This window comes from Leptodactylus fuscus, chromosome 2, assembly GCF_031893055.1.
Source record: "Leptodactylus fuscus isolate aLepFus1 chromosome 2, aLepFus1.hap2, whole genome shotgun sequence".
NCBI classification, from domain to species: Eukaryota; Metazoa; Chordata; class Amphibia; order Anura; family Leptodactylidae; genus Leptodactylus; species Leptodactylus fuscus.
In genome coordinates, this window is record NC_134266.1 from 217,112,319 (window position 1) to 217,399,032 (window position 286,714).

Below are 286,714 nucleotides of genomic sequence, written 5' to 3' on the forward strand. Positions count from 1 at the left end.
GCAAGCTTCAGTCAGGTTCCGTTCTGGAGCAGACATACCATAGAATAAGCATTTGGAAACCAAGTAGCCCATAAAGTAAAGTGTTGTACATGGGCCACCTGTTGTCAGCTGAAAGCTAAGGTTTACACTTGCGCCTTGTGTCATTCATATCTGATGTGGGACCTGAACGACAAAGAGCGAATCCGCCAAAAGAGCGGTCCGCCGTTTTTATACTGCAGTACTCTTCGCTCTTACGGAGACTCTGACGCAGATCTGAACAAAGCCTAACTTGTATGATCCCTATGGTCAGTAGTCAGTAGCCAAATCTGACATGTGGAAAGATAAAGAGGATTCCTGCTGTGCAGTGTACATTCTTGTCTCCATAAGATTTCCTTACAGACAGGGCAAGTATAGGCACAGTAAGCATGCGCTCATAACTACACCTAAAGAAAATAATGTAGCTTACACGAAAATATATATAAAAACACATCTAAACATTGTACATGCATATGTATATTACCGTATATATTAATTCAGTATATTACTGAGTGAGTGATAGGAGAATACATAGAAATAGAAAGGGGAATGCGTATATGGCCAGAGAATTTCTATCATTATTGTATATAAAACAAGCATATACTGTATAATAAAAAATATATAGAAAAAAAATTAGGGCAACACGGTGGCTCAGTGGTTAGCACTGCAGCCTTGCAGCGCTGGAGTCCTGGGTTCAAATCCCACTAGGAACAACATCTGCATGGAGTTTATATGTTCTCCCCGTGTTTATGGGGATTTCCTCACATTCTACAAAAAGACATACTGATAGGAAAAAAAAAAAATGTACATTATGATCCCTTTATGGGGCTCACACTCTACATTAAAAAAAAATATAGAGAGAAAAACATAAAACATCACAAACAGGAGATCCACGAAGGACATTCGCATTTCCTGCAACTCTCATAGGAAACAGTTGGCCTGGACCTGGGGTCGTACCGTATTGGAGTCAAATGTGGCAGTCATTCTGTGCCTACAGGCTCCTGAGATGTCATAGTGATGTGGGATGTAAATCTCCTCATTGCTATGGCTGGGGATGGTAATTCTCACTTTGCAAATATAGGTGAATAAAGAATATGCAAATCTCCTCTGTGCCAAAACTAAACAAAATGGTGTTTGTTATTCAAAGACAATATAATACGTGAATATCTTTTTCTTTGTACCACACTGATGAATATTCCAGGTAGTTTTGGTAATGTTTTATTATTTATGATGGTAGAAACTTAAGAGGTAATAACAATTGCACTGCAAAATTGCAAAATAATGTATTATATAGTTAGTATCTTTGTGAAGACCTGAAATAACTAATATTGTGTCCGTACAGGTAGATATCTGATGCATGATATATATATATGGACAAGGTTACTGCTACAACAAGAATAATACAATAAATATAAATGTGTAGTGGTCAACAAAAACTACTATGGATTTTTGAAGAATTCAGTCCTGCTTACCTCAGTATATCTAAAGGGATTTGTAGGCTAACAGTATTGATGATCTATCTTAAGGTTAGGCCAGCAATATCTGATCGGTGGTGGTCTGACACTCGGCAATCACTCTAATCGTCTGAGCAGCTGATACACAGACAATGGAGCAGGAAGCAGACAGATCTGATCTCTCTGTAGTGACTGGGCTCACTGAGTCACTGCAGCTTAGTTCCTATTCAAGTACAAGGGAGCTGATCTGCAGTACCTGTTCTGACCACTACACAAAGAACAGTGCTGTCTGCTTCCTGACCCAATCTCTGTATATATGCTGCACAGAACAGCCAATTCATGGGGATCTCATATGTTAAACCCTCACCAATCTGATAGTGATCTGATTATTAGTATAGGTCATCACTATTATTACCCTGAAAATCCACTTTAAAGCATGTACATCATAATACTGCTCCATTCATGAAGAAATCATTCCTGCATAGCACAGCATATCTTACCATATGAATATCACTTCAAGTCCTGATGTTATCTAGTATACATGACACAATGAATGCATGAACACTAATGGTATAAGTAGAATTCCTTATAATACTGGTAGAAAAAGAATAGATGCTGATGAAGAGTTTTCAAGCCGGCGACCATATAAAACATTTCGTAGAAAGCCAGGAGGAGACTCCACTTCATGCTTGCTCTGCAGGTTTCCTTTCTCACTTACTTAGGCTGGTCTTAAACGACCGTAATGTAAGTCTGCAAATGGTCCGCCATTGAGGGTTTTCAATGGTAGACCATTTGCGGACACATTATATTCAATGTGGCCTCTTACACCACTGGATATTTTATCCGTGGTGTGGCCGGGCCGCAACCGTGGTCCGCAATTTATAGGACATGTCTGTAATGGCCATGAATTGAGGCACCGCACGGACTCGGTGAGTGCGGCAGGACACGGACATCTGCGGAGTCTATGTTGCCGATCAGCAACTTGCGGACCGTACATTCAATACGGTCGTGTAAGACCAGCCTTACTCTGTTATAGAAGACTCCATGTCCATATCTGTGTTTGTGTGATGTTCTAAAATGAAAAAAAAAAGAAATGGGAACAGAGCACCACCATATATCGCAATCTCATATTCCAAATAAGATCACCTTAGGTAGAGATTTACACATGAAAAGTTGTGTCTTATGTTTTATGTACACAAAAAGCCGCTTGCACAGCCCCTAGATAACCACAGAGATACAGAGGTCTGTATAGGAGCTGTATACAGAAAACTAGAGGAAAGGGGCTATCTGGTTTCTAACATTGATGGCCTATCCATAGGATAGATCTTCAATATTAGATCTACAGGGGTCCAACAACTGGAACCCCTGCAGATCTATTTTTTACATACTGCGAGCTGCGCTGGTCACTCGCCATTACAGGGTGTACGGTGAATGAGCAGTGTGGCTCGTGGTATGTAAATATAATTGAGTCGTCCTGTCTCAGTAGCAGTGATCTGTGGGGGTCCCAGGTGTTGGAGATCTAATAATAATAATCTCCATTTCATAAGAATAGGCCATCAATGTTAGAAACTGGATAACCCCTTTAAATCAAAACTATTTGCACAGTTGCCTTTTTTAAGTACTTGAGCAATATGAGGGGACAGGAGGAGGAGGAAAGTAGCGTAAGCTATTGTAGTTGGCTTGTGGAAACTATGACCGAGGTGCACCTCCACTGCACATATGATAATGGTACTACCTTTCTGTTAGTGAATTAGTAAGAGAGGTTTGCAGCTCAAATGGCTAAAAGAAAAAGACTAGACGGAGTTACCGTATATGATCTAAGGGCTCGTTCACACGGTGGGGCGGATTTTGGCACCACAGTTGGGCGGAGTCGGCACCACGGTTGGGCGGAGTCGGCACCACAACCATCGCGGTCGCGACTTTCCCCTCCAGAGTCGGCTCAAATGAATGGGCCGACTCTGGAGGTTGCTGCCGCCAGGCGGAATCCGCCTGAAGAAAGGGTAGCTCGCTTCTTTTTTCCGCTAGCAGCAACATGCCGCTAGCGGCAAAAAAGAACGCTAGTGGTCTTCATAGACCACTGTTGTATGGAGGCGGATTTTGAGGCAAAATTAACTGTCAAAATCTGCCTCCTTGCCCCCCGTGTGAACTAGTCCTAACAGCAAATAGTCTTGTTGTACCACTAGATACATGTTCTTTACTTCTGTAGTGTGTAGCAATTCCAAAAACATTGCTTGGTTTATTGTTATGTTCTGACTTAAAGAGATTCGGTCATTACCTGTGCCAAGTCCAGATCTTTATATCACTCGATAGGCACTGCTCCACTGATTTCAGCACAGTTGGAATTTTTTCCAGGTTTGCCAGGTTCTTATTACATTTGAAATTCAAGAATATAGTTAAAGAGGACCTTTCACCATCTCCACCAACTTCAACTCTTTGCATCCTTCAATAAGTGACAATTCACTGATTTTGGTACAGGTGGAATTTTTTCTCTAGCCCACTCCGCTCCTGAGCAATCAGTGTTGTTACTTTTAGCACCCAATAAGGTAATTATTAGAGATCAGTGAGTACTATTCGAAACTCCCTTTTCGAATAGCACGCACCCATAGGAATGAATGGACGCAGCTGGCACGCAGGGGGTTAAGCGGCCAGCCACCGGCAAAGTCTGCGTGCCGGCCGCTTCCATTCATTCCTATGGGTGCGTGCTATTCGAAACGGCCGTTTCGAATAGTACTTGCTCATCTCTAGTTTATGCTTTCTACAGTTAAGTGGATGATCCCAGGATGTCTACTCCAGACTCAGGACAGCCCATCTGACAATCTGACTATTTAGCAACACTGATTGCTCAGGAACAGTGGGGGGTAGAGAAAAAAATTTCAACTGCGCTAGAATCAGTGGAGCGGCAACTATTAAAAGAGTTGGTGAATGTGATGAAAGGTCCTCTTTAAACTGACATGTTATTGGAGTTGACAGGTACTATGTAAAATGCTCAGTTACCTGTTGTTAGAGAACCACAGTTTGCTGAGACTTTACTCCTATCTTCATTGCTTGAGAAAAATTCTTGTTCAGTCTTATCCAAGTCCTGGAGTATTTCTTTGATGCAGCTGTTCAGATCATATTCAGCTTTTTGTTCAGATACCTGGGACATGCCAGACTGGTCTACAAATTGACTTTCGTGCAATGTTGTTGGTGGAGCTACCATAACACCCAAATCTTCACTGTGTCCATTCATCCCTTCACTGCCTGTATCTTCTGTGAAGGGTAATGTGTCTTCATCCTTGTCAGCTTCACACAATATTACTGTCACTTCCGAGTCTGAGGTGTCTGAGCTGCATGAAGTCACACATTCATCTGAAAGCTGCTCTACCGAGTCAGAAGAAGGTTTCTCTAGATCTTCATCTGTATCAGAATCTGGGGCAGTGTGGCGTCTGATACGGGAGACAGCCTCCCTGAGATCTTTGGCATAGTAATTTGGTCTTCTTGAATACACTTTCCTTAGGCCCATAGATAAAGATGTTTGATCCGTCGGAGATTGTAAGCACACATCACTCCTTGTCTGCCTCGGCTGTATCTCAGGCTCCTCACATAAATGAGGATTTGTGGAACGTGGTGCATGTTTTGTAGGTTTGCAGCTCTTCTCTTTCCATTGATTTTCTGTAGGGAGATCTTCCTCTTTGTTCATTGACGTTACAGGATTTTCTTCGCTTGTCGTCTTTTCAGTGACCATGGATATTGTTTTTGGCTTAAAAAGACATTTTTCCTCCACTGATTCAACTAACCTACCCTCATCTTGTTGTAACCTTTCCAAATCATGTATATCCAATGTTTCAGCTGATGTCTTACAGTTCTGCTCACTTACAAGACTTTCCACATCTTCTTGTGTCTGCTTGTTCATGGCTGTATCAAGTTCTTCACTGTCAGACACTACACCTGGGCACAGACTCCCTCCAACGCAGTGTACCGTAGACGGATGGCTTTCCTGGGAGTTTGGTGTTGTTAGAATTTGATCATTTTGAACCATTATGTTAGATGGTTTCGAGCACTCTTCATTGTTACTTGTGTTCTGCATGTCAGGAATAAGCACATTTGGTTCTGGTCCCAATTCTCTCATCTCTTCCGTCCCATTATTAGACATTGGGCTATTAGATCTGTGTACACTATCATTACTACTCAGTGAAGTAGCAGGAGGAGGATCCTCTAAAATACACGGCATTTCTTTATAATTCCGGATCTTAGATTCTTTTCTATTATTTACATTCTTAATTGATACCTCGGGTTCTTGCTTATTAAATATGTCCCCTCCATCAGCATTAATGTCTTCTGTTAAGGGTCTGTTGCATTTGTGCTGATCTCGAGCCTCACTAAGATAGTCTAATTCTCCAATGGAAAGCCCTAAAATGCGGACTGCTCTTTCTTTGAGGGTTGAGGCCTGTCCTCCTGTAGACATCTGATTGCCATGCTGTGTCTTAGAATGGTTCTTCTGAGGAAATGGTTGTAATGGTAAACTTGAACTAGGCTTTGGCTCTGAAGTTGAGTGTAGGACACTCTCTTTCTTGTCATGGTTCTTAGAGGGACCACGAACAGCCAAGGATTCCCCTTTAGATTTCTCATTAGATACAAATTTTACTTGTTCCATTAGTGGTGGAAAAATATACTCTGCTCTAACAACTACGCAGGTTGCATCAATAACAAAAAGGCCCTCACCCTCATTAGATAACGTCGGCTGACTTTTTTCGGCTATGACGTCTTTAGCTTGACTTCTTCCTAGATCACTGTGACGTATGTGAGGATGTTCAGATGTATTGAATTTCTTACTAAATTTCAGATTATCGGGGTTTCTCCAACGGTTATGATCACGGCTCCTCCCTGGTAAAGTGTTAACATTTCCAGGCTCTCTCCATCTAGGAAATTCTGGATCCTGATAAGGTATTCTTTGCTTTCTAGGATCACCATGTTTTGTTTCTTCCTGCATATATGGCTTCATATATTGTTTTTTCAGGGGAAGAGTGTGACTGTATCGCCCATAATCAGTCTTATTTATTGGAGACTTTGGAGGACCTCTTGCCTTTGATTCTTTGCTGGATACAACCCTTAATGGCCGTTTCCATTCATGTCCTTGCTCGCCATCGTGTTTACTACTGTTTATGTGATCTCCTCTGATCCTTTTATCAGCATTTTGAAAATTTCCACTCGCATAGCTGAAACCCAACTCTCGTGGCAGTCTGACTCCGTGCAGAGGAATTGGTGGTCGACCATCAAAGTGAGGGATTGATCGTTGGCTGTTATTTGTAATGGTCATACTTTTTCTTTTTGTTAATTCACTTTCTTCATATATTGCTTTGCTACCTGTGTACAATGTATATGGCATCTTTGTGTCCCTTTGAAGAGGGAATGAAACGGTTCCATATATCAGGTTATCAGTTTGTAAGTCAAGATCAGACTTGGTTTTTGGAAAATTAGGTATATTGGTAGAAAGAGGTGAATTTCTGCCTTCTACACTTTCATATATGTGATCAAGAAATTCATCAGAGTTCGGTCCTGTCCATGAGCTATGAGCTCGAGGAAGTTTTCTGCCTTGTATTATGTTCTGCCAAGCTGGGTCAATCTTTTGCTTTTCCTTCGCTTCCACTTTATTCTCCTGTATGTTTGTACTTGGGGTTGAATTTGTCTTGGCAGCTCTGGTGCTTTCCACACTATACCTTGGCACTTTTTCTCTTCTTTCTTGACAGTCCTCAATGTCATGTAGAGAAAGAACATGAGTACTTGGATTTTGTCTGAATTCCTTAGTGTGATTTCCTTTTTCTTTGTTAATAGGGAAGATACGATGTGGGTAATCATAAGAAGGAGGAGGAACATAAGGTGGGGGAACTTTTCTTTTTCTTAAGTGTGGTTGATTTTCTTTGAGGACTTCCTGTTTGTGATTTATTGAGGAGATTTGCTCCACGTACATTTTATTTACTTTGTCCTGACAGCTCTCTGAAATAGTTGGATTAGTTCCTCCTGATTTAGTGGATTTGACAAGCTTAGACCACCAACTTCTCTTTTCCTGACTTGTATCTCCGGAATTTATCATAGCTGGTTTAGTTTTCTCAGTCTCGGGATATGCCATCTTGGCTGTTTGTGATAGAAGTTGATTTTGTAGAGCTTTGGGCAGATTGTGTAAAGGTTCCCACTCATCATATTTTAGCTCTTTCATCTTTTTTTCCAATATATAATCTGCTTCCCATTTACCATAAATAGAGTCCATCTGTATTAGCTTCCCTTTTTGTCTCCGCTTACTAGAATAGGAATGGTTTATCATTTCTCCATATGGATCTCCAGGCAACTTTTGTCTTTTCCTCTCATATTCAGCAGCAGGCGTTCTGGCTATACTGTTGTCCCATTTATATTGGAACTGCTGTCTTATTTGTGCATCACTTCTCCTATCAGTATTTTGATCCATTCTTCCTAGTGTGGAACTTCGATGACCTGGCTGCAGACTGGAACTCCAGTTGGTTGAATCTTGCAAAACTGTCCCCTGCGGCAATCTTGTGGTAGACCATTGTCTGTAGGGAGACTGGGCTGTCATTGGTGCTTTGTTAAGATACCTTAAAAAAAATCATTAAATATGTTATATTTCAGCTTACAATAACTTTCAAACTACAAATAATAATAATAATAATAATAATAATAATAATAATAATAATAATAATAATAATAATAATAAAATAATATTTTTTTATCTATTAACTATTTTTGTCACTCCCTAGCTATTACCTTCTATTTCAATGATTTCATATGTTGTACTTGTGTACTTTGGGCCTTTTGTTGCCTGTAATATCTTTTAATGTGCCATCCTTGTTGTCAGGCAAGACCTGATTATAATAATCATAAATGTATTTATACTTTGTGTTTCCATTAACTATATGGCAGTATGAAGTAATTCCTTAATATGCCGCCCTTATACTAGTATTATGAGATATATAGATGATCAAACAAACATGCATTATTATAAAGGTACTGTAAACATGACTGAGACCTGTCAACAAACTGGCAAGCACTATCTTTTATACAGACTTAAAAATGATCATTGTTCGCACCATATTTCCTATTGTAAATAGGGGATGTGCTGCAGACCCTGTTCCATCTTTAGGCATATCAAATTATTATAATAAAGGGAAAGTGTCACCAGCAAATGACCTATTGTTTAAATCACGTTTTTATGTTAAACATGTTTTGTAACAATACATGAAGATGTTATTTTTAATCTTCCATATTATTATCTATAGATAATAAGAATCTTGGAATTACCTCAAAGCCTAAAATAGTTAGTGACTTCCTGACTCCTGGAGATGGATCATGGACCATAGACACAACAGTCTGGAGCAAACCTTATTCATTTTAATAGAAGAGGCAGAAGATGTTCTGAGACCTGTGTATTGTAATTGGTGGATATTGTGTCTTATCTACATTTGTATGATAGCTGTGATCATCTACAAGACCCTTTTAACACATTGGTGTACCCAGTGCAAAAGGTTTCATAAGTGGGCACCGCATTACTACAAGTTAGACATACCTAACCCACAATAATAGTATAATGCTCACACACTGTAATGCCCCTACAGTGGCATCACATAGTAACCTGTCCCACCCAGTAGCCATTCAGACATATTATAATGTACCCCTTTAGTTGCCCTCACATTATAAAGTCCCTCTCCTGGTGCCCCCATAGTTTCATAGTGGCCCCTACACACATTATACCTATTATTATACTCTGGAGCCTTCTCAGACCCCACAGTATAATGAGCGGAATCCCAAGGGAGGTGATTACACATAAACTGCATTACTCACCTCTTCTGGGTTCCAGTGCCGGTCTTCATGTCTTGTCTGGTCTCAGAGATGTCATGAACGCCTGTGATCAGGCCTCAGCATTAATTTCGGTCAAGCTGGTGTTATAACATATAATTACGACATTTGTGATATCTCCAGACCAGAAGAAGCCTGAAGATCAGCACCAGAACCCAAAGGAGGTGAGTAGCACTGTTTGCCCAAGAAATACTCTCAGAGACTGTCCTGCTGTCCCAAGGGCCCTCACGCTACCTTAGGGCCCTGTGGGGAAATGGCCCTGATCACATGTATGCTGAGAAGTGAGGTGGCTGCTGCAAAAAAATCTCTTACAGAAAACAGGAAGTCTCAGCATATCATTTAGCTTAGTGGTCCAAGTCAGAATTGCAGAGTTTTATATATATATATATATATATATATATATATATATATATATATATATATATATATACAGTCCTATGAAAAAGTTTGGGCACCCCTATTAATCTTAATCATTTTTAGTTCTAAATATTTTGGTGTTTGCAACAGCCATTTCAGTTTGATATATCTAATAACTGATGGACACAGTAATATTTCAGGATTGAAATGAGGTTTATTGTACTAACAGAAAATGCGCAATATGCATTAAACCAAAATTTGACCGGTGCAAAAGTATGGGCACCTCAACAGAAAAGTGACATTAATATTTAGTAGATCCTCCTTTTGCAAAGATAACAGCCTCTAGTCGCTTCCTGTAGCTTTTAATCAGTTCTGGGATCATGGATGAAGGTATTTTGGACCATTCCTCTTTACAAAACAATTCAAGTTCAGTTAAGTTTGATGGTCGCCGAGCATAGACAGCCCGCTTCAAATCATCCCACAGATGTTCAATGATATTCAGGTCTGGGGACTGGGATGGCCATTCCAGAACATTGTAATTGTTCCTCTGCATGAATGCCTGAGTCGATTTGGAGCGGTGTTTTGGATCATTGTCTTGCTGAAATATCCATCCCCGGCGTAACTTCAACTTCATCACTGATTCTTGAACATTATTCTCAAGAATCTGCTGATACTGAGTGGAATCCATGCGACCCTCAACTTTAACAAGATTCCCGATGCCGGCATTGGCCACACAGCCCCAAAGCATGATGGAACCTCCACCAAATTTTACAGTGGGTAGCATGTGTTTTTCTTGGAATGCTGTTTTTTTTGGACGCCATGCATAATGCCTTTTTGTATGACCAAACAACTCAATCTTTGTTTCATCAGTCCACAGGACCTTCTTCCAAAATGAAGCTGGCTTGTCCAAATCTGCTTTTGCATACCTCAGGCGACTGTTTGTGGCATGCTTGCAGAAACGGCTTCTTTCTCATCACTCTCCCATACAGCTTCTACTTGTGCAAAGTGCGCTGTATAGTTGACCGATGCACAGTGACACCATCTGCAGCAAGATGATGCTGCAGCTCTTTGGAGGTGGTCTGTGGATTGTCCTTGACTGTTCTCACCATTCTTCTTCTCTGCCTTTCTGATATTTTTCTTGGCCTGCCACTTCTGGGCTTAACAAGAACTGTCCCTGTAGTCTTCTATTTCCATACTATGTTCCTCACAGAGGAAACTGACAGGTTAAATCTCTGAGACAACTTTTTGTATCCTTCCCCTGAACAACTATGTTGAACAATCTTTGTTTTCAGATCATTTGAGAGCGGGCTGTCCATTCTCGGCGACCATCAAACTTAACTGAACTTGAATTGTTTTGTAAAGAGGAATGGTCCAAAATACCTTCATCCAGGATCCCGGAACTGATTAAAAGCTACAGGAAGTGACTAGAGGCTGTTATCTTTGCAAAAGGAGGATCTACTAAATATTAATGTCACTTTTCTGTTGAGGTGCCCATACTTTTGCACCGGTCAAATTTTGGTTTAATGCATATTGCGCATTTTCTGTTAGTACAATAAACCTCATTTCAATCCTGAAATATTACTGTGTCCATCAGTTATTAGATATATCAAACTGAAATGGCTGTTGCAAACACCAAAATATTTAGAACTAAAAATGATTAAGAATAATAGGGGTGCCCAAACTTTTTCATAGGACTGTATATATATATATATAATGGAAAATGTTTTAAAAACTCACTAAACGTTATTTTAAAATATTTTTAACATAAAACTTGATTTAAAAAATAGGTAATTTTCTGGTGACACAATTGTTTGTGTAAAGGCCCTATAAACATATATCAGTTGATTGCATTTGTTGTCGGGTGTATAAAAAGACCCTTAGACTAATATGTGTCCAGACTGTTCCATCTTTACTAGGGAAATAATCATTGACACTGTAGAAACTGATCTACTGACATCCCACAATAAGCTACAAGTGTAGAGGTGCTGTAAGATACTGGACGTTAGGTATAGGTGAGCCATCACTGAGACTGGGCTGGCATCATCCATCATCCTTCTGTCCTTGCTCAACCTATCACACAGAAATCATCCTTAGAGATCTGCCAGCCACAAAAGACGAACCACAATACTAATCTTATAGACAGTTTTATTTAAACTTATGTGAATTGGTTGTCACTCACAATTTTCATTTTACAAATAACTATAGAAGAATTCAGTGTAAATTATATTATATTTCTATAAAAACTATAAGACTACTACAACATGACAAATACATATATGAGCTTGTATGTGCCTTGCCTAGTTGTAAAATAACATCGGCTACTACTGAGAATGATCTTCTCTGCAGTATATACTAATACTTCAGGACTTAGTACAATGCAATGACATTTTCATACTTAGTGGAATCAGAAACTATTATCACCTGGATAGAAGGTCTCCGACATCCCGAGGGACACTGCTCCACCTGAGCTCTGCCGGGCTGGCCTATATATCATTCCTCCACCCGGGTGGAATATGTTTAGTTTTGATCTTAACTTCAAAGGGCGCAAGCAAATTAAATCTTACAACTTCTATTTAATAAGATAGAGCACAGGAGCAATAAAACTCTACCTGTCTAAATATAAAACTACGTTAATGCCCATGAACTTGTACATTATATATGATGCACTCTACACATGGGCACTCCGTATATACCATATAGAATGTCAGTAGTCTGAGTCTGTGTATTGTTCTTCATTACATGTTATATTTTACATAGTAAAGATGACTGGGCAGGGTTTTGCTCTTGTATCATGTCTGCACAATGTAATTGTAAAATCTGTACATGCTGTATAGACAGAAGTTCAGCCTCTGAAGCAAAATATATATCTGACCTGTTTCGCAACCGCTCATTTGTATGCTATATGTACATACTGAACTCTGCAGATGTGCCCTAGGCCCTCTATACCAGTCTGGTTACAACATGTTGTACATTATTCCTATAGAGGTGTATAATCTGTGAGCTTCTGTCACAAAATGGCTTTCCATTTTACGTAAATAACGTATATAAAGATTTGGGTCAATTTGTGCATCAGTCTTAGGGTGCATGCACACTACGTAACGCCGGGCGTGTATGAGAGCCGTACACGCCGGCATTACAGCAGACTGCCGAACACTTCCCATTCACTTCAATGGGAGCGCTCGTAACAGCGGCGTTTACGAGCGCTCCCATTGAAGTGAATGGGAAGTGTTCGGCAGCCCTGCTGTAACGCCGGCGTGTACGGCTCTCATACACGCCCGGCGTTACGTAGTGTGCATGCACCCTTAATATCTCTGCAGCATCTCACACCAACATGGACAGTAGGGCTGGCGTTAAGAGAGGCAAACTGGGCAAATGCCCAAGGCCCCCGTCTCATAAGAGGCCTCGAGATCCGCAGCACCAGACGTTTGGTCTGGTGACTCAGATCAGGTCAGCCTCATTAACAATTGCATAGCACGCCGATATCATGGACATCTATACCAGCACAGGGAGCTACAAAGTTCCTGCTCTGACATAGATGACTATGGAGAAGATGGGGGGGGGGGCACATACTTATAATAGTTCCCCCAGTACATTAACTATTAATAGTTCCTTTTTATAAATCCCTCCATACATAATAGATCCCCTAGTCTTATTAATAGACTTTCCTTATAAATAGCTCCCCTAAATATAAATATTATAAAATAAAGGGAACACCGAAATAACACATCCTAGATCTGAATGAATAAAATATTCTCATTGAATACTTTGTTCTGTACAAAGCTGATTGTGATGACAACAAAATCACACAAAAATCATCAATGGAAATCAAATTTATTAACTAATGGAGGCCTGGATTTAGGGTCACCCCCAAAATTAAAGTGGAAATATACACTACAGGCTGATCCAACTTTGATGTAATGTCCTTAATACATGTCAAAATGAGGCTCAGTAATGTGTGAGGCCTCCACGTGCCTGTATGACCTCCCTACAACGCCTGGGCATTCTCCTGATGAGGTTTCGGATGGTCTCCTGAGGGATCTCCTACCAGACATGGACTAAAGAATCTGCCCGGTGTGGAAGGATTGGACCTCAATCTTTGGCCCTATGCACATCTGCATTCAGGTTTCTGTTTGGGGAGTCTGCTTGGGGGCCCCCCAAATGGAAACCTCTATGTATAAAAAAGCGGTTACCTAAGGAAATCCACGGACCCCGTAGACTATAATGGGGTCCATGTGGTTTCCGCTCGGTTTCTGCACAAAACATGTGGAGAGAAAAGTGCTGCTTGCATTGACTAAAGTTAATATAGTGAGCAATGGAAAATATAAAATACAATATGAATGGTGGATTTGCTGGTCCTTCACATTCACATACAATCAGTATCTCTCATCCTGCAATAGACAAGCCCTAATACAGCAATATGGATGGGAAATGATAAAAGGCCTTAATAATAAAACAGGGTTGGCACTTAAAGAGTTAAATCCTCAGCTGTTTATGTCACTATGGTAACTGCAGCCACTTACAGCCAATAGGATTGCGGGATCTGAGTTTGAAAAATCAGTTGGCCGGTGTCAGTTCCTCGGTGATGGAGATGGAGGTGAGCGCTCGGCTCTGCACAGCGAGGTGGTAAGAGAGCGGGGTCTAATCCTAATACTGAAGACCCTCTCATATATTACACATATTATACATAGGTGGGGGATGGGGTGACGTGTCAGTATTAGCCTCTGTTCACATGAGCCTCATTGCACATTGTTATGCTCATTTATATAACACATACAAGACATTTCTGTAATATTTCTCCCTCTGGCCGGTGGAATCCGTTTTCATCAGTTTTCTCTGATCAGTCAGGTTTGTGTTGTTATGTGTCAGACAGAACAGCGCAGTCAGCTCTGCTATTCCACATAGTTAGGAGAACTCGACCTATAGGCTCAGCAGATAGCAAAAACATGGCTGCTATATACCTGTAGTATACCTATATATACCTGTAGTCAGTATATAGACAGTATGGTTATTTTTATTTTATAGGAAATTATTATAACCTGAAATGTAAACTGCAGTATATACTTGTACACTAGTGACCTATAGGTGATATACACCTGATGCAATGGAGACATCCACCAGAGGTTTATAGCAGCAATATTATCAGATGTAATGTGAACAGAGTCTAAGGCTATGCTCACACTACCATTGTCAATGTGTTTTGTTGCCATCCATCATAAGATGACAGCAAAGGACATTAACTGTAACAGACACATGCGGAGCCCCCCCTGTCTGTGTCCAGATCCACTGACTCCAATGTAAACAACGTAATGGTCGCTGTCTTCTGTCATATTTCATTACTTTTACCATGGAGCATGCACAACTTTTCTGCCATCAGAAAACTGAAAATCATGACAGAAGAAAGCTCCCATTATGTTTATACATTGGGGTGAATGCAGACAGACAGGAGGGGCCATTTACATCTGTCATTTTATGTCTGTTGCTCTCATCCTGTGATGGGATTAGTGACTAATAACATTGCTTATACTTGTAGCTCTGCATCCCCCCTTCCACCCTGTCAGGTTCTCCATCTTAACATAAATGTTGTTGGTGTCTAACTTACACGGTCTTATTACTATTTTATTTTTTTTACAAAGGACAAAACAGAATGAAAACAGTATCAAGGTACCCGGTATGTAATGTCTATATATATCTAATATGTGTATATCTTTATTTTATGAGACTATATTAGTCATGTCTGTAAGGGGGCGGTCACACTACCGATGGTGACTGCTCAGCAGTGTCCGTGGCTATTGTCCGTACAAGATTTCAGTAACGGACACTAGCCGGTCTGTTTACAATTTCCATTAATTTCAATGGGATTTTATCTTGTGTCCTTTAGTGTCCGTTTACAACCATGTCCGTTTTTTCAATCAGACAAAAAAAATTCTACATGCAGGACTTGTCTGTCTGTTTGAAAAAACAGACAGCAAGCGTCCATTATTTTTTTTTAACATTGAGGTCTGTGGGCAACGGACATATAATGGACAGTAACTGATAAGTAACTGATAGCCATCAATTTATGATAGGTGTCCGTTTTTTGTTTTTTTTTTTTAAACGGACACCTTCTGAGCGGACACCAATGGTAGTGTGAGCCCTATCTAATAGTGACTATTCAGAATTCTGAATGTTTATGGTGTCTATATGTCCATAGATGAATATATTAATAGATGAATATATATATACAGTTAGGGCCAGAAATATTTGGACAGTGACACAATTTTCGCGAGTTGGGCTCTGCATGCCACCACATTGGTTTTGAAATGAAACCTCTACAACAGAATTCAAGTGCAGATTGTAACGTTTAATTTGAAGGGTTGAACAAAAATATCTGATAGAAAATGTAGGAATTCTACACATTTCTTTACAAACACTCCACATTTTAGGAGCTCAAAAGTAATTGGACAAATAAACATAACCCAAACAAAATATTTTTATTTTCAATATTTTGTTGCGAATCCTTTGGAGGCAATCACTGCCTTAAGTTTGGAACCCATGGACATCACCAAACGCTGGGTTTCCTCCTTCTTAATGCTTTGCCAGGCCTTTACAGCCGCAGCCTTCAGGTCTTGCTTGTTTGTGGGTCTTTCCGCCTTAAGTCTGGATTTGAGCAAGTGAAATGCATGCTCAATTGGGTTAAGATCTGGTGATGGACTTGGCCATTGCAGAATGTTCCACTTTTTTGCACTCATGAACTCCTGGGTAGCTTTGGCTGTATGCTTGGGGTCATTGTCCATCTGTACTATGAAGCGCCGTCCGATCAACTTGGCAGCATTTGGCTGAATCTGGGCTGAAGGTATATCCCGGTACACTTCAGAATTCATCCGGCTACTCTTGTCTGCTGTTATGTCATCAATAAACACAAGTGACCCAGTGCCATTGAAAGCCATGCATGCTCATGCCATCACGTTGCCTCCACCATGTTTTACAGAGGATGTGGTGTGCCTTGGATCATGTGCCGTTCCCTTTCTTCTCCAAACTTTTTTCTTCCCATCATTCTGGTACAGGTTGATCTTTGTCTCATCTGTCTATAGAATACTTTTCCAGACCTGAGCTGGCTTCTTGAGGTGTTTTTCAGCAAATTTAACTGGCCTGTCTATTTTTGGAATTGATGAATGGTTTGCATCTAGATGTGAACCCTTTGTATTTACTTTCATGGAGTCTTTTCTTTACTGTTGACTTTGAGACAGATACACCTACTTCACTGAGAGTGTTCTGGACTTCAGTTGATGTTGTGAACGGGTTCTTCTTGACCAAAGAAAGTATGCGGCGATCATCCACCACTGTTGTCATCCGTGGACGCCCAGGCCTTTTTGAGTTCCCAAGCTCACCAGTCAATTCCTTTTTTCTTAGAATGTACCCGACTGTTGATTTTGCTACTCCAAGCATGTCTGCTATCTCTCTGATGGATTTTTTCTTTTTTTTCAGCCTCAGGATGTTCTGCTTCACCTTAATTGAGAGTTCCTTTGACCGCATGTTGTCTGGTCACAGCAACAGCTTCCAAATGCAAAACCACACACCTGGAATCAACCCCAGACCTTTTAACTACTTCATTGATTACAGGTTTACGAGGGAGACACCTTCAGAGTTAATTGCAGCCCTTAGAGTCCATTGTCCAATTACTTTTGATCCCTTGAAAAAGAGGAGGCTATGCATTACAGAGCTATGATTCCTAAAACCTTTCTCCAATTTGGATGTGGAAACTCTCATATTGCAGCTGGGAGTGTGCACTTTCAGCCCATATTATATATATAATTGTATTTCTGAACATGTTTTAGTAAACACCTAAAATAACAAAACTTGTGTCACTGTCCAAATATTTCTGGCCCTAACTGTATATATATATATATATATATATATATATATATATATATATATACATATATACAGGGTGTCACAAAAAAAATGTATACACACTTCAGCAATTATTTATTCTTCCTTTACAGACTGAACCCATTAAACCGAGTGATGGCATACAGACTTGACTTTGAAGAAAGGAAATTTATTCTAAAATGCTACTGGAAGTATGAAAATGGGTTCAGTCTGTAAAGAAAGAATAAATAATTGAGTTATCAGCTGCTAAAATGTGTATACATTTTTTTGGGACACCCTGTGTATATATATATATATATATATATATATATATATATACACACAGGGTGTCCCAAAAAAATGTATACACATTTTAGCAGCTGATAACTCAATTATTTATTCTTTCTTTACAGACTGAACCCATTTTCATACTTCCAGTAGCATTTTAGAATAAATTTCCTTTCTTCAAAGTCAAGTCTGTATGCCATGTATATATAAAACGTATAGCTCCCAGCGGCAAGGCAGGTGGGAGGGGCAGTAAAAATTTGATGCCCTGGAAGTGTCCCTGACGCCGGGAGCAATAGGGTGGAGGTATTCAATTGAGCATATTCGCTCATCTCTAATGTAATTCCTCTGTTGTGCCACTAATGATCTGTTTTTCACTGTATTCAGCAGAGGTGGTGTGATCGGGGCTGGGTGGAGGAGGTAGTAGGCACTGCCTGGCAATTCATTTGAATTGATGGACAGCTCCTGCTAAGATTTCTGGCATGTTGCTAGCATGAGCCAAGATTGCTGTATATCAGATGTAACAGATTTACTGATCACAGTTGGATTGCTCTACTGCCTGCGTTGTTGTATTGTGGTGACAGGCAATTAACTTGGATTGTCAGTTAATTGGATTGACTTGGATTTTCACCTGAAAGGCTGCAAAGCACCTGCCTCCCCCATCTCCACCAGCCCCCTATGCTGCTGCCTACAATGAAAAAATCATTGGTGGCGCAGTGAAGGAAGACGCTGCCATTCATTTCTTCTGCTGAGTTCTGGAGTGTGGAATATGCCAGACTTACTCTTACAGACTGTTCTATTTGTGTAGAACCATATTTATGTATTAGGGCTCGTTCACATCTGTGCCCAGGGTCTCCGTACTGCAGGTTTCCGTTTCCTGCATAAAACAGAGCAGGAGACGGAAACCTGCAGGACTGTTTCTCACCCATTCATTTGAAAGGGTGAGAAAGATGTCCGGCCATGAGCGGCGGTGAGCGTTTTATGCTTTCCGCCGCGAAACCGGGTTTTATAATCCGGACACAGAGTCGGACATGCAGTACATATATATGTAGTTAGATATGTCTGTTTATAGTTTAACTTATATAGCTTGTTTTGTTTAAAAACTGTTTATATTGAGTATGTGCAGTGAATAGCAAGTATTCAAATGCAATGTTGTGTGACAAACACATTACTCTTTTTTTTTTTTGTATAACAAGGTACAAGTTACACTAAAACAGGGAGACTGCCATCAGGAGTCCAGCAGGGGGGATAAAAAAAAGTAGGGGGAATGGTGGGAGAAGGGGAGGAGTAGAGAGTGTAAGTTAGGGAATGTAGACAGGGAGTGACGAGGAGAGTAATAGGAGGAGAAGGGGTGGGAGCAAGGAGAAGGAACGGTAGCAGGGGTAGTAAGGAGAAACAACAATGGAGCCTGAAGGTAGATACCTATGATTGGTACTAGTGTGGGGGGAATGTAAAGTCCATGGGTCATTATGGAGGTAGAGGTGTAGTGCAGCTGGGCTGCCAAATGTGAAGTTTGCGTGCTTAAGGCTATTGGAAAATACAGTAGGATATTGAAATATATGGAGTTTGGGTGTCCAACTATGTGAGTGTCTGTTTTGTAGATAACCACAGGGTCCACGTTTTCAGAAAGGTCAATCTGGTCATGGGATTCCAAGCTCCTCCATCCAGAATATATCACTAATCTTATAGACCCACTGTGAGAAGGAGGGAAGGGAGTGAGTCTTCCAATGAGAAGGAATCAGGAGCTTGGCTGTAGTAGGTGGGCAGTGAAATCATTTTCCTGAGTTTATAGTGTTCATGGGGAAGCCATAACAGAATACGTTCAGGCGAAGAAGGGATTTGCTTGGAGCAAATTAGATTAGTGGTGTAGCATTTTGTCTCAGAAGGGTCGGATCATCGGGCATCACCACCAGATGTGTAAGAGACTACCTGCCGCCTCTTGACAGCACCAGCAGGTATCTGGGATAGAAAGGTCAATGCCATGTAACCATAACAGAGTCTTATACTACTATATGAGCAGTTTGAAAGAGTTTTCCTGTGTTTGGACACAGCGAGAGAAACTGGTAATTGGCCAGAATCCTTCTATGATCGCTAGTGGAAAAGGATAATTCTAGTTCCTCTTCCCATATCATCAGGAACTCAGGTTTGGGGTTAGCAGGTATTTATAGAGTTTGAAGCAAACTCCCTTTAGTTGTGGGTAGGCCCCTGCCAAGACAACAACTTCTTGGTCAAATGTTGTGAAAGGTAGCATTCGCATGTGGTTGTGAAATCTGATTGCTGCATGAAATTTCTCAGGATCGGGCTTGGTTTTTTGTAGTAACTGGGAAGTCATAGGTGGGGAGTTCCTAATGAAAAACTTGGACAGAGAGTGTTGCCACAAACTATTCCAGAAAGTAGGTTGTACAAATTTCTTAGGGTTAATCATATAGTGGAGTAGGTCTAAGGGCAGGGTAGGTCGTGATGCAGAAACCAAGGAGTATGTTTTCTGGAGAGTGTGCCTGGTTGTGATTATACCATGGAGAAGGGGATTAGTAGTAGGGGTAAGAGTTAGGATACCCCAGACTGATAGTTTGTCTGATATGGACATGTGGGAGGTTTCGAGTTGTATAATTCAGTATAGTACAGTGCTCCAATTCATGGGTGTGGTAATAGGTGAGTAGGTCTAGGAGACCAACTCCTCCATTAGTAGGTGGTTGTAGAAGCTGGGAGTATTTGATCCTGGAGCATTTCCGTTGTCACAGGAAAGTAGTGAACATACACCTCACCTTGTCAAAGAAAGATCTAGGAAGCCACACTGGGAGTGTACGTAGTAGGTATAAAAGTTTGGGGAGAATGTATGTTATAAGGTTAGTCATGTATAGCCTCCGCCTCAAATTCCAGATCAAAATACTCCATCTGAGCTCAGCCTAAGGGTTGTCCACTTATGTAATAGATATCTCCTTATACAATATGTGTAAGGTGCGAATGTCATTTGTAAATATGTATATATATATTTATACTTAGTGGTTTACCTCTCTAACTCATAGAGTGGGGTTTCGAGCAGAGGTTCCCAATCTGAGCTATGTATATGCCCTTAAAACAATATATGGACTGGAATTGTACAGATCAGAAATTTTTTTTTAAGATATTTCCCTTTAGTATTAGTATTACAGTGAAACTTCTGCTCTGAGCCTTGTGTTGCTGCTCTTATAGATAGTGTATATTAACTAGACATCAGTGCTATTTTATTCATAGTGATGTTATATAGTATGTCATCATATTTTAGCTGACATTTTTGATCCCATCGCCCACTTATTGGCCTTATTACGATGGGTCCCGCCACTAACACTTCACATATAGGAGAGGAGATTACTTTCTTATATACTTATTGTTACAGCACAAACTCTATGAACTTAACCTCTGGGGTCTTGTCTGTAGCAGGGGTATAACACAAAGTCTTAGTGTAGGGACCCATCTGAATGAGGTCGCCGTGACGTGGCAGATGGGCTCGCACAAGTTATCGAACTGTGCGCTAAGAACCTCACATTTATAACAGTGATAGACAGTGCTATATGAACGTGCAGACAAAGAATTATTATCTAAAGCCCTGCATCACAAGTATAAACTCACTTGTTAGAATTGGGTCTAGTCTCCTCTAAAATCTATTCTGGGTACATCAGTCCTCATTTAATGTACTCGGTCTTTTAATTTTCCTCCTATGGTTTACCTCTTAGCTTGATAAAAGGAATATACCAGCAGGGCCGCCATCAGGAATTTTAGGGCCCCATACAGCCTAAGTGTCTGGGCCCCCCCCCCTCCCCCGCCATTTTAAAACTACCTTATTTTGCGACATACCAATTCTGTATTACATTTCCCTTTATTTAGCAGCATTACAAGGCTTAATCAGATTCTATTTGCAGGTAAATTCTGCTACGTGTGACAGCGCCTATAGAGAGCCAACACCATCTATAAGAGCCCTCCTAATAAATCCTCAGGGCTTATTCACATTGCGTTTTTGGCCTCCCTTGCCGGGATACGTTGGTAACCAGTCAGAATCAGCTGTCAACTTATCCCTGCACGAAGAACTGGCCATTAAAAAAAAGGGGGGCCTGCAGTTCTCCGTGCAGGGATAAGTGGGTAGCTGATTGTGACTGGTTACCAACGTATCCCGGCAAGGGAGGCCAAAAACGCAATGTGAACACTCCTTTAAAGTGAAAGTCCCACCCCCAAACAGGTTGCTATGCTAGTAGCATAGCCGCCTACATCATTATTATTCTCCAGCTAAAAACTTATATATTATTGCCCCAGTTCCCTCTCCGCAGTGCCGCACACCCAATGCCCCAACAATCCCCCCCCCCGTCCACCTTCTAACATCTTTCTATTGCCCCCTGTACCCATACCTCTCAACTTTTGAAGAACCAAAAAAGGGACAAAATGTGCTTTGCGCGCCGCGGGAAATTTTGCCCCACCCACTGTTATGTTGACTCTGCCCACTCAATAATTTTCCATTTGCCCGCACACAGTATAATCCTCCTACATTCACCCATAAATTATATGTCCCCCCTCCGTCTCTCCCCCAGCTTCATATACACCCTTCATCTGCCCCGAGATTCATGTCCCCTCCATCTCTGCCCCCAGATTCATGTCCTCACATCTCTGCCCCCAGATTCATGTCCCCCCATCTCTGACCCCAGATTAATGTCCCCTCCATCTCTGCCCCCAGATTCATGTCCCCCCATCTCTGCCCCCAGATTCATGTCCCTCCATCTCTGCCCCCAGATTCATGTCCCCTCCATCTCTGCCCCCAGATTCATGTCCCTCCATCTCTGCCCCAGATCCATGTCCCCTCCATTTCTGCCCACAGATTCATGTCCTCACATCTCTGCCCCCAGATTCATGTCCCCCCATCTCTGCCCCCAGATTCATGTCCCCTCATCTCTGCCCCCAGATTCATGTCCTCACATCTCTGCCCCCAGATTCATGTCCTCACATCTCTGCCCCCAGATTCATGTCCCTCCATCTCTGCCCACAGATTCATGTCCCCTCCATCTCTGCCCCCAGATTCATGTCCCCCCATCTCTGCCCCCAGATTCATGTCCCCCCATCTCTGCCCCCAGATTCATGTCCCCTCCATCTCTGCCCTCAGATTCATGTCCCCTCCATCTCTGACCCCAGATTCATGTCCCCTCCATCTCTGCCCCCAGATTCATGTCCCTCCATCTCTGCTCCCAGTGTCATGCCGTCCTCTCCTTCATCTGCCCCCAGTTTCACGTTCCACATTACACTTACCTTCTCCTTCGTTCCCCCGCTGCTCTCTGCGCGCCTCTCTCTCTTACTGGCGCACAGTTGTAGACGCGATGTGAACTCAATCACATCGCGTCTACACTGCCGGGTAGCCGGCGGCAGCGGCGAAGTGAGGAGCTGACACAGGTCAGCTCCTCGCTTCAGCGGCTGAAGCGAGCTGACCTGTGTCAGCTCCTCGCTTCGCCGCTGCCGCCTCTCTCGCTGCCGCTGACACATATGTGGCTGAAGCGAGCTGACCTGTGTCAGCTCCTCGCTTCGCCGCTGCCGCCTCTCTCGCTGACACATATGCGGCTGAGCCGGGTTCCGGCTCAGCCGCATATTTGTCACCGAGAGAGGCGGCAGCGGCGAAGCGAGGAGCTGACACAGGTCAGCTCCTCGCTTCTACCGCATATGTGTCAGCGAGAGAGGCGTGCAGTGGCGAAGCGAGGAGCGACCTGTGTCAGCTCCTCACTTCAGCCGCGTATGTGTTCAACTCAGATCTGCGTCCTCTGGACGCAGATCTGAGTTGAAACAGGACATACAATGACTGCTGCCGGGGCCAGGGGGCCCGGGCCCCCCCATTTTTAAATTCGGCCGGGCCCCTGACGCCAGTAGCAGTAGTACTGGCCTATCGGCGGCCCTGTATACCAGTAAGAAACATTTGTCCACTCGGTAGATATCAAGTATTAGATTGGTCGGGGTCCACCCAATCTTCTCACCCATGGTTCAGATGTTGGATAAAACCATTTAATTACCTTCTTGTGATGAGTCAGCCCTTTTATTGTATAGTGTAGTATGTTGATCTGCTGAATAAGCTTTTTAAAGCTGCATTTTTGTCTGTGCACCATGCTACAATCTTCTTGGTTAAGCTTGTAAATTGTAAATACTGATCATGTGTATATTATTGTATAATGTAACTCTAACTGGATTTTTTTGAATTTATATGCGCTGTTACACTTTATCTGCTGAATAAACTTTTTAAAACTTTGTGTTTTTGTCTGTGCTTAATCTGTATACAGCCATTAGCTTATAAATTGATAAAGGTTTTAGCATCTACCATAATAATGTAATGCATATGCATCTCATAAGACATGTCCCGGCATGTCTCTACCTGATTGTATAGCTAGGCAGGGCGCATGTATCCTGATATAAGAGACGTATCATGTTCATTCTAATTGCCACACCACACCTAACTATACACCCCGATGTAATATAGCCAGCACCACCTGATGTAGCTAAAAAGGTGAAGGTTAGTGGTTTTTTTTTGCAATAAGCGCCGTATAATAGAATGGTATGCTGGTTTTGATTTGGGGTGGGAAATTAAACTTGATTACATGACATGATCAAACTGACATCGCATTCCAGAGACACTCACATTCTTGAGGACATCAAATTCTGGAACCTTTGGAATGTGCACACAGGGGGGAATATGGGGGGAGGGGACTTGTCCAGACATGGCTGTGATATCTGCTAGGGCTGGAGGGGGGCGTAGGAGGGTTGGAGGAGGGCAGGAGACCTATCGCAACACAAAGGAAAGGGGGCGGAAAGGGACGTGTTGGGGCGTATTGATGAGAAGTGTTTTGGCAGCTAAGGGGCGGAGTTTCAACAAGGGGGCATGGTACCTGTCACTTTGACGAAAAGTATGACGCTACACTACTCATGCATTTCAATTTTTTTTCCCACTATGGCAAATGGGATAAACATTTTTATATTTTAATAGTTATATTAAAATATAGGAGTGCCATTCTATTACTGAATGTGAAGCAGAAAGTGAAAGTAACCACCGGTATGCCGTATCACATAGGACCATGACACCTGATTGGTTAAGTGCCCACAGATCAGACACATCCCTGCTTCACTATCCCGCCCGATGCATGTTCCGAGAGCTTTGGATGTAATGTGAGTGATGTCATCACATCACGCTTGAAACTCCCTGAAGCCTCCGGGAGCAGACTTCAGACAGAGCAGTGAGGAGAGGTGAATATAAGTGTCTTTTATGTTTAGTTGGTACCAGGATAGGGTCATTATATTGTGGAGGCAGCAAGAGGGGGATTGTAAACTGTGGAGTCAGCTGGAGGGGGCGCATCAAGCTGGTGTCAGCTAGAGGCGGACATTAAACTGGGGGCTGATGGACATTAAAGGGGTTGTACCATCAAAAGCATCCTATCTATACTGCTAGTTAATGTGGATTTAAGTCTTCTCCTAAATACATTGCTTCATCAAAACTGCTTTGTTTGGCCGCTATCTTAATTTATTCACTTCATTGTTTACACTGCGTTTCTATGACCACGGGCCCTGTGCTGAGCTTATCTGCTCAGTTGACAAGTGATGTAGCTCCTGCTCTCAGAGGGAGAGGGAGGGGGGGCTGAGTGCACGGAGCAGCTCTAAGCTGTGTATGTCTCTGCCATAGACAAATAACGGAGCTCCTCAGATAGGGGAGGGGGGAGGTGAGAGCTCCAGTATTTTATGAGCTGTTTTATCTCCTGCTCTTCCACTTATCAGTTGGTTTAATTGAATTTGGCTGATAAGGGCTAAGATAGGGAGTCTGGTACCTATGTATGTATTACAAACTGACTCAAATCCAGCTCTACTACATCAGCTTCATGCTGTGGTAATTCATGTACAACCAACCCCTCATTACTGACTGCAAACAGGTTGGTGAACAAGCGAGATGGGAATACCCCTTTAAACTGGGGCAGATGGAAGGGGACATTAAACTTTGGGCGTAACTGGAGGGGGACATTAAACTGGGGGCAACTGGAGGGGGATATGAAACTGTGGGGGGGTGGCACATGGATGGGAACAATAAACTGGTGGCATATGGAGGGTGGACATTTAACTGTGGGTGTACCAGGAGAGGGACTTTATAAAGTGGAAGCATATCATGTTAGGGTGACTGCTGGGGCATTATAATGTGTTGGGGCACAAAAAGAAATTGGGATTGGGTGGAGTCAAATTAGAAGTAGGTGGGGATAAATTTTCCATGGTGCTGAGTGTACCACACATTTTGTCCTTCTTTCATCCCTTTTAAAGAGGACCTTTCACCACTTTTGGGCACATGCAGTGTTATATACTGCCAGAAAGCCGACAGTGCGCTGAGTTCAGCGCACTGTCGGCTTTCCCGATCTGTGCCCGGTGTAAAGAGCTTACGGTGCCGGTACCGTAGTGCTCTATGGTCAGAAGGGCGTTTCTGACCATTAGCCAGAGACGTCCTTCTGCCTCGTGGCGCCTATCGCGCTGTGCTGTGAGAGCGGGGAGGAACGCCCCCTCCCTCTGCTCACAGCGCTCGTCCATAGACGAGCATTATCAGGAGAGGGAGGGGGGAGTTCCTCCCCGCTCCACAGCACAGCGCGATTGGCGCCGCGAGGCAGAAGGACGTCTCTGGCTAATGGTCAGGAACGCCCTTCTGACCATAGAGCACTACGGTACCGGCACCGTAAGCTCTTTACAGCGGGCACAGATTGGGACAGCCGACAGTGCGCTGAATTCAGCGCACTGTCAGCTTTCCAGCAGTATATAACACTGCATGTGCCCAAAAGTGGTGAAAGGTCCTCTTTAAAGTTGGGAGGTATGGCTTAGCTCCAGGGGCGTAACTACCAGGGTAGCAGCAGTAGCGGCTGCCACAAGGCCCAGGACAGTAGAGGGCCGGGCGGCAGCCTGTACTGCTGCAGATTTTCTTTTAATAGGTCGTTACCTGCTGGAGTAACCCCAGCAGGTAACGGGGCCTATTTACTGCAGCGCCGGATGGCACGGGGTGCTGCCTGAAGATGGATGTTGCAGTACCCAACATTTTGCAGAGGAGCTGCCTCCCCTATAGTCCATCTTTTAACAGTAATGAAGCCAGTAATGAAGCCAGCAATTGCAGGAAACCAGCGGCGGCAGGAGCTTGGCGATGCTACTTGAAAAATCACAGGTCCACAGGTGTCTTGCTGACTCAACATGAGGTGGTTTCCTGCAGCGGCAGGAGCGTGGCAATGCTGCGGGCCCCAACACCCACCCCGGTCCCCGGCATCCGCCATTCTATTACAGCGGATGACGGGTCTGTAAGTATAAAGGCGGCCGGTCTGCTGCAGAGTGGTCGCCATAGCAACCGGGTCTCCGCTGTAACTCTTACAGCAGAGATGCCAGAGCTAATGCCTGCGATCTCTGAACATAAAGTTGTTTGACTCGAGTATAAGCCGAGGGGGGCTTTTTCAGGTAAAAACTGTGTTGAAAAACTCAGCTTATACTCGAGTATATATGGTATATGTCCAAATTATACAGCAAAAAAAAAATCCCATAAGAGTTCAGTGTAACCAGGGAGCATGCAGCACTATATGTAGACAGAAGGGAGAGAATTAGGTGAAAGGAAAATAACAAAAGTAATAATTGTCATATAATTGTAAAGTCACAGACTCATTTCCATCCACACCTAACCTATCATCTGTGATGGCAGAATACTAGTCATATAATATACTGTATAATATATATAATCATATAGAAACACAGAGCCCAGAAGACAACCGAAATAACATCTAAAAGGAAAGGGGGCAGGGTAATGTGTTGCTGAGTATATATAACTTGTATACATCTATTTACCTGCCCGGTATAGTGCCATATTTCCCTCTGTCATCTGCGGATCTTCTGATAATCTCAGCGGCTGTTCTGTAGTTATCAGGATTTCGGCCTGGTAAGGTGCTGTATTTCAGGAGACTTTCTTGTTGTCTTCTGGGATTTGAAGTGTAAACCCAGGAGCCGTCCAAGTCCATCCATCTGTGACTGTCCATTCTAGAAAGTTATAACAATATTCTTTATGAACAATTATTCACTCTCGGAGTTACCAACACTTTCGTATTAATGCGGATAAACTATTTGTTTAGTTGGGGTTTTATGTCTATTGTCTCATAGACTAAATCCAGATGTTAACCATTGTGTGATTTTTTTTTCTATTGAAGCATTATGGAAAGCGTTTAATTCTATGCAAATGTCTTTGTATAATGAAGCCGAGAAAGATATAAAAAAAAACACCAGATGAAGCTTGAAATGAATGTCATACATTGACATGACCTAAAGAAATACTATCTTCGGCCGTATAAATGTCCTGAAAATGGACGTCGTTCCCCGTTTCCTCTACCTCTTTCAAGCTCTCCCGATCTCGGTTCCTGGGCGTTTTTTTTCTGCGCTTAGGTCCCTTTTCGGTCGTTTCGTCTGGGGCCCTTCCCGTAGTCGGATTCGCTTTAGGACCCTCACTCGGCGTAAAACTGCTGGGGGCGCTGGCTTGCCGGATCCTCTTCTTTACTACCGCGCAGCGGTCCTCCTCCGCTTGATTGATTGGCGCTATAGGTCCCGCGATAAACAATGGGTGTCTCTAGAGGCAAAGCTGACGTCTTCCCACCTTCCTTCTCTCCCCTGGTTACCCTCGCACTTCCGCCCTGCCTCGATCCGCTCTTCTCAGTTGGCCTCCCACTTCCTTTCAGTGTGGGATTCTTTGTGCAAATCTGCTGCTCTGGCTAGGGTACCCGGCCCCCTGACCCCACTGTTTCGAAACCCTATGTTTCCACCGGGCGTGGCCGCCCGCCGCTTTTTGGTTTGGTCTGCGACTGCTGACACTAAACCGGGCGATATCCCCGATTCTTCTCCCTCTCTACCCCCTTTTGCCCACTTCCAATCTTCCTGTCCGGACGTTGCGCTCTCCTGGTTGGAGTATCATCAATTATCCGCCTTTTGGCACAAGTATTCTGTACAATCCTTCCTTTCCCCTCCCCTCACGGACTTAGAGACTTTGCTGAGGGGCGCTGAGTCCCCCCCGCACGCCCTCTCCCTTTTGTACGATATTTTACTGAAGGCTGCCACCCCGGGCCCCCCCCCCCCCCCTTCGTTGGATCTTGGGAGTCCGATCTGGGGTTTGGTCTATCTGCTGCTGATTGGGACCGTTGTTTCCTCCTTTCACACAATCTGCCTTTACCTTGTAGTGCCCAGGAAAAGAACTTCAAATTGTTGACCCGATGGTATCGCTGCCCTACCCTCCTCCATAGGATTTATCCGTCGGTCTCTGACCGCTGTTGGCGCTGTGGTTTTGCGGAGAGTTCTCTCCTTCATGTATGGTGGGAATGTGAGGAGATCAAGCCGTTTTGGTCGGCTGTGTTCTCGCTTTATGAAAAGGTTACCGGCCGCTCCCTGACTCCTTCCCCGCAACTGGCCCTTCTCTCCCTTATCCCCGGCAAGCTCTCCAAGGTTAAGGGTGATCTTCTGCGTCACTTTCTCACGGCTGCCAGGATGGTCATTCCCCGCCATTGGCGCAGCCCTGTCCCTCCCTCCCTCCTGGAATGGCTGCAGGAGTTTCTCCTTATCCGCAGAATGGAGTTTCTTGTGGTGGAGGATATGCCCGATACTTCCAAATTTAATGCCCTCTGGCAGCCGTGGGTGGTGTTCCAGGAGTCCTCAGATTTCACCTCCCTTTTTGCCTGATTTCCCTTCCTCCTTTGTTGTTTACCCTGCTCCGGGTTGTGCTCTCTGGTTGATTTTCCTCCCTCTCCCTCTGATTCTGTTACACCCTCTGTTCGTCCCACCCCCCTTCTGTGTCCTGTACATTCGCCCTGTCCTGTCCTCCCCCCTTCTTGCCTCCTGGTTTGATGCCTTTTTTTATTTTTCTGCCCTTGATTTCTCTGTTGGGGTTTTTCCCCAGTTCTGTTCCTTGTCCCTCGGCCCTGCGTGGTCGCATTGTTTGTTCCTGGAACGTGCTTTCCCCTCCCTGTTGTTTTGTTACATTGGATGTTTGTTTTCTTTAATTGCAAAAACCTTAATAAAATCTGATTACACCTAAAGAAATACTATCTAAACAGCAGTTTTTACTGCTATTTCCATTGGACCCCTGATGAATATTTTAAGAAACACGTAGGGTTTATGGACAGGTTATTTGGAGCGGAGATGTGTCACTGGTGCAGTTCTAGCCGTATCTGATCCTGTTGGTGTGACACAAGGCCAGTAGCCTCATAGGCCATCTTTGGTCTTTGCTGGACTACATTTCCTATTGGTACTATTGAAACACCTCTATCCAATATCAATAGGGAGGGATATATCAATAGGGACAGGATCTGAGCATGGTCACCTTTGTTTATAGTGATCTAAAAGTCTCTCTATATTAGGGTTATCCCCAAATGTAACAGTCCACATTGCACCGATTACCTTTTGGATTATCGGGTGTAGGCGGTGTTGAGGACCCTTGGCCCTCCATCTGCTATAAAGCTACAACCCCCCCCTTCCCCCAACATGCTCCATTCACTTCCATGGGAGTTCCAAATATACATGCTGGGAGTTGTAGTTTTACAACAGCTGGAGTGACGGAGGTTACCTGCCCCTGGTCTACACTATGTTTAGCGTTTTAATTATTTGATATTAAAAGATAATTTTCATTATTTATTTCTCTTGATGAATTACGTACTTTGTGACATGAATACCTTTTGTAGTATGCTTTATTCATGGATTTTGGCTCCTTTCTATGAAATCCAGTTTTTGTTACTTCTTTATTCCTTGTTTCTTTACTGCCAGCTGAAATCTGTGAAGGGTACAACAGAACAAGGGTCTGTGGTCACGCCAAGCTGGTGTATGTCAGGCACTACAAAGAACAGAGCAGTGCCAGTGACACAGGATAGATGAGATTCCCTTCTTTAATATGACATCAAGATGGCAGATCTACCTTTATTATTTCCAGAAACATACACAGTTGTAGCTGCATATAACTATACCAATCCTGACTATCTTTGGAGATAACACTCTTTCACATGACACCAGAACCACCAATCTATGTCAAAGTTATAACTGTTTATAGCAACATCGCTCCCCCTTTATACAAGAGCTGCCATCTTGTACAAAGTGACTAGTAGTGTCCAGACTTCACCTGGCAACAGAGAAACAAGGGAAACACAGAAGGGGCAGAAAGAAGATCGCAGCATGGGAGTCACAGAAACAAAGCAATATCTGGGGATAACCTGTATAACAATATTTGTTAATGTCACAAATACTGCCAAAAATCAAGACTTGTTCAAAAGCTTATTCACACTTTAAAATGTAAGCAATGTTATTCAGTAACCCAATTCATGTTATTAAAAAAAACCTTACCCCACAAAAGACAAGCTCTCATATGGCTATATCAATGGAAAAAAAAATATATGGAATACAAGAACGAAGATAATCGGAGAATCCTAAAGAACAAACTACACTTATATTAACTTGAATGATTTCTATGTAGGTTTAATACCTTCTTATATCTTAGTATAACAGAGACTAATATAATATACTATATATAACAGACAATAACATACAGATGACTTTTCTTGCAGGTGTCATTAGTGTACATGGCCATAGCTATATACATCTCTCTCCAGACATAAGATACAAGCCCATTACACAAAGTAAGAAAACATTGCTATGTCCTGTATGTATACGTTACTGTAATCTCCTAACACCTAGACACTAGAAGTACAGTATGTTACATATTGGGTCATTATGGGTAGTAAAATGTACTTACTGCCAGGCCCAGAGAACAGATAACAGCGCCACTCCTGAATCCTGACTAATAAATACACAGACTATCCCGTGCTCAGGACCCACCTCAGTGTAGACGTCTGTACACACTAGCGGCAGTGTCAGCAGGCTTGCTGTGGTTATATTACTATTGCCATAGACTCCTCCAAGCTAAGGAATCCCAATTACTGTCCTTAATATGTAGAAAGCAAACAAATAATAAAGTCTTCATTACTGAGGTCCGCACAATCCAGAACTCCTCCAGAATCTCTTAATAAGATGATAGATAATCCAGAGAATTACTTAAACATGGAGAGGCGTCTGCATTATGTCAAGTGATTGCTATTGGGGTTCAATACTGATCATAGAATAGCCTATACCATTCACAGGCTCTACAAGGATTATTATTCACTTTGCTATTAGTTATATTATTTTACACATATGGGACAGATTTGATAATGTTGGGACTATTTAATTCCAGATTCCAATGAAGTGAATGGGAGTCAGAAAAATACCACCTGGCTGGTGTAGAATTTTCTAATTTCTCGTCAGAATTTGATCAAGTAGAAATAAAATCATACAAACTCCACTGTGTGAAGATATCCTAAGACTATAATTTTTCCTTTAATTAATGGAGTTCATGCTCACCTTAAATTTAGTTAGTTTACCAAAGATGGTTTAGAGAATCCCACTACTAATACAGAGTCTACGCAGTCAGATCATTCTGAATATATACTCAAAAAAAGAAAAAGACATGACCGCACATCCCAATCTTATACATTGATCTAGTGCTTCTCAGCAAACTGTACAATACTGAACATGAGGTTCTTAGTATACATATTGATCAAGGTGCATAAGACCGCTAGCCACTTCATGGCGACCTCTATATAGGGGGTCCCTACTCTACTGGGTGTGGCGCTGCACAGCGACCACCACAACCATGAGACATTCATGTATGAATATTCCTATATGGAGGGTTACAAATATTTTAGGCTTGTCCTCCACTCATACTACCACTTGGCATTTAAACAGACTGAAGCATTCAAAACTCGACCACCAGGTTGTGAGGTGCAAAGTTTTGGGCAGATATTAAACCTGGAGACTTCCTCTCTAACCAGAAATGTAAATGTGGACGGTGGAGATGCCGCCATGTAATGTCAGAAATCAATCATGTATCAATACACAATAACATTTTTATGTATAAATGACCAGTTTTCCCAATGATTTCCAATGCTTTATCACATATTATTTTGGCATGATGAAACTATTTACATAGTAGCCATAATCTGATCTGTAAGCAGATTATGGGAATATAGGGGAACCCAAACGTAAGCACTGCAGTTCATAACATGTTTACCAGGGTCTACATTAAAGATGAACAGATACATGAAAGTATAATATATATAATATATGTATTCATTCCGTACAATGCATTTTATAGGACAATATAGTCTGGATTTTTATGTACCAGTATGGACACATGCTGAAATTAGTAATACGATCCATTCCCCGTCTGCTTAACACAGTTGACAAGAACTGGCAGCACTTTCTGAGACCCCTAGTAAGGATGTCCTAGAAAACTTTAACATATACGAACTACAAATCGCTCAACTTTTTCTTAACCCTTCAAGTACTGTGCTTTGTATGCACTGCCTAGAATGTATACACTCACCTGCACCAGCTTCAAAGCCTCGCTGCACCAGTCTCCATCCAACTCTGCTGCTACAGTACTCAGCAAAGGACGGCTTTGTTACACAATGCACTGAACTGAGCAAACAGGGATTTAGCAGCACAAGAGGTCCTCGTACTCAGCAGAATTCAGAGAAAACAACTCCCCAGCACATAAAGGAGAGGGACAGTGGGCTCAGTGCCGCCATTTATTGCACCTTACAGTTTATATAATAATATATACATGAATATATATTACATAAACCTCTCAAAAAGACCACCCCCTTACTCAGGCTACATTTTCGGGACAGATTTTCAGTTTTCTATATTAACCATCTTCTTTAGAAGACCAGTTTTTAATGTGATTTTGGCTCAAAGAGGTTTTACTGTGTGTCTATCCATCTTTCCAGTTGTAGGAACTCAGGAGGGAGATTGTTCCAAACATCTTGGAGAACTATCCATGGATCTTCTATGGATGTAGACTTGCTCAAATTCTTCTGTATCTTCATTTAATCCCAGACTCAATGGCATTGTGGGGACAATATCATCACTTCCAGACTCCTCCAAAGGGCTGTCACACCAAATATTGATATATTATTTAGATTCCTCTTTTGTTCCAGACAGATTTATTGACAAGTATAAACTATTAACACTTCTATATTTGAAAGTAATCTGAAACGTCAGCATTTCTTCCACATATCTGCATATATATGACTTTAACAAGCATTGAGTAATCATTGCACTTTTAGTAAAAAGCCTTTTGTGGGAAGCTGCAAGAGATGGGATTAAAGCTGACGCTAGATATTTAATGGGATCTACCAGTGATCTAATGTCTTTGGGCAAACAGAGATTAGAAATGTATTCTCCAGCTTAGACCGGGTTCAGACAGGGTTTTTTGGTCCAGAATTGGATGCGGAGGCTGATCCAGATTCCGGACCAAAGAACGGCTAGCTGTGTCTGGCATCCAGTCGTGGCATTCCGCTCTGGATTAGGCCCAAATGAATGGGTCTATTCGGGAGGGAGGTGTCGCGAGACGGATGTCTGTGGCTGAATCAGCCACGGAATCCGCTTGAAGGAATCCACCTGAAGGTCGCTTCTTTTTTTCCGCAAGTGGGAGCAAACCGCTCGCAGAAAAAGGAAATGACCGGATTCCATTTATTTCAATGGGAGGCGATTTTTTGAACAGCATTTTGATACGGATTCCGTGTCAAAATCCTGACCAAAAAACACAGCCTGAACCCGGCCTTAGGAGAAGCCTGTACATCAGTAATGGGGATGTTGGATAGAGGTGGTCACATGGAGGAAATTAAAGCTTCATTTGTCAGGCAGAAAATTTCTGCCTCAAGAATTTGAGGCAGATTTTGGAAGCTGTTTTTGATGCAGATTCTGAAAATCTGCCTCTCACACTTTTCAATGGGAATTTCAGGCAGAATCCCCCTAAAGAACAAGTAGGATTCTTCTTTTTATTCCTGGCTGAAAAAAATTAGCTAGAAGAGAAAGTCTATCTCCCAGTGAAATGTATAGGAGGCAGATTTCAGACGGCATTTGGAGCTGATTTTGAGGCAGAATGATAATGATGTAATGATGTGAACAGCAGAAACCAACATCACTTGTAACAAACCCCTTTTCCATGTAAAAACAGTGTCTCCCCATACACAGTTATGCCCAGGACTTACTGAAGCTCCAACAATGGAACCGCACCTACCACAACACTAGCAAGTCACAAAAATGCAAGGAAATAGTCACCAATAGATGCCTGGAGCAGGATGGTAATATGATGGAAGAAACATGATGGGCACGGTATGGTGAACAGCTTTCCTTGAATATTGCTCTAAATCCAACCCCAACACAAAAGTACAGGAACACAAGACCCTAGAGATGGAATTAGATTACCACATCGGAAAAAAACCATTGCGCTAGAAACACAGAATAATATAGAGAATTAATTATACACACATACAGTAGCAATACTCTGCAAGGAAACTGAAAGAAACTTAAATGAAAGCTCATTGATCTCGCAGTCTACAAATGAGAATCCCGAACCACAGACATTCATTCTCTATAGATTTGTGTTATCTGACCATTGGCATGGTCTGATATGGTCAGCAGTGGTGAGAGAAGAATCAGTATATAGATGGTACATGCTAGTAATACTTTAAGAAATTCTTAATGTTTGGTGGCTGCAATGAACATGTAATGATCAAACATGATTCTGGTGCTGTCTTCAAGAAGTTTTATTACCCATTCAGCCTGCCTAGGAAACAAACTGTCCTCAGACCTCAAATTAGGAATAATCCAGAATATCTCAAGGCGCCTTCTTACTACTGTTATAAAGCAACCTACCTGCAAGTAAGACCCGCACTGTAGTCCAATGATTTCATCTGTAACCCTTTATAAGCCCATGTTCTGCTGGGGAAAGAGGTAACAGATTACTAAATCCATTCACGTCTGCTCAGCACAATAGGAAACCAGAAAATGTTTTGTTTATGAGTGACAATTTTTTTCATAGTCAAATACCCGGAAAGCATTTCCGTTTTAGCATTTGACAAGTACACATCCATTTATGCAAACTGAGTGTAATCTCTTTACAACTCGCACAATGTGAAGTATCTCAGTTTGGCTACTACTGAGGTCGGTCCCCAAATAAAGCTCAACAAAAAAATTGATCAGACATGATACCAGCCCTCCCCCCATATATTTATCCAGTCTTCTGTCTGACATATTCATATGTATTTCAACGTATAGAAATGGTTTTGTCCTAGAAATAACACCACCTATCCACCTTCTTACAGGCATTGAATGAGGCAGCCCTGTGCTTACTCCACCACTACTTTATTCAACCAGGATGGGGTGGCATGGAAATCCTGATCTCGTAGGTGTTATTATTCTGGTTCTTGTGACAGTTTATTGGGATACTTGGATGTTTTCAGACTTGTCAAGTGATTCTTCAAGTTCCTCAAGATGCTAAGTTAGCTATGTCATTAAGGCCCCTTGCACATGACCGTGTGCGGGCCTCTGGCCGTGACTGGACTGTGCGACCAGTACTCAGATGTCATCCATGTGCCACCCATGCACTAGAGCCGTGCTTCTACCGCTTCATCCATTCAAAGAATGGGGGCCACTGAAGCACAGCCACAAAACTGGAAAGAAATAGGCCCTGTCCTGAGTTTTGCAGTCAGGGCTGTTAGGTCTCTGTGGAATACAAATTTATTTGCATGAGCCAGTGTGCTATCCCTGAAAAACCCAGCTAGTACACCAACATTGCATACAGTTGTGTGCATGGGCCCTAAGACTGAGGCCCCATGTTGTAGAAGAGCTGCTTTTTTGTAGCGGATTTTAGTGCGTTTTTTTTGTATTTTTTTTTTAGCTAAACTCAAGAGTGCTTACATAAGGAATGGGAATTCAAAGGGAACATTTATGTTTCTGCTCAATCCATAGTAAAATCTGAAACAAAAAATGCAGCTTTTTCACAGCATGGGGCCTTAGACTAAAGCTGTTTCCTGGACCCTAATGCATGTTTCATGTTCATGACCTACCCACTGGATAGGTTGTCAATATGAGATCTGTGGGGGTCCAACACCGGCCCTTGCACAGAACCGCTGTATCGGTAGCCTCCAAGCTTCTGCAGTGGTCAGGGACTTTGTGCAGGCTGCTTCTATCCAAGTACTTGGAGTGGACATATAGTTCCCCAGCACCACCGCTATACAGTGCATGGGGCTGCTGCAGGCGGCTTTCCCTACCATGAACTGCAGCAGCTTTTGAAACCGCTGATTTGTCTGAGGTCCAGGTATTGCAGCCCAAAGATCACATACTGATAACCCGTCCAGAGGATAGATCAGTACAAACAACAAAAGTATGTCTGCCTGTGTCCCGTATTGTGCAAGCTGTATTGCAAGGTTCTTGGTTTGAACTTCTGTTGGAAGGATTTTCCAGTATAGGCCAGGACTGACAAGGAATCTGGGAAGTTGTGGTATGGAGGCAGGACAGTTTCTTAAGGAAAGTACCACTTAATAAATAAATGAATCTCCAACACAATACCTTCCAATCTACGTGAAGGGACATTTACCCAAAATGTCAATTTCTCTACCATTTATGTCTTCTTCCAATTGTTCAATAGTAGTAACATTTACCACCGTTATATATCATTGTGTGGATAGAGCCTATCAAAAATACTAAATAAAAGATAACATCCCATTTAGGAAAAATGAATTTTATTAACTGAATACAATTGTCAGGACATGTGTGTCCACTATGAAAATATAAAGGACATGAAACATTTATTAAATCTAGCCGCACTTCAGGAATATGGAATATATATTGAATGCAAACAACAAAATCTACAACGTCCAAGGAGGACAGTAAGAAAAAAATAGGATAATCCAAAACAAAGTGGCATGTGACTCTTCAATCAGCTAAGTGCAAAGTAGACACAACCTTCTGTGAAGACTTGTGATATGAGCCCAAGCCCTGGTATTGCACATAAAGCCATCTTATCATGGGACCGTATTCTCTATGAACCACACTGGATCAAATGCCTATCTCCAATCTGCTTTCCATGGATAATGTGAAAAAAGGCTATATAACAGTAGAAAGAGTGGTGCCATGTGTATAAAATAATGTTCAAAGTGACTGGTTACGTCTTCAATACTGTGCACTTCCCCATGATGGGTCTCTCACAAGTCTCATAATATTGGTCTCTTTGTAGTAATGCCCCAAAGTATTGCTTAAGATTAATTCTGCAGGTATAGGAATCTAGGTCTCCTCAGATCGCAACCAGATGACTTGTGAGATGTTCCTTTTATTGCTAACCGGAGTCTCGATCTGAAGAGGTGCAGGGACACATCACTATACTGCAGCACTGAGGTGATGGAACAGGTTCAGCTCAGTCAGGGGGTCTTCACACCTATAGAATCAGACAAGGTAAATCTCATGTAACAAAATGAAACGTGCTTGGTAAAGACCCTTGTGTGGGTTGAATTGTTGCTATTGTAGAAATAAAACATTTGTGGAGGTTACAACACCTGCTCAGATGCTGTCACTTCCTTTGCTAGTTGACAAAATGAAACAATATGGATGACACCTAGTTTGTCTCTAGCATCTCACCTCCTGCTGTCAAAACCAGACACTGTAGAATATCTGAGAGAGAAACTATTCCTTTGGCTACATCATTCTCATCCACAACCACCAGTCTGTGCACCTACAAAGAAGAGTGATAACTGATTATTGAAAAAATGATTAAGTATGGCTTTGACAAAAAATCAGTTAGGTGGATTCACAACTGGCTTAATGATCGGGCACAACGAGTAATACTAAATGGCTACACATCGAACTGGAAGAAAGTCAAAAGCGGGGTGCCGCAGGGCTCTGTTCTGGGCCCAGTACTTTTTAATATCTTTATAAATGATCTGGACGATGGAATTATTGGGGAACTCATAAAATTTGCAGATGATACGAAGATAGGAGGAATAGCCAACACTAGAGAGGAGAGAGAGTGTATTCAAAAGGACTTAGACACACTGGAACAATGGGCTGAGGCGAACAAAATGGTATTTAACAGGGACAAATGCAAAGTTCTACATCTGGGTAACAGAAATGTAAAAAACATATATAGTATGGGAGGAATAGAACTAAGTGATAGCATAGGGGAAAAGGACTTGGGCATAATAGTCGATCACAAATTCAACATGAGCCAACAGTGCGGTGCTGCTGCAAAAAAGGCTAATAAAATTCTGGGATGTATTAAGACAAGCATTGAATCTAGATCAAGAGAGGTCATTATTCTGCTGTACTCTTCCCTGGTCAGACCACACCTGGAATACTGTGTACAGTTCTGGGCGCCTCAATTCAAGAAAGACATCAATATATTGGAGCAAGTCCAGAGAAGAGCAACCAAAATGGTGGAAGGTCTGCAAACCATGTCCTATGAGGAGCGGCTAAAAGAACTGGGATTGTTTAGTTTGCAGAAGAGAAGGCTGAGGGGAGATTTAATAGCAGTCTACAAATATCTGAAAGGTAGTCACAGTGCAGAGGGATCTACCCTATTCTCATTAGCACAAGGAAGTACAAGAAGCAATGGGATGAAACTAAAGGGAAAGAGATACAGATTAGACATTAGGATAAACTTTCTGACAGTGAGGGTAGTGAGAGAGTGGAATAGGCTGCCACGGGAGGTGGTGGGCGCTCCATCAATGGAAATCTTCAAGCGGAATCTGGATAAACATATGCTGGGATGATTTAGGAAGACCTGCACTCGCAGGGGGTTGGACCCGATGGCCCTTGAGGTCCCTTCCAACTCTACCATAAGATTGTAAGATAAGATTGATGTTAAAATTCTGGCCTGTTCGGAAGTTTTCCACGCTTTTACAAGGTCGACAAATATAGTTGTATATGGATTAAAAATAACTAGAAAGCTTTACTTATTATAAGCCCCCCAGCTGGTCTCTGCATACAAAGCTGCAGCAATGATGTGTGCTCTGAACGCAGCAGCTTGTCACTACTCGTAGTGGTCCAGGTTGGTATAAAACTGCGGACAATCAATGGCGTCACGGCCACATCACTTCACTACAACTGTTTAAAAATAGCCCGGCGGTGGATCACAATCTGTAGGGGCATTCGCCATAGGAGAGTTGAAAGATCACAATCTTTTATTAGAAGTGTAATTTTACCTTCATTCAGCTGCAAGTAGATATAATGCAGTGCCATCAGTCTACTGATATATGGGGGGGAACCATTAGGAATGCTGTACTTTGGCAGTTCCACAGAAATTGATGGAATGGCAGCAACCACTGCTTCATTTAAATGGGGGGTGTGAGGCACCAATAGTCTCCTGATCAGTCAGGGTCGAAACAGGCTGACCCACACCAATCTGCAATTTATCCCTTGTCCTTTGGATAGGGGTTACGTTGATCTTGTGGGTAAACTACTTTAAAGGGGTTTTCACATCCTATAAACGCATAGAATATCACCAATCTGATATGCTATCATTTCAGGATCACACCTGGAACCTTTCTTGGAAATGAAGAGGGCATTATATTAAATATTCCCTTGCATAGCCTCTTGTTCACCTGTGTCTCCTTAATTTTTAGGACTGTGGGAGTTCCAGAGGTCAGACCCTCACCAACCATTGATAATGTCAGAGTCGTGTTTGACTAATGGACCAATAATCCCGGGTAACTGTCGTTGTGCTAATTGATATGAGCTAAGGGCTAGCGACGCAGTATTGATACCAGACGCGAAGGTTGGTATTAACTCCTCTCTTAGGGTTGGTTCACACTAGCGCTTGTACTCCGTCCAGAAGGAGTCCGCACGGCTTCCCCTCCCCCCCGGACGGAATACAATCACCATTGTAAGCAATTTGCTAGCAAAGGACACGGACCCCATAGACTATAATGGGCTCTGTGTGCTGTTTGATTGAGATGTGCCATACCAATCAGGAATGAATAGGAAAACTTACATTGCTGTTATATCACTTCCTTTCTCTGATACTATTTAATCGTCCAGTTTTTAATAAAAAGGTGCGTTAGCACACATTCCTCTGCTGAGGGTTGGTTCACACTAGTGTTTGTATTCTGTCCGTAAGGAGTCCGTATGGACACCCCCCAGACGGAATACAATCGCCATTGTAAGCAATGTGCTGCGGTTTGATATGTTTTTAATGTATTCGTATATATATTTATGAATGATTCATGCGGGCAGTGCACAGCAAGCACACATATCCCATTATATTCTATGGGGTCCGTGCGCTTTGCCAGCACCTCGCTTACAATTGCGATTGTATTCCGTCCGGGGGGTGTCCATGGGGACTCATTACGGACGGAATACAAGTACTAGTGTGAACCAACCCTCAGTAGAGGAATGTGTGCTGACGCAGTTTTTTATTAAAAACTGGAGGATTAAATAGTAGCAAAGAAAGGAAGTGATATAACAGCAATGTAAGTTTTCATATTCTTTCCTGATTGGTATGGCACATCTCAATAAAACAGAAAAAGTGTAAGCAGTGCCATATATAGCCAACTACTCCCGGTCCTGCATGTTGACCTTGGGGCGCTGTCTTGTGGCAGCAAGCCAAGCATTTGGTTTTCTTGCACCCATCTTGTATACAGGCGCCATCTTATCATATAACATTATAGCAGTTTCAAGCATAAGCAACTATATCTAGCATTCAGCTTTTAAGAATAACAATGTTCTTCATACATTACATGATTATAACCTTCACACCATAATCATAGAAACATTATACAATCTCAATTCCAATGAAGTTGGGACATTGTGTAAAACTTAAATAAAAACAGATTATGATGAACTGCAAATCCTTTTCAACCTATATTCAATTGAATACACTGCAAGGACAAGATATTTCATGTTCAAACAGATAAACTTTATTGTTTTTTTTGTTGTTTTTTTTTTTTGCAAATATTCACTCATTTTGAAATTGATGCCCGGAAACACGTTCCAAAAAAGCTTGGACAGGGACAAGAGAAGACTGGGAAAGTTGAGGAATGCTCAAACACCCCCCCCCCCCCCCCAGCTGCTTGGAGCTTCCAGAAGTGAACTGGTTAGCTGGAGACAGGTGAGTGTCATAACTGGGTATAAAGGGAGCATCTCCAAAAGCCTCAGTCGTTCACAAGCTAGGATGGGCGTCTCTGGGGACAAGCGCATCTGAGATGGACTGACGCAAAGTGGAAAGTGTCCTGTAGTCTGTCCAGTTCAAGACCAACACGAAAGGCACCGCACTTATTCCCGCGTTTTGATAACATGTAGCTTTATTGCGGCCAGTAAAAACACACAACGCTGTCACAGCTTTACGGGGTTTTCCCCTTTTTCAAGTGGGATACAAAAAGACCAAAGTTCCCTACGTAATTAAAGCATAATAAAAAAACACATTCAACAATCTGATATTGACAAACAAAGCTTGGATCCATATGTTTGCAGATCTTACAATGTAAATAGTGCCATAGACCTGTTATTCCATCACTAATCAGAAAATAGATGGAATAACAGGTCTATGGCACTATTTACATTATAAGATCTGCAAACATATGGAACCAAGCTTTGTTTGTCAATATCAGATTGTTGAATTGTGTTTTTTTTTTATTCTGCTTTTATTATGTAGGGAACTTTGGTTTGTTTGTATCCCACTTGAAAAAGGGGAAAACCCCGTAAAGCTGTGACAGCGTTGTGTTTTTTTACTGGCCACAATAAAGCTATGTGTTATTATCAAAACTTGGGAGTAAGTGCGGTGCCTTTCGTGTTGGTCTTGAATTGTCATGTCGTCCCCTGTGGATGTCAAGGGCTCCAGCTGCTGAATATCTCTCCATTCCTTCTTCACCCTCTATCCAACACTCCAGAGCCATTCCAGAGAGGATCATGGTCGTGCGCTAGTACCCCCTACCAGTTCATACCGTAGTCTGTCCAGTTCACATTTCAAATTGTTTTTGGAAATTATGGACGTCGTGTCCTCTGTTTCAAAGAGGAAAAGGAGTGTCCAGATTTTTATCAGTGCAAAGCTCAGTATCTCTGATGGTATAGGGGGTGTCAGTGCCTGTATCTGGGGTAACTTGCACATCTGTGAGGGCAGTGAGGGCACCATTAATGCTGAAAGGTACATACAGGTTTTGGAGCATCATATGTTGCCATCCAAGTGACGTCTTTGTCAGGGACATCCTTGTTTAATTCAGCAGGACAATGCCAAGCCACATTCTGTACGTGTTACAACAGCGTGGCCTCATAGGTATAGAGTGCGGTGCCTGCAGTCTAGACCTGTCTCCCATTGAAAATTTGTGGCGCATTATAAAGCGTATAAATACATCAACGAAGACCCCGGACTGCTGAGCAACTGAAGCTGAACATCAAGCAAGAATGGGAAAGAATTCCAGCTACTAAGCTTCAACAATTCGTGTCCTCAGTTCCCAAACGCTTATTGAGTATTGTTAGAAGGAAAGGTGATATAACACAGTGGTAAACAGGCCCCCGCCCCAGTTTTTTTTGTAATGTGTTGCAGACATGAAATCTAAAACGAGTGAATATTTGCAAACAAAAACCAAATAAAGTTTATCTGTTTGAACATGAAATATCTTATCCTTGTAATGTATTCAATTGAATACAGGTTGAAAAAGATTTCCAGATCATCGTATTCTGTTTTTACACAACGTCCCAACTTCATTGGAATTGGATAAGGAAATATCCTTTTAACTACATCCACCTACAACTTAACACTGAAGCGTTATTTACACCAGTCCTAGTTGAAATATGAAGACAAACACAGACAAGGTACCGTATATGCGGGAGGTTCTTTGCTCATATTTACCCTTTACTAAATCTACTTTATATCCACAATTGCTTTTTATCTATATGTGGCCCTAAATAAAAGGCTGCATACGTCTTCCGCTTTGATTCCTACTGGAAAAAATATGGTAGCAATAAAATCTCTTTAACTCCTGATTGAAAATCCTGCAGTGTGAACAGCTGTACTGACAAACATCAGCTTTCTATGCTGCATATACCAATTTCAGGTTAAAGATGGATCTGCGACACTCCTCTTCATTAATAAAACTTTTACTTTATTCCATTATCCAAGACAATACAAAAACTCCATGTAAAAGGTAGAAAAAACAAAAAAATACAAAAAGACGCAATAAAAACCGCTGTCAGTGAAGCATAGCTGACGCGTTTCAAGTTTTCTGTACCCGGTACAAAATGATATCAATATGGACATCTGTGGTTTCTTTAAGTGTGGTGCCCCCAAGTGTCGAACATGCAAATTAACTAACAACACTAAAACACTAACAAGTTTTGCGTCCAATTTTGATGTAAAATATTATAATCATATTGATTGTAATAGTACATTTGTAGTATATTGCATCAAATGTATGGAATGCAATTTAGACTACATTGGATGCACGTCACGCACTTTGAGAACTAGAATATTAGAACATGTGAAAGATAGTGAAAAAAGTTCTTTGGAAGGCATTTCGGCAGCCTCTAAACACTTTCTTACAACACATAGAGGTTCAATGAAAACATTTAAATTTTGGGGCATTGATAGCATTACGGATTCCATAAGAGGTGGCGATCGTAAAAAACTATTACATAAACGAGAAGCCCTATGGATCTATAGATTTGACAGCCGTTACCCAAAAGGGTTAAATATAAGAACCGCCTTGACTTATATCTATTAATACATAGATCATATTAGTGTGTAACCTTGTGGTATTTCAGATGAATTAAATTGGTTATATGAATAGTGTTTTACATCTATCAGGAATATTTTCTTTAAGGCTATTTCTCTTTAAGGCCATTGATTGGCTTGGAATTTACATTGATATAATTACCAAATCGAATTTCTTCTTATGATTAGCCACGGCCTTGCATCATATGAATATGAATGGCAAAGATGGAGTAAGACTTGATTGGTTGCTTTTGACCATGTGATTTTGAGCCAATCAGGGCGAGATTAGAACGGCAATCCCAATCCATTGATAAAACCAAGATACATAGCTTCCGGAGACATGAACCAGGAAGTAATATCCGATCTTAGACACGACTACAGCCCTAATCATATAAGGTGAGATTTGAACTTTTAGCCAAGTGTTTGGGTTGGATCTTTAGTAACTATATTTTTGTATTAATAGTTATTCTTCGTTTCACCTATGGTTGTGTTATGATGGTGAAGCTTTCTGGTCACATGCATAATTAGAGGCGGGTTGCTCCCCCCCTTTTTTTGTTAATGTCAAGTGTCATTAGTGTTATAGCTTACACATGTTGAATAAGGGTATATATGTAGCATTTCACCAGTGCATCAGCAGACCTTAAACAGCTATGAATAAGAGACCCATACGGTCTTGAAACGCGTCAGCTATGCTTCACTGACAGCGGTTTTTATTGCGTCTTTTTGTATTTTTTTGTTTTTTCTACCTTTTACATGGAGTTTTTGTATTGTCTTGGATAATGGAATAAAGTAAAAGTTTTATTAATGAAGAGGAGTGTCGCAGATCCATCTTTAACCTGAAATTGGTAAATACATTATCCTGGTCTTGGAGTCCCAAAGGCAGCGGATCGTGCACCTCCCTAAGAAATTTGTGCAGGTGAGCTTTTTCATGACCAAAGTTTTTTGCATTTTGGACATTTCTATGCTGCACCCTCCAAGTCCAATATGAAACACATGTGTGAATGATGTCCATAGGAAGAGCTAACTATATAGAAAAGGGATGTTTCTGGACTGGGATTTTCCTTTTTAAACAGCCGTAGAATATTGTACAGGCATCTGACAATCCACTAACTCATTAATATATTATTCAGGATTATTGCATTGACTATTGGATAGAAATATACATGGATAGAAAATGTCTGTTGCTGCCCACACTGGTCTCTCTGGCCTATTAAAAGGGGTTGTCTTCAACATGTCACCTATTCACATAAGTGATGGGGAGGGTAGGACCAATGGGCACCCTTCCCCCCAAATGCAAGAGTGATAAGACCCCGTCCTAACTGTATGTATAGTTGGCTATAGGCCCTAACACCTAGCAGCTGTTTGTAGAAATAGTTCCCCTATATTATAAAGGCTTGCACATTACCTCTGCTTCAACAAGGCGGTTGATAATAGTTTCAAGAGTTTCGTGCGGGTAACACTTAAGAACACCCTCAAAGTAATGAGAGCGATGTCCAAGAGCCTTAGTCACTGTGATATCCAGATTGTTGTAGGTTTTCTCAGCGGCTAAATTCTAGGAAGTGATAAAAGTAAATGTCATTGTACGTGAGTATACAAGGAAGTGTCAGAGGTTAGCGCTAAAAGGTACTCACAATGACATCAAACTTGGAATAGATATCCACCACCCGCCCTGCAGAGACAAAAAAAAAAAATATATTAACATTTGCATATTTACATTAAGAATACAATAAAACACGAAACATGGGGCAAAGTCCAACAATACAAAGTGGCTGCAGGAGCACAGTCTGTCATACAGGAATGCTTCTCACTATATCTGTATTCTGTATTGTTTTGCAAAATGGAAAACAAAGAAATTGAATGACATTTTCTAGATACTTAAGTTTAATAGGTTGCTAATACTTCATTTCCACACTCGATTCTAGTTAATGTGTAGGAGGTTGCCCTTTATATGGTATCCTAGCACACTACGTAGCTGTCATCTAACAGCTCTCTTTCCCAACACTCTTATAAGAATGCATGTTCAGATTGGACAAGCAGAGGTTTTCAAAGCGAAAATTATGATAAGGTTAGATCAACAACATCAGATCAGTGAAGGTCTGTCGCCCAACACCCTCGCCGATCAGCATTTCCCCGCAGGTGATACAAAGAGAATGAAGCAGAAAGCAGGCAGGTCTGTTCTCTGTGTAGTGCCTGAACTGTCACTGCAGCTTAGCTCCCAGGAGAGGTCCTGCAATACCATGGTCTGACCACTACACAGCGCTGTTTGCTTCCTTTCTGTATATGAATTTCTGAGAGCAGGTGACTGGTGGGGTGCTGGGTATCAGACCTTCACTGATCTTACTGACTTTAAATAGGGTTTTTGGGGATCACAATACTAATGGCCTACCACTGGCAGAACCTCAACAAGCTGTATGAAGAAGCTGCAACATCAGGCCAAAAGTATTGGCCTCTTCAATGGAGATATCGGTGTCATTGTCCATAGGCGGTAAGGAACGCCCTCTTCTGAAAGTACAGGGCTATGGACGAGAGTGGAAAGAGATCAGTAACGGCACCGATATCTCCAGCCCCAGGGCACATAACAGGAAAGCCAGCAGTGCACTGAATTCAGCACACTGTCAGCTTTCTAGCAGTATATAAAAGCGCATGTGCAGGAGAACATGAAAGCTCCTCTTTAATAGGTAAAAAAAAAATGTTTTTAACCACTTCCGGACCGCCCATAGACTATATACATCCGGAAGGTGGTTGCCTTGTTCTTCCAGGACGTACTGGTACATCCAAGCAATACTCAGCAGCTGTATGAGATCGTGCAGCTGCTGAAACTGGGAGCCAGCTGTAACTTCAGCCGGAGCTCCCAGAGAGAAGGTTTATTACCTTCCCTGTCTTCTCAATTGTTGTGTATACAGTGCTCAATGAGCACTGTATACACAGCTATGGGCGCGGCCACCCTCTGACCCCTCAGTCACGTGATCCGCCGGGTTCAGCGTCTTGCAAGAGCTGCTGGGTCCTACAGGATCCAGATCAGCTCTGTAAGCTGTGTATACAGTGTGCAGGAGGCTGTATTCCTCCTGCAACTGGGGGTAAATGTACCAGCCCCAGTTTCAGGGGAAATCAGTCTCTAATACAAAAGAAAAAGTGATCAGATGTCCCCAAAGGTCTCTTATAACCTTATGGGGACACAATCTGAAAAAAATCAATTAAAAAAATTTATAGCAAAAACAAATTTCTCCGGCAACTCTCCGATGATAAAATATAACTTTTAATCAGAAAACATCATAAAATGACAAAAAATTTGATGTCAATCACAAAATAAAGAAAAAAAAAAAAAGTAAACCCCCTAAAAAACGCAGACGCGTTGCGGAACCATCGTTCCTTCCTCAGTGCATGCTCTGAATAGAATGACCTGGGTTAATATAGGTTTCTCACCCATCTCAATTTCCGGTGTTAGGGAACCACCATAGTCATCTTTGCAAATTATTCGTCACCTGGACCTGAAGCTCCACTAGTTATAACATGTGCATATATACCTAAATATATCTATTTTACTCCTGAACCCTAATTTATTATAAGGATACAAAAGAAGAACATTCAACCTTCTCTACATGTCATCCAAAAGAATTTTTTTTTTTTTAAATTTATAGATATAGATTTTTTTTAAAAAAATTTTTTATAGCAAAGTTTAAAAAAAATGTAAATAAAATAATTTAAAAAATCATAAAAAAATAATACGCCAATAAAATGCCACTATTAAAGGTGATAGCCCCACCTCCGACGACACCATATAAAATAAAAATTACCGTAACTATTTTCTAAAGTTTTTCAGTACCACTTTGTGTTATTAAAAAACAAAAACAAAAGAAAAGTGAAAACCAGACACGATTTCCCTCCTATTATGTTTATATTTTCCCAGATATAAAAAAAATTAAAACACATTCAAAAATAAAAAGATAATAATAAAGCCCTGTGTGTCCCTGAAAAAAGATGCAGAAGTTAGTTTACTGAGACATACGAGAAAAACGTTACAGCCCTCAAAACCACACATGCAAAAAAAAAAACTAAAATGTGTCTGGACCCTGACCAGAAATTGGCCCGGTACTGAAGTGGTTAAATGACATTGACCATAAATGTTCTTCATATTTACCAGAATCATCGACAACGGGCAATGCAGAGACACGACGCTGCACAAAAATACCCAAAGCAACGTATACTGGAGTGTTTGGATGAACCATAGCAATGTTATCATAGGTGCCAATCTTCAGCTCTCTTAATGTTTGCTTCACAAAACTTGGCTTTTCCATTTCAGACATCTGTCAATAAAACCAGAAGGTGAGGAAAAAGATAACAAAGAGCTAAAGAAGCGAAAACTGAGCAGGAACTGAAATGGACTCACAAATAGCTTGAGGAATTTAAGGATGCGTTTGTGTGTTAATATGTACAGGGTATTTCCAGAGTCTGGAGAAATGACCGGAAGACGATGAATACGATTCTTTATCAGGGAGGAGACTGCATCAAACAAGCTGATGAGGGGGAAAAAAAACACTTGTAAGTGTGCGCTTCAATATTACAACTATTATAAGTGTAATAGAGGAGCTGGCACTACCCCCTCCTCACCTGGCACTGGGCGATATGCTGACCAGAGGCTTGAATGAGTCTTGCAAATAAACTTCTGGAAAGAAACAGACAACTGAATAGTTAGAAAACTCAAATAAAATTCTTTCATCTGAAAATCTAACCTTGAATCTTATCAAAATCGCCTTTTAACAGGCCAGTTATGGCCTCTTGCCAAATATTAACTATAGCGCCTACAAACACTCACCTCTCCATGTCTCTATCTTATGCTCCTCCAGCTCGTAAATCTGCACCTGATAACACAAAGGACAAAGTAACAATTTAACTACCCATCAATACTAGGTTCAATAAGGAGTCACTCTGCAGGACAACCGCCTTACTACTCCAAAAATACAGGCGTCATATTGAAAGACAGCTGGCTGGATAGGTGACTAATGCTAGGCAAACTGCAGAAAACTACATTAGTGAAAAGCTCCTCTTTAATAGGTAAAAAAAATGTTTTTAACCACTTCCGGACCGTCCATAGACTATATACATCCAGAAGGTGGTTGCCTTGTTCTTCCAGGACGTACTAGTACATCCAAGCAATACTCAGCAGCTGCATGAGATCGTGCAGCTGCTGAAACTGGGAGCCAGCTGTAACTTCAGCCGGAGCTCCCAGAGAGAAGGTTTATTACCTTCCCTGTCTTCTCAATCGTTGTGTATACAGCGCTCAATGAGCGCTGTATACACAGCTATGGGCGCCGCCATGATGCGGCCACCCTCTGACCCGCCAGTCACGCGATCCGTCGGGTTCAGCGTCTTGCAAGAGCTGCTGGGTCCTACAGGATCCAGATCAGCTCTGTAAGCTGTGTATACAGCGTGCAGGAGGCTGTATTCCTCCTGCAACTGGGGGTAAATGTACCAGCCCCAGTTGCAGGGGAAATCAGTCTCTAATACAGTGTACACAAGAAAATACATGTAATGTAAAAACGTACAATGGTAACAGCAGTAGGAAATGGTGGGAAGAGTTTAGGTGATGAAAGTTTAGTGAGCCAGGAGAAAGAACAGAGAAGTGCCATGAATCACTGGATGCCGACATGGAGGACAAAAGAAAATGATGGTTGGCTCTACCAACTTAAAGAGGACCTTTCACGTCCTCGGGCACACGCGGTGTAATACATCGCTAGAAAGCCAATAGTCCACTGAATTCAGGAAACTATCGGCTTTCCTATTCTGAGCCCCCGCTGAAGAGCTATGGGTGCCGTTACCGTAGCTCTGCAGTGTCAGAAGGCCATTTCTGACAGGCTGGGCGGTAAGGAATGCCCCCTCCCACAGCACAGTGCAATAGGCGCTACCGTGAGGAGGGGGCGTTCCACACAGACTGTCAGAAACGCCCTTCTGACACTGAAGAGCTATGGTAACGGCGTACTCTCAGCGCACTGTCAGCTTTCTAGTGGTCTATCCCACCGCATGTACCCGAGGTTGTGTAAGGTCCTCTTTAATATTTAAGCAAACGCTGCTATTCAATGTAAAATAATTATTTTTTGTGCTGTTCCTCCTGCTAGAGAAAAAGATGGATGTGACCATTCCTTTCATCCTAGAGGTGTGTCCCAACAAAGTCATAGGGACATGTAAGTGGATGCTAAGCACACAGCCCAGTTATCAAACTTTTTTGGAGGGGAATTTCTAAAAGGAATTGCAGAGTCCTTAAAAAAAAAAAAAAAAAAAAAAAAAGATGCTCCAAAACCCATTGGCGCCAGAGAACTGATAGGTCCCGTTTAATACGGCCACCCCCAAAGAGACACATACACTCCTTTCACAGCATTAGACAGACTATAGAGAAGCTGACCAAGGATTCCTAGAAACTTACCATGGAAGATTTGTAGTATCTATGAAGAATATTAATAAAGTCTGTGATGGTAAGCATACCTTTATTGAAAAAACAAAAAAATACAGTCAATGCTTGCAACATGTCAGAAATGGGAATGATCATTTACTGTCTTGTGACCTACCCACAAAACTCTGCTTTTTGCTATCCCACAGGGGAGCTGCTCTTACACCATTACTGACCAGCGCAAAGAAAGCCTTCTTCACCTGCAAGATGTAAAGAGACTTACATTGTCACAAGTACCCACACAACTATACGATGCCAGACTCGTCCTGTCATGATTCTCATCCTCATGGAGTAAAGATCCAGACAATGTGGGAATGCATATTCTTTTATTGGATATATTATATCATTTGAGAATGTTTCACTTTGCAAAATTAAATGTAGTATGGGGAAATATCTTCTCGTACACAGAGAAAAAAATGTTAATAAAACAACAAAGTATATTAACAAGTACCCAAAGGGGGGAAGCCACTGACTGATCTGCTTACCTGCAGAGAGGTGTCAAACACGACAAGCTTAGAGCTGATAGGTATAAGGTCATAACACTTGTGGTTCTTCATAAACCTCGTGTACACTTCGCCGTCGGACTCTGAGGATTAATGCAAAGAGATGTTTAACCTGGGTGGTAATTCTTCCTCAAATACCATTGGTTGTACAAGGTACGTTCTTACCTTCTGAAGGAGAAACACATTTTCCATCCTCACTGTTTTGTATCACAACAGATCCCTGAAATATAAAAAGAAAAATTCATCAGAAAAAATATTATTATTATATGAGAGGACTTTCACTTGACATGTCCTGGGTCAATGCTAGGGTGCATTCACAGTGAACATTTGGCATCTTTGCCCTGGGAAATCTGGTGGTGTACATGATAGGGCCAGCTCTGTCCTGGGGAGCCCCTTGGACCCAGTACAGGTGGTGGGTGACAGAAGGACACTGTCTGTGGTGATCTCCATGCGGGAGAACAAATCCCACCTCATGTATGAGACCTTGATGGGACTTGGCAGCACTGTAAGTGACCGTCTGCTTCACCCCAAGTGTGAGAAGGAGCGCTATCGCAGGTCCTTCCTTCCAACCGCGACCAGGCTGTATAATCTACATCAGACCAAGCAAAGATCACTCCGCACTCCACACTTCCGTTTTTCCTTAGCTGCTATGGACTCCTAGTATATCTTCTCTTCTCAGCTTATGTGTGTCCTGTAATATATTACTGTGTATTATCCTGTATCTGTATTACTCTGCTGCTGTAACATACTGAAATTTCCCTACTGTGGTACTATTAAAGGATTATCTCATCTTAAAGCTATCCATATGTCTTACCATTTACATGACAAGAACTGCACCATTACCAGAAAGGAGCTGTGTTCTGGGTGATCAGGAGTGCTATTACGTAGGAAAAACAGAATTTTTTATTTTATTTTTTTTTTTTGGGGGGGGGAATTCAGATTTGCTGCAGATTTCTTATTTCCCATGTAAAAAGAGATACATCTAAGGGAGCGTTCACACTACCGTCAGTGTCCAACAGCTAGTGTCTTCTGCTAATGTCCGTTCAAAATCTTGTGCGGACATTAGCAGCGGACACTAGCTGTGTCCGTGACATTTTGCATTGATTTAAATGGACATCGGGTGCGTTCTTTTACTGTCCGTGGGTGTCCTTAACTGTCCGTTCCCAAAGATGTCCGACTTTTCAAGCGGACAGAAAAACCAGGCATGTAGGTTTTTGCTGTCCGCTTGAAAAGTCTAACATCTTTGGGAACGGACACTTAAGGACAGGCACGGAGTGTAAAAGAACGCACCCGACGTCCATTTAAATCAATGCAAAATGTCACAGACACAGCTAGTGTCCGATGCTAATGTCCGTGCAAGATTTTGCATGGACATTAGCATCGGACATTAGCTGTCGGACACAGACGGTAGTGTGAACGCTCCCTTAGATAGTCATGGCATGGATGAGGACAGTGACTCCCATATAAAAAAAAATTATATGGAGGGTCTTACAGAAACAGCCCCAAGCAGTGCTGCTCTTCCGTATACCCATATCCCCTTTAGGTCATGTGCACATGTGGCTAACCTGTAGTGGATGGGACTTAAAAAAAATAATGCTCTCTGAACAACCCCTTTTACTTTCTTCTTCCAGGGTTTTGTTTTTGACTTGATTGGAATCAGCAACCGGCCCCTGAGTTGCTCTGCCTCCTCGCCAGTCTTCACAGGTAGTTACTTGAGCTACGAGGGCACAGCTAACTACCTTTCAAATGGGAGAGGGGGGAGGTAGTACAGCGACCAGGTGCTGGATCCAATCACATGACCCATAGATGAAATCATGGAAACCCCAGGTCCAGCATGAACAAAAAAAACAAAAACAAAAACCCAGAGGAATTTAATAAAATATAATACCCTGGACAAACAATATTAAAATAAAATAAAAAATCAAATATTAAAAGTCGCAATAACCTAATAAATCCTCCATCGCATCTAGCTTTGCCGCTCTGGTGCTTGCTGCCAGTCTTGGTCTACTCATGTGACCACTGCAGTCAAATAACTGGCCCCAGTGTATGAAAGAAATGGGGGCACCATACCCAAAAGGGGCCACAGGGACCTGATCGCTCACGAGCTCCACAGCTGTATTGGTGTGTTGTGTCGGCATACTGATACTGTTTAATTCTATGACAGGTCCTTGCTCTACCACAGACTACTGCTGGCAGCACACAGGCCGTCTCGGCGTAGGTGGCGTGAAAATACATTGCGCCACTACTACAGGGAGAATCTACGGCTGCTCCACTCATCGTGGGAGCGCGGTACGGCGAGTACAAGATTTATTATTTTATGGTAAGGGATTATGTGCTAAGGAGGCAATTATTATTTATAGGGGGGCTAATATTTATAGTGTGTGAACTATTAACTATAAGGGGGCTAGTATTTATAATGGAGGAGCTATTAACTATAAGGGGTACTATTATAAGAGCGGAATTATTATATATAAGGGGGCTGTTATTTATAATGGAGGAAAGAAGTAGCAACAAAAATAACTTTATGGTTGGGGGTCACCACCACATGAAGAGCTGTATTAAAGGATCACGGCATTAGTAAGGTTCAGAAGCACCGCTTTAGATAAAGGTAAACATGTAACAAACTATGTATCTAATTGTACAATGTTAATCCGTAAGCAAACCCCACATCTATTTCTCACACCCCAAATCCTGCGTAAATGACAAAGTCATGGTCAGTAAGAAACAATGAAGAATCCTCCAAATCCTTAAAAGCCAATGACGGACACTCGGTCCACACGTGTCCATCTTCTTGCAAAACAGGTTAAAAAAAGATAAATAAATAATGGTTTGGTACAAAAAGGGTTCAAACTGCTACACAGCAGACACCCCAATCTGTCTTTTTTAGATGGATTAGTCAATGGACGTCTGTTCATAAAAACTGATAGGCTGTGTCCAATTGTGTACATTTTTGACCAATCCATTTTTTTTTTTGTTCCCCTTTTTCAGTGCACAGAGGGGAAAAATGGACTGCAAAACGGCACAAACTGATTACCCTCCATTTGTAATCCGCTTTCCATAGACCTCAATGGTAATAAAAATCAAAAAAACAGATTGGTTGCCATCCATCTGTCTGGTATCATTATTTGAACGGAAATAAAGTCCTACAAGTCTGACTTTTTTCTCCGCCCAAAAGAGCGGTCACTAGATGGAAATGCTCCAATCGCACACTTGTGGATGGCTTTTACAACCCATTGAAAATGCATTGGTTTTAAAACGAACCATTCGAAATCAGCTTTTGAGGATTTTTGAGACTGTTTCAAAAACAGATTTCACGTGCAGAAGCAAACACAGACGTGAACCCAGCCTGAAATACTATACAAGTAAATATGTATCCTACTATGTATCTAAAGCTGGGTTCACACTAGAGTCAGTGTCTGACAGCTAGTGTCCGATGCAAATGTCCACGCAAGATTTTAGCATTGGACGCTACCAGTGTCCGTTACAATTTGCATTATTTTAAATGGAATATCATGTAGTGTCCTTTACTGTCCATGGGTAACCTTAAAGAGGATCTTTTATCAGATTGGGCACAGGCATTTCTATATACTGCTTGAAAGCAGACAGTGCGCTGAATTCAGCACACTGTCGGCTTTCCTGATCTGTGCCCCGGGTAAAGCGCTATCAGTCCAGGTACCCTAGCGCTTTACAATCAGAAGGACGTTTCTGACACTTAGCCAGGGACACCCTTCTGCCCAGCAGCGCCTATCTCCGCTCACACTGTACAGCGCGATAGGCACTGCTGGGCAGAAGGGCGTCCCTGGCTAAGTGTCAGAAACGTCCTTCTGACTGTAAAGCGCTACTGTACCGGGGCCGATAGCCCTTTACCCGGGACACAGATTGGGAAAGCCAAAACTGCGCTGAATTCAGCGCACTGTCAGCTTTCCAGCAGTATATAGAACTGCCTGTGTCCAAATCCATGAAAGGTCCTCTTTAAGTGTCCGTTTACAAAGATGTCTGATTTTTCAAGCAGACAGCAAAATCCTGGGATTCAAATGGGACACTACATGAAGTCCCATTTAAAATAATGCAAATTGTAACGGACACAGCTAATGTCCGATGCTAAAATCTTGCAGACATTAGCATCGGACACAGACGCTAGTGTGAATGCCCCCTAATTGTACAATATTATATCATTAACGATAAACCATTTTATTGAAACTAGTGTAATTTTTTCCGACTCCATTTCCACAGCCCTGCACATCTGACCATAAAACACCTTTCCACAGCAGAGTATACTCGGGCACTATGAACATAGAAACTTGCTTCTGGTATGGGAGAGGAGATTCTCTCTTTCTTATGTCTACAAGTGCAGAGCGATCAGGATTATGTCCAGAGATATCAGTCAGGATAGGGAGCGGCTGCATAGAAGAATGTCCCAATCCTTAGATGATCTCTCGATATACAGATAGAACCTTAATATCCAGAGACAGGTGAGAATCTGGACTTTCACGTAATACGCAGAGTACTTGTATGAGATGTAACCAAGTGACGTGACCCTTCCACACCCTCATTTCCTCTACACGTCACCCCGTACACATTGTGAGACAGGGAACAGCTGCAAGATTTCACTAAAATATATTCTAAAGTTTACCAATGACACAAATGCAGCCAGATAAGTTCAGTCCCACTTTAAGTGGCCCCTGGGGTCAGAGGGCAGGGCTGTACAGTATAGTATATACCGGCTGTCACCAATGATATAACAGCCGGGTCAGAGCCCTGCACCAATACACTACAGCCTAATGTCATGGCCGTCCTATGGCTACATCTAATATATGAAGGCCGAAGCTGACAGCTACCTGCGGCCGCCCATTGACAGCTGAATAACCGCAGCCGGCCGGCCGCCTCCCCTCAACAAAGCCGCACAGTGTAAGCGCGCTAGTAGCAGAAAGCTCCAGTGCAGACGGGGCAGCAGAGCCGCACACACTCGCCCTGTCCTCGGCCTAGACCATAGACCGGCACCGGGGTCAGTCCCACTCACTCTCACCGAATCCATTGCGGCCTCTTCATCAGATCCAGCACACCGCTACCGACTTCCGCCCGGCTCTAGGTAAACTTCCGCCCGGGCTACACGTCACATCCTGAGATGCCAAAGGGCGCGCACGGCGGCCATCTTTGATGGGGCACCCTTAACCACTTCAACACTGCAGTGCAGAACAATCCCCAAAAAATAACTGAAAACCACCTGAAAGTATTTAAAATGCATTTTTTATTTGTCCTTTAAAAACAAACCAAAAGAAGCAATTAAGCTTTTTCTTACTTGCCTCTTTCACATAAATTATATACATTTCAAAATTATATTCAATACAAAACATGCCACGTACAAGTTTTTATTTTATTTTCTTTTTTAAAAAAAGGAATAATTTTATGTTTTCTACGAAGGACAAATCTTCTGTACAGAATCCTCACCGCACAAATTACAGCTCCCTATGGAATCTCGTCACAAAAAAAGAAAAAAAAAAGGTAATGGTGGAAGAAAAAATGGATGACATAAAAAACAAAAAAAACATACTTGCAAATGGAGATAAAATAAAAACCAAACACGGCAAAAAATTAAAAGTGTTTATACAAGCAAGGAAGGAAAAAAAAAATCAAGTATTTCAAGCATGGGTTTGGATTATAGTTTATATATATATATTTATATAAAAAAAATAAAAACTGTATAGGGTTTACCTAAAAGCTACATTACAATATGTCATATCTAGAAGAATCTAATAGCACTAGAGTCTGGCAGGGATGGGCTGCCAGCTTCCAATGAAGATGTCGATGCTCTTACCAAATTCATTGTTTAAAAAAAGAGAAGGGGGAGGGTCAAGGGGGAGTGGGTGAGAAAAAAAAAACCTAAGAAATGAAAATGAGCGGGTACATTTAATTTCAAATTTTCAGGCTTTTCATAGTGTCCAGTGGTTTCTCAATAATACGGTGTCCGACTATGCACAACATTTAATTTTTTATGTATTTTTCCTCTATTGTTATTTACATTTATCTTTATTTTGTACAATTTTGCAGCTTTTAAACAGTTGTGGAAGCAGCTTTGTGTTAAAAAGCAACAGCACTTAATTTCTATCATATTCACACTAGCTTTGATTTTAAATGCCCTTGGATGCTGATCGCCATTGATTCCTTTTTTTTAATTATTATTATTTTTTCCTCTGTGCGCTCTGAACATAATCGCCGTAACTGCTGGGGTAGGGGTTATCTCCACATTAGGTTGGCAGGGTACAAATGGATAAAAAGATGACTCTCTGCTCAGGTGCAGGAAGAAAATCTAAATCTGGAAGCCAGAGGATTGTGACCTACTCCGCTTAGGACTTCACTGTACATTACTCTTCTACAGAATCTGATTATTGATCACAAAGCATAGGCCAAGATCTAGGACACCATGCCAGTCATAGAAAATGACCCTGTACTTCCCTCACAAGGCTGTAATACATAAATATAATTACATGTACAAATAAATAACACCCCTTCACCTATTCCCACCCCAAGTACTGTGCTAAAAAAATAATAAATCAGGATATGAATTACATACTGGAGAGAACAGCAGCTTCAGAATAATGCAGGTGAAGAAAATGTAAAAAGCATGTTCGGGTAAGATACAGCAGTGCATTTCTAAAACCAGAATTGACAAAGCCCATTGCATCAAAATATACTAACATCCTATTTTTTTTTAGTTTTTTTTTTTTCCAGAGGGTCTTTACAGAAATACTGTGTTTACTGAGTATCATGAATAGGCGCACAGATTCTTGAAAGAATATAAACCAAGGTAAACATACAGTCACGCACATACATACATCTGCCGTTAACAGCAGTTTACTCTACCCCATCACAAGTTAGGTGTTTCTACTACACTTCATATTCCATGTACTGTATAGAGAAGGGTGAGGTTTCAGGCACAGAATAGGGGAGAAAATGGATTGCTTAGGACAGGCCACAAGCAGGCAGTTAGCAGAAAACACGATCCTTAGTGCACTCCTACCTGCTCAAAGCCAAATTTCATGGCAGAGAAGCAGGTCACAAAGCTTCAGTTGGGGGGAATAAAAAAATAATAAAAAAAAAGACCAAAATAGAAATTAAAAAAAAAAATAATACAACTCAATGATGACAAGTCTGGGATGGGTGGTTTACGTTTCCATTACAGTCCCATCGTAAGAGCTGTGTCCATGTTTATGAGGTGCTATCTATTTTAGATTGCCGTGGGAGTGTCACATATACACATAAGTATCCAACAGGCAGATGAGGTAGGTGCTGGCCAGGTGCCTCTGGGATTGGGTAGCTGTGACAGGTAACAGTCAAGGGACTGTCTCTTGCGCTCAACGAAAGCATCTCCTGTGCTCTTTTTTCTGCAGTCTTATGTGCTCTCTTTCGCGCTCGGAGGGTCCTGTAGATTTAGGATTGTCAAACTGCTTTGTTAACTAATGACTATTTTTTTCTCTTTTTTATGCATTTTCATTTACTTTGAGAAGATAGCGCAAAATATTTATTTCGGTAAAAACAAAGAAAAAGAAACTTCCTTCCTAGTTAGAACATTTGTTACTTGGAGGAAGAAAGCGGTGCTACACAAAACATATGCCCAGCTCGAGAGTTTAGGGAATGTTCTCTGCAGAAGAGCTTTCTCTTGCAGTTTCTTCCATCCACTACAGTAGAAGCCTTCAGGCATAGTGACATCATCACACACCTTCCACTTCATGACGCAATAAGCTTGGGGAACTGCTGCTAGGAAGGCTTCAAAAGATAACATGATGAAGTGATGGTGGAGACACACGTTGGTATTCTATGCTCGGCTCCTAGGCTTTCCATAGAAAGGGCACATTATTGAGGATAACCGGAGGCAGTTCACCATGTTCAATTCATCCATTTGCGGCAGTTCCACGCCCCACAGTGACATGGAATCTTGTGCTGATCATCTTCAAAGTCAAACTGGTAGTCATAGGTGAGCTAGAAGCAAGGAAGACAGGTGTTAGAAGAACTTTCCAATTTCTCTGTGTGCCATGCTTATAATATTTCAGTTCTACAATAGTCTAATATACTTTGGATCTAATATAACTTTGAATTTCAACACTTCACCATTTTCTTGTGATCATTTATACATAAAGACTCCATACAGCTCAGATGGTTAGGATTGTATGTGGTCTAGGCAATCCTAAATTTAAGATTCAGGTTACAATATAGGTAGAATAAATCAGCCTGGAGTCCAGACTATTTGCTCCATAGGGGGCAGTCTAGACTGGATTTGCAGGAAACTGGACAAACCCTTTTAAGAAGCACAACTTGAAAACGCTTTATCTTCCTATAGCCTTCGCCTACTTTGTGGGCCTCTACGATTGTCATTTTCCAGAGTGTTAGGCAGTTGCTTAGAAGAACCCATGGTTGCTGTTTTTTTGGCACAAGGTAAGGGAGGCTAGGTATTTATAAAACTGTAACATTTGCATGACTAGGCCTTTCCTAGCAATGAACAATAGTCCGAATTTGCTAATTAAAGGGGCTCTATCAGCAAAATTATGCTGTATGAGCCCCACATATGCGTGTATAGGCTATTCAAGCACCACTGAAGTTATTTTAACCCCCCCCCCCCCCCCTTTTAAAATAAAACCCTAAAAACATAAATGTAAATCAGACCTATTGTGCATGGTGGGCGGTGATACATGATCCGACATCATCTTCTGGCAAGCCTTCCCCTTCTTTTGGCGACGCCCTCCGGTCCTGGCTCTTCCCCGGCTTCATCATCATCTCCCGGCGGTTCAAATCCGGCACGTGCGCAGTGCCATTGAGAAAAATGGCGCCGGAGCGTGCGCAGTAGCCCCGGAGGGAGCGCTACTGCGCAAGCGTCGGGTTTGAACTAATCGGATTTGAAATGCTGGAAGAAGATGATGAAGCCGGGTAAAAGCCAAGACCTTTCACCGATTTGGGCACAGGCAGTTCTATATACTGCTGGAAAGCTGACAGTGCGCTGAATTCAGCGCACTGTCAGCTTTCCCATTCTGTGCCTCGGGTAAAGAGCTATTGGTCCCGGTACTGTAGCTATTTACAGTCAGAAGGGCGTTCCTGACAGTCTGTCAGGTACGTCCTTCTTCAAAGCAGCGCCTATAGCACTGTACAGTGTGAGTGGGGAGGAACAAGTTCCTCCCCGCTCACACTGTACAGCATGATACGCGCTGCTGTGAAGAAAGACATACCTGACTGACTGTCAGAAACTCCCTTCTGACTTTAAAGAGCTACGGTACCGGGACCAATAGCTCTTTACCCGGGGCACAGAATGGGAAAGCCAAAAGTGCACTGAATTCAGCGCACTGTCAGCTTTCCAGCAGTATATAGAACTGCCTGTGCCCAAATCGGTGAAAGGTCCTCTTTAATGTTATGCCTTTTAAAAGATCATTTCATCTTCAATTTGCTTAACCCTTCATAATTAAACAGTCATTTTGACCAGGAGTGTCCAAACTTTTGCATGCCACTGTAGTCACTTACGTCACAATATGCAAATGAGCAGTCTGGAGCACTGAGGGCAGCTCTGTTGCTTCAAACAGCTATGCTTCACCCTGCTCTAGTATGCCAGTGCAAACACAAAGACAGCACAGCTCTCTGGCCCTGTCACTCAAAGACGGGAGGGAGGAAGGAAGGCAGGCAGGCATGTTACAGTAGTTTGAAGCAGCGGAGTTGCCCTCAGTGCACCAGATTACTCATTAGCATATTGAGAAATAAATATCTTAGCAAAGGAGGCACAAAATTTTCATGACAAAAAAAAATAAAAATATTGCATTCATGTGAATCTGACCTATCAAACCTTGTTGATGGTTTAACCTCACTATGATCCCTCATTGCTCATCCCTCAAGTCCACAGGCTGCACGGTTCTGTACCGAGCTTTTCCACAGGAAATACTCGGAGATGCTCATCCAGCCAAACACTGGCTTTAGCAACATGGTTTTGACATTATAAGAAAGAGGAGATTCTCAGCTTGATGCCAAACATGAAGAACTAGCTCTAACAGAATAAGATATCACTAGAGATGAGCGAACAGTGTTCTATCGAACTCATGTTCGATCGGATATTAGGCTGTTCGGCATGTTCGAATCGAACACCGCGTGGTAAAGTGCGCCATTACTCGATTCCCCTCCCACCTTCCCTGGCGCCTTTTTTGCTCCAATAACAGCGCAGGGTAGGTGGGACAGGAACTACGACACCGGTGACGTTGAGAAAAGTAGGCAAAACCCATTGGCTGCCGAAAACATGTGACCTCTAATTTAAAAGAACAGCGCCGCCCAGCTTCGCGTCATTCTGAGCTTGCAATTCACCGAGGACGGAGGTTTCCGTCCAGTTAGCTAGGGGTTAGATTCTGGGTAGGCAGGGACAGGCTAGATAGGAAGGAGAAGACAACCAACAGCTCTTGTAAGAGCTAAATTCCAGGGAGAAGCTTGTCAGTGTAACGTGGCACTGACGGGCTCAATCGCCGCAACCCAGCTTTCCCAGGATCCTGAATGGAATACACTGTCAGTGTATTCCCGTATACCCGATATATACCCCGATACCCGTTCCAACGGTGTGCCCCCCCACCTTCACCCCAGAAATACCCTGCAAGTCCCCTAGCAATAGAATTGGGGCTATATACACCCACAATTTTTACTACTGGTATACAGTGCCATTGTCTGACTGGGAATTCAAAGAATATATTGGGAATACAAATACCCTCATTTCTTGCTACTGCCATATAGTGCCAGTGTCTGACTGGGAATTCAAAGAATATATTGGGGTTACGTGCACCCACAATTTTTACTACTGGTATACAGTGCCATTGTCTGACTGGGAATTCAAAGAATATATTGGGAATACAAATACCCTCATTTCTTGCTACTGCCATATAGTGCCAGTGTCTGACTGGGAATTCAAAGAATATATTGGGGTTACGTGCACCCACAATTTTTACTACTGGTATACAGTGCCATTGTCTGACTGGGAATTCAAAGAATATATTAGGAATACAAATACCCTCATTTCTTGCTACTGCCATATAGTGCCAGTGTCTGACTGGGAATTCAAAGAATATATTGGGGTTACGTGCACCCACAATTTTTACTACTGGTATACAGTGCCATTGTCTGACTGGGAATTCAAAGAATATATTGGGAATACAAATACCCTCATTTCTTACTACTGCCATATAGTGCCAGTGTCTGACTGGGAATTCAAAGAATATATTGGGGTTACGTGCACCCACAATTTTTACTACTGGTATACAGTGCCATTGTCTGACTGGGAATTCAAAGAGTATATTGGGAATACAAATACCCTCATTTCTTGCTACTGCCATATAGTGCCAGTGTCTGACTGGGAATTCAAAGAATATATTGGGGTTACGTGCACCCACAATTTTTACTACTGGTATACAGTGCCATTGTCTGACTGGGAATTCAAAGAATATATTGGGGTTATAAATACCCTCATTTCTTGCTACTGCCATATAGTGCCAGTTTCTGACTGGTAATTCAAAGAATATATTGGGGTTACGTGCACCCACAATTTTTACTACTGGTATACAGTGCCAATTTCTAACTAGGAATTCAAAATGCGCAAGGCTCCCGGAAAGGGACGTGGACGAGGCCGTGGGCGAGGTCGGGGGAATGGTTCTGGGGAGCAAGGTAGCAGTGAAGCCACAGGGCGTCCCGTGCCTACTCCTGTGGGGCAGCAAGCATTGCGCCACTCCACAGTGCCAGGGTTGCTTGCCACATTAACTAAACTGCAGGGTACAAACCTTAGTAGGCCCGAGAACCAGGAACAGGTCTTGCAATGGCTGTCAGAGAACGCTTACAGCACATTGTCCAGCAGCCAGTCAGACTCTGCCTCCTCTCCTCCTATTACCCAACAGTCTTATCTTCCTTCCTCCCAAAATTCCGAAGCTTTACAGAACAATAACCCAAACTGTCCCTGCTCCCCAGAGCTGTTCTCCGCTCCTTTCATTGTCCCTCAACCTGCCTCTCCACGTCACGATTCCACGAACCTAACAGAGGAGCATCTGTGTCCAGATGCTCAAACACTAGAGTCTCCTCCATCTCCGTTCGATTTGGTGGTGGATGACCAGCAACCCACCCTCATCGACGATGATGTGACGCAGTTGCCGTCAGGGCATCCAGTTGACCGGCGCATTGTGCGGGAGGAGGAGATGAGACAGGAGTTGGAAGAGGAAGTGGTGGATGATGAGGACACTGACCCGACCTGGACAGGGGGGATGTCAAGCGGGGAAAGTAGTGTGGATGTTGAGGCAGGTGCAGCACCAAAAAGGGTAGCTAGAGGCAGAGGCAGAGGTCAGCAGCTTAGGCGAAGCCAGGCCACACCCGGAATCTCCCAAGATGTTCCAGTTCGTACCCAGCCCCGAAAAACTCCCACCTCGAGGGCACGTTTCTCGAAGGTGTGGAGTTTTTTCAAGGAATGCGCCGAGGACAGATATAGTGTTGTCTGCACAATTTGCCTCTCGAAATTGATTAGGGGCTCTGAGAAGAGCAACCTGTCCACCACTTCAATGCGCCGTCATTTGGAATCCAAGCACTGGAATCAGTGGCAGGCAGCAACGGCAGGACAAAGGCCGCCTGCCGTTCACGCCACTGCCACTGCCTCTGCCACTGCCTCTGCCTCTGCCACTGCCAACTGTGCTGGCGATGCACTCCAGAGGACGAGCCAGGACACCACTTCATCTGCCTCCGCCACTTTGTTGACTTCTACCTCATCCTCCCCTGGTCCTGTCTTATCTCCTTCTCCTGCACCATCAAAGGCACCATCAGGCGTTTCTTTACAACAACCCACCATCTCTCAGACATTGGAGCGGCGGCAGAAATACACTGCTAACCACCCACACGCGCAAGCCTTGAACGCCAACATCGCTAAACTGCTGGCCCAGGAGATGTTGGCGTTCCGGCTTGTTGAAACTCCCGCCTTCCTGGACCTGATGGCAACTGCGGCACCTCGCTATGCCGTCCCTAGCCGTCACTACTTCTCCCGGTGTGCCGTCCCCGCCTTGCACCAGCACGTGTCACTCAACATCAGGCGGGCCCATAGTTCCGCGCTTTGCACAAAGGTCCACTTGACCACCGACGCGTGGACAAGTGCATGCGGACAGGGACGCTACATTTCACTGACGGCACACTGGGTGAATGTAGTTGAGGCTGGGACTGCTTCCCAAACTGGCCCGGTGTACCTCGTCTCCCCGCCTAACATTCCTGGCAGGGACACGAGAAGAACACCCCCCTCCTCCTCCTCCTCTACCGCCTCCTCCTCCGCCTCCTCCTCCGCTGTTAGATTGACCCCAGCTACGAGTTGGAAACGTTGCAGCACTGGCGTTGGTAGACGTCAGCAGGCTGTGCTGAAGCTGATCAGCTTGGGGGACAGACAGCACACTGCCTCCGAGGTGAGGGATGCCCTCCTCGATGAGACGGCAATATGGTTTGAGCCGCTGCACCTGGGCCCAGGCATGGTCGTTTGTGATAACGGCCGGAACCTGGTAGCAGCTCTGGAGCTTGCCGGACTCCAACATGTTCCATGCCTGGCCCACGTCTTCAACCTAGTGGTGCAACGTTTCCTAAAGAGCTACCCCAATGTTCCAGAGCTACTGGTGAAAGTGCGGCGCATGTGCGCCCACTTTCGCAAGTCGACAGTAGCCGCTGCTAACTTAAAATCTCTCCAGCAACGCCTGCATGTGCCACAACACCGGCTTTTGTGCGACGTCCCCACACGCTGGAACTCAACGTTTCAGATGTTGAATAGAGTGGTTGAGCAGCAGAGACCTTTGATGGAATACCAGCTACAAAACCCTAGGGTGCCACAAAGTCAGCTGCCTCAGTTTCACATCCATGAGTGGCCATGGATGAGAAACCTTTGTGACATCCTACGGATCTTTGAGGAGTCCACAAGGAGGGTGAGCTCTGAGGATGCGATGGTGAGCCTTACAATCCCGCTCTTGTGTGTTCTGAGAGAATCCCTGATTGACATCAGGGATAACGCAGATCACACAGAGGAGTTAGGGATAGCATCCGATCCGTCACAGCTGGAGAGTAGGTCCACACATCTGTCCGCTTCACTGCGTTTAATGGAGGAGGAGGAGGAGGAGGAGGAGGAAGAAGAGTTGTCCGATGATGTGATGGTGATACAGGAGGCTTCCGGGCAACTTCGAATCGTCCCATTGTTGCAGCGCGGATGGGTAGACATGGAGGATGAGGAGGAAATGGAGATTGAACTTTCCGGTGGGGCCAGAGGAGTCATGCCAACTAACACTGTGGCAGACATGGCTGAGTTCATGTTGGGGTGCTTTACAACCGACAAGCGTATTGTCAAAATCATGGAGGACAACCAGTACTGGATCTTTGCTATCCTTGACCCCCGGTATAAAAACAACATCTCGTCTTTTATTCCGGTAGAGGGGAGGGCCAATCGCATCAATGCTTGCCACAGGCAATTGGTGCAGAATATGATGGAGATGTTTCCAGCATGTGACGTTGGCGGCAGGGAGGGCAGTTCCTCCAGTAGGCAACCAAGTTCTCACCGGTCCACACAAACGAGGGGCACACTGTCTAAGGTCTGGGACACCTTGATGGCACCCCCTCGCCAAAGTGCCGCCACGGAGGGTCCTAGTGTCACCAGGCGTGAGAAGTATAGGCGCATGTTGCGGGAATACCTTTCCGACCACAGCCCTGTCCTCTCCGACCCCTCTGCGCCCTACACGTATTGGGTGTCGAAGTTGGACCTGTGGCTTGAACTTGTCCTATATGCCTTGGAGGTGCTGTCCTGTCCTGCCGCCAGCGTCCTATCTGAGAGGGTGTTCAGTGCAGCCGGTGGCATCATCACTGACAAGCGCACCCGTCTGTCAGCTGAGAGTGCCGACCGGCTCACTTTGATAAAAATGAACCACCACTGGGTAGAGCCGTCATTTTTGTGCCCACCTGTGTAAAGCACCCCAACATGAAACTCCATGTCTGTACTCAACCTCTCCAATTCCTCCGCATCCTCATACTCATCCACCATAAGCGTTGCACAATTCTGCTAATACTAGGCTCCCTCCACCCTGATTTCCCCCAACTCTGCTGGTTAGAGGCTCCCTCCACCCTGATTTCCACCAACTCTGCTGGTTAGAGGCTCCCTCCACCATGAATTGGTCCAAACTGGGGTTTTTAGAGGCTCCCTCCACCATGAATTGGTCCAAACTGGGGTTTTTAGAGGCTCCCTCCACCATGAATTGGTCCAAACTGGGGGTTTTTAGAGGCTCCCTCCACCATGAATTTGCCCAAACTGGGCTGTTTAGAGGCTCCCTCCACCATGAATTGGTCCAAACTGGGCTGGTTAGAGGCTCCCTCCACCATGAATTTGCCCAAACTGGGCTGTTTAGAGGCTCCCTCCACCATGAATTGGTCCAAACTGGGTTTTTTAGAGGCTCCCTCCACCATGAATTGGTCCAAACTGGGCTGTTTAGAGGCTCCCTCCACCATGAATTTGCCCAAACTGGGCTGTTTAGCGGCTCCCTCCACCATTAATTGGTCCAAACTGGGCTGGTTAGAGGCTCCCTCCACCATGAATTTGCCCAAACTGGGCTGTTTAGAGGCTCCCTCCACCATGAGTTTGCCCAAACTGGGCTGGTTAGAGGCTCCCTCCACCATGAATTGGTCCAAACTGGGGTTTTTAGAGGCTCCCTCCACCATGAATTGGTCCAAACTTGGCTGTTTAGAGGCTCCCTCCACCATGAATTGGTCCAAACTGGGGTGGTTAGAGGCTCCCTCCACCATTAATTGGTCCAAACTGGGCTGGTTAGAGGCTCCCTCCACCATTAATTGGTCCAAACTGGGCTGGTTAGAGGCTCCCTCCACCATTAATTGGTCCAAACTGGGCTGGTTAGAGGCTCCCTCCACCATGAATTTGCCCAAACTGGGCTGTTTAGAGGCTCCCTCCACCATGAATTGGTCCAAACTGGGTTTTTTAGAGGCTCCCTCCACCATGAATTGGTCCAAACTGGGGTTTTTAGAGGCTCCCTCCACCATGAATTGGTCCAAACTTGGCTGTTTAGAGGCTCCCTCCACCATTAATTGGTCCAAACTGGGCTGGTTAGAGGCTCCCTCCACCATGAATTGGTCCAAACTGGGTTTTTTAGAGGCTCCCTCCACCATGAATTGGTCCAAACTGGGGTTTTTAGAGGCTCCCTCCACCATGAATTGGTCCAAACTGGGCTGTTTAGCGGCTCCCTCCACCATTAATTGGTCCAAACTGGGCTGGTTAGAGGCTCCCTCCACCATGAATTTGCCCAAACTGGGCTGTTTAGAGGCTCCCTCCACCATGAATTTGCCCAAACTGGGCTGGTTAGAGGCTCCCTCCACCATGAATTGGTCCAAACTGGGTTTTTTTAGAGGCTCCCTCCACCATGAATTTGCCCAAACTGGGCTGGTTAGAGGCTCCCTCCACCATGAATTGGTCCAAACTGGGTTTTTTTAGAGGCTCCCTCCACCATGAATTGGTCCAAACTGGGCTGGTTAGAGGCTCCCTCCACCATGAATTTCCCAAAACTTGGCTGTTTAGAGGCTCCCTCCACCATTAATTGGTCCAAACTGAGCTGGTTAGAGGCTCCCTCCACCATGAATTTGCCCAAACTGGGCTGTTTAGAGGCTCCCTCCACCATGAATTGGTCCAAACTGGGTTTTTTAGAGGCTCCCTCCACCATGAATTGGTCCAAACTGGGTTTTTTAGAGGCTCCCTCCACCATGAATTTGCCCAAACTGGGCTGTTTAGAGGCTCCCTCCACCATGAATTTGCCCAAACTGGGCTGGTTAGAGGCTCCCTCCACCATGAATTGGTCCAAACTGGGGTTTTTAGAGGCTCCCTCCACCATGAATTGGTCCAAACTTGGCTGTTTAGAGGCTCCCTCCACCATGAATTGGTCCAAACTGGGGTGGTTAGAGGCTCCCTCCACCATTAATTGGTCCAAACTGGGCTGGTTAGAGGCTCCCTCCACCATGAATTTGCCCAAACTGGGCTGGTTAGAGGCTCCCTCCACCATGAATTGGTCCAAACTGGGTTTTTTAGAGGCTCCCTCCACCATGAATTTGCCCACACTGGGCTGGTTAGAGGCTCCCTCCACCATGAATTGGTCCAAACTGGGGTTTTTAGAGGCTCCCTCCACCATGAATTTGCCCAAACTCTGCTGGTTAGAGGCTCCCTCCACCATGAATTTGCCCAAACTCTGCTGGTTAGAGGCTCAATCCACCCTGATTTTCAAAACAAATGTTGGTGCCAACCTCAACTTACTACAAGGGCCAAATTCACTGCTGGTGACAAGCTCTCCTCACTGCAAGTGCCAAATACACATGTTTCAAGGTGTTTTCCTACTGTCAGAGATGTGGTATTGAGTGTGTAAAGTGTGTAGTTGTTAGGCTGTGATGTTGGGGTAATAGAGGGTGTTTGGTGTGTTAGATGCCCCCAGACATGCTTCCCCTGCTGTCCCAGTGTCATTCCAGAGGTGTTGGCATCATTTCCTGGGGTGTCATAGTGGACTTGGTGACCCTCCAGACACGGATTTGGGTTTCCCCCTTAACGAGTATCTGTTCCCCATAGACTATAATGGGGTTCGAAACCCATTCGAACACACGAACATTGAGCGGCTGTTCGAATCGAATTTCGAACCTCGAACATTTTAGTGTTCGCTCATCTCTAGATATCACTAGTTTAAAACACAGTTGGGAATGTGATTTTATATGAAGCGTATACTGCTGCATATTAAGATGAAATTCCCAACTGTGTTTTTAAATGAGGGATCTCTCATTCTGTTAGAGCTAGTTCTTAATGTTTGGCATCAAGCTGAGAATCTCCTCTTTCTTATGATACCAGAACTGTTTTTCTAGGTGGTATAAAACCAGAGATACAGCTGTGGTCATTAAAAAGGCATTATTCCATAGAACGGGATAAATACCAGATTTGTGGGGGTCCTCCCCCCCCCCCCCCCACTGAACATTCACCTTGACCACAGGCAGGCTAAACGGGGGATCGACTGGTGGTGCTTGGCGTTCCCAATTACTTCAATGAGAGCACCAGACACAGCCGAAGTACAGCACTCATCCACCTTCAGAGCCTGGTGCAGATGGGGAAAGGAGCGCCCATTCTCACCTCACGACATAACTCCTCTAACTGGGTAAACTGTACAAGCACCTACCTCTTCTCCTTTTGGTATCCTACGGCTAGAGATGATGATGATTTTATCTTCTTTGTCAAACGTGACTACCTCAGCAACACAGTTAGGGGCACAGGAATGGTTGATGTACCTGCAATATCAGACAAAGCATAAAATGAACAAGTGTTGAATATGGAAAAGCACAATGTTTTGTTACGTTGAAACAAGTGAAAAGGTTTAATGAAATTGGTCACATTTCAGCCTCTCGTCTAAAACCTTTACACCTACCTAGCAGGGCCACCAGTCAAAGTGGCATCAATCACATGCTCATTATTAATTCGGAACATGTAGATTCCCCGATTCTGTGAAAACAAAAGAAGTATTAAAATTGAAACCAAAAAAAACAAAAAAGAAAATGTAAAAAGTTTATAAATTTCAATGGTATATATTACAAGAAATGCCAATAAGGCGGCCCAGCTCAAATATTTCACAATCTTACACACCTGCTCTTCATAGATTTTCTCGCGACGGTTTGCAACTTCGTTTCTTATGATAGTGCCAATGTATTCTATCACCATGGTGTGCTTCTCCAAATCTTTGGCAGCATATAGCCCTAGTCCTTGTATTCGAGAACGAGCCAGATACACATTGTTCTTCCATTCTGTCTTCAGCCTGCGGTACTGGGATGACTTTGAGTGCACAAACTGCTTACTGTAAGGTGTATTTGTCTCCCCTGTAAAGGTGCTCTGATAGGCTTTGGACATACTAGTGCTATTAAGAGTGTGCGGCCTGCAAGATAAAGAGGAGACTTATTTTCTACTACAAAAAAAAAAAAAAAGTAAAGACTCTTAAAACTAAACATTCATGAGTAGAAAATGTTTTACTAAGATAAAAAAAGTTACTGAACACCATCCACAGTTTTAGATGGCAAACTGAAGTATTCAGAGGAATGCTGAGGTCAGCACTTTGTAACCTTACCGTTTATAGTGGGTCATGATCTTGGGCTCAGACCTGGCACAGCCAGTTGGATTGATCATGAGTGGCAGCTCCATTAAAGGATGTCGACCATACCGGAAGAGATAGTTCTGACAATTCTCTACTCCAGGTAACTAAAAATAAAGACAGGTGTAAATCTGGGATACTTTGTGGTTTGGAAAATTTGATCTTGTCACACACTGTGTAATTTTGGAAAGTCCAGAACTAAAAACCCCTAGTATAACTTACAGACTCAGCGATGCGCAGCACCGCATGCAGCGTCAGTCCAAACATCTCTTCCCCTTTCAAATACTCTGGGAAAAGGCGAAGCATTCCAGTTTCTCTCCTCATGCGTGCAACAGGCTCGGCAATGCGATTCCAGAGAGCTGAGGTGGATAAAAAAAACAAAACAAAAAAACAAAACAGCATTATTACAGTAAAAATGGAGCTGTGAATATTGCCCTACGTTTTAATCATGTGTGAAGTGGTTAAAAACTATAACTTAGAGTTTCCAGAAGCAAGCCAAGCAATTTCTGTGAGACAGCCCTTGTGGAACCTGTAATTACAACCTCTTAGGCAACGTATTGCAGCACCCAAGAACTGGTATTTATAAAGGTGGTTCACTTACTAAGGTCTGGCAGTTGTTAGGAACCTAGCCATGATTTCCTCACTGTGACCAGCTTATCTCCTCCTGCATGAAATGTTCCTGCCACAAGAAGGAAGTTATGGCTGGGTTTCTGCCAAATCCAAGTCCATAAGTCACTGTCTCATTCCCTATAAGAATGTCTTTGGAGTGTGGAAGGAAACTGGAGTACCTGGAGGAAACCCATGCAAACACGGGGAGAACATACAAACTCCTTGCAGATGTTGTCCTTAGCCGGATTTGAACTCAGGACTCCAGTGCTGGAAGGCTGCAGTGCTAACCACTGGGCTACTGTATCTGGTACAGTGACTGACGTTTGTAAAGCACTGTGGAATATGATGGCACTATATACGTAACTAATAATAATATTATTAATAGAAAGTTACTGCATTCAAGGTCATATTCACTGGCAAGTGATCAAAACCAAAGACTGCCACGTCTAAAATGATTCGCGAAAAACTTTAAATCTTGGAAATATTTTGATTTATTTAGGTTTGCCTAATGTTTAACTTTTTTCTATAGACTGAAGTATGGTTATGTTCATGGAAAAACTATGGTTTCATTTACACAGCAATAGTCTGAGGGTACCCTGCACAAAGAGGAATAGGATTCATGGAGATGAATTCAAGGTGGCTTCAGTGTCAGTGTGAGTGAAGCAAAAGCATTTTCTTTGCTATTCAGGGAAGTATGGTTAAGGAATGTTAGATTTCAACATGCCAGATCCTTTGTGTGTGGCAACAGCTTATCTCTCATGAAAAAGCACACCTCTGTCCCTATTGAAAGCACATGCACGCTCAGCATTTTCTTTTATTTTCAGCAGCATTTGTGTCAGCAATTTTTGCGATATACTTTAAGGCCGTGTTCACATGTAGTATTTTGGCTCGTGATTTGGTACATAGACGCTGCGGGAGCTTTTGCAGGCCGTATACTCTCCCATTGTTTTCAATGAGAGCCGGTACCGTATACACGGCGCTATTTTGCGGCGGCCGCAAAATAGCGCCGCGTATACGGTACTGGCTCCCATTGAAAACAATGGGAGCGTATACGGCCCGCAAAAGCTCCCGCGGCGTCTACATACCAAATCACAATCCAAAATACTCCATGTGAACACGGCCTAACAGTTTTTGGTTCCTTGCCATAGAATCTCATACTGAAAGCCACCTTCTGTTACCAATGTATTCTTTTCCCTGTTACTGGCAGCAGAAAACTTTGCTACTTCTGGTGGGGACTATGGGTATAATACATTGAAGTGATACCAGCCCCCCTTCCCAAGCCTCAGCTTCTAACACATATGTCCCATGAATTCTATTTCCAGAGATATACCCAGTTGAAAACAGTCTGGATTGAGAAAAAATGCAGTTGCATATTAATATACCAATCCCGAATGTGTTTTCAACTGGGAGCATCTCTGAAAACAATGAATGTAGAGCTGCATGCAACCCTGGTGTCATACGAGAGATGAGAACAGATTTACAGTTCTCCATTTTATAATGCCTGAGATAGAATGGTTTAAAAGTGACCCCCTCCCCCGCCTCTCCATATTAACACACCTGAACTCCCCCATACTCAGAATTAACATTTCTGCTGCCAACAATAGGAAAAAGATTATTTCAGTGCACAATTTTACAGAAAGAAGGCAAAATCTGTTAATAAAAAGTGTATTACAAAAATTAATCTGACAAATGCTGTATCAAAATCAAAAGTTTAGGCCCTTTTTAAGGTTTCTGTTGTGATAAAGATGTCAGGACTTTATTTGACAATTATCAAGTGTAATATGGGAAGGGGGGAGGTGGATAAGACTTACCTTGGGGAGAGGAGTCTCTTAGCACCACATCCTCGTAACCATACTCAATAACTTGCACAGTAAATTCTGGCCGCCCATTGTTATCACACACTCTACAGCGATAAGAACACCGACGATGACTATGTCTCATGCTCCAATAAATTCGAGTGGCCTCATATCCCACAGGATATAACGCAGTGACACTGTGAAAGTCTTGCATTTGATGAGGCAGAAGCTGGCCAATAGCATGAAAAACAAGTCCCCCAACTCTGAACATGTGGATACGGTCCCCGCGCTGAATGATACTAGCAATCTGGCTTACTTCATCACGTTCAATATATACTCGCCGGAAGACTGTAAAGCAGCTCAGTTCTTGCTCACAAGGCCCCTTTAACTTGTGCATTGGACAAAGCATAGTCTTGTCCTTGAAAAACATGCACTTGGCACGGATGGCACAGGCAAAGTGATAGACATTTGGGCAGCGTATGCGGTTGCAGCTATTTGTGGCACCCGTTTTCTGGCACAGGCTGCACTTTGTAAGCAACCCACGATGCAGTGCCACTTCCACATTTATCAGTGCACCCCCTTGGGTCTCATATACCTCTGTAGACCACAAAGCACAATTAAGGTGAACCCATAGATCAAGATCCAGATTGAGAAGTCGTGCAGGACCATCAGTAGCTCCATCACCTTCTTCGTGACAGAAGCAGCACTTTCGAAGATCTGGAGGCAAGGTGTCAGGCTTCAGAGTAGTGCCCAGTCTTTCTATGACCTCACACACTTCCTTCTCGCAATTACGAGAGCTGAGTTTTTGGAAAGTGATAAGAATGTGCAGTCTCTTCCAACGAACACCTTTCCACTTCTTTATTTTTGGCCGTGATTCTTCCACATTTTCCTCAGAGGGGCGAGCCCTTTGCTTAATTTTGGCTGCTTCTATAGATTCATCATTAGTAGGTGACTGAGGTGGAGGCAAAGGACAAAGTATAGGAGTGGGAACTGGTTCTGGTTCCGGAGCAGGAGGTTCAACAGGACTAGCAGGCGAAGGTGAAAATGGAGAAGGTGGAGGAGACGTTTCTTCAGGTAACACAGGAAGTTGGCGAACATCCAGATTGGACACATTATTCACATAACAATGACTTACGGTCTTCTCATCGATTGTCTCCTCCTAGAAAAATATCAAGATACATTAGTTAAACAGAGTACAAAAGAAAAAAATTGATCCCATTCAGTATAACACCATTCATAATGTGAGTTACAACACTAGGGATGCGCAAATTTGCCTTAAACATAAAATACATTTTAGTCTGGACTTTGTTTTTTTTTTGCTTGAACAAATATATATATTTATTTCTATTATTTTCATCATAAGATAGAAATTTGATGCATGTTTCCTTCTCTTACCAACCAACTGTTGGTAAGAGAAGGAAACTGAAGAGACCGTGGATCATACCTTGCCTGCATGCAACACATAAGACACTAAGGTGGGCCTAACACGGATAACACGATTCTGAATATATAAGAATTATGCTTCTTTGAAACGGTGAAATGATGGATTTAGTTCAATTGCCAAGCTCTATACAACACACATGATTCTCAGAAGTGCCACTGGGAGAACAAGCTTTTATTTATGTAGTCTAGAAACCTTATGTGGCCAGATGCCTTTCTAGAACAGGTTTTCCAGCTCCATAAATTAATTTATTAACAGTTTACTCAGTAACGCTTAACTTACAAATCCCTGGTTGTGTTATGATACAGAAGTGATAGGGAAATTACTACTTCTGTTATGTTATACCATTATCAGCTGGCTGCATGTAAGGAACGTGAAAAACATTGCAACTGGACCTGCACTCTTGGAAACCATTTGTCTGGAAAATAACAAACAGTGGCAAGAACTATTTTTAGATTAGACACTTTGCAAAAATACTAACCTGTGTTAGAAGAGTAAGAATGTCCAGCTCATTCTTCAGTTTGTACCCAGGAAGTACCGCGTCCAGCTGCTTGAGCCAGTCAGTGCTGGTCTCCAGTTTTCCTGGTTGAGACTTGTCCTTGTCACTGGTGTCACCTATAGAAACAGCATTTCCTATATGAATGTTGAAGGTAAATGGATGTTTTGTTGATCTCTAGACGCTTGCTTGTAAGGAATCAAACCATTAAACTGATTAAAAGAACTACTAACCCCATTGTTATAAGCGCTTAGAATTCAATTAAAGGGGCTTTCTTGAATTACATTATTATTCTTATAACAGGTTGTCGAATATCAGACTGGTGGGAGTTTGACAACCAGCAATCCCACACCAATGAAATTTTTTAAGGGTTTGCGGGTGTGGTGGTGGTGGTGAAATCTGTTGCAGTGTTCATACAAATTCTGCAGCCTTATCATTGCTCACTAAGCACAGCACAACATTGTATATAGTGGCTGTGCTTGGTATTGCAGATCAATTCCATTCATTCATATGGAACTCAGCTTTAACATGACCTTGTGGCCAACGGATGTGAGGTCATTGGCCTGAGAAGAGGAAGTGGCGATTGCCCAACCTCCACGGCCTCTGTAAAAAGCTGATCGGTGGGGATGTCAGGAGTCAAACCCCTGTCGATATGATAACGTATCCTAAGGATTGGACATATTGTCACTGAAAACCCCACATAAATTTTATTATATGATGAACAATTTTATTAACAGCAGTTCTTTAATCCTTAACAGGAAGTCAAAGTGATATAAAAAGGTCATGTCAAGAGTCAATGATCAGAGGGATTCTGACCTCTGGCACACCAAACCAGAGAATAAAAGGGAACATAGCATTGGTTTCAGGCTCTGTCCTCTTCACTCCATTCAAGTTAATACCCAGACTGCAGTTCCCTACACAGCTGGTTGGCCAAGAGTGCCGCTATACAGGAAATAAAAACTTAGATGGGGTCACAGCAATAAATTAGCAATGAGCCAGAGGTCACACCTACATAGATCACAATCTGCTGGAAAAACAATAAGTCATAACTTTCCCATTAACAGTCTGAATAAAGCATGCCATTACAGACAGAAGTAGTATCCCCAAACAGGTTTTATTTAATAGACGCAATATAAAATAAAAGAAGTTTAGCAAAATGCAGAGCAGGGGCTAGGAAATGTGTATACACAAGAGTCTGCTCACCTTCTGTAGAGGGGTCCATGGGTTTCTTTATGTCGACGCTATTTTTTAGACCACTCTCTGGAAAAAGCACTTCATACGAATTTGGTAACTTGATGCTCAGTAAACCAGCTACTGCGGCAACTACACCATTCAGATTCTACAGATGAAAGGGGGACGCAATGGTTACATAACTCACAACATATTTATGACTTTACATTAATTCAGGAGTCCTGAGCTTACCTTTGCTGCTGCAGCAGATACTGTTAACATGACAGACACTTCACTGCCCTTAGCTTTATCCCATGATACTGTTCCTCCAGATACACTTAAGGTTGTTTTATCAGCAGTCTCCGAGGATTCTGTTGGTTTTACATCTGGGAATACTGGAGTAAGAAGTTATTAATTAGAATTAATTAGAATTAATAAAGGAACAAAAAAAAAACCCTCCAGCACTGATATTTCACCAATGCCAAATATACAGTGCCTACAAGTAGTATTCAACCCCCTGCCGATTTAGCAGGTTTGATAAGATGCAAATAAGTTAGAGCCTTCAAACAAGAGAAGGATTTATTAACAGATGCATAAATCTTACAAACCAAAAAGTTATGTTGCTCAGTTACATTTTAATAAATTTTAAACATAAAAGTGTGGGTCAATTACTATTCAACCCCTAGGTTTAATATTTTGTGGAATAACCCTTGTTTGCAATTACAGCTAATAATCGTCTTTTATAAGACCTGATCAGGCCGGCACAGGTCTCTGGAGTTATCTTGGCCCACTCCTCCATGCAGATCTTCTCCAAGTTATCTAGGTTCTTTGGGTGTCTCATGTGGACTTTAATCTTGAGCTCCTTCCACAAGTTTTCAATTGGGTTAAGGTCAGGAGACTGACTAGGCCACTGCAACACCTTGATTTTTTTCCCTCTTGAACCAGGCCTTGGTTTTCTTGGCTGTGTGCTTTGGGTCGCTGTCTTGTTGGAAGATGAAATGACGACCCTTCTTAAGATCCTTGATGGAGGAGCGGAGGTTCTTGCCCAAAATCTCCAGGTAGGCCGTGCTATCCATCTTCCCATGGATGCGGACCAGATGGCCAGGCCCCTTGGCTGAGAAGCAGCCCCACAGCATGATGCTCCCACCACCATGCTTGACTGTAGGGATGATATTCTTGGGGTCGTATGCAGTGCCATCCAATCTCCAAACGTCACGTGTGGGGTTGACACCAAAGATCTCGATCTTGGTCTCATCAGACCAGAGAACCTTGAACCAGTCTGTCTCAGAGTCCTCCAAGTGATCATGAGCAAACTGTAGACGAGCCTTGACATGACGCTTTGAAAGTAAAGGTACCTTACGGGCTCGTCTGGAACAGAGACCATTGCGGTGGAGTACGTTACTTATGGTATTGACTGAAACCAATGTCCCCACTGCCATGAGATCTTCCCGGAGCTCCTTCCTTGTTGTCCTTGGGTTAGCCTTGACTCTTCGGACAAGCCTGGCCTCGGCACGGGAGGAAACTTTCAAAGGCTGTCCAGGCCGTGGAAGGCTAACAGTAGTTCCATAAGCCTGCCACTTCCGGATGATGCTCCCAACAGTGGAGACAGGTAGGCCCAACTCCTTGGAAAGGGTTTTGTACCCCTTGCCAGCCTTGTGACCCTCCACGATCTTGTCTCTGATGGCCTTGGAATGCTCCTTTGTCTTTCTCATGTTGACCATGTATGAGTGCTGTTCACAAGTTTGGGGAGGGTCTTAAATAGTCAGAAAAGGCTGGAAAAAGATAATTAATCCAAACATGTGAAGCTCATTGTTCTTTGTGCCTGAACTACTTCTTAATACTTTAGGGGAACCAAAAAGAATTCTGGTGGTTTGAGGGGTTGAATAATAAATGACCCTCTGAAAAACCTTTTCACAATTTAAAAAAAAAATTAAACAAAGAAATAACATTCTTTTTTTTGCTGCAGTGCATTTCACACTTCCAGGCTGATCTACAGTCCAAATGTCACAATGCCAAGTTACTTCAGAATGTGTAAACCTGCTAAATCTGCAGGGGGTTGAATACTACTTGTAGGCACTGTATGTTACTATTTACTGACACACTAGACAATGCGCATATGTTATAGACATTCAAGGGCACTTTTATGAACTGAATTTAAAGGGACCACCTGACATACAATCCCTGTCCTGTTAGGGCATATGGATGTTAATGGTGAGAAGACCAAAAATATACAGTCAAGGAGGCAGTTCATTATAAAGGCTAGGGTTACATGGCGATATGCTGCATGACCATAGTGTGTGACTTGAGTGGATTAGCATTGCAGTCAGAATGGCGATTTCATGTTGCAAAACAATCGAACACTGCTTGACTTAGTGAAGGTGAAGGCACATTTTGAATCGTGATGCTACACTACACTATTCACTAACATTAGTGAATGAATCACAAGGCAACCCAGTAATCTTTGGTCGCACAAAGAGAATTGTGATCAAAATTGCAGTGTGGACCTTGTCTAAATGTTACAGGAGCCTGTCTAATCATGGACCAGACTGTGATGACATGACCAAATGAGTTTTCAGGCAGAAAGAAATAACTGTATAATGTAATACTTGTTGAATTATATGTAATATGGGAAATGGCTACATAATGAAAGCAAAATTGTAGGAGTTCTAAATTTCACCACCCCGTGCCTGCTGTAAAAATTAAACCCTAGCTCTGTCAGGAAGGGGTTATAGCTAGTGTTGAGCGAATTGTATTAGTCAAATACCTCGCTGGCATAGGAATGCGTGTAATCGGCCGAACACCAAGGGGTTAAACGCGTTGAAGATTCGATGAGTTTATAACATAAGTTATAGTGTTTTTTGGGGTATTGACAACCTATTTCAATATAAACCCATAGGGATGTTCTAGTGGTCTTGAAGCGAATATTTATTACACCGGCTGGAAAAGCCAAGCCTGTGATCAACAGCCAATAGCCAAGGGTCTTTATTGTAAGATAGGGTCAACCAGATCGGACAATTCATTTGAGATATCAATTCATGGGTCTGAAAAATTACATGAAATGCCAACTAACCTGGTATAGGACAACGAGGTATGAGCGGTATGACTGGAGACAGAGCTCTCTCCTCCTCTTCCTCTTTCACATCACACAATGAAGGAAAGCGCTGTGTATCTTCACCAAGAATACTTTCAGGGGAAGAGGCCGGGACAATGCTGTCAGGAGAATCACTTTCTTCATCACTCTCCATTCTAGAAGAAGAAACAGACATTTTTTTTATTGCACATATAAGAAAGTTGCCTCATTCAAACCTTGTACTAAGACATCTCCAATGTTTTCTTACCTGACATCCTCACTTTGGTTGTGTGGTGGAGTAGGAAGAGCAGCCAAAAGGTCCAGACTCCGCTCATCTGTACCTGCAGAATAAAGTGCATTATAAAACACTGCCTGGATACAATATAAACTGTGTTTATATAGGTGGTGACATATGGTGTGGATGCATTGTAGCTGAGTGCACCTTTTTTAACTTCTGCCTCTGCGCTGCTCTCGGATTCCTTTTTCGTTTCATTTAGATCTTCAGTCGCTGTTACACCATTCACCATTTTTTGCTGCACAGAAGGTGGTGGAGTTGGAGGCAAGGATGAAGGAGGTGTAGGGGGATTACTGAGGTTGTTCTTAAAGAAACAAAAACAAGCCAATGTTATCCATTTCAGAAGCAGTCTTCTACAACGTGATATCATCTAGGCATTACATAAATTAATCCAAGTACCTTGCTGAGTAGCTGAGTGTAGTAGTCTGGGATACTCTCCAGAGCACCACTGCCAAATGATCCTTTAAGTGGGCTTTTCCCATTAACTGGTGTACTGCTGCCAAAAGGAGCGAATAGGCTGAAGTTTGCAGTAATTGAAGGCTCCATCAGAGGCAACAGAGAAAGCTCCTGTAAAAAGGATCATAAAAATAATTTCATTTCAGCAAAAAACAAAACACGTTTTTAAAACATTGACTTAACCGTTGAAAATATATATATGATGGAACCCACTAAAGTTCACAGATTCTCTTTTTACATCACACTGAAGAGAATGTGTCATATTTCATTTTAAATTTAAAGATTTATGCAAAAGAGGATTTATTTTAGAGTTTTTATTTTTTACAATGTAGCCATTTTTTTATTTTTAAAACATTTCCTGGGGTAGTGGGGAGGCCGTCATATTGGAAACACAAACTTAACAGAGCAATGTTTCCAAAAGCCTAACAATACATCATCGCTGTCACCTGAGCATTTTGTTTTCGTGAATCTGTTCAGCCTTTCCAAAGATATAAGCTCTTTTAGTGTTGAAGCTAATTAGATTATACACGCCATTGGGCGGTACCACTGCATGATATACAGCACAAATCCACGGAGAAAGCACAGCCTTACCACGGACCTGGCTAATAGACGCTAATCTGCATTAACACTAAAAAAGGATTATATCTGTGGAATGGCTGAATGTATTTGGATAAACTGCCAAAATGCCAGTATATCTAATAGTGTATGACATTGGACTTTTCAGATCTGGAGACTGGTCCTCTTTAAGACTGCTAAACTATTAAAAGGGACCCATCACTTGGTCTTAAATATGCGATTGGTGAGTATCTAGTATGTAAAATAACCTCTAAGGTTTCTCATATAATACCTGCTTCAGCTGTTTCACAATTGCTTCTGGAGACTTTAGACTGTCCTCTCTACGAATCTTTTTGCGGGAGTTTGGAACTCTCTCATTGGTCTTCTGTGTCCTTTTTGGTTTGGGTACAGTTTTCTTTGCAGAAACATCCTGAAGAAAAGAAATTACAGTCAAGAGAATTATTACACTGACCCAGTTTCGATATACAAGGCCCAACATATCAAGACTGACCCATTAGCTATTGAAAAACATTGGGATTATATGTAATAATAGAGCCGAAATATGTAACAATTGTAGAAAGTAATTGCAGTTGAAGGGGACATTTTCAGCACCTCCATCAACTTTAAGTCCTTATTCACACAACTAAACCATCATGAAGAGAGGCCGTGCCAGTAAATTAAAGGTGCTTATTCACATGACCGTGTGATAGCAGTTTTAAGCTGCTTGAATGTCTATGGGTCCATTCACATGGCTATATCCAAGTGTGTGAAATACAGCTTTTTGATGGGCATAAAAAAAAAAAAAAAAAAAGGCCTGTGAGGAAAAAAAACCCAAAACAGACACCCCACGTGAATAGACCCATACACAATTATGGTTTAAAAATCTGCCATTTTTCATGGTCGTGAGAACTAGACCTACCTCACTGCATCCTTCAATAGGCACCACTTCACTGACTCTGGAGCAGCGGGGATTTATTTAACCCCACAATTCCTGAGCGATCATTTTTGTTAACATAACTGTGTTGAAACTGTCAGTTGGGTGGTCCTGGGCTGGAGAAGACACATAGGGACCACCTACCCGACAGCAGGAAACACTATTGTACAGAAACTAAGAATTGCTTGCGAATGGTGAAAAAATCCCAACTACACTAGAATCTATGGAGCAATACCTATTGGAAGAGAGAGCGGAGGTGGTGAAAGATCTTCTTTAAAACCTTTGCGCACATAGAGCTTTTCTACAGGCTGAAGTTGGGGAGTCTGAAGAACTGCAACAGCTCTGGCTAGGTTCACACTGTTGGAGACTCTGGTGCAGAAACCGCTGATAATCGGTGTAGAGAAAGGAGGTTTTCTCCACTGGCTTCAGTATAAAAACGCTAAACACCAGCAAGATCCCATTATAGTCTATGTAGTCTGCGGGTATCCGCTGTTTAAAGGGATTCTACCATTAAAATACTTTTTTTTCTAATTACCACATCGGAATAGCCTTAAGAAAGGCTATTCGTCTCTTACCTTTAGACGTGGTCTCCGCCGCGCCGTTCTGTAGAAATTCCGGTTTTAACCGGTATGCAAATGAGCTCTCCGCAGCAATGAGGGCAGGCCCCAGCGCTGAAAGACCGATGAGCGCATCCCCATTGCTGCCAGAGAGCTCCTTCCTGCGCCGCCTCCTTCTTCTGCAGCAACTCCGCCTCTTCTGGCTTCTCTTGCTCTTGTAGTTTGATACAGGAGCATAGAGAGGCCACCCCAAAATGGCCGCTGGCCGGCTGCTGTATTGAACTGCAAGAGCGGCTACCCAAAAATGGCCGGCGGCCATTTTTGGGTAGCCGCTCTTGCAGTTCAATACAGCAGCCGGCCGGCGGCCATTTTGGGTTAGCCGCTCTTGCAGTTCAATACAGGAGCTGGCCGGCGACCATTTTGGGGTAGCCGCTCTTGCAGTTCAATACAGGAGCTGGCCGGAGGCCATTTTGGGGTGGCCTCTCTATGCTCCTGTATCGAACTACAAGAGCAAGAGAAGCCAGAAGAGGCGGAGTTGCTGCAGAAGAAGGAAAGAGCTCTGGGCAGCAATGGGGACGCGCTCATCGGTGTTTCAGCGCTGGGGCCCGCCCTCATTGCTGCGGAGAGCTCATCTGCATACCGGTTAAAACCGGTATTTCTACAGAACGGCGCGGCGGAGAGCACGTCTAAAGGTAGGAAACGAATAGCCTTTCTTCAGGCTATTCCGACGTGTTCATTAGAAAAAAAAAAGTAGTTTAATGGTAGAATCCCTTTAAGTGTTTGTCTCACAGTCATTTGGTTTCACTCGGCGAACCCAAACATTGAAGGTCTGTGCGCAGAGGAGAACCTAGTCTCTGACACTCTCTTTTAATCCAGTCTCCAAGTCTCTTACAATGTTTGTAGTCCTTGCTCATAATCCTTTACCTAAAAGTGTGACGTTTCTGCATCAGCAAAAACACTTTCTCAATACAGCAAAAGTAAACAAGATGTAAAACATCTTCTTAAAAAGACAAAAAAATTGTATGGTGTGGCACTACTCTTACTATAGTAACAAGACGTCACTTCGTGTTGATGCTTGCCGCACATTTTCAGAAGAATACAAGTGAGGACAACAACCATATGATCAATTTGGATTAACACCAGCGTATGTGAACACAAGATCTAAACCTCTTGTTACTCTCTGAATATTTGTGGAGGAGTCAGAAGGGAAACCTGCAAAACTCAACTCCAAAGTGCGGCAGATGTTATATTAATTGATATTAAAAAAGTTAATAAAAGGGCAGGTTCATATGGGCTGTATACTTTGACCTTTGTTGTAGAAAACCTGCATATTCTGCATCGCCAAAACCACTGCTGGTGGCCTTATGTATGTACATATATAAATATGTATTCAAGGCATGCATTAAAAAAAAAAATTACGTTTGACATACCTCTTTAACACAAGGTGCAGTTTGCAGTTTCTGCTCCAAAACTGTCAACTTATTGTCAATATGACCATTTATGTCTGCATGTATGCCATCTGAAGAGCGCTGGGATGCAAGCTGTACAGTCTTTGCACGCAGCAGTTTCTGCAGGAGGAGATGTCCAGCCTCTCCTTTGGCTGCAATATTCTGTGACTCATTACTTGCCTCACATTTTGTGTCCTCACTTCCAGAAATACTCTCTTCGACAGATCCTTCAGGAAGCTTGGCTATTTGAACCCCTTCCCCGTTCTCAAGGGAATCGGCAGAAGCAGTTTTATTTTCTTGTACAGTCTGATCTATTTCCATGCCATCGTCCTGAGTGGAAGGGTCTCCAGTCTCACTGGAGAAAGACTTGCTACCAACTTCAACAAGAGATTCACTCTCTTTTGACTCCTTTGTGGGATGTAGTGGTTCTCCTGATGTAATATCAGAGGAATTCTTTACTTCATCCATTTTCTCACCCTGGGAAAGTTCAGGTGTGGCAGTAGTGGACATAGAGTTTTCTGTGGATTTCTGTATTGGGTTGAGTTGAGCAGATTGAGCCATTGTTGAATCCACAGAAGATTGTGTAGCATTTCCTTGCTCGCTGAGGGATCTGGTCTGACTTTCCGTTTGTGAGGTTGGTGCAGCTCCAGAACAGGCAGGTAAGGATTCAGAAGGTTCTTTCTTTGGTTCCTGCAGCTGCAACTGTGCTTGCTGCTGGCGTAGCTGCTGTATATGCATCTGAAGCTGCTGCTGTAACTGAAGCTGTTTCTCAGGTGGCTGGTTGAGCATTTGTTGCTTCAACTGCAGAATGTGCTGCACCTGCTGAATCTGATGCGGCTGAAGCTGTTTGTGATGCGGCATTTGACTCTGTTTTAGCGTCTGCATATGCTGTGTCTGAACCTGAGGCGACTGCTGCTGGATATTCTGCTGCACTTGAACTAAATTTTGCTGTAACTGAATTTTTGCGTCAAAGGATTGCTGTGTGGCAGTCTGCAGCGCTGGCTGGTGAAGCTGCACCTGACCAGGTTGTTTCTGATGCATCTGTTTTAACTGCATCTGCTGTATTTGGTTATGTTGATGTGCCATCTGCTGAATCAGTTGAGAATTTTGTGCAGGCATTTGTTGGTTCAGAATTTGCTGAGCAGCTTGCACATTTTGCAGTTGTTGAAGCTGCATCTGTGCTTTGTTTTTGATTGCAGGCTGCATTTGCATGTTTGTGGGTTGTACTTGCCGACATTGCTGTGACACTTGAGATGTTTGAGTTGGCAAGGTTTGCGGCTGATGACCTTGCAGTACTGACTGTGAACTCTGTTGTAAATGAGACACATGTTGTACCTGCTGGAGCACCTGCTGTGGCTGTTGCATTTGCTGCAAATGTTGCTGAGCAGGGCCCTGCTGGGGCATCACTTGAAAAGAGGACGATTGTTGTCCTGCTTGCAGCTGCACCTGCTGAGATTGCTGCTGATCAGATTGCTTTGGATGTTGCATCAGACCAAGTTCCTTTTGCTGGGGTGAGAGTTCAGTTGACTTTGCATCCTGTGACTGGTCAGTGTGTTGACCTGTCTCTTGGTTTTCGGGATGTGGAGACTCTTGCTTCTCCTGTTCTAGTTTTTGTGATATTTGAGGACAACTAAGTGATGGGGACTCACTCTGGCTCATTTCATTTTGTTGATTTACAATTTCCATTTGTGGCGATTGTTGTATTGCTGCTTGACCACCTGGTAAATGCTGCTGTGCTTGAGACACAGCTTGCTGCGTGTGTGGCCCCTGGGGTTGTTTAACTTGCTGTTGCGTTAACTGTGTTTGCTGCAAAATCTGGTGTTGTGTCTGTATCAACTGTTGCATTTGCTGATGTTGTGTTTGCTGCAACTGCTGCTGTATTTGCTGTAACTGTTGTTGTATTTGCTGTGTCTCTATCGAGGGCTGTGTTTGCTGAGCTGTCTGCAGCTGCTGCTGTTTTTGCTGCAACTGTTGCAGCTGTTGTTGTTGCTGCACTTGTAATAGTTGTATCTGTTGCTGCTGTGCTTGCTGTAAAAGCTGCAGCTGTTGTGTTTGTGGCAGTTGTTGAACTTGCTGTTGGAGTTGCACTTGCTGCTGTTGAGCATTCTGCAACTGTTGAAGTTGTTGAGTCTGTTGTTTACTTTGTTGCAACTGCTGTGTCTGCTGTTGCTGCAGTTGTGGAAAATGCAACTGTTGCTGAGGATTCTGCGGAATTTGCTGCGTTTGCTGCAGTTGCAGATGCTGCTGTGCAAGGTGCTGTTGATTTTGCTGCTGTTGCTGTAGGGCTTGCTGCAACTGCTGTGGACTCTGTTGGACCTGCTGCTGCTGAGTCTGCTGCAACTGTTGGAGCTTCTGTTGTTGTTGAGTCTGCTGCAACTGCTGCTGAAGTTGCTGCTGCTGAGTCTGCTGCAACTGTTGGAGCTGCTGCTGCTGTTGCTGAGTGTGCTGCAACTGCTGCTGCTGTTGCTGAGTGTGCTGCAACTGTTGGAGCTGCTGCTGCTGTTGGAGCTGCTGCTGCTGAGTGTGTTGCAACTGCTGGAGCTGCTGTTGCTGAGACTGCTGGAGCTGCTGTTGCTGAGTCTGCTGTAACTGCTGGAGCTGCTGAGTCTGCTGCAACTGCTGGAGCTGCTGCGGAGTATGTTGCAACTGTTGCTGAGTCTGCTGTAACTGTTGGAGCTGCTGCTGTTGAGTCTGCTGCAACTGCTGCTGTTGAGTCTGCTGCATTTGCTGAAGCTGCTGCTGTTGTGGGGTCTGCTGCAATTGCTGTTGTGGAGTCTGTTGCAACTGCTGAAGCTGTTGAGTTTGCTGCATCTGCTGGAGTTGCTGCTGCTGAGTCTGCTGCAACTGCTGGAGCTGCTGTTGTTGCTGATTCTGCTGTAACTGTTGGAGCTGCTGCTGCTGCTGCTGTAGTTGGTGCTGAGACTGTTGTATCTGTTGGAGCTGCTGCTGCTGTTGTGTCTGCTGTAACTGTTGAAGCTGCTGTTTCTGTTGAGCTTGTTGCAACTGTTGAAGCTGCTGCTGCGCCAACTGGTTTATTTGTTGTTGCTGAGTTTGAGGCACCTGTTGTATTTGCTGCAATTGTTGAATTTGCTGCAACTGTTGGACAGGCTGCTGCTGTTGTATTTGCTGTAACTGCTGTTGCAACTGTTGTAGTTGCTGTTGTGTTTGCTGTAGTTGTTGCTGCACCAGTTGCAATTGCTGGAGCTGCTGAGGAGATTGTGGTAACTGCTGTAGCTGTTGTCGAGTCTGCTGTAACTGCTGAAGCTGTTGCTGCATGTGTTGTAACTGCTGAGTCAGCTGCTGCTGCGCTAAATTCAACTGTTGTGGCGCTTGGACCTGCTGCTGTATAGGAGTTTGTTGCAACGACTGTGCTTGTAACTGATGTTGCTGCGCTTGAGTCATTTGGTTTTGATGTAATTGTTGCTGACTCGCATGCAATTGTTGCTGCTGCTGTTGTTGTTGCTGCTGCCGTGCTTGTTGGAGCTGCTGTGGTACCTGCTGTATTTGATGTTGTACTATCTGAGGCTGCGGCAACTGATGTACTTGCTGTTTAGACTGTTGCATTTGCTGCAGCTGCTGTTGACTCTGGAGAGGCTGTTGTAACTGATGTTGAATTTGTTGAACTTGTGATATCTGTTGTGGCTGTACCTGTTGTATTTGCTGTGCTTGTTGTATCTGCACTGACTGACTCTGTTGGACTTGTTGCAACTGTAACTGTTGAATTTGTTGAGGTTGCTGCTGTATCTGATACTGTGGTGCCTGTTGGTGTGTAGATGATACTTGCTGAGGCAATCTATATTGAGGTGGAGGCTGATGGGTCATAAGTCTTAGTCCTGAAGCAGTCTGAGATTGCTGGCCTGAAGCAGTCTCCTGATGTTGGGTAGTAGTATATCTTCCCACTGGAGATTTCAACACAGAGTTCTGATCAAGTTCAGCAACTTGTGGTGTTTCTACTGTGGTTTCTGATGAAACTTTCTGTGTAGTTCCAGAAGGATTTTCCTCAAAATTTGGCTGCACTTGTTCAGTTCCTGCCTGCCGAACCTGGAAAACACCACCCAAAGGCGTCTGACTTCCAGAAGTACCATTTGGAACAGCAGCATTCGAATGTGAGGGTTGCAATGGATCCTGACTTGTAGTCTGTCTAAGAGCTTGACTCTGAGCTTGTTGGTGTCTCTGAATTAGAATAGCCTGTAACTGCTGCTGTTGTTGTGGTGTCAAATGCCGCAGTTGTGGATTCTTTGCAATAATTCCCTGAAGTTGAGCTCTTATGTGAGCCATGAGCTGGGTGTTTTGTAAGGACATCAGGTTAGAAGCATATGGAGTCTGCTGACCACTTAGTGTTGGTCTTTGTTGTCCTAATGTATTGGGTAGGTGCTGTCCCAAATTATCTTTGGCCTGCTCATTGGCCTGTGTCTGTACTGGACTTTGGCCTACAATTCTCTGTACCTGGACCACATTTTGTTGCTGTGAAACTGCAGCAGAGATGTGTGGATTATCCTGACTAAGAGGATTAGGGGTAGTGTTTTGCACCTGATCTGGCCTGAGCTGTGTCCCAAGACTTTGTACGCTTGGTTGTTGTGGAGACCGCATACTATGGTGTGGCTGTCTTACAGTCGGTTGTAACGGACTGCTTGAATCATATAAAGCATGCTCTTGATCAGAAGATTGGTTTAACTTTTGGCTATCGTCTGCCATTAATGGAGGTTGTCCATCTGTATCTTGGTTCAAATTATGACTCATTTGTTCCCGAGATTGCTGCTCACCAGCTTCTTGGATTCTTGGGCTGCTGTTTGCCTGTTGAACACCTACTTGCTGTCCTTGCGTTTCCGTATTTTCATGAAGTAAAGAGCCCTCACTCAGGTTTGCATCCTTTGTAGACAAGTTTTGCTGTGAGTGAATATTTTGAGGATGACCAGATAGGTTTATAGTCGCAGACTGAGCTTGCGCTGTTAGAGTCTGTTGCCCTAAAGTATTTCCTCCTTGACTTAACACAGGCTGCTGTTGGAGATGTGTCATGCCAATCAAATTCTGTTGAGATTGTGGCAACACAAGTTGAGGCCCAACAACATTCTGTTGTGTCATTGGCGACTGACCCAAAACTCGCTGCTGCTGTTGACCAATTAAAATATGTCTTTGTTGGGCTGTGTGATGTTGCAAAACAGAGGACTGAGGATGACCCATAACAGTCTGAGGAACCTGGGAGGAAGATTGTTGCACCACCAATCCATGCGAGTTTCCAATCAACCCATGCTGCTTGGCCAACATTGCTTGAGATAAGTTACTCTGAGGAGAAAGTGGAAAATTCTGGTGCTGTTGTTGCTGCTGTTTCTGTGCCAACTGCAATCTCTGTTGCTGAAGCTGACGTTCTTGAATCATCCTCTGCTCAGCAGTAAGACCCTGCAGAGCCTGAGGCGTCGAATAAAAACCACCAGATGTTCCAGGAAGGACTGCATTATTTCCCTGAGCTTGATGCTGCTGGGGTATCGACTTGATATAAGAAGCTCCATGCTGTGTTTGCATGGCTAACCCTGGCTGCAGACCACGTAGATTTGCTGCCTGTGCAACAAGCTGGGTGTGTGGCAGAGAAGATGGAGGCTGAATGCCATGTCCACCAACAATTGAACCTGGAGCTTTGGTCAACACCCTGGAATTTTGGTTTGGACTAACTGGAAGTACACCACAATTTTGTTGTTGCTGCTGTTGCTTGTTTCTGTATTCAGTCATTAGGTTTGTATGCTCCTTCTGTTGCTTCCGAACCTAAAAAGAAGACGGTAAATATGTTTAGCTATGGAAAAAATAAATACTTTGCAAAGGCGGAAAGGCAAAGAATATAGATAAGCAATGAGATCAAGCACACATGACATATTGAAACCATAGACAGATTATGACTGGATTTCAAGGATTGTTTTTTGTTTTTATCAAAAACCAGGAGTGGACTAAATACATCAGGAGGAAGAGCACCTCTCCTATATACTTTTCGACTCCTTTATGATCTACAACTGATTTTGGCTTCAAAAACAGCAGCCAAGAACTTAAGCAAAACCCCTTTGGGTGCTATTACACAAATACTGAACATTCATCAAAGCTGTCAGGTGGTAGCAGCAGGTGCTAATGCTTGTGTAATAGCAACCAAAGAAACAAATAAAATGCTACTGTGCAAAAGCACCGCAACAATACATATACCTGGTTATATTACCAACGGCTGTCAGTTCTGGCTAAAAACCCAGCAAAAATTAACAGTACTCAAAAGACAAAAACTGAATATGTAAATTTCAAAAAGTGTTTTACCAACATACCTGGTCCAACTGCTTCTGGATTTTGCTTTGTTGTTCAGTGACTAGTTTTAACTTCTCTGCATCAGCCTCTGGAAACTCTCGTCCAGCTTTCTTGGCTGTTCTTTGTTTTGCACACAAAGCTTTGCGGGACTTCCGGTGTACACCAATTTGTTCTTCCAACACTTTCAATTGCATTTGTAAGAGCTGTTGAGTGTGAAAAAGCCATTCTTCATATTGACGATGGTCTGCTTCATCTGCAAATTTGTGAAAGATATGTTAGAAACAATCAACAACAAAGCAGATTCTAAGCTTTGAGCAAGGACCATATTACACCCGCCATGGAACACTGTCTTTGAGATAAGTGTTCCCTCAAACGTAACGCAGAAGCCTCCCATAAACCACTAGAATTTATGTTGGCTTTTTGGGGGTGTTTAAAGCAAAGGTATCACAGTGATCTGCAGTAGCCTTACTTTGTTGTCGGAAACTTATTCTACAACATCTTTTAAATGAATGTGTGCAGAATTACGGGAAGAAAGTTTTCCCTCTGAAAAGGTCACTAGAGCAGACTTTAATAATAGAGGGGTACTGGGAAAACAGAGAGTCAATACATACTGATCACTCCCTGGACAAATGCAGGAGGATTGGGTCGAGGCTGAGTTGGGTCAATTGGAGTCCTTTCCTAAAGGGGGAAAAAAATAGATTAAAAAACTTCATAAAAACACACAACTTAATTGACATTGCTGCCTCAGGAAATTGTAGCCACTGAAATTTATTTTAAAAGGAGTTATGTGACGAAAAGTATTTATATATCTTATAGTGGGGGTTTGGCCGCTGAGGCCTGGTTAACATCTGCGGTCGGTATTCTGTTTGGGGGGTCTGCATGGGGACCCCCAGAATGGAATACCGAACACATTTACAAGTGGTGAGCAATGAAAGCACACAGACCCCATACACTATAATGGGGTCCGTGTGTAATCCGCACGAGTCACGCAGAGAGAAAAGTACTTTATGAACTACTTTTCTCTCCGCATGTTCCGTGCGGACACCGTGCAGAAAATATATGGACCCCATTATAGTTTATGGGGTCTGTGTACTTTCATAAGCTCACCACTTGTCAATGCGTTCAATATTTCGTTTGGGGGAGGGGGGGGGGGGTCGCCATGCGGACTCCCCAAACAGAATACCAAACGCAGATGTGAACCAGGCCTGAGATCAACACTGATTCCGAGAGCGACATATACCCTTGAAATGTGTAGGTATGTTTTTGACTACAATCCCATGGATGGGTTCTTAAATGGGAATTAAGTTTCATTTTATGAAACATCTTTTCATCTGGTGCAGGAAGAATTTTATTCTTTTTTGAAAAAGTGATTTAAGTAAAAACTTTGGGTCCAATGTTCTACATTTTCTGTGCACATACAAAGGATGATACTGAATTTTGGTAAAAAAATGAATTAGTCCGTTTTTATACATCTGCTAATGAGCTTCCGCCATGCACCAGAAGTGTCTCTATGTACTGTCTGCTCTATGTGTACGTATAGCAGAGGCTGCTGTGCTGATGGCTCATCTCTTCTGTACATACACATAGAGCAGACTGATCACAGACACTCCGGTGCACGGTGGAAGCCCATTAACATATGGATAAAAACAGACTTATTCCAAATCTACTGAGGCAATGTACATACAAAAGGTAGGTGTGGAATAAAGACTATGCAAGGATGTGCTTATCTAAAAATGACTTTTCCCAATGATAGAGCCCCATTAAAACACAGTTAGAACTGATAAATAAAAAGCTACTACCTATTCTGAAAGAGAAATCAATTTCATTCAGCTGGCCTTAGAAAATGTCAAGTAAAGAACTGGAACATATCAGACACATGCAGTGGCAGAAGGATTCATTTACTGCGACGTGTTACTGTACATATTACATATGCTTCAACTGGGCAGTGACACGTTTAAATCAACAAATAGATACCACCAAAAACTTACTTGAGCAGTTCCAGTACCAGGACCCTGGGTGGTAGAATCAGTGGCTCCTGGAACGCCAAGTCTTTGAGCAAGAAGAGAAACCTGTTGCCTAAATAGAAAGACAAACAATATCTGAGTAGTACTCGGGAATATTGCTTAAAGTGAGACTATTATTATAAACTTCATGAGAGATAGTCCTGGAAGTGGATTAAAAATCTGTTACTGATGATGCCATTATCCATGTCTATATCCTGTTCCCACAAAACAGTTCATAGCTAATACCAACATACAAAGGGGGACCAAAAAGTTTCCAGAATGAGGCTGCTGCGCACGCAGTTTTCGAAGTATGCGATTCTGCAGCTAGTTATTTGTTCAACTACACCTTCTCAGTCAGTGTGCCAAGAGGCGTTGATGCGGAAGGTTTAGTCTACCCACAGTGAATTTTCTTGAAAAGCCGTTTTGTCCAGCCGTCGTTTTTCTTTCGAAATGTGGCAGTCTGGTGATTGGTTTTTCCACCACAACAATGCCCCAGCTCACATCGCCACCTCGGTGACTACTTTCATGGCAAGAAACGGCGTGGCTGTCTTGCTCCACCCACCCTATTCACCCGATATGGCTCCCAGTGACTTTTTTTTATTCCCACGAATGAAGAGGAACCTCAAGGGGAAGCGTTTCGCCGACGTGGAGGAGGAAAACGACGGAGGCGCTTGCACACATCAAAGTAGATGAGTTTAAAAAATGTTTTGAATAATGGCAGACGTGATTTGATAAGTGTATTGCCGCTAATAAAGGAGAGTACTTTGAAGGAATTTTGTACAAAAAAATAAATACACGCTTCAAAAACAACTTTTCTGGAAACTTTTGGGTACCCCTTTCGTACACCTTCCAGGACTTTATTCTGTGAGGATGTTGTCACCACAGGTCCTGAAATCTGCACCAACTGCTGTTGATAGCAAAGGGGAAGCTTATGGCGGCATGGGAAACCGATTGTGAGAGCCAATGGCTAAAGAGGTCACACTGTGATCATGTGATGAAGTTGAAGGCAGGATAAGTAAAGGTACTGCATGCAAACAAATTGAGAAGATGGTCTTAAAGACACTATAAAATAAGTGTGTGTGTGTGCGTGTGCACGCGCGCATGGGGGAAATCACGAAGCGTTCCTTTAAAAATCCATAGGACAAGTTAAAGCACTTACCAAGCATTTTCAATCTACACTCACCGGCCACTTTATTAGGTACACCATGCTAGTAACGGGTTGGACCCCCTTTTGCCTTCAGAACTGCCTCAATTCTTCGTGGCATAGATTCAACAAGGTGCTGGAAGCATTCCTCAGAGATTTTGGTCCATATTGACATGATGGCATCACACAGTTGCCGCAGATTTGTCGGCTGCACATCCATGATGCGAATCTCCTGTTCCACCACATCCCAAAGATGCTCTATTGGATTGAGATCTGGTGACTGTGGAGGCCATTGGAGTACAGTGAACTCATTGTCATGTTCAAGAAACCAGTCTGAGATGATTCCAGCTTTATGACATGGCGCATTATCCTGCTGAAAGTAGCCATCACATGTTGGGTACATTGTGGTCATAAAGGGATGGACATGGTCAGCAACAATACTCAGGTAGGCTTTGGCGTTGCAACGATGCTCAATTGGTACCAAGGGGCCCAAAGAGTGCCAAGAAAATATTCCCCACACCATGACACCACCACCACCAGCCTGAACCGTTGATACAAGGCAGGATGGATCCATGCTTTCATGTTGTTGACGCCAAATTCTGACCCTACCATCTGAATGTCGCAGCAGAAATCGAGACTCATCAGACCAGGCAACGTTTTTCCAATCTTCAATTGTCCAATTTCGATGAGCTTGTGCAAACTGTAGCCTCAGTTTCCTGTTCTTAGCTGAAAGGAGTGGCACCCGGTGTGGTCTTCTGCTGCTGTAGCCCAACTGCCTCAAAGTTCGATGTACTGTGCGTTCAGAGATGCTCTTCTGGCTACCTTGGTTGTAACGGGTGGCTATTTGAGTCACTGTTGCCTTTCTATCAGCTCGAACCAGTCTGGCCATTCTCCTCTGACCTCTGGCATCAACAACGCATTTCCGCCCACAGAACTGCCGCTCACTGGATGTTTTTTCTTTTTCGGACCATTCTCTGTAAACCCTAGAGATGGTTGTGCGTGAAAATCCCAGTAGATCAGCAGTTTCTGAAATACTCGGACCAGCCCTTCTGGCACCAACAACCATGCCACGTTCAAAGGCACTCAAATCACCTTTCTTCCCCATACTGATGCTCGGTTTGAACTGCAGGAGATTGTCTTGACCATGTCTACATGCCTAAATGCACTGAGTTGCCGCCATGTGATTGGTGGATTAGAAATTAAGTGTTAACGAGCAGTTGGACAGGTGTACCTAATAAAGTGGCCGGTGAGTGTACATTTCATATGGACCATAAAAGGGGAGCAAAAACGTAAGAATGTTACATACCTGTTAATGCCAGGATTGACGGCTATGCTACCTTGTGCCATCACCTTTTTTATTCCCTTCAAAGCAACCATTTTTGCCTTTGCAATTGGATCTATAATGTCCTCTGCAGCAAACTTATCAAGATCTGCAGTTTTACAAAAACAAAAAAAAAAAAAAAAGTTAAAAACACCCACACATAAAATAAGAGTTAGAGATCTATCCATCTATATAGAGAGATCTATATCTATCTGTATCTATACACACACAAACACACACATAAAAAATGAAGCTAAAACCATAAATTGAATGACATTTAACTACAAAAAATTAAGCTTTAACATAAGTTAGAATTATGTAATTAAAAGAGCAATATATATTTATTTTATACACAGACCAGACACCACTTTTCAGAAAGACCATAAGATCTCAGTACTTACCTGTGTCAGGGAAAAAGTTATTGGTCAGCTGCTGCTGTTGCATAACCATCGGCTGCTGCTTCATGACCATTTGTTGTCCCATTATTGGCTTGGGAGGGTGAGCTTGCGGTTGGGGTCCACTAGCTTGTAACAAGTGCTGACCACTAAGCAAATTACTCTGGCTAGCCGAAACATGCATGGGAGACTCTAAGGTGGCACTGCCTTGCACACCAACAAGTCTTTGCTGCATCTGTTGTTGAGAAGTCAAAAGTTGTTGTGTAGAACTCAATGCTTGATGTCTAGGCACAATTCCAAGTCCTACAAGGTTTGCTTGGTGACTTTCCGGTTGAAGATGAGGTCCTGGCTGGTTGGACATCGCAGTACTGATCATTGGGTGGGATGGGGTACTTTCTGAATGCTGTGCAGAAAGTAGCTGCTTTTTCTGTTGTTCCTTTTTCTCATGTTCAAGAAGGTCTTCAATAAGAAGAGGAAGCTCACTAGCTACAAGAGAGCTCTCCATTTTATCTAAATCATCAGTAGGAGAATGGCGGGAACACTGCAGACCTAGTGGTCCTTCATCTAGCTCAAACTTTCCCAAAATGAGGCTACCTGGATTAGCTGCAGAAGAAGAATCTTTGTTTGGGAAGAGGGGTCCACTCTGGTTTACTGGTTGGACAGAGTTTGAAGTAACTGTATGCAGGTTAGCTCCCGTTTTCAACAAGCTTGGACCAAGAGAAGCTTTCCCAGAGTTATGAGGCATTTCATTTTTAATAGTAATGGAATTGCTAACAGAAAATTGACAGGTGTTTGTCTTTAAGTCACCGTCTTCTAGCTTTGGTTTTAAATCCCCTGTATATGCAGAATGCTTTGGCTCCTCACTAGAAGGAACCTGAGATGTGTTACCACCAGCAGAAAGATGTGAACCCATATCCAGTCTCATGTTGCCTGGTAGTCTATCTTTGGTCATTTCCAAGTCTTCATTAGCTTGTTTTGGAAGGCTTTCCTTTTTTGCCTCCACAATATCTGGCTCTAGCTTAAGCATGGCCTCTTCTTCAGCTTTCTCATTTGCAGACTCAACTAAGCGCAAGTGTTCATTGAAGATGTCTTTTTTATCACCTGTATCTAATTCTGGGTCTGTATAAGCAAGAAGATCAAATTCATCTCCATTTAAAAGATCATCTAAATGGGGGTCATTTGTTTCCAGATTATCAAGATTGTCCAAGTCATCATCTGCTTTAGCAACGTCAAGGCTTAGATTAGCCAGATCATCATCTTCCAGGTCTTTATGTGTATCAAAATCGACATCTAGTTCGGGTGGATCCTCGCAATGGACTTTCCCACTTGCAAGGCCAGAAGCTGGTCCTTCTTTAGAACTTTCAGTGGGAGGATTGGTTTGTGAAGGAACATTACCTTGTTGCTGCGTCATTTCTGTTGTGGATGCAACTTTTGTTTGTATGGCCTGTGAGATGCCAACATTTCCTGTATGAACAGATGCGGGCAATGTTTTTTGAGGCTGCATTAAAGGACTTCTCATTACAGGAACCTGCAATGGATTTCCGTCCCCTCTCAATACCCCTGCTATTACAGCCGAACCATCACCTGGCACATAGAAGCGAGGCCTATTTTGAGGACCAGGTGTTGAAAAAGGAACTCCAATAGGAAGTTTTTGGCCATGATGGCGCAATTCAATATAAGGTGCTCCACCAACAGTGACCTGATCCCCAGGAAATGGCAGACGAACTACACCTCCAGTATTCACTGTTGGGTTTGAAGGTGTCCTATTGCCTTCTGGAAACCGAACTGGTGCCAAAGTCCTTTGTCCTGTGACTGGCGATTGCCATACATGCTGTTGATCAGAAAATGATCCCCTTTGATATAAACCTTGAGTTCCTTCAGTAGAATGTCTAAAACGTTTAAAAAAAAACAAAAAAAAAACAAAAAAAAAACTATATTATATTAATAGATATTTAAAAATAAATAAATTTATATACAGCTTAAAAAGTGATGGAATAGAAGATCCTGTATGACAGTAATGTAGCTTGAAGACAACAGGTTACAATTAGTTCCTAACAAGTGATCTATGAAAAATTCAGGGGCCATGGCTCCAAGAGAAACATCATTTTACAAGACACAGATTCAAAGGATTTGTACTCAATAACAAATAAAAGGCACCAGAACCCCTTTGAGGTTCAATAGGGAACACTGAAAAGGGAACTTGTAATACAACAATCATATTCTATTTTGCATACAAAAATCCAAAATGAAAAGTTGCTCCAGCTTCTCCATCAAGTCAAACAACATGCGATGAATCATAGTTAATAACAGGATGCACACTCCAAACAAAAGATCTTCGATCAAAAGGACCTCACCTGATCCTAAACATATATGAGCAAGGAACTCAACTGATGTGAAATGCGTATTTTTATTTGGAGTGCACATCCCGTTTCACCTATAATTTAAGATAACATTTGGACTTTGAAAAGCTACAGGAACTTTTTATTTTGTATTCCTACATGAATGAACTCAGGCTTAGTTTTTGGACTTTCTGCTTCTGATGTTACATTGCATGTGAACTACCAGGGTGATGTGAGGTGATCTCCATTGTTTGTGCACAGTATAGGCAAAACAATTCACAGTACACAATATTTGTATTAAATTATTAATTTAGATAACAGGTAAGATTTTTCCACAGTTAGGGCTAGTTCACACGGGGACATGGACGCTGATTTTGACAGCGGATTTCGCGGCCAAATCAGCGTCCATACAATGTATCCCTATGTGAACTGCTCGCTTTTTTTTTTCTGCTAGCTCGCTAGCAGAAAAAGAAGCGACATGACCTATCTTTCGGGCGGAAGCCGCTCGCGATGAGCCGCGGCTTCCGCCCAGCCGCAGCGCCCTCCATGTCGGCTCATTCATTTGAGCCGACAGCGGAGGTGAAAGCCGCGACCGCGATGGTCGCGGCGGGAGCAGTTCACATAGTGTGGACATTGTATGGACGCTGATTTGGCCGCAAAATCTGCTGTCAAAATCAGCGTCCATGTCCCCGTGTGAACTAGCCCTTAGAGAGCATCTCCATGCAGTCTGCTTACACTTCTTCCAGGGTTTTTATGTGCGGTGTACTTAGGGGTTCTGGACTGGTTTTGCCTCCAGGTCATGTGAGGAGAAACAGCACCCAACCCCGAGTTGCTCCATCTTCTCCCTCCTCTGCCTGTGCCGTGGACGTTGGGAGACTATAGTAAAGCCATTCCCCATAGCACAGGTGACTACCTGTTAACATGATAAAAGCAGTGAAGCAACTTGGGGGTCAGGTGTTATTTCAATCATGTGAACTGGGGTCAGAACCAGCCTAGAACCCCTAGGTATGGTGCCTAAAAGCTCTACAGGAAGTGTAAAAACACTCCCTAGAGAATTCCTCCAAGTGTACATGAACGTCTAAACAAAATTGTTCGAATGCAGGATTAAAGCATGAAATATGGCTGGCTCCTAGATCTGTCTCAGGTTTCCTGTCAAACTATTGTTTTAACCCCTTCCCGACATGCGCCGTAATAGTACGGCGCGTGTCGGGTCTGTAACTATGGCGACCGCCCGGGAGCCGGGCGGCCGTCATAGCCGCCGGTTGTCTACTGCTTCAAGCAGTAGACAACCGGCTCTAATGCCTCCGATCGGTCCCCGGACCGATCGGAGGCATTAACCCCTCCGGCGCTGCTGTCAAAGGCGCCATTTTCCCGGCGGCGCATGGGCGCCGCCATTTTGGCAGGGATCGCCGGCTCCTGGAGCATGCTCCAGGGCCGACCCCCCGTTGCCATGACAGCCGGGAGCCTTGTTAAAGGCTCCCAGCCGGTCTGCAAATTCTCTCTTTTGCAGGCTGGTGTATACAGCCTGCAAAAGAGATGATGCTTTTTTGCAATGCATTGCAATGCATTAGCATTGTAATGCATTGCATTAGTGATCAGACCCCCTGGGGTTCAACACCCCTAGGGGGTCTAATAAATGCAAAAAAAAAAGTAAAAAAAAAAATATAAAAAAATATAAAAATTATTAAAAGTTCAAATCACCCCCCTTTCCCTAGAACAGATATAAAAGTAGTTAAAAACTGTGAAACATATACATGTTAGGTATCCCCGCGTCCGAAATCGCCCGCTCTACAAATCTATACAAATATTTTTCCTGTTCGGTACACGCCGTAGCAGGAAAAATAGTCAAAAGTGCCAAACCGCCGTTTTTTCACTGTTTTAATTCTGATAAAAATTTGAATAAAAAGTGATCAAAGCAATAACATTTCCCGAAAATGGTAGAACTAAAAAGTACACCCGGCCCCGCAAAAAAAGACGCCCTATGCATCCCCGTACACCTATGTATAAAAAAGTTACGGCCGTCGGAATATGGCGACTTTTAGAAAAAAAAATTTTTTAACACCGTTTTGGAATTTTTTTTAGGGGTCAAAATGTAAATAAAACCATATAAATTTGGTATCCCTGGAACCGTACCGAAACACAGAATATAGGGGACATGTCATTTTGGCTGCACAGTGAACGCCGTAAAACCAAAGCCCGTAAGAAAGTCGCAGAAATGCATTTTTTCTTCAAATCCACCCCATTCTGAATTTTTTTCCTGCTTCCCAGTACATTATATAGAATAATTAATGGTGGCATCATGAAGAAAAAATTGTCCCGCAAAAATTAAGACCTCATATGACTCTGGGAGCGGAGAAATAAAAAAGTTATGGGGTTTAGAAGGAGGGGAGTCAAAAACGAAAAACGAAAATCAAAAAATGCCATCGGCGGGAAGGGGTTAAAGACTGGAAACTGATGGGCTTCGAGAGAACGAAAGAAAAAAAAAAAAGAATTTTTGTTGACGCATGATGCTGGATTATGCAAACTAGACATCCTCATACAGAAGGCTGTCATCTAGACTATATTCATTCAGCTAGTCTGTGTGTAGGCATGATTGATATACAAACCAGTATAGTAAATAAGACTTCACGCCTACCTGACAGAGCCATCAACAGAAACAGGAGATGGAGAAGGTAAAGGTGTATTCAAACGTTCCTCCTGCTGAAATGATGTTGAAGCCACTACTTGTCCTGGAACTTTTGCAGCACCTGAAGTAGCGGCGATGACTCCAGAGCCCCCTTTTTCCTGCACAAAACAAAACACAAACTTCTGTTCAAATAAAACTGAATGAATTCTGGTATAACAGCCATATCTTTGTTACACTTAAATATGTCATTGTTAGTAACATATAGTTAAAAAATAAATCTATAGATATTTATGTCATCTTACCTGCGTTGTAGGAAACATTACTACACGTCCTGATTGATCATAGCCCTGTCCACTAGGATCTCCACTCCATCCAGTTTGTGAAGTATTCATAGCTGCTGCAGCCGCCTCCTTTTCCTGTCTTAAGGTATTTCTCTGGATCTGTTGCCTAATAAGGAGTTCTCTTAGTCTTTGACGCTAAATGAGATGAAAGATTCAACATTAGTAACATTTATTCTATATAATTCTACAACAAATCTAACTTTATAGAAACACACACACACCTGTCTTTGTTTCTCTTGCTCAGACTGACTTAGGTTACTTAGAGAAGCATCAGCTGTTCCTTGAAGATCTGGTACATCCCTTCCAGTAGTGCCAAGAGCGTTTGGAATAGCAGCAATATCTTCTCTAGGTTTTTCTGCCGGAGAATTAAGCCCTGCACGCTGGTTAGCGGCTGGAGACTGATAGGGTGCTTCTTGGGGTAAAACTGAAGGAGGTCGGTGTGGAGACTGAACATAGGCTTCTGATGTACTGCTGTTTCCAGAGGAGTGTGGACTGCCTGCAGGGTGGAAGGAGGAGGGGGTGCTGTTGCTTGGAGAAGTGTAGATTTGTGGCTTGTTTGGGGTAAAATGGCTGTTCACTGAATGGGTGGAGGATGCATGCGGCTGATGGGAGGGAGAACTTTTGACACCATCTCCAGGAGAATGAGGAAAAGTAAAACATAATTGATTTTGAGAACTTTGATAAACATTTGCCCCTGGAGAACGAGCAAATAAATTTTGCTGTTGGCCAACTTGAGCTTTTTGGTGAACATCTATAGATTGTTGGTAGTTTGTACTTGCGGCTGTGGAGTGAGAAAGCTGTGCAGTGGTTTTAAAACCAGTTTCTATCATCTGAGGACGGGGAGGTTTATGAGGTGGGGCAAATGGATCTCGTGATTGGGGCCTGGAAGGTGGACGTGAATATGGGTCTGGAGATTGAAATCGTGGAGTAATAGGAGAAGGACAAAATGCTTCAGTTGACAATGGTCTAGGGGTCAGAGGGGAATGAGAGCTTCCCTGGGATTGTGGACTTGTTGGTACACGAGTAAAAGGGTCAGAAGGCAAAGGGCGGCTTGACAAGCAACCTTCCGAAGGCTGAGGTCTAGGAGTTAATGGAGGCTGTGAATAAGGGTCATTGTAGGAGGCTGCTGAAGTCTGTCTGTACATTTCTGAATGATGTTGAGGCGATGTCATCTGTGTTTGCATATGCGTTTCCCTATGTGATGGAGCAGGACTATGAGGCTCTAACTGAGACATGCGAGGGGTCAGGGGTGCTTTGAACACATCACATTTCATCTCTGATGCCCCATCAGAACCAGCACTGTGTGGAAAGCCAGGAGATCCAAGTGCAATTTCTTCCTTTTTTATTTGAAGGAGAACTCCATCAGTTTGTCTCTTGGCGTCACCATAACGCGTAGGAGACAACATGGTTTCAGGTTTGCTGGAGGACTCATTTGGTTGAAAAGATCTTGAGCTAGGGCTCCCTATCAATGAAAGGTTATCGAGAGATCCGGTTGGATATCGTGGCTTGACAAATGGCTCTGGTTGATGAGGAGTGGTTGCACGGGAAGGCTGATATTCCACACATGGAGCAGCAGTTTGTGTATTCAGTGCAGGTTGGTGCTCTGCCCCAGAAACAGTCTGAAATCCCCCAGCTGAAGCTGGTGACTGTGTCAAGGAAGACGGATATCGAGAGTCCAATGAATATGCAGGAGAACTAGGAAAGTGCTCCTGAGATGGAGACTGCGGAGGCAATTTGAAGAAAATGTCAGTAGAAGACTCTGCTCCAGGAGTGCCTGCTGAAGAAGGTTTCAGAAACAAGTCTGAGGAGGTAGACATTGCAGAGCCACTAGACATGTATACATCCTGTCCTGCTGAAGCTGCACTTCGGTAGTCATGGCTTGCTCCAGACTGTGAACCAGGATGCATGGGAATTTGAAGCTGAAGAACTGGGCGCTCTGCTTTTCGTACACCTTCCACTTTGGCCTGCTTGTTGATTTGACTCTCTGCTTGCTATAAAGACCAGAGCAAAAAATATACACGTTAAGTAGAATGCATACTTGTATAGATGCTATATGATGTAATGTGGACCTATTGATGTACATATTAATACGTTGAACAAATCAATTAAATTAAACCAGGTTCACATCTGCATCGTTGGAGACTCTGCTGCAGAAACCACCAAAAATTGGAGGAGAGAAACGTCACAAAGATGACTTTTTTTATCTCCCTTCTTTTTTTGTCTGCACCACTTTCAGTATGAATACTGCGGATACCATTACAAGACAATGAAGTACGCCAGTGGGGGGTGGAGAGGTTCAGATAATTGTTCATATAACATGGCGGTACATATCTGAGTTGTGGTGTCTACTTCAGCTGCACATAGCCAAATATCCAATAAAGAAAGGAGAAAACAGGAGTGGCATTCTCTTCCTAAGTTAGTAAAACGGGCAACACCAATAACCAGAGCAAACTGCGGCGGTCCGTTTGGCTCACACCATGCCTCTACAGATGCAAAACAGACCGTTTGCTCTGGTACCGGTGATGCCCATTTTACTCACTTATAATAAAGCCTGACTTTCAGAAAAGAGTGCCATTCCTGTTTCTCCTTTCTATACTGGATATCATTCCTTCACTCCATTCTCATTCTGAAGACAATAAAATGGCCAGTGTGAACTCTGTGTAGAAACTTTGCCACTGAAAAGATTTTTTTCCCCTTCCCAATAGAGAAGCAACTGTGGACGTTTTATTGTGTGTCAGCATTATCCTTGTAAATACCACGCAATACTATTTTACACTGCTCTGCTATGTCCTACTGACTGTACACTGTGCTACTGAAAGAAGAAAGAAGGGTGCAAGCTGCCAAGCAGAGAGCAGGCAGCAAGAAAGCAAATAGATGAGTGCTGGATCTATGTCAAACTGCAACACAGTCAGCTATATAAAGGATTAGCAGACTCTAAAGTACAATAGGAAATATCTGATGGACAACTTATAAAACTGAGCAACTTTCTATTTAAGAAGCAAAGAGAGACCTGAACATATACATAAGCAATAATGAAAGTCTTGCGGTATATAAGAAAGCAGATACACATGTTCTTTACATTTTGTCAAATTAAAATTACCCATGTAGTTCTGGTCCATGTCCACAAACATCAATATATATGTATGTATATATATTTTTTCACCTATGTGTATGTCAGCATAAGAAAATTAAATAGGGGTTTTTGAACAACATTATGAACTCCCATCAGGTTTTCCCAAAAGATGGGCACATGATATTTATCTACCTATACAAGCTATAAGACTAGATTTCAAGGGTTAACTAGTAATAGATTACTATACGAATAGGATAGGATCATACCTAAACTACTCGAAAGTTTAGTTAACATCTAAAAGCAGTACCCTACCTTCTGTACCTTGTTTATACGATGTGCTGCACGATTGTCTTTGGCCTTTTGCTGCAAGAAACAAAGTCAAAAAGGAAAACGTAAGAGCTGGTCATCTTCACATTTTAACAAATTTCACACGAAAATAAAAGTTTAAGCATGAGAATTCAAAATAAATTTTTCTATCAGGTGACTTCAGGTTCCAGAGATGTCATTTTTAACCCCTTAAGGACCAGGCCATTTTTTGGTTTCGCATTTTCGTTTTTCCCTCCTCACATTTCAAGAGCCATAACTTTTTCATTTTTCAGTTCACAGAGTCACATGATAGCTTATTGTTTGCGGGACAAATTGTACTTTGTAATGGCACCATTCAATATGCTGTGCAATGTACTGGGAAGCTGGAAAAAAATTCAGAATGAGGCGCAATTGGAGAAAAAATGCATTTGCGCCATTTTCTTATGGGTTTAATTTTTACAGCATTCACTGTTTGGTACAAATGACATGTTACCTGTGTTCTACGTGTCAGTACAAACGCGGTGATACCAAATTTATATAGTATTTGAAATTTTTTGATACTTTTAAAAAAATGATAAAGTTTGCAAAATAGAAAAAAAAATTTGTGTCATGTTCTAACACCTGTAACTTTTTCATATTTCCATGTATGGAGCTGGTTGTGGTGTCTTTTTATGCGGGACAAGATGACGTTTCTATTGATACCATTTGGGGAAAGATCCGATGGTTTGATCACTTTTTATTCAATTTTTTATAGGAGGCAAAGTGTTGAAAAAAAACGCTTTTTGGCTGTTTTTATTTTTTTTGCCGCTACGCCGTTCGCAGTACGGGATAAATGTTTTAATATTCTAATAGTTCAGGCATTGTGGAGCGCAGGGATACCTAATATGTTTATGTTTAATGTTCTTTAATTACTTTTATAGCTGATCTAGGGAAAGGGGGGTGATTTGAACTTTTATATTTTTTTTATTTTTTTAATACTTTTAAAAACTTTTTTTTTTCTTCTGTTACATTTATGATCAGACCCCTTAGGTACCTTGAAACCTAGGGAGTCTGATCGCTCATACTATTCACTGCAATACTACAGTATTGCAGTGAATAGGAAAATCGCAGCACTTCTATTAGACGATGCCTCTGGCATCGTCTAATAGATCTAGTGCAGAGACAAGCCTGGAAGCCTTCAATAGGCTTCCGGCTGTCATAGCAACCGATCACCGCCCTCTTGTGACGTTCAGGAGGGCGGCGATCGGCGAAACATGGCGGCGCCCATGCCGCCGGCGCCGTTTACACACTGCGGTCACGTTTGACCGCAGTGTGTAAAGGGTTAACAGCAGCGATCGGCTCGGGCACCGACCGCTGCTGTTAGTGGCAGGTCCTGGCTGTATTATACAGCCGGCATCTGCCGTGTATGGAGCGAGCTCAGCGTGTGAGCTCGCTCCATACATCCACATGCGACCCATGACGTACAGTTACGTCAAGGGTCGCTAAGGGGTTAAGTCTATCCAGGGAATTTGTAGCACTTTTAAAAACAGACTTTCACTTCAGACCTTTCACATTCTGGGTCTAGAAATGTATCTGCAGCCTCTTCACACTTTGCTACCATTCAGGCAGGTGATACTCCTTTTAAAGTTCAGGCCATTGAAAGGGTTAACTGACCCATTAAAGTTGGCGATTGTGTTAGCAAACTTATAAAGTGACAAATACACTAGATGACCATGATTCATGCTCATTCATAAAATGTTAGGATGTTATATGGAATTATTAGATCCATTTTCGTTTTGTCCATGATTTACTTTTTGCTTTAAAAAGAAGCCACCTGTTTTGATCTAGCCATGAACCCTTTACGTTATGTAACTAGCTAGTGTCTCCCTCTACTGGTGACTGCAGGCAGGCATAATACTAAGCAATGTGGATGTAATGTCCTACAGTGCTGGCTCCTGTTGTGGAAACAAAGATAAAATAAAATTAACACTCACCAAATAAGGAGCTTTGTCTTGAGCCGGTACTTTCCTCCACAGTTTCATGATCTGCTTGCAGCGACTCGACCAATCTAACAAGTCAAAAGAGTAGATTAGCTTTAAGGCATTCTTTTATTTAATGTTACCATTTAGGATACGCTGTTATGCACATGTACATGAGGAGAAATACCATTTTTGTAAAGTAGCTGCCATACATTGTTCACTGTAAGAAAAGGATAATCTGCTCCTATAACCATCTATCACACTCAAAAACAGACCCAGGAACATGCAGTATATATAATGTCTGATGCGGAAACTAAATAGAAACCTTTCTTCTGTAAGCTCCTGCACTTCCTACTCACTCCCCCCTGTCCATAGACTTCTATAGATATGTGTAAATTAAGTCAAGTGATCTGCAGTCTGTCTTAAGACATATATAGCAGAATTTTCAGAGTGAAAGGCAGAGGAAGCAGTCTGATAAGAGCAGAAAGAGCCATTTCTCTACAAGATATAAGTTCCTTATATTTGCCTGTACTAATCTATTCATTTATGCACCGTTTGTTGTAGCCACAATCCATATTTAAACAGTGACTCCATCGCAAAGCCACTCAACTTCTTGACTTGTTTGTATAATGCTTTCGCTGTAAAAATGACATCTGTTACAACTCACCTGGATAGTCCTTTTTAAGGTTAGGGAAATTTTTATTTGCATAAAGCACAGGAGAAATAGTAGAAAGTTCCCCCAACTCTTCATCTTTTTCCCAACGTTGCAGGCTGCGCTGGTTGTAGGAAAGACCATCATTTTCTCCCTCTGTAGTAGGTGTGGTGGGGGTAGAGGCTGTAGTCAATGAGCCGTCAGTGTCACAGTGCTCAGGACTAAACAAACCACCCCTGTCCCTATGTATAGAGAATTTAAAAGCGTTACCAGATTAAAATAAAACTCATCAACCTCTCAATTTTCATTTGACTTACACAATCTGTACAGTGTAAAGTTAAGGCTACACGTCCATATGTTGCAATGTGGCAAGACTGCAAATGTCACGCTGCCGGTTGCAACTAATTATAGAGAATGTGGTCAAGGAAAAAAAGAATCCAGCAGGACCAGATTTGTGCAAAATGTCAGGTCATAGCAACTTGAGGGTCGTAATGTGACAACATTCACCATCATTAACTGCAATATAGTTACTGTCCCCTTCACCCTAATGGTATCGTCACTCAGAGGCTCTGTTCAATGCCTTAGCTGTCAGTCTCCGCATATTTCATGGAAAGAATAGCACTGCATATAATTTTTGTTATAACTAGAAGTTACAATGGTAGAGTAAACAGAGCCTAACTTCTGCATTACCGTACCCTCTATATGTTGATCATTTTTGTACTGAAGAGACTGAAATAAAGTCAAGTGCCATTGGTTTAAATATTTTAGTTGTTATAGGTCTTGTTATGAGGACTGAGTCTTCAAAACAGAATAAAACCTCTATCAGTTTACCTTACTGCAGAGAAGAAAAAAAATATATAATATATGGCAAGGAAGAAAAGATTTAAAAAAAAGAAAAAAAAGCACATCTGTTTCAATTGTACAAATATATTCTTCTACAATAGGCCAGCTTCAGAAAACCACATTGTGGTGCCACATGTCAAAACCACATATGCAGTTGGTCATGCTGAAGTTTTTTCTCGTTGCAAAAAACCGTAAAGGATGTGGACATAAAATGGCAATAAATTAAAAAAAAAAACAATGCATATACGTAGTGATCACTTAACCCTACCTGGAGTCCAAGAAACCAGACTGCGAAAAAGGATCCATCTGAACGTTAGAAGTAAGGGTCACGCCTGAAAAGGAAAAGGGCTTTGAATACTAAGAAACTAATACATGGGTCTTGCCCACTGGTGGCATGACTAGATTCTGGATTGTTTCCAAATGATATAACATTTCATTAATAAAAGTGTCATTAGACTGAAGTAGTATTAATCTAAGAAACAGTCGTGTTTGTGCAAACACATCTGTCCCAAGAGCTGATCAAAGACTGCCATCAACACAGATCTGGTAGTATTCTGGTCATGGGCTTGGCCTAATAATGGCTCTGCACCAGCCTACTGGCACTAACAGTTCTAATAACGTACAAACCCCTACTCCAAATAGTATTTTCCACCGCGCTACTCCTGCATAAATGGCTGACAGCCAAAGCCAGACAGGAACTACAAAGCTCCTTTAATTCTCAAAAATAAACCAGTGACTGAATTCCTATGAAAATAAATATGTATCAAACTGTATTATATAATTAGGTGTATAATCAAAAATGGTTAATTGTTTTATTTTGAAGGCAGAGTCTGAGTCAGTAATTTTTATCTCCGATTTCATCTCCACCCAAAACGGGCTCAAAGCAGTAATATGGTAAGAAGAAATAGGAGTACCACTATGGACGTAATACATTATATTTAACCATCTGCTTCAACTATTTAACCTCCCCCCACTCAAGATATTCTCACCTCCACAATTTCAAAATATATACATAATTGTGGTAAAAAGATGGAGTATAGGTGATCTGAAACAGCGCTCCAACAGATCCATTTGCCTATGAGTTAACAGATTTCAAATAGCTGTGACTGGGAACACCAATTTTATTTTAAAAGGATTTTCCATATATCACAGAAGGGCACTGACACTGACTGCCCAAGAAATTTAAAACTTGACTTTTATTTGTTTGTTTAAAAAACCAAACTAAGATAAAAACTGCTGAAAATACCCATTCGGGTGAATACTATTTGTGAAATCCTACACACAGAATTTCTTTGAATCATGCGGGGGAACCTGTCTTTGACTCGTCCCTAGAGACTGAGAACAATCTCACTCCCTCATACACATGTTCTGCGGGGTATAGTATTTCCAGGCTGTGTCCACGGGACCTTACACAAGGCTCAGCGAGCTCCCCCTCCTACCCTCCGAGGTTACTGGCCTAACGCCACGCCAACAAAGGGATTGGAAGGACTCACTGGCCAGGTCACCTATTTACACAGCCGGTATATTTCAACTCCCGCACTAGCTAATAATTTCTGACCCTACGCGTTTCCTCCTTGTATGGATTCATCAGGGGTCTCAATGTAGATATCACAGTTAAAAGCAGTCACAACTGCTCTTTCAGCGGTATAATGGGCTGACCGCCAGCAGGACCGCCGCTCCACATTCAGCGGTGAGTTGCCCTGCACACACACGGTCTTTTACACCTCTAGCCCTTCCCACCAAGATCACTTCATCCAATCATGATGCGGTATAAGGCACACCCATCTACATCACAAAAATTCTTACCCTGTTGGGCATCCAATCAGAGTGTGACAAAAGATCCAACCCTCTCTTGAAACGTTCCCCACGTGCTTTTGCTACACGCATGCGTCAGTACTTAGATACTGTGAGCGCACTGACGAAATGTCATTCCAATCTCGAACAACTGCGCATGTACTCACGGGACACCTAGACACATGTATAGACCGACACATTCCTCTTAACAGCCGGCATCCTCACGCATGCGCAAGAACTTTAACTTTAATCCAAACATATGTCCGTGTCTGGCGCATGCGCGATAACTTAGACTACATGGATAATGTTCTTCATATGTCTACTTCTCACGCTTGTGCAAGATCTTAGACTCTATCTTCATATATCCAGCATACACGCGCGAACTTCGACTACGTGGATCTCCTCATAACATTTCTCCGATGTATCTTACCAATGCCTATGCGAAGTATGACACTTGTTATTCATATCACTACTCTGAATAACAACTTTAGCTGTTTAACCCTACCGTAAGCCAAAAATGCCTATTTCTCGGGTTCTTAAATGCTAGACTTGCAGATACTATTATGCTACTGTCCCCAACAGGGGGTACCTTATTTTAATAAAGCAACATTAGTGTGCCTATACCCACTTGATGTTTGATTTCGAGTAGAGACTTCTAAAGAAGTGAGAAAACAGCAACATTGTTGCTGGACAAAATTTTGTATCACAGATCATATACTGATCATTAAGAAAGGACAATTATGCCTACATGGTTTCCTTCCAGTTAACCCTTCACACATCTCTTCAATAATCCAGAGGGGGTATAACACTTCCTCAAATACAGAGCACCCTGAAATTATTCTATAAAACTGGTGAACTCTAACTGTTCATTTAGACCTTTTGGTGACAATGAGTCCAATCTGTAGATCCATTGGGCTTCCTTCTTTAAAATAAATCTGTCCCAGTCACCTCCTCTTGGCGGTGGTTTTACCACCTCAACCACTTGTACTTTCAGACCTGTAACATCTCCCAAATGCACTGTACAAAAATGGCGAGCCACTGAGGTGTCCCTTTCTGCTTCAATATCACAAATGTGGTCCCTAATTCTCCTCCTCAGCTGTCTCTTGGTCTTACCCACATAATTAAGTGGGCACGGGCAACTGAGGAGGTAGACCACCCCCATCGTGGAACAGTTTGCGAACTCCCTGCATTCAAATGATGCTCCCGTGGCAACACTCGTAAACCAAGATCTGTTGCAAATGAAAGGGCAAGCAGAACATCTACCGCATTTAAAGGATCCCTTCGGTCTTCCTTGGGACAACCATGTTTCCTGTCCTGGGTTATGTGGCAAGGCACTATGGACCAATCTATCCTTCAAGTTTTTTCCACGTCTGAAGGTTATCATTGGATTTTTCCCAATCATTTTTGTTAGGTCCTGATCTGCCTCCAGTATCCCCCCAGTACTTCTGTAGGACTTTTCGCACTTCTACATGGTGTGTGTCAAATGTCCCAATAATTCTTATCGGACCCTGTTCAGACTTCTTCTTCCTCGGTACCAACAGTCCACTACGTTCCGTCCCCCTATCAAATGCCCTGGTGATGACTGGTCTGGGGAAGCCTCTCTTTAAGAAGCGCTCTGTAAGGACCTTAGATTCCGTCAGAAAATCTGCATAAGACGAACAGTTCAGTCTTGCTCTTAGGAACTGACCTACCGGAATTCCCTTCTTATGAGGGTCCGGATGGCAACTCTGCCAGCTTAAGAGATTGTTTGTCGCTGTGTCCTTCCTATGCACCGTGGTGCTAATCCTCCCATTCTCCTGTCTCCTCAACCTGAGATCCAAAAAAGTCACGGAGTTTCTATCAAATTCTGCCGTGAACTTCAGCCCAAGGTCATTTCTGTTCAGATTTTCCACGAATCTATCAAACTGACTCCTGGTTCCTCTCCATAAAACCAGAATGTCGTCTATGTATCTGATCCAAAGATCGATACATCCAGACCATTCCATGTTTTCTTCTGAGTGGACTACGGTTTCCTCCCACCAGCCGAGGTACATATTAGCGTATGTGGGGGCCACCGGGCTCCCCATCGCTGTTCCCCTCAGCTGGTGGAAGGTCCGCCCCTCAAATGTGAAGACATTTCTCTCCAGGATAAATTTCAACAGCCTCATGATAAAGATATTATGATCCTGCAGCTGTACCCTTCTGGACCTCAGGTAGTAATGGATGGCCTCATAACCCTTCTCATGGGGGATTGAAGAATATAACGCTTCCACGTCAAGGCATGCGAAGGACATCTCCTCATCCAAAGTTACGCCCTCCAGCCTATTCAACACCTCCATGCTGTCCCTAGTATAGGATGCCAGCCCCAGTACAAATGGTCTTAAAATAGTATCCAGGTATTTGCTGGCATTCTTGGTCATACTACCTATTTGCGATACAATGGGCCTCCCCCTAAGCGGGGTAAGCCCCTTGTGGCCCCCACGTACGCTAATATGTACCTCGGCTGGTGGGAGGAAACCGTAGTCCACTCAGAAGAAAACATGGAATGGTCTGGATGTATCGATCTTTGGATCAGATACATAGACGACATTCTGGTTTTATGGAGAGGAACCAGGAGTCAGTTTGATAGATTCGTGGAAAATCTGAACAGAAATGACCTTGGGCTGAAGTTCACGGCAGAATTTGATAGAAACTCCGTGACCTTTTTGGGTCTCAGGTTGAGGAGACAGGAGAATGGGAGGATTAGCACCACGGTGCATAGGAAGGACACAGCGACAAACAATCTCTTAAGCTGGCAGAGTTGCCATCCGGACCCTCTTAAGAAGGGAATTCCGGTAGGTCAGTTCCTAAGAGCAAGACGGAACTGTTCGTCTTATGCAGATTTTCTGACGGAATCTAAGGTCCTTACAGAGCGCTTCTTAAAGAGAGGCTTCCCCAGACCAGTCATCACCAGGGCATTTGATAGGGGGACGGAACGTAGTGGACTGTTGGTACCGAGGAAGGAGGAGTCTGAACAGGGTCCGATAAGAATTATTGGGACATTTGACACACACCATGTAGAAGTGCGAAAAGTCCTACAGAAGTACTGGGGGGATACTGGAGGCAGATCAGGACCTAACAAAAATGATTGGGAAAAATCCAATGATAACCTTCAGACGTGGAAAAAACTTGAAGGATAGATTGGTCCATAGTGCCTTGCCACATAACCCAGGACAGGAAACATGGTTGTCCCAAGGAAGACCGAAGGGATCCTTTAAATGCGGTAGATGTTCTGCTTGCCCTTTCATTTGCAACAGATCTTGGTTTACGAGTGTTGCCACGGGAGCATCATTTGAATGCAGGGAGTTCGCAAACTGTTCCACGATGGGGGTGGTCTACCTCCTCAGTTGCCCGTGCCCACTTAATTATGTGGGTAAGACCAAGAGACAGCTGAGGAGGAGAATTAGGGACCACATTTGTGATATTGAAGCAGAAAGGGACACCTCAGTGGCTCGCCATTTTTGTACAGTGCATTTGGGAGATGTTACAGGTCTGAAAGTACAAGTGGTTGAGGTGGTAAAACCACCGCCAAGAGGAGGTGACTGGGACAGATTTATTTTAAAGAAGGAAGCCCAATGGATCTAAAGATTGGACTCATTGTCACCAAAAGGTCTAAATGAACAGTTAGAGTTCACCAGTTTTATAGAATAATTTCAGGGTGCTCTGTATTTGAGGAAGTGTTATACCCCCTCTGGATTATTGAAGAGATGTGTGAAGGGTTAACTGGAAGGAAACCATGTAGGCATAATTGTCCTTTCTTAATGATCAGTATATGATCTGTGATACAAAATTTTGTCCAGCAACAATGTTGCTGTTTTCTCACTTCTTTAGAAGTCTCTACTCGAAATCAAACATCAAGTGGGTATAGGCACACTAATGTTGCTTTATTAAAATAAGGTACCCCCTGTTGGGGACAGTAGCATAATAGTATCTGCAAGTCTAGCATTTAAGAACCCGAAAAATAGGCATTTTTGGCTTACGGTAGGGTTAAACAGCTAAAGTTGTTATTCAGAGTAGTGATATGAATAACAAGTGTCATACTTCGCATAGGCATTGGTAAGATACATCGGAGAAATGTTATATGAGGAGATCCACGTAGTCGAAGTTCGCGCGTGTATGCTGGATATATGAAGATAGAGTCTAAGATCTTGCGCAAGCGTGAGAAGTAGACATATGAAGAACATTATCCATGTAGTCTAAGTTATCGCGCATGCGCCAGACACGGACATATGTTTGGATTAAAGTTAAAGTTCTTGCACATGCGTGAGGATGCCGGCTGTTAAGAGGAATGTGTCGGTCTATACATGTGTCTAGGTGTCCCGTGAGTACATGCGCAGTTGTTCGAGATTGGAATGACATTTCGTCAGTGCGCTCACAGTATCTAAGTACTGACGCATGTGTGTAGCAAAAGCACGTGGGGAACGTTTCAAGAGAGGGTTGGATCTTTTGTCACACTCTGATTGGATGCCCAACAGGGTAAGAATTTTTGTGACGTAGATGGGTGTGCCTTATACCGCATCATGATTGGATGAAGTGATCTTGGTGGGAAGGGCTAGAGGTGTAAAAGACCGTGTGTGTGCAGGGCAACTCACCGCTGAATGTGGAGCGGCGGTCCTGCTGGCGGTCAGCCCATTATACCGCTGAAAGAGCAGTTGTGACTGCTTTTAAACTGTGATATCTACATTAAGAGACCCCTGATGAATCCATACAAGGAGGAAACGCGTAGGGTCAGAAATTATTAGCTAGTGCGGGAGTTGAAATATACCGGCTGTGTAAATAGGTGACCTGGCCAGTGAGTCCTTCCAATCCCTTTGTTGGCGTGGCGTTAGGCCAGTAACCTCGGAGGGTAGGAGGGGGAGCTCGCTGAGCCTTGTGTAAGGTCCCGTGGACACAGCCTGGAAATACTATACCCCGCAGAACATGTGTATGAGGGAGTGAGGTTGTTCTCAGTCTCTAGGGACGAGTCAAAGACAGGTTCCCCCGCATGATTCAAAGAAATTCTGTGTGTAGGATTTCACAAATAGTATTCACCCGAATGGGTATTTTCAGCAGTTTTTATCTTAGTTTGGTTTTTTAAACAAACAAATAAAAGTCAAGTTTTAAATTTCTTGGGCGGTCAGTGTCAGTGCCCTTCTGTGATATTTTTCTATAAGAAATTTACACGATTTATATGGATCGTGATTCTCTGTGAGTTAGATTTTCCATATATCCTGCAGATTTTTTCCTTACACAAATCTTCTTGTCGCAAAAGTCATATTAAAGAGCCTTTTCATTAACACGTTGTACTTCTTTTCACTCAATTCTCCTGTTAAAATTCAATATGCCATCCACACAACCAGCCTAGCAGCTTGAAAGTATGGTATATGAATGCCAACAACTGACCTGGCATGCCTGGAATAAAGGGTCTTGTACCCTGGGTTACAGAACCAGTTGCCATGTGCCCTTCAATTCTGCCAGCTGGCCTATTTACAGGTTGTTCACACTCAGGGGTACCAAGCACATCCTTTAGCAGCTGCTGAATGTCTGTACTCTCCATCTTGGGAATTTCTGCGATCACAAAACAAAGTCAAAATTGTTCTTATTTAAACATGCAGGCATATAGAAGAGGTAAAAAAAAATAAGCGATTTACAATTAGGAATAAACCAGTGCAAAATAACCACAAAAAAGTGTATATAATAGAACAAATATACAGACCACAAACAAGGATGTTGAAGACCATTTTAATAATACCAAGAGTACAAAGAACCCACAATTTTTTTTATTTAAATATAGATCATACTATAAATACATAAATAATAAAGTGTACATGCATTAGGACTGCTGGGGTGGGTGTTAAATGTGAACCATAAGACACATGACACATATCACAGTTATCTTTGGTTTGGTAGCTGAAGGAAGGGAGCTTGGGGAGCAAAGGGGGGGGGATTAATACTGTTCACTGCCTATTTACAAGAGCGCTTCTTGTCCATGACCCATACAAGTCAAAGGATCTATTCACTTAACAGTACTTTGGCTCTGTGGGAAAGTCAATTATTTAAAGGGTATCAATGCTACATGAATTGAGGATTGAAATGGGAATTAGCACATAAAAATTAACTTTTATTATTATGTTTAAAATCGGCACAAACAATTAAAACACACTATTCCTGCTGATAGGGAAAAACCATAAACAGGTTATCTATTAACCCTATATTAAGTTGAATGTGGTAATGTGAATTTGGATTCCTAGGCCCCTAGATACTTGGGCTAAACTCCCTAGACTAGGTCTCTAATTGTAGGGAACACAGATTCTACAAACTTACTTGGGGGATAAGTATTGACCACACCCCCGGTGGTCAAATAACATGCAAGAGTCTGTCTCCTCTAGTCAGTAAGTAAGAGACGACAGACTCTTGCATGTCAGTTAACCCCTGAGGGTGTGGTCAATACTTAGCAACAGCTGCAAATCCACATGGACAGGTGACCCTGCAGCTGTATGGGGATGTATAGGACATCCTTTTTGCGGGGCCAGATGTACTTTTTAGTTATGCCATTTTGGGGAATGTCTATTGCTTTGATAACTTTATATTCAAATCAGAGGCAAAACAGTGAGAGAAAAAAAAAACAAAAAAAAAAACGGCAGTTTGATTTTTCTTTCCTGCTATGACGTTCACCATACAGAAAAATATTTTTTAAGTTTGTATACCGGGCTTTCTCAGACACAGGAACACCAAGTGTGTATGTGTTTCACAGTAATTTTCTACTTTTACATGTATTCCAAGGAAAGGGGTGACTTAGAACTTTAAAAAATTTTTAATATACCATTTTATTAGCCCCCCCCCAAATCCCATAGACTGTAATATAACTGTATCGCAGTCTATGGGAGATCCTATACATTATTACTGAAGCGGGTCATAGACCAGCCACAATACTAAGATTACTATTAGAGATGAGCGAACACTAAAATGTTCGAGGTTCGAAATTCGATTCGAACAGCCGCTCACTGTTCGAGTGTTCGAATGGGTTTCGAACCCCATTATAGTCTATGGGGAACATAAACTCGTTAAGGGGGAAACCCAAATTCGTGTCTGGAGGGTCACCAAGTCCACTATGACACCCCAGGAAATGATACCAACACCCTGGAATGACACTGGGACAGCAGGGGAAGCATGTCTGGGGGCATAAAAGTCACTTTATTTCATGGAAATCCCTGTCAGTTTGCGATTTTCGCAAGCTAACTTTTCCCCATAGAAATGCATTGGCCAGTGCTGATTGGCCAGAGTACGGAACTCGACCAATCAGCGCTGGCTCTGCTGGAGGAGGCGGAGTCTAAGATCGCTCCACACCAGTCTCCATTCAGGTCCGACCTTAGACTCCGCCTCCTCCGGCAGAGCCAGCGCTGATTGGCCGAAGGCTGGCCAATGCATTCCTATGCGAATGCAGAGACTTAGCAGTGCTGAGTCAGTTTTGCTCAACTACACATCTGATGCACACTCGGCACTGCTACATCAGATGTAGCAATCTGATGTAGCAGAGCCGAGGGTGCACTAGAACCCCTGTGCAAACTCAGTTCACGCTAATAGAATGCATTGGCCAGCGCTGATTGGCCAATGCATTCTATTAGCCCGATGAAGTAGAGCTGAATGTGTGTGCTAAGCACACACATTCAGCACTGCTTCATCACGCCAATACAATGCATTAGCCAGTGCTGATTGGCCAGAGTACGGAATTCGGCCAATCAGCGCTGGCTCTGCTGGAGGAGGCGGAGTCTAAGGTCGGACCTGAATGGAGACTGGTGTGGAGCGATCTTAGACTCCGCCTCCTCCAGCAGAGCCAGCGCTGATTGGTCGAGTTCCGTACTCTGGCCAATCAGCGCTGGCCAATGCATTCTATTAGCCCGATGAAGTAGAGCTGAATGTGTGTGCTTAGCACACACATTCAGCTCTACTTCATCAGGCTAATAGAATACATTGGCCAATCAGCGCTGGCCAATGCATTCTATTAGCTTGATGAAGCAGAGTGTGCACAAGGGTTCAAGCGCACCCTCGGCTCTGATGTAGCAGAGCTGAGGGTGCACAAGGGTTCAAGTGCACCCTCGGCTCTCCTACATCAGAGCCGAGGGTGCGCTTGAACCCTTGTGCAGCCTCGGCTCTGCTACATCAGAGCCGAGGGTGCGCTTGAACCCTTGTGCACACTCTGCTTCATCAAGCTAATAGAATGCATTGGCCAGCACTGATTGGCCAGAGTACGGAATTCGGCCAATCAGCGCTGGCCAATGCATCCCTATGGGAAAAAGTTTATCTCACAAAAATCACAATTACACACCCGATAGAGCCCCAAAAAGTTATTTTTAATAACATTCCCCCTTAAATAAAGGTTATCCCTAGCTATCCCTGCCTGTACAGCTATCCCTGTCTCATAGTCACAAAGTTCACATTCTCATATGACCCGGATTTGAAATCCACTATTCGTCTAAAATGGAGGTCACCTGATTTCGGCAGCCAATGACTTTTTCCAATTTTTTTCAATGCCCCCGGTGTCGTAGTTCCTGTCCCACCTCCCCTGCGCTGTTATTGGTGCAAAAAAGGCGCCAGGGAAGGTGGGAGGGGAATCGAATTTTGGCGCACTTTACCACACGGTGTTCGATTCGATTCGAACATGGCGAACACCCTGATATCCGATCGAACATGTGTTCGATAGAACACTGTTCGCTCATCTCTAATTACTATGACAGGCCTAGGAGCCTTCATTAGGCTCCAGGCTGTCACAGAAACAGGCCGGCTCCTGCGATCTCGCCACTCAGGAGCCGGCCGGCAACTTGAGAAGTACCCAGTGGCCCAAGGGGGCAGTTTGGGTGGGGCTTACAGATAGTAATGCCAGCAATCAGAGTGGATTCAGAGAATTAGCTCCAGGTCTCTGCTGTACAATACAGCAGAGACCCAGTAGCTATGGTGACCACTCTGCAGCAGAGCAGCCGCCGTCATCTTTACAGACCTGGAAGCTGGTAGCAGCAGGAGGGGGGAAATGCATTTGGAGTAAAAGACGCACCCCCCCCCCCTTCCCCTTCCTCCTAAATTATTGTCCAAAAAATACGGTACTTTATTTAAAAAAAATTAAAAAAAAAAATAAAAAATAAAAAAAAAAGTGCAAAGGTGTTCACAACCTCTAAGTTAAAAGGGGCTCTCCAGGAACAGGATAATCATAAGTAAAGGAATAACATACAATTATAAAATAAATACTAATTGACTTTAAAGGGATGCTTGTTTTCTCTATGGGATAATCAGAGGGTTAAATTAACATAATCGCCGCCGCCTTCATACTGTTGAAACCAGTCCTAGAACGTTGACGTATGCAGGACGACGGCTGTATGCATACCATCTCAGTCTGTTGGACAAAGTCGCAGATAGAATTTTGGGGCAGCTATGTCTATGATACAGGATAAAGAAGCCAGAAAGTATTTGGAACTTACCCTAACTAAAGCATTTTAAATTTTTTTTTTTTTTTTTTTTTTTTTTTTTTTTTTTATAAATAAGGAATTTTTATGGTGTTCTTATTCCTGGAGAACCCCTTTAAAAAAAAAAGTTAAGGCGGAGCATCAATTGTAAAAAGAAGAATGTGGTTTGTCTTCTAGTCTAGGCTTGCAAAACAGAGTGACAGAAAATGTACTGAAAAATCTCTGAATGTGCGCTCGATTTTAGAGATGGGTGAGTACTAATAGAAACAACCGTTTTGAATAGCACGCACCCATAGGAATGAATGGAAGTGGCCGGCACACAGGGGGTTAAGCAGCCGCCTGCTGGCAAAGTCTGCGTGCCGGCCACTTCCATTCATTCCTATGGGTGCGTGCTATTCGCTTTAACTAAAATGCAACCAGAAAACATAGCAGAGAGGTTTGGAAATCATTTCATTAGACTATCACAACCAGACAGAACACGGACATATTGCTGTACAGCAATACTCAATACAGAGTCACATTACAACATAGGGGAACGTGACAGCTGATGTGCAGCAAGGGAAGGTTTGCAGAGACCTGATGCAGAGGAACCACCAACCACTGCATACTCAACAAATAACAAAATAAAGGAAACTTAGGGCAAGTGTGAGAGACCAACCCTCCATGGAGATTTTATCCAGATCCGAGCCGAAGGCCCCCTCTGGCAAAGGCATGGGAATTCTCTCTCCAGTGTGAGCAGCAGCAACAGCAACACTCAGGGCCTCGGTCTTTGATGCATCCTCTGCAGGGAGGGGAGGGCAGGTAAATAACGGTGCCCACATGTCTCAAGAAGACAGGCAGAAGGAAAGGAGAGAGATACTCTAGCCAAAATCCGCACTCAAAGAATCATAGTTCTTTAAATGTAGAAAGATTAACCTTTTATTCCTTCCTTATAAAAACACGTTTTGCTCATGCTGACAAAACATATTGACAAGGATTATTTTACTTAATTTAGTTTTTTAACCCCTTTCCCAAAAAAATAAATATATAATTAAAAGTGTATTTCCACCTTAAACATTCAGCTTGTTTACTACCATTTGTACACATTAGGGGAATTTAGCAGTAGTAGTACAAGTTTCACAATTAGATTTTTGTGCCAGAAAAATTAAATTACTTGAAAAATGGTTGTGCCGGGTGAGGGTGTGGCCTCCGGCGGTGCAGCAAATGTATTACAATGTACTCCAGAAACTGGCATACACTAAAACTCACCCACCATCTAAGCTGATGTAGATTTGATTTGAGTTTTTGGCAAAAGATTCAATTTATTAAGACACACACCCTATAATATGTTTGGTGCACCTTCACTATGGCGCATAGTATTTTTAACAAAACTGCGGTTTGTACTTTTCATACTAGCGAGAGTCACTTCCTAGTCCCCTCTGAAAATATCATTAGGTATGGTTTGCGTCCTTTCATTCATCCCAGGCTTCACTCCACAGATTTTGGCACAGTTTGAATTTTTTTTTCTAACCCACCCATTACTAAAAAATGAGTGCAGTTCATTTGGGTGTCCGATACTGCTAGTTAGGCTTGATAATATGAAGTGGGTGGTGGTAGGCAGGTGTAGGCAAGATTTTGAGTTCTGATACAGTCCAGAGGCAGAAAGTGTAAGAGCTCGCAATCGCACCTTCTTACCTGTTCCTGCCAGGGACTCTCTCACTAGACAGTAGTGAACATAATCATGACAGGAACCAAAACTGCACTGCACTGATTGCTCAGGAATGGTAAGGGCTAGAAAAACATCCCAGCGGGTTAACAACTAGTGGAGCAGCACCTACTAAAGGATGTAAAAACCTGGAGTTGGTGGAAGCGGTGAAAGGTACTCTTTAAAGGCACAGGGATGCTGCTTAACCTCTTTGGCATTAGATTTTCCTATACTAGGTTTGACCTGGTACCGGGCATTATGTCATATATGTAACGGCCAATTGACTGGCACAATGCCTGCCTGCATATAGTAGGCTAACACTTAAAAACTGCAGGGGTATCAGGCAGGAATTTGCAAATAATAGGACTGAAAAAAAAGGAACTTAAATGTTTAAGGAGGAAATGCTTGAACAATTTGTAAAAGGCATGCTTGAAATAAGAGATTACATATTTATTGGACATGCATAAACCTTCTACATAGCAAGAAAGGAGAAAAACTATTGTACTGCCAACCTGAATTTTCCTGCTTGGTTTCACTGCTGTCAGAATCTTCATGAGGCAATGTAGAACTAGGGGCAGCTGTTGTCTCCACTGTTAAAACAATGTCATTAAAGGTCACAAAATTAGCGAAATGATGCTATCAAAAATCAAACCAAATCACACAGTTTTTAGACCCAAAATAGTACATTTCAGATTTACATGAGACAACTACTCAGGTGTTGGTAAAACTGTTCAAAAAGTGGAGTTAGTTGTTACCCATGTTCTGCTGGGGCAACTGTGGGGTCGGAGCAGCTCCAGATGCTGGGCATGGAATACTCTGCACACTCTTGGCCTTTTGTGCTACAGGACGAGCAGCAAGAAGTGCTTGCCTGCTGAGCTCCATCAACTCCTTGCCAAAAAACGCTTCCTGTGGAGGGAAAAAAAAAAAAAAAAAAAAAAAAAAAAAGTTACATACATATTATATACTAGCATATGCTCGCGACTTCATCTGCAAGTTGGTGTTGGCACTGAGCCACTTATATTTAGCCAATTGCTGTTGTGGATGATCCACCTGCTCCCGCGTTCTCCCCCCATCCCCATCAGAGGCACAACAACACATTCCCCGTCGTACTCACTGAAACTCTACACCCGATATACTACTCTTGCCCACACACATCCTGCATGTTCTGTAATCTCCCAATCTGCCATGAGACTCCATTTTCATCAGCTTTCACACTGTCCAGCTTCATCCTATATAGCTCCACCCACAAAATAGTGTGTAGCTCTGGCCACTGCCTAGCATGATCCTATCCTAGAATGGCTCAAGGACCTGTGATGATGTCATCACAGATCCTTTAGTGTTGTGTGAAGCTACATTCCTTCACTGCGGTCGTGTAGTGATGTCATTTACCGGGATAAAAAGTAGCCTATATTTTAATCGGGGTTCCTATCTATGTATGTGGCAAATTTCATGCAAATCCGTTCAGCCGTTTTTGCGTGACTGAGGAACAAACATCCAAACCCACAAACTTTCACATTTACAATAGTAGTATAGATAGAGATTTTTTTTTTTTTTTAAACAAAAATACACATTAATTCAATGTTAATCTGAGTAAGAACTTATTCACATGACCAAGTTTCTCGAGCGTGTGTTGTCCGTGGGAGAAAATAAAATAAAAAAATAAACCAAACACACCTGTGACCTGACCCTGAGAACTTGCTTGGTCGTATCTATACAATACAAAACTGAATCTTCTACATGAAGTATGTGAATGTATAATACATAATACACAGGATAAGTGTCCAATTGCTGTAAGGCGCCCACACTCCTATAGAAGTGAAAGGAGTGCTAGTCACGCAAGCGCACTGGTGCTCGCTCCTCTCACAAGAAGTCCACTGGGGGGGGGGGGGGGGGGAACTTTCAGTACCATGACTTCCTTATCACAGGGGACCCAATGATCAGACATTCGAGAGAGGGGCATTGCATGCACAGGGCCTCCAGACCCTACAGGTTTATATACTCATTTATGCCAGTTTATTAGCATAAATGATGTCTGGCGTAAATCTAAGTGGTGTAAATTTCAAGGTAGACACATGGCCTTGCTGGAGGATGCAACTGATTTATGTTCTTGTAGCTCATATCCCTCCTCTTTCATGCCTGAGCTATCAGTGCAGTGGGAGTTACATCCCTCCACTGCTGTGACATCACATCCCTTTCTGCAAATATCAACGCAGACTGCACTGGTGGTTCAGGCATGAGATGGCTGCAAAAGCTACAAACTCCCCAATGCACCAACTAGATCATTTGCATATGACAATTTTTCTCAAAATATACTAAAAGCTACATACGTATATTGGTTATTAGTGTAATGTGAGTCATTATGAGATGGTAGACTCCCTTTAAGTTAAGCTAAGACTATCTTTTAAAAGTCCCACCATGACTCTTTAATAAAGCTGTAAAGATGCTACTGTGAACAGAAGAAATGAAAGTTTGTTTTCTGCCCCATATTATGTGCACTGAAGTGAGCTGGTGGCCTTTACACCTTCTTTGCATCATCCCATCTGCATCTGTGAGCACAAGGTTATGCAATATCTTGCTTTTGTTCTTCCTCTGCCCCCATTTTTAACAACCAGAGTGGGAACATTTTTAATTAATGTATTTTACAAAGTGAGTAATTTCAGTTCTCACAAGGCCAATCTATAATATAAACCCCTGCATAACCCTGTTAAGTACGTGGTGACTCACCTGCAAATATGCCGGGAACATATCCTCAAGTTTACTCTTTTTTCTGCCTCTTCGCTTCTTCTTCTCATCGGTCTCTGTTGTCGCTGGTTCTTGGCCACCTTCTGCAGGCGTCTCTGGAGGAGCTGTGAATAGTCAGTCATGTAAGGGCTGTTTCAGATCAGGGCCATTTTCACTCCAGGAAATATGTTCTGTCGGCCACATTTACCAGCCCAAATACAGCTCAGCTAAACTAAACTCAACACGCCATTTCACTTCAACCAAGCCAATGCTGGGCTGGGAAAAGCAGCAGATACAGACTGGGGAAAACATGGTCTGTGTGTAAGGGTATGTTCACAGAGGAATCTGGAGTGAATTTTGAGGTAGATTCAAAATCAACTCTGCCTCCCATTTGTTTCAATGGAAGGCAGAGGCGGATTCTGTCTGCTGGCTGATATTTTCAGCTAGCAGAAAAGAAAAAGCATCCTGCTCATTGTTCAGACAGATTATGTCTGCAGATCCCACTGAAGTGACCTAAAGGCTGATTTTGGTCCAAATTTTGAGGATAAACCAGCATGAGAATTAGATCCCAAACTTTGCTTCAAATTCATGAATCCGATTTTTTTTACCTGACCAATTTCCTCTGTATCAACATACCCAATGATAAAAACCAAAGTCAGTGTACATAGAAGCAAGAAGCCACTCACCATCATCTGGGTGAATATCTTGGTTCTGGTTTTCACGAAAGGCCTCCAAAAAAGCTGCATGTCCTTTTCTCGACCGCGTGTGGGTTTTTCTCTGTCTAATCATGAAGCCACCAATTCCTGAAGAACAATTTTGCATGGGACATTGTGATGCTGCTGAACACAAGTGATATACATTTTTTCCCAGTACAAAGTGTTTTTTGATTCCTACCTGGCCTATATGGTTTTCTTTTCTTTTTGACATTGTCTGCATCTTCAGCCCCTTTTACCACCTCCATTTCTCCTCCGACTTCACGCTCAGGGGTGCCAGGAGGTTCTGTCTTAATTTCACACTCCATGGGTTCATTATTGCCTCCTAACATGATAAATAAAATCATTATAAGAAACTACACATTCACATTACACAGCAAATAAGACGCTTATGTAACCATTCTCCACGATGACATTGTCGCTGACAGGGCTCACCATCTGTTTTCTGTTCATCACAATCTGCATCCCCTTCCTTCCTTTCATCACATGTACCATGCTCTGAACCATCCAAGAAAATCTCTCCACCAGTGCTCAATCGGGACCGCCTTGGTTTCTTTTTCTGAAGAGGTGATAATGTGAGGCTACGCAGCAAGGCCATACCCGCCTCAGTCAGCCATACTCCTTCAAAACGAAAATACTGGGGCTCTGCAAACACAAGGCACACACTTAAAAACTAGACCGTACAAGCAACAAAATGAACGTACTGTACTAAGAAGCAGACAAAATGAATACAATTTAGACATATACTCACCTGGTTCTTTCACCTTAATAGGACTTGGTGGAAGGATTACAGGAACTAGTGAAACATGGGAAAAGTTGATTTAATGCTCATTTGCTGGTAACAAAAAAAAAAAAAAAATACAATAAAGGACTATATTCAGATCTATACATACCAACTGGTTTTACAATGAATGGCTGACAGGATGTGCAGTGAAAGCCTTCATCTGCTGCCTCCTCTACCTCCTCTTCTGTAAATAGGTTCTCACAGACTGCATGCAACCACCTGATGACAGAGGGAAAATACGATCACTTGAGTACTTCTTTTATACAGATGGACTTAAAAGCAAGTTTGCAGCCTGGAAATATATTAGTTACCTATCACAGTTTTGACACTGTATCAAAAGATCACCCTCCATATAGTTTAGGTGGCAAACAGGGCAGCAGACCAAACTAGCACAAGGAGCACAATGCGTATAATTGTTCTGCCATTCTGAGTGGAAGCCTGGACTGATCGCCCCACACTGCATGCAGCAAACGCACCTGCAAGAGAAATCGGTTACTAAGATCAACTGAGGAGTTTCACTGCTTGTGGCGGCCTCTCCTTTTTTTTTTTTTTTCCCATCAAGATGGAATATACTTTAAGGACCAAGGTGCTGCTCAAAGTAAACCGGGATTTTCAAGACAATAGCAGAAACTGTGATCACAGACAGATATACAAAAATGGCTACCCATTGGTTCATTGAGACTTTGAAAGGAATACAAACAAGACCTCATTGGTGATAAAGAGGTGCTCTTAGCACCACTGTTTGGAAGGTAGCCCATTATAGAATAAAACCTGGTTTTTAAAAGAAACCTAAGGGCATAATCTGGGAATAATTGCAAAGCCAGTATAACTCCTCCAGAAGGAAGAGATTCCCATCAACAGTTTCAAAGACTGCGCCTCTCATCAGTGCATGAGTAGGAAAATGGCTGCCTTTGTGAGAAGTCTCAACGTAGGTTAGAAGGAATATGGTCTCTCCATGAAACAATTCCAGAGCAACTTCTCATAATTCTTTGTCCCACTTCTCTATTATTCCCACAAGAAATTGATCAATTTATTGACAGTACAATTTCCCTGGTCAACTGGGTGTGTCACTACACATTGACACTGGTTGTACTGTCAGGTTGTGCAGTGACACTGCCAACGCCCAGATGTCAATTTATATATAAACTGCTACATTGGAATAACAAAGGAAATATAATGCAGTCCTCTAAAGAAACAATGTTCTAGAATTGCTTACGGGAATACAATTCATTTCTTTTAACGTTTAAGGATAGATTCAAATCTCGGAGTCTCTGCTGCAGATTCCACCGAAAATCAGCAGAGGACAGTCTTGCACGGTTTCACTATAAAAACAGGAGAAACCTGATGGACCCCATATAGTCTGAGAAGTCTGCCTGTAACTGCTGTTTTAGCGAATGGGCACATCGGCATTTGAGTCCACCAACGGACCCAAACAACGGCGAGCCCAGTGCAAGTGTGATCCTAGCCTAAAACTCGAATGTTAAAAGTGAACTGGTTATGAAGATTGACATACGAGAATTCCACAGTGGCATATACTTAAGACCATATTATTTAAGACGGTACTCACCATTTGCATTTCCAACCGCCCTTAGGTACTGTGTGAAGAGGAGGGTCGAGGCAGTATGTGTGATAACTGATGTCACAGTCATCACAGAGCAGCAAGCGAGAAGGATCGGTGGCCTTACCACACACTTCACAAACTATGCACTCTACACATCGCCAGCCCTTCAGTAGCATCACCTTTGTTATCTGGGTGAAACCAAGAGAATAAAATTAAAATTATAAAAATTTTTTAAAAAAGCGCATATAAAAAGAAGAATTGGTAATAGAATAATATACACCAATTACAACTTTGCAGATAGGGGAATAGAGACAACATTTAATGGAGGAAGAGAAAAAAATAAAATAAAGCATACCTTGCTGTTTACACAGTAGGGGTGATAGCACTGTGAACACTGGGAGCAAGCTAGAAGATGCCCCTCTGAACCACGGCCAAAACTGCCACAAACAACACACATATCCTAAAACAAGAAATAAGGGAAAATTAAAGAGCTGCTGAAATGCACATTGCCTGAAGTAACAAAATAACTAGTGATGAGCGAGTAGTATTCAATCAAATACCTTGCCGGCATAGGTATGTGTGTAATCAGCTGAACACCAAGGGGTTAAACGCTTTGAATATTCAATGCGTTTAACCCCTTGATGTTCGGCCGATTACACGCATTCCTATGTCGGCGACGTATTCGATCGAATACTACTCGCTCATCACTAAAAATAACCTATGTGCCAAAGTGACTGACCTGCATGAGCACAAATTTGTCTGTGTTGGAAAAGAGCACCACTGTGTTTTGCATGGTATCATCTTCCTCTTCCTCCTCCTCTTTACCCGGAGAGCATTCAGCATCTAACATCTGAAAATACAGTGGTTTAGATATTTAAATGAGAAACGCCAAGAAACGTTCCATGCTGTAAAGCAAGCTGAATAAACTGCATAGGATAATTCTATGTGCCTTTATAGATCATGATATTGTTTCCACTTGACTGGACTGGACAGTTAGGATTGATACAGACTGTTTTCTAGGGGTAAGTTCACACTACTGTTGTTAATGGCCTTTGTTTTCAACCTATGACAAATAAGAGCAACAGAAATGAAATGGCAATACAGTGCATGATGCAGACATAGGACCATCCATCTGCATGCTCACCAACGTACAAAACATGACCAAAACTACTTCCTTCAAGTTTGTCTACTTAACTAGTGGAAGAAAAAAAAAAAAAAAAAAGTTGCATATTGTGCATGCATGTTTTTTTTTTCCCGTAACCAGAAAAATAGACAAACATGCTGTGTTTTTTGTTTGTTTTTTTTACATTAGAGTGAAAGGGAACAGAGGCCAGACATAGAGGCACAGTCTTCATTTGTCACTCTACTGCGGTCACACTTTGTTGCTCTTATACTTTGATGGAGGAGAGCAATGGGCATTTATAATGGTAGTGTGAACGGCCCAGTTTCTGAGAAGTTGAAAACATCGGTTTTCCTTCCCATGGAAGCCGAATGCTTGCTTCCCCTTGCAAGAGATGCCAAACCGTTTTTCTACCTCCATGAGATTCTTAGCTAGACAAGTTACTGTCAAATCTCACCGGTAAAGTCTCAATGGAAGAGGTTGTAGACTTTAATCTTGATCTGCCTCTACCTCTGCTACCTGGCCCACTACCGCCTCTGGGTCGCCGTCTTCCAGGAAAGCTGCTGCTTCGACCCTATAAATGACATTATGGTTTTAATATACAAAACTCACAAAGTCATCATACATGGAAAATTGAATAAAAAATTCTAGAAACTGCTGTCATGCCTAATGCAATGAATGATGCTCTATTCTGTATTTATCATGACACAAATGTCAATCACCCAACTAGTACAACAAGTGACAGACCTCAAACAATTCACTACATTATTTACCGTATATAACTCGCTGCACATGCTACACTAATACTGGCAAATGATATTTCTATCATGGATGCCAGTCATGCTATGGTCACATCAGATTTTTAAAATCTGTTTAGCAGAATCATTTAATGGATGGCTAACCATTTAAATAAAGTAAAAATTAAAAAAAATTAAAAAAATGCAGTAGCACGTTTTTGTTTTTCTTTTTCCCTCTGAAAGAAGCATGGTATATTATACATTTTTTGTTGTTTTTAGTTTCAATGGTATGCACCATGGTGCCAGAGATATCAGTGCCACTAGTTTTGACACCAATATACCTCCACCTTTAGGAGGGCAGGCCTTGCGTCATCGCTGGGCGGTGAGGAATTATCCCCCTGACAATACTCCTCCATAGACTTTTACTGTCAGGCCCCGTGTATTTTGGTCCCGATTTTGACATGGGAAGCCGCGTAAGAATAGGAACAAAATGCGCCTGCCGTGGCTTCCCGCTTTGGAGTAGGCCCAAATGAATAGGCCTAGCCTGGTGGGTGCTGCCACGAGACGGACGCCGCGGCTGAATCAGATGCGGAATCCACCTGAAGAAAGGGCAGCTCGCTTCTTTATTCCGCTAACGGGAACAAACTGCAAGCAGAAAAAAGAACGCTAGCAGTCTGCATAGACCTCTATTGTGACGGGGGCAGATTTTGAGGAGGATTCAGTGCCAAAATCCACCCTCTCTTGCCTCGTATGAACGTGCCCTCAGAATGGCTGTTCCTCACAAAAAAGTTTTTTTGTTTTTTTAGGACAGAGAAATGAGACAAACTGCTCAATTATTATAGAAAATAGATGAAAACTGATGGCCAACCATTGACTGTCTGTTTTTAGTAGCCATAAATCTGCCAAACAAATGATCAGAGTGCGATGTTAACGGCCCCTATGACAACTAGAACGGTGTATGGTCGGGTCAAGAAACAGCAAATCTGCAAAATGGATTCTGGAAAAATCCCACAGGGAAATCAGAAGAAGATGGTGCAGATTTCCACATAAAGTGGTCAATAGAAAAATTACTAGAAGTAATGGCAAGTTCACACTATAACGCTTAGATCAGTGCACGTTTGCATATAAAGTATACAGCTGGGAGGAACGATATCTACTGCCAAACTTCGTCACTTATTCAGCTGTATCCATCATCCACAGCATATCGCCGTATTTCCAAGGTGTTGTGCTGCTGGTAATTTTGCATCTATTACACAATATATATTTATTAAAAAAAAAAAAAAAAAAAAAAAAGATACAAATGGCTAACAAGTGCATCCTCTCCATTATCCGACATTTGCACAAACAGGCCAATTATTGGAAGCAAATGTTCCTATGTGGCTGTTACATGGTTACTGCCACCGGTTCTAATAAGTGAAAATTATTCATTATGGGCAATTTCTCACTATGGGTAGCGACGTGGTGACAACACCCTGTTCCCAATAATTACCTGAGAGCAAGTTCTTGGAATTGCAGCGTAATAATAATATTTAAATGATATGATATATGATAGACCTGTATATAAAATCTACTACTGCCTACCGCTCACAGCTCAATAGTGACCGTCCTGAGAGGGCCTACAATTCAGTGTCATTTCAGCGGTCACCCATGGTGATGCCACTTCTGCATTCCTCCTATAAGTTTCTACATTTCCATTTGCCTTATCCATTCCATAGCACTGGCTCTCCCCTACTCATCTTTAACTGCTTTTGTCCTATTTCCACTGCATAACAGACTAGGAAAGTACCTGGTTTGGGCTCCTTTAAGTACACACTTTAGACTAGGCACCAAGTGAGGCAAAGACGTACCAAAAGGTCAAGTGGTATCACAATGACAAAACCGGTACATAAGAAAGGTACTTTCTGCAGTGGAAAAAGTTGTGTCAAGCTGGTACCATGAGGTAGAAAAGTCTCTTTAGATAACCGAAGAGTAATATGCAACAAATCTGAAGGAAGACTTCCTAACGGGGGGGGGGGGGGGGGGGGTTAAAGGGATGGAAAGTCAAAATGAGGGGAGGAAAAAAAATCCTGGGATGATCACTGTAACTTGCAATAAGTGATCCCTTTCTTAAGTTCTACTGAGGTCTATGAAGGGTACAGAAACAACGAAGCATACTGACTACTAGGTTTGCATACCTCCCATAAACTCTGACAGAGCAACCACATATTACAGGGGTTACATGGGTAATAAAGTCTTTTGGGAGTTTACTCACTGCACCATATAAAACACTCTGTAATATACATCTGGGTCCCTCATTCCACCTATTCTCACATTTTGACAGCGCTGTGGGGACCAGACGTGTCATCTCTCATGTGCTGCCACTTTGACCCTAGGTCATGTGACAGACCCCACGCTAGTCCCCCTGTTTCCACAGAGTAAAGTAGGGTTGGTCACATGACCCAGAGCTGAAGTCTTCGCAGAGAAGTCAGACAAGATTCCAAGACCCCTGTGAAATCCTATGAATATTACTAAGTGCACACAACCCCTTTAACAACTACCAGATATTGGCAAATTGTTAAAGGGGACCTTTCACGTCCTCAAGGCACATGCGGTGTAATATGCCGCTAGAAAGCTGACAGTGCGCTGAATTCAGCTTTCCTGTTCTGTGCCCCCGCTGAAGAGCTATCGGTGCCATTACCTTAGCTCTTCAGTGTCAGAAGCGCGTTTCTGACAGTCAGACACGCCCCCCTTAAAGTAGCATCTATTGTGCTGTACTGTACTGTGAGGGACCGTTGCCCCTAATAGTTGTGAGAGACCGTTCCTTCACAACCAGCGAGTACTTCTTCACCCAGTACTTGTCTATGGACGAGTGCTATCAGGAGGGGATGGGGCTGTTCCTCACTGCTCAGCGTCATAGCCGGGCGGTAAGGAATGCCCCCTCTCACAGTACAGCGCTATAGACGCTACTGTGAAGAAGGGCGTTCCTGACTGAAATGCCTTTCTAACACTGAAGAGCTAAGGTAACAGCACCCATAGCTCTTCAGCGGGGGCTCAGACAGGGAGAGCCGATAGTGCACTGAATTCAGTGCACTGTCAGCTTTCTAGCGGTGTATTATACTGCATGTGCCTGAAGACGTGAAAGGTCCTCTTTAATGGAATCAGTAAGATGCCCACCAGACACTTCCAGCATATTAACTGATCATGCCACAGGAGGTCTACCACATGCAGCAGAAAAACCTCTGCATGAAATTAAAGGCATACGCAGGTGCAGTAGAGGACTCATACACCAGCTACATGCAGAAATGTGAGTTTTTATATATAGCGGACAGTGTCAAATTTATTGGCGCCTGATTTTGACACTGCATCAAATCTCTACTATTTCATGCAATTTTATCTGGTGAGGTTGCTAACGAGTAAAACTCAGCTTTTTTCACTGAGCACAGGACTTATGCTAGAACAGTTTTCCACAAGCCCTGTCAAAATGCTAAAAGCACAATAGAGACATAAAATGGTAACAAAGGGGGCCTGTATCAATATCTGCAAATGCAACCACCAAAGTTTCAGGAATTTGGTCTCACTAGTGCACACACCGACATCACAATACAGTGATAATGGTGCAAGGAGGTTACACAACAGGATAAAATGTATGGTTGTTATAAAGTGTACAGTAATAAAGGAATTATACAGTGATGTCACTGTACATTGACAACGCGCAGCAGGATATCATAGCGCATATATGTGTATATATATAATTTATCACTGTGTACATGAGACCTCACAGGGAAAGCAGAAAAAACAAGACAAAAGCAATGACAGCACTTGATGTCACACAAGTGAGAGAATGCAGTGATGTCACAACATAGGAATTATGTAAAAGATAGCGCTACAGAGAAAAGAAAACATTCATCAGGAGTAACCACAGGGAACAGGGGCTTCAATAGTACTCACTAGCTGCACCATATGTCTCAGCGCAGTTGCTAAGGGCCTAACTACGGTACTAGGTCACACTCTCAGCCAGTCTAGAACCCTGCAGTGCCACCAAAGAGACTGCGAAGTACTGTATCACTCAGCATAGCCATTTTATGAGTTTGTACGGCCTACTGCTTACAGCTATGCCATTTAGAGACGTGAAATTAACAGCAATATCATAAACTTCAAGGTGACATCCTATGCCAGTCAGAAAGTCAGTAAAACGTCAGTGAAAGTCATTCTAATGGTATATAGACATTGATGTTTTTCTGGCAGAAAAAGATATGCAAAAATCAGCTACAGAAATTTCCCTGCAGTTGGAAACAAAACTGCCTCATTTACTTTAATGGACTGATCTGGTGGAAACCCTCCAAAGACTGGGCAGAATACTTCTTTTTTCTTTTAACTTTTCAAACTAGCTGAATTTTTTCAACTAGCAGAGAAAAATAATAGCATTGTTTGCCAACCACTGAAATGAATGAAAGGCAAGTTTGCAACAGACTTCACTGCAAAAAGCTATACCATGTGAATTTACCCTAACGTGTACAAATACTTTGGGGGTTTTTTGTGTATTTTTAGATGTAATGTCCAAAACCATCAATTAGAAAGAATATGCATTTATCAATTGTAACTACTCACTAGATAATCTTACCTCAATTCTAACTGGTTGGGATTACTCAGAACAGCTTCTACTTACATGTTTGACTCTTGATCGCCCTGGAGAGCATTTCCGTCTTGACTTCTCCCCATCTAACTTCCCAATTGAGGGGTCGTATAATAGAGAGTCATCAGTTTCTGGCATAGAGTCTGTGCAAAGTCTCAAAGACCCATCTTCCTTGTGCAAGCACATCTCCATACAGAGGGACCCGCCCTCGGGGTCAGGTGAACCTAAAGGATCAGAGTCGTGAAAGCTACCAGTTGTATCACCCTGGCTCAGATTGGAGATCTCATTTACAATGTCTGACTTGATGATAGTGCATCTAATGGGCATGTGAATTTTGTCCATGGAGAAATCCCCGGCAACTTCATGACCTATTGCATTGTCATTTTTTAACATTCCTGTTGTAGACTTACAGGGAAGCTCTTCAGAGTCCACAATCATTTCAGAGTCTAAATCAGACTGTTGCTGAAATAAACTATTGGAAGGGTCCTCTTTTGTCCTAGCAGGACTCGGGCAGGTTCCATCATCTATGCTCAGTGAGTCCATAGGTTGTGTGTCCTCATCTAGAGAGGCAATTGCCTGAGTCCTATCAGGAGTTGAAGGTATTAATGGAGAGTGGGGAGGAGGACTTTGTGAAAGTAAAGACACAATCTGTTTCTGTTCCTGGATGTTCTCTGTGCCTTCCTCCTCAACTTCCATATCTTCATCTTCGACTGTGACAAGTACAGGAGCCTCCTCAAGTGATGAGCATGGGTCAAATGTCCTCTCCTGTTGTGATGGTTCTGCTTCCAGAGGAGGAGGACTTCTAGTCTCAATTGGCAGCAATTGAAGCATCTCTGAATTGGGAAGAATCTCTGGAGCCTCAGCAGCTTCATTGTCTGAGGCACCAAGCCCATCTTCATCTGCTGTTAAAATGTCTAGAAAAAAAATATATATATATTATAGTAAGATTAAGGAATTTCTATGTACGGAGAACAGAGAAGTAGCATCAACTTACAACAGTAAGAAAACTTAGGAGAATGTACTAAACTGGTCTCTCCAGTTTTCTGGCACAAAAAAGGTAAGGCCTTTGTCAGTTTCCTGACATAGCTGTGTGTGTGAGAAATATTACCAACGCTGTTCACTCTGTCCATTTACTGAACTGTTCTGAGGGAGGACACAAAATGTTTGGTCCAAAAATGTCAAAACTACTACTAAATACCAACCTAGTGGTTTGGCTTCACATTCTGAGAGGGCTGTATTTGGGATCTCAACACTCTTCTCCTGTTCATCTTTCTTCTGTAAGGCAGCCTGCTGTTTGCTACATGATGGACAGTTTGTGCTGCGTGCTAGCGAGTCACACTTTTGTGCACAAAGTGAATGATGGAACCTGAGGAAATACACAAAAGAAAATCAAGCAATGTGCACAACATTAAATGATCGAGGTATAAAAAGGAACACTAGCCTTAAAATGACTTTTAAACATGTCAAAAACATTTATAGGAAACGAAAATTAGATGCTTGCTTACAAAAAGGTCAGCTCCCACGTAGGAACAAGGTATACCAAAAAAAAAAAAAAAAAAAAAAAAAAAAAGGAACAAAAGCTGTAAGCAAAAGTATAAGGAAAGTAATTCTGAACAGCTTCGTCTGCGGGTTGGTGTTGGCGCTGAGCCACTTATATTTAGCTAATTGCTGTTGTGGATGATCCGCCTGCTCCCGCATCTCGGCTCATCACAGGTCCTTTAGTGTTGTGTGAACCTAAATTCCTTCACTGCGGTCGTGTAGTGATGTCATTTACCGGGATAAAAAGTAGCCCATGTTTTAATCGGGGATCCTATCTATGCATGAGGCAAATTTCATGCAAATCTGTTCAGCCATTTTTGCGTGATTGAGGAACAAACATCCAAACCCACAAACATCCAAACCCACAAACATCCAAACCCACAAACATCCAAACCCACAAACTTATTAGTAGGATAGGATTAATAGGATTGCATATAATGTCTGGTAAATTTGGCCGTGTATCTGCGTGTCTATTTATCCTTGGATGTTATTCCACTTTCCTATACCACTTGCTGGAGTGAGATTCCAACAGACTTAAGTTGCATTTGATAAATCAGGTTTACAAAAACAGGCTAGCCACCCAGCAAATGTACATCATGTACCTTTCTAAGACGCCAGCAAACAAGCATTTTAAAGAAGATGCTAATTTACAGGCACTGTCCCAAAATTAACACTTATAACCTAGACACGGGATAGGGTTCAAATAATTTATGAAAAAAAACGTTTCGATAACCCCAGTCTGAATAGAACAATGGTGGCATACACGCATTGCAAAGTCATTCAAAGTCAATAGTGCTGACAAATATAATCAAGTACTGTACCCAACATCTCCATCATTCCCATCCCCCTTCTCAATTTGTAAACAGTGGTGTCCGATTAGTGGCAGCCCCTGTGATCAGACAATTCTCACTGTTCTGGTGTATAGGCGATGTGTGTTGAGTATATTAAGCACACATATTTTCTCTGTCACAAGGTTGCAGATTGACTATAGAAATACTTAGTCCATGTTTTTCTCCCACCCTTTTACATTGTAATACCCAAGAAGAGTAGTTAAATTGACATTGCCTGATCTTTAGCTTTTGCTACATTCATTCAGAGTTTCCATTCTTCTGGTCAGTCATAAAACCAGAAGAAAAAAAAAAAAAGGGGGAAGACAGTTGTCTAAAGATGGGCAGCAATAGATCCTGAGAGACCACACATGCTATATCAGGATCTGTCAAGTGTCCATTTTTTAACAGCCATTGCCTGGTCAGCCTTGCAGGACTTTTTTTTTTTTTTTGGGGGGGGGGGGATTCTGCTGGACTCTGCATCATAGGTTCTGAATTCAGATGTGAATGTAGCCTTACTGAGACAAATCTACCCTTTTTAATAACACACAACTGGAATATACTTTGAGGCCAGGGCCCCATGGGCAGAAACGCCAGGAAAAATCGTGGCGTTATACAGTATCAGCAAAGTGGATGGGATTCATGCAAATCCCATGCCCATTTTGCATTAAAATCCGCAGCGTGAGCATGCTGCAATTTCCAAAACAGGCGCGATATTCCAGCGTGTTAATTATATCTACGGAAACGATAGCAGCTTTCCCGTAGATATAATGGGAACAGAAAGTCTGGAGTAAAATTTTCTGTTCAAAGCGCTGTGGGAAGAACCGTGATGCGTTTCCTCCATAGTTGTTGCTTTAGGGCAGCGTTTCTGGCCCATGGGGCTTTAGCCTAAAATGGCAAATGTTTCACACCACGTAGCCGTTGCACAGGAAGTTCTTTAAAGTCTGTATTATATGTTATTACACAAGCCAAAGCAACATGTAGGAAATCTAAAAGATCATACTTTGAGCAATTGGGGCACTGATTCATGTTCTCGATGGAGCCCGGCTGGTTACACTGAACACAGGTCTCTGCTAGGCATCTTTGCTCTTGGCATTTCTTGCACACAGAGAAGTTCTCATACCATGGACTCCCAGGTTCCAACTGTGCTGTGCGAGAGCCACAGATGCGACAGACACGGCAATTCTGTTAACAAACATTGTAAAACAGTTTACTGTCAGGAATAAAGTTTAATATTACTCCAGATACTTAACGACATTTCAACATCATAACCTAGGAGAGCAAAGGTGCTAATTGAGACTATGTATTTAAAACTTTTAATACTCCTTCCACCCACTTCCACCCCCCTCCTTGGTTTTTGTTTTTAAATAACCTAAAACCATGAGAGTTTGCCTTTCTGCAGGATTTTCTTGTCATTTAAAAACTACATCAAAAACTCTCGAAACCCAGATCAATTCAGCACTCAGCCCTCTAGAACAGCTGAGCAACAACTCACATTGAGATATATTGGCAATATGTAATAAATCACTTTTATAAAGAAAACATAGAGGAAATGGTTGAACAGAATTTCTGACAACCCTGGTAGAAAAGTTCTCATGCCATGGACTTCCAGGCTCTTTAGGGTCATTCCCAGTTTCATTATTTAAAAAGAGAGGAGACAACTAAAATACCTTGCATTTCCATGAGCCTGCAGGCAGATCCTCAACGGCTGGTTTCAGACAGAAAGCGTGATATCCTTTGTCACAAGCATCACATACCAACATCTTTGAATCCTTGCCAGGTTTTCTATTTAGGATTAAAAAAAATGGATTAACCAAGAGTGACAGTGGCACATCAAAGGACACCATATTTACCATTATGAAGCCGTACCACCCCCGTTCCACACACCCACACACGGTTTTTCCCTTGACAGTGCAGAAGATAGAGCCCTGTACTTAGTCGGCTATCTCCGACGTTCTCACTGAAATGAGCCTGACCGCCACTCCATTCAGAATAGAGTACGAAATTCCCATGATCTCCTGATCTGTCAGGGTCTGAGCAGGCATGAACGGCGTAAAAAAATAAATAAAATCACAGAGCACTAATTCCTAGGGTTTCTACCCAATGTGTTTTCTTTTTCTCCTACCTGCAACTTTGGCACACTTTACACTCAGGACACTGCCAGCCAGACCGCTTCAATGGAGTTACGGTAATCTCCAGACAAGATCCATGATCGTGCCGTCCACAACTGGTGCAGAACAGGAGGTCTGTGAGGTCGCCAGGCTTGTCACATACCGTGCAACAAGAGTCGTCTAACATAGGAGTAAATAAAAGACATGAAATACTGCTTTTCTTCTTTTCCCTTTCAAAATGATAAACAATGAATCTAAACTCACCCATTGCAGCTGTTTCTGCCACATGTTCTGTGCACAGCAATTTTAAGGTCTTCATTGACTGGAAGGATCCACTCGCAGCAGCGCATGGAAAATGATATCGGCGCAGACACCCTGTCGAGTGGCACTGAATGGTAGCACCCATCCGTTTACAGTATTCACATTTCTATAAAAGACAAGAGAATATTTTTTCTGCAAAAAAAAAAACACACACACACAATCCTATGGAGATAGCAAAGATCAACTGTTTACAAACCTGTGATATCCCTGAGAATACAGCTTTATCCACATTAGTCAGTCCACTTCCTTCCACATGCTGGACTCCAGACGACCAAGATGCACACCAGTAGTGAACCCAGCAATGACCTGTACATCGGAGCAAAACAATGAGAAAAAATAGCTGTAAAATAAATAATCACTAATGCTAGGCTTCATCTAGGGACACTAGCTGTGTGTCACTGATATTAAACACTTTACATAGATTACATTCAGTTTCATGGCACCTCAAATGCTGATTTAAGAAAAGAAAATTCAGCCAAGACGTTACTAAAGTTAAAAGGTCATTGGCCTAAACGCTCAGCAAAAAAGTTAATAAGGCTAAGTTCACATTTGAGTCTCACTTAAGACTCCACTACAGAAGTCACTGGATAGCAAAGTCCTGGACGGAGGACTCTGTCACTTTCAGTCTGAAAACTGGTGTCAGTAGGCCCAAACAGTGAAGAGCCTGGCACAGATGTGAACCTAACGTTATATTGCAGGATACAGACCCATTCTCTCAATCACTTATATAACCATCACACCCTAACCTGAAGGTTCAAAGAGCTCCTCTGGTAACACAGACTCGGCAAACCCAATAATAGAAGGATCCAAGTGCTCTGTGTTGATCTCTTGTACCCTACACAGAGCAGGATCTAGTTGTGGGCGGCCTGGTGAAGGATCAAACCGCACGAGTTCCCGTTGTCCCTGTGGACTCCATTCTCCGCAGTTGCAGAGAGCACAGCGCCTGTAATGGAAACCAATAAATAATTGTAACCAATGCCATCTACCATTATGAAAAGTTAGTAGGAGGAGAGCTGTGGTAAATCCATACATAAAAGCATACTTCTAATATAATAAGCATTCAACATACCTTCTACATGGAGAGCCCGGGACAGTACCATCCCCTACAAAACATGCAGCTGGCGATAAACAGCTGGGCTCATCGGCTTCTGCTTCACAGGCCACATCAGAGGCATTTTCATCAGCTAAGTGGATAAATGACATGGCTATAGAGAAACTTCCATTAAAAGCTTTTTCAAGACAAAGATTTTGGTGACCCACGTTTTGAATAAGTCATTACAATATCGGTGAGAATAAGACACCCAGAACCCACAAGAGATCACAGCATTCAGATGAATACTATGGCCCCCTACTATCAAAGCATGGTACGTTGTACAGAGGCTGTACTTGGGACTGCAGCTCACATGAATGGGACGAAGCTGGAAACCAGCCAGGTGGCCAATAAACATGATGTCAAGTAGCCACTTAGATAGGCTGTTCTGTGTGGACCTCAGGTATCAAACCCCTTCCAATTTACTATTGGTGACCTATTCTCAGGAGAGGTTACCAATATTTTAGTCCTACAAAACCCCTTAAAAAAATGCTAGCGATCACCTAAATCATGTCAATGAAGACTATATGCCAGAAGTAATTGCCTCAAAAATCAAATTATGATTTCTAAAGCATTTTGCACTGTGTGCTGAAGCACAGAGTGAATCTTATCGGATGTATGAACAATCTTATACCCCACACAAAACATCACGATGCCAAGCTAGACCACTGCTTTGTATGGGCACAAATGACGCAAGCTACTGAAAAATAAAGGACAAATACTGAACTGGGGGGGGGGGGGGGGCGGGCGTCATTATAGTCTGCACACAGTTTATGTTATTTAAAATACAAATAAAATTTTAAAAAATTACCTGACGCTTCAGATTCTTTTTCCTCGCTGGATGGTTTCTGATCATCCATCCCTAGCCAAAAACTGACTGACCCTTTTAGGGCGACCTACAGAGGAATAAGAAGTAATTATTATTATGGCAATAATTCTGCTTGACAACCAGAACACAAAATTATTATTTACACCAATTTAAAGGGAAAAAAAAAAAAAAAAAAAAGTAGTTGAAAAAAAATTATTATAATATAGTACTCTAATTTTTTTTTTTGTAAATGAATCTTACTAAAAGACTGTAAAATCATCATTCACATTCCAATTTCAGTAACATTCCCGAGGTCCCAGAAAGAGAGCTTGTGCTGTTCTGACACAGACAGTGAGCTTCCTCCCCCTGTCCGTGTTGGTAATGTGGTGAGGGGCTGGCTATCTGGCTTGGTCCTTCATCTATGCATCACCAATGAAGAAGAAAGGGGGTGGCTTAGCTAATGACCAGATCCTGGAAAGAAAACTCTGTGCCTGTCTCAAAAGACAGCAGAAGCTACACGTCTTGGACCTTGGGTAAGGCACTGAATTTGGAGCATCCATGAAAATATCAAAATTAAAATAAATTAGCAAGTACACATGGATACAATTTATATATACCATTCCTAGGTTTAGGATTTTGAAGTAGATCCCACACATAAATCCTTATAAGTTAAGTAATGGTTGACATGGAGGAATTTGATGCTGGAATTGTAAGGCAGAAAATTTCTACTTCAGGAATGTGAAGCCAACGTTTGAAGAGGAATGTGATGCCAATTCTACAAATCTGCTCCAAAATCCACTTCCAATTCATTACAACTGGAGTTTTAAGAGTATGTTCACACAACAAAATTTGGCACTGAATTTGATATGGATTCCACCTCCAAAATCACCTCCATATTCTGCCTGAGGCCAATCTCCAATGATTTCAATGGGATGAAGATGCTGATTTTTAAGTTAACAGAGAAATAAGTGTCATGCTCAATTTTCAATCTCAATCTGGATGCTACATTTATGAGCTATGAAAAAAAATATTTGAAGGCCATTTTGAGGCAGAATCTCCATTCCTCCATAACCTTATTTACTATGTGGATTTTTGCTGCACTGTGGAAAAACTCCATAAAAAGGAGCAATTTCTGCTCTTGCAGATTTCACAAGGAGAGACTGAAGATGAGTCACATTGTTATACAAGTGGGATAATCTTTGTGCAGATCTAGTGATCGGCTGAAGGAAGTAGAGACCAGCCGTACAGTCCTCAAAATGGAGATTATGGAACAGGTTTTATTTATTTATTTTTTTCTAAACAAATTGATGAACATAGTAAAGTCTTTGGTAACATTTATATTGCTGAACTAATTCTCTATATATGCAATTTATTAATATATATATATATATATATATATATATATATATATATATATATATATATCGTCTCATTTGAGATTTATTGCCTTCTCTGATCACTGCGCTTTTGTTTTGTGCATTTCTATTTCGATGCTACTTGAGGTTTATGGGCTGGTTGCGATTCTTGGTCACATGATCAAAACTAGAAGCCGGCCTCTCTCTCCACACCCAAGTGATTTGATACTGGCAAATTAGAACTTAATTAGATAGATAGATTAGATAGATAGATTAGGATAGAATAGGATAGATAGATAGATAGATAGATTAGGATAGAATAGATAGATAGATAGATTAGGATAGAATAGATAGATAGATGGATAGATTAGGATAGAATAGATAGATAGATGGATTAGGATAGAATAGATAGATAGATAGATAGATTAGGATAGAATAGATAGATAGATGGATAGATTAGGATAGAATAGATAGATAAGGATAGATTAGGATAGAATAGATAGATAAGGATAGATTAGGATAGAATAGATAGATAAGGATAGAATAGATAGATAAGGATAGAATAGATAGATAAGGATAGGATAGATAAGGATAGATTAGGATAGAATAGATAGATATAGATAGATAAGGATAGATAGATAGATAAGGATAGATAGATGGATAGATTAGGATAGAATAGATAGATAGATGGATAGATTAGGATAGAATAGATAGATAGATGGATAGATTAGGATAGAATAGATAGATAAGGATAGATTAGGATAGAATAGATAGATAAGGATAGATTAGGATAGAATAGATAGATAAGGATAGAATAGATAGATAAGGATAGAATAGATAGATAAGGATAGAATAGATAGATAAGGATAGATTAGGATAGAATAGATAGATATAGATAGATAAGGATAGATAGATAGATAAGGATAGATAGATGGATAGATTAGGATAGAATAGATAGATAGATGGATAGATTAGGATAGAATAGATAGATAGATGGATAGATTAGGATAGAATAGATAGATAGAATAGATAGATAAGGATAGAATAGATAGATAAGGATAGATTAGGATAGAATAGATAGATAAGGATAGAATAGATAGATAAGGATAGAATAGATAGATAAGGATAGAATAGATAGATAAGGATAGAATAGATAGATAAGGATAGATTAGGATAGAATAGATAGATAAGGATAGATTAGGATAGAATAGATAGATAAGGATAGATTAGGATAGAATAGATAGATAAGGATAGATTAGGATAGAATAGATAGATAAGGATAGATTAGGATAGAATAGATAGATAAGGATAGAATAGATAGATAAGGATAGAATAGATAGATAAGGATAGAATAGATAGATAAGGATAGATTAGGATAGAATAGATAGATATAGATAGATAAGGATAGATAGATAGATAAGGATAGATAGATAGATAGATAGATAGATTAGGATAGAATAGATAGATAGATGGATAGATTAGGATAGAATAGATAGATAGATGGATAGATTAGGATAGAATAGATAGATAGATGGATAGATTAGGATAGAATAGATAGATAGATGGATAGATTAGGATAGAATAGATAGATAGATGGATAGATTAGGATAGAATAGATAGATAGATGGATAGATTAGGATAGAATAGATAGATAGATGGATAGATTAGGATAGAATAGATAGATAAGGATAGATTAGGATAGAATAGATAGATAAGGATAGATTAGGATAGAATAGATAGATAAGGATAGATTAGGATAGAATAGATAGATATAGATAGATAAGGATAGATAGATAGATAAGGATAGATAGATAGATAAGGATAGATAGATAGATAGATAGATAGATAGATAGATAGATAGATTAGGATAGAATAGGATAGATAGATAGATAGATAGATAGATAGATAGATAGATAGATTAGGATAGAATAGATAGATAGATGGATAGATTAGGATAGAATAGATAGATAGATGGATAGATTAGGATAGAATAGATAGATAGATGGATAGATTAGGATAGAATAGATAGATAGATGGATAGATTAGGATAGAATAGATAGATAAGGATAGATTAGGATAGAATAGATAGATAAGGATAGAATAGATAGATAAGGATAGAATAGATAGATAAGGATAGATTAGGATAGAATAGATAGATATAGATAGATAGATAGATAGATAGATAAGGATAGATAGATAGATAGATAGATAGATAGATAGATTAGGATAGAATAGATAGATAGATAGATAGATAGATTAGGATAGAATAGGATAGATAGATAGATAGATTAGGATAGAATAGATAGATGGATAGATTAGGATAGAATAGATAGATAGATGGATAGATTAGGATAGAATAGATAGATAGATGGATAGATTAGGATAGAATAGATAGATAGATGGATAGATTAGGATAGAATAGATAGATAGATGGATAGATTAGGATAGAATAGATAGATAGATGGATAGATTAGGATAGAATAGATAGATAAGGATAGATTAGGATAGAATAGATAGATAAGGATAGATTAGGATAGAATAGATAGATAAGGATAGATTAGGATAGAATAGATAGATAAGGATAGAATAGATAGATAAGGATAGAATAGATAGATAAGGATAGATTAGGATAGAATAGATAGATAAGGATAGATAGATAGATAGATAGATAGATAGATAGATAGATAGATAGATATCTGTGTATGTAATGTTATTTAGTACCATTAGGAAAATAGGCAAACTGCTTATGATTTTGGTTAAAATTTCCACTTTAATTATAACTTCCATGAATAAAAAAAACAAAAAAAAAACAGGGGTATCAGCATCTAAAGTAATAACACCAACATTCACAAAAAAAAGTTTCATTTTTCAGACTTTAATTTTCTGTATTTCTTGTCTTTATCCGGATCTCCTTTTGGGTTGATCTGAACATCACATGACCGCTACCTTGTTCATGTGACTTAGTATCACATGATTTAATGTCACGTGACTACATAGGTTTAATATGGATATTCCTCTGCTCTTTCATGAAACCAAATGTTACATCTTTTAGGTAAGAATGGAGCGAGGTAGCACAACTTTATACATGACATATGTTCATTGTAACTATTATTTCATCAATATTTTTTGTTTTGCATTTTTTTGGTGAATTCATTTATATCTTCACTATAAACAGTTCTGAGGATTCCCATATATGTATCTGTGTTCCTGTATTATGTAATTTGGTCATGCATATATTTGTATTTGAGAACTATGACCGTAGTGTATATGTTTAGGGCTGTATTCACATGTAGTGTTTTGTTTTTTTTTTACATATCAGCTTCCTTTTCTTGGAGGTAGTGATGGGGTTAATTGTTTAGGGTGTGGTTACACACACTATATATGGGTAGTCTGATACTTTATTTAGTGTGCTATGACTAAGGGATGCAACAACATGTCCCGAAACGCGTAAGCTGATATTTTTTCTTCTGTCTTGTTCCTGGAGCATGTAAGAGGTTTCCTTTTTATTTTTTGATAAAGTAAAAGTTATATTTTATTCAATGGTTGCTGGACATACTTTTTTTTTGTGAATGTTTGAACATTGTTGACCCCTTGCAGTTGGGGTTTTGTCCGATGCAACCATATCGGATCTACAATTGAGTCGGATGTAGCATTTATCTTTTGTATTTTAATAACACCAACAGGAATCTATTTTTTTTATAAAAATAGCCTTTTCATTAGGATAGGCCATCAATATCTGATCATGGGAGGATTGCTTCTGAGGCAAGTGCTACAATATACAGAGTCATGTGGTATTACAGGAGACCTGAATGGGAGCCAAGCTGTAATACAGCTCTGTACACTGTATATTGTTGGCCTGATAGCAGTCCTGAACTCAACAGATATTGATGAACTACCCTGAGGACATTCATGAAAGAAAGAAAAAAAATATTTCTGGATAACTTCTTTAGCTATAAGCGTTTGAAGTGATACCCTGCACAGTCTCGTCTTCCCTGCATTACACAGGAGTCTGCTCATCCTTATAACAGATTTCATCTAATGATGCACAAATACAGTGATAATATGAGATTAAATAAGGAATAGAACGCACCATATTTCATAGAAAGTCAAAATGTGTTAACCCCTTAAGGACCAGGCCATTTTTTGGTTTCGCATTTTCGTTTTTCCCTCCTCACATTTCAAGAGCCATAACTTTTTCATTTTTCAGTTCACAGAGTCACATGATAGCTTATTGTTTGCGGGACAAATTGTACTTTGTAATGGCACCATTCAATATGCTGTGCAATGTACTGGGAAGCTGGAAAAAAATTCAGAATGAGGCGCAATTGGAGAAAAAATGCATTTGCGCTATTTTCTTATGGGTTTAATTTTTACAGCATTCACTGTTTGGTACAAATGACATGTTACCTGTGTTCTACGTGTCAGTACAAACGCGGTGATACCAAATTTATATAGTATTTGAAATTTTTTGATACTTTTAAAAAAATGATAAACTTTGCAAAATAGAAAAAAAATTTGTGTCATCATGTTCTAACACCTGTAACTTTTTCATATTTCCATGTATGGAGCTGGTTGTGGTGTCTTTTTATGCGGGACAAGACGTTTCTATTGATACCATTTGGGGAAAGATCCGATGGTTTGATCACTTTTTATTCAATTTTTTATAGGAGGCAAAGTGTTGAAAAAAACGCTTTTTGGCTGTTTTTATTTTTTTTGCCGCTACGCCGTTCGCAGTACGGGATAAATGTTTTAATATTCTAATAGTTCAGGCATTTTGGAGCGCAGGGATACCTAATATGTTTATGTTTAATGTTCTTTAATTACTTTTATAGCTGATCTAGGGAAAGGGGGGTGATTTGAACTTTTATATATTTTTTTATTTTTTTTAATACTTTTAAAAACTTTTTTTTTTCTTCTGTTACATTTATGATCAGACCCCTTAGGTACCTTGAAACCTAGGGAGTCTGATCGCTCATACTATTCACTGCAATACTACAGTATTGCAGTGAATAGGAAAATCGCAGCACTTCTATTAGACGATGCCTCTGGCATCGTCTAATAGATCTAGTGCAGAGACAAGCCTGGAAGCCTTCAATAGGCTTCCGGCTGTCATAGCAACCGATCACCGCCCTCTTGTGACGTTCAGGAGGGTGGCGATCGGCAAAACATGGCGGCGCCCATGCCGCCGGCGCCATTTACACACTGCGGTCACGTTTGACCGCAGTGTGTAAAGGGTTAACAGCAGCGATCGGCTCGGGCACCGACCGCTGCTGTTAGTGGCAGGTCCTGGCTGTATTATACAGCCGGCATCTGCCGTGTATGGAGCGAGCTCAGCGTGTGAGCTCGCTCCATACATCCCCATGCGACCCATGACGTACAGTTACGTCAAGGGTCGCTAAGGGGTTAAAGTAAACTACAAAATGTATGAATGTCACAAATGCTGCCAGAAAAATACATTTTTTGCAACTTTGTTTCACTTCATTGAAGACTTATAAATAAATCAGTCAACAGCAGCTTCCAAATAGTACAGTAAAAACAAGTTGTCACTGCAAAGATAGCACATACATAATATCTATTATCTATCTATCTATCTATCTATCTATCATACACACGTCAACAAATGAGTTGCAGTGTATGGAGGGTTAAATCATTTCGAGCAATCAGCATCAGTAAGGAGCCGGTCATACACAGATTTTGGACAGCCTAATGAATGATCCCACCTTGAGCAGTAACATCTAACCTCCCCAATTGGCTGTACAGGATATTTTTAGCCACTGGTCTGAACAACTAAACCTTTTTCAGCCTGTCTGTTATTGTGAACGTATGCTTGCAGTATTTTCATTGTCAGACGTGTCTATCTGAATTTGCTTGTGCTCACTCCACCTCTAAAGACTTCTCAGAGTAAGAATCAGTTTAGCAATAGGATTGAGAGCATGGAAAACAATTTTTCTTTGATAATATGTATTACAATATTTCTAATATTGCACAAACACTCTGGATACATTCACCGTATAAGATGTGTAACAGTGTAAACACAAGAGGTGAATACAGAGAGTTAACAGTCCTAAATAATAGCTGGTCTAATGTGGCCATATAGGCAACAAGCGCTCCGAGGAACATTCGCTGCCAATAACAGACCTGTCTGCTGATTGGATAATAAAGCCATTAGCTTCACACATTACGTATTTGTTGTTGAATATCGCTAGTGAAAATAATCCACTGGCACAGAAGTCCACTGCACATTTCATTTGCTATAATACTGAACATGAAATCCACAGCCACATCAACTACACACAATAAAATAAAATACACTATGTTATATATTGAATACTAGAGATAGATAATTGAATATGCTCAGATTTTATTTTGAAAATGGATTCACACCTTGGTTTTTACACAGTGTGTGAACAGAGCCTTAGAAAAACTCAAGCAGCCTTAATTTAGAGGGTTATTGCAATAACATGAATTTTATACATAGTACAGGAAATATTATGGTGTCCACAGATGCTGCCTATATACTTAGTATATAGTAAATAATTATAATTTCATAGGAATAAATACTTATTGTAGATCATCCATAACTTGCAAGGAAACCAAAATGCATTTCTATGCGGCAGTACATATAACATGAAGAGTTTGTCAAGCACATGGCCAAAGAACACAAAGACGTCTAAGCAGCACTTCCTGTTTTCCACATGTATGAGGTGAAGTGAAACTGAAGACTCTGCTCTGGCGACCCGGCAGCAGTTAGAGATACACGGCTTTGTTACCAACTCCACAGTATACGGCTGCAACTACAATAGGCAATAGTAAGGACATTAAACTTTTTTTTGTTTTTCTTGCTTTAGGCCCCATGCGAACATGCAGTGTTTTACATTGCAGATTTTACTGCAGTTTGTAGAGCAAAAGTCAGGAGTGGATTTAAAAGAAGGGAAATGTCTAAGAGCTTCTTTTGTATTTTCCATTCCATGTTCGGTTCAACAACAAAATAAAATATATATATATATATATATATATATATATATATATATATATATATACACACACACACATATACATATATACACATATACATATACACACACACCGTATATACTGGAGTATAAGCCGACCCGAATATACGCCGAGGCCCCTAATTTTAACACAAAAGAAACTGGGAAAATCTGTTGACTTGAGTATAAGCCTAGGGGGGGGGGGGGGGGAATGCAGCAGCTACTGGAAAATTTCAAAAATTAAAATGGACGGAGTTTTTGGGTGCAGTAGATGCTGGGGAAGGGGAGGGGGTGTTTTGGTTGTCTGTCTGCCCCTTCCCTGAGTTTGAGGACTGGGGTTTTTCCCCCCACTTGGAGTTCAGTCTGGCTGAATATACGGTATCTGCAGTGCTCCTATTAACCCCTTCCCGACAGAAGAGGAGCACTGCTGATCCCCTATATTCAGTAGACCGGGCACTTTCACACAGGGATACCTAATGTGTATGTGTTTCACAGTAATTTTCTACTTTTATATGTATTCTACAGAAAGGAGGGATTTAGAACTTCTATTTATATTTTTTTATAGTTTTTTTTTTTTTTTTCTTCACTATTTTATGGGGGATTCTATACATTACTATTGCAACTGGTCCCATGCCAGTGACAGCACATGCCAAGTACCAGGCACAACCCTACAGAATTTAACATTGTGTATAGCATTCAGTGAAGAAGCCACCAGGGCTGTGGAGTTGACTCAGACTCCGCTTCCCTACATTATACATAAGCCCATCCATCCACTTCTGTGTAGATTTCAGCTCTCAATAAAGAAACAAGGGAAAGAATAAGAATAGAGCAGATAATCACAGAAAAAGAAAAAGACAACATTTCGTAATAAAGTATATGACAAATTAGGCCTGGAAAATCTAAAGAATACAATTGTGAATCGCCACTGTGTTTTGGTGCTGGCAAATTTGCAGCAGATAACCAGTTATATTATCTTTGTACACATCGACCTAGGCATCCACTATATAATGTGAAAGCAACAGTATACTTTGTAATTCTCTAAACTAGAGGAGAAGCAACTTTAGTTTAAGGTTAACTCCAGTCAAAACCTGAAAAGTCAGCTTTGAACGCAGGGCCTACCCCAGCAGGCATCCCACGGACAGATTTCTACTGCTGCTTACAAAATAATAGACATTGAGCTGTCTTCTTGTTTGCCTGTGACATGAAAGAAGGGTCAACTGCAAAGCTCTAACCCAAATAGTGGTTGCTCAGAGTTGAGGCAAAGGAACTGTAATGTTTTCTGTCAAACAATCTTTACATTATATTATAAACTATTTAAATAAAGGCCCTATTACTCAGGCCAAGTTTGCAGGCAGTGATAGGAACTTTCTTTCCCAAGATGTGTGCATTACTGCCGGCTTCCAGCTTTATATGCAGTGTGGGGGCTCAGGTGCCAGACCACCACTGATCCCAAATGAATGACCTACTCTAAGGTTAGATTATTAATTGTCAATCTTGGAAATCCCTTTAAGGCTAAGACCCCACGTGACGTCCCATAGCAAAAAAGCGCTGCGGGAAACACCGTGGTAGCAGCACATCGCGGTTCTTCCAGCAGCGCTTTAGACAGAGAGTTCCCAGAGGTTTCTTCTGTGGACTTTCTATTTCAATTACACCTATGGAGAAACCGCCGGCATTTCTGTAGGTATAATTGATATGCTGTGATTTCCAAAACCGCCTTGGTTTTGGAAATTGCCACGTTTGCAGCCTGGTTTTCATCCACTTTGCTCTGACCGTAAAACGCCGTGATTTTTTTTTTATGGAGCATTTCTGCCACGGGCAAAGTGCGGCATTTATGCCACGTGGGGCCATCGTCTAAGTGTGGGGGGTTTTTTAATCTAAACAGAGGCCTCTTTATAAAAGGGATTGTGTCACAAAAAAACAAAGCTGGCCTCTAGACTGAGCATCATCTGTGTACCACCAAGTCAATGCGCACAGCCATCAGGAGACTTCCTACAGTAGCCGACCTCATCCATGCTGCTGCATATCTAGTTGCTAAGGACCTTTGACAAAGTCATCACAGTTCCTCAAGCCGTAGCAGTGACACATACAGCGCTGCATGCTACACAGAAGATCAGAAGAAGTAGTTAGCATGTACTGTTCTATTAGCTGTCACAACCAGACCAGTATAGTCTTATTTTTTGTTAAGTAATTTTCATAATTTTTTTTTCTGATGGCGACCTATTTCTTTTAAAGCGTAACTCAACTTTCAAACAATTTTTTCATTTTCTGGCAGCATCTGTGTCAAATATTGTAACACAAGTTACAAGAACAAAAACACACCAAACTCCATTCACCAAATCCAACAAGTCAAACTCTTTAGATCAATTAATAGGCTCGACTACTGATTCAGGTACAGTTAGATTTTTTTTGCCCCTCTATTCCCCAAAATTCCAAAATCAATCAGTTTTAGTGCCCTATATGTCATTTAGTCTCTGTACTGTCAGGGGGGTGGTGTCATTGTCAGAAACAGGGGCCTTTGTGGTCACCTGTCCAGGAATTGTGAGCGACTATGGCTGGCCAAATTCAAAGACTAAGTGCTAGCAATGAAGATTTCACACCACACAAGAGTTAGTATAAGATATAAGAGCTCTTCTCTTAGTCTCAGCAGTGCACACAAAGAGACCTTTATAACGCACGTGCAGGTTTTTATATCCAAATATAGTAGGTAAACAACAGCAAGCTCTATCATGAGTCTGATTGGTTGGTCGCGGTATCCGCCTCCTGTGACATCAGCTCCAGGGCACTACCTCCAGGAAGGCAGTGACCTTCTGCAATGCCCCTTCCTGTGATGTCACTTCTGTGGGTGTGCCAGGCCCTCCCATGAGAGCATGGGAGACCCTGTAGAGTCTCCCTGTGTCCGCATGGTCAGAGCACACCATAGAGGCCATCTTGTTATGTAATATATTCAGTTTCAAACGTAAGTAATTAGACTGCATTTAAATTTTAAGGATAATGTTTTTTTTTGTTATTCATATATTTACAACTTTCACATCAGGAAGGAGCAGACAAAGGGGTGCGATTCTGAGCCCTGACATTAACTATCTCTGATTGGAGCTCTGAATCCCATCCCCCTGCCTGACACTGCACTTTTGACATTACAGATCTGGGCTTTAAAAAAAAAAAAAAAAGTTCCAATCATTGGACTAGTCATACAATGAGTAGTGTAGGGGACGTGTCAGTGATGTCACTCAGGGTGTAATATAGGGAAGCTGTTACCTGCCCCCTGTGACTAGTTAAAGTAAATTTAACAATGATTTGAAATCTTACAATTGTACTTTTCAGCAACAAAAATCTTAGCGAGGGGCACCGTAGGAAAGGCCCCTGCTCAATACTGCCAACCCTCAACTATTTACTATAATATAGAATTCAGTGAAATAAAATCTACGTCCATATTATAATCCAAAGCTGAATTTACAACTATGCAGTCTTCAGAGCCAAAATCTCCTAAGAATTCCTGGCTAAGTGTCTCAGCAACTTATTTCATTGTAGGGGTCCATTTTGGGCAAGCTTGTTGACAGTTTCCAACATTGACCAGCAGAATTTTGGCTGTATCTCCCACTGCTCAGGATCAGCATAAAGCAATTCATTTACAAGGTGATTTTTTTAAATGTCAAGTTTAATTCTACACGTAAATGTAAAATGGCATTCAAAAGGTGAACACGCGCTTTAAAGATCAATTTGGAGAAAGGTGAATGCTGGGCCCGCTGCTTTGTAAAGTGTACATTTATTCACGGTATGTTAGAACAGCATGCCAATGATGGAATGAAAGAGATACTGCAAAGTTTAGGGGCCCAGTCACACAGCTCCAGGCTTAGTAACAAAACCGTGACTTATACATACAACAAGCCACGTAACATAAGTGTGGTCATCTTCCTGTGTTACACCCCCCCCCTCCCCAAACTAGCAACTGAGAATGTGAGTTACACACTGCAGTGTTCTCAATCACAGTCCATAAGCATTACATAAATTCCATGTAAGGATCGCACTTGCTAGAGATTTAAAGGGAGTCTTTCCAGTCCAAAATGCCTTCCAGACTAAGAATACAGTTCAGGAGGCATACCTATGACCACACACCGATGAAGCAATGGACAGAGAATCCTCTTTTTATGGACATGCAAATCAGTCTGCAAGTGCACCAGGAGCTACAGATAGCCAAACGTGCTCGGCTCTCAAAACCACCACAAAAAGCCATTCTTTTCACTATCACTATGATTAATATTATCAGCATTTGTCTGTGTCATGGCTGTCTAAACAAAGGGGCAACCCATGACACTTACAGGAAGATTTTCATAGGGCTTTCTCTTTAGGCCTCGTTCACATCCACGTCGGTAATCAGTTCAGGGGAGTCCGCATGGGGAACCCCCCGAACGGACTACCGAACACATTTGCAAGCAGAGTGCAGTGAAAGCACACGGATCCCCATAGACTATAATGTAATGGGGTCCGTGTGCTTTCACTGCACACCGCTTGAAAATGCATTCGGTAGTCCATTTGGGGGGTCCCTATGCGGACTCCCTGAACGGATTACCAAACGCAGATGTGAACCAAGGGTAAGAACTGTTGAAGACATCGCCGTTTTTGTCAATATGTAAATGAACTCCTGAAAGGAACAAGAGCACTGTGGTTGCTCCAAAGAGGTAAGTGGCAATGCCGCTGGTTCTCCAAATGGCTCATTTGCATATTGCAAAACCAGCACACTCAGAGCAACTGAAGTAATCATTGTAAACCATGCTGGGTTCTGGACCAGACTCTATTAAAGTATGTCAAATAAGCCACAAATAAAATAACGTTACCCTCTAGTTTGCAGCCTTTCATGCAGTAACTATGATGCTTTTTCACTTGACCGTGTTTCGTCCATGAAAATCAGGGTGTGGGCTGTATTTCCTGGACTGACCCCTGCATCATTGAGTTGTGTTTCAGGGAGCTCTCAAATGGCCAGGTTGCTACTACGAAAATAAATAAGTACACATACACAGTATATATTCCGTGTATACTCGAGTATAAGCCGACCTGAATATAAGCCGAGGCCCCTAATTTTACCACAAAAAAACTGGGAAAACTTATTGACTCAAGTATAAGCCTAGGGAGGGAAATGCAGCAGCTACTGGAAATTTTCAAAAATTAAAATGTTTGGTGTTTTTGGGTGTAGTAGTTGCTGGGTGCTGGGAAAGGGGAGGGGGTGTTTTTGTTGTCTGTCTGCCCCTTCCCTGAGCTTGAGGACTGGGTTTTTGCTTCCCCCACTTGGAATTCAGTCTGGCTGAATATAGGGTATCTGCAGTGCTCCTATTAACCCCTTTCCCGACAGAACAGGAGCACTACAGATCCTCTATATTCAGTAGACCAGGCACTTTCAGATACAGGGATACCTAAATGTGTATGTGTTTCACAGTCATTTTCTACTTTTGTATGTATTCTAGGGAAAGGAGGGATTTAGAACTTATTTTTTTGCACTATTTTATGGGAGATTCTATACATTAATATTGCGGCTGGTCATAGACCCCCCCCCCCCCCCCTTCTTTTTTCCCCCCCCCCACTATTTTATGGGAGATTCTATACATTGCTATTGCAGCTGGTCATAGACCCCCCCACCCTCCCAAAAAAAAAAAAAAAAATTTCTTGCTGACTCGAGTATAAGCCGAGGCGGGCATTTTCAGCACAAAAACTGGGCTGAAAAATTCGGCTTATACTCGAGTATATACGGTATATATTTTTTTCTATATGGAAATATCGGTGCCGTTAACAATCTCTGCCCACCATCAGGAGGGTGTTCCTCACTGCCCAGCTAGACTATTCAGGAACGCCCTTTGACAGTGAAGAGCTATTGGTAACGGCACCGATATCTTAGCGTTAGCGGGTTTTTTTGCCGGGTCAGGTGTACTTTTTAGTTATACCATTTTGGGAAATGGTATTGCTTAGATCACTTTTTACTTAAATCAGAGGCAAAACTGAAAAAAAAAAAAAAAAAAAAAAAAGTATTTTTGACATGTTTATTTTGCCAAAATACACGCACGTTTACTCCGTGTGAATCGGGCCCTTAGAGTTTTTGCAAATGCAGAGTCTTTGAAAAGCTGTGTTCTCCCTTTCCCCCACAAGGTTTTATGTGGGAGGCAAAAATGCAAAACACAGAGGAAAGGACTGAAGAGCATTTTTGGTATTGGGTTTTCTGCTGCATTTCACTAGGGTGGATTTTATGAAAAATTACCGTATATACTCGAGTATAAGCTGAGGCCCCTAATTTTACCACAAAAAAACAAAAAAAAAACTGGGAAGACTTCTTGACTCAAGTATAAGCCGAGGGGGGGGGGGGGGGATGCAGCAGCTACTGGAAAATTTCAAAAATTAAAATGGTTGGAGTTTTTGGGTGCAATAGTTGCTGGGTGCTGAGGAAGGGGAGGGGGTGTTTTGGTTGTCTGTCTGCCCCTTCCCTGAGCCTGAGGACTGTTTTTTTTTTTCCCCCACTTGGAATTCAGCCTGGCTGAATATAGGGCATCTGCAGTGCTCCTATTAACCCCTACCTGACGGAACAGGAGCACTGCAGATCCCCTATATTCAGTAGACCGGGCACTGTCAGACACAGGGATACCTAATGTGTATGTGTTTCACAGTCATTTTCTACATTTATATGTATTCTAGGGAAAGGAGGGATTTAGAACATTTATTTAAAGCTTCTTTTTCCCCCCCCCACTATTTTATGGGAGATTCTATACATTGTCTATACATTGCTATTGCAGCTGGTCATAGACACCCCCCCCCCCCAAAAAAAAAAAAATAAATAAATAAATAATTTGCTTGCTGACTCGAGTATAAGCCGAGGGGGGCTTTTTCAGTACAAATACTGTGCTGAAAAATTCGGCTTATACTCAAGTATATACGGTAGCTTTTTGTGGTGTTGCTACAGATGCCAACACATCTGCGCCCGGTCTCCGTTCTGCATGTTTCCGGTTTCCTGCACAAAACAGGGGCAGGAGACAAACCTGCAGGCATTTTTCAAACCCATTCATTTGAATGGGTTTGAAAAGTGTCCAGCCGTGAGCACCGGTGAGTGTTTTATGCTCTGCGTGGTGAAACAGTTTTTTGTTGTTTTTTTGTTTTTTTTTTAAACCGGACACAGAGTCAGACATGCAGTACTCTGTGTCCGGTTTAAAAAATAAATAACGGTTTCGCCGCGGAGAGCTCAAAACGCTCACGGCTGGACTCGGCAAGACAGGTTTCCGTCTTCTGCCGGCAGAAGACAGAAACCTAATACGGAGTGCTGAACGCTGGTGTGAACCCAGTGTCAGTAGTACTGCCTTTATATATTCATTACACTCTTATCCTGGCATACATGGGAATATTCCATACAGCCACGCACATAACTCAACTTTGCAGGGCAAGTGCTGTTTATTAACACCAAGTTAGAGGCTTCATCAACAGCCTTCTTTGCAGGGAGAATTGCATAACATGCAGCGCTGGTTAGCCATCAAAATAACAGATGCAAATACGGCAGAAACTTCTGTAGATTGACAAACAAAAAGGTCAAGCTGGATCCTTGAGAGGCTTCACATCTTACAGCAATTTGTCTATCTGCATACTGTGTAAATGTCCACATCAACACAAAAGATAGTATTATGCACTTAGACAGCTGTAGTAGGGATGTGCGTAAGCTATAACAGAAGAAGAACGCAACTGGAAAAACATTCGACATTTCATATAGCAAGAACAGTTTATGTGCTGGGCCAAACAAGCCATCTGAACATAGCTCTAATTTTGGATAGATTCACCAATCTGCCAGAATTGGCCAAATGCGTAAAGAGAACGAATGACATCAGTCACTGGGGAAGAGCTAGATTAGGCTTAATCGTTTTCAACAAGTCCTATAAAACCAAAGATGTGCTGCAGCAGCTCATCTTCCTCCAACTAATGAAACAAGCAGGAACGCTCAGTTGACCCTAGAATTTACTGGACAGGCATCTCTGGCTCTGTTCATCCCAAGTTTCTGAACCAAGTTTGGCCTCTTTCACCCAGAGAATGCAACCAAAATCTCACATATGAGAAGTGCCTGCATATCACAATGCCTGCTAGGAAAAATAAATCTGTAACAAGTCCACACTCTCATAGCCACAAGTAGAGCAATGAATAGCACTTGGTTATAATGTACATCTGTTCTACGCTAGGTTCACACCTGTGTTCAGGTTCTCCCCCCTTTTGTGGGGTGCGGTTGGAGACCCCACAAACAGAAACCTAATCCGATTTACCTGCATAAACCTGTGGACTCTATAGACTATAATGAGATCTACTGGGTTTCTGCCTCAAAAATGAGGGAAAAAAAAAGGAAAATGGTGCTGAATTTGGCGTGGAAACCACCTCAGATTCAGTGCTGGGGGGGGGGGGGAGCCTCCAATTGACTTCAATGGGTTCCTTTTTCTGAAGTCAATGGGAGGCTCTTTTTTTTCACCCCTGAATCTGAAGCAGATTCCACACCAAATTCAGCACCATTTTCCTCCATGTGAATGCCCCCTAACTCTCTGCATTTTTAAAGTGGAATGGAGAATGGAATCCTCGAGCGGAGATGAGGTGCAGGTGTGAACCTAGCCTTAGGCCGAATTCACACACAACCAAAACAACATGCTTCATATACATTTTTTGTTTATAGAGATTTGTGGCCAGATGTTATACTGAATAGTCTACATAGACAACCTTTTGCTTTTTAGCATTTGTTAGTATGGGCATTTTTAAGTCAGCATATTGCTAGATTTAATGATACACAGAAAAAAAAAAAAAAAAAGCCAATTGGAGTAATGGCATTTTCCTTGTTGTTCTAAAATGGTAAGTTACAACACCCTCGCTGCTCCAGAGAGGTAATCTGAATATTGCAAACACCAATGATATCTCAGTAAAAGAAGCAATGATTCACACCGTTTGATCCAAAAGCCTCCAACGTACCTACAGGACTGGACTGCTATCCTAGTGGCAGACACCCTTTAAAAAATACGCACACCCAGAGCACTGCATATATACTAATCCAGTCTAGGGCCAAGGCCCCTAGTTGCAGAAATGCTGTGTTTCTGTCACTGGAAAAAAAAAAAAAAAAGTTGCATTTTACAGTACCAGCAAAATGAGGTTTTCCTATAGATTTAATAAGGGAAGAAAAATGAAGCAAAAAAACACAACGAAAAATGCAGCACTTTCAGGGCTGGTTCACACGGGGCAAAAGGGGGCGGATTTTGGCACTGAATCCACGTCAGAATCCACCCCCTCACAATAGAGGTCTATGCAGACTGCTAGGTTACTTTTTTCCGTGAGCGGTTTGTTCCAACTCACGGAAAAAAGAAGCGAGCTGCCCTTTCTTCGGGCGGATTCCGCGGCTGATTCAGCCCGGCGTCCGCCTTGCAGCAGCGCCCTCCAGACTAGGCCATTTCGTTTGGGCCTACTCCAGAGCGGGAAGCCGCGACAGGCGCATTTTAGTCCTGTTCTGATGCGGCTTCCCGCGTCAAAATCAGGACCAAAATACGCCACTGTGCCCCGTGTGAACTAGCCCTTAGTGGTGGTTCAATATGTTGGGTCTTAGCCTAAAAGGCAGACTGTGGAAATTTAGACTTTACATCTTCTTTTAGCTGGCTTAGTTTACCCCTGAATAATACACCAAACATTTGGTACATTTTGGTACACTATCGCATCTTATGCCCACTTCCTATGAGGTGACATCCCCTCTACACTGTACCCCTTTTCATGCAAGCTGTAAGAGTGTCTAAAAGACTTGATAAATGTGGTACGTGGCATGTAGTTGTGGCATGTGGTCCATGGCATGCAGGTTTTTGGTACAAAGAATTCCAGAAATCTGAAAATTTTGCTTGATAATGCTTCCCCAGCAGGCTACAGTTATTTGTTTTTCACAAAAAAATAAATAAATACAGGCACACACAAAGTATATATAAAATAACTGTTGGATCACTTAAAAATCCTGGCAAACGATCTTTTTTCCCAACCAAGCTGAATATACTGTATCAGGTCTTTAGTAATAATAAGATAGGACACATCTGTACAGGGGGGTAGCTATAGAGAGTGCAGTTGAAGCAGTCACTACCAGGTCTCAGATCCTAACACACAAAATATACCTGTAATCTGAATGATGTAAGCAAGTGCTCCATTACAGATTTCACATTGGGGCTCATGTGCTTCAGGTTACTCCTTGCAAACAAAACCCCACTAATAACTAAACCGTTCAGTTCATAGACCACCAAGATGTAAGTCATCAGTCTTGGGTATGAAGGCCCCACTTTCACAGGCAGTTCTATATTCCATTGCCATTGTAATTTTTAAGTTACTCTGCCGCAACATTTTTTTGAAACACAAAAAAAAACAAAAACAAAAAAAAAACACACACACACACACACACACACCCCACCAGTTGACATCAAAATACCCCCCCACACACACTATATTAGATTTGAATTGCTTTGGGTTAGTTCAGCAGTCATGAATACACTTCACATTATGCCTGTCAACATGAACAATCGTACTGACATTTTTCTACATGTGAAAACTGCACCACAGCCCAACACCCACAAAGTTTTGTTTTTTCAAGTTGACAGCATGACATCAGAAAACAAATGTCACTACGAGTAACACACAGAATCTTTTGTCAGGCGTTACAGTAACACGATTGACCATATTAACTATCATTTCAGCAAAAATGCACAATAGTTGTGCAATCGTAGCGTAACTGCAAAGGCAGAGGAACACTGCACGAGAGGGACCGTTAACATTAAAATGAGGTTAAGGCCCACATCTGGTGGGGGTGTCCCCTCCTGCACCCCTTTTGGACTGGGGTTAGATGGGTTATCGTTCAGGTTATGGGGGTGGATTTGGAGGACAACCCTGCCCCTCTGCTTCTCTCCATATTTTCACGTGAGTTCCGGAAATCCACTCGCAGGCTTCTGGGGTTCATGCTAGTGGCAGCTAGATCAGTTATTCCTAGGCTTTGGAAGTCCCCGACCCCTCCGACGCTCCTCTCATGGTTGAAGGAGATCCTTAACTTGCGCACGTGGAATCCACCCCCTCACAATGGCGGTCTACAGAGACCGCTAGCACTCTTTTTTTACGCTAGCAGCATGTTGCCACTAGCAGAAAAAAGAAGCGAGCTGCCCTATCTTCAGACGTATTCTGTTGATCCGAGGCAGCAACCTCCGGAGTCTGCCCATTCATTTGAGCCTACTCCGGAGGGAAGCCACGACAGGCAGATTTTGGCCTGAGAATGACGAGGCTCCTTGCGTCACTCTCGGTGCCAAAATCCACCCCCACCCCCCTCTGCTGCGTCAGTATGTTATTATTCCCTGTCCCTGCTCCCCCCTACCCTATTCTTTAATTTTGGTCTATTGCCTCATTTTCTATTCCTGGGTTCACACACACACACACACACAGCTCCCCTCCTCCCTGTCCCCTATTGTAAAGTTGTTGAAAAAACTGTCAAACTTTTAATATTTAAAAAAAAAAAAAAAAATTTAAAAAAAATTAGATTACAGAGGAATGGTGTGTATTCACCCAAACTTTGAGTTACCTTCAAACCAAGAGTACACGGGTACTCTTGCCTCTGATTGGAGCTCTGAGTCACACCCCCTGCCTGACACCGCCCTTCTGACATTACAGAGCTTACATAGCACTAGAGATGAGAGAGTACTGTTCGGATCAGCCGATCCGAACAGCACGCACGCATTGAAATGAATGGAAGCACCTGGTACTTCCGCTTTGACGCCGGCCGCTTAACCCCCGGCGTGCCGGCTACGTCCATTCATTTCAATGTGTGCGTGATGTTCGGATCGGCTGATCTGAACAGTACTCGCTCATCTCTACATAGCACATCAGGCACCAAAACTAACTGTGCTTGTGACTCTGGAACCATGGAGGATACAGAGAAAATTTCAACTGTGCCAGAATCAGTGGAGCAGCTCCTATGAAGGAAAGCTAACTTGAGTTGGTGGAGCTGGTGAGGGACCTCTTTAAACCTCAGTAGAACATTTTTCACTGAGAACACTGCCATGATAAAGCACAGCAAAGACACAGGTTGGGAACTTATCAAGTTCTGCACTACAGAGTTCTGGCATCAAAAAGTTGCAACTTTTTGGGCTTACCTGTGCAAAAATGAAATTTATGTTTGCTGTTTCACATCACCCATTGTACATTTGAAAAGAGAGTGGCGAAAGTGGTCGTGGTGTTATATGAAAGTTGAGAGTCTTGGAATGACTGTTTTAGGTTTTGAAAAGACAAAGCTATATTTGTTTGAAGTTACTGCCCGACATCAGCTTCCTTACATTATACATGAGCCCGTCTACCCCTTCTCCAGTGGGAATTATGGGGACATATCTGTTCCGTGACACTGAGGTGATGGAAGGATTGAAGGATTATACACCACACAACTAAGGCAGAACATTTCTATACAGTGAAGTGTGCACATTATTAGACTTCCCTTGTTACAAAAAAACTCTGAACATAATTTTTGTTTGAGAAAAAGTAGTAAAAGTATTGCATTTTTTCCTTTTTCACAGCCCTTTACATGGATGAAAGTAGATGCTAACCATAACTACTAAAACTCTCCTTATGGTAATACAGTTAAAGGTGTATCTAAGACATAAAGAGGTTGTCCCATTACACCCCCAACTGGGCATTTATCCTGTCCTTTGCATAGAGGAGAAGTGTCCATAATGGCACAAGCCCCTTAAGCCTTAGGGTTGGTTCACACTAGTGCTTGTATTCCGTCCGCAAGGAGTCCGCATGGAGACCTCCCCCGGACGGAATGCAATTGCAAGCGATGTGTTAACCAACCCTTAGTCACAAAACAGAAAAAAAAAAAAGAAGGCCATGTGACAGTTTGTGTGTGTGTGTGTGTGTGTGTGTGTCGCTTAGGCCTTTTTTTTTTTTTTTTCTTACCTTCATGTGACTAAGGCTTAAAGGGCTTGTGCCATTATGGACACATCCTCTATCCACAGAACAGGGTAAAAGTGCCCAGTCACTGGGAGCCCAAATCCTGGGCCTCCCAGTGATCAGAAGGATGGGGGACAGAGTCCCGCTAAAGCCTCCTTGTGAATGGAGTACCAGTGTGTGCACATATGTGACCGACACTCCATTTACAAGGAAGCCTAAAGGGGGACTTTTCATCCTATTGATCACTGTGGTACCTAGCTTCGGGTCCATTGTGATTGGACAGGAGAGAAGTGTCCATAACGGTACAAGTCCTTTAAGCATGATAGGGGGGGGGGGGAGCCATGCTAAAGATTTATTTTATTTAAAAAAATAAAATTAATTGACATGTTCTGTCACAAAGGGCTATACAGTCAGTGACTGAATGCCTACGAAAGTGTATATATATATATTTATTTATTTATTTTTAATACACACACACAACTATACATCTAATTAACTATACAAATAGTTGTATAATATACTTAAAAATACCAAATTTTACATCAATGGGGAGCTAACTGTTAGGACCCCTGCAGATCAGTTGTTTTTATGTAACTGATTTCCAGCAATGCTTGCTCTTGGCCTCTTTTATAGTGGCAGTTTCAGTGTCCCATACACTTGAATGGGATACCTCTGCGGTACCCATAACCACTGCTACAGCATGTAAATACTGGGACTGTGGGTCACACAAAAGCAGTTTTAGTTTTTTGAGACCAACACCTTTCAATCTAAAATTGATGGCCTATCCTAAAGATAGGCCAATGTTATTAAAAAAAAAAAAAAAAAAAAACAAAACACAATCTCTAACAAATCCCATCCACATGCGGTATTAAAACCATGTGGGTTTTCTGTCAATTATTGCTGCAGGTTTTACCACCAGAATAATACTAAGGGTCAGTTCACACGTGAAAACCGCCTAGCTTATTTGTGCGAGGTAAAAAACCTCGGGGAGTTTTTTTGACGCTGTTTTTTGCATTCCACGCGGTTTTTGACGCGGTTTTCGCTAGCGGTTTTCGCTAGGTTTTTTTTTTCCTATATGTGCTATAGAAACTGCAGGCGAAAACCGCGCGTTTTTTTGCAAAAAACCGCGCGGTTTTGTGTGCAAAAAACCGCGCGGTTTTTTACCGCGCGGTTTTCGCCTCCCATTCACTTCTATGCAATTCTTCAAGCGTTTTCCGCCTGAAGAAAGGTCATGTTGCTTCTTCAGGCGGAAAACGCTAGGAGGAAAAAAAAAAGCTAGTGGTCTACATAGACCACCATGTTAAAGGAGCGGTTTTTGAAGCGAATTCCGCTGTCAAAAACCTCCCCTTTGCCCACGTGTGAACTAGCCCTAACACTGAAGAGAAATCTGCAGCTGAGGCCCAGGCAAAAAAAAGAAAGTAATTACATCTGATTTCAGATAGGTTTTTGCCATAGCAGGTTTTGTTTTAGTTGAAAATGTTGCTGCATGTCACTGAAAATATTTTGCAGCAGTTTTAGGGCTCGTTCACACAGGGGCGGTGGGGGCGGATTTTGACACAGAGAGTGACGCAGGAGTCGAGTCACTCTCCGGTCAAAACCCGCCTGCCACAACCATCGCAGTCGCGGCTTTCCCCTCCGTAGCCGGCTCAAATGAATGAGCAGACATCGGAGGGTGCTGCCGCTAGGTCATGTCGCTTCTATTTTTCTGCTAGCAGAAATTTTTTTTTTTTTTTTTTTTTAAAAAAAGCAATCTACAGAGACCAATATCGTAAAGGGGCGGATTTTGAAGCGAAATCCGCTGTCAAAATCTGCCCCTTTGTTCACGTGTGAACTAGCCCTTAGTGTGTGCAGCCTTACCCTAAGTAGGAAGAGAGGGAAAAACAGCTACCGGGTAATACTTAGGGCAACACCAAACATTCTGCGTTTGACAGCAGATTCTACACCAAAGAGTAGTATAATACATGTGCAAGGGATATTTCAGGTGCGGTAGCTGCTTGGGTTTCCGTTCGGGAAGTCAGCTTGGGGACCCCCCAGACGGAAACCTAACCCGCATAAAAGAAGTGGTTATCTTTGGAAACCCGCAGACTCCATAGACTATACTGGGGTTCGTGTGGTTTCCGCTCAAAAAATGTGGAGAGAAGAGTGCTGCTTGTAGGACTTTTCTCTCCGCATTTGTCATGCAGAGAGGGGAACGGGATGGCCCGAACACAGATGTGAGTCGTCCTAACACCACCTGCATACCTATTTTCTGATATGCAGCATGCTCAAATTGTTGCAATTTTTGACTGGAAATTTCTCCTTTCACAAAGCAGAGGATACACTTTGACTATATGTAGGGGTTCTTTTACACAGACCAATGCCTGGACATAATGTGCACCAATCGACAATATAACAACTGGCGCCCATTTCTAGCCACTTTAAACATGGCTTCACATGAGCATATTTATTCTGTAAAATACAAATCGGATATCAGCCATATTTCCTAAGCTGAATATTGATCCAGGACCCAGACTCCAAACATCATAGTACTACATGTCTCCCCATGGGATCACAGTCCTGTACTGGAACTGTGTTTTCTGGACAATAGTCCTACTGGGAGGCAGAAACTAATGATATCATAGATCGCTAACTGCTGATGTAACTTCCACTATTATATGTGCTTACCAAAAAAAGCAAACCACACACGTAACACGAATAAAAACCAGGGCTGAGGAGTCCGTAAATCTTTCATAGCCATGGCCAGTCAGAAGCAGTAAAGCTCCTTCATATTTTAATAATTATATTTTTAATAAATCTATTGAAGTAAATAAGCGACAACCTATATAATATTAATAATTGTATAATCTAATTAAGAATCAGCATTTTTTTTTATTGGAGTCAGTAACTTTTTCTGACTATCCAAAATTAGAACCCGACAGACTCCACAGGCTAATGAAGACTGGATGGGGGAGACTGTAGTTAATGCTGTCGTTTGGTCCATATACACACTGCATATTGTTGACCTTATCTCCCCCGTTTACATGCAATGTGCTGCCAACAGTGATTTGCAGGCCTGCACACACAAAAAAAAATAAATAATACACACACGTTTGTTAGCTGATCGCTGCCATGTTTACATGGTGTATTGATCAGAAACTGCAGAAAATAAGTGCCATATATCTGCCCCACCTGGAGTTACCTCGTATCTTATAGGAAGAAAATGATGCAGCTTTAAAACCCAAATTCTACAGACCCTTCTTCCATAACAATAGTAAGGACAATCCATCAGCAACAGAGACCATACATTATAGATAGGAATATGCTAATAGATTACATACACACATATAGATTTTCTTAGTTCAATGATTACCTACATTATACAGACATCATAGAATAAAAATGGTCACAGTGCTTATTTACACATCCTTATAGGGGGGGTTTTTTGACTGTGGAAAAGTAATCAGTTTCTAATAAACTACAATGTTAGGGGGGGGGTTATTTGTTTGTTTTATTTAACTATCAGTTCTCTGCTGATGCGTCAGTGATTTCCCATCTATAGGTCATCAAGTTTTCATGTCCATAGAGAAAAGTTTAAAATAGAAAAAAAAAAAAGGGGGGGGGGGGTTGGTCACGTACGTCACGCACTAATGTCATTAACGTATAAGGAAAAAATATATCTTTGTACCGTGTTAGCCAGTGGATATGAAATATATTTAACGTTAATGTCATTTAGAGTGACTCCAAAATGTGCACGAAGAGCAGATAGCACACAGATGACTTCCATCACGTACAGCAAGTTTTTCACGGATCCACTGACATGCATTGGAGAGTTTGGACCAAAAAAAAAAAAAAGTGGACAAAAATAGAAGACACTTCCATTCCCCCCCCCATGCAGAACAATGGTCCATTCCATGTGCTGCAGAATATGTTGGTGCCAAAAAAAAACAAAATAATTCAGCAAAAAATGTCTCTCTTGCTACCTCAGTACCTTTTCTATGTAATGTCTGCCATAATCACAAACACGATATATATATATATATATTAGTATAGTATATATAGTTCAACCTCAAAAATAATTTATTGCATTACTATGGCCCGGTATGTTACGCAAGTCCATCCAATCAGGTCAACTTATTGTAGTGCTACACATCAGATATGCCCACAGTGGATATACCCACTAGGATCAGAAATTCTGTGCCACATCGCTAAGGACATTTGTGCCGCATTCTCTCACGTTTATTGACATGATGGGGTCTGATGTACACTGTGCATCATGTCTACCATGTAACCAGGTTATTAATGTCCTACATATATGTAGTCGGCCTTCATTTCTGACATTAATACCAGGTGACATAATGCCTGCCTGTAATCCTTAGCAGGATGTTTAGCTCTGGACACCGTCACAATGTAACTTTCTTGTTTACATTTACAAACTATGGAAACAAAATAAGTTGACGGAATTGTTGACAGTTTCCCATCTCAGATGATAATAATATAATGTATACAGCAGGGAGACTGGCTAGAGGAACATGCCCAGCACATGGCACCTCCAACACAAAGACCTGAGGATGTGTGTGTACAGGTATGTGGCACACACCTTACCCTCCATGTGTGCACGGCACCATGCTATACATGCCCACAGACCAAGCCTGTTTTCTGACATGGCCACTCTTGCCAGTGACCCCACAAACAGTTTTCTCGCCCCTACGGACAGTTCATGGCCACTGTATGGCTACGGTGAATTATCAGCCATGATCTTTACAATACCTATATGGAAACATTGGAAAAATGTGTTTTCTAAATTTCCCCACAAATTGTGTGCCACCCCCTATGATGCCAGTCAGGCTATGCACAAGTGGTGCTGCCTATGGGCAGTATACATGGCACACAGTATACAGGCCTGTGCCCCCTGGCACCCAGGAGGAGCGGCCCTGGCATTGTACTGACGGCCCGCACCGACACATCCTCCCAGGCCGAGGAGGGGGCGCACAAAGAGGCAGAGCACACACAGCCAGAGCCGGTCAGCACAGCCCGGTGTCCCACCCAGCTCTCCCCGCCTCTCACCTCTACAGTGGCCGGGGCAGCATCTCACCCCGTCACCCGATACTATGCCCGGGAGTTTGGGGGCAGTGGGGAAGCGAGGGACCCCAGTGTGCAGCTACGGCCTCCCCGGCCTTCTTTACTCCATGCCCCGGCTCTGCCGTCCCGCTGCCTCCCGATCTCCTCTCTTCCTCGTCGCTCGCTTCCTGTCGTTATCCTCCTCCCAATTTTCAGTTGCCGAGCTCAAAATTCAGTCGCCATTTTCCTTGCCCGGAGATAAAATAGTCCAGTCGAGCCGGGATGTCCCCGATCGTAGCGCTCAGGCCGCAGGCCCCCCCTCCCGGCACACACAGGGGAAACAGTCCGGAAGCAGGGGGAAGGCGGCAGCTAGGGCGGAGCCAATGCCTTTGTCGGTGTATCCGGTTGCCGGATTTCGTTGCTCTTTTCCAGCACCGGGTCTTTATTAGAGCTGCGGCAGCGGAGGAGGTGGAGGAGGAGGGATACGCGCGACCGCTCGGGATGTGACTGTGCAGTGACGCGGCTCCGCACAGGATGCTTCCGCCGGGGGATTAACCGCTTCACTGCCGGCCTCTAGTGGGAGAAAGCACGTGGGAAACAGAAAGGGGAGGCAGCTGGATGTCCTTCCAAAAATGGTGGGCGGGAGGTGGCGGCGACAACAACAATAATAATAATAATAACAATATGGAGAGGGAAGCAGGCCTGTGATACAGTGTACAAGCCCGAGCTCAGGGTAGAGCCTGTACCTGGGTGAAGGTACACAGCAGCCTGTGCTCACAAAGGAAACATGTCCTCTACTCACAGCACCCTGCAGAGCTTCCTTACATCTGCTCTGGAGACTCCATGGCAGTGACCTGCAGTCACAAAAGTATTTCAAGTTGGATGGTTAAAGTATATAGATAATGGGGTCCATGGTCGCCGCTGTATTAGCCTCCTCCAGACCAGAACAACGGACACCTGGACACAGATGTGAACATAAAAGTCCTTGAGCTGTACTTTCCAGTCAGCTTACTAAACTTCTCTATGAAACCCTGGGAAAGCTGAGTGACTACCAACATGGCCGCTGTTACATGTACAGTATGCCTCAGGTTGTCACCCAGCTTCCATAAAAGTTCTGAACCGAAACCGCACTGGATAAATCCACATAGTATATTATCTGCTGTGAACTTGGCAGCAGCGAATCCGTAGTAATAAATCTCATCTACACAATGTAGTGCAAAATTGTCCTACTGTCTGAGTTTCCCAGCAGCAGCAAGGGCGTACCTGGACATAACCACCCTCTATAGTAAACCTCACAGTTCAAGGGGTTTCTGGTCCACTGTAACCCTTTCCTAAAAAATGACAAGCAGGGCGCAGTAACAACAAAGTGTCGTATCTTTGGTGCTAATATGGGCCCCCTCCCATAGGTATATCTATGGAGTGCAGAGGAAGCAGATGCTACTGGACCTAGAGGGAACCCCCCAAAAGTCCCTTTGTACCTTTAAATATACCTCTATTCTAAATGGCACAAGGTATTTAAGGTCCCTGTTACACATTCTGCATTGGGGTCCAGGAACTTCAAGTTACACCTCTGGCCATGCATCAAAGATTCACCACTTTTACACCAGTTGTCTGGCACAGAAGGAATAGGAAATTCCCCTCAATGTCTCTATATCTCCGTGTAGTCTAAAATCTTGGTTTTGGCTTACAAATAGTGTTTCGAAACACAGATGTGTGAATGAGGCCTTGTGTAGGTTTCTGCGTTAAAAGCCAACCTGAAATCAATGGGAGTTGGTCAGTTCGTTTTTTCCAGGAGCCGGTTTGTTCTGGCTCCCAGAAAACGAAGCGAGATGCCCATTCTTCAGGCCTACCCGTATTTTGGACCGGAACCTGAGCGGCCTCCACCTCAGGTTCCGGTCCAAAATACTCCATCTGAACTTACCCTAAGCGTAGATCAAACTTAACTGAACTTGAATTGCTTTGTAAAGAGGAATGGTCCAAAATCCCTTCATCCAGGAGCCAGGAACTGATTAAAAGCTACAGGAAGCGACTAGAGGCAAAAGGAGGATCTACTAAATATTAATGTCACTTTTCTGTTGAGGTGCCCATACTTTTGCACCGGTCAAATTTTGGTTTAATGCATATTGCACATTTTCTGTTAGTACAATAAACCTCATTTCAATCCTGAAATATTACTGTGTCCATCAGTTATTAGATATATCAAACTGAAATGGCTGTTGCAAACACCAAAATATTTAGAACTAAACATGATTAAGATTAATAGGGGTGCCCAAACTTTTTCATAGGACTGTAGAAGAAAAAGTCCTGCATGCTAACGTCTGGTAAATAAATCTTCTCAAGACTGAATCCAAGTAGCGCTGTTTCATGTTTCTTGTATTGTTAGTGGAGTAAGGTTGGACCTCCTTAAGCTTTGCATCCACCAATAATACAGTGCTGTTCCATGTTTTCTTTTACATAGCCTATCCTAATGATAGGACATGAAAACGTATTCCTGGACAACTGCTTTAAAGGAGCAATGGAGGAATGTGGCCTAATCTGACTAAAAAAAAAAAATTCTTTCACATCATGTGGATTGTAGGCTAGGTTGTATTGCTACCTGGGGCACAGAGATGGCGCCAGAAGAAGACAAGACAGTGTAGATATTGTGATGCGTTGGACAAACTTGAGTCTTGGTATACATTGTGTGTATATATTGTGACATCTACCACCTACCTACATTGTTATAAGTCATGTATACCCCTTCATGGCAGTAGTTTTCCCTAATGGCAGTGTCCTCTGTTTTAAGAACACAACCAAGAGTTGAAGGTGACTTGAACCTGATTCCATTCTGATCAATGATGTGTGTGGGATGGGCTGGAAGAACATGTCTGATTCAAGAAGACCCCACTTCACAACATATTGAAATTAAAGTATCTACTGCTAATGTCTTGATGCTAAATGCCACAGAACCACTTTATAGGTCTTATGGAGTCCATGTGTTTGGCAGTAGGGTTGTAAGGACTGCTTTCAGTCATGACTGGGGCCTCTGCCTCAGGTTCCCATCCAGAAAACCCTGTGTGATCTTACCCTTATGCTCTCTGCTGTCAAGGAGGCGATTCCTGTCTATCTGCTGCAACCAAGGCCCGCGCCTCTGACAGTAGAGAGCTTGTTTGCAAAAAAAAACTAACAATGACTGTGTAACATCTTTGCCTGTCGGGCTTTGGCGTCATCATCCGGTTGCATGCTGCGGCGCAGGAGACGTGTTTGGCTGTGATTTCTTCTTTTGGGTTCGTTTTGCATTGTCTGAACACTGTCCTATTCCTTCACCTTGGTAATTGATTTCCCACCACACCCATCTCCTTCTCCTCTAATAGTTACATTTAGGCTGCATTCACACGGAGTAACACGGCACTCATTCTGACACGTAAACACGTGTCAGAGTGAGCACAGTAAAACAGAATCCCATTGACTTCAATGGGTTCGTTCTTACGCGCACTACCCATTGAACTCAATGGGAGGCTTTTTTACCTATTGCTTTCAATGTGATACGCAAGTGTGAACGCAGTCATAGTCTTGCCCTGTGATTGACAGCCTATCAGGTCCAGGGCAGGCAGGACAGGTCCAGGGCAGGTTCATCCTCCCTATTTACTCTTGGCTCACATTCACATTGGTGCTTGCTATTGCTTTGTGCGTGCTGGCTTTTGTCCTTGCTGTTTATTCTTATGCTCTGATTCTTGACCTCTGGCTTTCCCTATAGACTACTCTTTTGGATATCGATTTTTACACTGCACTGCTCGACTGTTACTGACCCCTGGCTAGCTGACCTCCCTTGTTGTTGTATGTCTTGTCCGCGTTTTGTGTGTCACGTATTTAGGAAGGGCCTGTCGTCCAGTTGTCGCCTATTACTTAGGATAGGACCGGCAAGCTGGAAGAGACAGACCAGGGCTCACTGTCTCTTGTGCCCCTTCCTCCAGGGTTCATCTACAACACTGGGGAACTGCTGTCTGGCACTTTCCTAACAGATTGCTTGGGAATGTTGGGAGATTGTTAGAGTTTTTAGTGGTGGAGTTGTTAGAGGTGGTGAGTTCCCCTTTAAGTCTCCTGTGCAGTTTTCCTCATCTCTGTTTGCAAACTATAGATGTCTTTCCATTTAGTGTAAGTAACTTTTAACAGGCTACTGGAGAAAGTAGAAGAGCTGATGTTATATAATGACAGCATTCCTAATATCTCCTCTTCTCTCTCATCTGAATAATAAAGCCATTATAAACAGTGGCTATTTCCTCATTCAGCAATGGAGATACAGGCAGGTAGGATTTGATTTACCGCAGCAACATACAAAGAAATTTTTAGAAAATCTCTTTATGTGTACAGGTGTAATGAAATATGTATGTTCATCGTAATATCACTAAACTGGTGGCCTGACACTCCTTTGTACACAGGGGTGGGGAATATTGTGCAGATAAACTAGCAGATGAATGTCTATTCCTGATCATTACCCCCATGTTAAATGGCCCTAACACACATAGATTATTATGTTCAGTCATTATATGAAAAATCATTAGGTGTAAATGCACCCCTAGCTACCACTTTAACCATTTAACTGCCAGGGTAAAACAGTATTGCATGAAAAATAAAAAGTAGCTAAATTTAAACACCAAATCACTTTTAACAGAGAGGGGACCTGGAATCTGCATGCCGTCTGTCAACTTTCTACTACAATGGTGGCCACTGATAGAACAGGAATTCCCAGTAATTTCATTAATACAAAGATTTTGTATGATGATGATACAGAACCCCGTACTGGTAGAACATATGCATGTATTTGCTTTGACGATCAGACCTGCCTATTTCATTGTATTGTATTATGCTGCAAGTAAATGCTACAAAATCAGTGTTAGAATTCCAAACAAAAAATATTATTAACACAAAAGTAAAAACAATTAAATAAAGAAACAAGACACCCCTCTGTACATTTATTTTGGTTAATCTCTTGAAACTGAACATACTTTAGCTATATACATAATCGCTACATATGCCAAAAGTTACAATTTGCCAGAACAAAAACTTATGTCCATTTTATTTTAATTTTTGCAACAATTATTAAAGAATTTATTTTTTTTTTCGCACAGATTTCCCCTACAAAGTATAAGAATATAAATAAAGTAAACTTAGGAATTGCTTAAAGGGATCCTATCATTAAAACGCAATATTTTGTGACTAACACGTAAGAGTAGCCTTAAGAAAGGCTATTCTTCTTCTATCTTTAGATGTCTTCTCCGCGCCGCCGTTCGGTAGAAATCCCTGTTTTCGACAGTATGCAAATGAGTTATTTTGCAACACTGGGGGTGGGCCCCGACGCTCAAACAGCACTGGGGGCATCCCCAATGCTAAGAGAGAACTCTCCAGCTTCGCCTCCATCTTCTTCTGAAACAGCCTCTTCACGCTTCTTCTTCCGGCGGTGGCTTCAAACTTCTAGGCCTAGGGCAAAGCCGACTGTGTATGCCCGCCGGCCACAAGAAAATGGCCGCTTACACAGTATTGTAAGCGGCCATTTTCTTATTGCCGGCAGGCATGCGCAGCCCGAGGCCTAGAAGTTTGAAGCCACCGCCGGGAGAAGACCCGTTGCTGAAGAAGATGGAGGTGGCGCTGGAGAGTTCTCTTGCAGCATTGGGGATGCCCCTAGTGCTGTTTGAGCGCTGGGGACCACCCCCAGTGCTGCAAGAGAACTCATTTGCATACCGACGAAAACTGGATTATATACCGAACGGCAGCGCGGAGAAGACATCTAAAGGCTATTCCTATGTGGTAGGCAGAAAAAATTGCTGGTCTCCGTTGTTCAGACAATAGACTATAATGGGGTCTGCTGGGGGTCCACCATTTTTATACTTAAACTTGTGGAGAGAACAGTCCTCTGTGCAGGAAATTTCTCTCTGGTGATTTTCAGCGGTTTCAGTATTGGAGACTCCGGCGCAGAGGTGAACCTAGCCTAAGTCTGCTAATACACTTGATTCTTTCTGTTCTGTAGATTTCTGACTATTAGTACAAGCAGGGTTGCAGTGGCAGATATCAACCACATATACAAAAACATAATGTACCCTGGTAGAAATGTTGGATTGCTGCAAAACTTGGCATGAAGTTATTGCTCTAGAAGATATGTAAATGATTACAAGTGTGGTCGGTTTAGACAGTAGATCTTGCCACAGAAGGGAATAAGAAGTGCTTCCACTGCTGCTTTATAAAGAGGATCTCTACTTTTAGTATATCTGTTTTTGAGAGACCATTGACTGTGAGACATACCTCTATGGTGAACACAAATACCCAGCTAAAAGACTTTAAAGGGGGTGTATCCTTGGACTGAGAAAAGCTAGATGTTTGAATTACCACCATCGAGGCCATTCTGACTTAGCTGTTAGGAGGTGATAGACTGGTTACAAGAGAGCATGGACACAGAACGAATAGGCTCCAGACGGCCCAGGCACACCAGCAGTGCAAAAGATCATTTGATCTGCTGACAGACACAAGATGCTCTCACAGCTTCATTGTCTCACCATCTAGACACAGGTGGCACCTTCATTACAAACCCCTGTCTCTGCCCGGACCACTGGTGTCATTGCACCCATTATGTATTCTGTCACTGATATGCAAGCCACCATCGCCTTCATTTGCTGTGGTATTGTAAATGAGAAACCTGGTCTTTTACAGATAGAAACCTTATCATCTTTGGCAATGAATGCAATTTTGGTTGAGGATCTGACAAAAAGTCAGATTCAAGTGTGGAGGCCTTTTGGTGAGTTCTTCACTCCTGCTTTTGCTGTATAGTGACAATCTGCACCAACTGCTAGTGTGATGATCTGGGGAGCCATCACATACGACATTCTCCCCGACTGGCATTTTTCAGCAGGATAACCACAGCCACAAACAGCAAGGGTTTCCCAGGGATGTCTTCACCAGATTGCAACACTTCTTTGGCCTGCCCAGTTGCTCGGTTTATCACTAATTCAGCATTTATTTGACCAGCTGGGATGGAGCTTCAGCAAACAACAAGTGTGCAGGATCTACAAGCCCAACTGCAACATCTGTGGGCATATGTGCCACAGGATGATATATACAGAACCGGTATGCCTCCTTGCCCAACCATATCTCATCTAGTATTCAGGCTAGGATACAACTGGATACATTTACCATTTTTCCCAACAAATATATCTGCTTGCTCTATTATTGTAGTCACTGTCATATATATTATCATTCCATTCACACACATAACGTTTCATCTGATTCCAACAACTTCTTCTTAGTGTATTATGTTTTGTCAAGGAGTGTATACAGAAAATATAAAGACCACCACTTACTTTGATGGCTGCAGCTTATCTACTCCCTTCACTGTGTGAGTTGCAGAACATGTTTAAAGACCTTTCATTTAGACCTCAGTAATTCTCCCCAGACTTTGGTCCATGTGGCTGCTGTACAGCATATCTCTAAGTTATGTTATTTGTTATCTCAGGCTAATCTACAATCAGATACATTTTCTTATCCTAGACCTAAGCTATCCTTGCTACTCTTTTCTTCAGAACTTTACCCCTCCATCCTGAAGTTATCCTGCACTTTGTATCTGTATATTCACAGATACTGGCTGGTGATGGGCAAATAGATCTACAGTTATATGACCTTCTTTATTAAAAGATGGCTGGATCATTGTACTAAACAAGCCATCTTACCTCTTTTGTCTTTCTAACTTGTCATAGGTTGCAAGCTCTCGTGAGCAGGGCCCTCAATTCTACTGTTAATTAGCAATAATTAATATAGGTGATATTTTACCTTTCAGTGTAAGTGGAAACCATGCAAAACATCATTATAGTGATCAGACAATGAATTGCTTAAACTGTTTTTTTTTTTTCTTGAATATTTAGTCATTTTGATTTAAATAGTAAAATTTAGAATTTGTCCATATGGTGTATTACCAGCCCAAGGGCTCATGCAGATGGCAGCCTTTCATCCATTGTTGATGCATTTTTTTAACACAGGACAACATTTTAAGAGGTAAAAAAAAACTGGTGTATCTAAAACCATTACATATATTAATTTTGTCTATGGGTGTTCATTGTATAGCTTATAAGAAACCACGTGATTTGGGCAAAATTATGTTTAAGGGTTGTTGCAGAAATATATTACATTTTTATGTTAGATCATGCAAAACATAACAAATTCTCAATTGGAATCATTGATCAAAATATTCTAGAGTCGAAAAATATGACTGTTACATATTTGCTATAGCGCCTCCTGGTGTTCTTTAGAATTCCTACCAGAGCATTTAACTGATGTGTCCAGTTCTGGTGCTTAATAGCTCAGACGCACCACACAAATACTCTTGTGCAATGGCAGCAATATCAATAAGAATCAAAGCACAAGAAGCAACTTATTTTAATCCGCATTCAACAAAGTGGGGAATTCAATATTTGCATCTTTTTTGGCCTCCTTTTATCTGCTTGTGCCTATAGTTGGAGGTATATTGCCATGCACCTTTTTAAAGAAGGAGTCATAAATGTCTTGTAAAATGTTGCTATAGATAAACCAGACCCACTGTCCTCAACAAAAAACAGCGACGAGCCTCTAAGATGAATTTATAGGGTTGTGTTGTGCCTTGCTCCATTATGGGTGTAGTTCAAACTGTAAGACTAATGCAGAGAATAAAGGCTAATGTAAGAAACAGAGAATTCTGGAAAGGAAGCCATGGTTATATACACAAGGATGAATTTGGTTATGCTTGATGTAATGTTGTATGCAATGCCCATGCTGTTCTTTGCCAGGATAAACATAAAGCTCATTTAGTTAAATACCAGCCAAGAAAAGAAAACCTAGGCATCCTACCAACACCAGGGGTGCGAATTTCTTATCAGGGATGTCAATTTCATCTGTCCAATGGGTTAGTTGGTTCAGTCTGCAGGCAGGCTAGTGCTGAGGGGTGTAGCTATAAGGGGTACAGCAGTAGCAGGTACTAGGCCCTGAACCAGGAGGGGGCCCCAAAGGTTCTTCTGCTGCATTAAATACGCCAGTATTCTAAATGGTCCAAGGAGACTTCTATCATTGGGAACACTGCCTTATATGTAGGAAGAGAGACTTACCTGGGTTCTTTCTCCATGCAATTTCTAAAGCATAAGGAACGGCTAAGGCTCCACATTGCAGATGGAAAAGTTACTTTTTTTTATTACTAATTTTGCCAGCAATTGTTTTTTGACCCAAAGCCAGAAGTAGATTTAATAGAAGGGAAGAAGTATAAGAACTTCCTTTATATTTTCCATTCCTTTTCAAGCAACTCTTGACTTTGGCTCAAATAAACTGCAACAAAATCTGAAATAAAAAAAAAAGCAGCTTCTAAAACATGGAGCCTTAGCCTTACGTTCCACGTTGCACAGACACAGCTTTTTTTGATGCAGATTTTGCTGCGTTTTTTTAAGCCAAACCCAGGAATGGATCGAGCAGAACGTAGAAGTATAACAGCTTCCTATATATTTCCTATTCCTTTTGTAGCCAGTCTTGGCTTTGGCTAAAAAAAAGCTGCATTTACACAACGTAGGGCCTCAGCCTAAGGCCATTTATAGACGACCCTGTGCAACTCGCCTGCCGTGATTTATAAGCATGGGCAGCACACGGGAAACACGCGGATGTCCGCCCTGTGCCACCCTTTCACAGGCTGTGCTTCTACGGCTCCTCTCATTAAATGAATACAAGCCACGAAAGCAAGGGCCGCAAAATAGGACATGAATAGGACCTATTCTATATTTTGCGGCCCGGATTGTCGGCCCGCACATGGTACTGTGAAATTCACGGTCATGTATTCGGGCCCATAGAGAAGAATGGGTCAGTATGCTATCTATGAAATACACGGATAGCACACTGAACACGGCCATGGTCTCCTGCAACCAGTCTAATACAGATCTCTAGGTGGCTCACGACAATTGTTATAGGTAATAATTGTCTGGAGACAGCTGAGATTTTTTTCATCTATAAAGCTCCTGACCCAGGTAAGTATTTGGTCAAGCAGATGAGCGGCTTATTTTATGCAGAAACTGATTTATGTGAATTGTTTACTTCTGTGATCAATTGTAAAGATGAACTAGGGGTCTGGAATTTAGTAATATGTGTGATATAGCGTATTCAAACATTATAGTATTTTACCACTAGTGTCTGTCATAATTGATATACTATCCAGTCTTCAGAGGACAATACGTGTTCCAGGATTCCAACACAGAGAACTGCATTATTTAGACTATAAGCCATGGACCTCTCCGATTGTCTCTGTTTATTTGCTATGATTAGTTATAATTTTGGCTTGTTATTTTTTAATACTTTATTAATGATAAAGTGCTGTAAAGTATGTTGTCATTTTATAAATAAAAGCTATGCCAGTCGCAGTCACTCAGTGCCAGGCAATACGGTGTGTTTTGTGTATTTCTGATTACCTTGTATCACCTTACAACTACGTGAGTTAAGAGTGTAACCACTGTGCTTGGAATTCTTTTGTGACAGTGTTTTTATAAGTTACAATAAAATTCTTTATATCTGAACGCCAGTTTTTGACAGTTCATAAGGTTCAAAGGCTTAAAGCTATTTCACCCATAGTACTGAGTAAAACCTGTAATCCTCTATTATATGTATAAGATATATCAGATATTGATATTGGCAGATGCAATGAAGAAGTGTATACAGTGTTCCCTTGACTTTCGCGGGGGATGCGTTCCAAGGCCGCCCGCAAAAGTCAAATTTCCGTGAAGTGGAGATGCGATATTTAATCTCATGTTAGGGGATGTCCTGTGATACTGTTCATATCCAAAATAGTCTACGTACAGTACAGTATATGAAATGATATGGGTACTCACCATTGAAGAAGATACATGAAACTTGTCTGATGATATTGATGGTGATGGTGCTGATATTGATGAGCAATGTGATGATGAGGATGAGATGATGATGATATGACGGGGTTTGAGATGAATGGGAAGAAGAGCATAATTAATGATCTTCTTCAATCACCACTTCATCAGGTGATGCAGGGTCGCCCGTATATTCTACAATGGATGCTGAAGGTGAAGGCGATGGAGTGACAGACCTCTTGGTTTTCATGATGAACATAGTTATGGGTAGTTGTTGCCGCATTTTCTTTTTCTGGGCTAACATGGCTCTGTACGGTGAAACAATGTTGTCAAGGGAGGACTTAAATTGTATCGAACGAGTCATGTTGGGATCCCAACGTTCGACAATCTGTTGGAGATATGCAGTGGTTCGGTCACTTCTCCAACCCGTTCAAGTGTTAGGCCTACCTCTTCTTCTTCCTCAGTTTGTGGTTCAGCTTCCTCTTCTTCCTCTTCTTCACTCGCTGACTGGGTCATCTCCTCCAGATCTTCGTCTGTCAGCGGTAGGCCATGCTCGTCAAGCAAACCATTGACTTCATCGGCCGTCATGTCACTAAAGCCTTCTCCACCCAGTAACTGTGCCAGCTTCACAGATTTTTGGACTGCAGCATGTTGAATTTCATCGGGAGCGAATCCCTTGTTATCGTGCACCACTTCTGGCCACAATTTCTTCCAGCAGGCATTCAGTGTCTGTTTCTTCATATCCATTAAGGCACTCTGAATGTTCTTCAGATATGATGCAATCATGTAGTCACGCCAATAGCCCTTCAATGTGAAGTTTTCGTCAGCCACCATTGCTTTGACAAGGCTTCCAAGGGAATTGCGCGTGTACAGCGCCATAAATGCGTGGATTATGCCTTGCTCCATCAGCTGAATAAGCGATGTGGTATTTGGTGGCAAGAATTCAACTTGGACCCCATCATGCTCATGCGCCAGGTCATCATGGCCTCCAGCATTATCCATTAGGAGAAGCACTTTGAAATTGAGCCCTTTGTCGGCCAGATAATCCTTCACCTGCGGCATAAAGCAGTGATGAAACCAGTCCCACGTGAGGGCTTTCATAATCCATGCCTTAGCATTATGCATCCAGTACACTGGCAATGCATTCTTATTTTTGTTCTTTAGGGCTCTGGAATTTCGGGACTTATAAATGAGGCCTGGCTTGATCATGAAGCCGGCCGCATTTCCGCACATAATCAAAGTTACTCAGTCTTTCTGGGCCTTAAAACCAGAGGCTTTGGCTTCATCCTTCATTAAGAAAGTGTGCGATGGCATCCTCTTCCAGAACAGGCCTGTTTCGTCCATGTTAAAGACCTGTTCTGGACGGTAGGCCCCTTCTTCGATCATTGCCTTAAAGGTCTCATGGACGAACTCCTCGGCTGCACGAGGCAGCTTCTCAGACCAGCCCTTACTTGCCGTGAATGTGGATTTGGTCGAAGACGAAGTTGATGTTGATGGCTGGGGGTCATCTAAGTCATTGGCGCTGTCATCAACATTTTCTTCTTCTTCTCCATCATCTCCTTCTTTATTCGCCAGTCTGTCGTACAGTTGTTTTGCCTTTGTCCGTATCGTATTGGTATCCAATGCAACGTTCTTCTTACGGCAGTCTTGTATCCATACGGACAAAGCAGCTTCCATTTTCATAATTCTTTTATTTCTAGCCGTCACCATCCTTTTTGCTTCCTTGTTGAATGTGATAACAGCTGTTTCTCTTATCTTCTTTTCATCCTTACGAATGTATCTCACACTCGATTCGTTTATTCCATAATGGCGGCCAACTTTCACATATGAGCGACCCTTTTTCAACAAACCTAACAGTTCAACCTTCTGTTTAATCGTTAGCATCTTCCTAGTCTTTTTACTTTCGCGGTCTACACTCGGCGCTTGACGTTTAGGAGGCATTTTGGGTATGTCGCACACAAACACCTGTACTAGAGAGATGACGGCTGGTAGGTGTGTGATAAGGATTTGGTACTGTGACCTAGTGCGCATTCAACCAGCCAATCAGCATCCGGATGTCACCAAAGAATGTACAGTACAGTATCACTCTGCTCAACTAATAGCGGTACCTGTACAGTACATTTATATACATGTACATGTAGATCGGGCGGCCGCAAGAAAACCTGTGGTGTTCAAAAAAAAAAAAAACGCGGAGTATTCTTCCATTAATATTTTTTGAAAAATCTGTGGTATAGCCCTTCCGTGAAAGTCGGACCTGCGAAAGTAAAGGGACCACTGTATTTCAGAAAAATCTGCTCTAGGAGCCCATATGTGGATGTAAATGCTATCACACAGCATGGGGAGCTCAGAGATGTTGATGTCCAACTTGTTGTTTCACATGTTGCCTAAATAATACACCATTGAACCAGTTTGAAAATCCACATCGAAATCTGCAACATAATGTTACATGTTACATGCAGATTTAGCCATGGATTTCACACATTCAGTTAAAAGGCATGAAATTGTGTAAAAAATCCATAGCAAATAGAGCAGGATATATATTTGAATCCACATGTCTAGAATCCTTTGCACATTCTTTTGCACTCTATGGTCATGGCCAGCCATGAGATATAGCCCAGAATCAGCATTTTACTTACTAATGCTAGATAAACACTAGCGTTCAAGTCTCTCCATCCCAGATTCTGCTCAAAATCAGTGGAGAGAAAAGTCCTGCAAGGGGGACTTTTCTTTCTGCTGGTTTCAGTATAAAATCGGTGGAAACCAGGCGGACTCCATTATAGTCTATGGGCTCCATGGGTTTCCACCTGTAACCTCTTTTTAAGCAGACAGGGTTTCTGTCTTTCTGGGGCCCATGCAGACCGAAGGATGGAAACCCGAACCTTATTGTGAATCTAGTGTTAGAAGCATTGCTGGCCTCAGTCTGGAGTGCAGCTATGCTGTGGTCAGGAATATCATGTAGTGTTTTGTTGCAAATTCTTCAACCGACATTTTGCCACTGTGTCATCATTGAAGCAAGCATAGGAGCTTATGTATATACTAAACAAGGGCTCATATTAGTACTGGTTGTGTAAAAGTAGTCATAACTATGAAACTGTGTGAGAATCTATGGCATGTTTATTTCTCCTATAATAAAAGATAGAAACCCAGCTTCTAAGTGTTACTGTTTCTTTATTTGGCATTAATACTAACAAACCCTGACAACAGATTAAGGCTGGTTTCATGCAAACGTGATTGGGCCAAGAGTTATTGTGAATTTGACAGACACATGTCCAGATCTGATCCTGGGTCATATCAACAGGACACACATAGTATTTTATTATGCTTAGAGCTTCTAATGTACTACTGCTATAGTGTATAGTATTCACATGATGATATGTAGTCAGGCTGAGAAATGCGACTGACATACAGACTGAGTTCCTTGGCCTAATCATGGCCTTACACCTTCTTTTGCCATTGTTCACCCCTGTTCATTACGCCAGATGCTTTCAGATGTGTCAAAAACTGGATCTATTTTGATAGGTGAAGTTGTAAGATTGAAAGGTATTGTCCCATCAGGACAACCCCTGCCCTTATGTCTTATAAGGTCTTGCTTATAATAATTGTGCCTAGCTCTATTTCAGAACAAAGCTACTCTGCTTTACCAAGTATTGTGACTATGCTCACTAGCCGTTGTGGGATACCCAGTGGTTGGAAACCCCCTTTAAAGAGAAAGTTTCACCACCTCTGCCAACGTGAGCTCTTATTATCGTTAATAGCTCCCCTCCACTGATTCTGGCACATTTGGAATCTTTTCTCTAGCCCAGTGGCTTAACTACTAGGGTAGCAGAGGTAGCAGCTGCCACAGGGACCGGGACATTAGGGGCCCGGCGACAGCCGCTACCGCTGTGCTTTTTTCTTTTCTTAATAGGCCGTTTACTCACCAATCCTGGCAGTGAAACGCCGGCCGGCGTTTAACCCCTTGCAGTTTGCCCACTCTCATTCGTTCCTATGGGAGCAAGGTATTCGAAACTAGAGTTTCAAATAGTATTCGCTTATTTCTAATAACAAACACTGTTACTTACCTCTCCGGGCAGGTTCCGGCCTACTTCTGTGACTCTCCCTGACATCATATGACCGGGGCCTTCGTCGGGGATCATGTGACATTCCAAACGTCATTTAAGATGGCCAATACCACCGAGGACTGCAGGGGAGCCGGGGATAGGTAAATAACATTGTTTTCTATGTTGGTACCCCCCTTCGTTCTCCGATTATTATACCCCAGAGTATAATAATTTTTCATAGGCATATTAGTGTGTGCTGGGGCCACTATGGGGCATAATAGTGTGTGTAGTCACTATGGGGCATAATACTGTGTGCAAGGGCCACTATGGGGCATATTAGAGAGTGCAGGAATGCGGGGGGGGGGGGGGATATCATCGGGGTCTTGGAGAAGCAGGCAAGAGAGCCTGACACCGAGCTCCAATCAGAGGCGGATGATGTCAGAGCTCAGAATCACGCCCCCTTGCCTGCTCCTGCCTGACACCGCCCTCTTGACATTAAACATTTTAGTTAACAGGCACCAAAACCAACTGTATTGATTACTTGAGAACGGTGGGAGCTAGAGAAAAAATTCCAACTGCACTACAATCTGTGAAATGGTGCCTATTGTAGGGCGAACTCCTTATTTATGATCACCCATATCTTATTTTACAATTGTGCCTCCTGGGCAACTCTAATACTACACTCATTTTCCCACCCTTCCCCATTTCCCCACCTATATTACATATCCCAACATGTTAATTTTTTTTTTTTTTTTTTTAATTCGCCTCTGAGGAGAAACCAATGCAATTCCATTACTATTATGTGTAGTTCTTCTCACACATTATAAAATTCCACCGTCAGAAAACACCTCCACCCAAAGTTATATCATTCCTGTAATGCTACACTGAGGTCTATCATGTTCACACTCCAAACTCAATTGTTTATGGATCAGTAGAGTTCATAGCCCACCGCTTGTTACTATCAACACTGGACAGCAATATACTGTTACTTGATGATCCAACCTGTAAAGTTATACACTCACTGGCCACTTTATTAGGTACACCATGCTAGTAACGGGTTGGACCCCCTTTTGCCTTCAGAACTGCCTCAATTCTTCGTGGCATGGATTCAACAAGGTGCTGGAAGCATTCCTCAGAGATTTTGGTCCATATTGACATGATGGCATCACACAGTTGCCGCAGATTTGTCGGCTGCACATCCATGATGCGAATCTCCCGTTCCACCACATCCCAAAGATGCTCTATTGGATTGAGATCTGGTGACTGTGGAGGCCATTGGAGTACAGTGAACTCATTGTCATGTTCAAGAAACCAGTCTGAGATGATTCCAGCTTTATGACATGGCGCATTATCCTGCTGAAAGTAGCCATCAGATGTTGGGTACATTGTGGTCATAAAGGGATGGACATGGTCAGCAACAATACTCAGGTAGGCTTTGGCGTTGCAACGATGCTCAATTGGTACCAAGGGGCCCAAAGAGTGCCAAGAAAATATTCCCCACACCATGACACCACCACCACCAGCCTGAACCGTTGATACAAGGCAGGATGGATCCATGCTTTCATGTTGTTGACGCCAAATTCTGACCCTACCATCCGAATGTCGCAGCAGAAATCGAGACTCATCAGACCAGGCAACGTTTTTCCAATCTTCAATTGTCCAATTTCGATGAGCTTGTGCAAATTGTAGCCTCAGTTTCCTGTTCTTAGCTGAAAGGAGTGGCACCCGGTGTGGTCTTCTGCTGCTGTAGCGCATCTGCCTCAAAGTTCGACGTACTGTGCATTCAGAGATGCTCTTCTGGCTACCTTGGTTGTAACGGGTGGCTATTTGAGTCACTGTTGCCTTTCTATCAGCTCGAACCAGTCTGGCCATTCTCCTCTGACCTCTGGCATCAACAACGCATTTCCGCCCACAGAACTGCTGCTCACTGGATGTTTTTTCTTTTTCGGACCATTCTCTGTAAACCCTAGAGATGGTTGTGCGTGAAAATCCCAGTAGATCAGCAGTTTCTGAAATACTCAGACCAGCCCTTCTGGCACCAACAACCATGCCACGTTCAAAGGCACTCAAATCACCTTTCTTCCCCATACTGATGCTCGGTTTGAACTGCAGGAGATTGTCTTGACCATGTCTACATGACTAAATGCACTGAGTTGCCGCCATGTGATTGGCTGATTAGAAATTAAGTGTTAACGAGCAGTTGGACAGGTGTACCTAATAAAGTGGCCGGTGAGTGTATGTCCTAGTAAAGGCAGGCATATTCTGAGCAGCTAAAAGCTTTGTATGCCAAAATATGACACTGCAAGCCTTACACTCATTCTTTTATATGTTTTAGAAAGGTATGTTTTTCACAAAATGAGCTTTCTCTATCTTTCTTCCCTATGTGTATGAACCTACAGCGTCTGACAAAAAAAAAAAAAAAAAAAAAAGATCATAATTAACACCATTCATTTTAAAAATGTCAGTGTGGATAGGGGCAGGGGCGTGACTACTGAAGATCGATATCAGCAGGGACTGCACCACAGCCAGGGAGAGGTAAGTAACAGTGTTTTTTATGTTTGTATCCTCCCATGGATCTCTGATTATTATACTCTGGGGTCTGTAAAGACCCCAGCGTATAATAATTGTTCATGAGTGTCCACAATGGGGCCTAATACTGTGTGCAGGGGACACTATGGGGCATCATACTGTGTGCAGGGGCCACTATGGGACATAATACTTTGTGCAGGGGCCACTATGGGACATAATACTGTGTGCAGGTGCCACTATGGGGCAATAATACTGCATACAGGGGCCACTATGGGGCATAATACTGTGTGAAGGGCCACTATGGGGCATAATAGGGCATGCACGAATGCGGGGGGGGGGGAGGGGGGTCAGTCAGGGGGCCCCGACATTCCTAGTTATGCCACTAGGCAGGGGCTGAGTCTGTTGCCTCCAACTGGCACTACATGTGCCAATTCTGTGATCCTCTCATGAGCCCTTCTCCTCACACTTGGCTCACATTGGGTCATGGGGGTTATATAAGGAGGAAGAATCATAAAAAACATGTATGTCTTGTACCGTATGCCCATGTAATGCAAAAAAAAATCGACTATATAACTTCATCTAAGTAAAAACGGTATCTGCTTAGAGGTATTTCCTCGTCCTTCCGGATAGGTACAATCAGGGTTATGATTGTCCACTTTCTTAAAGAGTCAAATCAAGTTTTTTTGTAGCGATTTTGATCCAATTGCAACAGAAGTGGAAAATTTAACTGCACTGTGTGAACTTACCCTTAGACTTATACTCTAAGAGGGGACCGATAGAGAACATACAGATGTATACCAGCCCTGCAGTCCAAAAGGATGCGGTTTTGGCCTCTGTTGGATGAGCAGCAGCCTATGGACACATTCAATGTATTTGCTGTAGGCTCTTCTGACGTATACAGAAAAAAGAAACTGCAAAACACAGTACACAGTATAAAACTACAAGATGTCCTGCTTCCACTTCCAATTCCTCTATTAGCTGCTGAAGCTACCCAGTTTACCCGAAAATAAGACATCCCCCAAAAGTAAGGCATGGGGAGGTTTTGTTGAATTGCACAATATAAGGCACCCCCGAAAATAAGACATCCCCGAAAGTAAGGCATGGGAGATTTTGTTGAAATGCCTAATATAAGCCCCCCCCCCCCCGAAAATAAGACATCCTCCAAAAAACACTGAACATGTTCCGTGTGCACAGGAAAGCCGGCTGCTGCCTCTACTGTGATACCACTGTTCCCGCTGCTGTAGGATGAGCTGGGAAAGCATCGTATGATGCGGGGAGTCCACTCTCCCAGCTCATCCCTCAGGACCCAGAATAGTGGTATCACAGCAGAGGCGGCAGCCGGCTTTCCTGTGCACACGGAGCACAGCGTTCAGCCGGCTGCATGCCCACTAAGTGAGGCTCTCCGGCGCAACTGCTGGAAGCCTCGCTAATCTCTGCTAAACCCCGCTCACCACTTCTGCCACTGTGACCAACAGCAGCACCAGTGCTGCTATGAAGATGGGGAAAGTAACTAGCATAACTCCCCTCCAACCACCCACCCACCTCTTGCACCACCTACAACCGGCAGTCATGTTGGCACTCCGCTAAGGAAGCGCCGTCATGACTGCCGATTGTCCCCCGCTCCAGCCGCTTCATAAGACATCCCCCGAAAATAAGACAGGTCATATATTTCGAAAGAGAATTTAATATAAGACACTGTCTTATTTTCGGGGAAACACGGTAGTAGTAAGTAGTGGGCTAGTTCACACGGGGCAAAGAGGCTGATTTTGACAGCGGATTTCGCTTCAAAATCAGCCCCTTTACAATAGTGGTCTATGTAGACTGCTAGCTTTTTTTTTCTGCTAGCAGAGAAAAAGAAGCGATATGACCTTTCTTCAGGTGTTTTCCGCCTGAAAAAAGCAATAGAAGTGAATGGGAGGCGAAAATCGCATAGTTTTTTTTTTTGCAAAATAAAGCCTAGCTTTTTTTGCATAAAGCCTAGCTTTTTTTTGCAAAAAAAGTGACCGAAACAGCGAGGCTTTTTTTTTTCCGGCCCATTCACTTTACAGGAGGGGATAACAGCCTGACTTTTTTTGAAGCTGTTTTACAAAAAAAAGCTCCAAAAAAAGCTCCTTACAATAGTGGTCTATGTAGACTGCTAGCTTTTTTTTTCTGCTAGCAGAAAAAAAGAAGTGACATGACCTTTCTTCCTGGCGTTTTCTGCCTGAAGAAAGAAATAGAAGTGAATGGGAGGCAAAAAACGCCTAGCTTTTTTTTTGCAAAAAAAAATCCTAGCTTTTTTTTTGCATAAAGCCTAGCTTTTTTTTTTTTTTTTTTTTAAAGCGACTGAAACAGCGAGGCTTTTTTTTCGGCCCATTCACTTTACAGGAGGGGATAACAGCCTGACTTTTTTTTAAAGCTGTTTTTACAAAAAAAAAGCTCCAAAAAAAGCTAAAGTCAGTATTTGGCTAGTAATATTGAGCAATACTATCTAACTGTTTCAGGGACATTGCTGGGGCAAGAGCAAAGGTGGAAAAAGCAGGATATTAAATGTTACTTAAGGGTAAGGCCTGAAGTAGTGAACTACAGCCAAAAAGCACTGCAGTAAAAACATCTGATCTACAAGGTCCAAACAGTCTAAGAGATGTAAGAGATCAGTAGGGTTCCAACACCCAGGTTTCCCTGCTGATCAACTGTTTGAAGATACTGTCGTGCTCTTGCAAGTGCTGTGACTCCTTCACTATTTATATCGCACGCATCTGTTTTATAATCACCATGCAATGTTATTACAACCTGTAATAATAATACACAGCTGCTATAAAACAGATGGCATGTTATATAAATATTGAAGGGGCTCCAAACAGTATAATATGCTTTACAGTGGCCCACACACAGTATAATATGCTCCTTAGTCGCTCACACACAGTATAATATGCTCCATGAGGATGATAGATAAGGATTGGACCTGCAACTTTCAGGCATTTATCCCATACAGTTAGCGCCAGAAATATTTAGAGAATGACACAAGTTTTGGCCTTTTACTAAAATATATACAGGCATATAATCACTATGGGCTCATATTGCAGACTCTTAGCTTTAATTTGACAGTATCTTAATTGGAGGAAGGGTTTAGGAATTATAGCTCTGTATTAAGTAGCTTCCACTTTTTCAAGGGACCTAAGGGAATTGGACAGTTATCTCAAAAGCTATTTAATGGGCTGCATGGGCTATTACCTAGTAAATCCATAATCAATTAAGCAGGTAAAAGGTCTGGAGTTGATTCCAGGTGTGGTATTTGCATTTGTAAGCTGTTGCTGTGAAGTCACAACATGTGGTCAAAGGAACTCTCAGTGGAAGTGAAACAGACCATCAGTAGGCTGGAAAAAAAAAAGAAATCCATCAAAGTGATTCCGCAAATGTTAGGCCCGGCCAAAGAGGGGCAGTCGTATTCCTTCTGTTACCTGTGCGCAGTCTGAGCTGGCTGAGTGGTCTCCAGGCCAGTTAGGGGTCTAGTTTAGTCTCACTGCTCTCTGCACTTCCTTACTCCTCCAAGGAATAGAGAAGTCTCCCAGTCTTTCTCTCCTTTCCAAAACATGCTGCCTCCGTGCAAGACTTTTCTTTCCATCGATTTTCAGCAGATTCTGTGGTGGACTCTGATGCAGATTCGAACCTAGCCTGAGGTCTACCATGAAACGAAGACTTCAGGCTCTGAAGTATAAAGGGATTTACTATCTGCTCAGATTTAAAGGGGCTCTATTACTGGGAAAAGTCATTGTTATCTAAACACATGCTTGCATAGCCTTTAGAAATGCTACTTCACATTTACCTTTAATATGTAAATTGCCTCAGTGGTTTCTGAATAAGTCTGTTTTATTCATATGCTAATGAGCCTCCAGCCAGCTCAGGAAGTTCCCAGCAGCCTCCTCTCTTCTATTATCTCCTATGTGTGTGAGGCAAACAGGAAGCTGAGTCATCATCATCAGCAGCAGCAGTCTCCCATAGGAAACAACAGGAGAGGAATCCACGATGTATCGTGCAACAGTCTAAGGGCTTGTTCACATCTGTGCCCGGCACTCCGTTATGCAGGTTTCCGTTTCCTGCATAAAACAGAGCAAGAGACGGAAACCTGCAGGAGTCTTTCTCACCTATTCTCAGGATTAAAAAAAAAACGTTTCGCGGCGGAGAGCATAAAACGCTCACCGCCGCTCAAGGCCGGACCCGGTCTGTGGTTTCCGTCTTCTTGCATGCAGAAGACGGAAACCACAGAACGGAGACCAGAACGCAGGTGTGAACCTAGCGTAATTAGCATATGAATAAAAACGGACTTATTCAGAAACCACTGAGACAATCTACATACAGTCCTATGAAAAAGTTTGGGCACCCCTATTAATCTTAATCATTTTTAGTTCTAAATATTTTGGTATTTGCAACAGCCATTTCAGTTTGATATATCTAATAACTGATGGACACAGTAATATTTCCGGATTGAAATGAGGTTTATTGTACTAACAGAAAATGTGCAATATGCATTAAACCAAAATTTGACCGGTGCAAAAGTATGGGCACCTCAACAGAAAAGTGACATTAATATTTAGTAGATCCTCCTTTTGCAAAGATAACAGCCTCTAGTCGCTTCCTGTAGCTTTTAATCAGTTCCTGGATCCTGGATAAAGGTATTTTGGACAAACAATTCAAGTTCAGTTAAGTTTGATGGTCGCCGAGCATGGACAGCCCGCTTCAAATCATCCCACAGATGTTCAATGATATTCAGGTCTGGGGACTGGGATGGCCATTCCAGAACATTGTAATTGTTCCTCTGCATGAATGCCTGAGGATTTGGAGCGGTGTTTTGGATCATTGTCTTGCTGAAATATCCATCCCCGGCGTAACTTCAACTTCGTCACTGATTCTTGAACATTATTCTCAAGAATCTGCTGATACTGAGTGGAATCCATGCGACCCTCAACTTTAACAAGATTCCCGGTGCCGGCATTGGCCACACAGCCCCAAAGCATGATGGAACCTACACCAAATTTTACAGTGGGTAGCATGTGTTTTTCTTGGAATGCTGTTTCTTTTTGGACGCCATGCATAACGCCTTTTTTTATAACCAAACAACTCAATCTTTGTTTCCAAAATGAAGTTGGCTTCTCCAAATGTGCTTTTGCACACCTCAGGCAACTCTATTTGTGGCGTACGTGCAGAAACGGCTTATTTCTCATCACTCTCCCTGACAGCTTCTCCTTGTGCAAAGTGCGCTGTATTGTTACCGATGCACAGTGACACCATCTGCAGCAAGATGATGCTGAAGCTCTTTGGAGGTGTCTGTGGATTGTCCTTGACTGTTCTCCCCATTCTTCTTCTCTGCCTTTCTGATATTTTTCTTGGCCTGCCACTTTTGGGCTTAACAAGAACTGTCCCTGTGGTCTTCCATTTCCTTACTATGTTCCTCACAGTGGAAACTGACAGGTTAAATCTCTGAGACAGCTTTTTGTATCCTTCCCCTGAACAACTATGTTGAACAATCTTTGTTTTCAGATCATTTGAGAACGGGCTGTCCATGTTCGGGGCGACCATCAAACTTAACTGAACTTGAATTGTTTTGTAGAAAGAAATGGTCCAAAATACCTTCATCCAGGATCCAGGAACTGATTAAAAGCTACAGGAAGCGACTAGAGGCTGTTATCTTTGCAAAAGGAGGATGTACTAAATATTAATGTCACTTTTCTGTTGAGGTGCCCATATTTTTGCACCGGTCAAATTTTGGTTTAATGCATATTGCGCATTTTCTGTTAGTACAATAAACCTCATTTCAATCCTGAAATATTACTGTGTCCATCAGTTATTAGATATATCAAACTGAAATGGCTGTTGCAAACACCAAAATATTTAGAACTAAAAATGATTAAGATTAATAGGGGTGCCCAAACTTTTTCATAGGACTGTACTAAAGGTAGGTGTGGAATAGACTTTCTAAAGCCTATGCAAGGATGTGATTAGTTAAAAATGACTTTTCCCAGTGATAGAGCCCCTTTAACCAAATGCAGCAGGGTTTAATTGGTCTTCACATAAAATGTCCCAAAACATACTGTAAAAGAGTACCCAGGAGTTTTTTAAGGAAAAGAAGTGAAATATTCGACAATAGCCAAGTTAGTCACCAGGTCTCAACCCAATCGAACATGCCTTTCACTTGCTTAAGACAAATCTTAAGGCAAAAAGAGGAAACCTAGTGCTTGGTGATACCCATGGGTTCCAGACTTTAGGAAGTTATTGCCTGTAAAGGATTATCTGCAATTCCTAAATGTTTCACAGGACATTTTTGTTCAGCATCTTGCATTAAACTTGAAAGTATACACTTCAATGTCATCTCAGTTGTTCATTTCAAATCCAGTTTGGCGGCAGGCAGAACCCAACATCATGAAGATTGTGTCACTGTCCAAATATTTCTGGACACATGAGCGTCACCATACTAAACATCAAAATAGTGACAGTCTGGTTCTACATTATTAGATATATTGCAACTATCAGGAGAATGTAATAGTGCTGGTTCTTAGGCATTTCTTCATCGTACGGCTCCCTCTTTTGACAAAGTTTTGGTATTACACAAAGTTGGTTTAGTTCGTCTTTACTGTGTGCAGATTACATAGATGTTTCTTTCCTGCCATCAGCAATAGGTTTACATTACCAGGTTTATCATGAAATAAAAGCAATTGTTAAATCACTGGCATGCCAGTATATAGTGCATGTATGTGAACATGTCGTAATCCATGTCGTTTACCTATCTATAGAATATAAAAGAAAAAAGTCTTAATGGAGGAATGAAATGTCACTGAATATGGGGTAATCAATACAAGTTTATCATCACCACAACTATTGGAGTGCTGCAACCTTTCTAGCATTTGGTCATGTACAAGCCTTAGCACCCACCCCATAGTTCTGTTGGTTTTTTTCTTAATGGGACTCTATCAGCAAAGTTATGCCGTATGAGGTATGATTCCCACATATGCCTGGGTAGCCTTTAGAAAGGCTATTCAGGCACCACTAATGGTATTTTAAAAGCCCCCCCCCCCCATTTTAAACTAAGACCACAATAACATATATGCAAATAATACTTTCCCTGCACGGTGGGCTGTTGGGGGGGGGGGGGGGGGCTTTTAAAATACCATTAGTGGTGCCGGAATAGCCTTTCTAAAGGCTACCCAGGCATATGTGGGAATCATACGGCATAATTTTGCTAGTCGAGCCCCTTTAAAAACTAACTGTAGACTATGTATGTGTTGTGTCACACTGCAGCGTTCATCACAGTTTCTGCTCTCTGCATGGATGTAGGCAAGTGCGATGTAAGGATGTAGTTGTGCACACTGCTCCAAGGTCCTGACAGCACAGATCAGAGGAGACCTGCTCCAGGTTTAAGTGATTATTACTAGAGATGAGCGAGTACTGTTCGGATCAGCCGATCCGAACAGCACGCTCGCATAGAAATGAATGGACGTAGCCAGCACGCGGGGGGTTAAGCGGCCGGCTGCCGTCAAAGCGGAAGTACCAGGTGCATCCATTCATTTCTATGGAGCATGCTGTTGTGGAGGAATTGTACTATGCAGTTGAGAGTACTGAGGGGCATTAAACTGTATAGGAGCTCCAAGATAGGGGAAGTATGCTGTAGGGTAGGGTCATAACGTAAGTCGTATGAGTCCTAGGACTATTTTTGGATCAGGCCTCACCAGAAGGATACTCCGTGTGACATTTATAGGGTCTACAAAGATATATGTTCAAACCTCAAAAAAAGGACAAAACAATAATATATATATTTTGCATACCTAATATTACTACTAAATATATTACAAAGTTACATATATTTACTTGAATAGTTGTTTTACAATGGGAGATAGTTTGCGTTTTTGCTACTTCCATAGCTTCTGTACTGTGAATGTAATTAGATTTCACGTAGTAAGATAATAAATGAGGGTGGGTGAATACACAGGTCTAGCAAGTCCAGCCTATATCCAAAAAGTATTGATCTAGAGGAAGACAATGACAAAGACCCCCAATAGCCCCATGTCAGGCAAAAAAAATTTCTTCCTGACTCCAAACTTGCCCCAAAAATGTAGACTTTTTCATGGCTTGAAGTACCAGAAAACTGGAGTACCGGGCATAACAAATCATCCCCATTGATTCAATGAGGCTATTCGCACATCCATTTTTTACGCCATTAAAAATGGATTTGTAGGTTGGGTAAAAAAAAAAAAAGTAATGAAATTTATTCTTTTGTAGCTGTACATTAAAAATGGATAAAAATAGATGACAGATATTAAAAATAGTCAGATGACCATGAAATAGATGTCAAATGCATGACATATGGATATATAAAGGCCGTGAAAAACTGTTTCATCGCCTTTTCCATGACCAGTTTTTACAACAGTCGTGTAACTATAGCCTGAGAGATTCACATTCTGTCTCAAGTTCTCAGCCTCTTAAATCAAGTTCATATAAGGAATATGAGAAATGTTCACAATGCAGAGCTCTCTATTAGTAAGAAGAAAGATCCATAGAAGATTTGTGAAATAAACACTCTAGGATAACAGATGCAATTTGTTTCACTTCTAAAACCAAAGAAATTTGCTGTATACACAAAATATTGCCGGGAATACGTTCACATTTACAATCCCTTGACCACTGAAGATGAGGGTTTTGCCCAGTGACAGTGCTCTGGTATACAGAATAGTGTTCCAAAGCTTGGAGTGAGAATGTATACAGTAACCCACCGACAAAGGATTATGGGAATACAGAGGATTATTTCTGGACCATCTGTTACACTTGAATTGTTGAAGGAGACAATTACAAATGATACACTGATTTTGACCTCTAGAACAATACAAAATGTAGCCATTCACAGGAGGTTATGATGTTTTCTAATGTACATTCACATGAATGACATGTAGAATACATTATTAATGTACAGTATTTGCAGAATCTGCACCAAAATTCTAATGTGCATTATATTGCAAGGGAACAGAGTTTTTACCCAAAAAAAATTCGATTTACACGCTCGGATTAGAAGGCATGCAGTTCATTTTTTCTGATGAGTAGGAATAAGTCCATGCACTGTACTTAGTTGCAGATGTATAGTGGAAACTACACTGAAACAGATATTGTAAGTGGGAGCATAGCCTTCATGTGTAGTACATGCTGTTGGTTTACATTTACTTTTTTCACAGTGAGTTTCTGCCTAATTCTATTATTATTTCAAGGATTCTGCTATATATAGACATTTGCTTCACTGCTTACTTATTATGACCTTTATATTTTGATTGCATGTTGCCTAACAATATATGTATGTTACTTTTGGGAAGGACGTAGCTGGAAGGGCAACCAGACAGTGGAGGAATGATTGCAGTCGCAGGGAGTGCGAGCACGACCAGGACCGGTGGGGTATGGAGCCTGCAGCTAGCTGTAGATGGCCTGGGCCCCAGACCACTATAATAGCAGTCAGAGAAAGCGTATAGATGCAATAGAAAGCAATAGATGGCAACCCAGGGGAGGTGATTGAAAATAATAAATACATATACTCACCTCTCTTGGGTTCAGCGTCCTCTGTGTGGGGACCACTGTGGAGCATATAAACTGGGTGTGGTCACTGTGGGGAGCATATAATACTGGGGGGGGCCACTGTGGGGAGCATAGTACGACGTATTGCCAAAACCAACCAAACGTGTTTATTGGTGGAGTAAACGTTTTCGGTCTCTGTGGACCTTCATCAGACTCTGCATTATAATGTGGATATACGTGTATAGAACCAATATGAAGGTAAGGGAGATCCCCTTACTGAAAAGGCAGTCTGCCATCGCTTCCCGGCGCGCTTCCTGTTGGCAGACTGCCTTTTTTCATTTTACGCAACAGACATCATTCTTTATACTTACCACGAGCGGGCTTGGTTCGGCGGCATCAGAGGTACCGGGGATCTCTCTTACCTTCATATTGGTTCTATACACATATATCCACATTATAACGCAGAGGCTGATGAAGGTCCACAGAGACCGAAAAGTTTACTCTACCAATAAACACGTTTGGTTGGTTTTGGCAATACGTCGTGTGAAGTTCCTTCTTTACCTATTGAAACGGGGTGGGACCCTAACTTCACCAACTGGGACTACGTCTGTATCCCTTTTGAATACTGTTGGGAGCATATTATACTGTGTGTGCTACTACTGTGAAGCATATTATACTGTGTTGTGCTGCCACTGTGGAGCAGATAATGCTGTCTGGGGGCCACAGTGGAGCAGATAATGCTGTATGGGGCCCGTAACAGTCACTATCAAGAACTTGCTGTAGATAGGAAACCTCAGACAAAAATGTGCATTGGGGTTCACAAGACTTACACCGCTACAACTGGGCATATGCCCAGGGTGCTGGTTGTCAGTGGGGGCGCTAACATGTAAGAAGGCTGTACCCTATATTATTTGTAAAAGTACCTGCTGTCTGTGGTGAGGTGGTTTGTGTTCCTAATCTGTCAGTGTGTCTGTCCCCTCTTTATCTGTTCTCTATATTAGTGGCATTGTTGAGAAGGGGCAGGGGCATAACTTACCAAAGATTGGGCCCCATAGCAAATGTTTGACTTGCCCCCATTTACCCACCGATCCCCACTCCTGCTCTTGGCTGCTTACAATTTCTCTTCTGCCCTCCAGGGGGCCCCATGTATCCCATATCAGTGATGTGATATGGGACACACAGGGCCCCTGGAGGGCAGAAGGGGAAGTGGAGGCAGCCATGAGTAGCAACAGTGGTCAGTAAATAAATAGGGCCCATTACCAGCGCCGCACCTCTAATGAGGCGAGGTGAGGCAACAGCCTCGGGCGGCCCTCCGGACAGGGGTGGCAGCATGGGCGATTTTTTTATTTATTTTTTTACTTTTTTTTTTTTTCACTAAACTAATGCGGGGGAGTCTCAGTGCAGGTCGTGTCATCACACCGCCTATGCTTAGATGCAGACATCTTACTTTGCCAGGTGAAGAGGAAGCAGCGGGAGCAGCAACAGTGCTTAGGTCAGTGAGTAAAATAACTTTTTTTTGTTTTATAATAGGCTGCTACCTGCTGGAGTATCCCCCCGCAGATAGCGGCCTATTTACCAACCTCTCCGGACCTGTTCACTGCCGCCCCCGCTTTCTCTTGTACTATAGGCCACGGTGGGCGGTAGTGAATAGGCCCAAGCTCTGCCCACGATGCCACTACCGCTATTTTTATACTCGAGAGTCTTTTCAGACCCCCGAGTATAATAATCGGAGCACGAGGGGAGGTGAGGGAACATAATAAACAATGTTACTTACCTCTCCGGGATCCAATGTAAATCCTAGCAGGCTTTGAGCCTATATGGTAATGTACCAGATGTCACGTGGTCTGGGATATTACCATTTAGGCCCAAAGCCTGTGCTAGTAGAACCATATAGGCCCGAAACCTGTGCTAGTAGTAATAGCCTGTTACTGCTAGCACAGGCTTTGGACCTGTATGGCAACAGGCTGTTACTGCGGCAGGAACTTGGTGATGCTGTACATTTGAAACTGCAGAAGTACTTATGGTACTTATGGTACTTCTGCTAGCAGGCCAGGAACACAGACACAAGCCAGGTGCGGGCCTGAGCTTATGTGGCCACGTCACCCAGCGTGTGATGGAGCGGTGGGGGGGCGTGGTCTGCGTTCCTGGCCTGCTAACCGAAAATTACTGTAATGACTCGAGTATAAGCCGAGGCGCACTTTTTCAGCACAAAAACTGTGCTGAAAAACTCGGCTTATACTCGAGTATATACGGTACTTTCCTGTCCGCATGATTCGTACGGGCAGCACGTGGCCAGCACACAAACCCCATTATAGTCTATGGGGTCTGTGTGCTTTTACTGCACACCGCTTGCAGTTGCATTCGGTATTCCATGCGGGGGGTGCCCATGCGGACTCCCCGAATGGAATACTGAACGCAGATGTGAACGAAGGGTGAGAGACAGCAAGCATCAGCAGCTTCCAATGATCCAGACTCTGACCTTGTTCTATACGTTGTTTGGGCATGTTATGGCTGTGCACATCACAAAGTATTGTGGTCACATTTTTATGCTCACGTCACACAAAGGGTTCGGCCACCCCCAAAAGTATGGTTGACATGAGAGCTTTCTCTGAAGTCCCACTGAAATGGCTAGTATGCATTAAATAAATTTGACTGAAGTATTATGTTTAGAGATGAGCGAACACTAAAATGTTCGAGGTTCGAAATTCGAATCGAACAGCCGCTCACTGTTCGTGTGTTCGAACGGGTTTCGAACCCCATTATAGTCTATGGGGAACATATACTCGTTAAGGGGGAAACCCAAATCCGTGTCTGGAGGGTCACCAAGTCCACTATGACACCCCAGGAAATGATGCCAACACCTCTGGAATGACACTGGGACAGCAGGGGAAGCATGTCTGGGGGCATCTAACACACCAAAGACCCTCTATTACCCCAACATCACAGCCTAACGACTACACACTTTACACATTCAAAAAAACCTCTATCAAAGTGGGAAAATACCTGGAAACCTTCTTTACTCCCCAAATGGATGGACACAAACCCCAATTTAAGCTCAACAAACAGTAACAACCACCCCTTTAAATCACGTTCCCCATGACAACCACGGATGGAATAGACAATGGGAAATCCAAAAGCCCTCACCCTTAACTGTCATTTTGAGTGTGTGTGTGTGTGATGTGGTAAGACCTTCCAAAATTCACTTTTCTAGCCCTTAACATGAGCCCTTCCAAACAAAGTTACAGGACCTTAAGCTGAGCTACCAGCAGAGATTGAGGCCCTTGGCATGAGTAGAGCCTTGCACCAGCAGTGTTTTTGGCACTTAGGGTGAGTTGAGCCTTGTACCAGCGTGTGTCCCTTAACATCAGGCGGGCCCTAAGTTCTGCACTTTGCACAAAAGTTCCACATTAACTAGGCTGAATGGTACAAATCTTAGTAGGCCCGAGAACCAGGAACAGGTCTTGCAATGGCTGTCGGATAACGCTTAAAGCACATTGTCCACCAGCCAGTCAGCCTTTACCTCCTCTTACCCAACAGTCTTGTCCTCCTTCCACCCAAAATTCCCAATCTTCCCAGAACAATAACCCCAACTGTCCCTGCTCCCCAGAGCTGTTCTCCCTTCCTTTGACTGTACCGCAACCTGCCCCTCCATTTCGCGATTCCACGGACCTAACAGACGAGTATCTGTGTCCAGATGCTCAAACACTAGAGTCTCCTCCATCTCCGGTCGATTTGGTGGCGGATGACCAGCAACCCACCCTCATCGACGACGATGAGATGCAGTTGCTGTCAGGGCAGCCAGTTGACATGCGCATTGTGCAGGAGGAGGAGGCGAGACAGGAGTTGGAAGAGGAGGTGGTGGACGACGAGGACACCGACCCCACCTGGACAAGGCGGATGTCAAGCTGGGAAAGTAGTGTGGATGTTGAGGCAGGTGCAGCACCAAAAAGGGTAGCTAGAGGCAGAGGTCAACAGCTTTGCCGGAGCCAGACCAGACCCGGAATGTCCGAAGATGTTCACTTTTGTACCCAGCCCAGAAAAACTCCCCCATCGAGGGCAGGTTTCTCGAAGATGTAGAGTTTTTTCAAGGAATGCGCCGAGGACAGATATAGTGTCGTCTACACAATTTGCCTCTCGAAATCGAGTAGGGGCCCTTAGAAGAGCAACCTGTCCACCACTTCAATGCACCGTCATTTGGAATCCAAGCACTGGAATCAGTGGCAGGCAGCAACGGCAGGACAAACGTCGCCCGCCGTTCATGCCACTGCCTCTGCTCACAGTGCTGGTGATGCACTCCAGAGGAAGAGCCAGGACATCACTTCATCTGCCTCCACCACTTTGTTGACTTCTCCCTCATCCTCTCCTGTTTCTGTCTTATCTCCTTCTCCTGCACCATCAAAGGCACCATCAGGCGCTTCTTTACAACAACCCACCATCTCTCAGACATTGGAGCGCCGGCAGAAATACACCGCTAACCACCCACCCACGCAAGCCTAGAACGCCAACATCGCTAAACTGCTGGCCCAGGAGATGTTGGCGTTCCGGCTTGTTGAAACTCCCGCCTTCCCGGACCTGATGGCAACTGTGGCACCTCACTATGCCGTCCCTAGCCGTCACAACTTCTCCCGGTGTGGCGTCCCCGCCTTGCACCAGCACGTGTCACTCAACATCAGTCGGGCCCAGAGCTCTGCGCTTTGCTGCAAGGTCCACTTGACCACCGACACATGGACAAGTGCCTGTGGTCAGGGATGCTGCAGTGCTTATCTTTAATGACAGGCAGGGTGAATGTGGTGGAGTCTGGTCCCCGGGTGCAAACTGGGGTGGCCTATCTCCTCTCCCAGGCCAAAATTCATGGCAGGAGTAGACTGAAACCCTACGACGCTGCAACCTCCACCCCAGCTACTAGCGGCAAACGCTAAAACACTGGTGTGGGGAGACGTCAGCAGGCGGTGCTGAAGCTCATCAGCTTGGGGGACAGACAGCACAGTGCCTCCGAGGTCAGGGATGCCATCCTGGCTGAGATGGCATTTTTTTTTCCCTGCTACACCTGGGGCCTGGCATTTTTACGCCTGTGATAATGGCTGGAACCTGGTAGCGGCTCTGGAGCTTGCCAGCCTCCAACACGTTCCATGTTTGGCCCACGTCTAACCTAGTGGTGCAACGTTTTTTGAAAACATACCCAAATGTACCGAAGCTACTGTTGAAAATGCGGCGCTTGTGCGCCCACTTTTGCAAGTGTACAGGAGTCGCTGCTAGCCTAAAAACACTCTAGCAAGGCCTACATCTGTCCAAACACAGGCTGTTGTCCGTCATTCACACACGCTGAAACCCTACAATACCATATCTTGAGCAGGGTGTGTGAGCTGCACAGACCTTTGATGGAGTTCCATCCACAAAACCCAAGGGTTCCTCAAAGTCAGCTCCCAAAGTTTCTACACCATGAGTTTCCAGGGGTGGCAGAGTTATGGCTAGGGGCAGAGGCATGGATAGGGATGATGTCTAGGGGCAAAAGCAGTGTGGATGTGGAGGCAAGCTAAGCAGCAAAAACTGGGGGTACAAGCTAAGGCATGGACTGGGGTGATGTCTAGGGGCAAAAGCAGTATGGATGTGGAGGCAAGCTAAGCAGGGAAAAAGGTGGCTAGAGGCAAAGGGATGTCCAGAGGCAGAAGACAGCTGCATGACAGAAGCTAGACCTGAGCCAGCAAGGCCCAAGATGCCCTCTTTTCTAGCTTCCTTAGAAAAATTCCCCCATCGAGGCCACGTTCCTCGCTGGGGAAGATCATTTCTAAATGTATAGGTCGAGGACAAACTGAGTGTGGTTTACACACTTTGCAATGCGACTCCCCATCTCCCAGGCCTTTCATTCCAGGCTAAAGTACAGCACAACCCACCCACATGCCCAAGGCTTCAACGGCCTCATCTCAAAAATTCTGGCCCAGGAGATGTTGGGGTCCCGGCTTGTGGACACTCTGCCCTTTTTGTGCCTGCTGGCTACTGCGCCACCTCACTGTGCCGTCCACACCAGCACTTTTCCCCAAACATGAGGCGGTCCCTAAGTTCAGCGCTTTGCCCAAAAGTTCCACGTGACCAGCTATGAATGGACAAGTGCATGCGGACAGGGACGCTAACTTTTAATCTTGGCACAGTGGTTGAATGTACTTGAGGCATGGACCGGGTCGCAAAATGTGGTAGACTGACTTGTCTCCCCACACAACATTCCTGGGAGGAGGGCTGAAACACCACCCTCCTCCTCCGCTGTTAGATTGACCCCAGCTACGAGCTGGAAACGCTGCAACACTGGTGTGGGGAGACGTCAGCAGGCCGGGCTGAAGCTCATCAGCTTGGGGGATGGACAGCACACTGCCTCTGAGGTCAGGGATGCCATCCTGGATGAGATGGCAATTTGTTTATCCCCGCTGCCCCTGGGGCCAGGCTTTTTTGTCTTGTTGGAGGGCTCTGGAGCTTGCCAGCCTCCAACACGTTCCATGCCTGGCCCACGTGTTCAATCTAGTGGTGCAACGATTTTTAAAAACATACCCCAAATTAGCAGAGATAAGGGTGAAAGTGGGGCACTTGGACACCCACTTTCCCAAGTCTACAGTACCTGGAGCTAGCCGCAATACACTCCAGCAAGGCTTAAATCTGCCTGAAGCACCTACAGTTGTGCGAGGTCACCACACGCTCAAACCCTAGATACCGTATGTTGAGCAGGGTGTGTGAGCAGCAGAGACCTTTGATGGAGTACCAGCTACAAAACCCAAGGGTTCCTCAGAGTCAGCTCCCTCACTTTCTGCACCATGAGTTTCCATGGGTGGCAGAGTTATGGCTAGAGGCACAGGCATGGATAGGGGTAATGTGTAGGGGCTAAAGCAGTGTAGATGTGGAGGGAAGCTAATTCAACAAAAAAAACAGGGTAGAAGCAGATGCATAAACTGGGGTGATGTTTAGGGGCGAAAGCAGTGTAGATGTGGAGGGAAGCTAAGCAGCAAAAACAGTGGGTAGAAGCAAAGGCATGCAAAACTTTACCCTGTTGGAAGACTTATTCCTAGGTCTGGAACACGTTAATGGCCCCCCTGGACAAATTACTGCCACTCAGGGGCCTAGTGTCACCAGGAGGGACAAGTATAGGCGCATGTTGTGGGAATACTTGGCCGACACCAGCTCTGTCCTTTCCGATCCCTCTGTGCTCTACAGCCTACACTTATTTTCTCATCTTTTTTTCTGCACTGCACATCTCTTGCCTACTTCCTTTGGGATCTTAGAAGTGGTGGTCCACTTCCACAGATGGTAACTTCAGTGCTGGAGTTGTCAATAGACAGTGTAACGGGAGTAGCTGAGGGATCGCTGTCTTAACCACTTTTTGGCACAAAATTAACTTCCAAAGCCAAATATGGTGCAAGTATATGATGCAAGGACACCTACACACCTATCTCTGACACATTGGGGAGTTCACCCTCATGCGCCCTTTTGGCCTGCACCATCATGCGCCTCTTCCCAGCCACTCCACATCTCCCAAGCTTTTCATTGCAGGCAGAAGTACAACACAACCCAACCCCATGCCCAAGCCTTTAACAGCCTCATCGATAAACTGCTGGCCCTGGAGATGTTGGTGTTTGTTTATGCTTCTGGATACCCAGGCCTTCCGTCAGCAGATGGCAGCTGGGGCACCTCCCTATGCTGGGCCTAGCCGTTACTACTTCTCTTGGTGTGCTGTCCCTGCCTTGCGCCTGCATGTGTCCCATAACATCAGTCGGGCCCAGAGCTCTGCGCTTTGCTGCAAGGTCCACTTGACCACCGACACATGGACAAGCGCCTGTGGTCAAGGATGCTGCAGTGCTTATCTTTAATGACAGGCAGGGTGAATGTGGTGGAGTCTGGTCCCCGGGTGCAAACTGGGGTGGCCTATCTCCTCTCCCAGGCCAAAATTCATGGCAGGAGTAGACTGAAACCCTACGATGCTGCAACCTCCACCCCAGCTACTAGCGGCAAACGCTGTAACACTGGTGTGGGGAGATGTCAGCAGGCCGTGCTGAAACTGATCAGCTTGGGGGACAGACAGCACAGTGCCTCCGAGGTCAGGGATGCCATCCTGGCTGAGATGGCATTTTTTTTTCCCTGCTACACCTGGGGCCTGGCATTTTTGCGCCTGTGATAATGGCTGGAACCTGGTAGCAGATCTGGAGCTTGCCAGACTCAAACACGGTCCACGCATGGCCCACGTTTTTCAACTTGTTGGTGCCATGTTTCTTTGAAACCTACACCATTGTGCATGATATACAGGTCAAAGTGGGGCCATTTTCGTAAGTGAGAACTAGCCTCTGCTAGGCAGAAAACATTCAGAGCACACTCCTCTCATCTTCGCACCGTTGGCTGGCGGAGGAAGACGAGGGGGTTGGAGTGGCATCTGATGTCCCTGTCCCACACGAGGCTAGAGGGTGCACTTCAGTGCATCCCATTGCTTCACCACAAAGGGTGTGAAGGGGAGTGGAAAATGGAGGAAATGGAGAGTGACCCTTACAGTTGAGGCCAGCAAAGGCATGCCAAGTAACACACTGGCACACATGGCTGACTTAATCTTGGGTTGCTTTTCAACACATATTTCACATCATGAAGAACAAATAATACTGGATTTTTACAAGCCTCGAACCCCGGTCTAGGTCTAATGTCTGTTCCTTTCTTATATTAGGGGAGAGGGAAAAAAAATTATTTCAGTGATACGTTTAGCGTACATAGACTGACTATTAATGTGTATCCCACTTAGTGTTGTTAGGGTTACACACCGTCACAACCTGGCTAAAGCTTCTATAGCTGTTAATAAAGTCAACATAACTTTACGGTATCCAAAAAGACAGCTGGTACCGACAGAGAGCAAGACAAATGTCAACCAAAGCTGTGAGCTCTGAACACCCACAGTGACTTTGGCGTCATCATCATTATAAGGGAGCGGGTGGTAATAAATAACTTGGCAGTGCCTAAAACCCAAAAAGCTTATACAACTATATTTACATTAAGATACACAAATGACACTTTTTAGTAGCATGTCATGAGACAAGCTGATAAGATCTTCCTTTGTGCAGTGCTATTTGAAAGTTAAACGCTGCCTTTATTTTAATTCTGGAGAAGGTGCAGACATTAGATTTAGAACATGTTGTCTTCATTGTCCAAATCCTCTATATAGGTAATGTGTTTTTCGGGCCGAGCTGTCTGGGAACGAGCTGGTGCAGCACTGACAACCTGGGTGAATATGGCAAGAGCCTGAGATGTAGGGTGAATGAATCCCCAAATTATTTGGGGAATTTCCACTCAGAAACTGGCACTATATACCAGTAGCAAAAATTGTGGGTGCACGTAACCCCAATATATTCTTTGAATTCCCAGTCAGACAATGGCACTATATGGCAGTAGCAAGAAATGAGGGTATTTGTAAACCCAATATATTCTTGGAATTCCCAGTCAGAAACTGGCACTATATGGCAGTAGCAAGAAATGAGGGAATTTGTAAACCCAATATATTCTTTGAATTCCCAGTCAGACAATGGCACTATATGGCAGTAGCAAGAAATGAGGGTATTTGTAAACCCAATATATTCTTTGAATTCCCAGTCAGACAATGGCACTATATAGCAGTAGCAAGAAATGAGGGTATTTGTAAACCCAATATATTCTTTGAATTCCCAGTCAGACAATGGCACTATATGGCAGTAGCAAGAAATGAGGGTATTTGTAACCCCAATATATTCTTTGAATTCCCAGTCAGACAATGGCACTATATGGCAGTAGCAAAAATAGTGGGTGTATATAGCCCCAATTCTATTGCTAGGGGACTTGCAGGGTATTTCTGAGGTGAAGGTGGGGGGGGGCACACCGTTGGAACGGGGATTTGGGGTGTATATATGGGGTATACGGGAATACACTGTCAGTGTATTCCATTCAGGATCCTGGGAAAGCTGGGTTGCGGCGATTGAGCCTGTCAGTGCCACGTTACACTGACAAGCTTCTCCCTGGAATTTAGCTCTTATAAGAGCTGTTGGTTGTCTTCTCCTTCCTATCCTAGCCTGTCCCTGCCTACCCAGAATCTAAGCCCTAGCTAACTGCGTCCCCGGTGAATTGCAAGCTCAGAATGACGCGAAGCTGGGCGGCGCTGTTCTTTTAAATTAGAGGTCACATGTTTTCGGCAGCCAATGGGTTTTTCCTACTTTTTTCAACGTCACTGGTGTCGTAGTTCCTGTCCCACCTACCCTGCGCTGTTATTGGAGCAAAAAAGGCGCCAGGGAAGGTGGGAGGGGAATCAAGTAATGGCGCACTTTACCACGCGGTGTTCGATTCGAACATGCCGAACAGCCTAATATCCGATCGAACATGAGTTCGATAGAACACTGTTCGCTCATCTCTAATTATGTTAGTGTCTAACATGCAGCAATGCTTTATGGGAGGGAAAGTTTTAAAATTAGCTCTCCTCCAGAAGGAAGAAAGCTTTCTCTACGGCTACCTACTGGAGGTAGGTATTTTGTGACAATGCCCAGCCATGTAAAATCCTCATGTCAGTATTTTGCAAGCCAAAGAAGAGGAGTGTAGTCTACAGATATTTTCCGTTTGTTCTGGGGTTTTTGAGCCACTCCTGTTTCTGCACTGCAAACATTTATTTTTCTTACTTCTATAGCACCAACATATTCTGCAGCGCTTTACAGACATGTCATACATTGTCCCATATAGGGCTTACAATCTAAGCTCCATATCATTTCAACAAAGGACTGTCAGAGTAATAGAACTCCTTTAGCAAACCAAATTTATTAAAAGCTATTTTTCTACAAATAATATCCACCGCAGTATTTTTAGTGGCCCTCACAAATATACAAATGGCTGCAATGCCATACATTATAAATGTCTGGAGATAGCCTATCTTCTATTTTATTTGTGTTTTTCACAATATATACATATAAAATCATGCAGGCTTACCAAAGAAAAACAACTCTGACATTAACAACTTGTCACTTTCAAACATATGTAAAACAGGAGTTACAAGTCAGCACACAGATGTCTTAATGTATTTCATAATTTAGAGGGAGCAATAAATCTGCAGTTTCCCCAGTATTTCTACATCTTAAAGAATGAGTAGTATCTATTGGTTTACATGTTAACACACTTAGATTTTATTACATCTGATAATTATTGAGCGGATCTAATCAGTGTTTTTACAGATAACCATAGTTGTGTAATACGTAGGGATTCTTAAAATATATGTACTGAAGAACATTTCTGAGCACATACTGTGAGCATAGTAAGTACAGAGAGAAATAAGACATGACCCACAGTCCTTTGAGAAACATGTGGGCCAAGCTCAGCAGCAAACTTCCCTGAAAGCAATGGCAGAAGGGGGAAAAAAAATAATGTTTTTTGGTCTGACGTGCAGATGAAACATGCATCAATTGATATCTTACAGGTTTAAAACCAGAACTGCGGGTCACTTTCTAGAAACTGCATCTACTAGGTTACTACCATACATGGCAAGTTTGCAGCAGAGTAAAGCATTTATGTCCTAGCCTATGGCTAAGATGGGGGCAGTAGAAGTCTCAATCCTCTATGAAGAAGGAGAAAAAAACAAAACAAAAAAAAACTATCCCACACTCTTTCCCAAACGATCACAGAAACTACAACTCAAAGGGGGAATAGAAAACCAGCTTGTTGAAAGGATGAGCTTTTCAAAGCTCCTCTACCCTATGCAAACTATTACTTTGCTCTTGAAACTTGTAGATGTGCAGCACCTTAAAGTCATGTCTATGTTTGTGGCAAGCCCCATATTCATAAGCAAATGGCAGCCAGGGAAGTATTAGCATGCCAAATATTCAAGTTTATCCAGCTTGCTTTGCTAGGCACATGACGGGGCTCAAGGGGGCCTTCTATTTTCTTGGAGGACAATTGTGTCAGTCCATGGACACTAGGAGCATGCCAAAGTTGTGGGGTTCTATGATATGTAGCTATACTATAGCAGTGTGGAACTTATGGAAAGCGCTACATTTGCCTCATACTATCTTTAGGCATCTACTTCTGGTCCTGTTTGGACTTACCACAGGGACAAGGAAACAATTTCCTAAGTAGATTGAAAAAAAAAAAAAAAAACCTGCATTTTTATTGTACAACACTTAGGCTGGTCTTACACAGCTGTAATGCAAGTCTGCAATTGAGGGTTTTCAATTGCAGACAGTATATTCAGTGCAGCCTCTTACACCACCAGATGTTCTGTGGTGTGCCAGGCTGCAACTGAGGTCCGCAAAAGGCTGTGAATTCACAGCACTGCATGGACTTGCCCATAGAACTCTATGCGGGTGAGGCAGTTTACAGGCGTCTGCGGTGTCTATGTTGCTGATCAGCAACTTGCAGACCGTAACATCATTACAGCTGTGTAAGACCAGACTTACTGTACAAGTCTGAGCCATGGTGGTTAACCTGGACTGAGTTGAGCTCCAAATATGGCCTAGAGCCCAATTAGCATGTCCAAATCTGGAGGGGGGGGGGGGGGGTACTGTAATGTCAAAGTTGCTGGATAGTCACCCAGAGCCAGTTCATAAGGCATTACCCATTTACATGCCCAAATACACTTTGCTTAAAAAGGACCCTTCACCACCTCCAAGTTCTTAGCATCTGTTAATAGGTGCTGTTCCACCGATTCCAACACTTGGAATTTTTTGTAGCCCCCACCATTCCTGAGCAACAAGCTTTGCAATATCAGAAGGGCATGCTTTAGGCTCCGTTCCCATTGAGTAACTCGCCGTGCAGACACAGAGTGTGAGCACTCAAAACAGATCCCATTCACTTCAATGTATGCTGGCTTATGGGTGCTACACATCAAAGTCAATGGGAGGCTTTTTAACCCATTGATTTCAAGGTGTAGCGCCCGTAAGGCAGCACACATTGAAAGTGAATGGGATCTGTTTTGGAGCACTCCTACTCTGACATGTGTACATGTGTCTGAACGCGTGGCACGTTACTCTGTGGGAACTGAGCCTTAGAGTTCCACTCAGGCAACCAGTGTCCTGCTCGACCTCTCACTCTTGACAGTAGAGCCCAAATAGACTATCAGGTACCAATAAACAAATCACATTAATTAGTCATGAGTGGTGGAATTATGTACCTTCCCACATGCCAGAATCAGTTTTGCACTAAATAATGTGAAAAGACCTTTGAGCTGGTTAAAAAAAAAAAAAAAAAAAAAGAAAAGTTTGCTAACTAGTTCGTGGGATAACCTGGTTACTGTATATACTTGAGTATAAGCCGAGTTTTTGTGCTGAAAAAGCCCCCTTTGACTTATACACGAGTCAAACCAAAGAGATTTTTTTTTATGCTATGACCAGCTGCAATAGTAATTTATAGAATCTCCCATAAAATAGTGAAAAAAAAAAAAAAAAAAAAAAAAAAAACACACACACAAAACCAAACCCTTAAGTAAAATAAAGTAGATAAAAGTTCTAAATCCCTCCTCTCCATAGAATACATATAGAAGTAGAAAATGACTGAAACACATACTGTACACATTAGGTATCCCTGTGTCTGAAAGTGCCCAGTCTACGGAATATAGGGTATCGGCAGAGCTCCTGTTCTGTCGGGAAGTGGTGAATAGGAGCACTGCAGATACCCTATATTCAAAACACCCCCTCCCCAGCACCTACTGCACCCAAAAACTGACCATTTTTGAAAATTTTCCAGTAGTTGCTGCATTTCCTCCCCTAGGCTTATACTCAAGTCAATAAGTTTTCCCAGGTTTTTTGCAGTAAAATTAGGGGCCTCGGCTTATACTCTAGTATATACGGTAATTGTTCTCTGGCAGCTTCTCATTTGTAGACAAGACAGCTTAGGTAACCTAAAATAGTACCAGGAGGGCATACTTTGCCTAGGGTATGTTTGAGTTAAGTTTGAAGGAACACTTAATTTTGTATTATCCAGAGGGTGCTAATATATAGCAACCACAGAGACCAGACAAGACAGTGAGTTAGCCTAAGTCCCTGTCTGATCTCTCATTTACACCCCTTTTCGGATGAAAGCGATTCCTGAAATCTGTGTTCAGTTATACATTTCAGTCTTAGGCACCTTATCAAATCTTGCACATCCATAGCCTGTGCGGGGATCCTTGTGACAGGTACACAAAACCCATTAGTGTCACACCAGCCTTCAAAAAAACACAAGTAAAAACATGACAATTTTTTTTCTATGCAACAAAAGTTTATTTTCCAAAGAATCACAGCTTAAAAACAAAAGAATCTAGTGTGTGCCTGTGTCTACATTTTACACAGGAGACTATTTAGATTCACATATGCATGTTACCCTGTTTGGGTTGGTCTCCCGGACCATACAATCAATTGGTACAATCAAAAGGCACATTTACAAAGTAGTCAAGTATTATCCAAGGCTTTTCATTTATATTGTTTATAAATGAATATATTTTCAGCACTTAGTGACCTGAATAAACGTCTCATACTGCCGAAAATGTAAACGTATTCCACCCCCCTCTAGCCCCTTTTAAAGACAGGGTTAGAGAAACTGCAGCATCTCCAGGGCCGATACAGCTTACTAACACTACTACATGACTACTGGTCCTTTCCCACTCTTCAGCCAATGGCAATGCCATACTTTAAGAGAAGGCTCAGAAGTTATATTGCTCAGCTCTGTCAACCTGAACGCTAAGATCCTTACACAAAAGTACATTTTGTAACAGATTACATAATTCAAGTAACAAAAATACAAAAGACACACCAAAACACAGAACTACACAGCAAGCGCAGTGCAGCAAACATGTGCAAACTGATCAACAAGTCCATGAAAAGGAAAAAAAAAAAAGCTGCATGTGACTGTGAAATGTCTGAATACAGAAGAGGTTAATTTTGTGTAAAAATGTATATATATTTTTAAAACAGTCTGCCAAACTTCATAGGGAATGTATCAACTGGAGGCTGTACAGTGGACCAGCCACCGCTCACATCATAGAGCATCTCTTCTCATCACTGTAGGATCTTTCCATACGGTCAATTTCCTCAATAATTTTGATGAAGATCTGTTGGCTTCTCTGTAATAAATAGAAGACAATGTTAAAAAATAAAGTTCTAGTCTTTCCTAGGCAAGACAGTTGAGACTAACAGGCGAGACTGTTCAGGAGAGTCACTATTGGGGGGGGGGGGGGGCGCGCGAGGACACACAAAAACCCACCCTACAGATACAACTCATCTGGTAATTTCTGGTTGTGTTTTTTGCAGGTCCCCTAATAGACCAGAAGAATGGAAATACTGATGCAGGTGTGAACTAGAGTATATTAAGGCACTTGACTGCCACATGCAGTTACCACATGGACCCAAAAACTGTATACACAGCCTGCAATAGGCGCATTTTAATCATAAACAGCCTTCTCCAACAAGGACCTACAGGAACTCAATGCTGCCATGGAGTGTCTTTGCACAAGTCTTAAAGGAGTGTCACCAGGGTGAACATCCCCCCCCATGAGAGTCCATGCCTCTGTTGCAGAGATTTTCATTTCATAGTATGTATAGGAGCAACATGTCAACCATGACTTATGCTAGGTTCACACTAGCGTTCTCCTGTCCGTTCTGTGGTTTCCGTCTTCTGCATGCCAGAAGACGGAAAGCACAGACCGGGTCCGGCCGTGAGCGTTTTAGGCTCTCTGCCGCGAAACTGGATTTTTTAATCCGGACAGAGTACTGCATGTCCGACTGTGTCCGGATTATAAAACCCGGTTTCGCGGCGGAGAGCCTAAAACGCTCACCGCCGCACATCTCTCTCACCCATTCAAATGAATGGGTGAGAAATACTCCTGCAGGTTTCCGTCTCCTGCCTCTGTTTTAGGCAGGAAATGGAAACCTGCAGTACGGACACCACAACGCAGATGTGAACGAGCCCTTAGAAGTAATTCCCATAACTATTAAACAGGACACAAGCCAGCATTTACGGTTTAGGTGGGAGCCAGTTTTGGGATCAACACCTGCATGTTAGGTCATAAGCCCATACCCAATATCAGCGTGCCAATATGGGACAAGCCACAAGTCTAGGAATCACATCCTTATCCAGTGTATATAGTGATTTAGGAGACCATTTACCTCTGGATCTTTTGCAGAGACTTCCATAAATGCTGCTCCCCAAGAGTCAGCCAGCTTCTTGCCATCCTCTGCTTTCACTTGACGGCTATAAAAGATAGCACATGTGTTTTTTCCTGGTCGTGATATATATATATATATATATATATATATATTCTATATTTTATTTTTATTTTATTTTTTTTTTTTTAAATACACATACCAGTTGGCTGGTAGGTCGTTCTTATTTCCCACTAACACAATTGGTGTCCTGAAAGATAAGATTGAAGTCTATTTAGTCAACTAGTTGCACAAATTCAATAAACCTGAGATCTCCCGATGTCTAAAGTGAAACATAGAAACTCTAGCTCTAGTATGAAGTGGCAGGTTGATGTGCCACATTGCAGCCCCCTACATTCTCAAAAGCTTTAGCAACTTCATTCTACAACACACACATCTAATATTATATTTTTAGAATATTATAGCCATTAGCAGGTATGGATGGTCCCACACTTAGATTTCAAACAGCCAATACTCTAAAACTGATGTCACCATCAAGATCTGAACAAGCTACATATTTAGCCAGAGGAATTGACCACATGAATAAGGTGGATGGCTGGCCTAAGATTTCTAGTTTCTGCTTCCTGGCTCTCACAGACACAGGAAATGCCACAAAGCCAAACACTGGCGAGTCAGGTTACCACTGTGGCACGTCCTGTCATTGAGAAAACCCAAGAATTATTGAAAATGAGGGGGGGGGGGGAACCAAGGCAGGTAATCAGTGGGGCAAGTAGCACTCATTCTACTGGAGAAGCCACTTTTATCTATTAAACCATTTGAAGTTCCCCCACTACTAGTACCCTTCTCTGTATTGTGAGCAGACAGCAGTGACACTTTGTACACCGCCATGTAATATCAAGAAACTCATTTTAGACTCCTGCACATATACTTTATAGAAATAGACCATTGGGCAAAGGAAGACTCCTGAAATCGACTTTCTACATTTCATATTATACAAATAGCAGGATTTTGCCATTTGCAGAAAATAAAAGTGGGAATATATGATAGATACATCTCAGACTTACATGCATTTTCCTCTTCTGTCAACAAGTGTTCTGTGCAAGCCACTTGCAATTTCAAAGCTAAGAGAAAAAAAAAAAATGCAGTGAAACATCTAGGGTATAAGTCAGTCATAACTAGTGTATAATGTGATCTCACTACAGCCCACTTTCCCAAGGGAAAACCATAATCTTACCTTCTTCCACAAGCAACTGAGTAAACTACAATGTATCCATGTATGCCAATCATGAAGGAATGAGGGACCAGAGAATATTCATCCTAGGAAGAAACTCATAAAGTTGTATTTGTAAGCAAATGATACATAAAAGTAACAATGAAATGAACTTACTTGTCCTGCTGTGTCCACAACATCCAATTCAAACACATCATCACCCAGTGTGAAGGTTTTGCTCCAAGCTACATAAAAAAGCAATAATGTTATAGTAATAAGTTCTAACTACAATCATTTGTCTTTGTTATATGCACCAGGTAAACTTCCATGCAAATGCCACAATCTCAGCAGGCCATGGACTGCCTCCAAAGGGAAAGTTCACACTGCAGTTTTTACAGAAAGTTTACAGAGTGCAAGACTGAAGTGTGAAAATATCTAATGATCCTAAAAAAAAAAAAAAAAAAAAAAAAAAGTGGTGGGTTGATTCATAAAGAGTGGTGTAAATTTTTTATAAGATTGACAACCTCATTCAATACTGCTAATGTAGCTTCTTAAAGACACTTACTGTTTTCAATAGTTGGTTCATACTGCTTTGAGAATTCTCCTTTGGTAAACTGTATGGCCAAGGAAGATTTACCTGTTTAATAAGACATAGAAAAGTTAGAAAATAATCACAAAAATCTGAATCTACAGGCCCATATGCCAAAAAAAAAAAATAAATTAAAATAGTAGCTGCAGGCAAGCAAAGGCTCAGTGGCGAGTATTGTATCATACACAAGAAAAAAAAAAAAAAAAAAAAAAAAAAGAATACAAGTACTACATGAGAGGCAAAGATGGAGGAGTCTGATTCAATTGAGTAGTCTCTGCACCATAAGACAGTTAGTCCCCATTCACATAGCCAGTTGTAGGAATGCCTGCTATGGAAACAACCCCAAAGTAAAGACTCCACCCCCCCTCCACGTGTGGAAGTAGTTACTACAGCAGCGCCCACTGCAGGAAGTGTGTGGTATTACATGCCAGACAAACACGAAGTATTGTTAAAGGTCAGGCTTGACCTTTCCTCAAAGAAGATCGCTTCTAAGGAGAACATGGTGTATGTAGGCTCCATATAGCTGCAAGCAGATTGACCAGAGTCTGTTAGACTTTTCAGCTTGCACTAATGCAGTTTTTATTTTAGTAGAAATGTTAATTGTACAGATGAGAAAAAAAAAAAAAAAAAAAAACACAACTCCTCATGTACAGTTAGCTACAACTCCATTACAGGCTGATGTTGTATTACTAGCAGTAGCCAATACTACACAGCTATACAGAGAGTCTGACTGTACAATGTAAGGAGCCTTACAAGTGCTATAATTAGGATGTAAGGGGGGGGGGGGGGGGGTGTCAAGAGGCTGGAGCAGGGCAGTTAAATGGGGGAGGGGGGCTAAATGTTAATTAATGGGAGGGGGAGGGAATATGAAAAAACCCAGCTGACTGCATTTCAGGACTTAATTTGTTAACGGTCAAGCAATAAGTCATTGAAGCCACCGAGAGTGGTGGATAGGCTGAAAATACAACATAACCGTACCATAGTATAATACTGCTATATACATCTACAGTGAATACATCCAATAGCACTTCAGTGTGAACAGTTACCAAAGACAGCTACACCCAGCACAGAGTGACCAACACCCCCCCCCCCCCATAAAAGTAGCAGACCTCCCCCACAATAGAGGCAGCCAAGCGTTGCCCCATCCCCTGAAGACCACAATAAGTCAGATCAGCACTTATCTCACAGGAAACAGGATAATGGCGTCCAGTAACATGTAGTGTTCACACTGGGGTGCGGCAAATACTGCAACGACTCATCTGTCTAGTGTGAACGATAACTTGAGATCTAGAGCTACATGAGTCGATCGTGCGACCCACAGCCCTACAGAGTCATTCACACTGTGTGTAGTATTGTCGCAAGCAGAGTAGTTACTACAAGACGACTCAAGAGCCAAAGCTATATTATTGGCGCAAGAGTGGAATAGAAACAGACTGAACACACACTGGCCGATAGGATCGGGGCTTCAACACAACCCTATACCGATACTAGTCCAACACAACATTATATAATACAAATCCTAGCCCGACACCACCAGCCACTACACAACCCTATACCAATAATAGCCCGACACCCCCAGCCACTACATAATACTAGCCGGACACCACCAGCCACTTCTCCCATTTGCCCCAACTTACCGACTGAGGGGTATCCCAGCATAACGACTTTACGGTGCTTAACTGGAGCCATGCTGAAACACGGAGCTGAGTGTAGCGCAGGTATCCCCGGAGGTAATGGTCAGCGACCCTCACAAATCTGGACTATAGCCAAGACCGCGGGCTTCGGGTCAAATAGCCCAGCTGTATCACATAGCAACGCCCAATCCCTAATACACTGTCCAATCACTAGTTTCCCAAAAGTATCGGCCGGCGCTGATTGGGTGAGCGCTCTGCAGGTAACCAATGAGGGGAGGGATCAAAAGCGGCGCTCAGTTTATTCATTGTTTGGGGTCGTGGCAATAATAAACAGAAGGCTCGATCTGATTGGAGGATGGTTTGTGGATGGGCGGGGATATTGAAGGATGGATGGCAACAAACCCATGTGTTCTTGTGTATGTATGTGTGTGCAGAGCGGGGCATGCGGTGATGCCAACCCTGCACGGTTATCGCCTCGCCCATCTATATCTCTGGAATCATAGGGGTCATGCATGTGGAAATGAGAGGACATATGGGGAACTGTAATGTATTCATCTATATATCATCGTCATATGTAGGCAGGCAATTCACAATAGGTGGACCAGAAGAGCATGTGCACAGACACACACACACACTATATATATATATATATATATATATATATATATATATATATATATATATATATATATATATATATATATATATATATATATGTATATATATACTGTATATATATACATACATATATATATATATACATATATATATATATGTATGTGTGTGACTGTATGTGTCTGTATATATATATATATATATATATATATATATATATATATATATATACTGTGTATATATGGACACCACGTTTCTCATGTAAGTTGAGAGGGTAATAGTATATAGGGGACTCCTAAGAGGGTATATGCTCTGTATTTGTGACTTACTATCTGACAATGCCATGAGGGTGCTGGAGACTGGCACTATGGGTGCATTGACATATAGCTGGGTGCCATGGTGTTTGTATTATGGGTATGGTCAGATAGACACTGTAGAAGAGGTCTCTGGGTGATATCCTGGACTATGAGGCTAAACAGGTCTGAGGACAGGCTCTACAACTTATAGCCACAGATACTTCTGTGTCCGGGTAATATTACAGACTGCTACACCATAAAAATAACCATCACCAACTGTAACTGAGAACAGCACACCTGACCATGAAGAGTGTCTGCTACCCTAGTATTGACAGAGCTCTTACACCCAAACAGACTACAATGGGGGGTTTTTTAACTCCCTATCAGTATGTCTTTGGAGTGTGGGAGGAAACCCCCATAAACACAGGTAGAACATACAAACTCCTTGCAGATGTCCTTGGTTGGATTCAATCCCAGGACTCCAGCGCTGCAAAGCTAACCACTGAGTCACCATTCCACCCAGACTACACTGTCGGCCGCACCTGATAGTGTGCAACTATTTTCCCTATATATTTAATAGGGGAAGAAAATGTGCAGAGAAAAACTCAGCAAAAACTAAATGAAAAACATTGCAGAAAAAAAAAAACCACAATGTATTTTTGCTGCATTTTTTTCACCACATTTTCTTTAGCTGTGGTCCCAACTTTATGCTAAGACAACATATAGTGGGCTGCAGTGAAAAAGCATTGCAGGAAAAAATGCGATGGAAACATCCACATACATTTCTTCTATAACATTATTTGTAAATGTAATCATCACTGTAAATCTAGAATACATAGAACGAGCTGACGGGTTCCCTTTGACACACAGGACTTGTTTGTAACAATTAAATCTCCATTACTTATTTGAATAGGATTTTGCATATAATAGTCAGGACATCTCCTGTAAGTGTTACAACACAATAAAACAGTTTCCTGGTTAAATAAGATTTCTTCTTACAGAAACCCATTCTTTTAAAAGTGTTTCCAAATCTCCTGACATGTCAGAAGGTAACACAAGTAACATAGCTCATAATCTACAACCGCCAGTTGTTCATACCCAAAGATTACAGGTGGTGATGGCGCTTGGTATTTGGAGATTTCTCCTCTCATCTTAGATATAGTTTGGATTTCCTGCCATTGGGTTTTTGTTATCATTTTCACAGTTTTTTTGCACCTTATTTTTCACTTGCAAATTTTTCTGGCACACTTGTATCATAAATTTTGCACAGAATTTACCTAGTAGAGCTTGTAATTTTCATTGCTGTCAGAGCTTTTAGGTCTTTTAGGCTAAGGCTCCATGGGATGTCCCGCAGAAAAAATGCACTGCAGGAAAAACACGGTGGCAATGCATTGCGGTTCTTCCAGCTGCGCTTTAGACAGAAAGTTTTGGACGTAACGGTTTTGGAAATTGTGGTGTGTCTGCACGCAGTTTTTACCGCAAAGTGGGCATGGGATTCCCTAGAATTCCATTCACTTTGCCCTTACTGTAAAATGCCCCAGCCTTACACTACCCATGTACTGGAGTGCAGTTGCCTTTTTTTTTGCGCTTTTTGACCAAGGGGCATTTCATAAATGCATTCTAAAATGTTACTCCAGATAAACTACTCACACTTTCCCTGAAAGAAAGCAAAATGAGGAGCCTGGTATAAACGCCTTCAATACACAAACACAAAATAAACCTGGCACACAGTGTGTAAAACTTAAAAAAAAAGGATTCATTAGAAGAAACTAGGCACAAGTGGTGTGATAAATGCCCCCAATGAATTTTATTTGATGGCAGCACAGTAAGGGTGAATTCACACTGAGTAAACGCTAGCTTATTCTGAACGTAAAACACGTTCAGAATAAGCGGCGTCTAAAGCAGCTCCATTCATTTCTATGGGAGCGGGGATACGAGCGCTCCCCATAGAAATGAATGGGCTGCTTCTTTCACTCCGTGCAGTCCCATTGAAGTGAATGGGGAGTGCCGGCGTGTACGCTCCGGCATGAGCAGAGCTTGCCGTATACGCCGGCACTCCCCATTCACTTCAATGGGACTGCACGGAGTGAAAGAAGCAGCCCATTCATTTCTATGGGGAGCGCTCGTATCCCCGCTCCCATAGAAATGAATGGAGCTGCTTTAGACGCCGCTTATTCTGAACGTGTTTTACGTTCAGAATAAGCTAGCGTTTACTCAGTGTGAATGCACCCTTAGGGTCCATTCACACGGAGGAAAATGGTGAGGAATTTGGCGTGGAATTTCAGCGCTGAAAAAAAGCCTCACATTGACTTCAATGGGAGGCTTTTTTTTTCAGCGCTGAAATTCCACATCAAATTCCTCACCATTTTCCTCTGTGTGAATGGACCCTTAGGCTAAGGCTCCACATAGGAAAAGGCAGAGAAAAACAATGTGGAAAAAAACGCAGCCTGTTTGCATTGTGTTTTTTCCACAATGTTTTATATTTGGATTGCGAGTTTTCCTCCTACTATTCCTATATGGAAAACGCCAGCATTTCCACAGGTATAACTGACATGCTGCAATTTTCAAAAACATCCGCATTCTCGAAAACGCAGATTTTCCACTGCAGATTTTTTTCTGCAGTGTGTGGATGGGATTAGATAGAATCCCAACCACTTTGCAGGTACTGTAAAACGCAGAAATTTTTTTGCTACGGCAGCAATGTGGGGCTTCAGCCTTGAGCAGCTTTTCCCAAAGCTCCTTTTGCATTTAAGTGGAAAAAACCTGGATAAGCAGTTTACTCTTTCTTGGAATCCTTGGCAATTCTGTGAACCTCCCTATCTTATCGTCGGGTCATAAAACACTGTAGGGTGGGAAAATACATGAAAAACTTGAAGAAAGAGTTAGGGTGGCCACAAACATCTTTGTCAGATCTATGTTAGATCTGTCAATCAAACCTGCTGATTTCGGCAGAACTGGCCAACCATCTAATGTGTCTGGACCCTCCTGACTCTCCCCTAGCATCAGAGGGAAACATCAGGCATGTTGGTCATGCCCCATACTTTTGTTCTTGGAGAGATAAGCAGCCACCAGAGGTTTGTAGCAACCCCTTTGTTCACATCTGCGTGTGGTAATCCATTCGGGAAGTCCGCATGGGGACCCCCTGAACGGAATACCTAACGCATTAGCAAGCGGTGTGCAGTGAAAGCACACAGACCCCATAGAATATAATTCGGTCCGCATGCTCCACGCACGGTGTCTGCACGAAACAAGCAGGCAGAAAAATATTTTGTGATCTACTGTCATGTCTGCATGACTCGTATGGGCAGCATGCGGACCCTATTATAGTCTATGGGGTCTGTGTGCTTTCACTGCACACCACTTGCCAATGCATTTGGTGTTCCGTTCGGTGGTGTCCTCATGTGGACTCCCTGAACGGATTACCGAACGCAGATGTGAATGAGGGGGGTAAGTCTACTTTCTCAATCCAAAACATATGTAAGCTTAGTTGAGCCAAGTATTCATGTATATTGAGGAATCACGAGAGATAACTGTTGGCTGAATGAGCATTCACCCGACAGGCATTACGTGCATGGCCAGCTTTACATATAGAGATGCGCAATAAGAAATAACAGAAGACAAAACATATTTGGGATTCAAACTAAATATTAGAGAAAGAGTGGCACTAAAGCTAGATTCCAATAGACAATACACACTCTGCGGTAGTGCAAGGCATATGAAAGCGGTCACAAGGAACACTTCTATGGTGGTGCTCTACATCCCGACAAAAATTAGTAAAGTATCCATAAAAAAAGAGAAGTTATTTCATAAAAATTAGTCCTCTATTGAAAAAATGCATGTCATTCCGCCTCCCGGTTTGTTTTATCCTAATTTTTTCAATTAAGGACTAAGTTTTATGAAATAATTTCAAATGGGTGAGTGCCCCCCCTTTTTTCTTCTCTTTTTTTTTTTTTGTGTGGATATTTGGGATTCAGATGACAATTGTGTTGCTTCTACAAGAAACTTTTTTATAGTTATGATCTTAGCAAAAACAGTTTTGCAAATGTACTTTAGGACGGGGTCGTACGCGTTTTATAGTCCCTGCAAAGTAGATGGGATTCTAGCGATGTGTTGCAGCCACGGTTTTTCTCACAGCGTTTTTTCGCTGTGGGACGTTATATGGGGCTTCAGCCTTAAAAATTTTTTGCTTTGCTTTATATAGTGAAAACTAACAAATGGTGTGATGTCACATAAGGTGTGGTTGACCATGCTTCTTCTGTCAGGCAAAAATGATGTCTTATATATCCGGATGTATTGATCAATGTGATCAGCTCTTATTTAGTGGTATCTTCATATAGACATAACAATCTTATCACACAGCCCTTAGCGTTTGACTGCAGAAAAAACAGCTGTCCATCCCTTGAGCACTTGAGGTTTCTCTCCATGCCTTATTGAAGAAATGCATACATCTTGCGGCGTGCTTGTCTTCCTCATTATTCAAAGGAGGAAGTTGGTTCTCTGATGTATGCAACAGGAGTTTCCTGCAAAGGATTGATTGAAGGCAATGGAATACCAGATGTGTACAGAGAGAGGGAGGATGTGTGTAGAATGTGTGTGCCTTGTAATGGACTGGATCTGTGATAACTATCAGTATTCATGTTGCTGGCAGGTAAGGGCTGACATGAAGATGAGGGCAGGCTATTCAGTTATGTTGAAAAATGCAGATAGCAACCATGTACAGCATAAGATGCCTTTATCCTTTTCCTCCGATCTGAAAAGTGGTCCAATATCCTACTATTATAAATGTGAAAGTTTGTGTGTTTGGATGTTTGTGTGTTTGGATGTTTGTTCCACAATCACGCCAAAACGTCCGAATGGCAATTGGTTCGTGCGATACTGTGGCCAGCCCTATGGCAGAGGCAGCCGGACACAGAGCAAGCGGCCGAACATGGTGTCTGATGTGCAGCTGGCCGAGTGGCAAATATGCCACCTGCGTGGGGGTCCGCAAGGCGTCAATAAGGTGAGTACGCCGGGGGCACAGGGGTGGGAAGGGGAGGGGGAACTGGGCCAAACTTCACCAACATTACCCATCGTGCTAAAGGGTCTACGCAGCAGTAAATGGCCACATTCACAGATGTGGCCGAGCATGGCCACAGCTGTAGCTGTGCACAGTATGGCCACCATATGCATACATGTGCACGAGGTGTGCGGAGGGGGTCCGGGGGCATGTGGAGGGGCGTTGGCAGGGACGTGCAGAGGTGGCGCACGCGGGGATGGGGGAGGTGGCGTGGTGAGGACGGGGGCACGTGAGGTGTGGGCCATGCGGTGGAGACGGGGTTCAGGAGGGGGGGACGACCACACAGGAGCTGGGTTTCGGGGGGGTCCGGGGCACACCTGGGTATAACATGCAGTTACAAACATGTGATAGAGCTGAGACGCAGGAGCAGGCGCATCATATACAACAGCAATTGGCTAAATATACGCGGCTCAGCACCTATACTAACCCACAGACAAAGTCGTGGGCACATGCTAGTTATTTTTAACTTTGAAAGATTAAAAAGTATTTAAAAGAAATATATTATGACGATTTGGGACACCAAACCACCCACGGGTCCTTGACCAGGAATAATCACCCGGTTAAATATATATATATATATATATATATATATATATATATATATATATAGGCAGCCAACTGTGCCCACGATAAAGATAAAATGTCTTTATACTCACCCTGCCACTGCACTCCTCACACCGGCACAGTTCTTCACTTGGCTTTATAACGCAAGCCCTGTACCTCCAAGTATTTCTGATCTATGTAAAACCAGCTATCCAGGACATTTGCTTTTCGTTCAAAAAAAAATATTTTATGTTATTTTGCGTACTTCAAGAAACATACTGTACCTTCATGGAGGACTTCACTGACCTGTAATAACATTACAGAAATCAATCCCTTTCTCCTACTGCAGCCAGGACAGAGGGCGAGGCTCCTGCTGCAGCCAGGTTTCTTGCAGCCAGACACAGGACAGTGCGGAGCATGACTAATCTTGATAAATACATAGAGAAGATTTTTTTTTATTTATTTCTTACTTTTAATTTCAATATTTGCATAAATAGAGCAAAAGAAAAAAGAAAAATTTAGTGTTCGTTAATTAAGGATTTTAGAATGTTGTTTATAGCTCACCTATCAAAAAATAAATGGACCAAAACCGTTCATACACTGTAGGAATACTATATGAGGACAAAAAGTGCAAAATCAAAAATCTTTAGCTTCTATTACAGACAATAGAACATGCTACACTGATATAAAACATGATATTGATAAATATGAAGTCAATTTTCTCCACTTTCCTTGGTCCTTTCCAAACATTCAAAAATTCTAATACATAGTAAGAATCTTACACAAAACTTTTAGATAAAAGGCACAAAACAATTCCTAAATAACATTTTCTACCTGTCACAAATGAAATATTTAGAGCCAACAATGATATTTTTTCATTTGGGAAAATTTCAAAATCTAACAACTTACTCTATGTTCACATCTGCGTTTGGTAATCCGTTCAGGAAGTCCACATGGGGACCCCCCGAACGGACTACCGAATGCACTAGCAAGCGGTGTGCAGTGAAAGCACACGGACCCCATAGACTATAATGGGGTCTGTGTGCTTGTTGTGAGATCTCCGCAGGCTGGGTTCTCATGGGGTTTCTTGGACCAGATTTTGATGCGGAGGCTGCCTTAGAATCTGATCCAAAAAAGGCTAACCATTACAATAGCTTACTGGTCATTCATTGTGGGAAAAGCTAATATTAGGGTTGAGCAATCGGGATCGGGAAACATCGGATTCTGATCGGCGATCGAGCAAATTTCACGATCGGGATCGGCTGGAAAATGATCGAAAATCAGATTTTAAAAACGATCCTGAAATCTCAAGATCGGTTCAAGCCTAGTTCCTTTTACTGCTAGCAGAAAAAGGAACCCATTGAGGTCCATGGGAGGCTTTTTTTTCAGTGCTGAAATTACTCACCAATTTCCTCACCATTTTCCTCTGTGTGAATGCACCCTAATAGGGGACGTATTTTCGTTTACCAACCATTACAATATTTAATCCCGTCAAGTAAGATCATGAAAGTTTTCCCATTGATTTTTAAAGGTGAGTTTCCCATAATGCATGGAAACACTGTCAAATGTATATGTATTAACTATCAATTTCACAAACTATATCTGCATGTTCCACTCATTACATAGGACAGTTGTTGTATGTGCACAGCCTGCCCTGAGTTTAGGTAACTAAACACACTGACCTGGTTTGCTGTGTTTATACCAAGCACAACAGGGTTAATAAAAGTTTCAGATTGCTAGCACTGGAAGGGGTAAGAGTAAATACACACCATGAGAACTGGGACTACCTCTTTAAACATAGAACTTCAATGTGAGATAGGAGCAACTTAAGCACATTAACTGTTTCATTTCTGAGTGAGTTCAAGCAATTTGGCAAGGTCCCATAATGTAAGCAACCATCACGCAACAAAAAATCCACCATGGTCTGCCCAACAATCAGTATGGCTGGCTATAGGTCACATTTATGTCTGAATGTCTTCTGTGCATTACAAGGTTATTGTTCTGTGGTCCATGGAGAAAGCATAGAGACATGCTCTATTTTGGTCCATTTAGCAAATCACAAAGCTACATTGAAGACTATGGATCTGTGAAAATTCTTGTGTGTGCTGTCCATTTTTCACAGACCCAAAGACATTGTAAAGTATAGGAAAAAAATTTAAGATGATATATTATGTAAATGAGCAGGATGAAGTGTTGTCCATGATTATCACAGACTTCAGGCTAAAGGCCAACGTAGCAAACCGCAGCAAAAATTCACAGTGGGAAAAACTGGGGCGGCAACACATTGCGTTTTTCCCCGCAGCACTTTTCACAGAAGGTCCACAGAGATTTTCTCTGCGGACTTTCTGCTTCCATTATACCTATAGGGAAACACCAGCGTTTCCATAGGTATTACTGACATGCCGCCATTTCTAAAACAGCAACGGTTTAAGGTAAGTGGGGCACCGGCCTCACATGTCTGCAAAATGCGGATATGTGAATGAGGCCGGGTTCACACAGGAGTTTTTTGGACCTGATTTTGATGCGGAGGCCGCCACCAAAAAACGGCTAACCGCGACTGGATGCCAGTACTGTGCATAGAGTGCACAGCATCCAGTCGCAGCATTCCGCTCCGGATTAAGCCCAAATGAATAGGCCTAGTCGTGAGGGAGTGTTGCGCCACAGACATCCGCGGCTGAATCAGCCACGGAATCCGCCTAAAGAAAGAGCATTTCGTTTTTTTTTCCCGCAAGTGGGAACAAACCGCTTGGAGAAAAAGGAACCCATTGAATTCAATGGGAAGCGGGTTTTTTTAGCCAAATTTTGACGCGGATTCCGTGTCAAAATCCGAACCAAAACCCCCGTGTGAACCTGGCCTAAGGCCTGTTATTTCCCCAGGATGTAAGCCACTGCCAGAGCAGTCTGGCAGTAGCCTATTCCCCTTTCCCATTGAAAATCCAAGCAAATATGTTTATGAAGAAGTTTGGAAGTGATAGCTATTATCTGTGTGAGCATTTGACTAGCAGCTATCTAATGTGCATGACTATGTAAACTTTTGTACCTGCACCATGATATATGGTTATATGTTAGGGAATTAAATAACCTGCTAGAGCAGCACAATTAATTGTTTATGGGCCAATGATTGGCAACACCGTTTATTCCCAGATAATACCCAGTGTATACATCCACAGATCAGTCACCTGTAGGATGATCACATCTTTTATGACAATAGTACAATCAATGTCGTCAGCGCCTTACTAGTGTAAACAAGGGATGTGCTGGCCATAATATGCAAACTGAACTTGTAAGAACAATCGCACTAAGAAATGTTTGGTCACACATAGTTATGATGAACGCTACATGTAAACAGAACTGATAGGCGCAATCATTGATCGTATCATTACAGGTGGAACATCCGCTCCTGTAAAAAGACTGACAGCCCTGAGTACATACAGAAATTCGGTATAGTTTTTTTTTATTCAACCATAACTATAACTGTGTAGGAGATGTTTGGCTTTCCATTGAACACTCTTCAGTGAGGCTTCCTATGAAATTGGTATCTGAGGCCTGGTTCACATCTGCGTTCAGTATTCCATTAGGGGGGTCATGTGGGCACTATGTGGAAAACACATGGGCCCCATTATAGCCTATGGGGTCTGTGTGGTTTCACTGCTCACCGCTTGCCAATGTGTTCGATATTCCATCTGAGGGGGTTCCAAGGTGGGCTCCCTGAACGGAATACCAAACGCAGATGTGAACCAGGCCTGGGAGCGGAACACATCTAAAAGGCCAGGTTGACACATTTGTAGTGTTATTTTTTTCTTTACCATATTAGAAAATGTGAACCTAGCATACTGTATTGGTTAATCTGTGACCTCAATACCCTGTCATAGACTGGTGCAGGAAGTGATATTCCTTATGTTCCTAAAGCTTTTATTTTCTTACAAGGATCCATTAAACTTTATATGCAGGCGTGAGCTACAGCTATAGCTTCTATGCATACACTATTGATTTTCCAAGTCCTTAGTGACATGCGGTAATTCTTTATTATGACTTTACATATTTCATGGTTCAATTACGTTTATCGCCCATTACTGTTCATATATAAAAGACTCTGGAGCACAATATATAAGATTGCTTCCCATTCATGAAATTGATTGTACTTACATATATGTGAACACAGCGCCATACCTCTAATGAGGCGAGGTGAGGCACTCGCCTCAGGCGGCGCAAGGGAGGGGGGCGGCAGCCCAGGTGATTATTTTTTTTTTCGTTTTTTTTTCTTTGAAATAGCGCAAGGAGAGCTGCCGCTCTCCTTGTGCTGATTCCGACTTCTACGTATCAGTGTAGGCGGCATCATCACGCCACCTACGCTGATACGTAAACATCTGACATCTGCCAAGAGAAGAGGATCGCGGAGGCAGCGGTAGCAGCAGCAGCACGATCGGTAAGTATAATAACATTTTTTTGTTTTATAATAGGTCGCTACCTGCTGTAGTATCTCCAGCATAGCGGGCTATTTAACAACCTCCCCGGACCTGCTCACTGCCGCCCCCACTACCCCTTGTACTATAGACCGCGGAGGCCGGCAGTGAATAGGTCCAGGCCAGGCCGCGATCCCACTGCCGCTATTATTATACTCGGGGGTCTTTTCAGACCCCCGAGTATAATAATCGGAGCCCTAGGGTTGGTGAGGGAACATAGTAAACACTGTTACTCACCTCTCCAGGATCCAATGTTAATCCTAGCAGGCTTTGGGCCTATATGGTAATGCCCAGATGTCACGTGGTCTGGTATATTACCATATAGGCCCAAAGCCTGTGCTAGCAGTACCATATAGGCCCGAAGCCTGCTAGGATTAAAGAGGACTATCCATGGGTTTGGGCAAAGGCAGTTCTATATACCGCTGGAAAGCCGACAGTGCGCTGAATTCAGCGCACTATCGGCTTTCCCAATCTGTGCCCCAGGTGAAGAGCCATCGGTGCCGATACTGTAGCTCTTCACAGTCAGAAGGGCGTTCCTGACAGTCTGTCAGGAACATCCTTCTTCCCAGCAACACCTATAGCGCTGTACAGTGTGAGCGGGGAGGAACGCCCCCTCCCCCTGATAATAATTGTCTATGGACAAGCACTGTGAGCAGAGGGAGGGGGCGTTCCTCCCCACTCACACTGTACAGCGCTACAGGCGCTGCTAGGAAGAAGGATGTTCCTGACAGTCTGTCAGGAACGCCCTTCTGACTGTGAAGAGTTACAGTACTGGCACCGATAGCACTTTACCCAAGGCACAGATCAGGAAAGCTGACAGTGCGCTGAATCCAGCACACTGTCAGCTTTCCAGCAGTATATAGAATTGCCTTTGTCCAAACTCATGAAAGGTCCTCTTTAACATTGGATCCTGGAGAGGTGAGTAACAGTGTTTATTATTTTCACTCATCTCCCCTGGGGCTCCGATTATTATACCCTGGGGTCTGAAACCCCTGAGTATAATAATAGAGCTTGAAGGGTCCACCGTGGTTTTTGAGTGACAGTTATCTAAAGGGTATGGGCAACTTAAAGGAGTTGGCCAACTTAAAGAAATTGTGCAGCTAAGCACACCTATTCCCTATCCTCAGGACAAGAGATAAGTTTCCGATCTCAGTGGAGCCTGAATGGCTGATTCCACACTGGCGCTCCATTCACTAAGAAGCTTTATGGGGACTTTTGGTCCCCTTTCCTCCTGATCATTGGGGGATCCAGCAGTGAGACCTCAAGCGATTATACATTTATCCACTGTCCACCAGTATGTGGTTTGGAGTTTTTATATTTGATCTTTGATATTGTATGGGTATTTTTCGTGTGTCAAACTGAGCAAGAATCTTGGATCATATAGCTGGCCCTATGGAGGGGTTGTGTCCAGTTTTTTTGTGTACACTAAGTGGCAAATCTATAGAATGTGCTTTAAATGTACAGATCATAGACTAAAGTTGTAAGTTTAGCACGTACTTGTTTAACAATCTAGGTGTAATGCAGGATACCCCTATTTCATTTACATATGACTGGTCGGTGCTGCTTGAAGACATTTGCTTCACAATGACTACAGTAATTGAATAAAGTGGCTTGGTTTGCTTACAAGTGTCAGTTAGCTCTTCCTTGACTCCTTGCTGCATACTTGCATTGATAGGTTTCTAATTATACAATGCAAGGCAGAAAGACAGGAATTCTCAGGGTTTGGAATGTAAATTGAGGGGGTTGGGAAAGCCATGAAATTCCAGGTAATTCCTTTAAGGACAAAAGGACGGTGCCACATAGTTGATGTCATTTCTTGTCTAGGGGGAAGGGTGTAAATGACTGCCAAACTGTAAACCATACAAGAATGTACTTACCAGTCTGGTTTCTTTTATTAAATACTGATAAAAAAAGCAAATACCTAAAAGGATCATTTCCTGCTCTGAAGATGCACAAATCAGTCTCGTCCTAGCCAAATTGTTTCTAATAATGAGACAATATTACAACACTATATATATACACTAATACAACAATACAACGAGAATCACATTAGGGCTGGATCTTTACAACTTTAGGAGTTATGTAATGTCTATCTAATCCATTAAATCTTACCAATGTAGGCCATGACTTTTTCCTTCTGGATAAACTGTCCACCAAAAATTTTTTAAATGGCTTTAAAAATAATAATAATAATAATACTAATAATAATAATAATAAAAGGAAAAGCTAAAGTAATCTGTAGTAGTGTCCTAAAAATAACAATTCTGTGTGCCAAACTATTATTAGAAATCAGCCAACCTTATGTCAAGGGTCAGTATGTGCCACCAGGCAGCAATGGTCAAACTTTGTCAATGCTGGGAAGAGAATTACCACATGTTCAGTATGTGAGAGCGGGGAGAATGTGGCCATAAGGATGTGTTGTAGGCTTTTCACACGTCTTCAGATATCCTTTATGCTTGTTAAAATAAGTAATACTATTAGTGAGATCTAATAACGTTGTACTGTACATACAAACAGAGCTGGAACATGACCACAAATGACTGAGTTGGCCAACAGCAGAATTCTGTCTGTCAAAGATCTGATCCAACCATGGACGTGGTCAGACAAAAATTAAATTACTGTTTTGCCATTATATAAAATGCATTTTTTTCCTGCAGTTTTGTTGGATATGTTGGTGGGATCGCCCATGCAATAATTTGGCAAATGATTATGACATGTGTATGGCGTCTCAAGCCAACTGCTGTCTAATGTCAATGGGAACAAAAATCAGTAATGGTGGATTTTATAATACTCAATTCCCCTCTAGGAACAAAAACTGCGTTAGAGATACCTTCCCCCTTACCCATAAACGTGCATATGTATTCAATCTAAGTGGGCATTATTTTTGGAGAGGGCATCATGTACTAATGTTATATGCTTGCTTGCAGGTTAGATACACCCGAAGTCAGTTTCTGAACTGTTTGTAAACAGTTGTCTTCCTCCCATGTGCATAGTCAGATCACTTCCAAGCTGATGGGGGTGGAAGTGTGTGACCCAAGAGTATTGTTGTCTTTGTCTGGATTGATCTCTGTGGGTGTGTATGCTTGGGGGATGGTAATGTTGTGTCCGAACTTATGGTGGATTCATTGTATTGACTGAAGGTGGCCAAGTATCTAGAGAAGAGTCTGTTGGAGGCCTGGGGGTAGGGCGATCTAAAAGGAACTTTGCGTATTTGTGATGTAATTCTAGGAATGTGAGGACAGAGGAAGAGTTTTGCAAAAAGGAAGCATCATTTTACACAGCAGTGGCCTACTGATAAGGTGATCAATAATCTCACTCAAGGGTCCTTGAGATCCTAGGTCATGAAGTCTGGGTGATAGGAGTTCAGACAAAGAATACCATTTGTATTGCTAATCTTTTGAACATTGCTCTTTACTAGATATAAATATATTGACACAAGAAAGGACAAACTAAGTTAAAGGGGTTTTCCAAAACTTACACATTGATGACCTATCTGTATCTTATGATAGGTCATTAATATATGATCTTTGGAGGAATAACATCAGGGACCCCACAAATCAGTGAGTGAAGAGGTTGCAGAGTTTGGGTCAGCAGCAGCCTTTTCATCACTCTAATACCAGTCAAATCACCATCATCAGGTCTGTATTTGGTATTGTAACTCAGCCCCATTTACTTGAATAGGGTCCTCAACAAGCAAGTTCTGGAGAACCCCTATAATCCATTCTCAACATCCACCTTAATTGGATATTGAGAATTTAAATACGGAATCTGCTGAAGACCTGAGTGGGCGCCATCGCTGTGGGGACTCTGCAGAGACCAGACTGCAATGCCTGTGTTCAGAGATATCTCTGATAATAGGCAATAAAACCTTCAGATGCCATGGTATGATGTGACCAAGTGACTTAAATGGTTCACTGTACTTTCACCTTTACTTGGCTGGCTCCTACAATGGGAGCCATCGGCTTGCCATGACAGCAGTGGGCCTTCTAACTAGCAATATAACTATTAAGACCTACCTGTGGGAGGCTTCACTAGTTAAACAGTGATTTTACTACAGACTGTATACAGTAGTATTGTAGTCTGTGGTACAAGACATCATGGTTACAAGATCTAGGATGGGGCTCAGAAAAAGAAAAAAAAACACTCAAATTCCCCCCTTACTCTCACACTCTCTCTCTCTCTCTCTCTCTCTCTCTCTCTCTCTCTCTCTCTCTCTCTCTCTATATATATATATATTTCTTTCTATATATATATATATATATATATATATATATATATATATATATATATAAAGAAAGAAACATAAGCAGATCACATTAAGCATTCCTTTGCCACAATATGCCCAATGTAAAAATATAAACGTATGTACATGAATTAAAATGGATTAAAAGCTCAAATCACAATTTTTTTCACCAGTTTATTTCCTCCCAAAATGTGAATGTAAAGTGATCTAAGAGTCACACAAAATGACATTGATAAAATCTATGTCTTTCCAAAGAAAAAAAAACACATTACACAGCTCCATACATAGAAATATAAAAAAGTTATGTGTGTGACAATATGGCAACGCAAACAAATTTTTATTTTGCAGAAACACAGTATTTTTGGCTGCTGCATTTTAAAGCACCATGAAAGAGAATGAGAATTCATCAAGCTGCAGAATAGCTAAGTTATCAAAACCGTAATATGTTAATTTTAGCAGTGAAATTGCAAGTGAATAGGGGACGGAAAAACACAGCAAAAACCCAATGAAAAATGTGATGAATTTTCGCTTTTTTTTCCACTGTGTTTTTTAGCTGCATTTCGCTATGTGAGGCCTTATACTTACAATTTTTTTCTTCATTTTTTAAAATATATTACAGCATAAAATTAAACTACATACATTTAGTATGGCCTTGATGATATTGTCCCATAGAATATAGATATAGAGAACATGTCATTTTTACCACATAGTGAACACTGTATAAACAATTGTTTTGTTTTGTTTTTTTCAATTTCACCCAATTATTTTTTACCCAGATTCTCAGTACATTGCACAGAATATTAAATGGTTCCATTGGGAAGTACAATTTGCCCATACAAAAATGGCTCATACGGGTCTGTGAATGGAAAAATACAATTTGTTTTTAAAAAGTTTTCACTTTAAGGGTGCATTCACACTGAGTAAACGCTAGCTTATTTTGTAGAGTAAAATTACACTTGTAAATTTTGCTATCCCATTGACTTCAATGATATTTTTTTACAAGTGTAAAAATACGCCTGTAAAAAATACGCCTGTAAAAAATACGCCTGTAAAAATACGCCTGTAAAATGTCATTGAAGTCAATGGGATAGCAAAATTTACAAGTGTAATTTTACTCTACAAAATAAGCTAGCGTTTACTCAGTGTGAATGCACCCTTATATGGTAATAAGTAAAAAAGACCACAAACATGTCTGTGGCCTGAAGGGTTTACTGTTGCATTTGTCTTCTATGTCTCATTTCTATGTGTCTTTTTTTTCACATTTTGTCCACTGTATGTATTTACACTCTGTATGTATGTGTATATTCAGAATTTAGGTTATAAACACAGCAGAGTTAAAATTGGTCTATAATTGCTTCTTTTGGCCACTATGTTTCTACCTGCATTGGAATTTGAAAGCACAGATAATATTTAATGTTACTATCACATAAAATAGTAATAATAATAATAATAATAATACATTTTTATTTATATAGCGCCAACATATTCCACAACACTGTACAATTAGTAGGGTTCAAGTACAGACAAAAAGATACATTACAAATGGATAGTCAGTTCACACAATGGGACTGAGGGCCCTGCTCACAAGAGCTTACAATCTATGAATGTCGAATCACATAACTTAGATATACATGGCAAACTGCACTTTGCTACATAATCTTCATATTTTACATTAGACTTTCACATATTTTATTAAGTAGTTTTTGAAAAAATGCTAAATTTTGTTTGAAATATTTGTCTTAAATGCAAATTCCAAGATAAAGATCTTCATTTCCAATTGCACATCAGAAAGTGTTTCAGATTCTAAGGAATACAGTTTCAGCAGTGTAAAGCTAATGTCTTCAGACAGCTGGTTAATAGCAATCAATCTAGCTGTTGGTGGACATCACTGGATGTGGGTGGTCTTCTTAAGATCCAGTATTGTCACTTGCATTGAGAAGAAGGGTCTGCAGGAGTTCATCAACACTTAACACATATCTACAAGCCCCTCACTCCTGTAGGCGTCAATAGAGCTGCAGAGGTGTTTGTGTACTCAGGGACCCCCATTCTCTTGATTTGTAGGGTCTCAGGGCTGGACTGGCACTGATTACAGCCTTAAGATATGGGACAAGTATTATTAGTAGTAAAACCAATTTAACAAAATAATACCTTCAAGTTTCCACATGAGCATGGAGATACTGTGCCTATTGTTGGGCAATTGCATAAAATTGTTCAGTCAATGCCTAGTAAGTTTTTTAAAGTTTTAAATCACAAACCACTTGTATTTATAAGTAGAGATGAGCGAACAGTGTTCTATCGAACACATGTTCGATCGGATATCAGGGTGTTCGCCATGTTCGAATCGAATCGAACACCACGTGGTAAAGTGCGCCAAAATTCGATTCCCCTCCCACCTTCCCTGGCGCCTTTTTTGCACCAATAACAGCGCAGGGGAGGTGGGACAGGAACTACGACACCGGGGGCATTGAAAAAAATTGGAAAAAGTCATTGGCTGCCGAAATCAGGTGACCTCCATTTTAGACGAATAGTGGATTTCAAATCCGGGTCATATGAGAATGTGAACTTTGTGACTATGAGACAGGGATAGCTGTACAGGCAGGGATAGCTAGGGATAACCTTTATTTAGGGGGGAATGTTATTAAAAATAACTTTTTGGGGCTCTATCGGGTGTGTAATTGTGATTTTTGTGAGATAAACTTTTTCCCATAGGGATGCATTGGCCAGCGCTGATTGGCCGAATTCCGTACTCTGGCCAATCAGTGCTGGCCAATGCATTCTATTAGCTTGATGAAGCAGAGTGTGCACAAGGGTTCAAGCGCACCCTCGGCTCTGATGTAGCAGAGCCGAGGCTGCACAAGGGTTCAAGCGCACCCTCGGCTCTGATGTAGGAGAGCCGAGGGTGCACTTGAACCCTTGTGCACCCTCAGCTCTGCTACATCAGAGCCGAGGGTGCGCTTGAACCCTTGTGCACACTCTGCTTCATCAAGCTAATAGAATGCATTGGCCAGCGCTGATTGGCCAATGTATTCTATTAGCCTGATGAAGTAGAGCTGAATGTGTGTGCTAAGCACACACATTCAGCTCTACTTCATCGGGCTAATAGAATGCATTGGCCAGCGCTGATTGGCCAGAGTACGGAACTCGACCAATCAGCGCTGGCTCTGCTGGAGGAGGCGGAGTCTAAGATCGCTCCACACCAGTCTCCATTCAGGTCCGACCTTAGACTCCGCCTCCTCCGGCAGAGCCAGCGCTGATTGGCCGAAGGCTGGCCAATGCATTCCTATGCGAATGCAGACTTAGCAGTGCTGAGTCAGTTTTGCTCAACTACACATCTGATGCACACTCGGCACTGCTACATCAGATGTAGCAATCTGATGTAGCAGAGCCGAGGGTGCACTAGAACCCCTGTGCAAACTCAGTTCACGCTAATAGAATGCATTGGCCAGCGCTGATTGGCCAATGCATTCTATTAGCCCGATGAAGTAGAGCTGAATGTGTGTGCTAAGCACACACATTCAGCACTGCTTCATCACGCCAATACAATGCATTAGCCAGTGCTGATTGGCCAGAGTACGGAATTCGGCCAATCAGCGCTGGCTCTGCTGGAGGAGGCGGAGTCTAAGGTCGGACCTGAATGGAGACTGGTGTGGAGCGATCTTAGACTCCGCCTCCTCCAGCAGAGCCAGCGCTGATTGGTCGAGTTCCGTACTCTGGCCAATCAGCGCTGGCCAATGCATTCTATTAGCTTGATGAAGCAGAGTGTGCACAAGAGTTCAAGCGCACCCTCGGCTCTGATGTAGCAGAGCTGAGGGTGCACAAGGGTTCAAGTGCACCCTCGGCTCTCCTACATCAGAGCCGAGGGTGCGCTTGAACACTTGTGCAGCCTCAGCTCTGCTACATCAGAGCCGAGGGTGCGCTTGAACCCTTGTGCACACTCTGCTTCATCAAGCTAATAGAATGCATTGGCCAGCGCTGATTGGCCAGAGTACGGAATTCGGCCAATCAGCGCTGGCTCTGCTGGAGGAGGCAGAGTCTAAGATCGCTCCACACCAGTCTCCATTCAGGTCCGACCTTAGACTCCGCCTCCTCCAGCAGAGCCAGCGCTGATTGGCCGAATTCCGTACTCTGGCCAATCAGCACTGGCTAATGCATTGTATTGGCGTGATGAAGCAGTGCTGAATGTGTGTGCTTAGCACACACATTCAGCTCTACTTCATCGGGCTAATAGAATGCATTGGCCAATCAGCGCTGGCCAATGCATTCTATTAGCGTGAACTGAGTTTGCACAGGGGTTCTAGTGCACCCTCGGCTCTGCTACATCAGATTGCTACATCTGATGTAGCAGTGCCGAGTGTGCATCAGATGTGTAGTTGAGCAAAACTGACTCAGCACTGCTAAGTCTGCATTCGCATAGGAATGCATTGGCCAGCCTTCGGCCAATCAGCGCTGGCTCTGCCGGAGGAGGCGGAGTCTAAGGTCGGACCTGAATGGAGACTGGTGTGGAGCAATCTTAGACTCCGCCTCCTCCAGCAGAGCCAGCGCTGATTGGCCGAATTCCGTACTCTGGCCAATCAGCACTGGCTAATGCATTGTATTGGCGTGATGAAGCAGTGCTGAATGTGTGTGCTTAGCACACACATTCAGCTCTACTTCATCGGGCTAATAGAATGCATTGGCCAGCGCTGATTGGCCAGAGTACGGAATTCGGCCAATCAGCGCTGGCTCTGCTGGAGGAGGCGGAGTCTAAGATCGCTCCACACCAGTCTCCATTCAGGTCCGACCTTAGACTCCGCCTCCTCCAGCAGAGCCAGCGCTGATTGGCCGAATTCCGTACTCTGGCCAATCAGCACTGGCTAATGCATTGTATTGGCGTGATGAAGCAGTGCTGAATGTGTGTGCTTAGCACACACATTCAGCTCTACTTCATCGGGCTAATAGAACGCATTGGCCAGCGCTGATTGGCCGAATTCCGTACTCTGGCCAATCAGCACTGGCTAATGCATTGTATTGGCGTGATGAAGCAGTGCTGAATGAGTGTGCTTAGCACACACATTCAGCTCTACTTCATCGGGCTAATAGAATGCATTGGCCAATCAGCGCTGGCCAATGCATTCTATTAGCGTGAACTGAGTTTGCACAGGGGTTCTAGTGCACCCTCGGCTCTGCTACATCAGATTGCTACATCTGATGTAGCAGTGCCGAGTGTGCATCAGATGTGTAGTTGAGCAAAACTGACTCAGCACTGCTAAGTCTGCATTCGCATAGGAATGCATTGGCCAGCCTTCGGCCAATCAGCGCTGGCTCTGCCGGAGGAGGCGGAGTCTAAGGTCGGACCTGAATGGAGACTGGTGTGGAGCTATCTTAGACTCCGCCTCCTCCAGCAGAGCCAGCGCTGATTGGTCGAGTTCCGTACTCTGGCCAATCAGCACTGGCCAATGCATTTCTATGGGGAAAAGTTAGCTTGCGAAAATCGCAAACTGACAGGGATTTCCATGAAATAAAGTGACATTTATGCCCCCAGACATGCTTCCCCTGCTGTCCCAGTGTCATTCCAGGGTGTTGGTATCATTTCCTGGGGTGTCATAGTGGACTTGGTGACCCTCCAGACACGAATTTGGGTTTCCCCCTTAACGAGTTTATGTTCCCCATAGACTATAATGGGGTTCGAAACCCATTCGAACACTCGAACAGTGAGCGGCTGTTCGAATCGAATTTCGAACCTCGAACATTTTAGTGTTCGCTCATCTCTATTTATAAGTAGATATTAGAAGGGTTGTTGCACTACATACCCTTATGCCCTATTCAGAAGGGGTGCTCCATTCAATGATACTATGGGCTGCAAGGACTGAAATCTCCAGCAGAAGTGAATGAAGCAACAGTCATACAAGCACTCTGATGCTTCATTCACATGTAGGAGGCATGGGGTACTTCTGATCACCAGGGGACTTATTGTTCGGACCCCCTGCCATCTTACATTTATCTGTGTCTGTAATGGAATATCCACTTTTAGGCTCACACTACCATTGGTGACCATCAGCAGTGTCCGTAGCTATTGTCCGTTACAAGATTTTAGCAATGGACAGTAGCTGAACTGTCAATAATCTGTTAAAATTTCCATTCATTTCAATGGGATTTTATCTTGTGTCCATTTACACTCAATCCGTCAGAAGTCTGTTTTTTTTCCAGTGCACAAAAAATCCTACATGGAGGACTTTTGTGTCCATTTGAAAAAACGAATTCTTGATGGACAGTAAGTGTTTGGTTTTTTAAAACATTGAAGTCTATGGGCAACAGGAAGGAATATAAGGAAGCGTTCACACTACTGTTGGTGTCCGCTCAGGTGTCCGTTTAAAAAAACAAAACAAAAATCCAGACACCTATCATAACGGACACAAACAGACAGTAACTGATGGCTAGTCTGTTGCCCATAGACCTCAATGTTAAAAAATAACGGACACTTTCTGCATGTAGCATTTTTTTGTCCGCTTGAAAAAAAAAACGGACATGGTTGTAAACGGACACTAAAGGACACAAGATAAAATCCCATTGATATGAATGGAAATTGCAAATGGACCAGCTAGTGTCCATTGCTAAAATCTTGTACAGACAATAGCCACTGCTGTGCGGACACCAATGGTAGTGTGAACGCCCCCTAATGGACAGTAACTGATAGCCATCAGTTACTGTTCGTTATTTTGTGTCCGTTTTTTTCTGTCCATGCTCAGAATGCAGAAACAAAAAAAACAGGACAGTATAAAAAAAACGGACACTTAGGGGGCGTTCACACTACCGTTGGTGTCCAACTGCAGTGTCCATTGCTACTGTCCGTTCAAGATTTTAGCAACGGACACTAGCTGTGTCCATTACAATTTCCATTTATTTCAATGGGATTTCATTTGTTGTCCGTTTGTGTCCGTTTGTGTCCTTAAGGGTCCGTTAACAACCATGTCCGTTTTTTCAAGCGGACAGAGAAATCACACAAGCAGGATTTTTTGTCCGTTTGACACCTTCATAATGGACACCAACGGTAGTGTTAACGCCCCCTAACTTACACTAACCAATGCTAATATGTCCGTTTTTTTTAAATTGATTCGTTAAATAAACACTAACATTTTTTTTTTTTTTTTTTTTAAACAGACACCTTCATAATGGAATTCAACGGTAGTGTGAACTCTGCCTAACTTCAGACATTAGGACTTCTGATTTTCTTTTAGAAAGCAGCTTGCCCTGTCCATTTCCCCTGTCCAACCCCCTCCCTCCAATGCATAGCTGAAATAACACCTTCCCATGTTAGTAACTTTGTTTTTCATGTAAATTTGTGTTCTGGAAGGTTCTGGCATTTGTAAATAGTGGATTTCAGTGTAAATGTCTGATGAATAATCCTAGTTAGAAATGCAGTGGGATTTTTGGTAGTAGTAAGTAAGCTTTCTTGTGGTTTTTTTGGTCAGTAATCTTTCTTGCCCATAAGGACTCAGATAAAATTACGTGTTTCTCTTTGAAAAGCTCAGCTGACACATCTGATAGGCAGCTCAGTTGAAGGCTAAGGCTGGGTTCACACAGAGTTTTTTGGACCGGATTTTGACGTGGGAAGCTGCGTTAAAATCCAGTCCAAAAAACGCCTCCTGCGGCCTGCCGCGACTGCCATGGATTCCGACAGTCGCGGCATTCAAATCAATGGGCCTAATCTGGAGGGAGTGTCGCGTCACGGACGTCCACAGCTGAATCAGCCGCGGAATCTGTCTGAAGAAAGGGTAGGTTGCTTCTTTTTACCGCTCACGGAAACAGGAATTAACTGGCTCCCACTGAATTCAATGGGAGGCGTTTTTTTTAGTGGGATTTTGACGCGGTTTCCGCATCAAAATCCGGACCAAAAAACTACATGTGAACTTACCCTAAGGCCCTATTTAGCAAGCAGCAGCCAAAAAACCGCTGCGGAAGGCTAAAGTTAAGGCCCCACATGGCAGAAACACAGCTTTTTTTGTTGCAGATTTTGCTACGGTTTTTGAGCCAAAGCCAGGAGTGAATTGAGCAGAATGGAGAAGTGTAAGAACTTCCTATATATTTCCTATTCCTTTTTTTAGCCATTCTTGACTTTGGCTCAAAAAACTGCAGCAATATCTGCAACAAAAAAAGCTGTGTTTCCGCTTAGCCGAAAAGACTGAAGTGGAAACTTATTGCTTTTTTTTTCTGCAGCGTGTTTCATAGAAAGTCCACAGATTTTTTGCTTTTATTATGTCTCACAGGAAAACACCAGTCTTTCCGTAAGTATAATTGACATGCTGCGATTTATATAAACGAGATGGTTTTTGGAATCACAGCATTTCCGCTACAGATTTTATTTTGCAATGTTTGGATGGGATAAGCCAGAATGCCTTCCACTTTGCAGTTCTTGTAATATACAGCATATTTTTGCCGTGGAGTTTCCACCACTGCCAAAATGCTGCGTATTTGCAACGTGAAGCCCCAGCCTAAAGCAACATTTACACAGCCCTTCTGTCCACTGACTAATGCTATTTGCGGATTGACTCTCGTTTGCATTGGCAAAGTACACGAGGAGGAAAGGGCACTACAGACTCCCCCATTTAGTTCTATGGTTTACACAGTGTAATGTGCTGTCCATAATCTAGCACCTTAATATTGCATAAAAAATTGCAACAGTTGACGACTGAGTTGAATGACATTTCAGATGCTGCCACATAGTGCAACAGGCCATGTGTCCAATGCTTTTACTATTTCACTCTCTAATATTAGGAATATTTTACCATTTAATATTGTAATAAAACTTATTATAACATAATTTATAAAATATGTATTATGTATACAGTCAACTCTAGAATTATGACTTGTTTTCTTTTACGAATAGTGTTTAAAATATTTGGGAGCAACATTGTTCCCAGCTCCACATAATGTTTGAGAGAAAACCCCAGGTATTTCAGAAAAGCTTGGTTGCTTTTATTATTCTTAGTAAATAATTCAAATTCTGCATCTACCAGGCATGTGTGATCCTCTGAAACAACTTAATCACGTGATGAAGTCTTAGGGCCCCTTCACACAGAGTTTACGCTCCATGCAGCGCCGCACCTCCCATGAGGCGGCGCTATGTCAGGACCCCAGGGAGGGCGGCATTTTTGATTATCTAAGCCAGTCCAGGACAAGCTGTCCTGGACTGGCTTAGCACCGAGCGGTGGTTTGGGGAGGCCACTGAAGCAGCGCTGCTGCAGCAGCCTCCCCTCACACTCAGGCAGAGAGCAGGTCATCTCCATGCCTACTCTCTGCCTGCGAACGGCGCTAAGCCCTGCCCCCTTCGTGTCGCCACGCCCCCTTCGCGCAGCCACGCCCCTATGATCCGCCCCCTCCTCGGGGGGGGGGGCTTTCTGTAGTTCGCCTTGTGCGGCGAAAGGGGTAGGTTCACCCCTGGCTCCATGTATTCTGTCTACGCGCTGTGTATTCTGTACATTTTACACGTGTAAAAATACACGTGTAAAATGTAGTTAGCCATTGAGTTCAATGGCTTTTTCGTGTAACGCGCGTCTGCGCACATGCGCAAAAAGATGCACGTTATACGAACATGCCATTGAACTCAATGGCTAACTACATTTTACACGTGTATTTTTACACGTGTAAAATGTACAGAATACACGGAGCGTAAACTCCGTGTGAAGGGGCCCTGAGGGTCCCTTCACACGGAGTAAACGCGCGCTAATTTTGGCCAAATACACGTGTAAAAATAAGACTCCCATTGACTTCAATGACATTTTTTATACTTGTAAAAAACGTGCCAAAAAAACACGCCAAAAAATGCATCACAGTTTTTGGTGCGTTTTTTACACATATAAAAAATGTCATTGAAGTCAATTGGAGTCTTATCTTTACACGTGTATTCTTTACACGTGTATTTTGCCAAAATGAGTGCACATTTACTCCGTGTGAATGGACCCTTAGACTGGCCAGAAACACAGGAAAATACTTTCCAATCAGTGAAGAAGACTATAGCAGGCACAGCAGCCCTAAAATATTATGATCTAGACTGATGCCTGGTTCACATCTGGGTTTGGTAATCTGTTCAGGGAGTCCACATGGGGACCCCCCGAACAGACTACCGAACACACTGGCAAGCGGTGTGCAGTAAAAGCACACGGACCCCATAGACTATAATGGGGTCCATGTGCTTTCTGCACACTGCCCGCATAAATCCTGTGGACATGAAAGTAGATCACTAAGTACTTTTCTGTCCACATGTTCCATGCAGACACTGCGCAGAGAGCACATGTTTAATAAAACCCTTGGTGACATATGTTGTAATAGTATGGTGTAGCTGGCAAGGGGATGCAATTGCAATTTATGCAATTTGCTTTACTGTAATGGCAGAAATATTACACCAATGGAGACCTGGTCTTGGCTGCTACATACTGCTGACAGCCTACTGTAGAATCCACAGTTGGAGATAAGCTCTGAGTGTAATTATTAACCCCTCTAATGCCACAGTCAAACATGACTGTAGCATCTTAGGAGCTGTAGAAACTAATACCGATTTGTTAATTGATCAATGATCCAAGGCCTGCCTATTACCTACAACAATCAAAAATCCTACACAAAACTCTTAGGGGGCGTGCACACTACCGTTGGTGACCGTCAGCAGTGTCCATAGCTATTGTCCGTTACAAGATTTTAGCATCGGACACTACCATCAGAAATCTGTTAAAATTTCCATTCATTTCAATGGGATTTTATCTTGTGTCTGTTTGTATCTGTTTACACCCAAGTCTGTTTTTTTCCAGCGGACAAAAAAATCCTACATGCAGGACTTTTCTTTCCGTTAGAAAAAAACGGACGGCAAGTGTCTGTTAGTTTTTTTAACATTGAATTCTATTGGCAACAGACTTCTAATGGTCCGTTATGATAGGTGTCCGTTTGTTTTTTTTTGTTTTTTTTTTAAACAGACACTTTCATAAGGGAATCCAATGGTAGTGTGAACCCTTCCTTACCTAGCCGGAAGCAATCATGGTTATTGCACTGTATACATCTGACCTAATGATCAGAAGAAGTCTGGTTCAATTCCTCTGATGGGAGAGAAAAAAAAAAAATCAAATTTAAAAAAAAAAAAATTGTAAAAGAATTAAAAAATAATGAAATAAACCCCCAAATGTCCTTTTTCCATATAAAATGATTTATCATGTAAAAAAATAAGAAAATATATTTGTAACAACTTGTACATGAAAACTAAAACATTATTTAACTTGCATGAGTTTAAAAAAGGATGAATGCTGGAAAGAATGATTTTCATCATATCACTTCACGACATATGGAATAAAAGGTGATTAAAAAGTCAGTGTACCCCAAAATGGTACCAATAAGAAACGCAACTTGTCCCACAAAAAATAAGCCCTGAACCATCTCTCTCAACAGGAAAATAAAAATGTTATGCCTTGTAGAAGGTGGCAATATAAAAAAGTAGTTTTTTCCCTAAATGGGTTTTTATTCTTCAAAATTAGTAAAACATAAAAAATATAAACTAGTTATTGCTGTAATCATATTGACCCATAGAATATTTATGCTTATGTACTGCGACCTGCAGAAATGTAATTGACATAAAGCAATGCCAGATATGATGTTTCTTAAATGACACCGAGAAAGAGTTTATAAAATGAAGTTAATACATTATAGAAACCAAGAAAAAAGTTATAGTTTGTACAATGTGATAACAAACAACCAATAAATCGTTGTGTGAGCGTATATCAGTGTACAGGGTTCCAGTCTATGAGAGAAAAGACACCAGAACCCACCCTCTGATGCCCCCCCCCCCCCATTCTCAGTCATATGAGTTAGTGGGATTTACTTTACCCAATGTCACATTTTTAACTTTCACACTGTATATTCACCTCTGAACAACTAGTGCTCTCTACATCCCTTGATAAACTCCTTGAAGGGTGTAGTTTTCAAAATGGAGTGACATCCCAGGCGATTCTACTTTACTGGCACCTCAGGGGCTCTACAAATGTGACATGGAGTCCTTTAAAAGCCAAACAGTAATCTATGCCCATATATATGACACTCTTGAACCGGGATACCCCACCTAATGTCATATGTGGTGTGACAGGTGACAGGCAGAGTTCTGGAGTCCCGGTATATCTCCCCCAGGTTTCTGACATATGTGTGGTCTGGTACGGGTCTTGAGTAGGTCTCAGCTCCAGGTGAGGGTCCTAAGCGCATTACTGGGCCATAAAAAGCTGTAGAGCCTGCACTTCAGGGCAGATCCTGGGAGCGAGAGGAAGTGCCTGGGTCTGTCCTGACATTGTGAGTCTGCTGAGACGGTATTGTCCTCTTTTTGTTGATTCGTGTGGCTATGTAGTAAGCCACCTGTACGGTTAGTAAGTATTATCTAGTTAGCGCTCAGACGAGCAGGGTATTGTTTCACTGTTTTTGCCTGAAGTTAAGGCTGAATTTTACTTTGCTCATTTTGTGCCTGACGTGAAGGTTTATTTATTTTTGCAGTTTTTTTTCTAAATAAACCTGTTTTGCTACAGTTTTGCGTCCCTGTCTATGTCTGGTTGGGTCTGCACCATGTCTGCTACCGAGCTACCTTCCCCACAGTGGCAATTGACTGCTCTTCGGGCACACACCAGGACACAGAAGGGAAGGAGGACTATGATTATGACATATACAGTCCATGGTCATGTGATATACGATCCATGGCTATGTCACGAACACATCTGGTGCAAAATTTTTCTAGGGGTGCCCTGAATCTGAAAAACTTGGGTCACATATTTAAACATAGAAATATTGTCATCCAGTATCAAAATGGCCACAAAATGTGTATCTGAAGAGAAAAAGCATGCTTGTTGTCTATAACACCTAAGCGTAGAATTTGTTTCACTCAAATACTGACAAGTAAATGAAATAATAGAGGCGGGTACAATTTAGGAACAATATAAAAAGAAGTCATGTGAGGAGAAAACATCAGAAATATTTGAAATATTAATGCACTTATTACAAAAAATTTTTTAGAGAAAATACTGTATATAGTAGAATGGAGGAACAGGAAAACTCTGCATGTGGCGATTGGAAAAGATTGTGTGGAATTATAAAAAAGAAAGATAAAGATAAGTACAACTAAGTCATTCGTGGAACTAAGTGAGGAATTTTAACAATAAACATCTCAACTAACAGAAAATCTGTGAAAAGACAACAGTCACCGGCCACAAAATGGAAACCAGAATAACATCATGAAACCGTGCCCTGTTTCAGCACTCCCAGAACAGTCCCATTGAGTAACGTGTGCAAGGGTGATAATCATAGATGAAGGTAATTGAGTACCACATATTATAGATTCACCTCCAACAAAATGTCTTACTTTAGTGGGGCATTCCCACTAAATTCGCCGAGTGGAGCCCACCTGCCCCAAAGCATAAGAGTGAGGAAGAAGATAACATTTACGCCATTCTGGACGGAACCATATACTGTTGCAGAAATATTTCATAATTCACTTCAACAAGTGAGTACTGATCGATATTTTATCTGTCCGTGCCATTCCCTCAATAAAAATTCTGTAGCTAAATCACATTCCTATATCTTCATATTAGGATGTTTATCATTTGGAGTCGCCATATGAGCATTGAGGATAGACAATAAATGGTGGGAGTTTAACTAGAGTCTTTCAAATCTTGAATGGGTAATACAAGAAATAATTTGTGCCAGGGATTTTAGAGAATCTAGAAAATGACGTTGTCACGGGATGGTTAGAGTCCGGCAATAGGCAATGTGTAATATATATTTCATGTGGAATGTATTCTCTAACCTGTTGTAAACATCAGTGTGTAGTTGGCTGATTCGGGTCTAATGTGTTAGCACATTGTATGCAAATACATCTAACTAGTGAGGACAATGGGTGGAGATAATCTGATCAGTGTCTCCAAGAAGATGTTGGACTGTGCATTGTTCAAAAGAGACAGGGAGTCTGCTCTCCTTGGCATAGGTGAGGGGGGAAGGATCTGTGACTCAGCCCTTCCCACCCCCAGATATAGGAAGTAACAGTTTAGTATATAGATGTAGCTAGCAGTTAGTATGAGTTAGCCGGCCTGTGCACAGCTCTGTAGAGAGCCAGGATTTAGTTACAGGACCAAGGAGCCAAAGCTATCATTGGATTGTGACTTCTGTGGACTTATTGTTGTTACGGTTGATGTGACTGCCACCGGCTACTAACTTTGTGGATTACAATAAATTGCTGTTGTCTCCCGACCTCTTGCGTCCGTGTTGATTCAAAAGACCATCCGGAGGAAGACGTATACCTTTGCTCCGTGACAACTGGTTGGCAGCGGTGGGATCAACAGCGGACAGCGAGATGGACCACAACAGCTCAGCGATTAATGGAACCACAACCTCAGAATACAGGAACTGGACTATGGCAAATCTAAAATTAAGGGCCCGGGAACTAAACCTGAGTTACCAGGGAAGAACGAAAGAGCAACTGATCGAGGCACTGGAGGAGATGACCCTGCAAAGCGACAATGAGGAGGACTGCCCCCAGGAGACAGTAGAGATACGGGAGTGGCAGGTACAGACCCAAAAGAGCAGATGGGTTGTTTTGTATGAGGAGGAATTGGCAGTGCTGGGGCTAGGAGCAACTGCAGAGCAAAGGAGTAGAGCATTACAGAGGGCTCAGGAAACGGAGAAGGAGGAACAGAGAATGGCGCATGAAAAGGAAAGAATGGCGCATGAAATGCGAATGGCTGAGATAACTATGCGGAATTATAATCAAACGTCGACCCCCAGCCCAACAGTGAGAGAACCACAATATGTCTCCCATAAACACTTCAAGACCTTTGATGAAGCGGCTGGGGATGTTGATGGATATTTTCAGGACTTCGAACACCAGTGCCACCTGATGGAAGTCCCAGAGAAGGATTGGGTCCGGTATCTGGTGGGGCACCTACGAGATGGGGCTGCGGAAGCTCTCAGAGCCATGGACCCTAGTGATCAGCGGGACTATGAGGCCATTAAAAGAGCGGTGCAGAAGTATTATGCAGTCACTCCAGAGACCTACCGAGTTCAGTTCCGCTCTTTGTCTTACAATGGGGGAAGCTCCTTCCACATGTTCGCCCACAAGTTGAAGCAAGCATGCAAGCGCTGGCTAGAAGGAGAGGAGGCTGTCACAGTCGATAAGATCCTCCAAGTCATACTTAAGGAACAGTTCTTTTCCCAGTGCCCCGCTGAGATCCGTGAGTGGGTGCTGGAACGGAACCCAGCCACAGTTGAGCAAGCTGCTTCTCTTGCAGATGAGGGCCTGACCATCAAGCCGCAGTGGAAGAGGTTGTTTGCAGAGGAGCGGAAAACTACCACAGTCCGCCAGACACCCTTCAGCCAGCCACCCACCTTTCGTGTCCGGCCTCAGGATTACAATTCCCCCCCTACCCCTGCCCCAGCCCATCGGCCTCCAGCTATGAACAACCCTGTCCCTAGACAACGACCCACTGGAAGAATGCTAGAGCGCAGATGTTTTGGGTGCGGGCGGCCTGGACATTTGCAAGCTAGTTGCCCTGCTAACATGGGGGCACGGGCCACCGTGGCATCCCGGCCTATTCACTACCTGGGAACCACCCCTAGGACAGAAAGTTTGGCCCCATTTCCAGATGACTCCATGAATGACCCATCTGTTCCACCTCCAGGGGTCTATGGGATTCAGCCTTCCGCCACACATCCCGCAAACCTTCAGAGGAAGCACTTGCAGGAGGTCCTACTGGATGGCCGAACAGTTGTTGGATTCCGGGACTCGGGAGCTTTCCTAACGGTAGCGGACCCCCGAGTTGTGCGACCCGAGGCCCTAGAGGAGGGCCCTGGCATTTCTATCAAGTTGGCAGGGGGTACTCAAAGACGTATTCCTAAAGCTACCGTGGAACTCGACTATGGTTATGGACCAAAACGATGCACAATTGGTGTGATGAGCGGGCTGCCGGCCGATGTTCTGTTAGGCAACGATGTTGGAAATCTACAGTGCCACTTTGTGGGAGCAGTGACCCGAAGCCAAGCTCAGAGAGAAGCCAACATGGATCCACCGGATTTTCTGACAGATGCCAGCCCTTCAACCCTACAACTTTACCATTCAGTACCGCCGAGGGAACCAACACCAGAACACAGATGGGTTATCCCGGCAGGAGGAAATATGAGCTATAGAGACTGATGTGCATTCCCCAATTTACCTGTGTAGGCCAATTGTGTCATGCACATGTTTTGAGAGGGGGAGGGGTTGTCACGGGATGGTTAGAGTCCGGCAATAGGCAATGTGTAATATATATTTCATGTGGAATGTATTCTCTAACCTGTTGTAAACATCAGTGTGTAGTTGGCTGATTCGGGTCTAATGTGTTAGCACATTGTATGCAAATACATCTAACTAGTGAGGACAATGGGTGGAGATAATCTGATCAGTGTCTCCAAGAAGATGTTGGACTGTGCATTGTTCAAAAGAGACAGGGAGTCTGCTCTCCTTGGCATAGGTGAGGGGGGAAGGATCTGTGACTCAGCCCTTCCCACCCCCAGATATAGGAAGTAACAGTTTAGTATATAGATGTAGCTAGCAGTTAGTATGAGTTAGCCGGCCTGTGCACAGCTCTGTAGAGAGCCAGGATTTAGTTACAGGACCAAGGAACCAAAGTTATCATTGGATTGTGACTTCTGTGGACTTATTGTTATTACGGTTGATGTGACCGCCGCCGGCTACTAACTTTGTGGATTACAATAAATTGCTGTTGTCTCCTGACCTCTTGCGTCCGTGTTGATTCAAAAGACCTTCCGGAGGAAGACGTATACCTTCGCTCCGTGACAGACGTATTTGACCATAGTGGAAGTACTCGGAATACAACATAAAATGAATGCTTTGAAATTCCTAAAGTGGGTTCTAGTACAGGCAATATAGTTACTAGAGATGAGTGAACACTAAAATGTTCGAGGTTCGAAATTCGATTCGAACAGCCGCTCACTGTTCGAGTGTTCGAATGGGTTTCGAACCCCATTATAGTCTATGGGGAACATAAACTCGTTAAGGGGGAAACCCAAATTCGTGTCTGGAGGGTCACCAAGTCCACTATGACACCCCAGGAAATGATACCAACACCCTGGAATGACACTGGGACAGCAGGGGAAGCATGTCTGGGGGCATAAAAGTCACTTTATTTCATGGAAATCCCTGTCAGTTTGCGATTTTCGCAAGCTAACTTTTCCCCATAGAAATGCATTGGCCAGTGCTGATTGGCCAGAGTACGGAACTCGACCAATCAGCGCTGGCTCTGCTGGAGGAGGCGGAGTCTAAGATCGCTCCACACCAGTCTCCATTCAGGTCCGACCTTAGACTCCGCCTCCTCCGGCAGAGCCAGCCAGAGCCAGCCAGAGCCTCTCCTACATCAGAGCCGAGGGTGCGCTTGAACCCTTGTGCAACCTCAGCTCTGCTACATCAGAGCCGAGGGTGCGCTTGAACCCTTGTGCACACTCTGCTTCATCAAGCCAATAGAATGCATTGGCCAGCACTGATTGGCCAGAGTACGGAATTCGGCCAATCAGCGCTGGCCAATGCATCCCTATGGGAAAAAGTTTATCTCACAAAAATCACAATTACACACCCGATAGAGCCCCAAAAAGTTATTTTTAATAACATTCCCCCCTAAATAAAGGTTATCCGTAGCTATCCCTGCCTGTACAGCTATCCCTGTCTCATAGTCACAAAGTTCACATTCTCATATGATTTGAAATCCACTATTCGTCTAAAATGGAGGTCACCTGATTTCGGCAGCCAATGACTTTTTCCAATTTTTTTCAATGCCCCCAGTGTCGTAGTTCCTGTCAGGGAAGGCGCCAGGGAAGGTGGGAGGGGAATCGAATTTTGGCGCACTTTACCACGCGGTGTTCGATTCGATTCGAACATGGCGAACACCCTGATATCCGATCGAACATGTGTTCGATAGAACACTGTTCGCTCATCTCTAATAGTTACTAATACCATAGAGATTTTTATTTTCCGATGAGATAAAATGAGAGGAGAAAGGGGAGGAAGCTGCCACCAAACACATCTGCAGACAGCTTATCTCCATTAAAAACAAGGAATCAGGCATGTTTGAAATTCAGTATGCCTGATCATTCCTTCCCCAACCATCATCTGTTGAGAGAAGTCCATACACCCCATACACATAAAGATAGTTGTTGGTTTTGGCTGACTTTGCTCTTATGTGCTTGGCTTACTGATTGCTCTAACCAAAGTTTACCTACCCATCACAAATGACGAAAGGGTCCATCTCTGTGAATACCAGCCAGTGTCAGACAATCTATTAGGAATCTCACAATGTGGCTCTGATCACTACTGCTTCAGAAGCTTTCTCCAGCTATCAGAGCTCTGCTATGCTGAACCTATTAGCAGTTGAGGAGGGATATTTGAGGCCTGTTCTTAATGTCCCAGGTGCCAGCTATTAGTTAATTATTACTAAGTTTGGATCCAACTTATCTGTTTGTTGCTATTGACCTTAGCTTATTTACCAGATATTCTCGTGTCTTCTGATTTTTGTGTTGACCTTTTGGATTATCCCCAGCCTGAATACATTTACGCTTTTGATTCAGCTCTTCTGTTTTGATCTACCTAGTGAGTAGTACTGTGGGTCTTGGTATGTATTCACATTGCAGAGCATCTATTTATGGCACTTAGCTACTGGGACGATAACGTGGGTACAAATTCTACATATGTCCAACCGATTTCGAAGCAGGCTCTGGGGATGTATGGGGTGCCTTAGATCTATCTGCCAGCGCAGTGTGAGATTTAGGTTACTTTTCTTGGGAATTGCTCCAGTGGCAAGTCCATAACACAAGCTGAAACTAGTACAGATCTTCACATACATGGATAAGATCTTGCAGAGCCGGTCAAAATACAATAAACAAGTTCAAATGGAAATTTTCCCATTTTTAAGTGTATAAGAGATGAACTATTGGTGCGGCATGGAGTCATATTTGAAGAAAAAGGGCAAATATACTGGAATCTCTCAGAAAATACATAATAAAAAGATTGCTGTCTAGTCAGGTGGTTACAGAAGGATGTCTATAGCACAGAGCAAAATATATTGTGTAATTCCTAACAGGCCATTGGCAAAAACCGAACAGATTTCTCTTTACAAGAAACAATAAAGAAGCTACAAAGAATACGAAAAACTGTAACCATTTTTCCAATAATTGGGAAGTGGACACAAGAGCAAGAACAGAGTATAAGGGACAGTTTTTGTAGGACAAGTTGTAGTAATTCATGGCACCATTATAGAGTACATATATCCTATCTTAAATGTTATTAATACTTTTGAGCAGGGTATAAAAAAAACCATTTATCGCTCCATCTCTGCCTGAATTGTGAAATGTTTTAGTGGCTTTTGCAACTTTTTGCTTCATTGTGCCAAGTGCTGTAGTCTTCTGCATCTAATGATTCTTCTTTCAAAACTGTCATGCAATGTGAGTGGGTTTTACATGGTGTATAGATTTGAGCCTAAAGCTCGTCATGCAAAGTAAATTTTAGATTGCCATTGCTTGACTGAAATGAACCGTGGTTGTTTGGTTTTATGGGCAACTCTCCAAAACACATGAACAACCACGACCAATAAACAATCGTTCAATTATCCCAAACAGTTGGAAATTTAACAGATTAAAGTCATTCAATGCCAATGAAGTGCTGAAAACAGCAAATGGCAGAGACTTTGTGGGTGTATTAGTAGTACAAACACATGCCCATAATACACAAGTCTCCCACAACTCCATCAGTGTATGGAAGGTAGACAGCAAGAAAAACCCTACACAACAGATTTTGGTTTTGACCGACTTTAGTTGATGGTTGACTGTATGGGACAGACTATGTTCATGTACGACCAAACAACAGAAGACAGTCTAAAATCAGCCACTTCAGCAGTCTAAAATCTAATGTGTATGGCCAGATTTACTTGGCTTCGAAAATGCCTTTTTTAAGGACCTTGGCTACCATGTTCCACCCCTCATTGTGCTTTTGGGTGTGCCAGTGTCTGAATGAGAGGCCAGATAGATGCCATGGTCACTATTAAATGCAGCATCTAATCGGGTAACGCTAGATTCTCTCCTCACTCTGCTTGTTACCTTCAGCTTAGTCTATATTGAGGGGGAGACAGATAGTGAGGGGGAGACAGGAAAGCCCCCCCCCCTCCAAACACACACACTGCAATTGCAGGCAGAATTTACAATGCCTTTTCACATCCTACTGCCAAAATGGCTCCACAATCAGAATGTGAAAGGGCAGTATAGTGGAGAAAAACAGTTAAATAGCTCAAGGATCATTTTGCCAGGCATGGTAATTCTAATATTATGTCCTTTAAAAGTGCTGTTCAATTTACTTCTCAGAGGTTGGAAATTTTGTAAAATTTGGGAATTTGAGCCTCAAACCTGCTTTCCAGGATATCCTCAAAGTAATGGCGAAGCTGTAAAAACAATAAAAAAAACTAATGTGGAAAGGAAAACAAGTAGATACAAATATATATCCTGCTGTACTGAGTCACAGAAATATACACTACTGTTCAAAAGTTTAGGGTCACTTAGAAATGTCCTTATTTTTAAAGAAAAACACAGTATTTTTCAATGACGATAACATTAAAGGGATTCTACCACTAAAACGCTGTTTTTTCTGTTTAGACGTCGGAATAACCTTTAGAAAGGCTATTCGTCTCTTACCTTTAGACGTGGTCTCCGCCGCGCCGTTCCTTAGACATACCGGTTTCTACCAATATGCTAATGAGTTCTCCGAAGCAATGAGGGCAGACCCTAGCGCTCAAATGGCGATGGGGGCGTCCCCACTGCTGCCAGAGAACGCTCTCCAGTGACGTCTTCTTCTTCACCTGCATCCTCCCCTTCTCTGTCGTTTTCCTTCTTCGTCAGCTCTGACGTCTGCGCAGTCTTGCCTTGCGGCCTCGAAAATATGGCCGCCGGCCAGCATGCACAGTCGGCTCTACCAGTGTCTCGCTGGCAGAGCCGACTGCAGGCGTCAGAGCTGACGAAGAAGGAAGATGACAGAGAAGGAGAGGATGCAGGTGAAGAAGAAGGCGTCACTGGAGAGAGGGTCTCGGGCAGCAGTGGGGACGCCCCCATCGCCGTTTGAGCGCTGGGGCCCACCCTCATTGCTGCGGAGAACTCATTAGCATACCAGTAAAAACTGGTATTTCTAAGGAACGGCGCAGCAGAGACCACGTCTAAAGGTAAGAGACGAATAGCCTTTCTAAAGGCTATTCCGACGTCTAAAGCAGAAAAAACTGCGTTTTAGTGGTAGCGTTTGCTATCAGCATAAAAAGGTGTCAATATACAATCAGTATGTGCATCAGTCCATTTTAAAGTGTCAAACTGAATTCAAACGGACGGATGGCATACTGATGTGTGAACCAAGCATAAGAAGGCTAATGGATGTTTAGAAAACCCTTGTGCAAGCATGTTAGCACAGCTGAAAACAGTTTTGCTGGTTATGCTAGGTTCACACCTGCATTCTGATCTCCGTTCTGTGCTTTCCGTCTTCTACATGCAAGAAGACGGAAAGCACAGACCGGGTCCGGCCGTGAGCGGCAGTGAGCGTTTTATGCTCTCCGCCGCGAAACCGTTTTTTTAAAATCCGGACACAGAGTACTGCATGTCGGTTTTGCGGCGGAGAGCATAAAACGCTCACCGCCGCTCACGGCTGGACATTTTTCTCACTCGTTCAAATGAATGGGTGAGAAAGAGTCCTGCAGGTTTCCGTATCCTGCCTCTGTTTTGTGCAGGAAACGGAAACCTGCATAACAGACACCTGGGCGCAGATGTGAACGAGCCCTTAGAGAAGCTATAAAACCGAGCTAGTTGAGAATCTAGAGCATTACATTTGTTGGTTTGATTAAACTCTCAAAATGAGAAAGAGAAAAAGAGAACATTTATGTGAAACTCGACATTGTATTCTTGTTCTTAGAAGTAAAGGCTATTCCATTTGAGAAATTGCCAAGAAACTGAAGTGTTCCTACAACGGTGAGTACTACTCTCTTCAGAGGACAGCACAAACAGGCTCTAACCAGAGTAGAAAGAGAAGTGGGAGACCCCGCTGTACAACTGAGGAACAAGACAAGTACATTAGAGTCTCTAGTTTGAGAAATCGAAACCTCACGGGTCCTCAACTGGCAGCTTCAGTAAATAGTACCAGCAAAACGCCAGTGTCAATGTCTACAGTGAAGAGGCGACTCTGGGATGCTGGCAGGGCAGAGTGGCAAAGAAAAAGCCATATCGGAGACTGGCTAATAAAAGGAAAATATTAATATGGGCAAAAGAAAACAGACATTGGACAGAGGAAGATTGGAAAAAAGAGTTATGGACAGACGAATCAAAGTTTGAGGTGTTTAGATCACACAGTAGAACATTTGTGAGACGCAGAACAACTGAAATGATGCTGGAAGAGCCTGACGCCATCTGTCAAGTATGGTGGAGGTAATGTGATGGTCTGGGGTTGCTTTGGTGCTGGTAAAGTGGGAGATTTGTACAAAGTAAAAGGGATTTTGAATAAGGAAGGCTATCACTCCATTTTGCAACGTCATGCCATACCCTATGGACAGCACTTGGTTGGAGCTAATTTCATTGCCTGTGGAGGGGGCGGGGCTCACATGACTTCCCTGGCAATCTAGGTAATTATAGATTTTTGGTACAGTAAATAATTTATAAGGTCGGTGGGTGGGTAGCTTAGATTACAAATATCAGTTTATTCTGGGCAACCCCTATAAGCTAAGACCACACATAAGAAAACACAGCTATAAAATGCTGCAGAACAAAAATGTAGCATAAAAACTATTTGACTTTATACTATGGGTTTTTTTTTCCGCAACACATAAAATCTTGTATTTTTGCAACTTTTGGCCTAAGCTCTAGGCTAAGGCCCCACGTTGCGAACTGAAGCGAAACAGCAATGTAAAAAAAATGCAGCTGAAATGCATCACATTTTTTCCATAGCCCTTTTCTGTCCCTATTATACCTATACAGGAACACCATTGTTTCTGTAGGTATTGTTGACAGAAACACCAGTGTTTTTGATATTGCAGCATTTCCACGGCAGATTTTTTTTTTGCAATGTGAGGATGGAATTAGCCATAATCACATCCACTTTTCATGTACTGTAAAATGCTGCGGTTTTTGCCATGACATTTACGCTACGTGGGCCCCCTTAGGGTCGATGCACACGTATGTTTTCGGGCACGGATTCTGACAAGGAATCCACGTCAGAATCCACGTGGAAAAAAAGCCTCCCATTGACTTCAATAAGTTCCTTTTACTGACAGCGGAAAAAGGAACCCATTGAAGTTAATGGGAGGCTTTTTTTTCCCGAGCGGATTCCGTGTCAGAATCCACATCCACAAACTACGTGTGCATTGACCCTTACACAGCTTTGTACACTGGAATATAAGAAAAAATTTTTTGCCAACATTTGATGGCACAAAGACAAAAACACTATACTTGACTGATATTTGAACATCACCATGATCATACTGATCTGCAGAATACAGATAATGTGTAATTTTAACCACATGGTGAACACTTTAAAAAAAACTAAATCTGTAAGAAAATTTAAGTTTTTTTTTTTACCTAATTCCACATTCTGATTCTTTTTCCATTTTCCTAGTACGAATATTAAATTCATACAATTTGTCACTCAAAATCAAAATCCTCAATTTCCAAACACCTTTTGAATGCAGAAAGTAAAACAAAAAAATGCAAAAATGAAAAATTGCTGTGGTGGAAAAGTGTTAAAAGAGAAAGGCTTTAGTAATATTTTACATTGTATATTGTCAGAAACTTGTGTAATAGTACAACTGTGATATTGGAACTTGTAAATCAACCTAGATATAGAGACGGGGCGATACAGGCAGACGTACAAGCCACGGGAGAACAGACTGTGCCAGCACTGTGACCAGGGGGCCCTAGAAGACGAGACCCACTTCCTGCTACACTGCACCAAATACTCAGCTGTGAGGGTCGCCTACTACCAAAGACTCTCTGCCCACATCCCAGACTTCATATCTGCAGACGAGAAGAGGAAACTCTACATCCTACTGGGAGAAGAAGAGGCCACTGTGAAGATCGCTGCCCAATACGTGTCCAGCTGTCACCAAATAAGAGGAAGATGAGACTCCACGGACTGTTATATTTATCCCAATACACCCGCCCCACCCCCACCTCCCCATATAGCGGTCACCAACTAAGAGGAAGATGAGACTCCACGGACTGTTATACCCCAAACCAACCGCCCGCCCCACCCCACCTCCCCATATAACGGTCACCAACTAAGAGGAAGACGAGACTCCATGGACTGTTATACCCCAAACCACCCACCCCACCCCCCCATACCCACCACTCACCCACCCGAATCCAAAGCTTCTTTCTTTTCACTATTTTATGGGAGATGCTATACATTACTATTGCGGCTGGTCATAGCCCCCCCCCCCCAAAAAAAACCAAACAAACATATATATATATATATATATATATATATATATATATATATATATATATATATACACACTCACCGGCCACTTTATTAGGTACACCATGCTAGTAACGGGTTGGACCCCCTTTTGCCTTCAGAACTGCCTCAATTCTTCGTGGCATAGATTCAACAAGGTGCTGGAAGCATTCCTCAGAGATTTTGGTCCATATTGACATGATGGCATCACACAGTTGCCGCAGATTTGTCGGCTGCACATCCATGATGCAAATCTCCCGTTCCACCACATCCCAAAGATGCTCTATTGGATTGAGATCTGGTGACTGTGGAGGCCATTGGAGTACAGTGAACTCATTGTCATGTTCAAGAAACCAGTCTGAGATGATTCCAGCTTTATGACATGGTGCATTATCCTGCTGAAAGTAGCCATCAGATGTTGGGTACATTGTGGTCATAAAGGGATGGACATGGTCAGCAACAATACTCAGGTAGGCTTTGGCGTTGCAACAATGCTCAATTGGTACCAAGGGGCCCAAAGAGTGCCAAGAAAATATTCCCCACACCATGACACCACCACCACCAGCCTGAACCGTTGATACAAGGCAGGATGGATCCATGCTTTCATGTTGTTGACGCCAAATTCTGACCCTACCATCCGAATGTCGCAGCAGAAATTGAGACTCATCAGACCAGGCAACGTTTTTCCAATCTTCAATTGTCCAATTTCGATGAGCTTGTGCAAATTGTAGCCTCAGTTTCCTGTTCTTAGCTGAAAGGAGTGGCACCCGGTGTGGTCTTCTGCTGCTGTAGCCCATCTGCCTCAAAGTTCGACGTACTGTGCGTTCAGAGATGCTCTTCTGGCTACCTTGGTTGTAACGGGTGGCTATTTGAGTCACTGTTGCCTTTCTATCAGCTCGAACCAGTCTGGCCATTCTCCTCTGACCTCTGGCATCAACAACGCATTTCCGCCCACAGAACTGCCGCTCACTGGATGTTTTTTCTTTTTCGGACCATTCTCTGTAAACCCTAGAGATGGTTGTGCGTGAAAATCCCAGTAGATCAGCAGTTTCTGAAATACTCAGACCAGCCCTTCTGGCACCAACAACCATGCCATGTTCAAAGGCACTCAAATCACCTTTTTTCCCCATACTGATGCTCGGTTTGAACTGCAGGAGATTGTCTTGACCATGTCTACATGCCTAAATGCACTGAGTTGCCGCCATGTGATTGGCTGATTAGAAATTAAGTGTTAACGAGCAGTTGGACAGGTGTACCTAATAAAGTGGCCGGTGAGTGTGTATATATATATATATATATATATATATATATATATATATATATATATATATATATATATATTTTATTTTTTTTTAATTAATTTTTTTTTTTTTTTTTTTTTTGCTTGACTCGAGTATAAGCCGAGGGTTTTTTTTTTCAGCACAAAAACAGTGCTGAAAAATCGGCTTATACTTGAGTATATACGGTACGTTTTTTTATGGTTCATGTGAAATAACATACAATTCGATCATAATTTTTTGCATTTTGTCTATATGGTGTTTTTTCTAAATTAAAAATGACATGGCAGCTTTGTCCAGTATATCATAACGATGATACCATATTTATATTGCTTTTATTATGTTTTACCGCTTTTACAAATAAAACATCGTTTTTTTGAAAATGAACAATTTTGCTAGGGTCACCGTCTTCTGCTGCCTATAACTTTTTTACTGTACTGCCAGCAGAGATATGTCAGGGCTCTTTATTTGCAGGACAAGTTGTACAGTGGAGCTGGACTGAAGACGCAGGATTGAAAGGGAAGCGCACATGACAGGAGTTAGCCAGGAGCATGAAATAGGGGATTAGTAGTGGGAAAGGGTTAATTGGCTGGTTTGAATAAGGCAGAGGGGTCACGTGAGGGTGGGAAGGGCTGAGGATGGTGAGGGGGGGGTTGGGGGCATATTTAAGCCCAAGGCGGGAAGATTCCCGCCACTTTCACGGAAGTAGACGTGAAGGAAGCCACCCGCGCGTCTCTTCGCCTTGGCTCAGGCCTTGTGGTACATTATGTCGGACATTGATGCAATGCTGGCCCAGCTTCGGGCTGAGGCGGATCGAAATGGCTCACAGTGGCTGCAGTCCCAGCTCAATGGATTGCTTGGGGGTGTGGGAGAGGTGGCCCGCTGCCCCTCTCCCCCTACACGCCGGCCGCGGAGGACCAGGTCTCCGGCGCAACTTAGCCCAGAACACACCCCCCGGGCCCGGCGCCGTTTAGGGAGCCCCTCTAGGGACGCTCCGGTCTGGGGGTCCTCTCAGCACACCGCCGTTAGGCCTTCCCGGGCCGGGAGGAATCCCGTTAATCGGCGGGGCCTGCAGCAGGGGAGGGGAGTCGCCCCTCCTCCATCTCCTACCTTGGTGTCCGGAGGGATGAGGGATGGCCTTCCGGCTGCGGCGGCTTCCCAGCCGGCTCTGCTGGGTCTTCCTGTCGGCAGCGCGGCCTCTGACTGCGTGAGGGAGGCGGGGCCGGCGCGTACATCTCCTGCTGTGCCTGTGGGGGAATTCCCAAGTGGCGCCTGCAGTGCGGAGGCTGCGGGGCTGAATACTGCGGGGACCCTGGCCAGGGGGTCTGAAGTCCGTGCCTGTCCGGAGGAGGTCTCTGCAGTGGGGGCGGGAGCCCTTCCGGTTCGTTTGGACAGGATGTCAGGATTGAGGGCAGGAGCCCTGTCGGTTCGGCTGGAGCAGGATTCATCGGATGCTGGGGTCACAGCACCCAGGCTCCAAGGTGAGGCTTCTATATCATTACCGGGCCCCTTCCTGGCTAATGTGGGGGAGGGAGTTAGTGAGACACAAGGGGAACTAGGTAGGGGTCTTTTAGCTTTTGTGGGGGCTTTAACGGAATTGGTTAGGGGGCAGAGGAGTTCTGGGGGGGTAGTGGTTTCTCCTCGGCGGCTTGGGGTGTGGGAGGGTCGTCGGTTTCGGCGGCGACGGGGTCGTCAGGAGCGGCGTCTGGGGTGTCGGTGTCTGTCCAGACGCAAGGGGAAGATAAGGATGCGCCGCGTCTTGATGACGCGGCAAAAGGTGAGGTGTATGTGTGCTTTGAGGGCCCGTTGGGGGCCCATTTAAAGCAGGAGGTCCGGGAGCGTATTTGGAAGGGGGAATATGTTGACATATTTTCTCTGCTTCCGTTGGAGCGCTTTAATTTGGATAAGCCGCGGAAGGAAGAGAAGAAAGAGGAGGAGGAAAAGAGGAGGTATAGGCTTATTCCCAGGACGTTTGCCAATTGGCTACAGGCGTTTGCCATATTGGCTGGCGTTATCGGAGAAAAGGCGCCGGAGAATTGTTCGGCCCTTTTCTGTTATATGGATGCTATAGGGGAGGCGCATAGGATTTATGGGGGCCAAGCTTGGCTCCGCTATGACGAACAATTTCGTCAGCGGAAGGCGGTACGGTCCAGCATCCGCTGGGACCACAAGGATATGGGGTTGTGGTTGAGGAATATGGCCCAGGCGCGGGTGGGTTCGTCCTTTCCAGGGGGGGCCAGGGGCTCTGAGTCATCGGGGCGCTCGGTCGCCGCCCAGAAGGGTCTTTGCTTCTTGTTTAATGAGGGAGGGTGCAAATTCGGGGCGAAATGCAAGTTCAAGCATGAGTGCTCCGGATGCGGGGGAGCTCATGGTGCAAACCGGTGTTTCAAATCCAAGCAGAAGTCGGGGGATGGGGTTGGAAAAGGGGGTACGTCTGGAAAGGATGCTTCCCTTTCTAAGTAGATACCCCGATAAGGAAGCGGTTAAATTTTTGGTGGCGGGTTTTGGGGAGGGTTTTCGGATTCCGTTTGTGGACACGGTAGCTGGGGGGGTGGTTAGGAATTTGCGATCGGCGAGGGAGCATCCAGAGGTGGTGTCAGACAAGCTGGAAAAAGAGGTTAGGTTGGGGCGTATTGCTGGTCCCTTTCTGGATCCTCCTTTGCCGAATTTTCGCGTGTCACCTTTGGGGGTGGTTCCCAAAAAGGAGCCGAATAAATTTCGGCTCATTCACCATTTATCCTTCCCCAAGGGTTTATCGGTGAACGATGGGATTGACCCGGGGTTGTGTTCGGTGGTGTACACCTCTCTTGATGCGGCAATTGGGTGGGTGCGGCGGTTCGGGGCGGGGGCTTTGTTGGCTAAAACGGACATCGAGGCGGCCTTCCGGTTGCTTCCGGTGCACCCAGATAGCCAACATTTGCTGGGTGGTCATTGGGAAGGGAGGTTTTACGTCGATTGTTGTTTGCCAATGGGGTGTTCTCTTTCGTGTGCCTATTTTGAAAAGTTTAGTTGTTTTTTGGAATGGGTGGTGAGGGACGTATCCGGCTGTGCATCGGTTATCCATTATTTGGATGACTTTTTATGCATTGGCCCTGGGGATTATTCCGTCTGTTCTTTGTTATTGCGCACGATTGAGAGGGTGGCGTCGGATTTTGGGGTGCCGCTGGCGCGCGAAAAAACGGAAGGTCCGACTACCGAACTGAGTTTTTTGGGCATTACCATTGATACGGTCCGTATGGAGTGTCGCCTTCCTGACGACAAGTTATCCGGTTTGAGGGCGGATGTTCAGAGAGCGTGTCGGCTAAAAAAGCTGCGGCTGCGGGAGCTGCAGTCTCTTTTAGGCAAATTGAACTTCGCCTGTCGGATTATGCCCATGGGCAGAGTGTTTTTGCGGCGTTTGGCAGCGGCGACGGCTGGGGTAACAGTTCCGTCTCATTTTGTACGGTTGGGGAGGGAATTGAGGGGTGATTTGCGGGTTTGGGAGTCGTTTTTGCTGCAGTACAATGGGAGATCTCTGTGGATGGGAGATGTGGTGGAGGCGGCGGATTTTGAGTTGTTTACAGACGCAGCTGGCAGTGTGGGTTTTGGGGCGTATTTTGGGGGAAGTTGGTGCGTGGGTTCATGGCCGGATGTTTGGGTGTCTAGCGGTTTGGTTCGGAATTTGGCTTTATTGGAGCTTTTTCCGATTTTGGTTTCGGTCATAGTTTGGGGGGAGTTTTTTCGGAATAACAGGGTCCGCTTTCATTGCGATAACCTGGGGGTGGTGCAGGCGTTGAATAGGTTATCCGCGTCCTCACCTCCTGTAGTTCGTGTGCTGCAGCGTTTGGTTTTGGAGTGTCTGCGTTTGAATGCGTGTGTGGTGGCGGTGCATGTCCCAGGTGTGCAGAATGATGTGGCGGATGCGCTTTCTCGTCTACAGTGGGAGCGATTCAGGACTCTGGTGCCGGAAGCGGAGGAATGCGGGTTGCCATGGCCGACGGAGTTGTGGGACGTGCCGGTAGGTCGGCAGAATCCTTGATTCGTGCCTCATTAGTGGAAAATACGTGGCTAGCTTATGGGAAAGCTTGGGAGGAGTGGGAGCGGTGGTTGGCCTTGTTGGGGGCGGGTGCAGAGGATGTGGAGATGGCACTGGTTTTATTTGTGGGCCATTGTAAAGAGGCCGGGTGGTCAGTGTGTAAGATGAATTCGGGTTTAACAGGGCTAGCATTCGGTTTTAAAAGTAGGGGGCAAAAAGACTTTACTAAGTCTTTTATGGTGCAACGAGCGGTAAAAGGGTGGCGTCGTTTCCGGGCGTTGGAGGATGATCGCAAACCAGTCTCTTTTTCGCTGCTGATGGAGTTGGGCTCGGTAGTGGGTGAGGTTTGTAAGGATGCTGGGGAGGGGTTACTATTTCGAGCGGCGTTCTCTCTGGCGTTTTTTGGGGCGTTTCGGCTAGGGGAATTGGTGAGCGGGTCCAGGTCACGGCCTGGGGGTTTGTTCTGGGAGGACATTGATGTTTATGAGGATAGGGTGGAGGTGCTGCTTCGCCGGTCGAAAACTGATCAGGAAGCCAAGGGGTGTAGGGTGCGTTTGTTTGAGGTGCCGAGTTGTTGCATGTGTCCGGTTTTGTGTACGCGCGTTTTTTTGTCGGACAGGGGTGGGGCGGCTGGCCCCCTTCTGGTTCACAAGGATGGTACGTTTTTGTCCCGATTCCAGTTTTTGGGGGGTTTTCGGAAGTGTTTGCAGCTGGTTGGTCGGGGAGGTGAACGGTTTTGTGGGCATTCTTTTAGAATCGGTGCGGCGACGGAGGCGGCCAGGTGGGGTTTGGGGGAGGAGGTGATTAAACGAATTGGTCGTTGGGAGTCAGTGCGTTTTCGGTCTTATATCCGCCCGGAGGGCTTGGTCTAGCATGTTTTGAGGTTGGGATTGGGGGGGGGGGGTTGATTTTGCGAGGATGTTGTTTGTGATATGTTTTTGGTTTTTCAGGTGCCGGTCCTTGTTTGGTCTGGGTCATGGGCCATTCTTTTGTCTTCTGGGGCGCGGAGCGGGCAGCTGTACGTCCGGACGGCAGGCAATTGGGTTTTGCGCGGGAGGTGGCCACGATACGGTGGTTGGGGCTTCGAGGTATGTTATGGGGCCGGGTTTTGGGGGAAGTTCATCGTTTTGCCAGGTTGGATCGGCCGCCGGACGTCCTGCTGCTGCACGTAGGGGGAAATGATATTGGTCGGCGTCCTTTCCGTGACCTGATCAATGATATTAAATTTGATTTGTTGAGGCTGTGGGCGCTGTTTCCGGGTATGGTGACAATTTGGTTGGATATGGTGCCGCGGAAGGTCTGGAAGGACGCCCGGTCAGTTGAGAGGCTGAATAAGGCCCGGATAAAAGTTAATCGGGCGGTGGGGCGTTTCATGGCCCGCAATGGGGCGTTGTCTGTGCGGCATTTTGAGCTCGAGGCTGGTTCGGGTGCTTTTTGGAGGCGGGATGGGGTACATTTAAACGCGGTGGGGATTGACTTGTGGTGCCTCGATTTGCAACAGGGTATTGAAACCGCGTTGAGGATGTAGCGGGACGCTCACCGATAAGGTGTCATCAGTGTTCGTCGTGGCGGTGGGGGTCCTTGAGGCCGGGGTAACAGGAAGGTTGGTGGTGGGGAGGGCCCCAAGGTAGGGGCTGGACTCCCCGGGACATTTGGGATATTGGTTAATTGGTTTACTCTGGTTAGGAGAAAAGTTAATTCGGTTTAGAGGGAATAATTAAAAGGAGCACCGGAATTAAAATTAAACAGGTGCCCTTGAGCTGGTGTTAAAGCGGCTAGGGGTAATAGATGGTGCTCAGGGACTGGAATATGGGGGGTTGTTGGAGCCTCGAGGACCACCATTGTGGAAAACGGAGGATGTTTTGGGTTGGCACTTTAAAATGGTTATTTATGTTTGTTATGTATTAATAAAAGGCTGCTGTGGCCATTTAATCCATTCCTTGTGTGTTGAGTATTTATTCTAGGTAAAGGACAATAGAGATGCGACTTGGCGATACACTGGTCATGTTTATTGGTACCAATGTTTGGTATGTATGACTGTTTATGACTTTCAGTCCTGGCAGAATTACATGCAGAGCCAATAATAATAGTAATGGATATGGGAGGGGGCAGACTGATCTTTACTGTACACTCTCAGCTCTAAAGAGAAATATAAAATGTGCTGCAACAATAATGTTATTAGCAGCAGAAAACCAGATAGGACCCCATGTATAAAGGGTTATATTGTCAGAGAAAAGACTGCCCAGCCCATTTTTCAAACCTTTTGTGAAAATTTATGAACCTTTAAGAAATAGGTTTTTATTTTTTTGTTTTTGTTTTTTGGAGCTTTTAGTAAAACAATAACTCCAAACGGACATTGAAATGCAAACAGAAGTGATTGTTGGAACAGTAAGTTTTAGGCCGGCCATTCACATTAGGGTGCATGCACACTACGTAACGCCGGGCGTGTATGAGAGCCGTACATGCCGGCGTTACAGCAGGGCTGCCGAACACTTCCCATTCACTTCAATGGGAGCGCTCGTAAACGCCGCTGTTACGAGCGCTCCCATTGAAGTGAATGGGAAGTGTTCGGCAGCCCTGCTGTAACGCCGGCGTGTACGGCTCTCATACACGCCCGGCGTTACGTAGTGTGCATGCACCCTTAGATAGTTATTTGCTGACTCCACACCATTATTATACGCATACATTCTCAGCTTGGCTGAGTGTGCATGTGTTCTGATTAGGGAGACAGCTCTGGCAGGGGTTTGTCTCCATGAGAATAGGGATCAATCTAGAAGAGCTGATCCTTATCTCCCCTGACATTGGGAGGCTTCCATACATATTTGATGGTGGCTTCCACCAATACTAAATTAATGTGTATGGCTTTAAAATGGCACCGCAGTCTCCAGATGTTAACCCAGCAACAAGCCTAGGTTTTGTATCGAAGAGAATGGTCCATAAACAATATTCGTCTTCATTATTAAGATGGTTTAATATGGCAGATGGACACAAAGAGCTGATTATTATCTCTATGTTAATTCTTATCATTGTTTAGATAACCAGCAGGCACCTTCTGCTTTAGACTATCACCTTGCAGGGAGCTTGGACCATACATTGTTTTGGTCTACACCTGCCCCCCAGCCCCCAACTCAAACTCTGCTGAACTTAAGTTTCTTCAACTATCAAAGAATATCTGTAAACACAAGTGCTTCCCACCTATCATGGTGATAAGTGTAATCTCTCTGAGACAAGGGAAAGACCCCCTGTAAACTAGAAACCAAAGATCATCTAACTCTATACTAATTTATATTCCAAATGCTGCAATGCATGACCAAAAAATCATAAAAGCATCCCCAAATTTAGTAATTTTACAATGTTGAGTCACCAGGCCTACAAGCAATGCAACCATCAATCACATTCACACTCAGTAGTAATAATATTGGCAGCACATCACATGTTTACAGACTGTATATAGTGAATGAGGGTAAGTTTATACAAGTCTATTGTGCCAATGGCCACTCCTGATTGTATAGTTTTATAAGCCACCCCCTTCAACATAACGGCCTTAGGTTGGTTACTTTGTTAGGTCCACTCCTTACCTAAGATAGGCCAATATATTTGTTTTATATTCAGATGTAGCAGAGTTAACCCAAACGTCCGCAATTGGTTACTTTTTCAGTGGCTTTCCATTGTTTTTTTGTTGTCCTCTGTGATAAGATATCATACTATAGCAGTTTAACCAATTACAGAACTTCAGGTTATCTCTGCTACTTCTGTATTTGTCTTTTCTGTGTATTATTGTGTATTGTATGACATGTTTCACCAACAGCGTGGTATAGTAGGATGTAATGGACCAGATCACAGGACATGTCTAGATGAGCGATGGCTGTGGTAGCTGTGGCAACATGAATGGCAGGCAGTACAGTATGGAATAATAGAATCAAGAATCAAAGAAGCTTTATTGGCACGTCCGAATAGATATTTGGCATTGCCAAAGCAAGTAAAGTGGGGGGGGGGGGGGAGAGTTGGGGTTGGGGGGGAGGATGGTGGATATGGGAGGTGGGGTGGGTGATTTGGGGTATAATAGTCTTTGTGGTCTCATCTTCCCCTTAGTTGGTGGCAAGTGGACACGTATTGGGCAGCGATCTCCACAGTAGACTCCTCTTCTCACAGTAGGATGTAGAGTTTCCTCTTCTCGTCTGCTGATGTGAAGTCAGGTATGTGGGCAGAGAGTCTTTGAAAGTATGACGGACCAGACTATAGGACATGTTCAGGGTCGGACTGACCCACTGGTGAATCCCCCAAATGGCCCATGCCTTTAATAAGCCCTGCTGGACCCCCACCCCTTTTTTTAATAAGCTATTGAAGTCATGTAGTGGGTGACATATCCAGAGTGGTACAGGGACCACTGGAGATGTCCGGGACCTGCAGTATGTGATAGCGATTGGGGAAAGCCAGGTTCCCCTGACTGCTATACATATTTAAGGGCCTAGCATTATATGATATCTGTATATGCTGGGCCCGGACCGTATGACTATGCTTGACTCTCTACTGCCACCTGCTGACTACCCACCGCAGCCTTCTTATTCCTTGGACCTCTACCGCTATCCAAGACATCTATTGGTAAGAGCTCCCAGTTTCTGTTTCTGCTGTGATTTGTGGCGCGCTGTGTGTCTGGCGTTTCCCGACCCATACCGCTCTATCCAGCAGTGCTGTCAAGTCCATCCCCATCATCTGGGGCCTTGGTGAACACCATTGTGGGGTTGGAGTTGGTGTGGCCCAGGGGATGTTGGACAAACAGCAAGTGGCATTTGGGTGGTTTCACTTTGAGTTCATGCTGGATTAATACCTGGAAGATCTCGGGTAGGTGCTGGAAATGATCCTCATAAGTCTTGGAATAGACTTAGAGGTTTGCTACCCCTGACCTAGGCATTGCTCCATCCACAACTTGGATTTCATCCACGTGCCATCCGGACATATTTCACATGGACCCTAAACTGTAGTCTTTAAAATACAGCTTTAAATTGAGAGTACTTCCATTTTCTATTATTGAGACGTGTAAACAAAGCCTAAGACCAAGTTGTCAAACAGCTTTAGGCTGCATTGGCGTTTTATCAATAGCAACAAAATGTCAAATACCATGTTACCCAATAGTTTAGGTCCCAGTGATGTTTCGTCTGTTTCACTATGAGTTTCGAGTCCTAGAGACTTGAATGTGTTGGTAAATAATGGAACTACGTAAGATTTACTGTACATTCTCAATGACTTGTTTGCATTGTCCATAGTGATAGCCACAACATGACTTGACCAGTCGTAATTACTACATGCTGGACATAAGTTACTTGGGTTAATGTCTTAGAAATGCAGTCTTACCAGTTTCACTGACCCAAAGTGTGAACAGGTGCTGTAAATCTTACAAAATTCTAAATATTCCAGTTTGGTTGTCACCCTCTAGTGTTATAGTGAAAACAGTCACACAGTCATACGTACTAAACTGACTACCTGCAAATACTGGAGGGGAAAAAACATAGATTTTATGGAATTATTTGGAATTTGAAGTCTGGTACATGCCCTAGTCACAGTACAGTTTCTGGGGCATTGCTTGGAGCAAAAACAAGGAGTGACAATTTTTTTCATTTAAGTCTGAGAATTCCACATTGTGAATTAAGAATATTCCACATTGAAGAAAAGCATCTTTTTTTTTTTATTATTGTAGATTCTGATTTGCAGATTCTTTTTGAGCCCAAACCAGGAGTGGAAACAGTGGAAGAGATAAGAAGAATTGTATATTTTCAATCCTCTTGTAGTCACACTTGGGTTTTGTTCAAAAAATGCAGTAAAATCTGCAACAACAAAAAACTGCTTTTCCACAATGTGGAGCCCCAACCTTAGGATGTCCGCCAAAAACTGCATAAATTTGCATGTATTTTGTCATAATTATAATAATTAATATCATTAAGCTATGTCAATGTTATTTAGACTAAGGGAGCCTTCACACGGAGTAAACGCTCGATCACTCTTTACGTAAAACTCGTTCAGAGTGAGCGGCGTTAAAAAAGATCCCATTGATTTCTATGGGTGCCGGCATATGCACGCTGCCCATTGAAATCAATGGGAAGCTTTTGTACCTATTGCTTTCAATGTGATACGCATCACATTGAAAGCAATAGGTAAAAAAGCCTTCCATTGATCTCAATGGGTAGCGTGCGTATGCCGGCACCCATAGAAATCAATGGGATCTGTTTTAATGCCGCTCACTCTGAACGAGTTTACGTTCAGTATGAGCGGAGCGTAAACTACATATGAAGGCTCCCTAAGGCCCCACATAGCAGGCCATAGCAAAAAGGCACTGCAGGAAGAACCAGGGTGGAATTGCATCCTGTTTTTCGCTGCAGCGCTTTTCACAGAAAGTCTGCAGTGGTTTGCTCTGTGGACTTTCTGCTTCCATTATACCTATAGGCAAAGCGTAGGTATAATTGACATACTGTGATTTCCAAAACCACATCGGTTTTGGAAAGCGCAATATGGTGCCCATAGAATGCTATGGGCTGATGCTATAATTTCTGCATGGATCAGTGGAAGGACAAATTGTGCAATGCGGCAGCGTATTCTGCATTGCTGCATGTCATAGTGTGTACACTTTACTGGAGCTTTCCAGGTTGTATTTGAAAGAAACAATTTACATTGATTCAATTGAAGTTTTTAGCCCTTTTTTGTTTTACAATTTATTTTAATGGACTGTTATTGTAATATTAATCTGACAGTCAGTGACCTCAATGACAAGAAGCCCATATTCTTGTGATGCTGCCACCTGCTGACTGCATTAGATATCTCTCTTCCTCCCAGAAAGTTTCAGAAATGCAGTCTCTTATTTCAGCATTGGCAAGGCCAGTAAAGGGAGACCTTCCATGAAACATGAGGGAAAGACCCCCTAATACAGGAAAGACTAACGCATTTATTATTCCAGCTTTACCCAAGGCGTTTAGGGCTTAAAAATGGTATATATAATGCCTGCAGGTTTCTGCATTTATCTATACAAAGAAACCCTGCACTTCTCCTGTCTCTTTCGAAAGGCTATGCCCACAAGTCAAGGTTTACAGATCATGGGAGCCAATGACAGGAACACCACAAATCACAAGAATGAGATGCCTTGCCTGAGTCACTGCTGCTCAATTCTTATGGGATTGCAGGAGACAGATAAAGCATAAAACACAACTATCTCCGGCAGAGAACGGCAGAAACAGACAGGCCAGTTTCTGTATCATTTTTTGTAAGGCCGAGGCCCCACAGGACAGAGACACTGTGATTTACAGTTGGGGCAAAGTGAATGGGGTTCTAGCGAATCCCATGCCCACTTTGCGTTAAAAACTGCAGTGCGGACATGCCGCGATTTCCAAAATCTGCATGGTTTTGGACATTGCAGCATGTCCATTATACCTACGGAAACGCCGGCGGTTTCCCCATAGATATAATCGAAACAGAAAGTCCACAGAGGAAACCTGCGGGAAGACTGTGAGTACTTTTTTTTCTGCAGGACATCCCGTGGGGCCTTAGCCTAAAATGATTTATAAATTCAAAGTATGCGGATATGTAGACCCAGAATCTGGAATATTTGCTATACTGTGTTCTTCTAATTAAATCGGATACATGTGATTGTTCAATTACTAAACAGTATATAGAATTGATGTAGCATAGCATGGCGTATAGTACATGCTTGCTGAATATACAAAGGCTTGTTGCCATTTAAGAGGAAATAAAAAGAAATAAAACATATGGTATGTGGAAACTTTATAATAATTGTTATTCTGAAACTATTCAGTTTTCATTAAATATCAGGTCACTTGTTTTACATATATATATATATATATATATATATATATATATATATATATATAATTTTCATCATGGTGTACTTGTATAGGCACTGCTGTATGCCTTCAGTTTATGGACAACTAGCAGTTACCCGCGACTTCGTCCAGGGGTTGGCGGTGGCGCTGAACTGCTTATATTTCTTGTTCTCCCATGTCTGCCCCCAGTTTCTTGTCCCCCCTATCTCTGCCTCCAGTTTATTGTCCTCCCATCTCTGCCCCCAGTTTCTTGTCCCCCCATCTCTGCCCCCAGTTTTATGTCCCCCTTTCATCTGCCCCGTTTCTTGTCCCCCTATCTCTGCCCCAAGTTTCTTGTCCCCCCATCTCTGCCCCCAGTTTCTTGTCCCTCCCTTCATCTGACCCCAGTTTCTTGTCCCAATATCTCTGCCCCCAGTTTCTTGTCCCCCCTTTCATCGGCCCCCAGTTTCTTGTCCCCCCATCTCTGCCTCCAGTTGCTTGTCCCCCAATCTCTGCCCCAGTTTCTTGTCCCCCTTTCATCTGACCCCAGTTTCTTGTTCCCCCTCATCTCTGCCCCCAGTTTGTTGCCCCCTATCTCTGCCTCCAGTTTGTTGTCCCCCCCATCTCTGCCTCCAGGTGCTTGTCCCCCTTCATCTTCCCCCAGTTTCTTGTCCCCCCATTTCTGCTCCCAGCCTCAGCCCCCCCCCCACATCGTCCCCAGTGTAGTTGAACTCACCTTGCCACGCTCCACCGCTGCTCTCTCCGCTCGCTTGCTGCACATCAGTGTCGGGCGGCTGGCTGCGTGTGGCGTATAGGAGGCAGAGCGAGGGCGTCAGGTTGCTATGACAGCCGGAGCCTCGCTCTGCCTCCCTGGCCTGTCAGGCGTGCGCTTGTATTGCAGCCTAGGCAGGTAGACTGCAATCCAGGCGCCGGTATCATACAGTGCATTGCCGAATACCGGCGCCTGTATTGCAGGGTACCTGCCATACGCAGCCAGCTGCCGGACACCTATGTTCAGCGAGCGAGCGGAGAGAGCGTCGGGGGAGTGTGGCAAGGTGAGTCCAACTACACTGGGGCCAATGAAGGGGGGGGGGGACATGAAGCTGGGGAATGTGGTTGCTCCCCCCCCCGGGACACCCCAATCCCCTGTACCCGCTGCACTTACCTGTGGTATGTCGGGTGCAGCAGCCTCCTCTGTCCGAGAGCTGTGTAGGTGGGCTGGGACAGCTGCGGCGCCGGGACCATGTGGGCTTCCGCCATCTTCCTCAGTGTTTCCCTGCTGAATCGGAACGTCCACCTTCAGCCCCAACCTATGGTGCCGCAGCCCTGGCTCCAGAGCCCGCCCATAGCCTGCCATGCACCAATAGGTGGTGCGTGCACAGACCAGCGCTGGCAGAATGCCAGCTGCTGCAGCCGAGCCGGAGGATTGTTTGGAGGGTCACGGTGGCGATTTGGGGTGAGTGACCCACATTTAAAGTAGCCTACTAACTTTTCCTGGCAAATATGTGTGTGTGTGTGTGTGTGTGTGTGTAATTTCCCCAAAATCCATTCAGCCGTTTGGCTGTGATTGAGGAACAAACATCCAAACACACAAACCCACAAACATCCAAACTCACAAACTTTCACCTTTCTCTCTATATTATAAAAATGAATTTCTGTCTGTCTATCTGTCTGTCCGTCTGTCTGTTCTCTAATGCGAACCAAACGACTGGACTGATCTTCACCAAATTTGGTACAGAGATACTTCAGGTATCCGGGAAGGTTTAAGACGAGACTCCAACTCGCTCGGACGTACCGTTGCTGAGATACAGCATTCCAAACACAATGCCCCCCCTTAGCCAATACAAACCTGCAAGTCTTTCACTCATGTTCCAACTGCAATACACACGGTCACTCCACATGCACAATAAAACACTGATATCCAAACTGAGATACACGCATCAGAGGATTAGATACACAGATCAGCACACAGTATCACACGCTAGAAGATTAGATACACGCGTCTGCACACAGTCCCACAAACCAGAGGATTAAATACGCGCTTCTGCACACAGTTCCACATGCCGAAGGATTAGATACACGCGTCAGCACAAAGTACCACACGCCGGGGGATTGGATACATGCGTCTGCACACAGTACCACATGCCAAAGGATTGGATACACGCATCTGCACACAGTTCCACACACCAGAGCATAAGATATGCACATCTGCACACAGTACCACATGCCGTACGATTAGATACGTGCATCTACACAAAGTTCCACATGCCGTAGGATTAGATACGCGCCTCTTCACACAATACCACACAGGGGAGGATTAGATACGTGTGTCTGCACACAGTACCAAACTTTGGAGGATTAGATACATGCCTCTGCACACAGTACCACAAGCCAGAGAATTAGATACGCGTCTCAGCACACAGTACCAAACTTTGGAGGATTAGATACATGCCTCTGCACACAGTACCACAAGCCAGAGAATTAGATACGTGTCTAAGCACACAGTACCACACGGGGAGGATTAGATATGCACGTCTGCACACAGTACCACACGCCAGAGGATTAGATACACGCATCTGCACATAGTATCACATGCCGTAGGATTAGATACGCGCGTCTACACACAATTCCACACGCCGTAGGATTAGCTACGCGCCTCTTCACAGAATACCACACAGGGGAGGATTAGATACGTGTCTGCACACAGTACCACACTTTGGAGGATTAGATACATGCCTCTGCACACAGTACCACAAGCCAGAGAATTAGATACGCTTCTCAGAACACAGTACCACACGCCAGAGGATTAGATACACACATAAGCACACAGTACGACATGCCGTAGGATTAGATACGCGCATCTGCACACAGTTCCACACATCAGAGGATTAGATAAGCACGTCTGCACACAGTACCACATGCCGTAGGATTAGATACGCGTGTCTGCTTACAGTTCCACATGCCAGACGATTAGATACGCACATCTTCACACAGTTGTACACGCCATAGGATTAGATACACGCGTCTGCATACAGTACCACATGCTGTAGGATTAGATACGTGCATCTACACACAGTTCTACACGCCGTAGGATTAGATACGCGCCTCTTCACACAATACCACACAGGGGAGGATTAGATACGTGCATTTGAACACAGTACCACACTTTGGAGGATTAGATACATGCCTCTGCACACAGTACCACATGTTACATAATTAGATACGCGTCTCAGCATACAGTACCACACAGGGGAGGATTAGATACACACATCTGCACACAGTACCTCACGCCAGAGGATTAGATACGCGCGTCTGCACATAGTACCACATGCCGTAAGATTAGATATGCACGTCTGCACACAGTTTCACTTACCGGAGGATTAGATACTTGCCTCTTCACACAATGCCACACGGGGAGGATTAGATACACACATCTGCACACAGTACTACACGCTGGAGGATTAGATATGTGCATCTGCACACAGTACCACACCAACAAGGATTAGATACTTGCGTCTAAACACAGTACTACACGGGGAAGGATTAGATACAGCTTTACTCCAGGTATCCATAACAACTGTTCACAGGTTTTTCACTGATATCCAAAATGAGATACACATAATCACATGACGCTTATGGACATACACACAAACCACATACAAAATACACCAGTGCAAAATTGGGCATTTCTTATGGGGCCACTACACAAACACAAAATGTAATATGCCTGTGCGAAGCCGGGTCCCTCTAGTATAATATAAAAGGGCTGAATAAGCTTTCATTAGTAACAATGGCTTGCTCAATGGGCTAAGAGGGCTGGCGTTTGGCACCACATCTCTCTTCTTTTGGAGAACTGTATTTCCATTTCATTACCCTAGATGGCAGTAAAGTGATAAGTCTACTTGTCCTTTAATAGTGAAACTGTGTTCATCTAGTTTTGTAAAAGACTGTTCATCTATAAAGACTGGCATTGGTGCAGATGCCAATACCAACTAAGGAGAGTTCAGATTTCACTTTTGTAGCACAAATAATAACTTGTAAAGTACTTATCTGACAACTACACTTTCTGCACTGCTTTCTATCATCATTGTACAGCTAAATGCAAACTCTGACTGTAGAGTTTTACAATGTCAGAAAAATATTAGTTTTAGGATCACTAGTTTATGTCATATCTCTCCAATTCTGAGGTCTCTCAGGACTGTATCATTGTATGAACTGCACTTTTAGTCCAAGGCCCCACGTTGAGGAAACGCAGCTGTTTTTGTTGCAGATTTTGCTGGTGTTTTTTTAAGCCAAAGCCAGAAGTTGACTGAGCAGAAGGGAGAAATATAAGAACTTCCTAGAAATTTCTCATTCCTTTTGTAGCCATTTTTGGCTTTGGCTCCAAAAACCACAGCAAAATCTGCAACAAAAAAAGCTGGGTTTCTGCAACATGGGGCCCCACGGGACAACCCGCAGCCAAAAAGCCCTGCAGGAAAAAACGCGGATGCATTGCGGTTCTTCCTGCAGCGCTTTAAACAGAAAGTTTGTAGAGTTTTCCTTCTCAGACTTTCTGTTACTATTATATCTATGGGGAAGCTGCTGGCATTTCCGAAGTTATAATTGACACGCTGCAATTTGCAAAACCGTGCTGGTTTTGGAAATCGTGGTGTGTCCGTGCCATGGTTTTTACCACAAAGTGCAAATGAGATTCGCTTGAATCTCATCCACTTTGCCTGTACTGTAAAACGCCAGTGGCGTTCCCGTGGCGTTTCTGCTGTGGGCAAATCACAGCATTTTCGGTCTGTGGGGCCCCGGCCTTAGGAAGTTTTTTTAAAGCTGCTTCTAATTAAAGTTTTTGGTAAACATAGCAGAGAAATTAAACAAAATTATAAAATTATAAAGTTATAATGCATGAAACCATTTTCATCTAGTTACTTAAGGACAACTTCCTAATCTTGTTTGCCACTACAGTAGTTTGTAGGCTTGTGAGAAAAACAAACAAACATGTTGCAATATTTTAAAGGGGCTCTATCACTAGGAAAAGTCATTTTTAGCTAATCACATCCTTGCATAAGCTTTAGAAAGTCTATTCCACACCTACCTTTAGTATGTAGATTGCCTCAGTGGTTTCTGAATAAGTCAATTTTTATACATATGCTAATTAGACTGGTGCACGATACATTGTGCACTCCTCTCCTGTTGTTTCCTATGAGCACAGCACAGGCTGCTGCTACTGATGATGATGATGACTCAGCTTCCTGTTTGCACACACATAGGAGATAATATCAGAGACGAGTGCTGCTGGGAACTTCCTGAGCTGGCTGGAAGCTAATTAGCATATGAATAAAAAAAAAGACTTATTCAGAAACCACTGAGGCAATCTACATACTAAAGGTAGGTGTGGGATAGCCTTTCTAAAGCCTATGCAAGGATGTGGTTAGTTAAAAATGACTTTTCCCAGTGATAGAGCCCCTTTAACTCATTCATTATCAGCATAAGCAGATCCAAAAGTAAGAAAGTTCTCTCTGTTGTCCTACCTAGTGAAGATAGCTAACCTATATAGCCAATGTCTGACCCTATAACCGCTTCTAGCACCTATGCACCTATATGTAACTGTATGTCATTGTTACAAGGTAGTTTGACATCTTGAAGTACAGTTATCCTTGCTCGGGTTCTGAAACTGTGTCAGCACGTTCACCAAAGGTGCCCAGTGGTGATGTACAGCGAGGCTCCCTAGCATTACACATTGTGTAATACAGGTTCATTGGTTGTGCAATATACTGCAGTACATTAGTATTGCACTATATTACATGGTTGTTCATATCACTAGATTCTAGTCCCCCAGGGGCATCTAATAATAAATGTAAAAAAAAAAATAATAATAATAATAATAATAATAAATCTTATCTGTACCAAGATCACATATAAAATAAGCAAAAACAACCATAAACTCATTAGGAATCCATGTCTGAAAATTCCTGAACTATAAACATATAACAATACTTATCCCATATGGTAAATGCTGTAGTGAAAAAAATCAAAAACACATTTTTTCCACCTTCCAAAAACGCTAAATTCAAAGGATTTCCAAACTGGTATAAAAAGAAACTATGACCTACAACCAAAAAAAAATATATATATGTACATGGAAATACATGGAAAAAAAGGATGTCAGAATATGGAGACTCAATTTTTTATTTTTTATCAAAGTTTTAGAATTTTATAAAAGTAATTAAAACATAGGAAAAACTGTATAATTTGGTTCCACCATGATCATGCCACCTGCAGAATATAGGTAATATGTCATGTTTGCTGCAACACATCTGTAACATGCTGTGGAATATGCTTATAAGTAAGTAAAATGAGATAAAATAAAAATAACACGACCCATACGTTGTACAAAATATTAAATGGTACCGTTATGAAGTACACTTTGTCAAGCAAAATACAAGCCTGATACAAGCCGAATATATGGCTTTGTGAATGGAAACAATGGTTATGGCTTTTAGCATGAAGGGAATTACAAATGAAAATGCAAAGAATAAAAATGGAACACTAAACCACCCACAGGACCATATGGGGTTTATTGTCCTAAATCGCCCAGGCTGTAAAAGCGATCGGTGTCGCCATTTACAAAATCAACCTTTATACATACCTAGAGATGAATCTCATTGGACTCATCTTTGGTGCTTCTAGTGCCTGCACAGTCTTCAATGAAGCCGAGGATGTACAGCAATATCTGCGCATGCGCACTGAAGCTGAGGTGTACTCCACTGGTTTCAGTGAAGAACTGCACCGATGTGGGGACCGATTGGTGAGTATAAACCTTTTTTTTATTTCTAGTGTGGCCACATATAGCTTTACAACACTAAACCCCAGTCCATTAGGACCTGTGCATGGTTTAGTGTCCCGGATCGCCCTTACAGATTCCTTATAAATGTCACAATCGATTCTGACTGCAGCTTTTATGAAATTCAGTAGAAGGAGCCTACTCTTTGTGTTTTGCAGCATGATCCATGGGCACCAATGGTGGTCAGGAGAATAATAAAGACGTGTTCCAGGACTGCCATAGATAAATACCTAATGACAACAAAGTGTCATCCTAATGTAATGGTAATTATGCAAACCAAATCTGACTGCACATGAACCCACTGAAACCAATGAGGCAATACCTACCTAGTTTTTCAGGTAGCACTTATGAAATATACAGTAGAGCAAGTTGGATTCTGAACTTGTACAATTCAGAGCAGCAGTCAGTGTGTCAGTGTACAATGTGTGGTCTGAGTATACAAAAACATTATATTAGCACTCCAAAAATTGTATTATGATGTAAAGTGAAATAAAGTTTTGTTTTATCTTTTATTAAAGTGTTTATATTAAAATACACATATAAGTGTAGCGGCCCGAACAAAGATAAATACATTATGATATTGACACAAATATGACAACTTGAATAAATGTAATATGTTATTTAAATCATGTGGTGAATGGTGTGGGGAAAAAATGTGTGTGTGTGTGTAAATGTCCTGTCAGACGCCTCCCTAATGTGCACGATGGATAAGTATCTGCCTATTTTCCACCACTGAGAACACCATTAATCCCGACCAAATTCCTAACTCCATTTGCTGAACTGCAACCCCAAACTTACAAGGAACCTCCTCCATGTTTCACTGTTACCTCAGTCACTCCTTTAGTGTGCTGCTCTCTGGTGTCACCAGCTTAGAAATGGCAGAATCCAGTGGGATGTGGAAAGGTAAGTATTAATTATTTTTTTTTTAATTCTTTGAAATATACAGTGGGGGCAATTGAAGGGGGACATGAAACTATGGAGGAAACCTTGGGGTTGGCCATACATGACACTGTGGTGGCAACCTGGGGAGTGGGGGGACATGAAAAGAATGCAGGTGGCTTCCAAGTGGAGAACACCAAGACTCTCCATATGTGAGGTCACAAGACAAGTTGATTCCATTATGCCCTGTGAGAAGACTAATGCTGTCATTTCTGACAGTCCATCACATTTCAATAAAGTGTGGTCTCTTTGGGTCAATAGGGCTAACATCCCAGGCTTGTCCCATTGTCTTCAATTATAAACTCTTGATGTAGTCATACAGCCCTGGCTTTTCCATTCTTTTAACTAGCTACAGCGCTGTCCCCACTCCGTACCTGGTTCACTACTGGTTACATACCTTTTTTTAACCCTACGATTCCTCTTATCATTGTACCAGGCATTTTTATGATAAACATATTACATTTAGTTTGCAATGTATTCCTACCTCTGATTCTTCATACATATTGACAGTGTTACTATCATATTTTTATTCTTTCCCCCCCCAAATCAGTATGTCTTTGTAGAATGGGAGGAAATCCACGCAAACATGGAGAGAACATACAAACTCCTTGCAGATGTTGTTCCTGGCGGGATTCAAACCCAGAGCTCCAGTGCTGCAAGGCTGCAATGCTAACCACTAAGCCACCATGTTGTCCCCATATTCTTTGATTCTGTAAGTCTTATTATTATTTTGTGTTACTTTATTTCCTTTGTATTTGTGTTTTCAGTGAATAAATACCTTTGAAACTGAAGTGAACATTTCACCAGCTCCACCAAATCCAATCCTTTGCTGCTATTTTAATTCAGGCAGAGGTGGATTTTTTCTTGTCCCTACCATTCCTGCAGTTTCAGTAACCAGTATGTTAATAGCTCGTTACTGTCAGGTGGGTGGTCCCGGACTCCTAGTACCTCCCATCAGACTGCTGAGCCAAATTAGCATATTGGTTACTGAAACTAACAGAAATTATTACTCAGGATTGGTGAGGACTACAGAAAAAATTCCAACTGCACCAGAATCAGGAGGCAGCACCTACTGAAGGATACAAAGAGTTGGAATTGGTGGAGGTGGTCCTCTTATATTGGATTTAAAAATACACTAAAACTCCATTGTGAACTCTGGAGCCCTCCTCCTAGAAGACATGCAATACATTTATGATCCAGTTTGAAACCTGTAGATAAATTTGTTGGATAAAAACCTACTAAAAAAAATCCAAATTTGAAAAATGACTTTAAAAAATACCATCACAATAAATCTGCCACATTGCTATGGCAAATTTAGTAGCTTTTCTACACAAAACTTCACAAATCTCTGATTCAGCCATCTTTTTCCACTAGTGGGCGCTAGCTGCATAGGAATTTATACCTGTAGTTGAGTTTAACCTATTGAGGACCAAGCCTAAAAGTACTTTAAGGACCAGGCCTCATTTTTTAAAACTGACGTGTCACTTTATATGGCAATAACTGTAAGACACTTTAACTTACACAAGTGATTTTGAGAGGTTTTTTTTTCATGACACATTATACTTCATGTTAGTGCTAAAAACGATCTATATTTTGTATATATTTATAAAAGAAAAGGGGAAATTTAATGGAAATTTGTAAAGAAATTTAATTTTCAAAATGTGAAATGCTCTGTTTTTAAGATTGATGGTCATATCGCACAAATAAATGAATAAATATTATCTACCATGTTTCTGCTTTATATCGGTATCATTTTTTAATCGCACTTTAATTTATATTGGATGATAGAAGGTTTACAAACAGCGATTTTCAGATTTACAATAAAATTTCTCAAACTAATTTTTGTAGGGTCTACTTCAGTTCTGAGGGGAATATAAAGGCCTGTACATTAGAAATGCACATAAATCATCCCATTTTCAAAACTGCACCCCTCAAGTAATTCAAAACAGCATTTGGAAAGTTTGTTAACCCTTTAAGCATTTCATGGTAATTAAAACAATGTGGAGGAGAAATTTTGACTTTTCGTTTTTTTCAATAATACATTCATTTCTCCCGATAAGTAACACATACACAAAGGGTTAAAGGAGAAAAAGTGTCTCACAGTTTGTTACAAAATTTCTCCTGCAGACAGAAATACCCCACATGTGGGTGTAAACTGATTTTTGGACACACGACAGTGTGCGAAAGAGAAGGAGCTGGGTGTTTGAAAAGCAGATTTTGCTGGAATAGTTTTCGGGTGCTATGTCATATTTACAGAGTCCCTAGAGTACCAATACAATTGAAACCCCAAACGTGACCCCATTTTGGAAAATACACCCTCACAAGATTTATCAAGGGGTATAGCTGTTTCTCAGATTTTATTAGCATTGGGACATAAAACTGAAAAATTACTTTTTTTTCCAATAAATTGTCAGTTTATCCCCAAATTTTTCATTTCTACAAGTGGTTAAAGAAGAAAAAACACACAACAGTTTGTTACACAACTTGTCCTGAACATAAGAATATCCCAAATGTAGTCATAAACCGCTGTATGGGAACATGGTGGGGCTCAAAATGGAAAGAGCGCTATGTGGCTTTTCGGAAGGCAGAATTTGCTGGAATAGTTTTCAGGTGCCATGTCGCATTTGCAGAGCCCCTAAAGTACCAGTACAATGGAAAAACCCCAAAGTCCCATTTCAGAAACTACATCCCTCAAGGAATTTCTCAAGAGGTATTATCATTTTTGAGTCTAAGAGTGCCTCCCTATAATTAATATACAAAGTGACAATTAACATTTTTTAATAAATATGCCAATTCAGTGCCCAATATGTTGTGCCCACTTTGTGTCATCGGAGACATGCACTCGTAAAAAAGTTGTATATGTAGGCATCAACTGTTGCTTGGGCACACAGCAGGGCTCAGAGAAAAAGAATAATATACTTAACAATGCCTTTATGTGGGTATAAACGGCTGTTTGGGCACAGAAGGAAAGGAGCTATTTTGGATTTTGGAGCACAGTTTGGTTTTTTGGACGTCACTTTTGCAGAGCCCCTGAATTGCCAGTAAAGTGGAATTTGCAGACATAGGACCCCACTGGGAAACTACACCCCTGCAGGGATTTATCAAGTAATGTAGAAAGTAATTTTAAACCCTTGAATGATACAGTGATTTAATTTCCAGAAATGATACACATCTCAGAAGATGGCGATGCAAAAATCATTGATTTCTTTACCCAAATTGTTTTTTGTTCTGCAAAACTAGTAACGCATAAAAAAAACAATATAAATGAGGTATCGCCATAATCGTATTGACCCACAGAATAAAGGTCACATGTTACTTATACGCTATGCTGGGTGGAAAAAAAATTAAAAGTTAAAAAGCAATACCAGAATTGCTGGGGAGATTTTTAATCCACGAAGAAAGAGTTAATAAAATTTATTCTATAGTTTATAGGCACCCAGAAATGTTGTCATTACAAAATACATTTCATCCCGCAAAAAACAAACCATTATATGGCCACATCACCAGAAAAATAAAACAAATATAGCTTGTACAATGTAAAGACAAAAATCCCCCCAAAAAATCACCAAATCATTAGAACACAACTGGCTGCGGCAGGAAGGGAATGTATAAGCGTATATCAGCAGACACCCCAGATTTAGAGCTTACAGTGGAAAATTTATCAGAACTGACCCCCAAAGTGACCCCTCAATCTTAGGAGCTACTGGGGATATAGTGGGGAATTTGGTGTTGCCAATGCACTCTGCACAGCTTATATATTCACGCTCCACCATCCACTGTGCAGTCATGTCTGGGATACTAATGCTCATTAGACCCCTGATAAATTTTTTGAGGGGTACAGTTTACAAAATGGGATCACTTTTGGGCACCTGTAAACTATTCCAGCAAAATTTCCTCTCCAAAAACCAAAGAGCACTCGTTCCATTCCAAGCCCCTCCATGTTCCCATACATTAGATTCCGACCACATATGGGGCCATGCCATGTTCAGGAGAAATTGTGTAACAATCTGTGGGGGCTTTTTCTCTTTTAACCCCTTGTGAAAAGTAAAACTTTGGGGATAAAGTGACATTTTAGTAATTTTTCATTTACACATCCCAATGTTAAGAAAATCTGTGAAAAGTCTGTGGGGTCTAAATGCTCACTGTACCCCTTGATGAATTCTGTGAGGGATGTAGTTTCCAAAATGGGATCCTTTTTGGGGGGTTTCCTTTGTATTGATACTCTAGGGGCTCTGCAAATGAGATATGGTGCCTGAAAATTATTCCAACAAAATCTGCTTTTCAAACGTCCAGTGTCACTCCTTCCCTTCCATGTGCTGCTGTGTGCCCAAAAATCAGTTTACACCCACATGTGGGGTATTTCTGTGCTCCGGAGAAATTGCATAACAAAATGTGAGATGCAATTTTTTCCTTTAACCCTTTTTGAATGTGTTAATTTTAGGGCTATATGAATGTATTATAAAAAAAAAATGAAAGGTCTAAATGTTTAAATTTCCGTGAAATACTTAAAGGGTTAACAAACTTCCCAAATGCTATTTTGAATTATTTGAGGGGTGCGGTTTTGAAAATGGGGTGATTTATGGGGGTTTCTATTATACAGGCCTTTATAATCCCCTTCTGAACTGAAGTGGTCCCTAAAAAATTAGTTTGGGAAATTTTTTTTGTAAATCTGGAAAATCGCTGTTACACTTCAAAGCCTTTAACATCCAAAATAAATTAAAGGGATTCTACCATTAAAAAACTATTTTTTCTAGGTAACACGTCAGAATAGCCTTTAGAAAGGCTATTCGTCTCCTACCTTTGGAAGTGATCTCCGCTGCGCCGTTCGTTCGAAATACCGGTTTGTATCGGTACGCTAATTAGTTATCTCGCAGCGATGGGGGCGTCCCCCAGAGCAGGAGATGCGATGGGGGCGTCCCCATTGCTGCTCGAAAACCGACTCCAGCACCGCCTCTATCTTCTTCTGCATCCTCCCCTTCCTTCTTCGGCTTGACGTCGGACGCCTGCGCAGTACGCTCTGTTCGGCGAACTTTGTCGAGCGTACTGCGCATGCCCGTGGCCATAGTGCCGACACCGCAAGTTCCCCCGAATCAGAGCGTACTGCGCAGGCGTCCAACGTCAAGCTGAAGAAGGAAGGAGAGGATGCAGAAGAAGATAGAGGCGGCGCTGGAGTTGGCTTTCGAGCAGCAATTGGGACGCCCCCATCGCATCTCCTGCGCTGGGGGACGTCCCCATTGCTGCGAGAGAACTAATTAGCATACCGGTACAAACCGGTATTTCGAACGAACGGCGCGGCGGAAATCACTTCCAAAGGTAGGAGACGAATAGCCTTTCTAAAGGCTAATCCGACGTGTTACCTGGAAAAAAAAGTTTTTTAATGGTAGAATCCCTTTAAAATAAAAGATGATGCTGATATAAAGCAGAGATATGGGAGATAATATTTATACATGTATTTGTGTGATATAACTATCTGTTTGAAAAGCAGAGCAGTTCACATTCTGAAAATTGCGATTTTTTCTGTTAGTGTCCATTGTCAACATTTTGCAATGGATGCTAGTAACAGACACTACCGACGCTAGGCTACATTCACATTACCGTTATTAATGTCTGACGGTAACGGTAGAAGCATAAATGGACGCAGACAGAGCCACCGGAGACAGGAACAAGGTCGGCAGTATTGCCTCAGCCCATCAGGTCTCGGTATGACTGCGAACCCTGGAAGGGAATCCACGGAGTCCATGCATCCATGAAGGCTCCACCTTGCGGATCCAATGATGAAAAGAAGGAGGGTGAGGCCAGCGCCGCACCTCTAATGAGGCGAGGTGAGGAGACCGCCTCGGATGGCGGACCGGAGTGGGGCGGCAGCCCAGGCGATTTTTTTTTTTTTTTACATTTTTTTCTCTTTGAACCAGCGCAGGAGAGCTGCCGCTCTCCTTGTGCTGGTTCAGACGTCTACATATCAGCTTAGGCGGTGTCATCACGCCGCCTACGCTTATACGTAGACGTTTGCCAGGAGAAGAGGATGCGGCAGCGGCAGGGGAGCAGTAGCAGCATCATCAGCATCGAGGTCGGTAAGTATAAAAACTTTTTTTTGTTTTATAATAGGCCGCCACCTGCTGGAGTATCTCCAGCAGGTAGCGACCTATTTACCAACCTCCCTGGACCTGCTCACTGCTGCCTCCACTTCCCCTTGTACTATAGGCCGCGGTAGTCGGCAGTGAGTAGTCCCGGGGCCAGGTTGCGATCCCACTACCGCTATTATTATACTCGGGGGTCTTTTCAGACCCCCGAGTATAATAATTGGAGCCCCAGGGGAGGTGAGAGAATATACAGTAATGAACACTGTTACTTACCTCTCCGGGATCCGATGTTACTCCTAGGAGGCTTAAGGCCTATATGGTAATGTCCAGACGTCACGTGGTCTGGGATATTATCATATAGGCCCGAAGCCTGTGCTAGTAGTAATAGCCTGTTACTGCTAGCACAGGCTTTGGGCCTGTATGGCAACAGGCTGTAACTGCTATCACAGGCTTTGAACCTATATGGTAATATCCCAGACCACGTGACGTCTGGACATTACTATATAGGCCAGAAGTCTGCTAGGATTAACATTGGATCCCGGAAAGGTGAGTAACAGTGTTTATTATGTTGCCTCACCTCCCCTGGGGCTCCAATTATTATACTCAGGGGTCTTTTCAGACCCCCGAGTATAATAATAGTTCATGGGTGTGCAACTGTGGGGCGGGCAACTGTAACCTCTATTATGCTCCACAGTCTATTGTGCCACTGTGGGGCATAATATAGGATATATAGGGGTTGGGTGCATGGAGAAGTGAGGAGTCAAAGATGTCTGTGTTTCAAACTTTACAGCGTCAATTCACACCTGGAAGAAGTGGTCATGGCGGTCCAAAGGGAAGAGACGGGAAATGTGGGCAGACGTCTCCTGTGAGTATTACTGAACAAAATATTATTGGATTGTATTTATTGTAATGTTACCGCTAGCACCCGCAACACTTCCATCCCACTGTCTGAGGCGGACGATCAAAAGATGAACAACACCTCCCTCCCACCCCCACCCTCGGACTCATTACAGGGACGGGGTGTCTTTTGATCGTCAGCCTCAGGCAGCAGAGAGGCTAAGTTCACTGGGTGAGGTGACTTCTAAGATCATTCTTATAGGGAATCGGGGAAGCACTGTAATGCCCTCTTGTGGCAAGTCAGTGTCTAGTCATATCACACATGTAAGCATTCACATATCTGCCTGAGACATAACCACTTGCCAAGTTTTGCAGCAATTTGACATTTCTATCCGGGTGCCTTACTTGTTTTTGTATATATCTGTATGCAGTGAGCGTCCCTTAGTGGGAGTGATCCCTATGAATATATAGGAGCTGCTTTAAGTAGACTGGCACTTTGTTCATTGGTCTGAATCTGTTTGAGTGTTGGCATAAGATATGCCAGAAATAAAAGGCCTTGGCTCACCAAGCCAGGAGTAGTAAAGATTTTTTGCGTAACTCACGGCAGTCTTCTGATGGGCAGAGGAGTCCCCATCTCAGTCTGCCTGGAATCCGGCCCCATTCCACCTACTTTGCTGAAAAGTGGCAGGCAGTGGCAGGCACAAATCAACAAAACAAAACAAACACATGACAAAAATTCTGACTTTTCATGCCTTGTACGCCAAAAACCTGGCACACAATGCATGATAAATTGGCCTATAGTGTTCTGTTACTATTTTATCTGCTGCAACATCATTTATAGAGCCCCAAATCTCCTGCTTAAAATTCTGGCTACCTACTGTTAATAGGAACCGCATATATGAATAAGTGGTAAACACCCTCTAGTGGTGACTTTTAGCATAGTAGTTTTTCCTGCTATCGCTATAAGGGCTCGTTCACATCAGCGTTGTGAACTCCGTTCTCCAGGTTTCCGTTTCCTGCCTAAAACAGAGGCAGGAGACGGAAACCTGCAGGAGTCTCTCACCCATTCATTTGAATGGGTGAGAGAGATGTCCGGCCGTGAGCGGTGGTGAGCGTTTTATGCTCTCCGCCGCGAAACCGGGTTTTATAATCCAGACACAGAGTCGGACATGCAGTACTCTGTGTCCGGATAAAAAAAATCCGGTTTCGCGGCGGAGAGCATAAAACGCTCACCGCCGCTCACGGCCGGACCCGGTCTGTGCTTTCCGTCTTCTGGCATGCAGAAGACGGAAAGCACAGAACGGAAAGAAGAACTCAGGTGTGAACCTAGCGTCAGAGCCGATTAGAGATGAGCAAGTACTATTTGAAACTCCCATTTCGAATAGCACGCACCCATAGAAATGAATGGATGCAGCCATGCGTGCCGGCCGCTTCCATTCATTCCTATGGGTGCGTGCTATTCAAAACGGCCGTTTCGAATAGTACTCGCTCATCTCTAGAGCTGATCTCTCCTATCTTGGAGACTCTGACAATCTACAAGACTAGGCAGTTATAAAAAAAAATCCAAGCATGTCAGGATTATTATTGTGGCTCATAGAATTAAGATTGTGATGAATGTGACATGACTGCAAATACATCTAAACTTAGTAATATATACGAGAGTTTTCTCATAATAAACCTTCTATCAGCATCCTATACATGGAATAGTGTGTGCTGTGGTTTTGTATTACATGCAAATAACATGGGATTTGTTAGTGTAGGCGCCACTTTCTGCAGGCCGGACAGGACAGATTTAGTTAAGTATAATCTCTTCAGTTATTTCAGATATTTTATTGAGCTCAGTAAGACAAAGGTTTACGTATACCAATGTATTGTATCGCATTTGCTGGTGTTTTACATATAGAAGTGGAATTTCACAGTAATGTAGTATATCACCTTTCACCGATATCCTAAGACTTCTTACTTTATGGGCTCATTGAAGTAAATGGATAGACATGGAACTGAGATGATCCGAGAATATGGAGAATATATTGCAGTTTATGTGCAGGATTTAGTGAATTCAGCACACAGTCAGTTTTGTAGCAATTTATAACATGGCTCCGAGGATATGAAAGGTCCCCTCTAAAAACTATGTGCACTTTTGTAAACTTTTTTTTATTGTCCTAATACATCTTTAATTAAGATACAACATTGGTATAAATCTGGATGAAATTCTTCCATTTTCTTAGTGCAGCACCCATGCAAGCTATTTGTCTACATGACAGCAGGCAACACATTCTGTGCAACATAATTCTGCAGTTTTAGGCCAGGTTCACATCTGCATTCAGTAATCCGTTCAGGGAGTCCACATGGAGACTACTGAACGCATTGACAAGCGATGAGCTATAATGGGGTCTGTGTGCTTTCTGCTTGGTCTCCACATGAATCGTGCGGAAATGAAAGTAGATTGTGAAGTACTTTTCTGTCCACGTGTTCAATGTGGACACGGTGCAAAAAGCACATGGACCCCATTATAGTCTATAGGGTCTGTGTGCTTTCACTGCTCACCGCTTGCCAATGCGTTCTTCCATTGGGGGGGTCCCTATACGGACTTCCCGAACGGATTACCGAACACAGATGTGAACCAGGCCTTATCGTCTCATATTTTGCTTCCATTTGTCCGCTACCTCATGTGGTAGGTTAGGCCGGGTTCCCATCTGCATTGTTTTAGTCCATCCTTTTGTTCTGATGTATATTAGATCTAATGGCAGATCCTGAGAGGCTTCATTGACAATAATGGGGTCCGTCGTGTACTGGCTATATTCTGTGTTATTTCGCTGGACAAAAAGGTTGTGTTTGCAGAATTTTTTGACCCACAATTTTAGATAGACTCTACACTGAAGGATCCAGGCCAAACTGAGGTGAATGTAGCCTTAGCTAACATATACATAACCTTTAACCACACATTACCTAGTATAAAACATTATATTGTTCAGCATTTGCAAGCCGTCATCAAATGCAACTGCTTTTAGTAATCTGGATTCCTTATATTGGTGAACTACAGGTTTCCCAGATATGGGGACATTTAAAGTACTGTCTTAGAATAGTGTGGTGGCTCGGTGGTTAGCACTGTTGCTTTTAGATTGTGAGCCCTGCTTTGGAAAGTGGGTGCTGATGTCCACAATGTGCTATTCTGTATGTATATTTTTTCACTAATATCTGTTGTATAACCTCTTTTCACACTGGATATTTATGGCAGATTAGAGATTATGAAGACAATCAAATATAACCTGACTGTGAGGACAATTTTACCAGCGACAATTTTCCGAGTGACCAGTAGATGGCAAAAACACCTCACCTAGTAATATACATGGCATTAGCACATAAGCACTGCTAGGTATTAAAATAAAATGTAATGTTTCAGAGGAAAAGGGTTGCAAATATATATTGCACGGTTCACATCTACTTCAGGTTATAACTGGCATAGCTGTATAGTTGTGATCCACTGTTCTGAACACAATGGTTGTGAAATGGTTTTGCCCTTGACACCTAATGTGCTGGAGGACCCTAATGAGATGGCGTTCAGGTAGAAAGCTATTACTATATCTCTCTATATTTTTTTTTATCTCATATCCCCTAGCAGTTTTTATTTGTTATTGTCCACAATGTGCTTGCAATGTTTTCTGCTCCTGAATACTACTGAGCTCTGTATGGAAACTGGAGAAAAATTTGTTAAAGAATCAGTATGATTCTTGGAGGAAACTAGAAAACCTGAAAGAAATCCACAAGTACAGGGAGGCCATGCAAACTCTATACAGCTGTCAAATAGAAACCCAGGGCCCCTCTGCTTCTGTGCTGCCTAATAAGTATATTTGGTGTAGCTTACTAACAGGTACCGTATGTTGTTGGATTGTTCAGCTGCACATTGTATATTACCCAAATCAGAGACGTAACTTGAATCTCCAAGGCTCCAAAGCAAAATTTGCAATTGGCCCCTATCTACCTGGTGCAATTTAGAGAAGTGGTATATTTTGTGTGGCAGAAGGACCTTTGAGCCCCACTCAGGGTCCAGCGTCTGGTAGTTACTGTTACCTATGCACCCTTGTAGTTATGCCCCTAACCCAAATGTAAACAAGCACTGCAGAATATGATGGCACTATATAAGTTGTAGTACAGGGTGGACCATAAGTATAGAAACACCCAGATGAAATGGAAATGGTTGCTGATATCCCCATACCATTTGTGGCATATTAGTACATGGGAGGGGGGGGGGGGGGATATTTGAGGCTGGGTGACGCCCCTGGTGGCCATCTGCATTTTGGATTCAAATTTACTTTTTTCAATGGGAAGGGGGTCATGTGACACATCAAACACATGGAGAATTGCACAAGAAAAACAATGGTGTGCTCATTTTTAATGTAACTTTATTTATTATCGAGTTATTGACATGTTTGTCAGAGCAACGGCAGTAACCCACTAAAAGATGTGCTCAAAGTGCTGCCCATTATGCTGAATTGTCAACGTGATTCTCTTCAGGTCAGCTCCTCACTTCGCCGCTGCGCACCTCTCTCCCTGACACATATGCGGCTGAAGCGAGGAGCTGACCTGTGTCAGCACCTCGCTTCGCCGCTGCCGCCGGTCTCGCTGACACATTTGCGGCTGAAGCCGGCAGCGGCGAAGCGAGGAGCTGACACAGGTCAGTTCCTCGCTTCAGCCGCATATGTGTCAGCGAGAGAGGCGCGCAGAGAGTGGCGAGGGAGCGGAGGAGAAGGTAAGTGGAATGTGGAGGTGGAACGTGAAACTGGGGGCAGATGAAGGAGAGGACGGCATGACACTGGGGACAGAGATGGAGAGGACGGCATGACACTGGGGGCAGAGATGGAGAGGACGGCATGACACTGGGGGCAGAGATGGAGAGGGCGGCATGACACTGGGGGCAGATGAAGGAGGGGACGGCATGACACTGGGGACAGAGATGGAGAGGACGGCATGACACTGGGGACAGAGATGGAGAGGACGGCATGACACTGTGGGCAGAGATGGAGAGGGCGGCATGACACTGGGGGCAGAGATGGAGAGGACGGCATGACACTGGGGGCAGAGATGGAGAGGGCGGCATGACACTGGGGGCAGAGATGTGGGGACATGAATCTGGGGGCAGAGATGGAGGGGACATGAATCTGGGGGCAGAGATGGAAGGGGGACATGAAACTGGGAGCAGATGAAGGGTGTATATGAAACTGGGGGAGAGATAGAGGGGGACATATAATTTACGGGTGACTGTAGGAGGATTATACTGTGTGCGGGCACATGAAAAATTAACGAGTGGGCGGAGTCAACACAAAAGTGGGCAGGGCTAATTTTTCCGCACCGCACATTTTGTCCCTCTTTCAGTTCTTCAAAAGTTGGGAGGTATGGTAATGCAGTGGTGTACCATCTTACTGGAAGAACTCAGGAAATGTGCCAGCTTCAGTGCACAGAGGGGGTAACACATCATCACGTAGCAATTGCAGATACTCAGTGGAATTTAGGTTTCCATTGATAAAGTTGAATCCAAAATGGCAGTTTTGCAGATGGCCACCATGGGCATCACCCGGCCTCAAATGTTTCCCCCTTCCCATGTACTAATATGCCACAAACGGTAAGGTGATATCAGCAACCACTTCCATTTTATCTGGGTGTATCCATACTTTTGGCTTACCCTGTATTTGAGCAGAATAAATTTTTAAAAATTGTGGTACTATATAAAAAATCTCTGACCACATTATCCTGGCGGTGATTTATTGGGGGCAACCCTGCTGCAGTCATCCATGTGTGCAATGAAAAATCCCTCTTTCACCTATAAAACAAATAGGATGATAGCGCTCGGGTAACCATTAACTTGGGCAGGGCTGCTTTATGTATCATAACTATGACAAAGTAACTATTTGTATGCTGCTTAACTGTCACCTCAGCAAAAACCATAACCTGTGTGCCCAGTAGAATCTAGAAAGAAATATAAGAATCTAACGCAGAGCGCCAAGAGCACTACGACACAAGTTTGCGCTGTTTTGGAACGCCCTTTGGTGAACAAACATGTCTACTATATTTGCTGAATCTCCATTGTGACTGTCGTAAACGGAGAGCCTGAAGTCTTGCATTTTGGCCTCTACTCCTAACGTATCAAGTCTTGATCATGTGACCAACCCCACTAATAAGCTGAAGGAGTACATCAGGATTTGTCATACAATTAAGAGTTGGTGTTTTCGGAGGGGAGGATAAAATACAAACCTCCAGCCTCTAGGAAGTAGTTTAAAAAGTTCTTGTGGGAACAGTGTGACAGGGATACAGCAAATATATCAGTGCTTTATACTGCAAGACTTTGTAAGACTTTGCACTGCATTTTCTACAATGTTAGATGTTTAGTGGCACAGATAACCCCTTCACAACAGTAATCTACGCTATCAACATAAAAGAAAAAAAAGGGGAAGCTTAAAAGCCGCAAGTGTATAGTAGTAACGTACAAGCACCATTATACCTAGTACAGTAGGAAAAATGATAGATCTGGCTGCAAGTAGACGGTATGTGTGGAATGCTGTCCCGTCATCCTACCTGGCACTGAAGGGGATTCATCAAGACTGGTGTGTTGTACGCGGGTCTTGGTATCCTCTGTGTTGTAAAGAATAAGGTGCATCCTCTGGAAGTCCCTATTGTGATTATGGTTTGTGGCCTTTTGTTTTAACTTAAAAAGTGGTGTCAATTCTTAGTGAATGAGCCCCACTATATCTAGTACAGTATGGTTAGGTAGGTGGTAGACTCCCTTTTAAGACTCTGTGTCTCTGCTAAGAGAAATTACGCTCGTCTCAAGTCTATGAGGCAGAATTGTATTAATTTTGCTTTCAGTTGAAGTTACAAGTTGACACGAGATATTGTCTGAAGCATTTCTTGTGAATTGTAGCTAGGCAGCCATCACATTTACTGGTTATCTCTGATGGAATTGGAGAAGCTCAATCACTGACTCACAAACAAATGTCTCTGCTGCTCTTTTCTCTTCTCAATCTCTGCTGGGAAACACTAGGAACTCAGATAATAAAACTGGTTTAAATACAAAGACTTCTCAGCTTCAATGGTTAATAAAGATGCCAAACAAAGGCCAGGTATCAGCAGAGGAAGAAGATCATTAACTAGTTAACAATCATGAACTATTCACTTTTGACAAATACCTCTCAAGGAAAGCCGAAAGCAAACCCTACTGGCCTCAATATACACACAATCTCAGATACAACTATACATACACTCTGACACACATACAGATATCTAGACAAATAGAAATCTTACAATTGTATCTACGTAACCTCCAATGCAAATACATATGCTTGTAGGAGCAGAAGATGAAATATGCGCTACACACCGCTGCACGGCACTCCCTCTGATGCAGACTGGAACATACAAGTATATTTTCTAAGACGTATTAACGTATTACATGTTCTGCTTATTTTGTGCTTTTAAGAAGCATAATAAGGAGATAGACAACTCGGCTAAAGTTCTATACAAGCATCAAAATGATATAATAGATGTCCTGTACAGTATTACAGATACAGTGTATTAAGAGGTTCTTAATAAATCAGACGCAGACCCGTGCTCCAGAATGGGGAGTCGGGGCCCCACATAACACAAACACCTCGGTTATATAGTACATGAAAAGTGGATGGGATTCTGGATAATCTCATGCACACATTGCAGAAAAATATCCGCAGTGTACATGCTGTAATTTCCAAAACCGGAACGGTTTTGGAAACTGCAGCATGTCAATTAGTGTCAGTGCACACACTGAGTTTTTTGGGGCTGATTTTGACGCTGAACTCTATTCGGAGACTTTTTTTGGAGGCTGATTTTGAGGCAGATTCAGCGACAAAATAAGCACCAAAAAACTCTGTGTGCACTGATGCTGAGGGTCCATTCACATGGAGGAAAATGGCGCT

General features: G+C 42.9%; 4 protein-coding genes across 8 annotated transcripts; all 4 read right to left on the reverse strand.

Moving 5' to 3' along the window:
- Positions 1-2,491: 2,491 nt before the first annotated feature.
- DDN (dendrin) lies at positions 2,492-33,282 on the reverse strand. Its single transcript, XM_075263136.1, has 4 exons — positions 33,238-33,282; positions 27,642-27,830; positions 4,464-8,053; positions 2,492-2,541 (listed from the first exon to the last, which is right to left on the reverse strand). Exons 2-4 carry the CDS (start codon positions 27,827-27,829, stop codon positions 2,492-2,494), a joined length of 3,828 nt encoding a protein of 1,275 aa, XP_075119237.1. The 5' UTR covers position 27,830; positions 33,238-33,282.
- A 4,145-nt stretch (positions 33,283-37,427) lies between these two features.
- PRKAG1 (protein kinase AMP-activated non-catalytic subunit gamma 1) lies at positions 37,428-56,462 on the reverse strand. 2 transcript variants are annotated; one of them, XM_075265543.1, is made up of 13 exons: positions 56,372-56,462; positions 51,511-51,565; positions 51,328-51,428; positions 50,961-51,042; positions 50,819-50,877; positions 49,214-49,259; positions 49,009-49,063; positions 48,788-48,914; positions 48,539-48,704; positions 46,032-46,069; positions 45,806-45,952; positions 38,337-38,430; positions 37,428-38,136 (listed from the first exon to the last, which is right to left on the reverse strand). In XM_075265543.1, the coding sequence occupies exons 1-13, from the start codon at positions 56,378-56,380 to the stop codon at positions 38,120-38,122; spliced, it is 996 nt and encodes a 331-aa protein (XP_075121644.1). In that variant the 5' UTR covers positions 56,381-56,462; the 3' UTR covers positions 37,428-38,119. The 2 variants fall into 2 exon arrangements, with proteins under 2 accessions (XP_075121644.1, XP_075121643.1); XM_075265542.1 differs by lacking the exon at positions 37,428-38,136 and having other exon boundaries at positions 38,314-38,430.
- Positions 56,463-57,356: 894 nt separating this feature from the next.
- KMT2D (lysine methyltransferase 2D) lies at positions 57,357-165,363 on the reverse strand. Of its 4 annotated transcripts, none has more exons than XM_075265553.1 (54): positions 164,816-165,363; positions 138,493-138,577; positions 137,661-137,775; positions 137,338-137,534; positions 136,788-136,897; positions 136,535-136,697; positions 136,285-136,450; positions 135,830-135,944; positions 135,163-135,344; positions 132,996-133,159; positions 131,827-132,707; positions 126,902-127,018; positions 126,064-126,174; positions 125,680-125,784; positions 125,331-125,512; positions 124,075-124,239; positions 123,873-123,982; positions 123,731-123,775; positions 123,415-123,624; positions 123,161-123,304; positions 122,953-123,069; positions 122,270-122,391; positions 120,301-120,451; positions 120,058-120,135; positions 118,520-118,642; positions 113,810-113,974; positions 106,884-106,947; positions 105,788-106,014; positions 105,136-105,209; positions 103,178-103,219; positions 100,005-101,774; positions 99,745-99,918; positions 99,452-99,600; positions 94,484-96,366; positions 94,068-94,191; positions 91,603-91,690; positions 90,226-90,292; positions 89,635-89,867; positions 83,321-89,095; positions 80,692-80,829; positions 79,788-79,955; positions 79,536-79,692; positions 79,362-79,434; positions 79,094-79,269; positions 76,276-76,418; positions 76,057-76,192; positions 74,839-74,972; positions 72,932-74,075; positions 70,734-70,870; positions 70,488-70,618; positions 70,013-70,298; positions 69,798-69,871; positions 69,552-69,660; positions 57,357-59,322 (listed from the first exon to the last, which is right to left on the reverse strand). In XM_075265553.1, exons 2-54 carry the CDS (start codon positions 138,539-138,541, stop codon positions 59,230-59,232), a joined length of 17,856 nt encoding a protein of 5,951 aa, XP_075121654.1. In that variant the 5' UTR covers positions 138,542-138,577; positions 164,816-165,363; the 3' UTR covers positions 57,357-59,229. The 4 variants fall into 4 exon arrangements, with proteins under 4 accessions (XP_075121654.1, XP_075121653.1, XP_075121655.1 ...); XM_075265552.1 differs by having other exon boundaries at positions 103,169-103,219; positions 164,816-165,362; XM_075265554.1 differs by lacking the exon at positions 126,902-127,018 and having other exon boundaries at positions 103,169-103,219.
- Positions 165,364-206,715: 41,352 nt separating this feature from the next.
- RHEBL1 (RHEB like 1) lies at positions 206,716-211,332 on the reverse strand. Its single transcript, XM_075262848.1, has 8 exons — positions 211,281-211,332; positions 209,620-209,691; positions 209,232-209,299; positions 209,079-209,161; positions 208,909-208,965; positions 208,047-208,094; positions 207,848-207,932; positions 206,716-206,805 (listed from the first exon to the last, which is right to left on the reverse strand). The coding sequence occupies exons 1-8, from the start codon at positions 211,330-211,332 to the stop codon at positions 206,716-206,718; spliced, it is 555 nt and encodes a 184-aa protein (XP_075118949.1).
- Positions 211,333-286,714: the final 75,382 nt, after the last annotated feature.

Excerpts from the sequence above, each read along its gene's own strand:
- DDN (XM_075263136.1), bottom strand. The coding sequence starts at position 27,829 with ATGGACAGTCACAGATGGATGGACTTGGACGGCTCCTGGGTTTACACT. Across the intron at positions 8,054-27,641 it reads TATGGCACTATACCGGGCAG|GTATCTTAACAAAGCACCAA; the intron begins GTAAATAGATGT and ends ATTTTTTTTAAG. Across the intron at positions 2,542-4,463 it reads CTGTGGTTCTCTAACAACAG|AACATCACACAAACACAGAT; the intron begins GTAACTGAGCAT and ends TTTTCATTTTAG.
- PRKAG1 (XM_075265542.1), bottom strand. Across the intron at positions 51,043-51,327 it reads TGTTTGACACCTCTCTGCAG|GTGAAGAAGGCTTTCTTTGC; the intron begins GTAAGCAGATCA and ends TACATCTTGCAG. Across the intron at positions 49,260-50,818 it reads GATACTACAAATCTTCCATG|GTGCAGATTTACGAGCTGGA; the intron begins GTAAGTTTCTAG and ends TTGTGTTATCAG.
- RHEBL1 (XM_075262848.1), bottom strand. The coding sequence starts at position 211,332 with ATGGCTCCAGTTAAGCACCGTAAAGTCGTTATGCTGGGATACCCCTCA. Across the intron at positions 209,692-211,280 it reads GCTGGGATACCCCTCAGTCG|GTAAATCTTCCTTGGCCATA; the intron begins GTAAGTTGGGGC and ends CTTATTAAACAG. Across the intron at positions 208,966-209,078 it reads TCAGTTGCTTGTGGAAGAAG|CTTTGAAATTGCAAGTGGCT; the intron begins GTAAGATTATGG and ends TTTTTCTCTTAG.
- KMT2D (XM_075265552.1), bottom strand. The coding sequence starts at position 138,541 with ATGGATGATCAGAAACCATCCAGCGAGGAAAAAGAATCTGAAGCGTCA. Across the intron at positions 105,210-105,787 it reads CCTTAAAAAGGACTATCCAG|ATTGGTCGAGTCGCTGCAAG; the intron begins GTGAGTTGTAAC and ends TTGACTTGTTAG. Across the intron at positions 74,076-74,838 it reads TTCTTACTCTTCTAACACAG|GAGGAGACAATCGATGAGAA; the intron begins GTTAGTATTTTT and ends ATATTTTTCTAG.